The 229,441-nt window shown below is 45.5% G+C and overlaps 6 protein-coding genes, 1 long non-coding RNA gene and 3 other non-coding genes across 14 annotated transcripts; 7 read left to right on the top strand and 3 right to left on the bottom strand.

The window, feature by feature from the left end:
- The first annotated feature begins 472 nt into the window (after positions 1-472).
- Positions 473-45,667, top strand: CLMP (CXADR like membrane protein). The gene is made up of 7 exons (XM_005236613.4): positions 473-878; positions 35,614-35,771; positions 36,466-36,667; positions 37,470-37,637; positions 38,010-38,132; positions 39,720-39,861; positions 41,251-45,667. The coding sequence occupies exons 1-7, from the start codon at positions 851-853 to the stop codon at positions 41,543-41,545; spliced, it is 1,116 nt and encodes a 371-aa protein (XP_005236670.2). The 5' UTR covers positions 473-850; the 3' UTR covers positions 41,546-45,667.
- Positions 45,668-48,657: 2,990 nt separating this feature from the next.
- Positions 48,658-53,947, top strand: HSPA8 (heat shock protein family A (Hsp70) member 8). The gene is made up of 9 exons (XM_005236612.4): positions 48,658-48,801; positions 49,547-49,756; positions 50,290-50,495; positions 50,582-50,734; positions 50,838-51,393; positions 51,718-51,920; positions 52,257-52,455; positions 52,731-52,963; positions 53,481-53,947. Exons 2-9 carry the CDS (start codon positions 49,552-49,554, stop codon positions 53,664-53,666), a joined length of 1,941 nt encoding a protein of 646 aa, XP_005236669.1. The 5' UTR covers positions 48,658-48,801; positions 49,547-49,551; the 3' UTR covers positions 53,667-53,947.
- LOC114011920 (small nucleolar RNA SNORD14) lies at positions 51,555-51,645 on the top strand. Its single transcript, XR_003554065.1, has one exon. It is a non-coding gene; the product is annotated as a small nucleolar RNA SNORD14 (small nucleolar RNA).
- On the top strand, positions 52,073-52,169 carry LOC114011919 (small nucleolar RNA SNORD14). Its single transcript, XR_003554064.1, has one exon. It is a non-coding gene; the product is annotated as a small nucleolar RNA SNORD14 (small nucleolar RNA).
- On the top strand, positions 53,058-53,154 carry LOC114011918 (small nucleolar RNA SNORD14). The gene has a single exon (XR_003554063.1). It is a non-coding gene; the product is annotated as a small nucleolar RNA SNORD14 (small nucleolar RNA).
- Positions 53,948-54,727: 780 nt separating the features above from the next.
- Positions 54,728-63,878, top strand: LOC106112465 (uncharacterized). 2 transcript variants are annotated; one of them, XR_001226721.3, is made up of 3 exons: positions 54,728-55,053; positions 55,715-56,103; positions 56,201-63,878. It is a non-coding gene; the product is annotated as an uncharacterized LOC106112465 (long non-coding RNA). The 2 variants fall into 2 exon arrangements; XR_008749901.1 differs by having other exon boundaries at positions 55,715-60,194; positions 61,361-63,878.
- A 15,752-nt stretch (positions 63,879-79,630) lies between these two features.
- Positions 79,631-82,034, top strand: BSX (brain specific homeobox). Its single transcript, XM_055819209.1, is given in 4 exon segments — positions 79,631-79,798; positions 79,800-79,899; positions 80,871-81,067; positions 81,766-82,034. Coding segments are annotated over 4 exon segments (711 nt in total). The 3' UTR covers positions 82,012-82,034.
- A 7,393-nt stretch (positions 82,035-89,427) lies between these two features.
- On the bottom strand, positions 89,428-110,362 carry JHY (junctional cadherin complex regulator). 2 transcript variants are annotated; one of them, XM_055819407.1, is made up of 9 exons: positions 110,288-110,362; positions 108,884-109,310; positions 105,600-106,086; positions 100,584-100,694; positions 97,392-98,014; positions 96,337-96,616; positions 94,329-94,409; positions 92,858-92,983; positions 89,428-90,621 (listed from the first exon to the last, which is right to left on the bottom strand). In XM_055819407.1, exons 2-9 carry the CDS (start codon positions 109,276-109,278, stop codon positions 90,418-90,420), a joined length of 2,307 nt encoding a protein of 768 aa, XP_055675382.1. In that variant the 5' UTR covers positions 109,279-109,310; positions 110,288-110,362; the 3' UTR covers positions 89,428-90,417. The 2 variants fall into 2 exon arrangements, 1 of the variants encoding a protein (XP_055675382.1); XR_008749910.1 differs by having other exon boundaries at positions 90,484-90,621; positions 92,858-92,977; positions 94,322-94,409.
- A 175-nt stretch (positions 110,363-110,537) lies between these two features.
- On the bottom strand, positions 110,538-126,161 carry CRTAM (cytotoxic and regulatory T cell molecule). 2 transcript variants are annotated; one of them, XM_027785483.2, is made up of 12 exons: positions 125,806-126,159; positions 122,360-122,506; positions 119,483-119,635; positions 119,137-119,268; positions 116,150-116,320; positions 115,535-115,606; positions 115,024-115,131; positions 114,191-114,262; positions 113,577-113,681; positions 113,020-113,166; positions 112,553-112,636; positions 110,538-111,689 (listed from the first exon to the last, which is right to left on the bottom strand). In XM_027785483.2, the coding sequence occupies exons 1-12, from the start codon at positions 125,852-125,854 to the stop codon at positions 111,562-111,564; spliced, it is 1,368 nt and encodes a 455-aa protein (XP_027641284.1). In that variant the 5' UTR covers positions 125,855-126,159; the 3' UTR covers positions 110,538-111,561. The 2 variants fall into 2 exon arrangements, with proteins under 2 accessions (XP_027641284.1, XP_055675387.1); XM_055819412.1 differs by lacking the exon at positions 114,191-114,262 and having other exon boundaries at positions 125,806-126,161.
- A 1,642-nt stretch (positions 126,162-127,803) lies between these two features.
- UBASH3B (ubiquitin associated and SH3 domain containing B) lies at positions 127,804-203,431 on the bottom strand. 2 transcript variants are annotated; one of them, XM_027785473.2, is made up of 14 exons: positions 202,905-203,431; positions 155,124-155,181; positions 154,359-154,545; positions 153,654-153,852; positions 151,289-151,458; positions 148,917-149,125; positions 142,269-142,404; positions 141,765-141,885; positions 140,693-140,815; positions 138,770-138,862; positions 137,870-138,014; positions 134,820-134,926; positions 133,754-133,863; positions 127,804-132,931 (listed from the first exon to the last, which is right to left on the bottom strand). In XM_027785473.2, exons 1-14 carry the CDS (start codon positions 202,954-202,956, stop codon positions 132,794-132,796), a joined length of 1,848 nt encoding a protein of 615 aa, XP_027641274.2. In that variant the 5' UTR covers positions 202,957-203,431; the 3' UTR covers positions 127,804-132,793. The 2 variants fall into 2 exon arrangements, with proteins under 2 accessions (XP_027641274.2, XP_005236666.2); XM_005236609.4 differs by having other exon boundaries at positions 155,128-155,181.
- Between the last annotated feature and the right edge of the window lie 26,010 nt (positions 203,432-229,441).

Raw genomic sequence — 229,441 nt, 5'->3', positions numbered from 1 at the left:
GTAACAGTCACCAAATGTGGACAACCAATTTCTGCTTGATTTGGCTTTTTCTCTCATCAGTGAAGCACAGATAAAATGCAAAATTAAATCCATTTTCAGGAATTTTTTTCTCCCCTAGAAATTCAGAGGAAGCTATGAAGCAAACAGAGTAAGTTTTCCAGTAATACTAAAAGCTTTAATTCTGCAATTTACTAGCTACAAAAGAGAATAATGTACACATGTGAGTGTGTTTATCACTCTGAAGAGCATGTGTGCTTTTTTCCGAGAGTCTCTCTAGCCCTTGAGTGACGAATCTGATTTTTTTCCATGCTGGATCTTTACTGCCTCCAAACTTAACTGTTTTGGCACTAGAGAAATCCTCTTGTTTCTCCTTCCAAGGTAAATATATCGTATTGCTAGAAATTAGCTCTACCTCACCCACATGACTGGTCTTCACTATTAATCCCAGCTGATGGTAGGGAGGGGCTCTTCTGGGAGGCAGCCATGTGGTGAACATTGAGCACAGTGTTTTCCCCTGCTTCTCTCCTTTTCAGACAAGCAAAATTGTTCGATGCTGCCATAGATGTGAACTCCTTGCTGCACTGCCTGTGTCTTCTTTTCCAGAAACTCAAAGGCCTGAACTTACAGCTGCAGAGATCTAAAATCTCTTGCAGAATCTGGATGGAATATGGACAAGGAGATGAATAGCAGAAGGGAAGAAAGAGTGAAGTTGGTTATTTTTCTGGCACATGGATGCAATTACACTCAGTGCATTCCAGAGGCGTTCCTTTGAATCCTGTGCAGGTCTGCCTGCTGTTCCTGGGAGAAAGGAAGAAAAAGGGAGGAAAAGTCCCTCTTGCTTGGAGACGGAATGTCTGCGTTTTCAATTCTCTTTTTAGGTAGGTTGGCTCTTTGGTTTTGTTTAGCATTTTTAATCAAACTTCCACGCGCCCTCTCTGCATGACTGAAATTCATTTCTGATGAGCTAGAGAAAGGGATTTGTAAAGAAAAAAACTTTTATGGAAAACTCCAATTTCGGTGTCGTCTGGGTTCTGATGCTTTTCTTGTTGCTTTATTAGCAGGTTGATAGCCAGAGATCTTTTAATATCTGGATTCATTTTTTAGAAGTGGTGGTTAAACAGACTTATTTTGGAATGTATGTTTCTTGTTTAAAGAAGACAGCGCTTTTAAGCAATGAACTGGTGAGGGGCTTGAATGTCTTTAGCAAAACAAGGTGAACAAAATGTCTTTGTTTCAGGCATAGTGTCAAATTTGTTTAACTCTGTTTTGATTTGCTTGGGCATTTAACATTGAGATTTTAAAATAAAAAGGGGGTATTGTTTCCAATTGATGCCTAAGATTAGAAACAGATGTGTTGAAGTGCAAGAGGGAGGAGCTGGGGGGGAGAAGGATGGGAGAAGGGAGATAAAGGGGGAAGGCAAGAAATGGGAAGAAAGAGGGCTGCTGAAAAAGGAGAAAGAAAAGAGGTAGAGGTAGACTGTTGGATAGGAGAGGAGTGGAGAATGGGAAAGGAGACATTAGAGTGAGGGCAGAAGGGCTGAAGAGAGCTGTTTGTTAAAGCCATAGCCTATAGAGAAAAGAGTTTGCAGCCCTGAGGTCTTTGAGGGGGCTTGTGAGACTGGCTCGGAAGCAGCCTGGGCTTCTGCATCTCCAGAGGCACTGTAATGTGGTGAGTGAGCTGCTGTCTCCGTTCAGCTCACCAGATCGTGCTGACAGGCAGACAGCTTTGAAATCTGTTGTGGTCGGGCAAAAGCTGCGATTCCTGTGTCTTCCTGTGCCCCAGGAACCTGGGTGGCACAGGTGTGGAAAAAGTGGTTTGGTCTTCGATTCCCTGGGAAGAGTTGAGCCCCACAAGGTGGTGAACTGGTGTGGCTGGGCACAGGTAGAACAGACTTTTTTTTTTTTTTGGGGGGGGGGGACAGCTATAAAGAAATGTTTTAGGGGACAGCCCAGTTCCTTAAGTCTCACAGGTGTGGAGTACAGACTAGCCAGATGCCTAGATATCAAAGACAGGCAGCATTTGTAGAGCTGCTGAATAAATTGTACAAAAGGTGGTGGTGGTTTTTTCTCTGAGGATTGATGTTAGCAAAGGTTTTATCTGTAGGAATGTGACAGGGGGCTTGGACATGCTGCAGAATCTGCAGGGGAGTGCAGGCAGCAGTTTGAACCCCTGCACATCTGCCCTGGCCATTTATGTCTCAATATGGTGGAGACAGTGTTTCAAGAAGACTCCAGGAAATGAGACAGCAAGGTTAGGAAGAACAGATAGGCTTCTGCCAGAAGTGTCTGGGCTGGGTCAGCCCTGCGGAAATGGCCAGGAAAGTGGCTCTGTGGAGCTTGGGAGACAGAAGGGTAGGCTGCTTACCTCACTGATGGAGTCTAATGAGAGCTGCAGTCTTTGATCCACCAACCCTTTTCTGCTGCTGAACATTCCATGTTGAAGGCTTGGAGCAGAAGCAGTAAGCTGCTGCCACAGAAAAGGTGCTTTTAGCTGTGATGTAATGACAAGTTACCTCCCCGTGACTAGTGCTGCTTTTATCTATAAAGCACAATGGGCTCTATCATCGTTATTCTTGTGTTTGGCATCTAGGCATCTCCACTATGCTGGTAATGCATAAACACAAACCAAAAGATGGTCCCTGCCCTCATCTATGAGTCAAGTTTCTCAGGCTCTGTAGTTGTCCTCCCCTCGCCAATGCTTGGACGACGAGTGGCTTCCCAAAGCTCATAGCAAAACCTGGAATGTCTTGTTCCCTGGTACCATGTTAGTCATTGAACTGCCCCTTGTCTTGCCCTTGCTTTACCTGTCTTGTCATCAGATAACTTGCACTTTCTGCTCTGCATCTAGCTTCATGCACCAATATTAGAAGGGAAAAGGAAGGAAGTGTTGTGGTTCCCTGTTCCTAGATTGTCCTGACAACAAAGAGGATGGGGAGTCTGATTTGCTAGCTAGGGAAAGTCCAGCTCATTTTCTGCAGTAAAAAGTTATGAAGTGCCAATGATGGCTTGTTTTTCTTGCTGATTAAGAAAGACTGGAAAAAAGGGTTTAGAGAAGCCAAGCAAACTTGAAAGGAGGGCTGCCTGGTTTGCGTTTTCATTATCAGGCATACTAACAGCATGGCTAATATATACAGACCTCGTCTCTTGCACTGTTTACCTCTCTGGGGCAAGTGAACAGCTGTGTGAGGAGACAGGAAATGAAAATTCATTAGTATTAAGGAGACTTTTAAAACAAGACAAGATGAAAGACTTTCCTAAGTGTGAGCAACAGCATCACCATGCTTACTTCTATAGTAAAGCCTAGGTAAATGAAGCAGGAAGGAGTGAAGGGTGGAAGGTGATGTATGCTAATGTGTGTGCCTACATGTGTGTTTGACATCTGATTCTGCTCTCAGTCCACAGCTCAAATTGTTTTAAAATTGTTTCAAACTCCTTGTGTAAAACACAGCACTCTTGAAAATCAAAATGGAAAATCCCAAGGGAAATATCTGTGATTCTTCACTTCTGAGTGTAAAAACTTTATAACAGCGTGTTGCATTTCTCAGCCAGTAAAAAAATAGCAACTGCTTTCATTTAAATGTCTTACTGAATTGGTTTAAATTTTCAGGTGCTGTAAGCCTCCTTTGCCTTTTTTCACTTCCTCCAAGTCACTTTTGAATATTTTTAATGAGCTTTCTAACAAAGTAAAAAGTTAATTTTCTTTTAATCAAATATGTTCACATGGGTAGTGCTTGTATGCCTGGTGTTGATGCTGATATTGAGCGCTTTTTCTTCACTTGTTGGCAGGTGTGTGCTTTTGCCCTTCGGAAACTGATGGGTTCAAGATCCAAAGCAGCAGATGCGCCAAGCCAGATCAGTCATCCGGCTATCTGGCGTCCTGCTACTGGCAGCGAACCTTTGTTAGTGTTAGGCGTTGCTCACAATTGTGCACGCTGCATGTGACTTACGATTGTCTAACAAAGAAGTGTTCAGTGTATTACAATGAGTATGTTATACTGGGATGATGTGGCTAGAGTGGGTGCAACTGTAGCAGCAGAAGTACCTTCTGTACTGATGGAGCTGAGCTCTGCCCTCTAAGCTCTGAAGTCAAGGACTCTCTTACAGCACTGTCCCAGGGGAATACAGCGGCTGTGTTGAACACCAAGACACTCAGATTGTCTCACTGCACTGGGAAAAAGGTTATGGTGCAGATCCTTCCAGTGCCTGTTGGCATGAGGAATCGGGTCTGACAGCATGCGTTCGCCTAGGTATTCACCAGGCTTCTGGCTTGAAAATCCGTGATGATACGGAAGCGGCTCTGCAGCATTCAGCAGTGGTAGGTCAGCCTGGGGCTGTGCTCTAGTATACCGACTCTGGCCTTCTCTCCCGCTTTAAGAGCGCAGGCAACCTGCAGCGTGCCCTATCGCATCTCCTTGAGATCCTTCTTCTTAAATCCTTGCAATGCTACACTCCAGCAAGGGCAAGAACTGCTGTAGCGTTGTGGTTTGCTTTTATAAAAAAGCACTCCTGCTCTCAGTGAGGTTACTGGGAAGTTTTACGTTTTAGTGGTATGCTTCTACCTGGAACTAGTAAAAAGCAAAGGGGATTGTTCTAAACAACCTGAAAACTAAGCCAATGGATTTTATATCTCTGTTGATTTTCCAGGTATTTCCCAAATTTCTGTGTTTACTAACCGTATATAATATGATTGCTATTTCCTAGTCTTCCCATGACTCCTCTGATGTTTCTTTTTTTTTTTGCCTTTCCCTATTTATTTCATGGTGTATTTAGAAGCTTGGTGGAACAAGGGGTTTGCCCCATGTTTTTTTAGCACTTAACAAAATCAGCCTTGGCTCAGGAGTGGAGTACAAAAAGAAGATTCTGTAGCTGTGAAAAGGGGTTTTGTATGTGATTTTAGTATGGATTTCACCTTCTCTTTGTGTTGGTGGATTCTGAAGGAATGCAGGTAACTTCCTGCTGTATTTAGCTCAAAAGACTATTTTCCCAAAGACAGCTTCCTAGAATTGATAACTGACAACTTGTTTGTCATGAAAACTCCAAGAGCAGTCAACAAAACATCAACTGTGCGCAAGGTTCAGCCTGTTACAATAGTGTGAATTTAGTTGTAGGACAGGGCAAAGAGCTCTTGAATAGAACACTGCTCTAGGAATATGTAAGGAACGGGAGCAAAGAAAAGCAGTGTGTGCATTTGGCACGCCGGGGGGAATTCAAAGGAGTTAAACATAATTGAGTGCTATCTGGTGGGATATCAGGGTTAACGCTCCTCGTGAGACACTAAGATTCTTCTAAAGCCAGGGTGGTTTGTATCAAATGCTTTCTGTCAAGACACTTGATGAGGCATGTCCTATTTTTTTCTTTAGTAGTGCTTTGCTTTGCATGAAGTACTTCAGATTTTAGCATCTAGGAAATAAAAATGTTTATTTGGGGGGTTATTTTTATCCTTTCTGGTTTTTCCCTTTTACCACAAGCAAGAAAAGGAGAGAAAAAAGGTAACCTTCCGGAGTGAGGAGAAGCACCATGCCAAAGCAGAGTTGAAATTCTGAAGATGAATTTATTTTATGGAAATAGAGCTGGGGATGGGGGGAAGGCAACTTTTCTGAATTTCCCATGGAAAACAACTGTCCTTTTGCCTTTGTGCCTACCCTGGACCTTGTCTCCACCACGCAGAATTAGTGGTCTGTTTCTGCGGGGTACTCTGGCCCACTTCAGAAGGACATTTTGTGTAAGAGCAGCACAAGCTTCCCGTAAATGTCATTGCACAACTGGCTTGGAGATATCCTGATGTTTATCCTCAGGATCATAACAAAGGCCCCTGTTTTCCTCAAGGCAAATATAGGGCTTTATAGGCAGGTTTGCAGTCTGGGATTTTAGTTTTCAGGAACTGCCTGAAAAGAAATGTAAACAGTCACTCTTAAAAGCCTTGTGTGTGTTTCAAAAATCTTGTGTGTAAATGTGCTTGCTACACCATACTAAATTGCAAGCGTACATCTAGTACCAATGATGTGGGGTGTTGCAAGCTGCTTTCTGTGCCTTTCCTGAAATAGTTCCCACAGCCTTCGTCAAACTATACCTTAGACTTCTAGCCAAATCAGTCCCCTGTGTTAGCCAAGGCAGTAGCCATTGTTTGTGTATCTAATGTATTTTGCACACTTGCAGAGAAAGCTTGGCTTATGTGCTCACAATATTGTGCATGTCTTGCATGCACTAACGTGTTACAAAAGAGGCTACTTTGGGTGCAGCGGGAACTTGGTGGTGTCCTGTCTAAAAGATGAATGGGTCTTTTGGGTTTTTTTGTTTGTTTGTTTTGGTTGGTTGTTTTTTCATCATCATCCCCCAAGCTGTTTTGTTTCTTCATCTGTTTTTAGAAATAGTTTACAGAAGTAGCCCAGCAAAAACCCAAGGGTGAAGTCAGGTCATTGAGGTCTGTGAATAGATACTCAAATGACAGGATAGCGGAGGATGCAGAAATGAATGTGCAGGAAGCACAACAATGGAAAATGTGTGAAGTGGTGGAAAGTCAATAGAAGTGAGGAGGATATCTTGTTCATCTCTTAGCCTCTCTCCTTCCTTCAGTCTGCTGCTTCAGAGTTGCTGAGTGGAATAACAGCCCACCTCTGCCAGGTTCAGACCTTGCCTAAACCATGCTTTTTCCTGGGCAGAATACAGAGAAAGTGTATGCAATAGTGACTGGGAGCTCTAGCAGTGGGTTAGCACCCCAGAATAAAGCTGGTCCTTTTTCCCAGAAGCTCACTAGGTACTAGAAATAGCAACTGGGCAATGTGAGGAGGATGGCTACTGCCCTGCCTCAGCAAAACACCATTGCTAGGCTTTTCTCAAGCCACTTTTTTGGTACCCTGTTTTCTTCAGGTGACTCATTAGGCAGCTCTACCTTTTCTTTCCAACAAGTTGCAAAGAAGACTGAGCAACTGTAAGGTGTGTACTAGGGTGGTGAAGGTGATAGAAGGTCAGGAAACAAGTCCTGTCCTCATCTGTTTCTTCATCTAATCTAGGAAAGCATTTGGCAGTTTAAAAAAGCAAATGTTGTAACTCAGCATTTCTCTTAATGGACCAGACCCAGATTCATGATGTCAGAATGGCTATCCTACAGGAATCAATATACATTACAGGATATTTTCAGCCTGTATCTTCTCCTGTGTAGCTGACATCCATTTTTGTGGCTGGCAAATAAGTATGAAGCCTTACTGTATGTGACTTGTTCCCAACTGACTAGGTAGAAAGGTTGAAGTTCAGCTTGATGCCTGCAGTTTAATTGCCTTCGGTAGGAAAAGGTCAGTGAAAATTCTGTTGTGCTTATAATATGCATTGGCAGAAGAGAGGCTGCTCTCCTGGAAACAGTCTTTTGAAATGGAGCGTGCACAGTTAGAGGCAACTGATGACCATGAGTAGACTGCATTTGGTCTACCATAACACTGCACCGCTGCTACTTTTGTAGCGTGCTTTGTGAGTGCCACACTGACATAAAGCTTTGGGTAACAGTCTAGCAGGACCATGTTGGGTAGAGAAGTATGTAAAGCCCATCTAATAACAGAGGAGGAAGCGAGTCACAGGTGGGTGCACAGAGCCTAAGGATAAGGTAGCAGTTACGTGCCTAGAACCCTTCCAGCTTTAACTTAAAGCCATTTTCCTCTTAATATATCCTCAAATGTGGGTAGAAGCAGTGAGGGGCACATCATTGACAGACAGCTGAATACATCAGCTACAATTTATCAAGCTCTGAGGTCCTTCGGCTGCCATCTGGAGGGACTTACCCTTACTTTGTAATAAGCTATTTGATAAAGTATTAATGGCTTTTTGGTACCAACATGCTGAGAAACTCCGCTTGTGGTGTGATTGACTGCTGTGTTACCAGGAGAGCCCTGGCAGAAAGGAAATTCTAGGCTGTGTGTGACTAGTCTCTGAATTACTTTGTTCTGCAAATGAAAGAGAAAAAGCTAGTTTTTGTAGCTAGCATATACACCTGTGGAGTAATCTCTTGCAGTTAAGGTGTCCATTGTGCTGAGCCGCTTGGCAAAGCAGAACCTGGAAGCCAGCTACACTAAACGGTAGGTGGGAATCCCCGTCCTTCCCTCTGGCTTTTGATAAAGGGGAATATTTGTATGTCTGTCTTAAAGTAGGTGCACCAACGTTCACTCAAAAATTGAACTGCTCCTTATAATCTTTAAACGAGGAGCAGTGGCATAGCAAGTGTAATATTGTCAGTGGAAATGCCTCCCAAAGGCTGTTTTGTGGAGGGAGATGGGATGCTTTGCTGGAGTACGTGAAGGTAAAACAAAAAGCAACAGCTCAGGAAAGCGTTAGGGAGTGGTCAATGCATGGGATGAGAATCTGGGTGCAGTTCCCTGCTCTATTCCAGGCCTTGGCAAGTCACGTTGGTCCTGTAGTTCTTTTTCCACTGCCTTGTGCCTTTTATTCTTTGGCTATTTAGGCCGTAAGTTCTTTTGAGCAGAAACTGCCTGTCTTTATGTGTCTGGATGGCATTTAGTACAAACTGGGCTGGTAAAAGAGGCCTTTCCAGAACTAGACTGTGGAAAAAACGTGGCTCAGTTTCCTTTCCCTCTTTGTGCCTCAGCAAAAATGTTGGAATTGGGTAGTTTTCCAGTATTTGGAATATTTGAGAGGTGTGCTGGCTGAGTCTCTCACCTCAGACTGCTTAGGCTATTTTTTTTTTTTTGTTTGTTTCTTAAAGGCTTGATAAATGTTATCTGTAGGGTAGGGCTGCAGAGTACCAGGAAATGGTGGGGTGTTTCTGTGTGTGCAGGGGGAAGTCTTTAATATAGCACAGCAAGCCTTGAATATTGAATTTAAACAGTGTCAGGAACTTCTTTTTTTTGTTTAAAAAAAAAAATAAAATTGCAGGGTTTTCAACCTTGAAGGCAAATCACTTTATGACTTCATTGTTTAAATTTAGGTTTTGTTTTGCAGGGGGATCGTTAGACTTGAAGCAAAAGCCTTATAGCCCAGGGACTGTCACTTCTGATTACTTCCAGTGACACTTCCAATTATTTCCAATCACAATTCCAGGGACAAGAGGAAAAAGGAGCCACGTTCTCCAACATCAGGGCTTTTTTTTTTTTTTTTTTTTTTCTGAACAAAGGGCCATTTATCAAACCTCTGCAGAAAAAGGTACAGAGCCAGATTTGGAGCGCTGTTGTGGTAGGGTAATTCCAGAGCAAATCTGCTGAAGTGAGACTTGAGGCCAGTGTCTGGCGGGATGCTGGGAATCCTGCTGTGGATCCTGCCTTGTTGAGTAATATTAAGGAAATTGCTTCATTTTCCCCAGGCATTAACTGGCACTAGGACTCATTTCAGTGCAACAACATGCAGCTTCAGTGAACGTCTGCTAAATGCTCTGTGGGTCTTGTAAGACATGAGCATGCAGAAGTACTGCTCGTGGAAAGCTAACAGCTTTGTGTGCTCAAAATGGGAAATGAGAGTGCTGGGGGACATGACTGACTTCTTTGTACATGAAGTGCAGAATTTGGTGCAGTGTGTTTTAACCAGCAGTAGTCTTATGAGCTGTTGTGTCCTTCAAAAAATGAAACAACGTGTGATTGCCAATGGAAGCTGGACCACTACCTAATTTTGAGATGTCTCTAATAGCGTTACTTCAAACTGCTCAAGTGTAGAAACAGCCTTAAAATGGTGTCACAGCTTTCAATCACATTTAGTGAAGCCTTTCATTTCCTTAGTCATACTGCACTAGGCGGTGAGTGAAGCTGGGCCTGCTGGGTGTAGGGGTTATTATTAGCAACTACTTGCTTTATTTGTGTTATAGTAGTCCTTAAAGGCCCCAGCTAAGATCAAGGCTCTGCAAACACTAGGGAGTCTGTTTGACATTGTACTAATAGATGATGAGCAGCAGACCTGGTCTGATGTTAGAAGCTAGATATTTAGGAACTTGGGTCAATTTACAATGGCATTGCCGTGCTGGACCTGAGCAATTTTGAAAGCAGCATCAAATGAACATGCAGCTTCATGGGATGTCTGAGGATCCCTGACCCTCTACTACCCTGACATGTAATGGTGAGCTGGCTGAATGAAGTTTTGGTGATTACTTACTACTGTTACTGCCATAAACCCCCTGTTGTTGTTTCTCAAGCGGCAGTAGTGTTTATTCTGGTCTGCCTGGGCTTGGATGTCACAGAGCTGCCTGTGCCAGCCTCAGCTGTTTTCCTGTGATGGAAGAATAGTGTGCCTTTTCGTAGAACTGATGCTGCTATAGCATACGAACTCTGTGTATTTTTTGCCACCTGAGCAAAAAGCAAGCCCATACGTTTCATCGGCAAAGTTCAAAAATTCAATTCCAAATGAGCAATTTGGCATTATCCTAGTTCTGAAACCTTCAAGTTATTCCTGGTAATCAGCTCTGTTCTTGTGGCATTTACTGTTTCAATGCCTGGAGTAGGTCAAATCCATTGCAGACATCCATCACAGAATGTGACTGAGGTGGCATTTGCAGAGAGCTTGGTGCTAATCCCCTAGGAGTCCCAGCATTTCACATCTGGAACTGTTCTACCAAATCCATCTGATCTGGATGGATGTTTCCACAGTACAGCTTTGTCTGTTCTGATGTGGTCTGTGCTGTGGGCAAACCCCCTCTTTATTTCCATTGTTTCAAGGCCTTGCTTGGAGACAAAGGGAATCTTACCCAGACAAAGCAAAGCTTTTGTCTTGACAAATGCTGTGATTTTTAACCTTATTTTTTTTCCAAAGGGAAACTTTAAGCAATTGCAAGTGCTTTCTGGTCCAAGCAGCATTCAGGATGTCTAGATTCCCTTCCTGGTGTGGCTGGTGACTCAGTGATCTAGTAATGCCGGCTCCATTTTTAAGTGCCTGTTAGTTATGAGTGTCTCCCTTTCAAGTGTCATAAAGGGTCAGTACTTCTGAAGATGCAAGTCTAGGGATACATGAGCTTTGTCACACCAACTGTGTGCTGTTGGATGTCCTTTAAGCATTCAAATTTTTGGGGGTGCTTTTGAAAATGCTGGTTTCATCTGCTTTGTGCCCCAGCTGCTGTTCTGCAAAGTGTAATAGCACTCACAGATGTAGTAACCTCATGAGCTATAAAGTGCTTTGAAATCACTGTAGAAATGGGGCTGCAGAAGTCCAAAGTGATAGTCTGTTAAGACATGTCAGGCACTAGTTTAATGGGTGAAGAGTCTTCCCATCAGTGCCACTCGGTGTGGCAAATGGATCCCAGCTTGTCTGGCTTTGTCAGAGTTCCTTCCATTTAGCCCAAGGCTACCCCTGGAGGAAACAGAAGAGACAATTCTGTGGCTGTTAGTTAATTCAGACCCGATATGACCTGGTACAAGAGAAGTTCAAAATTCTGAGCTGCTTTTGCTTCGGAACTAAATGATCATGCATTGCACAATACTTTTCCCTCTAATTACTTGAGCTTGCATCTTTTTCCTATTTAGTAATGCCCTGGGCATGTTGCTTCCATTGTGGGATAGCAATGAATACATACCCATTAGTAAAAGACATTGAATGCAATGGAGGCTCTGCAGTGTTTCTTTCTCTCTCGAGTTGTCAGCGAGCATCTTCCCCTGCCCTTCTTCTGTGAAAGCACCAGAGAGAGGAGGAAAGCCAAAACGAGAATGTGAATGGAACAAACTGGGTCTTACTGCACCAGATGGAACTATTTAGGATATTATTTTCTGGGTTGTAAGTGCTCTGAGGCAGGGACTGTTTCTTTGTTGTTCCCTACAACACTGTAGACTTAAAAGTTTGCAAAGCAACACAGAATGCCTTAAAACTAGTTTTCTTCCTGCTTGCTGTCTAAACCAGCCAGATACCAGTTGTAATTCTAGAGCATAAATTCATGTAGTGACAAGGAAGAAAAGTTGGGAACCCAAGATACCTGGACATATGAAACATCTGAATAACCATTCAGATAGGGTGCTGAGGGTGCTCGCTTATTGTGGGCTTATGTACATTGAGCTTATTCTGGCTGGATCACAAAGCAGTATCTGCTAGCAAGGTTGTTAGACTTTGCTAATGGTCTTAACTACTGAGCAACCCTGTAGTGTGCAGTTAGGATTATTGGACTTCTCAGCATCTCTGGATTTTAGCATGTTAAAGCCACAGAAGAAAATGTAATGGAAATCTATCTTACAGGCATATCTGAGAAAGCTTTGAGATCCTGATGTACACACACTGACAGGGATTTTCGTGCAGCGCTGCAGACAGAACGCTGCCCCTCTTCAAAGGTAGAAGGAAATCACAGGCAGCGTTGAAGATTGCTGGAGTATATTGAAGGGCAGAGGATTTAATTGTTCATACACTTGCATTCATTTCAATCACTTGAGTAAAAGCTCTCTTTCAGAAAGTCAGCCAGGAGTGGTTTGAAGGCCTCAGGTGGTAACAATCTCCCCACAGTTTGTCACCAAGACTGTATATCTTCTGAATAACTGGAATATTTCTGGATTCAGTTCTTACAGTGTCTCTCCTTATCTTTGCCTGAGCTCCTTGTGCTTCTTTTTAGTTAATGCTGGCGTGGCTAGCAGAAGAGATTTACTATAGCATGGAGCAGACTTGTGCCGCACCTTGGGTGCTGTGCACCAGATGTTTCTGCCCAGTACTCGGGACTAATTGCAGAGCTTTATCTGTTAGGCCTTGAACACAGATCCTTTAGAAACCTTTCTGAAAGTATGGTACTTGGGCATCGTCAAAGATGCCTTCATAGTTTCATCAGTCCTTTTGCATAAGGAGACGTTTAAATATAGGAAATTATAAATACTGTTCCGCTATATTCTTCCCTTGGTTTTCTCAGCTTCCAGAACAACTTGTACGCTATTTTTTTTTTAAAGGGAAGGAAAATGTTGCTTAGATTCATTCTCTCTTATTTACCTCTCACCTTCTCCTTAGAAACATTTTTAACCAAAAAGATGGGGAGAGCAGTTGACTATTCATGCATGTAGAAGATATTTTTTTAAAACTAGCCCCTTAGACAATATTGGCATTTTGTCATTTTTCTCCCTTATTAGTGGCTCTCTGAGGGCTACTGAAGATGTGCACTGCTCCCTGTTCCATTCTGTTTGCACTGATAATTCATGCATGCTTAGTTTTACAGAATGTAATATTGGTGTATGGTACACCCTACCTTAGCTCAGAAATATGTTAAGTGAACAGTAAAAACCACAATTGCTTGCTGTAAGTGATTTACTACTGCTGAAACAGCTATTCTGGGCACTTTCCATATACTTCAAAACTGTCACTTAATGGAGTCTGTGCTGGGCGGAGGCATGTCCTTTACTTTGGCAAAGACTCCCTTCCCTGAGGAGAATCCTTTGAATTCAAATACTTCTTATCATTTTGCAATGGCATATGACATGTGTGAGAGCCTTGCCCCTTCCTGTGCCACTCCTGCCTGTCTTCCCTACTCACAAAGCAGAGTTGCAGCCTTTAGCATCATACCATGTGCTGCAAACCCCCGTGTGCAGCACGCTTTGCTTCTGGCTATAGTTTTCCTCTTAGTCCCTGTCCTCAGGGTTGTCCTCTCAGTATTTCCTTTTCTGCAACCTTGTGCGTGGAAAAACCTAACCTACCCAGAGAAACGGCAACTTCTGGCGTCCTTCAAGGCAACGAGACATCCTTTGAGTATGCTGAAGCTCTTCTAACGCTCTATGCGTATCTTCTCTTGTGGTTTTGGACTTCATAAGCCTTTGATGGGGTCTGGGATGTTTGCTGTAAATCTCCAGATTCTGGCAGTGTCATAGCAGTGGGGTGGAAAAGCTCTATACACTGAAAGCACCTGGTGTAGTGAGTTTGGCACAGGAACATCTTTAGCCCTTGGAAGGGAAATTAATTTCCTGTTCCTGCAAGGGAGGAGCTTGTTCAGGGAGGAATTGGCACTGCTTTTCCATCTTTGCTGCTGATTTAAATGCTTCTTCATTTTTTATGATGATCTTGTATAAGCAGAATGGAGAAAAAAATCCACTAAAGCAAATAAATCATGTTTTTCTGAAGATCTGTGTAGAGTAGATCAGAACTGAGCTCACTCAATGCCCTCTTCTTGAAAAGATGTCTTCTAGCACCCTTTCAGTATGGGTCTGCCTTGGCAGTATGATCTAATTGCCCTAGATTTAGATTTGTGACATTCTTGGCTTTTATTGAGTATACTCAAGTCTCTTCATCCCTTTATGCCTTCATGTCCCAGCCCCAGTTAATATGACTTCTGTTGTGACACTGGGCCGTAAATGCTTTGATTCATGGAGGGGAGACACAGCATGTGATCTACTTGTTTCTAAAGACTGATAATCTTATCAGCAATAATCTTATCAGCAAGTGAATGGTGCATGATAGGGTAGAGACTGTTAAAGGGTCCCTGACTCGCTCTCTCTGGATAAGGTGTATGAGTAGCCAGGTTTAGACTGGGTCTGAGTTATAGGAGGAAAGGACAGGAGTAGCTATATACTCCTGATCTTGAGGGAATAGCCCTGCTCATTGCTTTAAATCATTCTGGGGTTTTATTTTTCTGTGTCAGCACTGTCAGAGCCTATAATCCTCAAGCAAAAGAGGCCATCCTGCCCTACCAAGAGAAGGACTTAGTGAGGAATCCCCTTCAGCAAGGATGTGGCAAGCAGACTGACAATGTAAAAGAAAGGAAAAATATCCTGAGCCAATATGCATAAATTAGGGCCTGAATATGATGCAGAATTAAAAACAAAACATGAAGAATTCTCCTAAGTACAAGGAGCTGGTGGAGCCACAGAATGGGCAGCTACTGCCAACCATGCATTGTAACAGCAGTGATTGAGCAGGTAATGATTACGCGTGCTTTATAAACATGCACCATCGGTTATGTTCACGCTATGCAGATAGGGAAGACTTGATGTAGCAGATAAATGTTATTTCTGCAGACATTTTGAATAGCAGTCACTGTTCATATAGTCTCTGTGTCCCCTTCCAATCCAGAAGTAGTACATAATACATGAACATTCAGAGTAGATGCCAGGGAGAATGTCTTAGGCAGCTGTGAGAGATTAAAGATACTGAAACATTAGACTTGCATCAGTCCTGAGCTGTGCTATGACCATCGAGACAAGCTGGCCTTATGGCCAGGGGAGCTTTGTTCATTACCTGGCTTTCTGGTCTCCTGGAAGACTGAGCACAGTTCCCTTGTGCTTCTGGTGTAGGTAGAGATTTCTTGTAGAAAGTACAGGGTGACCATGCTTGTAAAATGGCATATAAAACTTGGTAGTATCTTTATAGCACGAGAGTCCAAATTGTTTGTGAGAGATGAAGACAGGAATCTGTGGTTTTGCTTCCAGTTCCGGTGGTGACTCTAGTCTTTTGGAATGAAAATTTTCACTGGTAAGGTTCAGATCTGTTGTTCATTAGCTTCTCATCTCAACTGTAATCCCAGTAGGTGGTTGTACAAGTCCTTTTGGAGCCTTGGTTTCCCCATCTGTAAAAAGGGAAATGTTTCATTATTTATTGTGGTTTATGGTCTTCAGACAAAACAATGCAGAGTATTGGTAAATAGTTTCACTATGGTTTTTATCAGCCTGCCCTTCCCAAAGAGCTTATAGCTGCTGTCTGTTTGCATTTGTATTTTATGCCAGTGGGATATAACTGTGCTCTGACAGTCAGCTCTTTCAGCATTTAGGGAAGAGGAGTTTGAAATCTTCAGGAGCCATACAAGTCCTTACTTCAATTCTTTATAAATTTTGTAGGAAATACACTCAGCCATACTTCCTAAAAGAGGAAATGCTTGAGTCCTGTCTCCTGTGTTTAGAATAAACAGAATCCAGATAATTTAATCTAAAAGGAAAACATTCTTTTGAGGATAAACAGCCTGAATAAAACATTTTTGAGCAAACCCATGACAATGTCCCTCCCTTTGCACCACTCCCCCCTCCCCCCCAGCAGTTTCTATCCTGAAGGGTGCCAGAAGCAGCTGGCTAATCAAGGGAATTGGCCTCACCACAAACCAGACTGTAAATCTTACTCAGAATACCATTACACTTGCTTCAATCGTGCTGGTACCTATAATCTCCCCAAATGATCTTTGAGGATCAATTGGACTGTGCATCTGGGCACATCTTACTTGGCTTATTCTGCATAAATGTCAAGTAAGACCCGTTGCCTGGCAGACAGATTGTCTGGGTTTGTTTCTAGATGTTAATGAGGGCCAGACGCAAAGACTTGTGTGGTCTGGGGCCGATGAACTGCTGTTATCTACACTATGGAGCCGTTGGGTTTCTTTTCCCTTCTCCACTAGGCAAGCATAATAAACTGTTTTCAGTGTTACGAAGCTGTTGCAGCCTTTCCATTTGCTGAGCTTGCTGGGCTGAAGAAAAACAGGAGGCGGAGGCTGAGAGGGTAAACTCAGGCTTGAAACAGGGAAACGAAGGGTGAGTATTTCTTGTCACTCCAGATATGGCAGCCAAAGAGCAAATAGGCATGTTAATTGTCAGTGCAAGATTTGCACATTAAAACATGTCCTGGACAGAATGCCAGCATCTAATAAGCATGTGTTACAGAGTTAAGAGGTACGAAAAGGGATAGGATACTCACTTAGCCTGCTATCTTGTTTACAGCTATTAATAGGAGCTGGTTTGAGGGAAAGAATACAGGAACACGGTAAAAAAGGGATTCTTTCCCGGCTAGATTTTTCCTGATATTTATAGTCAGCAAATGGCTAATGTACTTATCTAGCCATACTTCCTACTGTGGCCCATAGGTTTACCACAGTTATTTATGCCCTTGACTCAGTTCTGTGAGCTGTCACAATTGCATCAGACTCTGACAGATGCCTCGGAAACTCTACGATAATCCTCATAAGTATTTTACTTCTTACATAGATTCAGCCAGTGAGTCTGACTCCTCCTGCCTGAGAGCAAACATGGAAATACAGAGGTAGGAGCTACTGGCCCAGATGAGACTAACAGTTTATCTAAATGACAGCTTCACTCCAAAATGGCCCAGTATTAGATGGAGGTGGAAGAAAGCACACAACTGACAGTATGTGGAATCACACGCTTATATGGGAAACTTGCTGCTGAATATTAAGGAAAATTATGTGGTTATATACTTGAAGAAATAAATCTAATGTAATTTGTGATTGAGCCTTATAAATATCTAATGTCTTCCTGAACAGAAGTTACGTACTTTGAATCTCTTTTAATGATGCCAGTATCAGAAATGGTGGGACTACACCTCTCCAGAAGGGGAAGGTGGAAGCCTGTTTAAAGGACTGCCGACTCAAGTATTGCTTTTGCTGTTTTCGGGTTGTGAGAAGGGACAATGCGCCTGGTTTTGCTGGTACTGCGGGTGTACCGTTCTGTTACAAGCCCACTGTGACTGCATGTCTGTCTTTAATGGATTTTAAGTGCATGGCAGAAGTACTATGAGCAAAGAGGAAAACTGTATATTTAGCATATACACATCCTTGACACGTACCCAGCTTGCCGTGCAAAAGAAGGCACCGATCTATGCAGGAAATTTGCCCAAAGTGTGTTTCAGTGTGAGCTTACTGGGATTTTATGGGGAAAATGTTTTGTGGCCAGCATCTGAGTATAAATAAAAGGCATGGAAACTAGCTGAGTGTACAGGTCTGAACTGCTGAACTTCAGTGAATCTGATGAGTCTGCTGTAGTAGGGAAGAGAGGCTGGATCATTTCTCAGATTGACAGAGGAATTGAAACAAAAATCGGCTAGAGAACCTGTTGGAGTTTGAGCTTTGGCTTTGTGGAGGGTTTCCCATAGCCCCAGGTGGTTTTGTGAAGAGTTGGCTTTCCAGATCTCCCTGCAGCCTCACAGCCATGCCCTTTTTCTCTGGCTGGTTCAGGACAGAAGAAATGTGTAAATTGGAATGTGGTGTTTTGTTTAGGAGCTTGTGCCTGGGTCAGGGTAAAGGTCCCTGCAGTAAACCCCAGGCACAAGGCTGCTTTTCAGTTTGTGGAAACAATGCAGCCCAGCAGGGTTTAGCTTGAGGAAGGAATGTGAACTGTTTAGGACTAGGAGATGGCTCTGGGCTGTGCTTGCTGCCAGATATACACAAAGCTCTGTCAGAATGTGCTGTCTGGCATCTCTTGGCACCTCTCACGTTTTACCTGCTTACCTTTCATAGTAAATGTTTTGGGGGTTTTTTGAGCACCAATGTGTCCGGGTGAACACAGACACAAGGATGACATGATAGACAGTTCATCCAGATCAAGGGGTAGGGTGCTGTGACTGATTCCCTGTGAAGAGGGAGAGAATTAAACACAGTTGTGTAAATCCCACCCTGGGTTCTGAATGAGCCCTGGATCCTAACATCAAATGACAGCTGGGTCTGGTTCATGCTAAACCTTCCCTGTCCTTGATGGAGCCCAAGATCAGGACAGCCACTGTTGTCATTATTGGATAATTTCTCAGAGGGCCCTGTAATCTAGAATATAGGGGTCTTTAAGAGCCAGTAGCTAGAAGTTGAACCTTGACAAATGCAGGATAGAAGCAAAGATTCAAGGATTTACCAGGGAGTTTGATGTGCCACTGAACCAGTCTATTAGTGGAGCAAGTAGGGCTATTTCTTGGAAAGAGATGCTAATGGAACTGCAAGCTCTCAAACTGTGCAGACATCATGGTGATGTTCTGTGGTTTCTACACTGGAAACCTGGATAATCAACACTTGCCTTTTCTGGCTTTGAAAATCTATTAAATGCTGCATTCCGTTCTTACGATTGTATTATGGATTGAGACTTAATTTGGTAACATTGATGGAACTGTGCACTTAATGTCCCATTGAACTGTTATGGGCTTAAAATAGGCATTCTGAAGTACAACTGCAGTAGTTCGCAGAGCTGTGTAGTGCATTACCATTAAGTAAGGCGGCAAGTGCAAAATTGGGGTGGCAAATGTATATCAATGATGAGTGGACCAAGTCAGTTCTGAGACTCTAAAAAAGACCATGCAGGTATCAGGCTTACTTTCCTGTTTCTATGTTTTCTTTAGTTTGTCTGCTTAAATGTATTTTCTTAACCATCTGAGTTTCATATTAGAATAGATGCCTGACTTATCCTCAGTCTTATAATTTATTCTAAAGATATGCATGAGGCTTCTTTTGTTGTTTTTGAGAAACCCCATGGGGTTTGAGGCTTTGTTAACCTCTCCAGCTAGCTTTTTTTAAAAAAAAGCTCCACAAACAGAAGTTTGTCAATTTTTCCTGTTGTTTATACCCACAAGTTTTTTCAGTCTGAATCAAGTCTTTAAAAACAATTGACTTTCAAATAGCTGCTGTATATCCAGAATCTTGCATTAAGAGGAGGGTGCTTTAATTGCTTTCCAGAGTAGCAGGCAACAAGCAAGTACTATGCATATGTAGATATAGCATATGTTCTTTCATTGCTCCTCTTTTTGTATATGTTCTGTGCTGTTTCTTTTCCCAGCTATCTGCTGCTTCTCGGTCTCTGCCAATGAGCATATAAAACGAGGGGAATTTGAATCAAAGTACAGGCTTTAAAATTTGCAATATTTGAATGGGTTTGAAATTATGTGAGCGGTTAACATCCCTGTTGTTTTGCAAAAGAGATTCAGCTGTCCAGTTTTTCCCCAGCCACTAGATAACCTAAAGATTTTAAGTCTCAAGTCCTCTTACATGAGTTTCCTCATCAGTCTCAATTTGCCTGTTTGTATAAAAATATACACATATTTTAAGATACCCAGAATCATGACTGTCTTTGTTCTGTACTCCTATGCAGCATCTAAACAAAACATATCCTTGTTTGAGGGCTTAGCCTAATGTAAATAATATCAAGCTGCCATGTCTAACAGACATCCTCAATTAGCCAAATTACATAGTCAGAAAAAGAAGAGTAGAAGCAAATTTTTACTAAGTTGTAATTTGGCCCTAAACATGAAAGCCTCAGATGCTCTTTCTCGACTGCCTTGGCCTTTGAAATAGTCAGATTCACCACATCAAGAGCCTTACAATAGTAGGGAGGCACCAGGATGCTGCTTGTGTTTGTCGCATTTATTTTTGATTGTTTATTTATTTGATCTTGAAAGTTCTTTGGGGGAATCTCTTATCGACTCTAAAATGTGGTTGCACTAGTAAATAAGAAGCAGTGACATTAAAAGCAATTGACATTAAAATGTTGTGACATTAAAATTAATCATATTTGATGGATGTTAGAGACTGAATTCACGAGGCTCCCGGGTTGATGTTTTAGCAAGTTTTGACATTCATTTTCCCCCTCAGTTCCTGCCGCAGTTGCGTGACTGCCCTCCCCACCCGCTGGTCCCAAAACCTTGTACGGGGAAGGGATGCTGGTTTGGAAAGGAGAGTCTATTTTTGTGGAATTTGGTGCTTAGCAGTTTGGGGTAAGATGGCTGTTCTAGTCTCCATCCGGTGAATGAGTGTCATTCTCAAAATCATCACAGCACTGGTGACGTTGGTTTCTTAATCAGCAACATGAGGCTGAAGATGAAGGGGACCACTGGGATGTTTGCAGGAGAGCTGCAGATAGAGTTGCTCTGGAGCGTTTGCTCCCTGTGCTAGGGCAGTTCCAGGCAGAAGTCTTGCAAGAAAACCTGGCTTTTGTGAGGCAGATAGGGATTGGTTTTGTTGCCATTTTTAGTAATAATGGAAAAATACTTAGGTTTTGTAACAATTGCTGGAGGTTCAGAAGGAAACACTGTCAGTTGCCAGTTCTGCTCATGTGGTACCAGCACGAAGTGAAAAAGAAACTGACAGTGTTTTTCTTCAGGACCTGGAATTTCTCAAAGAGCTGGAGGGGGTGCGGTATGACCTGACACCTGTATCTTATGGCCAAGTTCTTCAGCAGCAGCCAGGAATATGATGAGTGTTAGTACTGGCTGATGGCTGGTCGCTATTCCTGTGCGTACTTTGTGAAGCAAGAGTCAGGTGAAACCAGAGCAGCCTGCTCCTCTCCCTTTGGGTAGCTGAAGCTTACCTAGAGATGTTCCCTCCGAGCAGGGAGCGAGAGAGATACGCACTGTTTCTTGTTTCCAGTATAACACTTTCCAACATCCTTTTTTAGCAATGTGAAGCTGGAGGGGCCTCAAAACGAACCAATGTATTGGGCAAGAAGCCAGCTACCTCCTTGCAGCTTGAGCTCTGCGCTGGCTTCACTTTCTGTCCTATTTGGAAAGTAGAAGCAATGAGCTAACATGAGCTGTGGATTATTTTTTTTTTTTTCCCTTTCCCACTGTGGTCTGTATAGGGTGCCAGTCTTTGAAAGTCGGCACCATGGGCATATAGGTTTTTTTTCCATGGCCTCTTCTTGGCACTGAGTGGTAACTTGCAGGAGATTCAACATAACTTTCATAAGAAGTAAAAAGACTGCCATAAGTTAATTTAGCTTGGTGGTTAGGAGAGGCGCTGAGAATTGTGCTTTCTGCAGGCGGTTTGATTTGGATTGACCTTGTGAATTGTAGATCTTATTCCCAACTCTGCCACTGATTCCTTCTGACCTTGGTCAGTGTGTCCTTAGTTATCCATGGGCAAACTGAGCTTTCAGTATCTGCTTTTTTCCTTTGCAAACTGAAAACAGTGATACTTAGGGGGTTTGCTAAGGGGCTGTGAGAAGAACATTGTGGTCTTGGCATGGGGAGGGTCAGTGAGAGGGTTGCGATTTTGTCTTTTTTATCATACAATGTGCATGGGTCACACTGTGGAGTACCAGTAGGGGAAGGTAATGTTATGGATGTTTTTGCTTACATGATATGAAGCTGGTTAATTGACTGCTACTGGATGAAGTCCATAAGGTTTAAAAAATGTAAATAATTAACACTTTATCGAATATACTATATTTCCTTTTCTTTGCGCTTTTCTGTTTCTCTTTGGTGATATGCAAGTCCCAGAGGAGTAACAGGTAAGCTTGAGTATCCAAAATTTCTGGATGTGCAAGGTAACACAAGTACCTTGTGTACAAACAAGTTACAGTTGAGATTTTTTTTTTTTCCATGGCTGGTTTGCAGAGGTGTTAAAGACGTGCAGCTGTGCGTGCCCTCAGTGAAGGGTATGAGGGTGAACAGCAGCTTGGGGAGGTAGAGAAAGACCAGAGTGATCAGGGTGATCAGGTTAGACGGTGTTTTTTAGCTAGTCTTCCTTCTGACTGAAAATGCCGCCTTAAAGTGGGGGGAGAAGCTGTGTCAGCCCCTACTAAAGAAAATGGGTTTTCCTAGAGAAGCCAAACCAGCAAAAACCCATGAGTACTGCAGAAACTAGCCAAATATTTTGGTGGATTTTTTGTGGCAATTCTGGCTCAAGAACATTGGGAATTTTTTATGACAAAATTAACCCACTGGAATACTGAATTGCAATAATATAAAAATTTCAGCTTGTGGGAAAACACTTTTGCGGCTCTTGCAGAGAGGGTACCTCCCTGCAGACCTGGGTTTATATGCATTCCCAGGATCACCAATAGGGCATGAAGATGAAGGAAGCAAACTGGAGTGTTTGAGCTCCCCAGTTATTGCTTTGATTCCCCAAATCAGAGCATTGCTGGATAACATGAAGTGCTGTGCAAATACTAAGGTTTTGCCTAGGCACGTTTTTTGCTTTGCTGCTTTGTGCTGCTTTCTGTGGTCACTGAATGATGTAGTTATTTTTCTGGCACTTTGAAATACAAAATTCAGTGTGCCTAATTAAATATTGGGGAAAACCTGGTGTTAAATAGTTAAATAGTGTATTTACTTGCAAGTTCAGGCAATCAAGAAATAATATCAAATGATGGATCTGATCAGTTACAACAGCTTGTTTTCCATCATGTGGAGAGAAAAATAAAAAAAAGCTGGTACTGGAGCGAAACTGGAGACAGCTGTGACCTGCTCACAGATACTGTCAGCAGTAAAAGAGGTTGAATTCACCAAATAAATTATGTGCTCAGTTATCCCCACAGACCACACACGCTAGGATAGCTGGGGTACGCTGTAAACGTGGCTGACAGATGGTTGCCAGACATTACAATGGACTTAATCATCCAAGACCCCACCACCCCAATCGAGCAGCTGTGTACACAGTTTGTGTCATGGTGGCTGAAACCAAGCTATGGCACTTAGAAACTTCCCTGGAGCCAAGGCAGTGGGACAGAAGTATTGTATGCTTTTTTTTTCTGGGCAATCTAGAAGCTGCAGTGAAGCAGGAAGGTGTAAGGCTTATGGAACAGGCCTCGAGTCTCATGGGTCTCTCCTTGACCTGTGGTAGGACTTCGAGCTTGTCGTAGAACAGTATAAATTGGAAGGGATTTCTGCAGGTCTCTGGTTCAAAGCAGGGTCAGCTTACCTCAGCCTCCTCGGGATTTCAACCAGTCCAGTTTAACAGCTGGAAGGATGCAGATGCCACAATCTGTGAGCCCCTGTTCTGGTGGTTGACTCTTCCCATAGTGAAATGTTTTCCTAACACCTAACCAGAATCCCCCTTTTTAGAACTTGTCTATTGTCTCTCATTTGCTTGTTGTGCACCTCTGAGAAGTCTGGCTCTGATTTCCTCTATCATTTTGCTGTTCCCTCTGTAAGCTTTACATATGCATCCCTGAGGCATGCAGGTTTTCTTACATAAATTGAAAAGGACAGAAGTGAGGTGTAGAAAAGCTGCAGCTTGTCCAGAAAACCTTACTTCTGCATCAGGGCTTGAGGTCCTTTTCTAGCTTGAGCTTTCCTGCCAGGAAGTTTGGATGAATTTCCTAAGAACTCCCCACTGTCAAGTCTTCCCAAAATCATTCGGTAGAAATTTTTCCTCCATCACTTCATGTCAGACTGTACAGACCTGCAGTGCTCTCTGTTTCCATGGAATGCCTGTATCCTTCACTAGCTCTGGAGTCCTTGTATCCTGTAGCTTATGTCCTTTCCCCTTGGCAGATAAAATACCGGGGGTTCCGCAGGACAAGGTGAATGCGAGCCAGCAATGTGCCCTTGTAGCAAAGAAGGCCAACAGCATCCTGGGCTTCGTTAGGAAAAGTGTCGGCAGCAGGTCAAAGGAGGTGATCCTTCACCTCAACCCAGCACTGGTGAGATCCTATGTGAAGTACTGTGCCCAGCTTTAGGATCCCCAGTGTGAGACAGATACACTGGAGTGAGCCCAGCTAAGGGCCACAAATACGATGAAGGGACTGAGTGTCTGCTTGGAGCGGGACGTTGGACTAAGTTATCTCATGAGGTCCCTTCTGATCTCTGCTATCCTGTGGTTCTAAAGCCGTTCTGATACAATGGAGATATCAGGAGTTTATGGTAGGAGCTACAGATACTGTTATTCTCAACAGCAGCTTTAAAAGTGGCTCTGAAAGGTGATGCACATTTGATCACAACAAAATCCAAAACAGTTGTTCAAAAGATAGGAAAAACATAGTAAAGTCTTTTTTTTCTTCTCAGACTAGGCTTTTCTTCAACACTTCACAGGGTTTCTTTAACATCTCCTGTTTGATGAGTCAAGGCTGTCGATAGAAGCACTTCTTGATGTTGAGGAAATCAGTTGGTCAAGTTGTAGTAGGAAGCTCTCTGAAAAAGAACATGGGAAGAGTTCAGTGATGCTTTGAAGTTGGTCAGACCTCTTAGATAAATTGAAAAGGAGGGTGGAAATTCAGAGTCCCAGCGGTGGAGCTGGTCATGTGTGCTATCCGTTCCTCCTAGGCTTACTTCTGTATACTGCACCTGACCTTTACAGTATGTTTCTTGATAAGATGCCTGACCTTTTCACATCCAGTTAGCAAATTTGTTCAACTGTTGCCTGAATCCCACTTTTACCTCCTCCCCCACCAAACCCCTCTTCCTGTTCAGCATCCTGGAAACATTGTGCTTGCTCACCAGAGCTCAGTGATGTACTGTCGCTCTCAGACAGGGCTTGTTTTTTGGTTGTTGGGGTTTTTTTTGGTTTTTTTTTTTTTTTTGCTTTCAGAAGGCCGATACCCAATGCCTGTTTTTACAAAGGGCTCTGCCTTCCCAGTCTGTCTTGGGGCATCCCTCACTTCAGGAAAGAGACATGTGCCAGAGGAGAACTAGATTGCTCTTTTGAGCAAAGGTCACAGGAATATTTGGCAGGCATGATGCTTGCGTGTTCTCATTCAAGGTTTCCCCTAGCAATGGCCCTAGGCTTTTGCAGATTTTGTTGCTTTGCAGAGCCCTTGGTATCTGCAAACATGCAAAATATATGTAACACGCATTTCAGCTGCTGGCATTGGAGCTCTATGCTGAGCAGAGAAGAAAATCTGCTTCCTTACCAGTCTCACGCCTGTTGCAGAGGCAGTTTGATAGGACCATTAGAAACAAAGTAGTTTGGTGTGGGTCAGCTCTAACAGGTTCTGAGCTGTTTAACTCTGGAATAGTACCCTTCCCTGTTGTCCCCCCCAACAGTTTGCAGGTTTTATTTAGCTCAAGTAGTACCGAAGCTTTGTTATAGTCTTTCCACCTACATGTTTGAAAGCCAGTTATAATTGTATTCGGTAGGTCCGTATTTTGAGCATGCTTCTATTTCTGAGGTGACTGAAATGGATCTACTTTCTGTTTTAGCCCTTATGCTTTTTCCAAGCATCTTACGTAGTGACTTAATTCATGCTTTGAACTTTTAAAGTAAGATTAAGGCTTTGATAAATGTACATTAAGATTAAAAAACCCATGGGTTTACAAGTAAATAAGTAGACAGTTGCAAAGCCAATAAACAGTATGCTTTTCCACGTTTTTAAATGTTCCAAAGCTTTCACAGAGGCAAAAAAAAATATTGAGTTATTCTTTATTTTATGTTATTTCTTAGGGTGCGGCCTTGTTGCTGCACTTAACCAACTTGATTAATGTAACTCTATTGTGTAGTCATGTCCTTTTTAGGACTGTAGGCTGTTCTCAAGTGGAATGGATCCTGAAGTCAGAATTTGGCCCTCAGCTCACACACTGCAATCCTGTGGGTAATGGAATCCACCTCTGACTTTGCTGTTGGCGCACAAGAATGCCTTGGGTTCAGCTGTGCTTCCAACACTCATTGAAAAAAAAAATAATAAAAATGCAGAAATCTATCATACTTGGTATTCTGTGTTAAATAACATTTATTTCCTGTGTCTGACTTTTCAGTCCTTAACTTCAGAATCACTTGCAGCAGCTGTGCGGTGTTGCTGTCAGTTAAAATAGCTGTTGTGCTTCGTTTTGGAAAGCTGTCCCTCTGAAGGGAGAAGTTTTCCAAATTATGCTTGTCTCTCCTAAAGTCAATGCGAGTTCTCACGAGTATAGTATTCAGTCTAGTCTTTGGTTTTAAAATGTTATTGGGAAGAAGCTCAGGATCTTTTTGAGCGCAGGGCCTCACCAAATGCTTGCTTCGGTACAATGCGAACTACTGCTCTGTGTGTGGAGACTTAGTGAGTTGTCTGCATGATGCCAGTTTCCTAAAATGCAGTTTGGTGTCTCCTCCAGCATTTACAGTGGGGTTTGCATTCCTTGGTAATCCCCACTTGCTCAATTTGTAGCTCTGATTCAGAAAGTGGAATTTACAGAGCTCTGTCTCTGCTCGTCTGAGACCTTAGCGTACGTGTCCAGATGTCATAATGCCTGGTAACAGTGGAAAAAACAAGGAGGAAAAAAGTATCTGTTCTTAGAGTCTGCTTGCAGCTGGTACGCTGCTGCGCCAAACTGTAGGAAAGACACTGGGAGGGAGTTGGATCTTGGTGATAAGATAACTGAGAACCTGAATCTTCCTTTTTTATTTCCTTCTGGCTCATACTGAAGCCACTGCAAGGTTGGGGATTAAGACAATGAGGTTTCTTCAATTTTCTAACCTCTGATGAGTTCAGTAAATACAAAGTAATTGATCCTAACGGCTATAGTATCGGTGAGAAACAGAGCTGCAGACAGCTGGGTAGACCATATCTGTAACCATAATTCTTTTAGAGTTAAGCTGCTTTTGTTCCTGGTCCTGTGCTCAGACCAGAAGACTTCACCACATATTCATCCCAGAAGTGTTGCAGAGTTTAATGTATTTCTTCCACAAGACTTGTGGGGGTGATGGGGAGGAGCTGCTGCTGCTGTTCATTTTCTGCCCTAGGCTAGGCTGTAGCTGAGGATTTGAGATTGAGTGAATATGAAAAGTGACAGAGTGCTAATACATTAGGCATTCATTTTGTATCATATTAGTAGTGCTTGTAGTGGATAAGTGAGATGTCATACTGTGTTATGTGCAATTATGAGTACGCAACTGAACATCTCATTGAGGTAACATGGATGTGCTGAGCAGGGACTGAAGTCAGTACCTTAAAACTATGTCAAACTTGTTGAAAAACTCTGGGAGAGAAAGATGCAGAAAGGCATGAAGTTTACTTGTGAGCACCTTCTGGGTTTCTTGGTAGCTTTTTTGGCAAGCTTAAAACGAGTTGATTTTCTGTGATGAAAAGCAACAGAAAAGCACCATCAATTCAGTGCTTTCTAGTTAACGTCTTACACTTTGATGCTAAGGTGAGGGGCAGTAAAAGAGGGAATCCTCAGTACAAGAATGGTTTTATTGAGAATCTTTATCAATGTCTCTCAAGTTTCTTCTCTCCCTGATTTTCAGAGTTACCTCAGCTGATGCAACCTACTGTTTGGATTTAGAAATTGGTGAAGAAAGATCTGACGGACAAATACTATTTTGAAAACACTTTTGTTGCTGTCTCTTTTGGTTTGTATTCTGGATTCTGCTTGGTGTCTGCCTTGGGCAGATAACTTCATTTCTGTGTGCCTTCATTTTTATGTTTGCGAACTGACAGCAACAACAGGCTTGCTGGAAGACTGGGGCCTAAGCATACTTTGCAGAAGACACCCTAGAAATTATTACTGAAACAGTCCTTCTTCTCATGCTTCCAAGCCTCACTTGAAACCAGGCAAAAGGAGTGAAATCTCTGATGTTTAGGGGTGGAATGTCTTGTCTCTTGTTTTCCTCAGTACAAAGCTTTTATAGGGTACACAAAGCAGCCCAGCAATGCTTGCAGAGAAAGGGAACACCAGCCAGCCATAGGTGCTTCAGCCCCCGAGGAATCTGATATGTACTGACAAGCTCTCTGCACAGATCTAGTCCACACAGCTTGAAATCACCAGCTGCATTACTGAAAGGCTTAGCTGAGCTGCGTTACTGTAAACAGAAGACACCTGGACCACTTTACTGATAAAATTGCCTGGACTAAAGGCTAAGTAAGGGACTTCACACGTTCATCTGTACAAACACTCTGTGAACCATTAAATAGGAAGATGCAGTTCTGGTGCCTTGTTTTCTAGTCTCGAGGGATGTAAACCCAGAATCTCCTACTTGCACTTAATTTTAAAATGCAATGAGAAAAAGGACAGCCGCAGTACATACATAGCTGCTGGCTGTCTGTGAAGATCCTCAGCTAATGGAAAGCTTCAATGTTTTTCCAATATTCCGAAGTCTCTACAGGCTTTAGATTCAATGATGTTTGTTGGTGCTGAAGGCAAACTTCCTACTGGCTTTTTCAGGGACAGAATTTTACTTCTTGATTCTAGGAATGTATAGGTAAGATTCTTAGGCTGCATGGAGCCGCTGGGTACCGCAGGATCAGGCTTTCACCTGGTTTTAATCTACTAGAGAAACCCTGAGGTTTTCCTGGGGAACATGGCATCCTGGCTGCTGGGGCCATTTGTGAGACCTGGACTCGCACCGGGCAGATCATCTCAGTCATACCTGGGGGGATGTGAAGACCTAGTGTGTTTAGACAGTGCCACTATGCTGGTAACAGCCATCCCCCAGATTGCTTCCCTGGCTCACCCAAGCCTGCCCAGGGCAGGGTTGGTGGCTAAATGCCCGTGTTACCACGGCTGTTATTTCTGTTGGTAGGAGCCTGTATTATAACCAGCCAAATTCTAGCCCCCTCTGCACTCTTGCTCAGTTGTTGCAAACCCCTAAAAATCAGAAGTTTTGCTTTGTGCAGCGTTGCTTTTTCTGTTCTCCTTGGGCCTTCCTAACTCTGCTGCAGTTTCAATTCCAAACGCTTCACGTCACCATTTGGAAACTCAGCCACATGCAGGACTCTTCCCTGTTGCTTTCTGTTTTAACAGTCCTCTCAAACCTCAGCCCCAAGCACATGTGGTTCCAATTACAGAGAACCTCTGCAATGCTATGTGGATATGGATGGGGATAGGCTGACCTCTTTATTTCAACACAGCGAGCCTGTTCCTGTGGGAGCTGACTGTTAGCTCACATTTTTCTTATTTGAGATGCTTTTGCTTCACAACCGAATTCCTGAAATCAAAGGGAGGCAGAGGGGAGCAGGCTGCAGGCAGCATGCACTGGGGGCCAGGTCCTGGTCACTTGGAGCACTTGAGCTCTCGGGAGAAGGTGACCTTTGGCCTTTGTGTCTATGCCAGCCAAGGAATACAGAAAGCAGATGTCCCAGAGCACAGCCTTGGCTGAGCTAATTATCCTTAGGAGACTTCAGCCGCCCCCAGCTTCTCCTCCCTTGTGCAGAGAATGTGAAATAACTGTCTGTAAGAAGACACCATTTTATATTTATTTTGGCCTGAAATGCTGTCAGGGTAACTAACTGTTAGGGCTAGTGTGGGCTGAGGGGGAGCAGGGGGTGTCGACCTTGTGGGTTCTCCTTACAGCTCTGGAATAAACCAACATAGCTATCTACTAGCTTGGTTTATCCACAGCAGAAACCGGGGAAAAGAGGTAAAGGGGAGATAAAAGCCTTGATGTACATGTGTCTTGTCATTACTGAACAGTAATAGAGGAGGAAAAAATGTTTCATTTATCAAGAAATCTTGATTTTAAGGCTTACAGTCTCCTAAATGTTCAACTGTAGAACTAGTGTCTGTAGTGTCCTTAGCACTTAACTGATTTGAGCTTCTAAGCATCTCTTAACGTTTTACTCAAGATGTAATTCTTTGGCCATAAAAGTAGTTGTTAGCCTCCTATTTAAGCATGTAAAATTGTTAATTTGTTTATTGCAAAATGCTCAGGCTTTGCTCGTTACCACTGTAATGACACTGGATGGAGCGGGTGGGAGGCTTTTCTTTTTCCATAAAGAAGCTTAGTAAATTATTTCCTACAAGACTCTAGGAAGATCAACCTCAAACAGATGTGAAATGTCTTAAATTCCTGGCATGAAGAAGTGGTTCAAAGTTTCAACATGGCAGGCTGTCCTGAGCTTTTTGGTTTTTAACTCTCAAACGTATTATTCTTGCATATAGCTAACTTAGGTATATGTTTTCAAATATTTTCTTGAGTGGGGTAAATGTTTTTACCCCAAGAAGGAGAGTCAAATGTGCAGGATTTTTTTATCTAGAGGAGCACTATAAGCCTGAATAATTTTGTGCATATTCTTTGGGCTAATTTAAGTTAAGTACAAGGGTTTTGCATATTTGGATCGTTTAGACTAAAATGGGGTTCAGCCTGCAGTTCTAGCTGAGACCAGCAATAGCATGGGACTAGCGGATGCACCTAGATGTGGGATTTATTTTTTTTTTCCAACAGCCTACCTGGATTTTGAGAAGAACGTGTGTGTTACTTGGAGGACTACATGACCAAAGCTTCCTTCTGAGAAGGACCCTACTTCCAGATAGTGGAATCACACAGATGTGACAAATACTTTTTAGTATCCCAAGAAGGACTCCAAATCAGACTACAAAATTATTGGTTACACTTGAGAACTTGTCTGCAGGGGACTGTTCTTCTTTTGGAAAGGATGTGATGTGCCTTGACAACAGTGGCTATTCACTGTTCCTGTCACACTTTCACCCAGGCAACATTTTGATATTAATGAACAAAAGCAGATAGAGCACCTATCACAGGTGAAATGGAAATTGTCCAGACAGTGCTATAAACTCTGTGTGTAGAATCCGTTGGAATTCCTGCTTTTGTTGTACTGAAGAAAGGTTTCTTCAGCAGCAGGTTTAAGTCGCTCGCTTCCTGGGTAGCTTCCCCTTTGTGCTAGGACAGGATGTCTTGAGCTGCAGGAAAATTACATGTTGTATTTCAACTCCTCCTTGGACATCAGTGTCTTGGAATAGTCTGTTGCAAATGTAATCTCTGATAAAAAGCCAAAATAAATTATAAAAAGCATAGCTAGAGAATAAACTTCAGAGGTTCCAGGAGCAGCTGAAAATTTTCAAGACCCGTTTTAGGTATTCACATCTTAAATGAACTTTGTGTGGGTATGGTTTGGGCTGAGCCTACAAAGCATTATGGATTTCTTGTACCTCGATTTTCTGAATCTTTTCTAGGCTGTTCCTCCTAATTCCAGCAGTTAAGTGATATAGCACAACCTATTACTTTTTAAAAAGTATAATCTATATTTAGCATTGCTCCCTAATTCAAACCTCCTTCTGAAGCTAATGAAAGATTTAAATCTGGAAGCTCTTCAGCTTTTAGCACATGCATTTGCCTACAAATAAAAATGTCAGCAAAACATTTATTTTCACTTTGATTCTGCTTGTATGTTTATGTATATTTGATGTTGGTGGTATATGTGTGCATTTGTGTATATACATATGCTTGCTATTGGATAGGCACTATCCAATAAACTGAAAATAAACTGAACTTGAGAACAGCAAATATATAAAAGTGTCTGAGATAGTGTTAAGGATTCAGACATGAAAACACAGTTTGGATAGTTGTAGTCTGTGGTAAGGCCAAATACACAGTCCCAGTTTGCTCAGCACTTGCTGCGTAGCACAGGAGATGGCTCCTTTCCTCTACACCCATTTCAAAGGGCTGACGTTTCTGAAATTAATGCACATTAAAAATCAGTAGTCCTTTTAAAAATGTTGAAAGGAGTTCTGGGAAATACTTTGACTGGCATCTTTGCATAAGAAAGATGCAGGATATTGTCTACACTTTTTTTTCTTTCAAGTCTGCTATGCACGCAAGGCAGAACAGCCTGTTATTGAGGGCTAAAAATCCCTTTGTGCCCTTCCCCTAATAAATCTGTGCTCGTGCCGTGTGGGTGCTCTCTGTTTAGGTGCGCTAGCTTTGGTCTTGTTTAAAATACCTGTTGCTCTGTATTCCTTGGATATGTAAAACCTCGGTGAGGGACGAAGGATAATAATCTTTCTCCCTTGTCTGCGGGGTGTTGGGTGAGTTATTGTCTTCTGAACAATAGAGCAAACATTTCAACATGACGCTGTTCTCCTTCCCCCCCCCCCCCTGCAGATCACTGCCTTGCCTGCGGAGTGGCACCCAGTCTGGCACTGCACCCAGCGCTGCTTTTCAGGCCCACGGCCAATGCTTTCAAAATGCTGCAGTTGCAATAAGCTCAGGGTTCCTGCTCCGCAAGAAAAACAAACCAACCCCCTTTCTAAAGTCATGGGACGGACTGAGTAAGGCCTGAGTAAAGCTGGAAGAAGCAATTTTCCAATTGCTTTTTGCTGCACACGGGATGTGGGTGGGGAAGAGGGTTTTCTGGGGGGGTAAGAACTGTGGAGCCTGCATATATGTGGCATTACTGAGCAAGACTCGGATCTGAGTTCTGGGAAAATAATCTATTGTCTTCACCTATTGTCTACTGCCAGCCCTGGCGGCGTTACTCTGAGCAGGCTCTGCCCTCGTGTGGCTGCCAGGCTCTTCGGGGGAAAGGTGCGGAGCCTGCTGAGCACCCATCCAGCAGAGCAAAAGTGCTTGCCAGGAGCCAGCTGCCTTTGCAGTCCAGCCCGGGTAGGTCCTGGCCAGCACATGGGGGTGTCGGTTGCAGCAAGGGGTGCTCCCCGAGCAGGCACTCACCTTTAGTACTCATTGAAATGGACCTTACACAGAGTGAGGGGGAAAAAAAAATGGTAAAAGTACTATGAGCAAAATCTCATTTCTTTGACCTGTTCTTGCTAGGTCTCATCTACGCAACTAAAAACTTCAGGGGGCGTTTATTCTTTATTGCATAATAAAAAACTTAAAAGTAGAGGGAATCTGGATATGTTTTCTGGTTCCCTTTTCTTTCTGACACATATACCGTACATTGCAGCATGTACCTAAAGGAGAACTTCCATTTCGTCACTGCTTGCTGCAGTGAGACCCTACCCAAACTATTGAAAAATCTGAGGTTTCTTCACATTGAGCACTCTCTGGATTTTTTTTGTGGGTAATTTTAATTTCCGTAACTGGCACCCTATGTTGGGTACTTCCATGAACTGTTTTCAGCTTCCTTTTGACTTTGCACAGTTATGGATGACTGGAAAGAAAATGAAGTGAGGCTCTTGTCTAGAACACCTAAAAAACTTAGATTACTTTGTGAGTTTGTGGGCATTATTAAAGAACTAATAAGGACTAAAGGGACAAGTTGTCTTTCTTATAAGACAGACATGTCATGGAAAAGTATGCAACGTATGTGACAATCTCGTCATCAGTTCGATGGTGAATCAGCTCCAAATTAGCTCTGATTGCATGTACCTTTGAAAAAATGAAGGGTGTTTAAGAAATTGGCAGTCACTAGCTCACTGGATGTCTCCCTGATCTTACTCCTGTTTAGATGAGTTTATAAGCACAGGGCTCTTTCTCAAATCCAGAGCATGTTTGCTGAGGGCCACAAGAACCAGACCAAGGTGTGAGCTCTTCTATAAACAGTCTGCTCAAGCCAGAGAGGAATGAAAATGATGCTTGTTATACTCCCTCAAAAAGTGATTTATAATCCATGTCAAAGCTTTTAATGTACAACTACATTTTAAAATGTAGAATACCCTGTGAGGTGTGCACAAAACCGCTGTGCTCTGTTGGCCTAGGACGCTGAAAATGTTGTAAATGTTATGTGAATGCTCACTACTGCAGTGCTCAAATTAAACTTATTGATCAGTCATCTAGCGAGTGTCAGCATGTTAATGAAGGCAGCCCGCAGCAATGTGGGCTGTAGGAGAGAGCAGGCGTTCATCTTAGGCAGAATGTATAATTGTATTTGGCAGATGGAGCTTTGAGACTAGCAAATCCAGTGATAAACTGGATTACTTTTCCCTTTAAAGAAAGCAGCTAATGTGGCTGAAAAGGAGCTTTCACTCTCATCAATTCATGCAGAGATCTGTGTAGGGGAGAGCTTAATCCTTTGCAACACTCCGCCTGTCTTAACATTCTGTTTTATGTATGTGCATGCATACAGTAGGAAAAGATCTTTTATAGACGTGCTTGGCAAGTATTGATTAAATATCAGAAGCTCAGGAGCTGAGGGACGGTCAGGCCAACAACTCAGGCAGATCTGAGAATGGGAGCAGGGACAGAATCAACTGTCCAAAACCAGAGTTAGTCCTGAAGAAACAGAACAAAGCTGAGGAAGCGTCATGTTGGATTTAATTTTTTGTGGTTTTTTTTCACTGAAAGGTAAAGGAAAGGGTAAAGATCCGCTGTTTCAATGCAAATACAGGAACAAATTCAGCTCTATGTAACTAGAGCTTCTTATGCTCTTGCCAGTAATCTTGCTATGTCATCAGAGGACTGTGTGTTCAGTCACACATGTGACTTCCTAGTGCTGCCAACTCTCCCAGTTTTCATCAGTTTCACAATAACTGGTCCAAGAAGCAAGATATTTCATCTCACTTCATTTCACAGGAAAAAAATAATGGTTTTAGGCTTTTTTCTTGTAAGCAAAACTTAAGAACAACCTAACTGTGCTCTGATGATTTATATGCAAAAGGCAGATAGCAATTTTGCCCTAGAAATCCCCATGGAAACTTGGTTGGAAAAATTTTTATTTGGTGTCATAGCATACCTGGGGGGACCTTGACCTAAATACCTGACATTTTCCATACCTCTGATCTTTTGGATCAGTTGAGTTTGAACTTAGCATGGCTGAATCCATGTGTTACCAAAAGTTGGAGACGGACAAAGCCAAGAATCGATCTCTTATATATTTTTTTCTCCAGTTTTAATGGGGATGCAGTATACAAAAACTCGGAAATAAATTTGAGTTTCGCAGTGACTAATGAAGGCAGTGCTGGTTGAACATCATGGGGTTTTGCAGCACACTGTCTCCTGGTCCAGGTTTAAGGATTTAGTTAACGTGCGTTTTGGATTTTACTGCCTAACATTTGAAAGGCTCTGCTTCCCTCTCGTGGTTCAGTTTAACAATGTCATCTTTTTTTCTTTTTCTTTTTTTTTTTTTTTTTTCCCCAAGTCCTAACAGTTTTTTACAATTTATGTGTTTTGAGGTTTCGGTGGGGGGGGGGTTCTGTTGCTATTCAAAGACGCTTCACCAGCCTACTTGTACCATGCCTTTCTTAAGGTTAATTCTCTGGTTCCTGGGCTGGTCTCTTATTTCCAGTGCTGAGATGCACATAACGAACAACATCCAGTTTTAGGGAAGAGACTCCGAGCCTTGTCAGGCTGACACAGGAATCAAACAACGAGCTCTGAGGGGTCTTCTGGGTGGAAATACTGCTTATGAGTTAAGGTAATAAAAGGTGAAGGCAAAACCGAGGAGGTTATCTGAAATGTTGGGTGCATAGAGGATGTGGGTGCGACTTTAGTATTGACAGCTCTGGAGTGTGAAGCCATCTGTTCTTCGTGCTGAAGTATTCGTGTGAAACTAACTGCCTGTGTATGTATAGATGTTCCCTTTCATCAGCTGCAATCTGTCCAGGAAGCCAAACTGTTGGGTTTTCTTTGCTGTGAAGCAAATGAGGAAGAAACCTAAGCTGGGAACACTTGTCAGTGCAGAGATGCGTCCTTAATCCTGCCCCTGACTACTGGCGTCTGTCTTTCAGCTTCCTGTTCTGTTTGGCTGTCCAAAGCTCAGACTGAATTTAAGAGAGTGGCTGAAGAAAACGTGACTTTGCCCTGTCACCACCGCCTGGGCCTCCTGGAGCAGGGCAGCCTGGATATTGAGTGGCTGCTGCACATTTCTGAAACGGTGCAAAAAGCGGTAAGTGCAGCCATGGGTAGCGTCTGCTGAGAAAATCTTCTTATTTCTATGTTGACATCAGCAGCAGCCATTGATTTTAAAAAGGCTTCTGTGATGATCTTTGCAACTTATTCTGATGAAGCAGGCAGCGTTTAGAAAGCACAGCTGACTGACTTAGCGAGATTTATAACGTAAGAAAATGATTTGATAGTCACACATGCTGTATTGGAACAGTTTTCTTTAACTAACACTCTTATGTAGTCAGTCACCATCAACGAAACTTCAGTATTGCCCTTCAGGTTTTCAGAAATGATCTTGGCTTTTGTAGGCCCGGTTCTTGAAACCTTGTTTTCAGGAAAAATATAACAGTTTAGTACTTACAAAAATCAGGTCTGCAGTAACTTAAATTAGCTACCCAAAACCAGCCCAAATTTAAGACTGCTTTTGTATATTGTGGCATAAGCTGACATCTATTCTGACACTAGTATAAATGCTCCCATTATAAATCTCTAGCCTAAATACAGCTGATTAATCAGTTTCAGATTGGAAATCCAGGTTTAATCTTCCACCCTGCCACAGGCTTCCTGTGTGACCCCTGGCAAGTCACGTAGTCACGCAGGATCTTCGCCTGCAGTTCCTGGAAATGCTTTGATTTGGGGTTCCATGTGAAAGTAAAATTACAACCGGCTGATCAGCGACTGTCTCCGCTCCTCAGGTGATCACTTACTCTGGAGGCCGTGTTTATGATGACCTGAATGAGGAACAGAAAGGGCGTGTTTCCTTCACATCCAACTTCCTTGCTGGAGATGCATCCTTACAAATCATATCCCTGCAGTCCAGCGATGCGGGGAAGTACATATGTAAAGTTAAAAATGCTGGGCAGTACGAATGGGCTCGCATCACCCTGAAGGTTGTAGGTAAGGACATTTTATTGTTCTTCCAGAGAAAAAAAAAAGTATCACTAGACTCATTTCCTGGAGAGAGATTTATTTCAGCAGGGTATAAATACACAAAGACATCTTATGATCAGGTTTCACTGTTCATCTCCATATCTGCCTTTGCATTTTTTGGCAAAGGACAGGACACAGGAAGAGCCTAAAGAGCTGTTTTGTGGTAAGTGTAGTTACTTGCAAAATCATATGAACTGTTCTTTCCAAATTATCTATAATTTCATCACACAAACTAGACTGATATTCTAGCTTAGCTGGCCATCACCCCATCCAGATCTCCTGCTGAGGGCTCTGGGTTCATGTCCTAAAACCCCAAACTGATCGAAGTTCGGTAGTGGTGACAAAAAAGCTACCAGGGTTAGCATTTCTCTGTCCTGATTTCAGTCTGTTGGTTGGCTTTTTCACGTACTCATGTACTGCCATGGAAGAAGTGCTGTGGCCCGCCAGGTACTGTGGGGAGAAGGAAGAATTGGAGAGGTAGGAGGAGGGGAAGGATGTTCTCTAAATCATACCTAGAAGAGGAACACAGTGATACAGCACCACTGATGCAAGTATCCATGAGGCAAACTGCCCCAGAGTATTCTAATGTGTCATTTCTATGTCTGAGCCAGCCAGCTCCGCTTCTTAGACTATGAAGCTGCACACAGTTGCAGCTAAAGTCCCCTAACAAACATCACTGCTGTAATTCCTTAATGCATTCCAGAGAAGGCAGCTCTTGGAAGCTGAGCAAATAGGCTGCTGCATTTGCATGAACTGTCTTCTGTTCTAGAAAAACCTTCCAAGCCCAAATGCTGGCTAGAAGGGGAGCTGTTGGAAGGAAAGGAACTGTCCCTGCAGTGCCGTTCTGCCTCTGGCACTGCACCCATCTCCTACCGATGGCAGCGCATAAACGAGGAGGACGAGAGAGCTGAACATCTCCCGCCTACGTCAAGAGTCAGTAAGTCAGGTCATTTCCCCTTCGAGCCCTCAAAGCCGGTTAACCGCCCGCCCACGTGTACGTGCACGTGTGCAGTGACGTGCCAGCTTTTCAAATGGGGATCACTCGGTGGCCGCCATAGCAGTGATACAACGGTTCCTCTCACTAGTGCTGCTGGTCAGCGTGGTGTGCTCCACCCTGAACAAGGAAACGCATGAGGAGTTTGTTTATTGTTTTGCTCAAGGCTGACAAATGGTCTTTTGTGAGGCATCATTGATTGTTCTCGAACGGATTTGATCTGGAAGGTCAATTTGTGCTTCTGTGTCCTATCCACTGATACTGTTTTTTACCCTTTTCTTTAGATTAATCCCAGTGGTGTTTTTCCTGTTTCAGACATTTCTAATCCTGGGCAAGTCCTGCTGAAGAATCTTACGCAGATGAGCACAGGGTTATACCAATGCATTGCCACCAACGAGGCTGGACAAGAAAGTTGTGTTGTCCAGGTGACAGTGCAGCGTAAGTATTGGCACGTAACTCATATTTGCAGCAGCGCATGCGCAACGCCGCTCCACAGCTGTCCCGTCTCAACTGGCAAACTCTGTACCAACCTTTGCCCTTTCACTCTTGAATCACATGGAATAGTTCTTACTTATTGCGCTTTCGGTTTGCACAGCAGCCCTCTGTATAACCTGCAGTGGCAAACACATCATTTGGGCTAAGATGTTTTGGTCTGTTAAAAAATTTGATTTTGAGAAAGGTTAATGAAATATGAGGGGAAAACCAGTGAGTTAGAGATTCCAGAGTCTCCAGCTTTTGGAGTGATTGCATGAGATTAGGCTCAAGTATAAAATCTCCATGTGGACGTTCCATCATTCCAATTCCAAATTATATATTTGTCGCACTTGGGACAGTTAAGCTATCTAAAGGCAGCTGAAAGGCTAACTTTGACATGACATGCAGAATAAAAAGCAGCTTTTGACATAGTTTGGTTTTAATCCCGATTTAATAAATTCTGATCTGAACACCAGAGATTAAAATGAGTATCCTACCTGATTAATCCCATCAAGGGTGTGTGCATGTCTAAATACCTGCGCCCTTTGCATATGCATGCAAGCAAAGGGAGGGGTGTAGCACCAGCATTGATGACAAATCCAATACAGTTCAGGCTTTTATATGCAGCTCTAAGGAGATCAGCAGGAGCTGCAACTGCTGTGATAAGACTGCAAAGAGATAAGTATCTTCTTGGAGATCCCACAGCTTTGGAATTTTTCTGCCCAGCCAGGCCTGAATTAACTTGGAATATGGTCATGTAGCAAAGAAAACCCATTTGCCTCAGGCATCTGAAGTAAAAGCATCCAGGCAGGTTTTATGCCGATTGAACTGAATTGGTTTAAAACCTCACTTTGGTTTGCTAAACCCTCCACAGGGATGAGTCTTAAGGAAACAACTTTCAGCCAAACCCAACCTAATCATTCTTATCAAAAGACGTTGTCACAAAATATCAATTAAGGGCACATATACACTAGGATCTCATTAACTTTGTTAGTTTGGATGAGAAATGCCTTGCATCTGCACAGTATGGTCTTCCTTTCCTCCTTCCTCTCTATCCCCCTCAGGTCACTTTTTTCCCCCAATTGAATAATTCATTCTGCAAGTGGATTGTAATCATTTCTGGGTGAGTTGTAGAGGAAAAAAATCCTCATGGGGAAACATTTGTAGTTTAAACACTCTTCTGCCTCTAGGAAACTCTTTGGTGCTTTGTTTTGCATGTGGGTTGTCCTGTCTGTCTCTACTTTCTGTGCTTCAGTGCTCTTAGAGAGGATTTTTCTTCCTCGTTTCAATTCTGACCCATAGCTGAAGGCATAGCACTAGCGATCCCACCCTTCCAGAGGTGAGTACTTTTCTCACTGTTAGCTCAGGTTTAGAAACAAAGCCTGAAGATAAACTGGTTCAACTTCTGCGTGGAGACACTCCCAAATAAGTAGACTAATACATTCTGTTCTGGTTTATCCCCGGTGCTGGAAGTCGTAGTGTGGACTAACATCTGAGCGTATGACCCTAGCGAGAGTTTACAGCCTAATGCATTTGTTTTCTGGATGACAGACGCACAGAACATCGGCATGATCGCTGGAGCGGTGTGTGGTGTGGTAGTGGGACTCTCCCTCCTTCTCCTGGTGGTGAGGCTGACAATAAGGAGGAAAGAAAAGAAGAGATATGAGGAAGAGGAGGCACCAAATGAAATCAGGTGAAGCCTTTTATTTAATCCCCCACCCCCACTTCTTTCAGTTTCATGTCTTTTCACTGTGGTTCTAAGTAACCTAGGTGTAAGTGTCTTAAAAGGTTGTACTAGAAAGCTTTTAAAGTCTCCCTGAAATAAGAGTGACAAATTTCTTGACAGTGTGAAGAAGACTTTCCAGAAAATCAGATAGATGAATGTCTCCGCCCTGACAAATTAGCATAAAGCTTAACAAAATATTTTCTCACATACCTGCAATTTCAACATTCTAAAACGTTTGCATAATCCTCTCCAGTACTAAATTCAGCCCACTCGTCAGTCCGCTGTGGTTCTGAGAGGGGTTGGGGTTTTTTTTCTTTTAAATTGCAGTTTCTGTTCAGAATGCTACAAGGCAGACAGGGTCTCAGGGTCTTTCTTGACTGTTCTGAACAGCTGTGCTTCTGGATTTAGCTCAGGGTGAAAAATCCCCCGAGCTGCCGCGTGCAGAGCTGAGAAGCCTCACCCTGAGCGGGCTGTACCGAGGACGCTGACCCAGGTTCTCTGAACTCATCTGTTATGTGTGTGTGAGGTCTGCCACCTAACTCCTCTAAGCAGAGATCTGTCTCTAGCCAGTTGAGCCTAAACTTCCCAGGAAGGAAAGCACTGGAAAAAGATATTTCCAGGATGATGTTTGGTGGCTTCTGCCCACGAAGAAACCCCTTGCCTTGTTCCATCCTTATGTCTATTTGTAAAACTGCCTGCCCTCGTAAGATATCTATGTACCATTAAGCATCTCTACAATCCAGTCAGCAGCTGATTGCTCTGCCTGATGGTCAGGTTGCCAGCAAGAAGGAGTCACTGCTGATTTCCTCCCTTTTTCCTGTTCTCCTTGCTTTCCAGTCTTACATGCCTTCTTAGTTTGAGCTTCAGCCTCTTGTATCACCTTTTCACGCATGACTGTTACCTCCCCTCTCTCTGGGCCTGGTTCTTGCGCTTCTTTCACTACTCACTTTTTTTTTTTTTTTTTTTTTTAACTAGAGGAACTGGTTTCAGCTAGTCCTGTCTAGGTTGTTTAGCACTGTGAGTAAGGATTTCAGAGCACACAGTTCTATCTGAACTGTTTGCACTGATACTTGGCACACAGACCTCCAAGCCACACAAAAAGAGCCATCGTGTGCCGCATATATTCCAAACCCATTTGACCAATACCTCTGCAGAGCAACAGGGAGCTCCATCCACGAAGTTACATAGCGCAGAATTCAGAAAACCGTGTACCTTGCTCAAACTGCTGGACAAATACAGCCTGGCAATTTGCAGTTTTGATAAGCAAGTGCTTATTGCAGCAGCAGCTCACTCTGGTAAAACGTGTAAGTGTGTCTGTTCTCGTGATATTTAAGCCCTGTCATCTGTTTATTGCAGAGAAGATGCGGAGGCACCCAAGGCCCATCTCGTCAAGCCCAGTTCCTCTTCGTCTGGTTCCAGGAGCTCACGCTCAGGTTCCTCCTCAACCAGGTCGACAGCCAACAGTGCCTCTCGCAGCCAACGGACTTTGTCAACGGAAGCTACTCCCCACCTAACCCCTCCCCAGTACAACCAGAGGGAGATGGAAGGAAAAGAAATGGAGCCAAAGAAAGTCGACTACACTAACCTGATGAAAATGGGAGCCACGCTGGTCATGGTGCCTGCCCAGAGCCGAGCGTTCCAGACCGTGTGACGGCTCCCCAGCCATCTGGAGACTCCTGCTGTCCAGAAACACGTCACATACCACCAGCCACATAGGAGTTGTTAGATTAGTTATCTTCCTGGTCAGCTTAATTTTGATCACTTGTGATTATTCACACCACAAGAAGCCCTCCCACTCAGCTCTTTCTTACATCTTCCAGCACTGACATTCTGATACAGAATTTTTTTTTTTTTTTTTTAAGAAAGACACATTTGAGGGAAAAGGGAGCCTTCTTTTTAAATTATTTTTTTGGAAATGGAACACTGAGAATTTCAAAACTACAACAGCTAAGCGCTGTAAAAATGAAATGAAGCCAAACCTCAGGAATTTTTAAAAGGGATCAATGGAGACATAAAGATGCATAATATTCCAGAGAGGTTTTGTGGGGAGGGAAGAGTCCTTTGTAGTGGTTTTGGAGAACTCTCTCAAAGATGCATTGTCCTATCTGAAGATCTTCAGGCAGACTCTCTGCTGAGGGTAGCCTGGTGTTCAACCTCAAAGGGAACGGACAGATGCTTGATGTTTTCTGCATTCAGTCTTCTAGTGAAACACTTTTGGAGGCTGTAACTAAAGTGGAAATCAAAGGATCACTCAAAAAGGTCAAGAGGTGCAGCAGTAAGGCATGTATCTGAACTAACCTCTGTACTAAAGAGAAAGAGCAGTTTATGTCAAGGAAACAGAGGTGCTTTAATTGCCAGAATAAACTTAATGAGGTACCTGGGGAGGATGTGGCCAGGAGCCTGACTCTGCTTTTATGGTCAGCACCACAAAGCCACAGTAACTCCACTGGAGTGGCATCTGTGGCAAACGAGCCTTAGTGTGGTGAGAACTGGGCACTAAATCCAGAATGAAGGCAGTACCTGAAAAAGTGAGGGCCACTAATCTACCAAAAAGCCTGGATGAAGCATTTGAAGACATCTTTGCTATTGCCAGGCTGTGAATTCACCAGTTTTGGGGTGAGGGATGCTGTAGAGGCCTTAGGGAGAGCTCTTCCCAAGACTGAACAGTTTCTTGAGCTGACCTTCAGGCTTGCAGGTAAGCCTGGAGGATAGTGACAGAGCATGTAGCGAGGAAAATACTCGCTAAGGTAAAAAGGGACAGGTATGCAAGCACGGTGCTGTTTCCATTAGAAAATACTTGTGTGCGTTGTCCCATTTATAGACTAAATGCTGAGCCACATGCTATTGTCAAGGCTTAAACCTTAGTAAGACTCTTAGAAAATTTCAAGAATCATAAAAATATTTCCTGTGATTAAATAAACCAGAATAAATATTTCCAAGGAATATGAAGTCTTACACTTCAAGTTGAAGGCCGATAGTAAATGATGGGAGATAGGAACAGGCTTCCTCGGGAGGCAGATGTGTAACTGTCATTTATGTTTTCCTCTGAAGGACTTGGCACTACTACACACAAGACACGGAGCTTGTAGGTTCTAGATTCCTGTGTTCTTGGACTGATGATTTTCTATTAAAAAAAGAGGTGGGTTTGGTTTTTTTATTATTATTTGAAGAAAGGAAGGCTTTCTCCAATTTGTGGAATGGGTCTATGGGAGACGGATCAGCACAGAAGAACCACAGATCTATAATTCTTTCACTCCAAGGACTGTCATTAATCTCCTTTTCTGACTGACCCAAAATTCTAGCTTCTTTGCTTGAGGTCTTAGACAATCAGACCAAAGCCAAGCCCTGCTTGGGCTACTTCCATATGGGAAATAGTTTTCAAACTTGCCCTACGTTATCCAAGAATTTCTCTTTCTAGGAGCAGTCACACGTTTTCAGCACATGTATCAAAACTTCACTTGCTCTCTCTACCCCAGAGTCAACCCAGCCACCCTTGGCAGGACAAGTACTGATCTGTTGTGCAGGGAAGGCAGTCCTGAGTCCTAGATTTAAACAAAGGAGACATCTGGTATTAGGTGTTTGATAAGCTTCTGCTTTCATGACAGCTGGTGGTGTTGGATACCATCTCATTTTACCTACACGGTTTCCCTGGATGTTCCAGAGGCACGTTCCTGGATCAGCTGTGCTTTGGTGGATTTGGCAGTGGCTGTCACTGCTTGGAAGCAGCAGCTGTAAGTGTCTGTGGCTCCTCTGCAGTTGCTCTTTCCCTGGATGCTGAAGGCTTAGGCACTCCAAAGCACCTACAAGGTACTCCAGAGCCAGGAAGGTCCCGAAGAGCAGGAGCAGGACTGCTGAAGTAGTTTGTGGCTTCATCTACGGTTGCTTATTGTGCTTAATGTTATGTGTTGCGTCTGAGGATACTTACTCTGTGCGTATAAAAACAGGAGTGCTTTTCCCCATAAAGAATACCCGCCTTAGCAAGCAGAAGCTCATTACCACAAAATAAGGGTAACAATTCAAACGGTTGAGCTGGTTACAGTCTGAGTCCCAAATGCTGCAGGCTAGCTTTGAGTCACTGGCCAGACTTGTAATTAGCTACAATTGGGATCCTCTGTTGACAGGCTAGAGGCCACTTGCTGCTGGCTAGGAGAATCTGCCCAGCCTGCTCCTGGCAGGCTCTTTCCTGAAGGCCCCTGAGAACAGGCTGCAGGACAAGCAGCGGTGGCAGCCTTCTCCTGGTCTCCACTCTCCCGGAGCAGAGAAGTCACTCCTTGTCATACGAGCTGCCTAATTGCATGGGATGAGGTTTATGGACCTTGGTGCAAAGAATTTGGAAGCAATTGCTGAAGCCTGGTGTGTGAGTTCATTCCTGGCTGTTCCAAGCCCCGTTGGGAAGCAGACAGTGTATACGCCTGCTGTCTGGGCAGGTACAGGCTGCCCTGCATACAAACGGTGTCAGAAAAAGCACCGTGGCCATCTCCTGCCGTGGAACAAAGATGCAAAGGTGTGTGTGGCCCTGGGTAGAAAATGTGGGCACTGCGGTGATTTAAAATCACTAAGAAATGCTTTTTGGTGGTGCTTTTCAGTCCACACATCAGTGATCTCACAGGTGAACACAAAGTGAATTGAGCACTTCAGTCGCTAGCGTGAAGCCCAAAGGGAAAAGTTCACTACTCAAAGGAAATATGAAAAAGATAATTCCAAAGGTATTCTTTTTTCAAAGGGACACTTTTCTGAGCTCCGGATGATACTATTAGGAGTTGCACAACAGAAGCAAATAAACCATAAGCCAAACTCTATTTTGTAAAATAGTGTACTTAAAGCATTTACTGTCATATACCAGTTATTACTAGTGTGATTAAATGCATACAACGTTATGTAGTTTGCTTTTGTTTCTCAACAGCTAAACTAAGCTTACATCTCTTCTACCTGCTATAATTGGTGTACTTGTACTGTGTCTGAAAAACTCAGAGGAAAGCAAATATTTATTATTGATTCCTTTGAATCATTGATTTCGTAAATTTTTTTGTTTGGTTGGTTGTTTTATAAATAAATGTGCTGCAGCTTCAAGTGCTACAGCTCAACTAAACTTGTACTGATGCTCCATCTTCTGTGGTATGATGTGTTACATGCTGTCAGGCTGAATCCAAGGAAAAAAGCAGAGAGTCAGAAAAAACATTTTTCAGCTAACAAGGACTACATGCATATTTGCTTAGAAAGGGTGGGGAAGCTGGTCTTTTTTTGCAGTCTGAATTATGTGACATGGTATGAAATATGTGAAACCTTGGGTGTATCGAAGCAAATGGTGTTTTGACTTCCATGCAGCTATTTCACTGGAGATCTCTTGGCTTAGGATGTAGATGCTTCAGGCTAACACGGTAAATAGTGCCAGCGCAGACACAGCACAGATACAAGCCCGCGGTGGCACTGCCCTCCCACTCCCACATCTGTGACCTTACTTCTCAACCACCCGGCGCGTGTTTCAGTTTATCTCCTGAACTGTGTGTGAGACGACAATGAAACCTTGAACAGCTATGAGCCATGTTCAGCCAGTTCAGATCTCAGCAGATAAATATTTTGAACTAGCCAACAGGGAACTGCAGGTGGAATTTAGGGTAACTAGTTGTGGCTGTGGTTGATTTCTCTCGCAGTGGCTCAGCCTTCTTTCCCTGGGGCTGTTTTGCACAGACGTCTCCCAACATCGGCAATCTTCTTGATTCTGAAATCTGGGAGTAAAAAATTGCAACATAATTAAACTGTATTTGAAATACGGTGACAACACGGTGGTCTCCTAGGCATGCCTTTCTGTCTGCCTCTGATTCATGAGGAAATGCTATTGCTGGCTCCCTCCTGAGCTGATGACATCCAAAATCCTGATTACGCGATGCACATTTTGAGGAGTTGTGCAATTGCATACTTTTGTACAGTATCAGGAATCTTGGGTTATTTTAAACCTGGATCAGTTTGTGCTGACACACTGAAGGGGGAGAACAGGGTGGGAAGGAGAAGGGACTGCCTTGGAAATGTGTGATTTTCAAACTTCAGCTGCGGTGTACAGCTGCAAGTGTATAAATAACAAATGCCACCGTTGTGATTAAGGAAGTACGGCTTTGGTAATCTCCACTGTCTTCTCAATTCTGTTTTAAATGCTTAAAGGAGACACAGTCCTTCATCTCTAATGTACTAAATTGGCCTCAAAAGATGATGTTGGAAGTCATCATTTGAAAAAACTCTACACAGAATACTTGTCAGTGTCCAGCCTGCTGAGCCTTATTTTTTCTGATATGCAGTAAATCAGCTACTTTTGTCCAGCATGCTAACAGCCCTTAATTTCTAATGTAATGAATCATTTGCCAAACTGCCCTCCTCCCTGCACTGACTCACTGTTTTAGGCTGCCTTCACTTGCTATCAGTCTGCTGTGCAAAGTACGGTTGCAGATCTAAATGTCACTGTTTAATTTCAAGGTGCAGGTGGTGCCGTTCTTGGGTCCTACTGATATTCTGCTCATGATTAAAAAAAAAACAAACAACAAACAAACAAAAACAACCAACCAAATACAAAAAAAAAAAAAAAAAAGCGCAGACAATCCCTTGCTAACAGCACTGCTCCTACGAGACTTGATAGGCGATGTGTTCAGTGCAAGTTAGCACCACGTGCCTCAGGAGCATCTCTGTACTCTGGACAGGGTGGAGTGCGCTTTGCATGCCATACCCGTCAGATACAGGGTGATGATTCGTATCGACCACCCTTATCTTTAAAGGCTCAGGAGAGTAACAGCGAGAGCTCTGTGACGTGGAGCCCCTTTCCGTTTGCTGTTGCTCCTTCTGTCTCTACACTCGTACACCCAGGTTCTAACTCCATCCTGTGCTTTCCGTTGTCAGCCAGAGATCCTGGTTGAGGTCCCAGCCCTGCGTGTGGCACAGCAAGAACAGGAGCCACAAACTGTCGCTTGGCACAAGTGACTTTCCCGTGGGACAACATTCCCGCCACAGGAGCCTGGTGGCATGTGGCCATGGGAATCTGCACGTTAGTGGCCTGATAATGGGTTAGCAGCTGTCAGCTGACCAGGGGCAACTGTGTCACGTTCCCTAAGAGAGGTCACTGAAAACTGCTGTGAAAGACAGACACCCCGACCTGTCTCGGGGTGCAGGCTTGTGTGCAGCAAGGCCACAGAGGACACACGGTCAGTCAGTCGGGGTAAGGGGACATTGTTCAGTGCCCCCCGTGCACGGGACTTTGTAAGCAGTCACCAGGAGTGATTCTAAGCCCAGCCCTGCGGGCAATGTTAAGAGAACACCAGAAACGCTTTTGCATGCAGTTCTTACCCCTGACGCTGGACATGCCTTTGCCCAGGGTAGCTGGGTGTGTAGCCCTCCTCCCAGCAGCTCCCCCGGACTTTTCCAGTCAGCGTTTTATGCCATGTAAACATTGGATGCAATCCCCAGCACTCCTGCTAGAGCCTGACCTTCCGTGATTTATGACCTCTGATCAGCTTTCAGCCTAAGGCGCTGAGACCAGCTGAACATCCCCCGTCATCCCTCCGCTCGCCTCATCCCCAAGGACACGGAGCAGCCGGACTTTTCCACCATTCCCAGCCTCTTCCTTCCTTTCCACTGAAGTCTGTCACACCGAGAGCACGCAGCAGCACACATAGGTGTGTTAACTTGCCCCTTGGATTGGCACGTTAGCACCGATTACGGGCCAGAAAAATTTAGGATGGATTAAAAAGTAAGAGTGGAGGTGCTGTGGGGGGTGGGCTCTGCTGTGGGGAGAAACCAGTGATGCCCTGGGCCACCACAGACAGCACGGTTCCCTCAGCCCGGGTGGGAGCGAGGGTGTTGGGGGGGACAGCGTTACATTTGGCTGGTTCCATGAAACATGGAGGGTGCCAGGTCAGGTTATGGTGCTGGGAACATGGAAGGTGCTGGGACAAGGTTACGGTGCTGGGAACATGGAAGATGCCGGCACAAGCTTACGGTGCTGGGAACATGGAAGATGGGATATCTACCAGGCCAGCCTGCCACCAGGGATGCCGCCATTACTGCCAGGGCAGAGGTCATCTCCCAGGGCAGGCGCCCCGCACCTCTCGCTCCTTGCCGTCCGGATTTGATTCGCCTGCCGTTAATTCGGCTGTTAATTGCGTTTAATCGGACACCACTGCGTGGAGCCGCCAACGCTGCCGCCGGCCCGCTAGGAGCGTGCGGGGCCGGGCGTTCAGGCCGGGGCAGAAGCCGCGCCGAGAGGCACGCACAGCGGCCCGGGGAGCGGGGCCGGCCCGGGGAGCCCCGAGCCGCGCACAGGCCCACGCCGCCACCGGGCCCCGAGCGCCTCCATCTTGTGCCGCCGCCCCGCTGCCCCTTCCCGCCGCCCGCCATGCAAATCACCCGCCAGCCGATTGGCCAGCCCCACCCCAAGGCGCCTTCCCTTCGCGCGCGAAATATGCAAAGAGCCTCCGGGCGCCGTATTGCGATTGGCTGCCGTTCCCTCCCTCCCTCCCCGCCCGCTCCTTCAGCCCCCGCTCAGTGGTGTCGTCACCGGCATGCGGCCGTTGGAGGCTCTCATTGGCTCCCGCGCAAGCGAAGCTCCGCCCCCGCCCGGTGCAGAGCGGTGGGTGGTTGGGGCGGGGGAGAGGGAAAGCGCATGAAGGTTCGAGAATGCCGGCCGGCCGGCGCCACGCCCCCTTCCTGTGTGCGTCACGGAGGGTGCGGGTTCCGGCGGACGGCCATTGGCGGGAAGGGCGGCGGAGCCCGCAGCGGATTGGCTGGAGCGGAGAAAAGAGGCGGGCGCTTCTGGAAGGTTCTGCGGCGGTATATAAAGGCGGCGGGGCGGGCGCTGACCAGTCTCATTGAGGAGCAGCCTACGCGGATCGTCTTTTCTGTGCGTTCGGGCCCAGCCGCGCCGCTCAGGTAACGGGGCCTGTGGGGCCTTGCGGCGGCCTGGGCGCCGCCTGAGGAGCCCGTGCGCTGGGGGAGGTCCTGGGTGGCGGGAGAACGGGCTGGGGGCCTGGGGGCCTTTGCTCGCTGCGGCGATGCGGCTTTTTTCTTCATCCGTGCGCTGTGGCGGCGGTTCCGCAGAGCTTCGTGCGCTGTGGCTCGTTTCCTTGCTAAATGGGACTTACAGGCGATTTTCACGTTTTTCTTCCTTTTGTTCTTTTAAAAGTAGCCCGTGGGGTGGGGGGAAGGAGGGCTAGAGGAGACTGGGCGCCCGTGTTATCTCCCGCGGGGAGCGCCCGAGGACGGTGTGAGGCGGGGCCGCGCCCCGGGCATGCCGGGGTTTGTAGTCCCGCGGGCGGGTGGGTGTGCGGGGCTGCCACATTGGGGGGGGGGGGAGGAGGAGAGGGAGGCGCTGTGTCTCTGGATGGGGGCGGGGCGGGGGGAGCCGGTGTCGCAGCAGCACTGGGGCTGTGCCAGGCCACATGGCCCGGCAGGCTCGGCCCACGCCGGGCTCCATCCCCCAGCCCTCAAGATGTCCGCCCGCGGGCACGTGACGCGCGGGGAGGAGCGCTGGGCCCGGCGCGGTACCACGGGGGGGGTGGGGAGGGCTGCGCCACCCGGCAGTTACCGCTAAAACCCCGCCTCTCCGAGCAATGGAAACATTTTCATTCCCGTTATAAATTTCACAGCTTAATTTATATTATAACATTTTTTTCAGACAAGATGTCGAAGGGACCAGCTGTTGGAATTGATCTTGGCACCACCTATTCCTGTGTTGGCGTCTTCCAGCACGGGAAGGTGGAAATCATTGCCAATGACCAGGGCAACCGGACCACGCCAAGCTACGTTGCCTTCACAGATACTGAGAGGTTGATCGGCGATGCTGCAAAGAATCAAGTTGCAATGAATCCAACCAATACGGTTTTTGGTAAGGCTTCAAGGTCTGCATACTTCATGCACAGAAGCTTAGTGTCTTGATGGTAGATGTGTCCGGGTCACAAGAATTACTGACAGATAAAACGTTGTTAAAGCTTCCCCTTGGAAAGGAAAACTCGGGTTTCTTTTTATTCTGAATAATACAACTGTATTAATTGATAATTAAGTCTTTATTATATTCAGGCAAAGTCTGTGCCTTCAGCTATAAACCTGTCCTGCTGCAGGTGGCTCTTGGCAGTTAGTATTAAGTGGCCTTGACCAAGTGTTTCAGTCTTAATTCCAAGACTGCACTGTAGCTTACGGCGCAGCAGCTGTACTGCTGCTGTGGTAGTTGTGAGACCATGCTGATGTGTTAATGAATATCCAAAAGGTGAAACTTGGCAGTGCCTGCAGCTGGGTGTTGACAGGCAGGTAATAATCCCAGGTTCAGTGTAGTGTTGCAGGGGTTTGTGCCTTTTTTAGGAAGAGCTTCACATTCTTTGCTGTGAATGAACATACTTAATATGGCCAACTCTTCTTTTCCAGATGCAAAACGGTTGATTGGCCGTAGATTTGATGATTCTGTTGTCCAGTCTGATATGAAGCACTGGCCTTTCACTGTGGTGAATGATGCTGGCAGACCAAAGGTGCAGGTGGAGTACAAGGGCGAGACAAAGAGTTTCTACCCAGAAGAAATTTCTTCTATGGTTTTAACCAAAATGAAGGAAATTGCAGAAGCATATCTTGGGAAGGTGAGATATAGGACTTAAGTGAAACATGAATAGTTTGTATGTGTGAGTAACACACAACTGATTTTCTTGCCTTTTTATTTCTGTAGACTGTTACTAATGCTGTGGTGACTGTGCCAGCCTATTTCAATGACTCTCAGCGTCAGGCTACAAAAGATGCTGGAACCATTGCAGGGCTCAACGTGCTGCGAATTATCAATGAGCCGACAGCTGCTGCAATAGCCTATGGCTTGGACAAAAAGGTATGTTGTGGAGTGACTGCTGTCTCTGATGTCCCAACTAGTAAACCTGACAAACTGGTAGTAAAAAATGTATGGCATTATAAAAATTGATCTGTTCCTCCAGGTTGGTGCTGAGAGGAATGTTCTTATCTTTGACCTTGGAGGTGGCACCTTTGATGTGTCAATTCTGACTATTGAAGATGGCATCTTTGAGGTGAAATCCACTGCAGGTGACACTCACTTGGGTGGAGAAGACTTTGACAACCGCATGGTCAACCACTTCATCGCTGAGTTCAAGCGCAAGCACAAGAAAGACATCAGTGAGAACAAGAGAGCAGTTCGTCGCCTGCGCACTGCATGCGAGCGTGCAAAGCGTACTCTGTCTTCTAGCACGCAGGCCAGTATTGAAATTGATTCTCTCTATGAGGGTATTGACTTCTACACGTCCATTACCAGAGCTCGCTTTGAAGAGCTGAATGCTGACCTGTTCCGTGGCACCCTTGATCCTGTGGAAAAGGCCCTGCGGGATGCCAAACTCGACAAATCGCAGATTCATGACATCGTGCTGGTTGGTGGGTCAACCCGTATCCCAAAGATACAGAAACTGCTGCAGGATTTCTTCAATGGCAAAGAGCTGAACAAGAGCATCAATCCAGACGAAGCTGTGGCTTACGGTGCAGGTAATGATGAAACCTGGCATCTCCATGCTGAAACTGCTGGGTGGTGTTGGCAAACCCCGTACTATCCGAATTAGTGTCGGAGCAGTAGTGGTTGGTGTAGGCCCTGGGTATTCCACCTGAATCAGTAAAGCTTTTCAAAGCAGTAAGAAGCTTAACTTGACTTGCAATGATGAATCAGGTTCCAAAGCCATTCGTAGTTTCCACCAGAAGTCTACTAATGATGGCCAAAAACTTCCTTGGATGTCTGAGCGAGCCATGGGCTTTAGCTGTCCTGTGTGGGGTGTCTGTTGCAGGGTTCTTAATGATCTTTTTCTCTTCCTCCAGCTGTTCAGGCTGCTATTCTGTCTGGAGACAAGTCTGAGAATGTGCAGGATCTGCTGCTCTTGGATGTGACTCCTCTGTCCCTCGGTATTGAGACTGCTGGAGGTGTCATGACAGTCCTGATCAAGCGGAATACCACCATCCCCACCAAGCAGACTCAGACGTTCACAACTTACTCTGACAACCAGCCTGGTGTGCTGATACAGGTAGGAAAGCAGCACCAGGGTGAATGAATGGTCAGTGTGCTCATGGAATTGCAAGGCCCTGGCAGCACTTGCAGCGGGTGATACTGGAAGAAAATCTTAGGCCAGAGGTGTCCTGTTCTTGCAGTTAGCAGGAGATGCTTGTAGCTGCCTGGTTGCTGTGATGAAAATGATTCCAAAGCCATTCGTAGTTTCCACCAGAAGTCAAAAGACTTGTGTTGGTCCAAGTACCTTCCTTGGATGTCTGAGCGACCATGTCACTCTGGGATAATACCCTGCAATGATTAAATCATGTGGTCAAACTTAATTTATGACTTGACTTTACGGCTTCTTTTTTAGGTGTATGAAGGAGAGCGTGCTATGACTAAGGACAACAACTTGCTGGGCAAGTTTGAGCTGACCGGCATTCCCCCTGCTCCCAGAGGTGTACCTCAGATTGAAGTAACCTTTGATATTGATGCCAATGGCATCCTGAATGTGTCCGCTGTGGATAAGAGCACTGGCAAGGAGAACAAGATCACAATAACAAATGACAAGGGTAAGGATCTGCTGTGTTCTGTAGGTGGGAGAGTGGCTTGTTGCTTGGACTTGGTTTGTCAGGCTGCCTTACAGTGTCATTGGAACGTGGCTGTAATGTATGTGCAGCTTGATTGACAGGCGTGAGCCCTGTTTTTAGTACAGGGATCCATGAGTTCCTAAGGAGGCCCATGAAGTGGCTTAAGATGAGGGCACCCAATAGCTTACGAGTCTCTTCGCTGCCTCCCTGCCCAAGTGAAATGAAAATGCTGTCTGAACTGCTGTTCTCTTCTGCAGGCCGTCTGAGCAAGGAGGACATCGAGCGGATGGTTCAGGAAGCAGAGAAATACAAAGCAGAAGATGAGAAGCAGCGTGATAAAGTGTCTTCCAAGAACTCGCTGGAGTCATACGCATTTAATATGAAAGCTACTGTTGAAGATGAGAAGCTCCAGGGCAAGATCTCTGATGAAGATAAGCAGAAAATCCTGGACAAGTGTAATGAAATCATCAACTGGCTGGACAAGAACCAGGTACGTCATGTTCTGTGTTTGGTTGGGGCGTTCATTCTTTGTAGCTCAGACACTAGATGTAAGCCTGGGAGGATGGAGGAGAACTAACTACTGGTTGCTGTGATGAAAATGATTCCAAAGCCATTCGTAGTTTCCACCAGAAGTCGAAAGACTTGTGTTGGTCCAAGTACCTTCCTTGGATGTCTGAGCGACCATGGTTTGCAAGCAGACAGCACTGTCGGTGCCTCTTGTCTGAAGCTGGCTCGCTTGCAAGTATGATCTTACCTAGTGTGATCGGAGGTCCTGTTGCCCCAGGAGTAACACTGGCTCTAGGATTGATGGCAGGGAGGCAGTCCCAGATCAGCAGGTTGGTTTTGCTGGATCTAGTCCAAGCAGCACCACTCCTGCATCCAGTCCAGAGCAAGTCTGCCTTAGGGCTGGTGATGGGCTAAAAAATGAGCGCAGGGGGGGTGGTGAGCCCCCTCAGGCCTGTATCAGTGAGTGAGGGCAGCAGGTACTGAGCTCTTGTCTCTTCCAGACCGCTGAGAAGGAGGAGTTTGAGCACCAGCAGAAGGAGCTGGAGAAGGTGTGCAACCCCATCATCACCAAGCTGTACCAGAGCGCAGGTGGGATGCCTGGTGGGATGCCTGGCGGATTCCCTGGTGGTGGAGCACCTCCATCTGGTGGAGCCTCTTCTGGACCAACCATTGAGGAGGTGGACTAAAGGCCCTGGGAGATGCATTCCACTAGCAGTTAGTATTGGAGGACCCCCAGCTGGGGGTTAGATTGAAGGACCCAAACCTGTAGGCACATCTGGGTGTATCTTGCCAGGTTAAAACTCCATAACTGAGCTGCTGTAAAAATAAAATAAAAAAAGATTTCTGGGCATTTTAAATACTTGAACATGTGCACAGGAGGGGTGATGAATACCGTTGCACTTTACAGTACTGTAAACAAGTGGGAATGCAAAATCTGTCCTAAGAAATAAAAACTATTTAATGGGCATCACAATGTTTGTTGTCTTTTGTAAAGGAGGAAGTAAAAGGGGAAAATCAGTTTGGTAACGGGGCAAGGGCCAGGTTTATTGTCTGGGGGCAGGGCTGTTGGTGGTACATCACCTTTAAGGGTCACTGTAGCTTCACTTCCAGAATGAGATCATGGGGATCAAGAAAGGGGAAAAAAAAAAATGAACACACTAAACAGCTGTTCCTTAGCCTGCCACTCACTGAGGATGCCAGTCCCAGTCCAGCTGCCTGCCCACCCCAGGCTGGCAGTGGAAATGCCAAATGCCTCTGAAAAGGGACAGGTTGGTGGCACCTGGCTCCCTGGCCTGCAGGGGCTGGTGGCTGAGCACCCTGGGCTTGCGCGGGTCCAGCAACCCCTGGTGCAGCTCTGGGAGCTGCGCTGGGTGCCAGGGGAAGAGCTCAGCACCTCCCTCTGGGGTGGGCACCCACAGCACGCGGTGACCGCAGGGTGCGTGGTCCTTGTCATTGCTGGTGGGGCACGCTGCCGCACAGCACCCGTGGCCCCTTTCCATGGGGCTGCTCTCCAGCTGGTCCACATTCACACCCTGGCTCACCAAATTGATGCTAAAACGGCACAGAGTAACTGCTCAGACAAATTCTGTCTTAAAGCAGCAGAGTTACTTATTTCATGACGCTGGGGAGCTAGCCAGTTTGCACTGGACAAACGAGCTCCCCAGTTTGCAGTGAAAAGTCGGGTAATTAATACATTTCCATGAGAGGTTACAACATCTTTACATAACATACTCATTTGATTTTGACACCTAATCATTCTATTCATAATAGGTGGGATCTAGGTGGAGTAAACCTTTCCATTTTGTTCAACAATTTCCTGACTCATGGTCTCCTTTTCTCCTTCAGATGCCCACTTTGTCTTTTCTAATTTTTCAGAGTACATTCCTTTGAATTCGTCAGTGGAACCTTTTCTAATTACTCAGAGTACACTCCTTTCTCAGCACAGACAGAGCATCACCCAGAGCATTGTACCCAACTCATCCTGACCCATCTTTTTAAGACCTTGCTCCGTTTCATTCGGTGCAGGACGTGCATCAGTGATACAGGAGCACCCCGAGGAGCCCAGCGCTGCCGGTGAGTGACCCCCACCCGGGTCCTGCCTGTCACACAGCCTCACGGCTTGTCAGGAGGGATACTGCGAAGGACAGCACCAAAAACTGCCTAAAATCCGGAAAAATGACATCTGCTGCCCTTCCCTTTGCCTGCGGGGCAGGGTGGGGGGTGTTTGAGCCCCCACCGGGCAGGGCTGGCCCTTTGCCACCCCACATTGTCTGCGGATCACGATGTCCCTTGCCAGGAGGCTATTATCATTTCCCAATAATAATTGGGAAGTAACTGGAGAAAATTCCCCCCAAACTAACTGGGGAATAACTGAAACGTTAATTGCACTTTCTTAAAAATAGGGGGAGGAAAAACCAAAGCCCCGTGCTGTCGGCTCAGGGTCGCACTGCAGCATGGAACGCGTTTTGGCTGGGGGGGGGCATGCCCTGGGGCAGCTTGGTGCTGCCGGTGCTTGGCCACCAGATGACAGCACCTGACCACAGAATGCAGACAGGAATTTTATTCTTATCTCATTTTTTGTTTTGTTCTGTTGCCCTCACCTCCAGCTTTTGAATTACCCACACGAACACAAATATTTATGGCATTTAATTCTGTCTGTAGCAGCATCTCCCACTAATAGTGTGTGATGCCTGCGGTGCCGGAGGGGACGCTACACAAAAATGTTTTTTGGCAGTGGTATTTCAGGAACAGTGGCTTAAACCGGCGCCGTTTTCACAGGAGGCTGTTCCCAGGGGTTGTCAGAGCCCTGCGATTCAAAACCACCCGTCTCGTCGGGCTGAGGGACGAGGTCCCGCAGCGTAAGCGATGAACTGGCACATGCAGAGGGTCCGGATGGTGCGGGTGAGCCTGGGCTGGGGAGAAGGGGCTGCTGGGTGGTTCGCAGTCACACCAGCGCTTGCAGGAGGGCGCAGGCAGCGTTAGCAAAGTCAATGAATGAAAATGGTGTCAAATTTGTGAGTTTTTTAGATCCGTGACAACAAAGAAGCCTGAAGAGTTGTGTGCAGGACAGGGGAACTGCTTTTAGGTTGATGTACAGCTAATTCAAGAAGTTCTGGAATTCAGGTGCTTTCCTTTTCTTTAAAAACTTGAATTCAGTTTTGTTCCTTTTTTCTTTGATAAGAAACCGTTAAATTCTAGATTTTTCTTTTTCTGTTCCAAGTGCTTCTTAATTAGGTGCAGGCTGGGTCAGCAGCTGGGGCCCTCCACCGCCGTACCTGGCCAGGCTCACTCCCAGGGCAAGCGCCGGCGTCGCTCCCACCTTCCTCTGCTGTGTGCCGGTCACGCTGCTGCTCCGGGTGCAGGAACAGAGGTGAAGAAACAAACACAGGTAACGTCTACGCAGCTTTATTTTGTGCATCTTTTCAGGATCTTGCTTTCCTCCCAAGTGGCAGGGTACTCAGCTTTATTTCCTTTATGGATGAGCAAGATCTGTCCGTGCAGGGGCGAACGCTGCCTCCGACCGTGACCGGAGGGCTCTGCAGCTTCTCCAGCCGGGTTCCCGGCTTTCCCAAGTAGCAAATGTTGCAGCCAAGCAGCAAGTGCAATGGCTTGACCATGGGCCACTGGGCTCCTGTGCCCTGTGGTACAACGATTTCTTTCTTGTCATCATTCCCTTGCTCTAAGGGCTGTGAAAGAGCTGGCCATACGGATCACCTGCTTTGGTTACTGCCTTACTGGAAAGGGCAAAGTTAATTCCTGGTGTATTTAGGTGGCCTCAGAAGCTGCTGGGGTCTCACCTCCCGGGGGGTGCCGTGCGGGTGGCTTCTCCTGACGCTGTGAGGTTGCATCAATCCGGTAACAGCAGCGTGGTGAAGGGAAGACCCTTCGTTTTGAATTTAGCACTGCAGCTGCCCGCTGGAGCCTCCGTGGTGAGCAGAGGACCTTTTCCAAGGCTCTGCTTGGTACTAAAGTGCTGAGGGAAGAGTTCTCCTGCATGGGTTCACACTGAAGTGCAGGGGTTTGGGAATGCTGATGTCTGGGGGCCGCCTCTGCCTGCAGCTCCTCTCCAATGCTTTAGAGACTGAAGAGCACTCGGTGGAGTAAAGTCCACTTAAACTGAGATCTTAAACTGAGATCTGTCAGTGGCCAGTGTTGCCTGTCTTAGAGGAAAGCATGAAAAATGTCTCAGTAAATAGGCTTAAAGGAGGGTTTTCACTTGATCCTTCACCAGAAGAGGCTGAACTTGGTTCTGCTGGGGAGGAGCCCATGGTTCCCTCGCAGGTACCACACGCACTCTGCACAGCCTGCTCACGAGGCAGGAATTAGCTGGAGGGTTTGTTTTCGAAGCTCTGAGGTCTGCTTGTACGTGGCTGACTGCTTTCTGGGTGTCTTCACCAAGGTGAATTAAATCTTTTTTCCTTTTCAAAGTGTTTTGGTGTTTGTCTTCAGAGGCAGAGAGTGCTGTGGCTGTTACATGGAGTATGTTACTGGCTTGCCCCTGTAAAAGCTCCTGGGGTATTACTAGATTTCTCTGTGTGTTAGTGTGTGAAAGAGAGACAGAGCGCATTTATATTTTTTATAAAACTGGGATAGAGGTGTGCAGCTGAAGCCTGGGCTTGAAGGAGATTCCCGCTGAAGCTGGTGACACAGCTGGGGCAGAGCTTCATTCCTGCTAACCGGTGGGAAGCCAAAGCTGGGCTGGAGTAAGGCTGATTTTTCAAGCAGCCCTGTCAGCCCTGTTCAGGCACCGAATTCAGCTTCTTGGAAAACCGCAGCCTGAGTGTTACACAGAGAGTCCAGGAGCAAAGGTAAGAAAAAACCTTTGGGTTCCTTGTTCAGCTTTATTACAAAACGTTAAGCGCTCTGCTACTGAGGGAGGGGAACCTGTGTGTGCTCTGAGGGTCAGACCTGGTTTACTTCCTACGGGTACTGCAAAATGCAAGGAAAGGGAGCTTTGAAGAAGCTTTCACAGTTTCCTGAAGAAGAAAGTGTTTTTGAAAGCAGGTTGTTGGGGCTAAACACTCATGTTTTGCAAGTAAACCCAGGTTTGTGATCTGCAGTAGCCTTGAGGATGATTAACCAAGCTGTGCTTGACTTTCCTCCTACTTGGAGAAGAGGGAACTCCCTAACCCCCAACAACTGCAAAGGTGCTGTTAACTCTTTCAAATAATCCTTAGCAATCCACACACAAACCAGAAAAGAATAAAAACGGCTCAGGAAAAGTGAGAGCCGGCTGTTCGGCGGTGGGCGGCGAGGTAAGGAAAGGGCACGCGTGGAAGCTGTGATTGGAAATCGCCACTGCAGAGGAGCTTGCTGCGAAGGCAGAACGCAGCTCAGCCCGGAGAGCCGCAGCCTGCTCGCTGCTGAGCCTCAGCACTTGTCTCCTCTCTCTGGTCAAGTGCCTGTTTTTTCATCACACGATTGACTCCGTGGCTGTTTTGTTCAGGCTGAAAGACGGGAGCGCTTGCTGGAGGAGGCAGTCAATGCGGAGGTCCTGGGGCCTTGAAAAGGCGAGGATTAATAGGTTTGCTGCCTTTGAGCCGTGCACCCAAGTCAGCACTGAATAAAGGCTTTCGCTGGCAGCCGGGCGGCCACGCCGGGGCTGCCGATCCCCTTGGGTTGCCTGGCTGGGGCGCAGGCTCGGGGTCCCCGGCGTGCCAGGAGCTGGCAGGGCCGCCCGGGCTGCCCCCGGCTCGGGGTGCAGGGCAGGCTGCCCAGGCGTGACCCCCGGGCTCCTGCAAGGCCAAGGGCCGCGTCACCCGCGGTCCCCGTGCAGAGCAGCGGCTGTGGGTGAGCTCGGGGGCGCCCCAAATTCCTGCCCTGCCTGCGCTTGCTGGGGGTCAGCCGGGAGCCCTGCGGCGGGGGGGCTGCGCTGCTCTGCGTACCCCTCTCTGCCTCGGCTCACTTCACGCCTTCAGTTTGCACGGCTCTTTCCGCGGGCTCTGAGGGATAACGCGGCCTGTGGCGGAGGCACGCGCGGGCGTACGTGGCACCGGCTGGTTTATGAGCTCCGGCAAAAAATAAAGCAAACCTGTGGGCATACCCGCCTGTGTTTCACGTCTCGGGGGGGGGGGGATTCTTTGGCATTTAAAAGCAGCAAGAGCACCTGAGCCTGGCATCTGGGAGCAAGGTACGGACGATCACCTGGTTTGTAATCTCTGCCCCGTCACCGGATTTATTAATAACACTGCCTTTAGTTAGCAGACCGGTGGATATTCGGTTGCCCTCTGATCAGCCTGCCTTCCCCCCTCAGGCTTTTCCTGCTCTTCTTCCACCACCCCGCATCATCATCCTTTTTCTGTCGATTTTCCAACAATGCCTAATTCTATTATTCGGAATGATTTCCCACCGGGCGGTAGTTTATTTCTGTCATCAAATCTCAGATGAAATCTTTAGACATGAAATATTTAGCCCGATACCAACAAATCGCACATAGTGTTAACGTGTCACAAGCTGCCTGGAGACAGCATTAGGCTGTAATTTGAAAGTGAGTGAAGCGATAATGCCATGCGCGCTGCTTTTGTGAGCGTGCATTAATGCATCTCTTGCCAGGGCTGGTCATTGACAGCAAATCGACTCCCACTAATAGTATGTGGGAAGGTGGCAAAATTGGGGGTGATGCAGAAGATAAAGCATATTGACCAGCCAACTGCAGTGCCTCAGTAGCCTTTAATCTATTATTGCCCTTGATGGGGATATTTTAATGCAACTTTACTGTCAATCGCATTTATGGTCGCACACTCTGCCTGCTGGGGAGCACTGTGAAAATGGCAGAACTCGGATCATGCTGTTGCTTAGAGCTCATAGTTATCGATTGTAGCCAGGCTCAGGAGTCTGGGTTATAATTATTTCATTAAACCATTTAATGGTTATCAAATATGAATCCTTCTACCATTCCATTTAGGAAATGTAGAGAGCTTGAAGTTTTATTGCTAATCCATGTCGATCTTATTTTTCTTAAATTGGCCGATGCTCCCGAGTGGTCGCTGTTCCCTGCCGAAGCTCTGCCCATTGATCCCGGGGTCGCCGCTCACAGTGCCGCTGGCCTCTCACGTGGCGCAGCGACACGGCGTTACGTGCGAGTGACCCTGCATTACCGACCGTCCCAAATAACAACTGCACACCCCGTCCCCTCTCTGAGCTGCTTTTGCTGCGTGGAGTCACTCCCAGGCTGCCGTGGTGGAGAAGACACTCTGCCTCTTCCCTTATGGAAGGTATTTCGTGCCTCAGTTTCCCATTTGATCAGTGGAGTTACTCGATTTTTTTCAGTTATTTGGGGTTTAGAGATGGAAAGGGCTCCTTACTATGACCAAAATCCTCCCTTTGTGCGAAGGCAGGCTGTTCATGCCTGTTGAGGAGGGAGGAAACTCCCCTTCCGAAGGGTTCTTGAGGGTTTTTCGAGAATAAAAACAATTACGTTTTACTCGTATAGTCAGTCTGACTGCATCCCACTTGGTCCCAAGTGTTTGAGGCAGCCTTAGGAGCTTGGCAGGCAAACAGCCTGCTGCTGCGTCTGACGCTGAGCGTTCGCCTGCCTCCCCAGGTGTGTTACCCTGGCAGGGTGCTGGTGTGGCAGGATTGCCTGGGGGCATGGCAGGAACGAGGTGATCTGGGGGGGCTGCGCTTGACCCCTGAACCTCTAGAGGTGGAAGAGCTGTTCCCAGCACTGCCAGGTGCTGTCTCGGTGGGCTTTGGCATTATTCTTTCTATTAAAGTGGGCCGAGTGCTCCAAATTCCTCTTCATTTCACTTTTCCTCCTTGTGAGGGGCAGATTAAGCCAGGGTTTAATTCCAGAGCCTGGAAAGCCCCACAGGAAGGACAGAAATCCCAGGGGCTCTCTCATCAGCGGCCCTGGGGCGTACTCCTGCCCTCTCTCCCACCCCAGCGCTTCCAGAAGTCACACAGACCTCGTGGTTACAACGTGGATAAGGCTGGATGAACCCGGGTTGAGGAGGGTAGGGAGGCTTTGAGGAAGCATCTCGGTATGCATTTGTATTCCAGCTCCGCTGAAAGCCTGTATTCATTGGCATCTTTTCATTAAACCCCTGGATGCTCTGGAAAAGCTGTACCTTAATTTGAACAGATTCCTTTTTACTGTGGCCAGGCAATAGAGTTTCTGCAGAGTCCTTTATCAGTATTCTGTGCTGCCTTCTGGCAGCTGCTCATTTTATGTTGCCTCAACCCGTGCTGACCTCATTTTCTATCACAGAGCAGTGAAGGATTTGGTAAAAATTAGTTATATTAGTAGCTCCCGATACAGCCAGTTTATTTGTGATATGACAAATATTTCAGCCATTAGGATCTTTCCATCTCTTAGCAGCTTAAATGCACTCACTTATATTCCAAATCACTGCTTAATTTAAAAGCCCTATTTGTCTAGATTGTTGCAGGCATGGAAAAAGATGCGGAACACTTACCCTTTCCAATCGGCCGGCAGCACACCCGGAGTTGTGCCAGTGATTGGATCTCTCGCTCCATAACTTTACACTCGGCGAAGCCACCGCTAATCACTTAGTGCACGGCAGAAGCACATCAATCCCGCGGAGGAAGGGCGGGCGCGATGCCCAGGATGTGGAGGCTGGGTTGCTGCCTCCTCCCCGCCATGCAGTGATTCACCGGCCGTGCCTCAGTTTCCCCACCTGCTCTGCTGGGACGTGGAAGGAATTTTCTGGCTTTCCAGAGCCGCAGAGTTGCCCGGCAGGCTGGGAATGTGATGTGGGCAAAGCAGCGAGTGGCTGCAGGGTTAGGGGAGGGCAGGAGGGCCACGAAGCCGCCCCGACAGGCAGCAGGTGAGGGCGGGTTTGATAGGAGGGGGGCTTTCCTCTGTCCTGTGACCCCAACTTTACTTCTGTAAAGTAAACAAACTCAGGGCAATGCCTAACGTCTTTTCTCTTTTCTTAATCCTACATTATTTTCACCATCCAGGGAGGGAGGGAAGGCTGGAACCGCAGGGAAGATGCTGGGATGCCCCATCCCTGGTGCTGTGCCTCCTTGAACTCCTCCCAGCATTCAGCCAGGCCATTTCTCCAGGCTTTTCCCCCCCCCCCCGCAGCCCTGCACGCTTCTTTTAGAGACTTGCACGTTTTTATTTGTTCGAGGGAACGTGGGGATGTTACTCCAGGGCTGCTTTAAGGAAGGCTCTTGCAAAGAGCACAGTAAAACCCCAGCAGCTGCTGACGCCCGCTGTGCGGAGGTGGCCAGGGCTGCTGGGCAAGCTGGGCTGCCCTGGCTCTCTCCCTCTGTGTGTTCCCCTGGGGAACTTCTCGGTTCCTCTCGGATGTTCTTCTTCCACCCAAAGCTGGGCAGCAAACGCACGCTCCCCCCTCCTGCCCTGGGTCTCTGCCTGGCCAGCAAAGGTCGTTACAGGGCCAGAGTTTTCTCTGCCAGCTGCTTTCCGCAGCTACGGGAGGAGTTTTCCGTCTGTGCACCGCATCGGCTTCTCCACGGAGCAGCCTCCAGCTCCAGCCCTGGCTCCTCTGCTCCTGCTCTAATGGACCTGTTGAGATTCACGGGCGGCAGTTGTTTCAAGCCAGCAAAAGGCAGCACCGCCGAAGATGTAGTTGTTTTTACCGTGGGGGTGAGCTTTTGTTGCAGTGGCTGCGAAGGTACCCACGGGTGGGCTGTGTGACGTGGCTGCTGCCTTCCCCGCCACCACTGACCCTCCCGGTGGTCAGCGATCCGTCCTCCCGAGCCTCCTCCCCGGGGGGTAGCTGGTGTTTCTGGCTCACACCTCGCAGCTTCGCAGGGCAGAGGGTTTGATGGAGCACAGAGCGAGGGAAAGCGAAGGAATTTGCCGGCTCTGAAAGGCCATTGCTAATTGTCATTTGCTTTGGAGGGAAGGGGGTTTGCTGGTGGCGTTGGTCCCTCGGGCTCGCAGGCATCGCCTGCTGCTGGTAACTCTGCAGAGCATCCTTTATGGTTGTGAAGAAGGAAAGGAATTTAGGAGTAAAATGCCACTCCCATGCAATTCGTGCTTTTGATTGTGTCAGCTGGGATGCTTGACATCCTTTATAAAGGTAAATTATGTCTAAAAATATATACTGTTTTGTAGCAGGTTATGGCAGCGGGTTCTGGCTAGAAATAATTATCTGAAGCTAACTCAGTCTTGATAAATTCTCCTGAACCTTTCACAGTTATGGAGTTATGACGGAGATGTAGTTAATTGCTAGAAAAAAGCCTCGCAAAACCAGAGCAAACTGTAATTCTTGCTTAGTTTCACCATTCAACTTGCAAGACTCTAGGAGTTCAAATGCTGATGGAAGTGTATCGATTTTCCCCTATATTGAATGCTTCCAAAAAAAAAATCTCAACAAAAAAACCCAACCCACCTCCCGTGATGCAAGTCCCATGGTTCCAATTAAAATCACCTGTTAACTTAAAAAGGTCTCTTTTTAAAAAGGGTTTAAAAGATTTTCATTTAATTGATTCAATGTAAAATGCCCTTTACAATTACCACTATAAACTACTTGTTTCCCACTGAGTAAGACCCAATTTGAGATGTTTATCAAGACTTCGCACTCTTTCCACTCTTCATACTGAGTTCTTAAATTCCTTATTGACAGCTTGCATCTGTCAGCACTGGATATTTTTAGTTTGTTGCAAGAAAGCTTTTAAAAGGTTGTAATGGCTTGATTTTGTCTCTGTGGTCTGAAGCGATAAATCAGCTCTGAATGGCCTCGTAAGTGTGGGCAGCGCTGGGTGCCCTTTCTTGCAGAACAGTAAAATGACATGATTTAACAATTTCTTCTTTCCTTCCTCAGAGTATTTCCACCGTGGCGGTGGTGTTCGGTGCAAAGATCACACCCCTTGTCATTCTTTATTTTTTTGGGGGGTGCTTGACATTAAACTTCGGCACGACTAATAACCATTGACTGGTTCATGCCCGAGTCTCTGCGGCGCGATTGTGGGGCTTAACTGGGACTTTGTCCTCGAAAGACTGATGAACGCCCCCCTCCCCCAATCTAATTGAGACGAGTGCACTTTTATTAGACAACCATTTGTTATTTGAACACATTTGCTGTCTCGCTGTACACACGGGCTGCAGCCACTGTATTTTTTTCAGCTGGGTAAGGTGAGGCAGGTAGAACAGCATCGCTCTTGCAGCACACAGGGTACCTGCGTGTCCCCTCGGTGGCTTTCAGCCCCCAGAGCCTGGCGGGGGAGAGCTGATCCACCCAGAAAGCCACAAGCATTTCGTGCCGGGATGGTTTTACAGGCTGTCACCTCCCCTGCCCTGCGCTCCGAGGAGGGGACCCGGAGCCCAAAGCCCACCCCTTGACACGAGGCAGAAGGGCCACTGGAGCTGTCTGACACCCGGGGAGGAAAAGCAAGTGATGGAGGGGGGGAGAGAAGGGCTGCAGTGGAGGGTGCAGAAGCCAAAGCCCACCTTGGAGGGAGCCCTGGTGTTCCTTAGTCTGGGAAAAGGCAGTTTTCCCCTTGGATTGAATCCTTGGCAGCGCCCTGAAAAACCAAGTCATACCTGTAACCACAGCTCTCTGGGCCTGTGAAATGCCAACTTTTTAGCCAGAAAAAAGCCTGTTTTCCAGTTTTACGCCACGGGATCCTTTGAGCCCTGAGGTTTCTCGCAGACAGGCACCAGGGAAGGGTCTTTCTGCGGATGAGCTGGGGGTATCCATCAGCCGTGCTGCATGTCTCCACATAGCTGCTGGGAACTGGGTTTTTCCCCAGAAAACCAGCAGCTCCTCCGGGCTGGCGAGTCCTTCGGGCATCAGAGGGAAAAGGCTTTTGCTCCCTTGCAATCGGCGCGGTCTGGATTTAGCAAATACAAGTCCTGCTTCTCGGGGATGCTTTGAACCGGCAGCTTTCCCGCTGTGAAGCCGAGCATGCAAAGCTGCTGTTTCTCATCCCTAGGGTGCCCAACGCCCACCCCATAGCACACATCCCGGTGGGTGCCAGCACCTGGCCCCCCCAGCTCCCACGGAGACGTGTCTGCCCCCAGCTCCGCAAGGCGCAGCCGGGGGAGGCTTTTTCCCCATAAACCCATTTGTGTCTCCATTAGAGCTCGGCTGAAGGAAAGCGCTTCCATTCGGCACCGTGAGCGCTGGCGACTTGTGCATCTTCCCCCACCCCACATGTAACAGCCTGGCAGTAAGGGACAGCCACAGCCGCCCCCCCCCAAAAAAAAAACCACCCAAACAAACGGGCTGGCATTGCGTGCCGCTTGCTCTGGCTGGATTTCAGCCCTTCCCCAGCGTTTCTGGGGTGTTTGGAACCTGGCTTTTCCACCCAAATATTTTTCTGGGTTAGTGTGTGGGTCTGAACCGTTTGTTTTCTTTTTATTACTCCCTTGTTGCAGAAAAAACAGAAGCTGGAATGACGTGCTGTCCGTGCCAGGGATGCGCAGCAGTGCCCGAGCTCTGCTCCCCTCAGCCTCACCGTGCTTTATGGCAAGAGGAGATTAAAACCAGGGTAAAAGTTGGAAAAACTGGCACTATCCCTGCTCTGCCATGTGTGCCCATGTCCGGTTACACCCCTTGACTCCCTCTGTTGCCTCTGAGGCTGGGGGTGAGCATGGGTTCCGCTTGGGGTGTGCCCACCCTTCCTGCGCATCCCCAAGGATGAAGGCAAACGCTTGCTGGTGCGGCAGCAGCGAGGAGAGCCCGTGGCTGCTGCAGGGGGAGGGAGGCGTGGAGGCGTGGAGGCATCCCGGAGCAGCTGTGAGCACCGTGGGCTTCCTTTCCTTGGGGGCTTTTTCGGGCAGCTCGCTGTGGGTGCAGCGTGGGCTCACCCTTGCTGCGGCTGCCCGGTGGGCTGGGGGGGTGCCAGGCGGTGGAGGTGGTGAAGCAGCGTGGGTGATGCCTCAGTCCCCTGAAACACTGCCCTATCTCCTGTCCATGGGTGGGGAAACTGAGGCACGAGAGCTTTTTCACCCCTGAACGCCAGCAGGGGCTCGCTGAGGCTCTGCGAGCGGCTCAGCCGGGTGCCCGGGCGTTGATCTGAGCTCAGGCTCTGCTCCTACCTCTCTAAAGCCGCCACGTTTGCGCTGCTCACCAGTAATGCCAACATCCCTCTTTAATAAAACACGCTCCGATCCACCTAGCGTGCTACAGCCCAGCCCAGCTCCCTGACCTAGGTTTGCAGCTAACCAGAAAGCCTCATAAATGACCCCAATTACACTTTCACGGGCAGAGGGTTTGTTTCCACACTTCCCATCCCAGCTCTGGCTGGAGCAGGGCAGGAGGACGCCAGCTCGCAGCCCCGACGCAGACACGCCGATTACAAACCACAACAGGTTCAAGTGTCCAGCACAAAAGTGATAAATACAGGGGTAATTATGGCTTATTGTAGCAGCTTAATTAGGATAGCTGTAATTAGCCTATTTTTCCCCATCTTCAGTTAGCAGCTAACAAAATCAAATGGAAAATATTTTAATTTAAAAGGCCTCCTTAGCATAGGGTTACTAGAAGAGACTTAATTACTCATTGATAACTATGAGGTGGAGAAATCACTTCTTTTGTGCCAGTAGTAATAAGAAGCAAGGCTGGTAGCCAAAAAATCATACCCAGCAGGTTTAACCCTGGAATTTAGGGTTCAGTCCACATAAAATCTGAGCATCCTCACCTCCAGCTTATCTGAGCATCCTCACCTTCAGCTCAGTGAGGCTTAACTTGCAAACTGGCATCTAAACCCTCAGGGAAAGGGCTCCTTTCTCTTCTCTGGGCTCAGGGGAGGCTGAGCACCATCGAGGAGAGCCTGGGGTCCCGCTGCACCCCAGCTTTGCTGCCCAGTAGCCTTACCCAGGAATGGGGGAGAGTGCGGGCAGGTTTGAAGAGGCAGATTTTTAGGTGCTAAACACAGTAAAGGGGCTCGGAGAGGAGCAGTTTTTAATTCAGGTGCCCAGGGACTGAGTCCTTTTTCTGTCCATATTTGAAATACCTGTGCTGTCAGAGCATCCTCACGGCTCTGCCAGTGCCTTGGTGCAAGTGGCGCGGATGGTGTGCAGGGGCAGCGTGAGAAGCCCTTGTGCCACCTTTTGTGGGATCTCCAGCCAAGGAAAAACTGCAGAAATGCACACTTTCCTTAAGGTTATATAAAATAACCAACCTCCTGACCCTTGCTGCTGTTGTGGGAACATATTCAACTCATATTCAACATATCAAGGGTCTGGGGCGTTGCTGTTCTTGAAGACACCCCTCCTTGCTAGCGTCCCTGCGGATTAGGTTGCTCATTTACCGGGCTTGAAAACATTTTCCTGTTCACAAGCTAAACAGATGAGACTCTAAGATTCCTCTCTTTCTTGTTCATTTAGGGGTGAAAAATCGCCAGCAAGAATTCAATTAGCATCATATCTGCTTAGCCTGGACGGTGCTGAGGACCTTCCTAGACCCATACTTGCACTGCGTTGTCTTCACAATAGCAGCATCTGCTTTATTATGAGTTGCCTAATTGATTCTGACATGCCCAGTTATTATATGTTAACAATGTCCTCTGGGGTGAATAGTTGGAGGGGAAGGGGGAGGCAATCACAAAGATGTTTTTCTTCTGGTTCTCGGACCTCCTTTCAGCACCAAAAGCAGTGGCTGACCTTGCGTTCACAGAGAGGTCCCTGACTTCTGGACCTAACTCGCTTGCAAATGCTGGTGGCAAATTTTCCTCTGGAAGTTTGTTTTGGCTGGTTTGGGGTTTTTTTTCAACCCCTGTTAGAACATGCATATGCCACACTGTCAAGAAGGCTTTTAAATTGTCTGGAATTGTGTCTGTGACAATGGAAGTCGCCTTTATCGCCTTTCCTGACGGTGTATCATGCACGAGCGTGGCCAGGCTGGCAGCACAGGGCAGCATCTCCCACTGTCTCAGCTGAGAAAACCTGGACACCTTAACGGTCACAAACCTTTTCTCCAAGAACTCTACAAAATTCCAAGTTGTCACTGCTTTGGTGGGGGCACGAGGTCAGCAGGAAGGTATTGCTGTTCCGTGGGAACTGTAAAATTATCCGGACTTTTCCTTCTAAGCAAAGAGGACGATGTTGCTGTGTGCTGAGGGATGAAGCTGCTGGTTGGGTTGGCCTGGTTGATACAGAGCATCTGAAAAGGGTGGCGGTTATGGGGCAGGAACGGGGGCGGAATGCAGCAGCCAGGCTGTCAGAGCCATCCCTGCCCAGGGGGGACGGGCACGGCACGTTTGGAGCAGGGACCTGGCCTAGGGCAGCCTTTGAGCTGGCTGCCAGCCCTATTAGCACAAAGCTATTTGCACGGCTGGAATTTTATTTGGGTTTTATTACCCTAAGCATTGCCAGTCTTGATTTGCCAGACTGGGAAATCGGGCTTGATTTAGATGCGCACTCTCATTTGTGTCTCCGCTTTTATAAACGTCGCTGCAGTCACACCCTCGTGCTCGGTGGTGGTTGTGGCTCCGAGAGCTCGTGTTGTACTCGGTAGGGTGACACAGGTACACCCACGTCACCCGCTGCCGCTTCATGTCTGCTCACGCTCTGTATTATTTTGCACCGGTGAAAAGCTCGCTGCAGAGGCAACGCTTGCTGCCCTTCTGATCGGTGCTGCTGCAGAAAGGGAAGAAATCTTCATGCGCCTCGTGACCCCTCAGAACACTGTAAGGGCCTCTACACTTCGTAAGCATCGCCCAGGAAAAATCAAAGTGTCAGATTAGGAAAGAACTCCCAGAAATGTGATGGCAAAACGGTTCTTGCTGGGAGACTTAATGGGTGTTGCTTCTGGAAGCTGGTTGTTCATGGCAGTCCGGTTCCTTATCAATTTATTTCCATATCCCTCATCCCTCACGGTGCCAATAGCCCCGCTCCTCTCCCACAGCTGTCATGACCCTGCGGTACCTCCTCGTCAGGGAAGCTGGATGCCTCGGGAAAGCAGGTTAAAACAGGAGGGTCCGGCGTGGATCCAGCTCTTCGCTTCCATGCGCCCACAAAGTGGGAGGGGTACGAAGCTTTATATGAGCCTTTGTCCATTAGGGGATGTAACAGGGGCTCCAGAGTCTCTAAATTCACTTAGATGTCTTTTGTAGGTCTTTTGCTGGGGTCTTTAGGCAACACAAACCAAATTTCTGTGCCAAATCTGCGGTTAGTAGCCACTGGAAGTAAGTGTTGAGTTAAATCGTGAAGCTGATGCTGAGAAGTACAGAGCACTCGTGAGACAGAGAGAGACAGATGATAGATAAGGGATAAATAGATAGATACGCTGCATGTATAAGGAACTGAAGCACAGAGACACCGAGGTATGCAGACCTAAATGTTATTAATCAGAGTTCAAACCCTTTGGAGGACCCCGACCAAAGCAGCTCGTGCAGGGTCACTTGCTCCAAAGTCTAAGCCAGAATTAATAACGAAGCCCCAGGTTCGTGAAACTGCCTTGCTCGAGCACCCCCACCCTCCGTGTCCCCTGGGATGTAACAACTGTCCACCCTCATGGCCCGAGACCAGCTGGGGTGAAGACAAGGAGCTCCGCAGCCCCTGCAGGGCGCGCGCTGGGAGGCAGGGTGCATTGGGGGTGGTGGTTAAAGGGTGCTAATTCCATCCCACAGGAGAAAAATAAATGGAAATGGGCTTTGCCACAGCCCTGCAAGACACGTTGGATGCGGCCAGTGTGGGGGAGTCCCACAGGTGTTTCTCCCCGGGGCTGGAAGCCGCGCTGAAGCCGGGTGCTCATTACAGGCAGTGCCCATCGATGCCATGTATTGACCCGGTCATTCACCGAGCTGCAATGGAAAGTGTCTTGAATTTTGTCAGAGTAACTTATTAGGGAGCATTAATCAAACTTGTTACCCTAATTGAAACAAATACTTAAATAAAAATCAAGGCTTCGGACATTAATGGATGTGCATGTGGGAGAGGGAGCAGCACGCGAGGATCCAGGCTTCCCGTCCTTTTAGGATTGGATAGCAATAACCTTACAACGATAACAGCTAAATTAGAGAAGATGGCTTTCCATAATTTCTCCAAACAATCACTTAATGGGAGCGGTATAATTCTGCGAAATAGGTGAATGGAGTACTGATCCATTTTATGGAACTATCAATAAACTAAACCTTGCCTGCTTTTAAGATTAAACTGGAAAGAGGAAAAAAAAAAGAAGAAAAAAAAAAAAAAGAAAAGCCTATAGCCAGGGAAGGGAGAAAGAAAGAGTATTTATCTTTACACATAAAATTTGTGTGCTAGTAAAGTGCAGGCAGTGACAGGAATTTCAATTATTTAATCAAAAAGAAAATGAAAGTGGCTTTAAGTGTTGTGATTTGAGCCAGTGAAATCTAATGTGGGCTCACATTGAATATGAGGAAAATGGGAAGAAAATTAAAGCTGCTCCTACTTAAATCATGTGGTTACAAATGGTAAATTAGTTTCTCGATGTTTTCATTTAAGTGTTTAAGTGGAAGGTTTTATTCTTAATGTAGTGTTGTGACACAGAATAAAAACCTTATCTGTCTCTATAGCTTTTTTCTTCCCCCTGCCGTGCTGCTGCCTTAGAAGGCAAAAGGGGAAAAAGCTGCAGCAATATTAGACTGCTTTTGTTAAAATTGGGAGGCAATATGCTTTCACCACAAGCTCATTAAGGTAATAGATGAATAATGTCTATTAAAAATGCACTAGGCTAAATGAATTTAATGTGTGTTGGGAGGGAAATTGCATTTGCCAGAGGATACAAACTGGAAAAATCTCCTTTTTGTACCTATTTTGAGACTCAAGCACTGATCTCAGTTGGACAGAAATGCAGGGACAAGCAGCCACACGAGCGTGCACACACACAGCTCATGTTTGGGACCATGTTAGAAGGATGCACAAGCCTGTAATAATCTAAAACACCCTTAGCTTTGAGGATGTTTTGTATAATATGTTGTTCCCCATAACTGCTGCTGTTTTCCTCCATTCAGGCTTATGGCTCTTGCCCTGTTGGACTTCCAGGTTTAATTTTCCATGTTTAATAACAAATGGCAAAGCAATTTGCAACGACTGTGGTAGGCTGTTGAATGCCAAGTCTTGATCCTCCCAAAGTCAAAAGAAAACAAGAGCAGATTCTGGCAGAGAATGAACACTTTCTTCGCGTTGGTGGGCCCGGTGATTACATTGCATGGATAATTTCTAACATTAGTTTTGAAAAGCAGGTAACGTATTTATGAACTAGGAAGCCACATAACTCATTATTAAAAATCCCAGCTGAGCGGAGCTAAGACCAAAATATATAAGCAAGGCCAAAAATACATCAAATCTGTGCGTCCCATAGGTAAGAAATCATAGCGTGTTTCTACATCTGTGCAGTTTTCTATCACACTTCTCTTCGAAAAAAGATGCTGAACTTTGCATGTAAGGCTCTTTCTTCGAGTTGGGGAAGTCTTGGAAAACTTCTGCAAGTCTTTGTTCTGCAGGACGTGCCCAGCCCGTACACAAAGCCCTCTGGCGTGCGTACACGGTGCAGAACAGATCCCGCAGTCGGTGACATTCGTCACAAAGTGACCATTCCCCCTAGAAGCCCCTCTAGCTTTAATGAATAATTATTGAAGATGCTCCTATAGCCTGTGCTGTTGCTGGAATAGGCCCTGGCCGTGCAGTCGCTGTCCCCCGCGGTCCCCGGCGAGGCAGCCTTCCAGCCGGGTTCGGTGCCCACATTTTGGCAGAGGCGATGGCTGGAAGGGCATCCCGCATTTCTCGCAACGTGAAACCCCCCCGGTCAGCTTTTCAGCCAGCTGGGTTTCCCTCCCCTGCCGCTAAATCTGTTGCAGCCCCCGCAGCATCCTCCCGTGAGCCAGCGTGGGTGCACCTGCCTTTGCCTGGGGTCTGGGGGAGCGGGGGGTCACCGACCCAGCCCTGCCGGGCAGGCTGCGCTCTGGGAGCCGTGTCCCTGCCTCCCATCCAGCCACCTACTCCGGATACATTTTGGGAAAGTACATGTTTGAGACCACTGGTCACCCGACTAATTTGACACAAATTGGCTGCTCTGTTAAAACCTTACCGCAGTATGGGGAAAAAGGAGAGTTAGGGAGGGATGTACGAGGCTCATATAATTTTTTTTTTAGCAGGAAATCATATTAAAATAAAATATCAGAAAGAGCAAGGAATAGCTGGGCTGAATCAAATATTGCAGACTAAATAAATTGTTTATTTTTTGAAGCATGGGAGAACCATGCAAGTATTATCTTACTAATTCATTATGAGGCATTTTCCTGCATCATTACTTGTTTCAGATGACCTAGAGCGTTTTAATATTTCCATTTAAAAATAACGTTGACGAATGCGAGAAAGTGGTTGTAACAGCAGGCAATATTGTATGACAACATGGCGCCATTTGAATACCTCATCCTTGGAAATGGAAAAAATGCTATTTTAAAATGCAATTTCCAGTTTTAAAGCATTATTTGAAGATGCATATGTGAGATGCTGACTAGATTCTATCTTTTTCCCCTGTCACCCACTTCTGAAGTGCTTAAAATAAAGTGCACGGATACGGAGTAAGCTGAAACAGTCAAGAAGGTCTATAATACAAAAATGTTTCGAGTAAAGTGTGTTACTCAGATCTTTCTAAAGTACATTTCTGCCTTTATTCTGAAGGCCACAGCACAGACAACTCTGACTAATGCAAGTAATGGAACCAATCTCTTCCTTTGATCATCCAAAAGGTTATCTTTTTTGTAAACTAGGTCCAACGAGTTTTGCAATCTGTTTGGAGCCAACATGAAAGAAAAAGGTTTAATTATCTTTCAATCAAGAATGATTCCTTTTCTTTTAATAAAGTGATCAGCTGAAGCAGCACCGGTTTGCGACCATCGCTGAGCATGTGGCAGTGTGACAGACGTAGGTAAGACATGACGTTCATGGGCATCTTCTCTCTCAGCATGGGCTGATACAACAATTTGTATATTTAAACCAGGAGGAAAAACTGCCGGTATGTTGAGGCTTGTCCCAGGCAATTTGTAAAACCTGCTTTTTAGCAGAGATTGACTTTCTAACCAGAGGGTGAGTCATATTTACCGAAGCTTAGTGCAGAGTTCGTAAATACTCACAGATTTTCAACAGAGCTACTCAAAGTACAAGTACGCAAAGACGGAGGGGCTTGCTAGAGATCTGGAGAGAAGGGAAAGCTGCTCATTCACCCTATTTGTCAACACGTATTCCCTATGTACACTTGCTGATGTATCCAACATAAAGAGTGAGAAAACTGGATTCTTCCTCCACAGGCTGCCTAGGTTGGATGTTTCTTCTGAGTTTGATACAGGGGTCACGGGATGAAATCTGGCTCCTGCGATTCGGGAGGTGGGACTGCGTGGCCGCAAAAGCTTCCTCTGACCCTGGAGTGCATCATTGGAGTGCTTTTTAATTTCATTTCTACTTTAAAGCTGGAAAGTAAAGAGTGGAATTGAAAAGAATCATTTAGAAAGAAATATTTGCATCGTTTAGATTTGTATGCTCCATTGGTTTTCACAGAAGATACTCCTGGCTTACACCAGCCTGAGGTCAGCCTTGGCTATTATATATTGAAAGTATTCCTCTGAGTAGAAAAGGCATAGGAGGTTTGCATGAGGAACCAGGAGCTCCAGAAGGAGTATGAAAAGTAATCTGAGGAAAACCACAAAGAACAGTAGGAAAACAATAGGAGCAAAATAAAGGTTCAATGGATAAGAAAGGGAAAAGGAGGATTATCCTGCCCTGCAGGTTAAAAGCAAGGATGCACAAGGTTCATACATCATGAAATGAGGGAAACCAGGGAGGTCCTGAGTCATTAGCACAAAAAAGTGAATCAAAATGTTGAGATGTGCAAAATGTGCAAATGATTGCTACACAGCTGGAACGAGAGAAAATGAATAAGCATTAATGTGCTAAAGGCAAGAGCAAAGCAGTGACTACGGCAGCAAGAATGGATTTTTTGAGAGCAAAGGATTAGCCGAGATCCCAAAGTACAGATGGTCTTGGGTGAAATAATCACCTTCGCCTCGAGGGAGTAAGCAATGCCCATGGGTTGCTCACACGATGAGGAGGAACTGAGATGTAACCGAATGAAAAGTAATTGAAAGCAGGTCCCAGGGAAACTTCTAAGCCTCCCTCCCAATTCCTGACTCATTCCAGAAAGAAAGAAAAGAAAGAAAAGAAAGGAAGAAAGAAAGAAAGGAAAAAAGAAAGAAAGAAAGAAAGAAAGAAAAAGAAAGAAAGAAAAGAGAAAAGAAAAGAAAAGAAAAGAAAAGAAAAGAAAAGAAAAGAAAAGAAAAGAAAAGAAAAGAAAAGAAAAGAAAAGAAAAGAAAAGAAAAGAAAAACAAAGAAAAGAAAAGAGAAAAGAAAGAAAAACAAAGGAAAGAAAGAAAAACGAAAGAAAAGAAAGGAAGAAAGAAAAAGAAAGAAAGAAATGAAGGAAGGAAGAAAGAAAGAAAAAGAAAGGAAGAAAGAAAAGAAAGAAAAAGAAAAAGAAAGAAGGAAAGGAAGAAAGAAAAATAAATAAAGAGAAGGAATAATCTCGCTGTGTTTAGGAATAGTACAGATAACCCTGCTGAAGTTGAAAACAAATATTAGGTAATTTAAAAGATCATAAGTCTGAATTAATAAGAGCCACTATTTTAGGGAAAGTGTTTAGACCAAACCTGTCAATGTTAATACTTTCATTCTCTTTCTGTACGTACGCTGTCTTCAAAAATGCTCAGGATTATCAGCTAACAAGGCAACTTTTCAGTACAGAGATAAAATAGATTTAGGAGTGAAACCCCTGAGCCCGTGCACAGGCAGTTGGGTTTGGGGGCCGCGCAAGGAAGCTACAGACAAAGCTTTTACTCTTCAGATTTTATTTTGCCTGTCATTGATGCCATAAAGCTTTATATCCCAGATTCTTGCTGTTACGGTAGCGATACAAGCCTTAGAAGTGCTTTCCTGACTCAGTCACTTTGTAACGTGGCTGCCCTGGCATCAGCACTTCCATCCCTCCCCGCGCTTCTCACTGAGTCGTAGCCCTGAAATCACCACGACGCCTGGGGGTAGATTCAGGGATGCTGTCAGGGTAACACAGACCCAGCTTCTACCTGAGCATTTCTTGTCCTGGAATAAAACCAGCAGGTGGGTTACTTTATTTCTCACTCTGTCTTCTCATCACAGCTACAAACGCAGGAAAGTGCCAGCCCCTGGGCTGGGGGCGACGTGTTCTCCAGGCAGCAGAAGCCAAGGGGTGGCAGAGTTTGGAGCCTTGGCAGACTTGGCTGGATCTTCTCCTGGTGCTGCCATCGGCCCCGGCTAGGAGGCAAACTGCTCTTTGACATTTTCTTTCCCCTCCCAGCCTCTCTCCGCCCTGTAGTCCACGCCATCCACCCCGGGACAGCCTGCCAGGGCTCGATTTGGGCAGCACTGGAGCCCAAAGCCCCCCCAGCCAGCCCTCCTCCGAGTACAGAGAACCCTGCTGAAGTTGAAAACATATATTAGGTAATTCAATATTTGGTCGCACGATGTTATTCATTCCCAAAAGTGAAAGAAATGCAGCACTCAGCCGGTGTTAAGGCACGCTAGACGCTTGCCGACATTAAAATGCTACCTGTGGCAAGACTGAAACACCAGTAAAAGCTTCTAGGGCGGATTTAGAAGGGGCTTCCCACCACCCCTGTTAAGTCGTGTCGTTTAAACTGAGTTTATAAAATCTCTCGTCACGGGCACAACATCAGCGCCAGGTGAGACAGGCCATGGGGACCTCGGAGACCTATCCCTTTGCAGGTGGAGGCAGAGGCAGAGGGGAGGTGATGGGGCAGGGGCTGCGGGGGCTGTTTTTTCCCTCTCCACCAGCACCCAGGGAGCCTCTGGGCAGAGGCACCCCGCTCCTGCCGGGTGCAGAGCAGTTTTGCCTGAAGCATCATGCATGGAACATTCTCCATTAAGCCATGCTTTGTGTTCAAAAGACCTTTCTCTACGTTAGGCGTGTGGCTACTCAAACTGAGCTCTTCAGACCTCTTTCCTGCAGCCAGGCTCCCATTTTGATCATATCAAGGCTGGCTGGTTTTAATTTGACCCTTCCTTTTTGAGTGGATTTGTCTTGAAAGGCATGAAAAGGCTGGGCTCCCAAGCTACCTTACCTCTTCAAGAGCCACGGGAAGGTAAGTGCATGTATTTTTAAACCGCACCAAATTTATCCCTAATGCAACACACTGAAATAAAGCTACTAACATCGATGTAGCCGCACCGACCTTTTAAATGACGCCCTGGGTTTTAAGTCAAATAAATTTCTGTTTTCCTAGGCAAAATTTCCCTGTAATACCTGCAAATGATCTGGAGCGTGCAAGTAATGACAACTGGTGTTTGTGTAAGCAAAGCACACACGTATTGTGTGTAAGCACATATGTATTATGTGCAAGCACATGTGTTATGTGTGCTATTAAATGATGAAGGGGGGTGTGTGCCTATAGATATATGGGGGGATATGCATGCATCGCCACCGGCAAAGTTTGTAGAGCTCTTCGAGCCTGCAGAAATCATTTTATTTTATTGAAGAATTAAGAAGCAAACTCTGTGGTACCTGGGTTCACGGGCATGTGCCTCTGGAGGAGATCTGAGCCATTTGGGGTTCCAGGCTGAGCTATTACACAGTCCCACACGGCATTTGGGGGGGATGCAAGAGAGCAGCATCAAGGGGCAGTTCTGGTCCCCCCCATGGGAAGGGAAGCACACAGTGAGTAAATCAGCCAAACCTGCTGCTTTCCCTACCTTGCGCTGAACCCAGCCCCTCTCATTTTCTTAGATGTGCCCCTCAGCCCAGCGAGACCTCAGCTTCTGCCCAGGTTTGGGGCAGTTCCTGCCAAATCCGAGGAAAAGCTGTGGGACTACCTCAAAGGGGACCCTGCACCATGGAGAGGACGCCACAGAGGGTCTGTCTGGAGACCTGTCTCACCCATGGATTTGGCAGCAAACGGAATTACGTGTGTATGCAAAAAGGCATAGAAACATCTGCCTGTGTGCTTACACCTGGCCAGCCAGGGAGGGGGGCTAATTTGGGATGGGGGGCTGGTCCTCGGGGACGGGCAAGGATCCAGCCAGGGCTGGGAGTGTTTAGGGGTCCCGGGGTGAGAGCCATACTGCTGGGTCCCCATCACTGTGGGGACCTGCAGAAGAGGGCCAAAGGGGGAAAAAAAGGTTAGAGGGCAAAAAAGGCCACCCTGCCGATGGTGGGAAACACCCCAGCACCCCTTTCCTGTCCCCAAAAGCCCTGAAATGTTAAAATTGAAAAAGCCCTGGGTGTGAGGAATGCAGTGCAGAGATCCCCCCTGTCCTGGGGGTTACCTTCCCTTCAGGGGACTTCCCAGGCAGGGGGTTATCACCTCTGCTTCTTGCCTTCGAATTGGCACCCACGAGGGGCTGCGGTGCCTGACGTGCCGCTGCCCGGTGTGGGGCAGCATGGTGGCTCCGAGAGCGGCCCCATCGCCCCCTCCCCAGCTGTACACCGAATAAAGAGAGACGCTGAAAAGCAGCCCCTCGATGTGGCCGGCAGGCAAGCACCTTGCCGAGTCCTAAAGCTGTGACCCATTTGGCTGAAGTAACGCATCTCTGATCTGTCAGACCTGCTTTAAAAAAAATAATTATATATATGTACATATATATATGTACACCCCAGTGATGAGTAAAGCCCCAGTTCTCCTGGAGAAGCAATCTCAGCCGATGAAATGGCCAGTCAAGTGGCTCACACCCCCCTGGCTGCACTCCCTCCGCTGACAAGTTGGGCATTAGACACGTTTCATCACTGTTAATTCATTTGCTTACTCATTTGCTCCTCAGAGAAAGTTGTTAGCCTGTTGTATTCTTAAACCCCCGGCCACAATCCCAGGTGGATGCAGAAACGGGCATTTCAGGAGGGGATGCTGCAACAGATTTGGGTTTTTTTATTATTTTTTCCTGGAGAAAAAGAGGGAGTTTGGGCAGCAGCAGCAGGAAAGGCAGCTCTGTGGTGGGTGAGCCTTTCCCCCAGCCCTGCCCCTGCCTCTGCAGCGCTGCACCTGCAACCCTGTGGACATATATATATAAATATATATATATATTTGTGTGTGTCACTTCAGTGCGTGACGCTGGTGCCTGCCCACACGTGGGCACTACACGTGTGCAGCGAAGCATGTGCGTGGCTGTAACACACGCTGCCTGTTACGGAGAGACAAATGCTCCGGTGGGTTTTCCAGGTGCAAGAGGAGCGCTCTGGGCCGCCTCAGTTTTGGCCCTCTGGAACTGCTGGAGCCACATCTGTATTTTCAAAGCTACCAGGTGTTATAATGGGTTGTTCTTAAAAGCCTGAGTGGGTGCTCTGCTGCTCTGCCCACCGCGGGGGGGGGGAGGTGGCTGCCCCCTGCCCTTGCCCACGTGTGACTGTGTCCACCGTGACCGTGTCTGCCGTGACCGTGTCCGTCACCGCTGGCGGAGAAGAGACAGCACCGCCAGAAAACTCGGGCGCTCCGAGTTCCAGCTTCATTAAAAGCGGACGATTGCTATTTCTATTCTTTTAAAGGTTTTTTTTTTTTCCTCATCTATTTACCATTTACCAGCTCATCCATATGGAAGACATGGCTTATACTTCCCTGAGAACTGTACTTTTAGGACTAATTGAGTCTGGTAATTAATTTGTCCTACCTGCTGGATCAGATGGAAATGCTGTCCATGTGCCCAAGGATTAGCACTTGCCTTTCTAACATCTTTCTTAATTATCTAATAGCATGGGTTGCGCGAGTTCTGGCTCTATTAGAACACTTTTACTATTAACGGTAGTGATTGGAATTGTGATGACAACTCGATTTCAACAAATTAGAGCTTAAAATCAGGAGATGAAGGAGAAGTGCCTTCTTTTAATTTCCCTGAGTTTAACATCAATAATTAGAGCAATTTTCTGAGATGCGAACCGAAATTATCTCGGCTATGATGTGGTATATCACCCTCATTTTAGCAAATTGACTCCGGGGAAATGAACGTTACAGATTAGGGGGGGGTAAAAAAAAAAAAAAAAAAGGCAAACAGTGGAAAGACTGGGAAAAAAAAAAAAAAAGTGTTAGTACAACCGGAGAGGGGGATGGATGGGAGCAAAACCCCGAGGGGGTGATAACCTGAGCGGGAAGGCACCGCGTGCGAGGGGACGTGTTAGGAGCGGAGTGTGGGACACGTTGGGACGCGCCGCTCATTTTATTCCCCCAAGTTTTTGCCTTTAAAAAGTAAAATAAAATAGAAAAGAGGGAGCGCGCAGGTTCGGGTAAAAGGCCCCCAGGCAGCGCCGGGGCCGGGCGGGGTCTGCGCGCTGCCGGGGACCCTGCGCCCGCGTTGCGCGGCGGAGGCTGCGCGGCTCCGCAGCGGCTGCGCGCCCCCCCCCGCGCCCCCCCCGGCGCTTTGGGTGGCCCGGCGCTCCCGTCCCCCCGCCCGGCCGATCGCCATTGGCTCGCGGAGGAGCCCCCTGCCCACCGCGCCTCAAAGGCGCGCAGCTCCCCGCGCAGCCCAAAGCCGCCCGCCTCGCCTCCCCCGGCTCTTCCCGTGTGTTCCTGCCTGGGGGAATGGCGTTTTCATTATTATTGTGATTTATTTTTCCTCCGGATTTTTGTTTGTTTTGTAAATTCCTATTTATTTTTTATTATCGTTTTTATTTCTCCTCCTGGGGCCCCGGGCGGTGCAGCCGGCCGGCCGAGCCCCGCGGCAGCCAGCGCGCAGCCCGGTCGCCCCCTGCCCCGCTGCCCCGGGCGGGGACAAGCGCCATGAACCTGAACTTCACCTCGGCCGTGCCCCCCGGCTCCGCGCCCCGGCCCACCTCCTTCTTCATCGAGGACATCCTGCTGCACAAGCCCAAGCCCTTGCGGGAGGTGCCCCCCGAGCACTTCCCCGGCTCCTTGGCCTCCCGCGTCCCCTTCTTGGACTATGGGTACCCCCCTGATGCCGACCCCCACCCTGCTGGCGCCCCACCCGCACCCTGCCCTGCACAAGCCGGAGCATCACCACCACCACCCCTACTTCCTCACCGCCTCGGGTAAGCGCAGCCCTGCGCGGGCGCCAGCTGCGCCCTTCGGGGCCGGCGGGCATCGCGGGGGCGCCGGGGGGGACCCGGGGGGACCCGGCCCAGCGGCCAGAGACCCCGGGGGGGGCGGCGGGGCAGCTCCGCGCATCCCTCCGCGGGAGCGGGGCTGCGACCCCCGGGGCAGGAGCCGCCCGCCGCCCCCCGGGCCCCCGGCCCCGTTACTTGTCACCCAACGCTGCCCGGGATCTCGGGCCTTGCCCCCCTTTGCCGTTAATTGATATTTTATTGACATTTCCTTTGGGGCCGGTGACATCCCTTTTTCCTTGCGTTGTCCCTTCAGACGGCGACCGGGCTTCGCTTTGCCGCTGCTGGGGCTGGCCCGGTTCCCCTCCCCGGGGCTGGCAGGGGGTCCCGGGGCTCTGCCGGCCCCCGGGCCCGGCCCTTGCCCTGGGAGGACACCCTCCCCCCAGAAAGTTCCTCACCGGGCAGCCCAAGTCACGCACCGGCGCGGCCGCCGAACATCCAGAGAACACCGCGCTCCTCCCGCCCGCTCTCCTCCCAGCCTTTTCCAAGGCTCCTTGAGTTTTTCCCTCGTCCGTTTCGTTGCGGGTTAATTGCCCGCAGGGTGCGGGTTTCCCCGCCGGCCCCTCCTCGCCGGGCCGATCCCCCCTCCCCGCAAAGGCTGCGGGAGCTGCCCGCGCTGCCCCTGCCCCGTTGCGGCGGGCGCCGCCGAAGCGCTTGGCGAAGCCCCGCGTTTCGAAACAACGAAACCCCCAAACCCAAACGGATAAAACGGCCTCACAAACGAAATAAACGAAAAAAAATAAAATAACCCCACTAATAAAAAAAACAACAACGAAAAGGCAGGGGGGGAGCGGCCGCCCCGAGCCGCTGCAGCCCCGGCGGGGCGGGCGGAGGATGGCGGCCCCCGCGGCTGCCCCGGCCGCCGCCCGACCCCCGCCCCGCCGCCGGTGTCCCCGCAGGGGTGCCGGTGCCCGCCCTGTTCCCGGCCGCGGCGCACGCCGAGCTGCCCGGGAAGCACTGCCGCCGCCGCAAGGCCCGCACCGTCTTCTCCGACTCGCAGCTCTCCGGCCTGGAGAAGCGCTTTGAGATCCAGCGGTACCTCTCCACGCCCGAGCGGGTGGAGCTGGCCACGGCCCTCAGCCTCTCCGAGACACAGGTACGGGGCGGCGGCACCGGCACCGGCACCGGCACCGGCACCGGCACCGGCACCGCCCGCGGCGTCCGCGCCGGCTCCTTCTCATTTTTGTTCTCGGGGTTTTTCCCATTCTTTTCCTTTCCCCCTTTTATTTCCCCTTCTCCTTTCCCCCCCCCCCCTCCTTTTTCTCCCTCCTTTTTCCCTTTTTCCCCCTTCTTTTTCCCCCTTCTTTTTCCCCCTTCTTTTTTCCCCCTTCTTTTTTCCCCTTCTTGTTCTCCTTCTTTTTTCCCTTTCTTTTTATCTCCTTTTTTTCGCTTCTTTTTTCTCCTTTTTCCCTCCTTCTTTTTTCCCCTTCTATTTTCCCCTTCTTTTTTCCTCCTTTTTTCCCTTCTCTTTTTTCCCCTTCTTTTTTCCTCCTTCTTTTTTCCCTTCTCTTTTTTCCCCTTCTCTTTTCCCTTCTCTTTTTTCCCCTTCTCTTTTTCCGTTCTCTTTTTTCCCCTTCTTTCCCCCCTTTTTATTTCCTTTTTGGTTTTTATTTCCTTCATTCTTTTTTATCTTTCTTTTTCTATTTCCTTTATTTTTATTTCCTCCTTTTTTTCTTATTTTTCTTTTTCCCTTTATTTTTTCTCCTCTTTTTTCCTTCTTCTTTTCTCTCCTCCTCTTCCCCCCCCCCCCCCCCCCCCCCATCCTTCTCCCCCTCCCCGCCGCCTCGTCCCCAGGTGAAAACCTGGTTCCAGAACCGGCGGATGAAGCACAAAAAGCAGCTGCGGAAGACGCAGGAGGAGCCCAAGGCGCCGGGCGGGGCGGAGGGCCGGGAGCACAGCTCCCCCGAGCCCGAGCTGCCCGAGCCAGCCGGCGGCGACCCCCGCAAGGGCCCCCCCGGCCCCTTCCTGCTGCAGGACCCCGAGGACGAGGTGGACATCCTGGAGGAGGGGGACCTCTGCGCCGGGCCCCACCGCCTCTAGGAACACCGGGCGCCCCCGCCTCTGGGGGGCTGCGCCCCCGCCGGCCCCGCCAGTGCCCCCCCCCCCCCCCCAGCGCCAGGGACGCCGCAGGGCAGGGGCGCACCTTAGGGAGGGGGTGGTGATGCGGGGACCCCCCTCCCGGGGGCGAGGGCAGCATCGCCCCCAGCTTTGCCTGGGAAGGTGCGGGAGAGGGGAACAGGGCGGGATCCCTCCAGCTTCCCCTTCCCCTGGAAATCCCGGGCTCCGCTCCCCGAACTTCCCCCGGCTTTACAGCAACGGGCGGCGGGGGGGGCACGCATCGCCCGGTCCCCCCGAGCTCCCTGGAGCTCGCCGGCCCCCCCCGGGGCGGCAGGGTAGGCTGGAACCCGGGCAGGGCTCCCAGCACACGCGGGAGCTCAAAAAAATACAACAACCCCCCCCAAAAAATAGTAGAAACGCCCCTCCCCCCCTCCCCCAGCAACAGGTAAGAGAAACCCCCGCGTATCGACTCCCGGTGCGGGGAGGGATGGGGGGGGGTCCCTCCGCTCGGTCCTGCCGGGGCTGCTCGGAGCAGCACCGATGTGCTGCAGCTCGGAGGACACCGCCCGGCAGCCCCCCCCCCGGAATTGTCCCCCGGCCCCTTTTCCTCGCCAAAAGCCGCAGCGCTGGGCTGCGCTCCCTGCCCCAGCCAGCGCGCAGCCGGCCGTGCGCGCCTCGCCCCACCCTCCTGCCGGCGCAACGCGGTTAATTCCCAGGTAAATTAAGATTTTTAATTTTTTTTCCCTTTTTTCCCTGTTGTGAGCTGCTGGCTGGGAGCACCTCCGCATCTCCAGGGAAGCACTGGGGCTTTCCTCGGTTAAATCCTGCGGGAGAGGCTGCGCTCGCTCGGATGCTGGATGTGCAGCACCAACCCGGTGGCGTGTCGGTGTCTCGTTATTTCAAAAAAGGTGGTTTTTTTGCTTTTTTTTTTGTTTGTGTGGTTTGTTTGTTTTTTTTTTAACGAGAAGTTAATTTAGTTGTCTGATGGCGTTAGCACTTTCAGGGCATTTTGGATTACGGGACCTGCGGTTTTGTGAGGAGGAAAATGTGTCCCTGTTTAACATATAAAATATAGCTGATGGAAATGTGTGTTCGCTTCCTTTTCGCGGGGTTCCCTTGATGGTTTTTACATTTAACATGATCAAGATCACACGTCGGGGGGTGGGAAATACCCAATACCCATCCACCCGTCCAGGAAATGGCTAGTTGTCTTTTACACGCTATTAATAAACGTTCCCGGAACAGTAATTTTCATCCACAAATTTTGCTAAGATGCCACCCGCCTCCCTAAAAACGGTAATTCGGGGGCTACCCCGAGGGTCTTCTGGCCCGGGGTGCGGCTGGAGGGGACGCGCAGAGAGACACGGGTTGCGGGAGGGAACACTGCACTGCCCCCCCCCCCCCCAGCCACTGCTGCTGCCAGCCCGCGGCTCTTTCCCCCTCCCGGCACTGGTCCGGCCCCAGGAGGGGGGTGTGGAAAGTTTCTGTCAAACCCATCCATCCCATCCCACTGGCCGCATCCCCCCCCAGCCAACCCATCCATCCCATCCCACCGGCCGCATCCCCCCCTCCCCCAGCCAACCCATCCATCCCATCCCACCGGCCGCATCCCCCCAGCCCCCCCAAGGTGTTCCGTTCGGTTTGCTTCATACGGATTGTCAGGAGCTATTACAAGTGATGGAAAAAATAAGCTCTACGGTGATAAACAATAAATATTTTTTTCCGACCATGTTTACTGCTGCTGTTCGCGGGGCCGGGTGCTGTGCACCGCAGCGGGTGCAGGATGGATGCCCGTCTTGGAGCTGGCCTGACCACTGGCACGCTGCTGCCACGGCCGCTGGCCACCAGTCACTCGGGTGGACTTGCATTTGGTAATGGGATTGAACAGCAAAGTGTACAGAGGAGACATGAGAAATCCCTTTAGTTTAGTGGGAGAGAATATTAGGAGCAAGTATAAAGATGTAACCCTAAAAAAAAAAATTGCACCTGACTGGAAAGGGATATTAAAAATCCTCTTTCTTTACATTTGTGTGTGATTCTTTTTACCTGTGCAAAGAATTGTTCATTCTCTCTTATTATTACTAAAGACAAAGGTGTATAAAAATACTCCGAGCTGGAGAGAACACAAAGAAAAAAGGCAGGGGAAAGTAAAAGTAGAAGATTAAGACACACAAGTGGCAGATTTTGGGCACAGACATGCAGAAGTAATTTGTCCCTCCACCGTGCGTTTACATGGCTCTTTGGCAAGAGTCCTGTGGGGGTCAATCGAGTGGAGGCATCAGGGGGCACTGCCCGGCTCTGCCCCCCACCCCGATCGAGGAGGGCGAGCAGACGTCCCCACCGCACAAAGCACCCCAAAAGCCAGCACTCAGCTCCGGGCCTGGAGCATTTGCACGCCGGTGGGCTGGGGTATTTCTAGTCTGATGGTGGATCTTGAGGGAGGGTCCTGAGGGTCAGGGGCACGTCCCCGGTACTGGGAGCATGTCTGGGCACATGCTGCGCAGCGCAGGACCTGCTGTGCTGCAGATGACGGCAGGTGAAGGGGGCAGCTGACACCCCCAGAGATCCTCACCCCAGTCCCCTGGGAAGGGCTGGAATGCTGGGACACTTCCAGCAGCGAGGTGCCGGGGTTTCTGTGGGGCACAGAGGGGCAACAGAGCCCGCTCCCCTTTCTGCCCCAGGCATCATCACACTTAGGACGTGCCAGGTCTGTGAGGAAGGGTCAGAATATGAATTAAATAACACTCAGGTCTCTTCTGCGTCTCCCCTGCCACGGCAGGAACTTTCTTCTTCACAATGTATTTATGCTGATCAATAAAATAAAATAAAATCCACCAACACTCGCCTATCATCACCTCTCTGCAGGTCTAGGCACCTTGGCTCACATTTAAAATTACAATCGCATTTAAAACCAGGCAGCCTGGGCAAGGTTTTGGGAGGAGGGTATCATGTGTTTGGAGAGCGGAGGGGGTCCTGGGAAGAAGGAAGGGATGTGGGGGCATTTTGTTTGTTTTATTTCAGTTTTTTTTTTCTCTTAGAATAAAGTGAAATGAGCTTTTATTCCCAGGTCGTGACTTATTCAGGGGCAACTGCTGGCTTTTTCCTGCTCTCCCTTTGCTGCTCTCCCCAAGAGGCTTGAGATGGCTCTTTGGGTGGGGTATGTTTGTGGGGTGTGTGTGTTGTGTTTTGGGTTTTTTTTTAATATTTACATGCTTGCTTGGGAAATACTGGGATGGAAATGGCTGGCAGGAAATAATTGCTGGAAATGAGAAATCTTGGTTGATTTCCCATTTTTCAAAGTATTGATTTTCATGAAAATTCTCCTGTGAGCTTCTTGAAATGAAATTGTTTCCTCTTAATTTATTTGAACACCTAAGCGGTTAATGTTTATTGTTGCTTTCATTGAGAAAATGAAAAAATGGCCTATAAAATCCTTCCATGAACCTTTGCTTTCTGTGTTGATTTTGAGCATTTTCCTGTCCACTGCCCTTAACATTTTTCATTTTTATGGATTGGAAAGGAGTTCCAACCTAGGCATTTTTCCTCTGTGGGCAGAGCTGTGTAAAAGCAGATCAGATATGCAGGCTGTACAGGCAGTTACAACCATTTGCAAAGTCTTGCTGTTAAACACACATGTAAGTGTCAGCCCTGCAAGTACCGTGGGCTGTCACTTGGTGAAGGTGTAAATAACCTGTAGCCAGGTCCAGCACGTCACCCAGGTATTGCACACCCTATGTAAAATTATTCCTACAGCTTCCTCATTTCTCCCTGCTGGATGATGGAATTCGTGCAATTTTCCCCACTGGTTTTCCAAAGTGAAGATTCTGCAGGTGTGGGCGGTGCTGTGGAGCAGAGGAGGGGTAGGTGAACCTGGACAGGATGCTCACTCCTAAGCATTGTAGCCCCCTAAACTGATGGCTTATGCTCTTCTTCCCTTCTGGTCACAGTAACAAACAGCGTCACCTTAATTAACTGCAACCTCCTGGTCGGATGGTGTTGCTCGGCTTTAAAAGTGGCTTATTCTTGTCTTGGATTTATTTTGTTTCTGCAGCATAATAAGCTTAGATGAAACACTTGTGCCTTGGGGTGGCTACAGCTGCTGACAGTCAGTATTCCTGCAGCAGTAGCAATACGTTGCACCTGGTGATAAAGGCAGGAGGATGTGAAGTGCATGCTTAAGAGAAGAGAGGGTGATCCCACAGTGGACTGCAGTGTCTCTTCTGCTTGTTGGGGTGGAGAGAGCCTTTCAAGGAAGAAGCTGGCTTTAACTCACCGATAATGAGGTAACTCTATGATACAGGTTTCTGAAATGCTAGGAGCAAAGGCAAGCTGACCAAATTTTGTGACTTGCTTTGTTCAGCTGTTGCTGAGACCACTCCACTTGCTTTCCTAAAGTAAAGGCTCAATACTCTCCAGTGTTGTGTATCTCATTGGCTTTGCTGTGACTGCTAGAACAAGCGCTTAAGTGCTCCTATGGCACACAGAAAGCTAGCTCTGTGGTATTACCTGCAGCTGCCCGCTCTGCACTCACGATTATGCAAAGCTCTTGCTGAGCTGCTGGGTGCTTCTTTAGCATCTGCTCGATCCAGGTTTTTGGCTCAGTATCACTTCTGTTCAAAGCAGGCTCTTTGGCAAGGCAGGCTGCTTTAACTCACCCTTGCCAGCTGTCACCAGTGGAGATTCACCGCCTTTACCTGTTGCTGGGCTTTTGTGCATCTACAGCTCTTTCTCACACCACGCAGGCTGTCACCAGCATTGGTCCATTCTCCACATGCCTGCTTATTCTCACGCAGAGGGCACTCAGGTTTGGGCAATGTGCAAAATAATAATAAAGCATATTCTTTGTGCTATTATAATTTACTGTAGAATTTATTCCTAACAGGAGATGATAACGATCAAATCCTTGGCTTGTGGGCTGTTTGGACATCATAGCTTTGTTCATGCCTGTCCAAAGTATTCAAGGACTGCAGGAATTAAACATAATCCAGCTTGGTTTACAACGTTCATCTTTGACAGTTTGTCTTTAGGGATGTAATGATGGAACGCAGCTTTTAGGATCTGCCTTTCATAACACTTTTAACTGATAAAACAGTATGTTTCTCTCAGCCAGCAGCCTATGAGCCAGCTGCTCGTACCTTTTGTCAGATGGTGGTGGAAAGCTGACCAGTTATCTTTGAAAGCAACGTGATAGCGATGTTACTGCAGCAGCATTGCTCCGAAGTAGAACTGCTTGTGGGTCTTTGACCGCTGTAGTGGTCTCAGCTTCTACGCTCCCTGAACCTAAAATATTAAGAAATGGTGGCACTAGGAAGGGCCCACCAGGTGAACGTTGAGTTCTGTTGGATGGTGTACACAAATACATTTCTGCCCCTGGGAAGGCAGCTTGTGCTCAGTGAGTAACACTGTGCTGTGCAATAGCTGTGCTGGAGCCACGGGACTCTGGCAGGCATGTTCTGCTCCAGCTCAATCTCTCCTTGAATGCTTAATGCAAAATCCAAGGCCTATTTCTTATTTAAATTCCTTGCCTTCCTAATTTGAAAGACATTAAGTTTTGGCCTTTGCTTTTAAGCAGATGGATGTTCATCATTTACTTGTATGGTCCCTTTTTGTGCCACCGTAGCTGCTAGGTGAAGGGAAAATTTGCATTAGTATTGAGGTAGATCAAAAGATTTTCTTTCCACATATGGTGCAAATGATGTCTTTTTCTGGGAGAGAAAAAAACCCCACCCCACAGCCCTATCCAAATGGTTTGTGAGATGACCATGATTAGTGTTTATATATATATATATATAAAAAAAATCTATCCACGCTGCCCCCCAGATGCAGATCATTTAAGTGTACATGGCTTCTAGTTTAGTATGGGTTTAGTATTTAATTTTTTTCTAAAAGTTCATTGTTTTATTAACAAAAAAAACCCAAACAAAACACACCACCCACCTAGAAAGATCATCCTAATTTAGGGAGCTCTAAAAGGTAGTAGGATGACAGATAAGGAGGAAGGTGATCAATTAAGACATTAAGCATTTTGCACCACATGGACGCATCTGCATGTCAGCCAAATAATAAAGCCATCAGCTCATTTTCAGGGGGCTGTTGCCTACTTCAACTCAATCCTCAGATCAAAGAGAAAATGTCTGCTTGCATTTTCTAATCAGAAAAGGGATGCTAATTTAGGTTCCTTAATGTGTGGTGGTAAGAGACTTCTTCAATTAACTGAATTCTATAGCTCAGAAAATAAAAAAGGGGGATACAAAGGGAGTCAGGCTGGAAAGGCAGAAGTTCTCATTAAATCAAAGGTCCAATATTCATTACCTCCAGCATCTGGGGCTAAACACTAAACATGGAGATCATCAAAGGGGGTTTAATGGGTTAAATTGAGAATATAATCTAATTAAAATATTAGATACGAGTAAATAGCTCTTTGATATTCATCTGAAGGTTTCATTAAAATAGGTACTTGAGGTTTGTATTAAGGGGGAATTATCACTTTTAAGCAGAAACAACAAGTTGAGGTTCCCTAATCAGAAATGCTTCAAAGTGTTACCATTTGGTTTAAAAATAAAAGTAGAAAAAGCAGCAACTGGCAGGGCATGGAAACGTTTACCCAGCCTAGCCTGGTGGATCATACCACAGGCATGCACACACTACGGGAAAGGGGCCAGTGCACTTCCCAAAGGTGAAGAGAAAGGAGGATGAGGCAGAGGATGCTCCTGTTCCAGAAACTGCTTTGCAACTTCCATAAGCAAAACATTTCCCCTGCAACCTGACCCACGTTCCCCACATGGGAAGACCTTACTTCCACCAAGTTTTCCCCAAAAAATTATGTACATCACAAACTTCCAGCTGTGAATTAGCCTAATTCAGCAGGTGTGGTGGGGGATTAGCACCTAATCCTAGCTCTCAGGTGGGTCAGGAGGGCTCCAAGGAAAGGAACACGGCTTTCTTCCATGATGGAGAGATGCAGTATTGTGGTCAGTTTTTTCCACATTAGGTTGGGAGCCTGACTGGAGATCCTGCAGGGTGTATTTCACCAACTAACCCACTGTCAGGAGGACTGAGGCATCCTGAGGACTGTAGGATCTAAGCCAAACTAACCCAGGACTCTATAAAATGAAAGGTATAGGACCTTTCCAGTAATATACGGCATACTTCCAATGCCTTGACTTCACACTAAACCTACTGGAAAATTATTTTTCCTGTGAGATATCCAGTCAATGAAAACTGAACCCAGAAACGTGTTGGGTCTTACCCATTTCTATGTTTACTTTTAACAAAAGATGCATCTAGAAAAAGAGAAAGCCATTTCAAAGATACTCTCTTTTATTTCCCACCTTACCTTTCCATTGTTAGCCTCCTTTTAAGGAGACTTGAACTCTTCCCCCCCCCCCCCCCAAGACTACTTCTCTCTCTTCTCCCATACAAAAGGGAACCTAATAAATCAGATAAAGTAATTACACATAATCACAAGGTTGTTGTTGTTGTGTTTTTTTCATTTTAACTAGCTTATTTTCAAAGATATTTCAGTGTGTTTTCTTCAAAATTCCCTTGCTGTGTGTTCTAATCACATTTCATGTGTTGACTTAATTAATAATTTACTAAGTTAAAGAAATGGAACCATCATAAGAAACCCATCTGTTTGTTGTTATTTTTATAGATTTAATCTGTTAAAAGCTGTTTCCTCTCAAACATGTAGCTCTCAATTATCCTTAGTTACTCAATATATTTTCCAACTGCTTCTGCTTAATAACAGATTGTCTGCATGATCAGCCAGTACTTGTTTTGAATTTTCTTGTCCCAGATGAAGCTTCAAAATTTTGGTCTTGATGTGACAGCTATTCACTAAGAGATAACAGAATAACACTTGAATAATTAGTATTGTATCATTACCAACTGCTATGTTTGGTGCACATTTTTGTTCTCTTTCTTAATAGCAACAGATTATTTTTGGCTTTATTTCTGGGCAGTCTGCACTCCAAAAAGAGAAACATTGCTGATATTGAGATCATAAAATGAAACTGATGTTTATTTTTAATATTTTGTAGATATGCCCATATGTTTGATGTGTCTAAAAATGATCCAGCTGTGACAAGACAACAGCTGATTAGTCTGAAAGATGCAACTGATCAGTTGTTTTCAAAGAAAAATAATAATGGAGATGACCAGATTTAAAATGCTACATATGCAACTGTTTAAGTTTTTTGAAATTAGGTATAGTATAACTGATTCTAAAATTTAACAATTATTAAAATGAAGGCACTTTATATTTCAGTGGAATAGTAAATCAATATGTGATGGTTGAATTGATGATGGTCGATACGTGATTGATACTCATAATTAAATAGTTCAGCCACTTTTGCCTTGAAGATATCCCTAATAATTCCAAAATACTTAGAAGATATGAAGGGTTCTGAAAGCAGCTACAACTTCCTTCTCCTTCTCGTGTCTATTTTGCAAAGTTTCCAAGGATGCTATCTGAGGTAAACTGTCTCCATTTAAAGTCCATGGCAGAACTCTTTCCTCTTTCACCTCTTCATTTGATTGCCTTGCTGTGAAAGTCTTTGGTCTAGGAATCTTCTTAGCATATTCCAGCGCCTAAAAACATGAAAATTGGGGTAAATTATTAAGAAGAAACGTAACCAGTATAGTATTTCCAAGAAAAGGTAGGTGTTTCTATGTTAAATTAGTAGTTCTCCTAATTCCTGATCTTGTTTCTGACTGTTCAACACTAGATGCTTCAGTGGCAACTGTAAGAAACCTCTGCAGTGGGCAAAACAACCCACCTCAAGGAGATTTGCTTTCTGACACTTACCACTGGAGGCCACCTTAAATACTGAAGCAGTCTTTTTTTCTTTAAAAAAGAAAAAGCAACACAAAATCTAGTAAGTTTATAACCTTGTTTGTTTGCTTCAGTCTCGTCAAGCTCTTGTCTTCAGTCATATCTTATAGCAGGGAGTTCTGCAGATTAGTATGACAAGGATGGAAACCGAGTGCTCCTATGACAAATTCTAAGGAATTGATGTATTGAAAGGCCTAAAATGCTAAAAAAAGTTTTGAAATGAAGTGTAAGTAATTGTTTTAAATTCTCTGGAACCTGATTTAACAAAATCCCTTGCCAGATTCCTTTTTGGTTAATTTCAAAGCTAACGCAGTTCTGAACAAAAGACTCCTGATCAAGTGAGGATGGTATTAGACACACCAGCCTTTAACAGGTAACTGGTTCAGGGTAAAACAAAGAATTGCCTCTCACAGAGTTCCCAGAGGTTCATTATAACCATGCATATTCCATTGTGACCGGGAATTTCTTTCCCAGTAACACCCAGTCTACACAGGACCTACACATGCTATACTGAGAATATGGATGGCAGTGTGAAATGAACCTCCATTCCAGTTCTCTTCTACTTCAGACACTCAGCATGTGTATATGCTGAACAAATGTACCGTGAAGCAAAGGAGGACAGTAATGAAATACTGACAGGGACAGTGTAACTTGAAGAACTGTACTTGCCACACTGGCCGAGCGTTTCCTTCAACCACACGCTTTACCAAGTCCCTATTTCGGTAGCAGTATGTAGGTAAACTTGCACGTGTGAATGTGAGATGTAGGTAAATACTATATTGTGCAGACAAGAAGTATGTAAGTTCTGCATAATTTGGCTTAAGTTCTACTGCATGATAGACTTAACTATCAAAATTAAAAACGGGAGTAGTCAAGCTGTTGTTCTAGATCAGAGATGTCTCACTGACACTGAGCAGGGCCATGCTGAAAGAGCAATGCAAAGCAGATACTGTCAAATAGTGTCAAATAGTACAGGATGAGGTATGGAACCAGGAAGGCTGTCTTGCAGAGGGAATGGAAACAGTATTACAGAACTCCTGAATCTGAGGCAGCCCTGGTTTAACCTGGGACTTTTTTTGGTGTCATTTCAGTCGTGTGTATTTGGCAACACCTGTTACACCTCAAGTGGAAATTGCATTATTTCACATTCTGTGTGAAAGAGTGCCTGGGAAGTCTTCTGAAGGGATCTAAAGCCCTTTAGATATCCCAAGAGAGGAGTTTCATCTCTTTGGGTTTATGTGAGGTTTGGAAATAAATGCAAGTAACTGATACTAAACTCCAAAACTTCTTGCTTGAAGCACGCAGCTCTCATTTGTCACCTTGGACATCTACCTGTTAGTGTGCTTTCAGCACCAGGCAGGTGAGCTCCTGCAGAATGGATTGGATAAAACATATGCTATTTCCAGAGCTTTATTACTTCCTGCAATAGGGAAGTTTGTTTACGTATGCCACTGTCATGTAGTCAGTCATCGCTCATTTAGGCTATTTTTGAAGGCCAGTGAAAGCTAAAGTGATGTCGTATGGGCTTGAGAAATGAGACAAATTACTGTAGCTATGCAACTGAAGTGAAAAGAGTTTGTAAGTGAGACTGGCAGGCAGGTGGATAATAGACTAACAAGAGGATATCTGTGGTCCATTAGAAGAGTGCACTCTGTAGTATTGTGGCCTCTATCGCTGACATGAAGCAGAGCATATTCCTAGGGGGGTCCCACTCTCCTTTATTCCCACTCTTTCCACAGGAAAGCATCACTAGCTGTTTAAGTTGAGTGCTGGTAGCTTGGATGGAGTACTGCTCCGTTTCCGTTTGGTATACTCTCATGAAAAGCAAGGCAGATGCATGCACTGAAGACTGCTGTTGGCAAAGAAATCAGCAGCTCTTGGCATACATCTACAGCCATACAGAATAGATGCACCAGTGAGGACCTGTGAGATAAATTTATGCTTTGCTTTTTCTTTGTGCAACGTCCAGGATCTCTCCCTGCATGCTCTTACCTTCTGCCTTGACACTGAAGATACGACCTGGGGCTTTGTAGGTAATCTCTGAACTGAAGCAATGCTTTTCATATTATGTTCCTTAATTTGCTTTGCATATTCCTTTTGTTGCTTTAACTTCTCTTTCTGACAAAAGGAAAAAAGTGTATGGTTAATTAAATGCCTCAGTGGATCCATCAATGAAACACTTTTTCCACCAGAGTCTTCCATTTACTCCTCTGTTGCTGTTACACCTGGCTATGGTATTGATCATTCCTCAGCAGAACACAACAGGAAACCCTGATAAATGGCACAGCTTTTTTAATCACTCTTCATTTTTAAGAGCTTTTTCTTGAACTGTATCGAGGATAGAGTTCAACAGAAATGCAAGAGGTGCATCTTTATTCTGAACGTTTCAATATATCTCTTCAGTTCTAAAATGGATGTGCTAATGCCTGTCAGCTTTTGCAATGACTTTTAAAACCTCTGTACTTACTTTTTAAGGCCCTAAATGACATCATTTACTTAGCTGATGTTCTCCATCTTTGTATTTCTGGCAATTCGTTATGCTCAAATTCAGCTTATATTTTTATTGTTATATTATTAGTGTATTATTATAGGTTCTTTTTGGTTCCAATATAGTATATATTATATCAGTTACACTCTGCCTTGTCCCTGTTATCAGACAATGTTAATTATTTCCTTTCTATGCAATGATACCCCAGTGATACGCCAGGTTCCAGAAGTGTTATGACATTGTTAAAAAAGCAGAGAGTCCTGGGCTATGGACCACCGTGCATTCTAATTTCAAATCTCTAATCTGTTTCATTTATGGCAAGGAGGAAGAAAATACAAGGGCTTCTCAATGACTCCAAAGGGATGATCATTTTATCACTTTTCCTTTCCGTTGTCCTACAATGTTATATAAAAAATGCCACATAAAGCACCTGTTGTCAGATTAATAGGGTCTCAAAGCACGCAGGATGGAGTTGGTAGCATCCTAGACAGAGAGCTGCTAACAGATCTTCATTATTGGCAAAGAACAGGTCAAATGACAGCAGTTCAGATCTTGTTCTGAACAATCTGTCTCCATTTCAACAGGGTAGTGTGCATCCAGCTATTTAATAACGGTGTTTACACAACTTCTTTTACTTCCACTACACAACTTCTCCTTTTACTTCCACTTTGAATGTTAGGCAAACCTACACTGGGAATGACAATGCAACTCAGTCACGTGAGTGTATAATTTACTGACGTGCAGTTAGCCACCTTGAATGTGGAACTACAAAATTAGAGAGTTAAAATTATCCACAATACAGTTGTCCCTCCTACTTCAATCTCCTCTTAGGATCTCAAACTAGACCTAGAGTCAAGGACATAACGTATCAGACAAATATAAGTTGCTCCTCAGCAGTTATTTCATTGCCCCCCTCCCCTGCTTATGCTTACTTTGCATAACTGAAAAGCAGATCATATAATAGGGACTGCTTACTTTCTCTTTGATTGCTTCATAGTCAGGTCCGAGGCCTCCAAGCTTTACATTCAGGTTTATGTAGGGTTTTGAGCGACATGGCTGAAAAACAAACAGCAGTGACAGATTTTCCTTTATATGATTTTGTAGAGACAAGTAGAGACTTGAGGCAAGTCTTGTAGCAGACACGCAGGATGACAGCAGGATTCAACTTGCAGTCACAGTCTTATCTCTGGCATGTCTCATTTTAAGGATTGTAAGTTACCAAAAAGGTTGAGTTAATTGCAGAAGTCAAATCACACTGTATTTCCTTTGAATCTAGGCTGGTAATTGCCAATCATCCAAATCACAAAGCAATTTTTTTTTCAGTCAAAAATTAGCTTTTGTGGGCTTTATTTTTAAACAGCTTAGTGACCCATTTGACTGTTATTAAAATGAAACTCCAAAGGAACTGTTGTAAGAGAAGTGGATAAAAGTACATGATTTTGGTGGTAAAAAAAAAAATTAGACAAATGTTATTAGTAATAGTAACCTTTCTTTGTTCTCAAAACTGCAATGGAAAATTGTTCACAGGCAGCTGAAAAATACATGCCTTGTAGCACAGCAAAAGCTTTACAAGTACATAGGGAAGGCAGAAGATGAGTGATGGGTAATGCCATTTCAATACTTCATGACATTACTACAAAGATCCCAATACTTCCAGAATCTTTTTAATCTCTTTCAAGAACACCAGATTAATTTTTAGAAGTGCACTATGTTTTAAAAACTTGTCAGTGGAAACCCATCACGATCAGCTCTGTGGTAATTTCAATCTTAGAGTAATGTAGAATTAACAAGGAATTTCTATATGTGAAGAAAACATGCATCTCTTCAAAAGGCATATTCAAGCTAAGCTCAACTGCAGAGAAACTGATTCTGTGCCTTGAATTTTCTATTTGATGTTTTTTGTCAGTTATCCCTATTCTTTTGTGATATACTTAAACCCAACTTCAATTTAAGGTACTGCAAAGAGTTAATAATTTAGCTGTCTGCAAAAAAATCTGGGTTTTCTCACTTCATGCAATGAGTATGACTGCATTTGTTTATTAGGAAAAGCTAGATTTTTCTGTGAGACATAAACTGTCTTATTCTCTGTAGCATTCCTCACATATGAAACGTGAGAAAGCTACTGAAAATACAGGATAGAAACAATGGCTTGAACTCAGGGGAACAGAAAGGAAAAGAAATCTGCCCCTCAGTTACTATCATAATCCAGCTAATTCTTCTTAGAGGCATTCAAGCAGCAATACACAAACTGCCTCCTAGATGAAACACATGAGTAATTATTCCAGCTTAGTTTGTCTGCCCTGAGACTTGAAGCTAACTTCTTAAACATTTAATTTGTCATGGACACACAGGGATATCTCTATGCTGTTCCACTGCATCTGTGTTAACTGGTTATAGTATGAAACTGGACACACAGAAAAGACAAAAAGAACCAAGTTTTAATTAGGACAAAAATGGGATCATCAGGAGACTTGTAATACTGCTTATACTGTTAGCTTTACAAATCCTCTAAGTTTGTTGTTCAGTTTGATTCCCTTGGAAACTGAGAGATTTGAGTTGGATAGCAAATGAGCATGACCAGGATAATGGTTTGCTCAGATCTGAGGTCTGGCAACCTGCTGCTTTAAACAAATAGCTTTATTCTAAATCATTTTATCACTGGATAACTTAAAGGACAAACGCTGCTCTGTGTGTTCTTAGAGCTAATCAAGACTGAAAGTGACATAGGGAGAGGTGGTAGTGAACCACCTTGCTCCTTAGACTAAAATGATTTTAGTCTCTGTTTCCACCTTTGTTCCTGAGTTTTTAATGCTCTGGGCAAGTCAGTGTGTGCCAGTATGCTGTCTGTAACAATGAAGAAATGCAGGAAATTCAGTCCCCATTCCTTTTTTTTTTTTTAAGGTCTTTTGATTATTAAGAAAAAAAATTAATCAGAGGGGGGGGAACAGAAATGTAAAACCATCCAGTCCGCATCTTTGCTTACCTTTTTGCTGAATTTAGGCTGTTTTTGCTTTTCCATTAAATATCCTTCTGAGTTGCTTTGGCTTATTTTCACTCTACTTCCTTCACCACTTTCTGGATCTACCTCTGAACCACTTTCTGTCTGTGGGATTGTAGGTGGATGTAGGCTGAACAACTGCAGGTCAGCTAAGTGAGCTTCTGTCAAATGAGTGATTTCTTGGTGATGTTGCTCCATCATTTGGGTAAACGGAGAGGTTGTACAAGGGGCTGTTGGTGAACTGTGAACCGAAGACTGAGAAGGCCTCAAAAAAGAGAGGGAAAAAATAAGAATGTTTATTTGAATATAGCAGATAGCTCAACAAGCATTCTATACTTGGAATGATCCCCCTTCACAGAATATAAACATGAAGATGGAAAGACACAGGTATTTCACAATGACTGACTTTGCTTGCACCCAAGTGTATGGAAACTGTTTAAAATAAATGCAAAAATTACAGATGGACTAACTTTCAGCCTGACACAAAGCTAGCCTAAGCCAATGAAAACTGCTTTTAAACAGTGTTGGATCAGGCCTGCCGAGTACTGAAATAATTGTCTATGTGAAATAAACCCTTCATTTTTATCACAGCAGGTGGAATTCTACATAACTAAGGATTTTCACGCCCTTCCCCACGTGTAGTGAGCCAGATGGAATGATGCTGGATAGTCACCCTTCAAGGCAAGTTTGGATCTAACTCTGTGCAGCTAGCAGTAGAATTATTTGATGTACAGTGCTCTTTGCTATCTATTTTTTAAATTTCACCTTCTAGCCTTTCAGAAGGAAACTTTCAATTGTGGAAAATTCTATGTGCAAGAGAGCCTGCAGTACAGAACTGCCCTTTGCCAATACCATATTTAAAAATCAATAGTTACAATGAATCTTAAGCTAGTAGTAATCCGTAGTGGCAGGATAGTAGCAAAATGATTTTATACTTTGGACTTGAAAATATTTTCTTGTCTATTTTTATTTTTTCTGGGCATCATAGTGTTACAATATTATATCCTTACCATAAACTACTGATAGCATAGTTCTGATACCTTTTATCCACATAAATGTGTCTTTTGCAATCCTGAAGTGATGCTTGATCCTTCACCAATTCTTGGAAATTGGCATGAAAAGTAGATGAAATATTCCTCTGATGTGGATGTGCTTGACCATTGGTACTGTTATCTCTTGCAAAAAGCTGCACACTGACATGGTTGTACAGATGTTGCTGGTCATGTGGAAGTCCATGTGGAGAATGATGCTGATATTTCTTGCTCTCCTTGCTGGTATATGCTGGAGTTATAACCTCTGCTGGGTTAAATCTATGTAATGTTGGATGAGAAGGGTAGGTAGATGTGGTAAAATCCCGATTAACAGTGTGCCTTGAATTTGGGAAATTATTTAAGCAAGTATCTGAATTTGCTGCTGTATTCGTGTCAGGGTCAACAGAATGACTTGGATACAGCCTTTTCTGCAGTGCACCGCTGTTGTCCTGCTCCACTGCCTGCAGAGGAGCAGTCCGAAATCCTGATACTTGGTGGTGCCTGTGGTGCCAAGACTTTGGTTTTGCTGGCCTTCCTGTTGGATGTTGGCTGTCATTCCTTGGGAAAGCTCTCTGTCTGAGACTCTGGTTGGATTTTATTTTATCTCTCTGGGAGGACTTATTTTGGTGATCCTAAAACAAGTTATCAAAAGTGGGGTGAATTTCAGTGGTTGCTATTTTATACATTCATTAAGATCAACAATATACAAGTGTATGGGTAAGTTTGACTGTCACAATGCCTTTCAGGTACCTATTTCTTAGAATTCTACAAATTAATTAACTGATGTTTTGACTAGATTACATCATGTTCTATGCTTCTAATCCAGGGCAACATTCTTATTTTAGACAGCCTTTAAATAGCTGGCCAGGTTACAATGAACCTGAGTTCTGAACATGTATTAAACTCAGAACATATGTTAATGTGGCGCCTGGAACAGCCCTATCTAGGCTGGAGTACATAATCACCTATCACTTTAAAAATCAGGGATGTATGGAGCCAACCACCCCTGTTTAATGTACACTTACAACTACAAAAGGGTTATAGCAATGTTTTACACAACTGAATGAGTATCACTATGGAAATTAGTTTTAAAAGTAGCTCTTAGCAGAGAGTGAAGTGTAAAAGAAAAAGCATCTGTGTCTTGAAGTCTAGTACGGTACGGAGAACAGTCTGTGGCATTTGTAAAGCTTCAGGTTTGGGGTTTTTGAATTAACAAAACATGTCCTGATAGAAGGGCCCTTAAGGAGACCCAGGGATAGCATTGGTCCTTCATGACTACATTAACAGTTCTTTGATGTCCTGATGAGTTAGGCCAGTTTGCACAAGTTTGATTAGACCCATCAAAATCACTCCGTGTGTTTGTATCCTGTCTCAGTAAACTGTGCTCGTGGCTAGACCAGGTGAAGGCCTGACCAGACTTAATCTGAAATTTCAATATGTAGGAACCTCTAGCCAAGAACCAGAAGCAGAGATACTATTCTGGTGATGCACAGACAATGCATAATGCTGCACCAAAACTTTCCTTAATGGTCTGAGACAAATTCTGAAGTGCTATACTATAAAAATGGTTCCTTACAGATACAGACCATATATAATAAATGATGATGTGGTAAATATGGAATGAGGGAGTTTTATCCGAATGAAGTGCAAAAATAGGTGCCCTTCAATGCACAGCACTACTTGCTTCTAATTCAGTAGACAAACGGTAGCTCAGTGTCAAACATCTAGAGAATATGTTTCAAAAATCAAATCTATTGAAAATAAACAGTACTAAATTTCAGGAAAAGATGGCTATGTACACACTATTAGACTGGTCTGCAGTAGAAACACTGATGTCAATGATTTAAAATACGTCATTTCTAAACCAAACACTCCTCCCTGCCCTGTACGCTGCATAACATTATCCAAATCATAAGAAACAATTTTAAGAGTTTAAGCACACCAGGACTACTGTCTTGAGCTAAACTGACATACTCTAAACCTGGAGTCTATCTAAGATCTATCACTTTCCAATTACAGCATCAGGTGTTGCTCATTTTGAGTAAAGACAGGGCTTCCCTTCTAGGGAATACACAAATGCATTCTCAGTCCATTTAATCTTTGTCAGTGCTAAAATCCTCCATTTCATCCTCCTGTCTCTCTAGGGTTCTTTTGTTAGCAACACTTGCAATCACTACATAGCACAAGCACTCAGAATAGCTACTTAATACCTACCATTAAATACACATATAGACCAGCATGTTTTGGCAAAAGCTTTAGCACTGGGGAATCCTGACTCCTGGTGCCAAGATGATGATTTGTTAGCTCAACCTCTGCAGGTTAACACTCTGGCATACTGTGCCACTGGTAGAAAGCATGAATTGCTGCCAAATTGGGACCAGGCCAATGTTTTTCCACTTACTTTACAGGGCTGCTCATTCCATTTATCTCCTTCATTCTGAAATTCTGTATATAAAGCACATCTCTCACAATGGACAGCAGTATAAAATCTTGTTTGTCCTTTACAGAAGTGCAGCTTCTGTTCTTAAGTGAACAAAGAGGAATTTAAACAGTCTGCCTGAACTACATCAAATACTTTTAATACAAAGAAAGTAATCAGGTTTGCCAACAATAATTCCAGTTGGCTTGAAGTTCTGGTTCTGAAGTTCTTGGTTTTTCATCAATGATGATGACCTGGCCTCTTTTATTGCTCCAAAGACTATCCCGTTGCATTGGTTTGAAAGACCAGCATCAACCAATCTATAGACTCGTGTATGGAGGAGGTCAGTGCAACTTTTTCTGCTGGTAACATTTTCTGTTTTATGGTAACCCCTTGATGTTCATGGGGATTTTAGGGGACAAGTAATGTAAGAGTAGTAAAGTTCTTGCTCAGAATCCTCATGAACCATCAAACACGACCACGTACTAGTTTGTGCTTTTACATTATTATCAACCAAATAACATCCTAAATAGATAAGATTCCTTGAGCTAAGAATTTCTTGGCATTCTCGGTGTCTATTTTGATTTAAAATCATCTGGTATACAAAGCAGCATATGCGTTACATTTTGGTGATGACCTACTGATATCTAAGGATTTCTGGTCAGTAACTGGTACTTTAAAAGTACTCATTACTTTAAAAGTAATGAGATTACAGCTTTAAATATTCAAACTTCATTGCTTGTACATATATATTTCAATTATCACATTTATCTAAAAGGAACCTTGAGCTGCTGTGCTTTCAGGTACCATTTGTCTTCAGGCTCCATTTTCACAGTCTGGAATGGCAGGACACTCTGAACGGGTTCCTCATCAACTGCTTTAGGATCTGTAACCTAAAAACCAAGGATGTTTATAGCCATAGCCCAAGCACATGAAAGGATTGAAAAGTTCTTGAGGAAATAATAATTTTCCTCCTGTTAAGGCTAAAATGCTAAAATTAGCCATTATATAATAGATAACAAGAAAATGAACATCTAAAAGAGAAAATTAAAAAGGAAGTGAAAAACCCCATTAACAGTGGTGTGGTAGTAGGGAGTATTCCTTCTACTTTAAAGAAAAGAGGAAAAGAAAATTGCAGGAAGTATACAGCACAGCAACCTACTTGTAACTCTCAAACATCTGGCCTCCTCCATTTATATGAGAGCCAGTGGATGTACCTAATAACAGAAAAGCAACTAGAGAGTAGTTATTGCCCAAGCAATCGGCCCGTATACCAAGACATTGATGGATGACACACACCATAATAAGGTCTTGAACAATAGAGTCACGCATAAAAAGATGGCAAAACATAGTAACATTGGTAGAAAAGTACAAGGAGTAGCTGCAGAAAGAGAACATCTAATACACATAGCCTGGCAACAATCAAACAGCTTGTGCAAAATAGCAAGCCCACAAACAAGCAGAACATCTTCACAGTTGTGGTACCACAATGGCTAGAAATCAAAATTGAGCAATTTTTTGAGGGTGGCTGCTGGCACTACAAATTTCAAAGCCAAGCGATACCCTTGTAAATATAGCAATACGGAATTTTTTTCTTGAAAGCATGAAACTTTTTCTGTTCTCTCTATAAAACTTCAGGAAAACCAGTACTTTTTAATTGTTTATTTATAGTTGTGTTGTCCTAAACTATCCTATTAAGCACTACAGTAGATGTGGCCTCAACTAAGCGTGCAGTTAGACAGTCTTGCTGTAAAGAGACTACAGCTAACAAGGTGCTGGACTCATGCTTGTGGTAGAAGTACCTATGCACCGCTGCAGTGACACTGGCTAACACAGGAGAACTTGCACTGAGGGGATATTTGTGACCAAGAGAATTATGAACTGAAAATCACAACGGTGAAATCAGTGTGAAGGAAGTGTTAAAATCGTTCTGGGGAGCTAAGCCTCTCATCTTTGGAGGTGAGAGATTAGGACAACTAGGAAAAGGTAGGTTGGGTTTATTCTGAGTTTTCAGGTGATCCCATTGCTCTGAATGGCAATACAGATTGTATTAGTTGTGAGAAGTTAATAAATTAAATGTTTCCACACAGGTTTCCTGAACTGTGGATATATACAGCTTTGCAGTCAGTAAGATGTTTTTGGTGGAACCAACTGACTCACTGTATTGATAGTTTACTGGGCAGGTAAAGCATACTTCTACATTATCTCTTTGAAAGAGGAACAGGACACAACCTCTGCCAGCATTTTCTGTGAACTATTCTATTAATACCAATCAAATTGAGAAAATGATCAAATGAAATTGCATTTTGAGAATCATAAGCTGTGTAATGCCTATTCTGTTAAATTGAGGCCCATAATTGCTTCTCTACTGAAAAGATACAACAAAGACAGCAATCATGGCATGTCATTATCCCAGACTAGAAAACCGGCCTTTGCAGTGAGGACTTCAAAGGCCTGTGGTTCTCGAATTGCATTTGGCTGCTATTGTTGAAGCGCAGGCAATCTTGATTAGGTGTTTACACTGAGGTAAGGCGCAGTGCACAGAGAGTCTGAGTGCCTTGGTCTAGAGCCATTAAAAAATTGTACATTATGTTCCTTGCTTTGAAGTAAGGGGCTTGTAGGTAGGAAAGCAACTCATATTGAGTACAGCTGAGCTAGACTGGGCCACTACTACTCTTTCTTTTTCTCTCTCTCTCTCAGAAACTCTTCATCAGGTTCTTAAAGAATCAGGCAACACTGCAAAGAACTTGATGCTTTATAAAATGCTATATAAATTTGTAAATATACAGCTCGACACACGTTTATGTTATGTTTTGGTACATGCAGCCTGCTCCCTGTATGCACAGAGATAATAGCTGTAAATCTTGCAAGAACAAGGCTGCAAATATTTTACTTAATGTCACATCAATTGAAAAAAGCTGTATGCAAAGTACTTACATCAGCGCAAACACTATGTCATTACCGCAGTACCTGACAGCCAACAGTGATCGTAACAATAAAAACAGCCTCAACATCCTGCAAAGCTCAGAATAATCCAGTTTAGGAAAAAACAGTATTCAGAACATGTTTGATTGCTCCAGCAGAAGACATGTGGCTTGTTTGCTTCTTCCCATACTTGGTGGTTTTGCGCTTTTGATACTTTTTTCATGTGAGGTGACCAAAGTTGGCTCCTGGGCCAACTCTGGTCAACAAGATGCTTCTGTCAGGCCTTCTTCCCCCCCCCCCCCCCCCCGCCTCCAACAAGATGGAGTAATGGATGTCTTGATAAGAACAAGAGAGGTAAGTCCTTCCTGTGCCTAACTGCAGCAAATACAAAGGTAGCTGACAGTAGGTGGTAATGCTGTTGCGGCTGTATCAACTTGTGGAGAAAAGAAACACGCTTTTCTACATGCACGCTGCCTGGCTCCTGTTATGTCACAGCTCTGCTGTCCCCATGGCTACTTCAGCAAGGTAATCTTAGAACGTAGCCCTGATTTTAACAGATTGGTTTTTTCTATTACATATCTTTGACTAATGTCTATACAATGAAGTCCTGATCCCTGGCTCCAATACTTAAGATACGAAACATTTTCAGAATTCCCCAAATAGTAAACATAATTATATCAACACAGCTTTAATTATCATCAATCTACGCTAATTATTTTTCCCATCATCCAAATTATAACTGAAAAAAACAAGCGCTCTTAACAGCTCTGTTAGAAAAAAAGCTTGTCCACTGTTACGCTCCTTGTAATGTAGTTGGCAGATGCCCTCTAATGCTGTGTCAATTGTTCATTAGCCTCAGAAAACGTGTCACTTGAAGCAGAAAGTCTCTGTAGTTTTGCAAGTTAAGAATTTTCTATGCTACAACTCATGGAGTCATTCAATGACTCCCCCCTTCCCATTATGCATAGTAAGTAGCAAGTAAAAGCAACAAACTCCTGTATAATCGTTCATTAGGAACTGGAATTACATTTCCACTTAATCCTTAATACAAGTTGTCTGCCATTTCACAGTCAATCCTAAGAAAGCTAGGCCTTTCAAATCCAAGTACCGTATGTGACCCGTACCTCCTGACTGATTCCAAATATAAGGTTTAGTCCAGCTGATAAAGCAAGTATGGGGAAAGGGTTGTCTGACCACCCAAACCTAACATGTATTTCTTGGATATTCCTACATGTGTGGCCCTAAATAACAGTGGTAAGCAAGAGCATGCATGGCCCTTGAAGGCAGCGTGACCACAATGTGTTTTCTGGTTCTTAGACTCAACTGCAACTTCATATACACTATTTTGTTATAATCAATGTGAGTAGGAAAACACTAACACAGCTTCTCAAGCCAAATGGTGACATCAAGATTTCCTACTGCAGTTAAAAAAACTGTGTGTTCTGCTATTACAAGCAGAATTTGAGTGGCATTCCTCAGGGGTCAGTATTGGGACCAGCACTGTCCCAATCTTTGTTGGCCACATGGACAGTGGGATTGAGCACACCCTCAGCAAGTTTGTCATCAACACCAAGCCGTGTGGTGTGGTCAACAGGCTAGAGGGAAGGGGTGCCATCCAGAGGGACTCTGACAGGCTTCAGAGGTTGGCCCATGCAAACATCACGAAGTTCAACAAGGCCAAGTGCAAGGTCCTGCACATAGGTTGGGGCAATCCCAAGCACAAATACAGGCTGGGTGGAGAATGGATTGAGAGCAGCCCTGAGGAGGACTTGGGGTTGCTGTTGATGGAAAGGCCAATATGACTCTGCACTGTACACTTGCAGCCCAGAAAGCCAAATGTATCTTGGGCTGGAAAAGCAGCATGACCAACAGGTCAAGGAAGGTGATGCTCCCCCTCAACTCTGCTCTGGTGAAACCCCACCTACAGCACCTGTGTTCATCTCTGGGGTCCCCAACATAAGAAGGACATGGATTTGTTGGAGCAGATCCAGAGAAAAGCCATGAAGATAATCAGAGGGCTGGAGCACCTCTCCTGTGAAGACAGGCGAGACAGTTGGGGTTGTTCAGCCTGGAGAAGAGAGCACTCTGGGGAGACCTTGCAGCAGCCTTCCTGGTACCTAAAGAGGCCTACAAGAAAGCTGGAGAGGGACTTTTACAAGGGTATGTAATGAAAGGAAAAGGGGGAATGGCTTTAAAGTGAAAAAGGGTAGATTTGTATTATATGTAAGGAAGAAATTCTTCACTATGAGGGTGGCAATGCACTGGAACAGGTTGCCCAGAGAAGTTGTGGATGTCCCATCCCTGGAAGAGTTCCACACCAGACAGAGCTTTGAGGGTCTAGTGGGAGGTGTCTGCCCATGGCAGGGGGGTTGGAACTAGATGATCCTTAAAGTAGCTTCCAACCCAAACCATTCTATGATGCGTTTGCTGCATTGAGCAAAACTTGAAATACACTATTAGCAGAGATAACCGTTACCAAATTCCTGTTGGCCAAGCAGAGAAGAATCAGAGGCAGCAAAAAAAGACCCAGTGATAAGGTGTAATGTAGATCCCATAGGAAGGAAGACAGCATTTCTTTAGCATCAGGATTCAAAAACAGTGGGGGAGCACCTCTGTGATATGCTTCATGGCTAAGAATGTATGTTGCTTAACTAGGCTTGTGACAAGGCCATCACTGGGCTTGTGAGTGACTGAGGACTTCTCAATTGTTCCATAAAGGGTGAACAAGATTTTCATTGGAAATCGTGAGTTATCAGTTGCATGATAGACTTAAATCCACTTACCTCCTCTGCAAACCTGATCATGCAGCTATTTCATCTTAACACTAGACAGTCCTCAGTTTATACCAATTAGAAAACATGAAAGCTACCTACCTGCTCTTGAAGAGCTTCTTGCTTTTTACTGTGTAACTGAAGATAGGAATTTATCTTATTTGAACGTAAACCTAATGTCCGTTTATTCTTTTCCACAAAGTCTGTTTTTGCTCTGTGTGGCCGATCTCCTTGAATTTGAAGAGAAAAAGCACTGCCACATCCACTGGGACTATGTTTGAAATGACAGCCATCTGCAGATTCCTTCCCTTTGGTATGTAGCCTAAAAGTTTCAGTGCTGACCACAGCATTTGGTTCACGAAAGCTTAGTAATTCTGTGCCAAACTCTGAGAATGACTCTTGTGACTTTGCGTCCTGTTGATTCTTCTCTTCTGGGGAGTCACTGGAATGGAGGTAAAATGAATCTTGTGAAAAATCTGCACTGCTTCCTCCAGCAACTTGACATGCTTTTTCTGCCTCAGAAAATTCTGTGTTCTTCCAATTAGGATTATATCTTAGGCTGAAGTATTTGTCTACAGACTGTTGTTTCCTATTTAAAAAAGAAACACAAAATGATTTTTGTATAAATTCTACATTATTTCAGTGTGCAATTTGAGCCAACAAAAGTCCTGCAAATACGGTCAACTGAATTATTTCCGTGCATACCATATGGCTATTTGTGGGATCAGGATCAGTTTAGCAAATGTTTTTTTAGTAGAAAATTTAAGCAGGACCTCATTTTCATTTTTAATTTTCATTATCAGTGAATGATAAACTGGCCTAACATTCAGATCACAGTAGAATGCAATCTTTATCCTAAATTTAGCATAGAAATCACAAGTACTAGTAGAATCAACTAAAAAATAAAAGATATATTGTACTGCTGCTGTTGATTCCTTTCAAATTATGTAGCATACAAAAGACAGTATGTGCTGCTCATTCTTCGAAGACTCTGCTGTGTCAAATAAAAGTGGTAATCCTGGTAAAATCACCCTCTCAATAGTCAGTTTGAAACTGTCTAAGCAAGAACAGCCTACAGCTCTGTATTTTTATTCTCTCCTCTCATTCCTATGAAACACCATGATGTTTCAATAAAAAATTCTCTATGAAAGACTTAAAGTTCTCATTTAAAACCAGGCTGTAATTGAGGTAAGTGTAGGAAAACATAAATCGGAAAGTTTTGTGGGTTTGGCTTTTTCTTATTTTAACAAATGTCCAAACCATTGCTCTGAAGCGCATTTGTCGTAAAGCAAACTAAGATGGTCTGCCTTAGAAAACCCACAACCGATTCTGTATTTAACTGAACCTGCAGTATAGTCCTGGTTTCTTGGGCACTGGCAAATGGTGAGCCTTTCAGAGTGACACTTACAGGCACTGAAACCTGGCTGACTCTTCAGCCCCGATTAACAGAAATGTACTGATCTGCTGGATTCTCCAAACTGTGGCATAGTCAGTTATATTAACATTTCCATAAAACATTTATCATCCTTTCTGAGTAAGTTACATGCCTATGCCTATATTTCAAGTGGCTCCTAATAACAAAATAATCTATTTCTCTAGCAATGCTTTCCGTTTCAGGTAAGCACTGGTTCTGTGGTACCCTGTACACTAGAGCTTAGATGATTTACACTGGTGAAAACTTTATTATTCCTAGTTGTCATACACCACAGGTAAACAGAAATAGGTGACCATATTTTGAAATGAGTACAGAAATATGTGATATAATTGCAATGATTCAACTAGCAGAGTATAATGCTAAAGAGTTCTATTGTGCTGAAATGTGTGCACAGCAGCTCAATTGTATTATGCAGGCCAGGTCACCGCATGGGAACAAAATGAGTGTGAAGAGCTCCTTCATCTCTAATCATCTGCAGACAAAAAGTGCATCTTTTATTCCTTCCCCCAACTTGATATAAAGGTTAGATGGACTCTGTACTCATCAACAAAAGTGTTGTACGTAGACAACAGATGCAGCGTTTCCTCTTCAAATTCCGAGGTTAGTAATGGATGTAGAGAGGGGGTTTCATATGTATATGCTGTGATATTTGCTCCGGTTAATGGACTGTATTTGAGTACTTACTAGGCTAAGTTCAAACAAAATAAAATCAAATTTCCATTTAATGAAGAGCCTCACATTCAGCATAGTATTCAGTCAAAAAAATTACTAAAAATTAGAGCATGTTTCTAGTACAATTAACATCATTTGCACTCACAATAAAATATTCAGTAACTGGCCATTTTGCCTGTTGTGGAGGTGAATAAAAGCATGCTATTAATCATTTAGCCTTCATTTGTTTGCCATTTTATTTTAAGTAGACAATTAAATTGAAACTGCACATTATTATTACTTCAGGTTTAATTTAATCCCTTTAAACTTGAGAATTATTCCCAATTTATACAGTGTTAAGCCTTTCATGCACACGACAGCAAATTAAATTTTATTTCATGTACCAAGTTAACACTTTCTAAAGAGTGTTTAAAGGGACTAACCCTGGAAATCTTAATTTTAGATTTATACAGCTGTAAGAGCAAAACTGCATTTATTCAACCCATAAATTTCTGCCTCTACAAGTGGCCTGGCTTGCTCAGCACAGGTCTTTCTGTAAGGAATGAAAAGAGGATGTTGGTGCTGGTTCTTGTGTTCTCTCTGGTCCTTTTTCACAGCCCAGCTCTAGAAACCCTCTAGCCCATGATCTCAGAGCTGCTGCACCACCTGAAGTATGACAGTTACACGGCAATGGTTGTCTATTTGAGATGGTAGCCAGCACATACTGCTAAATATTGTAGTGCCTAGTCCACAGCCCATTACAGTCACTGGACTCCTTCCACTGACTGCAGCTCCAGATCAGGTAGACAGCAGAAAGAGGGGATCTACACTGAATAATTTTTACCAGAATAAACTGTAGTTAAATGCTTCCCCGTTAGCTTACCCAGTAATGTTTAAGTGTAGGGGTTAGCGTGTATCTGTTCACCACTTCCTATCTTCTTGCCTGCCTGTTTTAGAGGTGGCTAAACAGGCACACAGCGTTCACCTCTGCATGCAGTGTCTACAGCCAGTATGTGGGGAGCAGGTCTGTGAGGGATGATTTCTTTTCCATCTTACCCTCCTACACCGGTGTTTCAGTCAACATACAGTTGAGGCTATGTTGACTATGACAAATGGGTGTAGTAATTATGAATGCAGGTGAGATGAAACAGTGCATCTGCATGGAACAAAGTCCATAGGTGCTCTTAATAGCACTTCGGCAGTATAAATTGGCCTTGAAGATGTCACATATATTCTGAAGAACGTAAGGTTTTGAAGTGTCAGAACTATTCTACTCATCTGCTAAAATCCTATGCCTTACCTTCCATTACCATCATTCTTTTGTATTCCATGTGTACATTGATTTGTGTCATACTCTGCTCCTTCTTGTTCTTTTAAACTCATTTGCTCCAAGCTATCTTCTTCTAAGCTGTCATTCTCCAGCTCATCAAAATACCGTCCTACCAGTTCTTCATTTTCACGAATCCGCTGCTGGAGTTCTAACTGATACTGTCTCTCCTGAACAAGGCTTTCTGAGTCAGACTCTTGGGAGTCATGCAGACTTGATGCAAAGGCCCTTTCACTTACAGGTGGCGTTTTCCAATTCACAGGGTGGAAATCTGGTTGCATGAGTACGTTTTGAGGAACATGCTTTTTACTCATGTTGCAAGTCTGTGGAGAAGAAACTGAAATATACTTCTTATCTGAAGAATTCATTCTGTGTTTTGCACTGATGGTATACACCAGCTCTGTATTTGGAAAACATGAGAGTAAACATAAAAAGGCTGTTCACTCTATAATAATGACTATATTTGTTAAAAGCTGGAATTGTGGGGAGTATCATTTGGCTTAGGCTCAGAATTTGAACTTCTATAGTTAAAACAATTCTTCATTCTCATCTATTACACTGATTTCCTTTAAGCAGTTAATATCAGGTCCCTATACAGCAAATGCATTACTTACTGCTATGAAATCTACCTTAAACCATTAGTGCTAACAAAGCTAATAATGTATAAATAGCTTATGAAAAAGAAAATGAAGCTACGACACAGCAACAACATTCTGTTAACTTTTGAGAGGTAAAAGAAATTTCGTATGTTCTCTTCATTCAACTTCATATTGTCTTGCCATTGTGAGCTACCAGCAAGAAAGTGACAGAAGAGAACACAGTGAGAAGAACTGGAATGCTTCTTAAATTAGGAACAGAGCTTCTTTTAATTTGATTGCATTTAAATGCTCTTAAAAGTCATTTGCAGCACCAGACAGAAGTGTCTGGAGGGAAGGGGAAAGGCAGAGTTTTGTGAAGAAATGTACATCAGTGAATTACAGTGCAGTGTGCACCAGTTTCACTTCAGTACCTGAGCAGCTGTTAAGATATGGAAATGCAAAATGTAGTTTCTGATTTTTCAGGGCTAGCACTGCCTGTTATGCCCTGGCCTTTCACACCTAGGGGGCCACCTGCAGGGCCGACAGGAGGCTGCAGCCCGGACCGGAGGGCCTGGCACCGGACCGGAGGGCCTGGCACGGGCAAGGCCCGGCTTGCGGCGGAACCGCCTCGCCGTGAGCCCACCGAGGGAGGCGAGGCCTTGCGTGCAACCGCGTCCCTGGAGCCTCTCCCCGGCCTGACCGCAGGCCTTCAGCCCCCTGAGCAAAGCCAAGCTGGGCGTGCGCCCCCCGGCCCCCCACCCCACCCCCGAGGCCACGCCTCGCCCCCCAGCCCCCTCACCCTCTCAGCCGGCTCAGCCCCGAGGCCTCGGCCCCTGCCCCGGCCCGTCGCTATGGCTGCGCCGGCGGACGCCGCGCCGCACCTACCAACCGCGAGGGAGCCGGGGGGAGCCCCCCTCCCCCCCCCCACCGTGGGGAGCGTGGTAGCGCCCGGGCCGCGCGCAGGCTGTGAGGCGAAGGCGCGTCCCCCTCCCCGGCGGTGATTCCTGGCGGGCACGCCCCGGGCCGGCTTTTAATTCGGTCCTCAGAACCAGTTTCCAGAATTTTCTTTACTTGTAGTGAGAAATCATAATCTCTAATGAGAAAAAAAAAGTAAAAGAAGCCAGCTTTCTGTGGTAATGTAAGTTTCCCTTATTTTAGGAATATAGTTTTATTTTTCTTCGACAGAAAAAGCTCCCGGCGATGGCAGCCCGGCCTTGGCGATACTCCTGGCTTGCCTGCTGGCAGGCGAAGGGCTTTGTCCCTGGCTTCGGGGAGTCCCGCTGTAACCTTGTGCACCCGCTGTGCCTTTGCCAGCCCCTCGCCTGGAGGCTGCCACGTTCCCCGTAAGGCCCCAGGAAGCCCAGGCCGTGTGGGGGCTGAGCAGCTCCAGCACCCTGGAGTTTGGGTTTCACAGCCGTAAGGCCCCGGCCACGTGGGGAGCTGTGCAGCTCCAGCACCCTGGCATTTGGGTTTCATGGCCCCTTGCAACCCGGTGCCAATGGGGTCTTGCATGACAGAGAGCACCGTTATCATCGTACAGGTGAGAAACCCAGGCAAAAATCCTAGCAAGGAGGAGCAACTTTCTCTTTTTGGACACTTTGGACATCAGGATGCTTTCCTGCTTGCTTAAATATAGCTGGATGTCAGCTTTGGGGTCAGAATAAGATAATACAAGTCCCAGTGGGTTTGCAGCTCCTGAGGTTTCCATGCTCACAGCAGAGGTGGCCAAGGCATTGCATGAATATCTTCATCACCTGTGGTCCTCAGGGATAACTGCATGTTCTCTTGCCAGGACCTTAACTGGATAGGACCCGAGATGGGATCGACAAGCTCTGTTTCTGGCAATGGTTAGTGAAATCCTCTGAGGAGTACAATGTTCATTGCTAATAGGTTTCCAAGAACACAGGTCCCATCTACCTGTCCCGCTGTTTAAGGAAAAGCAGTCCCAGTTGGCTTTTAGATTCAGGGTAGCTATTTGTACTTCTGTTCCCTGAAATCATATTGATATCTGAACACTTTATATAAATATCAGAAAACAGTGGTGTTTCTGCACACCATACAGATTTGCCATTGCTATATGTCTGTTTCCTTTCCACAACCAAACTGTTTCTCATGTATTGCAGTGTTGTCTTTTTGATTCTTCCACGTTGTTTCCACATATCCTTCTGTTACATATTGCGTGTTGGACTTCTGATTGACAACTGAAAGATAAACATACATTTATTACTGATTTTGTATGTGTGTACCTGCTTGAAATACATATTAATTAGAGTGTTACAGAACAATAAAAGATGACGTATTCCTAGAAGTTGTTAGGGCATCCATTGCAGCAAAGACTGAGATGCATGATGTGATCCAATGCAGGTTACACAATATTCAAGGCACTAGTTTGTATACAAGTAATTTAAATATTTTGTGTTTCAAAATATTTGAAAAAGAGAGAAAGTTTAAAAAATATTATGACAATAATTAGAATACTCTTTTAATACCATTTAGGTGCTGCAGTAAACTCATGCTAAAAGATGTTCCCTCATTCTTGCGATCTGGGTTTATTCACCTGCTGAAAGCTGCCTTTGTTCAGACATAAGTCCAAGTGTGGAACAGAAATACCCCAGCTGAGGAGACTGAGAGACCTGCCTCTGTCTGCAGTTGCTGGCTGAGGACAGGATTGATGAAGCACTGGTGCTTTGTTAGTGGTGAAATCAGGTAAGAGCCATTCAGGACAGCTTAACAATAGTGGCATTCCTGGTACATACCACACATACTGGTTTTAATAGTGTTTCGGTAGATTATATTTAGAAATGAGATAAAGCTGTTGTGATTATCCAGTCTAACCTATCAAATAAAAAGAAATTATTTTCATTTTGTATGGTTCTGCATCACTTCTCCTGAAGCTGTATCTGTGGTGGACCTCCAGGTATGAGAGGTTCACGTTTAGAATATTTACAGTTAAAATGTGCAAATTGCAAGTGTCTGTATACTAAGATTGAATGCAACCTGCTCTGGCTGTGGTCAGTACCAATGCTCTAACAGGAGTTAGCTTATGTTGGTTAAAGCTTTTTACCTTGTCCGTTCTTCTCGTTGCCTGGACTGTCTTCATTAGATTTGGATTTATAACTCTCAAGCGTCTGCTCTGAAACATCATGTTCTGTGTGGAAAACAAAACCAAGTGTAATTAAGATGGTGAGATTTTTCCATGACTCTTCCACACTCTCTGCATTGAGCATAAAAATCCTGAGAGAATAGTTATAAAACAGGGGTTCAATCATCCTGATCATCTAAGAGAGATGCTTAAGACAACAAATTCGTTGGCTTTTGTGGCATCTCCGGTCAGTTGAAGTGTGGCCTGAGGCCATCAGTTACAAGGACTTTTCAACAGTTTGCAACAAGTCAGTCACTGTCAATGGGAGAAGGATATTTAATCGGTGGCTGGGGGAGCTGTGTCTTGTCTCTGCTTAACAGGCCCCTCAGCTCTCCTGCCCCTCTGAATAAAGCAGTGTCAGCAGTTGCTTGGACAGGGCCATCACCTACCTCTCTTCCACACTCCATGAGCTTTTTTCAGCTTCCTCATAAAAAGCAAGACAATGATAAGCAGCACAAAAATCAGAGCAGCGACCAAGATGGGCAGCAAGAGGTTATTCTCCTTCTTTTTGATGCCTTCAGATTTCAGGTCTTTCTCTGTAAAAGAGGCAGGTGCATGTTTGTGTTGTTAGATAGCTTCCTGTGAGTCTCTGGTAATTAAGACAAGAATGATATATCCAGGACCAGGCCAGATGAACATGGTGGGAGAGCAGAAGTCACCTTATTGGACTGTTTTAGGACATGAGGTCAAATTTTTTCTTCTTGTATGAAGAAGAAAAACTGATTGACATCAGTAGACTAGTGCTCTGGCACAACAAACAGTAAAATTTAGCTTTTTTCTAGATGATAAAATGGTTGTGTTTCTGTGGTCCCTCCCCAAGATTGCAAGCCAGCATTGCCCAAGTGTACTGACAAAAGGTTTGGAGGTGGACACGTGGTCAGAGAGAATCAGCTTGGTGTAAGAAGGCTTGTTGAATATTTGGAAGCTGTCATTGAAGAGTTCATACCGAAGGTGATGATGGAAATCACAGTTACATTTTCACTTGGTAGTGGGGCTTCTGTCCTGGAAAGTGCCTCTTCTGTGACATTGCCACTGAATGCTGTTTCGCTCCCTGGAGGAATGGAAAGGAGAACATTATTTCTTTGAAGGGCAAAGGGATGCTTAAGAAATGCATGTTTTCCTGGCAGCTTTGAAGTCCAGGCCACCTGGTACTGCAGCAGAAAGGGACTCCTGCAGCCCTTGACTTAAAGCTCTGTGCTCACTTTCTTAACACTTTATTTTGTTTTAATCTGAAGACCACCTAAGCTTTATGAACAGAAGATCCTTAGAGTCTCTTACACATTGTTGAACTCAATGGTTCCCATTTACAGCCAAATTAAAACAAAGCTCAGCTTTGATTCTTTCGTCATTTCAGGGCTTTCCGTGTCCATCAGTTTGCTTCTCTTGCTTGCAAAACAAAGAATGAACACGTATCCTTTTCCTTAGAGCTTTTTTTTTTTTTTTTAATTCATATCCCCGACTGCTCTTTTACTGTCTTCATAACTCACAGTGGTGCAGTTAAACAGTGTAAGAATCCCCATCCTTTGCCACTGCCACCCATCTGGTGATGTAAGGTCATACCCTTGGGGACACGATAACTTGACGAACCGGAAAATTCCTCCTTTTCTGCTGCAGCTGGTGTGACTTTGGACCCTGTGCAAAGAGCAGAGTGAGTTCTGACTTTCTTGCACACACAGACAATATATCCTTCTATAATTAACTTCAATTTGGAAAACTAAAATGCTAAGACGTGCTGTGTCTACCGATACATTCATAAGAGAATCTCTTCCTTATCAGGTATGTAAGCACAGCCAGTGAAAGTCCTGTTAAAGGATTCAGGTTCCCTTTTCCATGGATATTTATCAACGTATGTATGATTTGTTTATTGGGATGTAGCCATTCTGTGACGTTCGTAATTACTGCTGTAGCACTTTTAAACAAATATAAACAAAGCATTCCTGTATTTCTGAAACAGCCAACTGATTTTTCACTGTAGGTCCTGCTACACTAAGCAGGCGCGTGTGCCCACCTTAGATTTTGGCCAACCGATTTGGGCAGTGGGGCTCTTAATTCTGCTGGAAATAAGTCCTCGGTTCAGTAACTGCAGCTTGCTCTGTGCAGAGGTAACCGCTGTTGCGCAGTGCCACCTAGTGCAACAGTCCAGAGAAATCCCAGCCTGGGCTCACAGCGTGCTGTAGAGTGGCTGCTCTAGCTGCTGCTGCTGCTAATGCCGATATTCTGCATCTAATGAGAGAGGCTTTGCTTTCATGGCTGTAAAACTGAGGGCTCCCTGCACAAGCAAGAAATGCTGTGTTTTAGGTTACATGCTTGTTTGTAACGTAGGGATGTAACGCTGTTCTTGGTAGCATTTCTGTCCTGGTTTGGTAAATATATGTAACTAAGACTAAACTTACAAGTAGATGTGACATCTGGCTGGAGGTTTTGCTGGGTTGGTGTTGGAGCTGAGCTGGTAACTACTGGATCCTCTGGTAAATCAGAAGGGACAGCTGGTTGTTCGAATCCTAAAGGACCCCCCCCCAAACATAAGACAAAAATCAGAAGACACTCTCTGCCATTGAACTGATTCTTGAAAAACAAAACCTGCCCTGTATGCTCCATGCCCTGGGCTGTTTGGGTGCTCTACCTAGTCAGTGGTTAGACTTACAGTCCTACCCTCCCACCTTCAACTTTGCTATCCTCCAAATATATTTAGAAAATGAAAGAGTATGCTGTGCTGTGGGTAGCTTGGAGTGGAGGCCATGCTGCTCTTCAGATCTGACACGTTGCCATCACTGGGGGAAAAAAACCAAACCAGTTCTGAAATCTGTGCAAAACGTCCCTCGGTGCTGATGGCAACTAGCGGTAGATGCTGCATTTATCTGACCTGTGTGTTAAGTAAAATGAGGCCAAGCAGTTAATGCCTACCTGTAGGTTGCTCGTTCTCAGAGACACGTGTATCCACCTCTAGCACAGCTGGTGCAGGATTTGTTTTTGTCACTGAAAAAACCCAACAACAGTACAACTTTCAGAGCACTTTATAAGCATTTGTTGAATCACGCAGTCTGAGGAAGAATGAAGCAGGAATAATTAGATCCTTCCTAAAGATGAGTGAATAGGCACAAGGCAAACTCTGCTCTGAGAATTATTAGGCAAGCAGTTTCAGTGTTAATTTACAATGTTTACACCCCATTGGCTTTCCAGGTGGGTGTAGGAAGCTCACAGCTTTTCGAGAACGTAAACTTTGAATTATCTTTAAAGCTTTAGGATAAACATCACCTAAATTCTAGCATTGGGGAACATACCTGCCTGGGCTGCTATGGCTTAATGTTTAATAAATCTTAAGGTAGTAAAGACGCAGAAAAAAGCCCCCAAACTTAGTTTGGATGACTTCTTTTGCCCCAGGTAACCCTCTCATTTGAAAATAGATTCCACACATGGGACAGTAGACTATGGGCTTCAGCTTTGTATGTGCATCTGCCTAACTTTCACCGCTTCAGAGCAGTAAAATGGGATAGCCACTGCTGAAGGAGTCTGCAGTACCTGTCTTGGGGATGTCCTCAAACTGGAAAGATGCCATCAGCCTCTCTTCTGTCAGTGCTTTGTGTCGAACGATGCAGCTGGCTGTTGAATTGGGCCCATAGGCAAGGACTGTCAGGGTGCTGGTTGTGGTCCATTTCTTCCCATCAGCTTCTAACTTGTGTTTAGAGTCACCTATACACCCATTGGAAGCAAACATTTAAGTGCTTTCTAGTCAAGAGCAGTGTAATGAAAAACCTTCCAGGCACAATCTGCATTACTTTGCTGTGCTAAAGCAGCACCTGATTACTGTGCACAAGTGGTTCATTGCATAAATGGATTACATGGGAGCCCAAAGGCAGCAAGGTTGTATTTTCTTCCCCAGCAGCGGTTTAAGTGCAGACCTTGCTGCACCTCCTGTGCTCAACCCCAAGCCTCTGCTTGGTTTCATGACTCATGTGGGGAAATTCCCCTGCACTGCTCTGCAGGGCAACGGTGAAATGTCCACCCACCTGCCAGCACTTTTTGGTCTTTCCTGAATGGAATAAATTGCTTTGCTGTGTGCCACAGCCACAGAGGGTCTGCAGCAGGGAGCCTCAGAGCAAGGACCTGCTGTTTTGCAGCATGACTGAGATCTAGAAAAGTTCTGGTTCTGCTATGTGATATCCAAGGGTGTTAAATTTGTGTCTTAATAGCTGTGGATTTGTTACCCCAAACATAAAAAGAAGTTGTGCAATATTTTTGCATTTTGATAAGCATGCACATTAAATATTGATGTGTAATATTTACATTTGTAGTAAATAAGCATTTATATAACTCTGTGAAATCCTGTGCAAGTCTTCCATCATCCCTACAGTGCAGGTTTGACTCTTCCCCTTTTGCAGGTGGTAGAAGTTAAACACAAAGATTAATTGCCTTGCCATAATGAATTAGAGAAGTGCCATGTAACTTGTCTGATATAGTTCCTAGCCTTCTAGGCAATACTGACTTCTACTCATTTATACGATACAGAAAAATAAAAATATATTTCATGTGGCACAAAGAGATATTTGAATAGCTCTGGTGGAGAGGGAGTATTTTTCAGATGTTTACCTTAAATGCCTACAGTGGCACAATAATTTCTACTGTTTGTTGATAATATAGACATTCTCTTGAAACAAACCGATGCTTTCTTTTGATCTATTACCCTTGGTAACACCCTTACTTCTTAAATGAAAGAAATTCCATGTTTCCAAATTAACCTTTACAGATCACTTGCTGTATCACATAGACCAGTATTTCTCAACCCTGTTTTCCATCCCCAGCAGGGTCACATAAGAGCTCAAAAGGATTTAAAAGTGTTTTTTGCTGGGAAGGAGATAATCTTTGTTAGCAAGAGCTCAGTAATTACAGCTGGTTTGCACCTGCTGAGCCCTGGTAGAACTACCTCAGTTGCCAGTAATTAAGATGTATTAGCTGTTTTCTGATTAGTGTAAATATTTTCAGTAAGTGATTAAAGCTGAGAATGGAAAGGGAAGAAAAGACTGTTACCCAAAGACAGTCACCTTCAAAAGAGGAAAGGCATGTGCAGAAAGGACTGCTTGCTTTAATGGCTGACTGGGTTAGTGCCACAAACGCAAGGAGATCATAAAGGTAAGTACTGTTTTTTGTTAAAGTAAGTGAAGAAAGACATGGTTGGCTTTATGTGTTGTGGGAGATGTTTAGCATCTGAGTTGTGCGTGGTGATGTTACTTTATCAGGCCAGAACTGAGGTTGTTTGCAGTTTAAGGAAACCATTGCTTTTTAGAGGACAACTGGGAAAAAATTATATAAAAGCTTAGAGGTGATCTACTACTTCTCTGAGCTCTTGATAACTTCACAGCTGATGCTCCCTCAAGCCCTTACACTCACACACAGCCCAGCTCTTCTCAAATGCACACACAATTTTAGAACCTGCTTTTCCAAGCCCCATGTGCTGCTCCAGAGTGCCTTTCTCCCTGCCTTACAGATAGCTTTTTGCCCTGGCTTTCACGTGGCTCGCTCACCAGCTATGCTGCTTTCCCTGGGTGCAACTCCTTTAAGCACAGGGCTTTATGCAGTTGCGTTAATGCCTGTGTATCTGGCAGCCTGGATGTTTTTTTTTCTTTGGTCTTGATTTCTAGCTCTATGCAGGCCAGCATTTTTTTTTCTAGAGCTCTTAGTTAAAAAAGCCATCTTGGTAGGGTGGAAGTTTGCAGGCTAAGGAAGTTTGCAGGCTAAGCTTTGAATACTTTGCTTGGTGATACAAAATACAAATAAGAGCTTGTTAACATACGAACAAAAATACGTTTGCATTTATGGGTATCTTCCTCTGGCTTTGATACAGATGTGCATTTCCTGTTCCCTGTGCTACAGTTACAGCTAACAAGGTAGCTATTATTAGAACATAGCCTTCAAAGTAGCTATTTACATAGTACACGAGTTAAATTGAGCGATGTGGTGGCTCTGTTCCTCCTCCAGCGTGCCCACCCAGACACCTGCAGACATCTTACTGCAGGAGCATCGCAGGGTCATGTGGGCTGTGTTTCCCAAGCTTTCTTCTTTCTTCTGCTAGTGAGCTGCTTGGCTCTGGACAGATAAATGAGAGAAAAAGGCTGCTGGTGTGCATGTGTGAGCTGCTTAGCAAAGCTGAGGAAAATCTGTCTACTGGTTACAACGTGGAAATAGAATGGATTTGTTAACTGACTTTATGCTGGAGGCTTTGAAAGTTCTGCCTATAGAGTTTTGGTTTTATTTTATTTCAGTGGAATTTCACTCCAGACTCTCAGGGGATTTTGGTGGTTCTGCAATGAATGTGAGCAAAGCAGAGGAGCCCGCTCCCCTGCACAAACACTGGCATTTAGTACTGACTTTTCCCCAAACCTGCACTAGGTTGTACTAAATGAGTTGTAATCCCAGCTGAAGTGTTGCAGAAGGTGTTTCACCCTCTGGTATTTTTAAAAGGCTGATAAGGAGAAATTGTTAGAATCAATCCCTGGTCCTTTAACACTTACCAGGGAGCTCTATCCCGTTGTCCAGCAGCCAGGTAATCTGGGGCTGTGGCTTACATCCATGGGTATAGCAAGACAGTGTAATGTTTCTCTCTGTGTCTCTGGATACGTCCAGTACTGGATTAGAAGGAGCAGCTGCAGCAATAAGATTTAGAAACAGTTATAATACATCTTTCTGCTTGGTTTTATGAATGGTCACACATATAACGTTATCGGGGGGGGACTGAGCTAAGACCAGGATTATGTTGCGCTAAGCACCATACAACTGCATGTAAAAATGCAGGTGTGGAGTTGAGGAGCTGGCTCTGTTGTTCTGCTCCTCTGCAACAAAGCAGGTGAAGGAACTTACCTAATACCTCAACAGTCTTGTTCTTGCTTTTGAACGGGATGCCGTAGTAGAAGCATTTATATACGCCTTCGTCATGCACTGTTACGTTAGACAGTTGGATGGATAATTCATCCTTTGAAAAATGGATAAGTTTGTACCTCTGATCTCTTAACGCTGTAAGAAAAATAAACCCCAGCATTCTATGTGTGTTGATGCATAAAAGGAAGACAGATAACCAAAGCAGTAATAAAGGAAACTATCCTCACTTATTACGTTTTTTTAATTCATCAGCACTTGACGTGAAGGAGCAGTTCTAGCACCAAGTGTTCCTAACTGGTGCTGCACTAGTACAGAGACAGCAGTAAACTGAAGAAGGGTGTGCCTGTGCTGCCCGTGGGGAAAAATGACGTGATCTTACTTTTATTTTCAGGGGGTCTTGTTCTTGTGTTCCCAGGAATTACAGCAATTTGGGTTCATTAAGCATCTGGATAGATGAATATAAGAAAACATTGGGATATGTGGACATGATACATGGTCAAAAAAGTACTATGACCTTTGAATATAGAGCATAGATGCATGAACTGAGGACCTTCCCCATTCCCCAAGCCTTTATTTGTCCTTGAAAAAAGTCACTTCTCCTCTTCGGGTGTATTTTGTGATATGTAAGTGAATACTATGGTAAGCACCTACCTCTTTATTAACTGCTTATTAACTGGCTGTTTTGTTTCTCCTGTCCTTGTCCAATTACCTTGATTTTAATGAGACTGTCTCCTAGGATATTTGTTTTCTGCTGTACAGTCCCCTTTGTCTCTTTCTTGATTTCCTAGTCTTTGCTTTGCTTGTCCTGCTGGACGACCCGTGGGAGTCCTCGGGGTCAGGCCAGCAGCTCACATGGGCTTTTCCCACAATCGCAGCACAGGAAGTGTCACTTTCTGCCCTTAAATTGAACTGAAACTGGGGATGTGTAGCAGTTATTAGGGAGAAAGACCTAAAAAACTATCTTTTTCTTTTTAACATTTTTTTTAGCAGAGGTCTTGTAAATATTCAGAGTTGGGAGAAAAATCACAGCAGTACTATAATTTATGGAAGTGATTAAATATTAAAGGATTCTTGAAATCACCATGATGTAAGTCTTGTAGCTAGCTTGTCATATTTTTAGTTACAGTAAGACTGGAGGGAACTGATTCACGAAGTGGTTTATTGGAGAAGCAACGTGACAGAGATTCACAGCGATGATTCAAAATAAAAAATTAAATGTCTGTGTGCGATGTAAAGTTTGGTTTCCCTCTAAACGAAGACTGTTTCCTTTTGTATTGCAAAAGGAAAATATGCAGCATGTCTGCCTTATCAAGGATCCAAATGCTTTGCAAACACTAGTCCTTGCATGCATCTTGCTGAAGGATAATTGTGTGGTGTTGAAACTATGGGTTGAATCCTCAGGCGATTTAAGATCGATACTGTGTTTTTTCACTCAGGTTAGAGTCTGCTTCTATAGATACCAGTGGGTATGTTCTTTCTCTAACCTTCTTAAATTGCTGTGTCAACTCTGCGAAACTTCAAGCATCAAAAGGGCTAGAGCCATTAAAAGATGGAGATGTTTAAAACTGGATGTGGGCAGAGTAAAGTGCAAAGAATTTTGAACTGAGGCATAGAAAGAGTGTTTGTGGCTGTAGCTAGGGCTGTAGAGAACTCACATAAATGAAGGAATTCTTGCTACCCTTGCCTAACTCTGTAGTTTAAAATGCTGAGAATATACATATATGTCAAAACCAGAGATAACTGATGGAGAGGATTTCCTCCTAGGTCTTGCAGTTCTTGGGTGCGTGATCAGAACAATAGACTGAAAGAGGGGAGTGGAAGCCCTGCCGTAGCCTGCTGTGCTTTTTGGAAGCCTGGGTGTTCAAGCAGCACAGGGAGGGTTGCAATAGTCCTGTTTCCCATATTGATAAGCACATATTAGTGGCTCAGCACTGTGGTTTTTTGGATCCCTTCCGAATCTAATGGCTCATACATTATACTGAGAGTACTGTACTTGGAATCCTGGATTTCACAGGAAATGGTTCCTAATACATACATGCATAAGTCATTTGAAATTGTTAATGAACACTCATCTCATTTGCTCTTGTAACTGACTAAATAGGAGCAACAGTTACTCATGACATTTTCAATTTACAAATATTGGCAACAGTTGTGGGAAATACTAGTAGGCTGGTTGATGCAGGTGGCAAGACTTGGTAGCTGGGATTCCCAGAGCAACCAAAGATGATCCTCGGTTTCTGGGCAGTTTCGGTGGGTGTTGGGTACTCAATGTCACTTGGATAAATCCTGGTCATTATTATCATTAAAACCCAAAGGCTTTAACAAGCAGGGGCGCTGACTAGGTACTGTACAAAGGGGGAGGATCAAGGCAGTCTTCCTCTTGCAGAGCTGTCTAATTTAGACCAACAGGAGGAGAGATAAGGGTGGAGAGACATGAGGTGTAGGGAGTGAAGGTAACACAGTAACTCTAACTTTGGCTTTGTCAGCACAAACTAGAAATCACTGCTTGTTTCATAAAAATTACCTCTTGATGCACTAGATTGAATTCCCCAATGGGCAGAAGAGGGCTTTCAGGCACATCTGCTCTTGTGTCTCTTGTAAGGCAGGAATGGGGTTTTGTGCTAGTCTCTTGGTGCAGGTAGTAACTATAGTTCATTACTAAAAGCTGTAGTGCCAGACCACTCTTGTGGGGGTTTCCATTTCATCAGCTTCCTGCCAGAAAGGGGCCGAATGTAAAACCATCTCGAGTGGTTGGGTAGCAGGTGAGTCAGACTGGCCATGGTGGGAGCCAGGAAAGCCCACTTCTGAGCGGCCCTCCAGCCCCACGTGGGAAGTGCTGCATTCAGTTTTCACACTTACCTTGTTGGGTGTTTAGAAAAATGGCAAACCCATGAGGGTTTAACCACTGCCGGGCAGAACTGTCGTCACCGTTGAGGGTACAGCGGAGATTTAGGTCTTCTCCTTCCTTTAGAGTTATGGTTTCACTGCCAGCTCCTGGAAACCCCCCTGCCAGAGATGGGGGGGGAGAAAACAAGTATTAAAATGTGACATGAAGTAAAGCAACGATGTTTCAAAGCAGAATATGTCAACTTTCCTTTTTTTTTTTTTTTAGGGTGTAAACGTTTTCCTATGATAGTAAACTTGCCAATATGATTGTATTGGTATAAATACATCAGTTGTTAGATAGGCCATCACAGTCACTGGGTAGGCCAAAGAAAGGCTTGTGATCTTCACCAGATTTAGTTATTAAACGTTATTCTACATGAGTCAATGAAGAATTGATAGCATGTTCTCCCTGTATGTTAACATATACATTAATTTTCATTAGTCTGCGTTCCATTTTGGAGCTGTTGAACCTGATTTGAAAGTGTGTGTGACTGCACAGTGAATGATCAGCATCTCTGAAAAATGAGGCTTTTTCATTCAGAAATTGTAATGCTGCAGCTGCTTTGAACCAGTTTTGAAATTTCTTTGGAAGATGGGATCTACAAACCTGTCCTGGCACAGGTTACTAAAATGAAATTTCATTCTCTCTCCTCCCAGTTAATTTTACAGACTGGTAGTAAAGTGTGTTTTTCTCTCCAGACATTCTAAGATGTATAATACACTTTGTGAAAATATTTGATGACCTGGAATGAATTGCCTTCTCAAGAAAAAAGCATGCCCCAGAGAAATTACTAAGAGCAGTGCCTGGGTCAGAGGTAAGTAAATAGGCAGTAAGAGGGTTTTATTTTTCATTCCTGTTTTGTCTGTTTTGATTTTATTTTCCAGGTAGCTGTCTGCTGCAAGTTCCTACTGCATATGTGAGCACTGCAGTTTGGGGAAATGAGTCTTTCTGGGCTTCAGGAAAGCTTTTCATTTTCTAGAAAACATTTTAAAATATACCACAAATGAAGCTATCATGGAGTATTCTTGCTGGACCTGATCTTTTACTACTAGAATCAGAGGAAGGACTTGTCTCCCTGTAAGACAGTAGTTTCCCATGGGAATATTTTCTGCATAGTTTGTGTTTGGTAGGGGTTTTTTTCATAGTTTCTCTGTTGCTAATGCCTCGCCCTTGAGTTGGGCACGCCTGACATTTCCTGAGCCAGAGGTGGCCCGGAAAAATAGACAGTGGTACAGCTTGGGACTTGGCAAACAGCAAATATGCCATAGACCTTTTCTCCTTCTTCACAATCTAATCTTTTTAGTCTATAGGCTTGTAGAAGAGATCTCCTTGTAATAGCTCATTTTTACTTCTGAATTTGTATGATGTATGCTGCTTTGGTTAAGGAGAAACCGTGTAACATAGATCTGCTGTCTATCTGTACTGCACAGTGCGAAGACATACCACAGGCCAGGCTTGACTGAATTGCTGTATGCCAGTGAAGTCCTGTTGAGTGCCCTGAAGTGGCCGTAACTGCTCTACCATCACACATGGCACATCAGTGCCTTTGGCTTATATTTTTTTCTTGATTCCACCTCTGTTTCCTAGGATTAGTGTCTTGACTGGTTTCTCAGGGCTTGTGCCACGTGGGGGTCACTTGCAGAGGAGTGATAGAAAAGAAAAACCTCCTTGTGTGTGTTCCACTTATGAAGAACTGGCAGGAGGTGCATGTTGTTAAGGTAGCAGAGAAGGACTTGCCTGTGGCTTTCTACAGGACCCTTTTGCATTTTTTCATAGTGATGGTTTCCTGTCACTAACAGCATTGTGGGGTCTTTCAAGTCACACCTCTTGAGGTGAGAGCAGCAAGACTGTGGGAGAGAAGGTGGGGGTGTTGCTTGCTTTTCTGAAACAGAGAAAGCAGCCCCCAGAACAGAGCATATATGTAATTTCCATGAGTAACCATGGCTTCATTCAGATCATGGCTCGCAGGTCAAATTTCCTTCCTTGTATAGGGGGGGCAGTTTGACGTGGCTGTGGTCTTCCAGCCACTGTAGCCCACCACAGTACAGTCACTGGAGCATGGGAGATGCTCCTTGCTAGCTCCAGAGGACAGCGCTTCACATACTGTGTGGATATTGAGTACCACAGCTACCTGGAAAAATTAGTTTTCCATCAAGTACGGTGATATATGCACCTTCTTGGCAAGAAAGGGCAACAATTTCTTGCTAGAAACTGCAGGATGCAGTTGAGCAGAATGGTTCATGCCTCTGGTTGCTGTTATTTTAGCCATGAGAAAGTGCACAGAGAACTTGTTGCAGTGATAGGCGCTCAATGTGTTATTTCAGAGTTATCTTAAACAGGATGCCTCTGTAGGCTACAGTTTTAAATAAGTTATTTTTGATCTGCGGCTGCTGACCTGCGAGTGGGAGCCTGAATTAATTCTGATGGCTGAGAGCAGCTAGTGGCTGTCAGCAGGTGCGAGTTCATCGTGCAGCAGTGCTGGGGAAGAGGGGTTGTACACTAGAGTGGAAACTGCTGATTTGGAGCAAGTCTAAAGGGCACTGCAAGTGCTAGTTCAGCTCCAATATAACTGACAGCTCCTTATGGCCTGTGAAACATCATCAATGGTAATAAAATATCTGAAGCATACGGTGTTAGAATGCTTTGTCGATGTGTAGACACAGATTTGATGGGGCCTTTGTTAATGATACCTTTGCGTGAGAGTGTTAGCAAAGCACCAGCAATAGGACTGCTATGGTTTCTCCTTCAGCATTTATGAAGGGAGAGGGGATATTGCTTTGACCAGCACTAGGCTCATTCATGCATTCCTTTTGACAAGGTCAGGAGTGAAGCATGTGAGAATCCCGAGCTGTAGAAAGCTGTCTTGCTGCTTTCCTTGCTGAAATCTTTCCCTATTTAACATGGTCAAATATGAACTTCTTGCACTCTCCTGCATATGAAAGACAGGAGATTAGCAAGGTAGGCATAAGCTACATCCTCTAGTAAGGAGATTGAGTATTCAAAGTGCTTTTCATTTTCAAAGTACTTTGCAAGTGCTTTTTAAATTACTCTGACTTCTTATATTAGCCTCTTTTTACACAATACGTGAACAAAAGCATACACAGATATCCAAGCTATGGAAAGTAAGCAGTGATCTGCTGTCCAAATTTAAGGGAGAATCTTCCAATTTCCTAACATTTTGCCATCTCAAGTGTGCTGCCAGCTGCTAGGAGGTGAATTGGTCTCATTGATACTGGCTTTAGGAGTCAGTTGGAATTCGGCACCGCTGTGCTTTGGAAATTGGGTGACAATATGGCATTGTCAACAAGAAAACAACAGCTTTGCCTTGCACGTGGTGTGCTAAAACTCTGGAAACTGAGTTCTCCAAGCTGGACTGCTTGCAAAGGGGAGATCGCGTAAAACAATGTGTATCGCTTACCTTGCATCAGGAACAGAGCTGCGACATGTAGCATCCTGGTGAAAGTCATGTTGTGGTGTTGGTGCAGGTGGCCTGCGCTGACTTCCTCTCTCTGCTGGGGCTGCCGTGTAGCAGGTTCCTTTTCAGCACAGAGGGAGCAGATTTACCATGACTTCATCACTGCCAGGGTCTCTGCCTCCTTTCCTTTTCTCTGCTGTTCCACTCTCTACTCCCCCATCTCATGTTTCCTACGTTTTGATGACTGCTGAGAAATTGGTGACCTCACAGGTCCCTAAAATGAAACTGGTGGGTGACAGGACTGGGGGCACTTCACCTTGTACCCCCTCCAGCTCTGTCTTGCTCAGTGTCTGTGCAGTGGAGTGGGGGAGAGAAGTATGTGGAAGGAATTAGGTAAAGGTTAAGAGACACATGGGCCTGGGGTAACCCCACCAGGGACCCCTGCTGCAGTGATCCCACTGTGTGCAGGATTTAATTCCCCAGGTTGGGGAGGCACCCAGGAAGGCAGAGCTTATTTGGTGGACATCGCTGTAGTGCAGTAATTGGCAAGGTTGCTTGAAAACCCGGCCGTGTGGCTTAAACCCCTTGAAAATAGTTTTGTGTCACTCTGGATCTGGTACTTCCGTGTGCACAGGAGGTTTACTTTGCTCTGCTTGTAGGGATTCTGGCAAAACAGATGATGAGAGAAAAGTAGTTTTCTGTGTGTGGTTTGTGGCTCTCTGGGGAAAGAAGAGTATTGGTGAGGTGGTTGTGAAAGGTTCACTGAGCACTGAACCATGGGGCAGAGGGGTGACTGCATCAAGGAGGTCCCAGAGGACTGGTGGCAGAGTCTGGGTTTCCTGTGTCCCCTAGCAGGTCTGATGATTTCAGGAACAATCCAATCCTGGGCGTAGCAAACCTGTTGTGTCTCCTGGGTGTGTGATGGCCAGTAACATCACAAAATTTATCCAAGCCTGTTGTAGGCAGAGCCTCGTTTCACAATATAGCCACATGTGCTGATTTCCAAAAAGGATTTGGCAGATCCTCTTCGGGCACTTCTCTGCAACTGCGCAACATTTAGTGCAAATAACTAATCCTGTCAAAAGGAGCTGACCTCAAGATAAGAAATACGATTTGAAAACTGTGTGCATTTGCAGGACATGGGTTTGAGTAAAGAGGACAAAATGATTAATTATAAATACATTATGCATTTTGGTTCTAATTTATTTGAACCTGTTTCCATTAAATTTTCAGGTGTGTGGAATTGTGTCATTCTGTTAGTGTATATTTGACTGACAAAAGCTATGGCTTTTACATTAATTATAATAGAATCAATTTTACTGGAAAACAGCTGTAGGTCCTGAAGTTTAATGTAGATAGTTGGTTTGAAAGGAAGGAGTCTTACTGGCTGATAAAACTACTGCTGGATGTAAAAAATCCAGATCAAGAAAGTAGATGTGTTGTAAAAATAAGCATTGGTTTAAAAGCTGTGCTTCCAGTTCATATTTAAAACTTGTCAGTGAAATAACTCTGGGCGAAAAAAGCCATCGAGCAGTAGAGACACTTGAAGCCAACTGCCTCCAACCCAGAGCGAAAACTCCGTCCCTGTGCAGTACATGGAAAACCAGACTTGAGATGGTTTTGTGCCATCTGCTGTCAAATAAATGAACTTCATCTCCAGCGGAGCAAAGAAAAATGTAGCTCAGACTCCGGTTTCTCCTTGGTGCTTCTGAGGCCTACACCTCATCCGGGTGAGCATCCCGGAATGGGATGTGGTGTGGGCAGCACTGCCTGGCTCCCTTGTTGTTTCAAGGTCCCAACACAGCTCTTCTCTAGGCATACACCCAGCACAGGCGTTTTTCCTACCTACCTCTTGCTGGAATCGCTGACAGTGTTGCTCAGGTGCACCCCAGCAATGCACAGACCCCTCAGAAGGGACCCCTCCTTGGAGGTCTGTGTCAGAATATTCACTCTGGCAAAGTCCAACGCACTTAGGAGAACTTATATAGGAAGGGCAAGGTATGGGTGCATGGCATCTTTATTAAATCATCTAAGAGATGTTTTTGTCTGACTTCAGAGAAATCCATTTAATGTCATAAGCAAATTAAAATGCAGTGGTTTTTTTAACAGTTGTTAGCACTTGAAACTGAGATTAAAAACAACCAACCAACCCCCCACCCCCCCAAAATAAAAAAATACAGATGTCACAGGTAATTACAGCTATTTTTGGCAATACAATTATTGTTTTTCTTAAACAGCAAACATTTTTCTCAAATAAATACAATCTGCTCACACTATAAAACATAATAAACAGAATGATACAACAGGTTTAACATGAAAAAAAAGTATCCATTGATAAACATCAAGTTTTAAGAGATGTTCACAGAAACTTCAGAAAATACCTTTTAGTGGGAAGTAATAGAAAGGAACTGGCTGTGTATTTTCTGTTATGTAGCATGTATGATTCATGAATATTCCCCGGGGAACAAGTATTTGAGGAAGTGGTGAGAAGTAAGTAGTGATTTGGAGTGTACGCAACCAATCATGCTTACTGCTTAAGGTTTTTTTTTCTTTGTTCATTCACCGTTTTGTGTCTGCTACCACCATCGTTTCACGTATGTTTTTAAAGTTCATATAATTTCCTCTGTGCTTAGGTTCTTTTTTAAAAACAAACCAAATCTACTTAGGCTCCCTTCCTAAACAATAGTTTTCATACAGAATTTCAATGCATCTTAAGTTGTGAAGCATCACAAACTAATTTTCAGCTTTGGGTTTAAATAAAGGTTAGTCAGCTACAGCCTAACTCAACTGTCCAGCATCCCTCTTTTTGAGATTAGCATCAATATAATTAGACACTAAATCTCACCCTACTTCTGCATGCATTTCTTAAATTGTGACTGGAAGGGCTCAACCCTGCACAGATGCGAGTCCTCCAAATTCCTCATTAAGTCAGTGGTAGGCCAAGAAAATCGTGCCTCATCCCTCTTTGTTTCCCTGGTCTCTGGATCAGGCCTTTGTAAGGACCCACAGGACCCAGAGGGACAAGTTTACAACCCCTCACATCCAGTGCAGTATGCTGGAGCTATGTAAAGAGGCTGAGTCTGTCATACTGCTGCACACAACCTCTTCCCCATCTTCTGACATTTTATCCAAGAGCCCCAGCTAGTGCACAGTCTAAGGTCATGGTACCTGTGTCCTGGAGATCTTGCTGTCTGGGGGGCTCAGCCTGCAGATACAAAAGAATATGCTGGCAATAGCACTCTAACATCCCTTCTGCCCTCTTTGCTTTGCAGAATTACTGCTTGTGTTGCCTTCACTAAAGATAATTCCTACAGAATTCTTGCAAACAACCACTTATTTGGTGATGTAAATTATCACTTCCCTGGAGAGAAGAGGCTTCTACCATCCCCTGACTTCTTTCTGAAACTGTTCAAACTGAGTGAAAAGGGAAATAGGTTTGGTTGTTTTGGTGGGTTTTTTTTCTGAAGTTATAGCCTGGATCCTCAGCTTGCATAAACAAAGTTCTGTTGATTTGAGTATACAATGTCACTTTACGCTCACAGACAACCTGGTGCTGCGCTCAGAGCATTTAAGTATTTGGCTGTAGCGGCCACCGCACTAAATGTAAGGGAAATGCATGAAACTTTAGACCTGGCAGCTGCATTACATTAGAAAGGTATTTGCAGGCAGAGCTCAAGCCTTGGGGCTGAGGCATGCTGCAGATCCCTCCCAGCCCCTTCAGCAGAGGGAGATATAAAGTCCAGTAATAAGGACAAACTCCTGATCAATCCTGAACTTCTTCCAATACCTTGGGTTTTGACCTTCTGGTCATCCCACCAACTGCTGCTGTGCTAGAATTTGATTCTGCACTTTGATTTTTCTAGACCAACCCTTAAATTGCAGTTTATGAAAATACTGGACAAACAACATATTCTTGGCAGTTTTCCAGCTTTATTCCTTAACTGGGAAGAGAGGGAAAAATTTAGGAACTGCTATTGCCTCCTATACCCAAATTGAACTGTTGGGATCTGATGCAGCTCACAGTGAAGGCAAGGAAAAGACTTGCACACGCTTTAGATAGATCAAGTCTAATGTTCTTCTGGGACAAAACACTGAAGTGACATTAAATACACATTCATGAGCAGCAGTGGAGTGAAAGTGAAGCAGCAATTGTTGTGTATTCTTAACATCTCAATTAAAAATTTTAAAGGAATAATTTTTTCTCCCCCCCCCCGCAAGCCTTATCAACATGAGACTACTTGACACACAACCCCTATGAAAAATCAAAATGCTAGAAGAAAATAAGATTTTTCTTTTTGAGATTGACACCTGAAAAAACTAATTTGAGATAAGACTACAATTGTCAAAATACTTTCCCAAACATCCAAAAATATATATATTTTTTTAAGAAGAGTATTTTAACATCTACCTTCTCAAACAACACTCTTTTCTATATTACTTACTATATGCAAAGATCAGCTAGTATAATATTGTGCATTCAGGTTTTGTTCCCTCTGTTTCATGCTTCTGTCTAAAGAAATTCCTTGTAATGTTGCTTAACTGCAGTGGGACTTCAGCAGCCTCCACTGTTCTGTACAGGCAATATTGTTGTCTCAAATTACATCGTGCTGGCCCTTTTTGTAAAATAAAAAGCAGTCTGGAGAATTATGCATGCATCAGTAACCAAATTAGTTTTGGTGTGATTGTCATCTATTTAGTTTTAAACTCTTTGCAACTTTGCAATGAGTAAGCATAGAGGAAAACAAGCTGGAAGTGCTCTTCGGAATGTCTGTACACATCCAATAGTTCAAATTATAGTTAAAAACTAAAGTGACAGCAGTAGAACTGCACAGGAGCAGTTTCTTCTGTCATCATGTAAGTTATCTCCCTGACTTTTCACTATACATCCCTGGTATAATAATGCACTTACGAATGGCCTACTGTGTGTTACATAGTCATAAATGTATAAATAATGGACTATTATGGATTGTGACAAAGTACATATTGCACACCATGAGCTCTCTGCTGACACAAAATATGTACAGAATCTGGTGTGCTCTCCCTGGCAAGCCTAATAAGACCCAGAGACAAAGCTGAGCTAAACCCCCTTAAGATTTGTTACATCACAATCGCTGAGTGTTTTGTTTTGCCTCGTTTAGGAAGAAGGGATTACAGTTTATCACTCCTTATTTCTTCTGACTGCTGAAAGTGCAGCTCGGTCATATCCTGCTGAAGGCCAGACCAGTCCTGCTGAAGGCTTGATAGGTTAAAAGAAACCAACACAAAACAAACTTTGATCTTGCTATGAATAGTAAACCTTTGTCAAAGTTGGGCAGTATGAACTTCTGTGCCATACAAACATTTCAAAGGAGGACACTAACACTTTCTGCAGAAGAAAAGCTGGACAGAAGAGGGGTACCTAGAATGCCAGAATTTCTTTCCTGGCACTTATGAACTTTCCTTTGATGCTATTTGTGGGAATACTCAGACTTATGGCCCAAAGCAAGAAAGGAGTATGCCTGAATCTCTTTCATCCCATTTACACACATTTTTAAGTACCTTCTGAAAGCAAGCCTACACTGATAAGACCTGTACAAATGTCTGCAGGAACTTTTTGACCCAAGGCTGATGACTTTAATATTAATCTAAAAGAAACCCGCTCTGAAGCCAGTTTATGCTATAAACTACCCACTGTGGTGTGTTTTGCATTCTCCTGTGAAGCAGCTGGTATTGGCATCTTGCAGGCTGTTGCACTAAGATACACTTGTGATTTCAAAGATTTTAGCTATTGATTTTTAGCTCCCTTCTCTTCCCCTTCTCCTAAAATCCTAACCCTTCCCCCATAAGATAAATAGCATCTTAGTAGGCCAAAGCATGTTGCTCCTAAATCTAAGTGTACTATTTTTTCAGTTCTGCTTTGTCTTTATGACAGATGGCACTTAGGAATTAGGGAAAAGGAAGCAAAGCATGCAGCGGAGGCTGAAATTCAGCATCTTTTTGATTCCATCATTACCTCCTGAAGAAAGCTGCTTACTGCAGAATCTCACCAGGGCCGACAAAAAAGCTCACAAGGGACAGAAAGCCATCACCGTGTAAATGACCAGCACAAAACCTCAGTATGAAAGGGAAAACAGTCTTCCAAGGTCTTCTGATTTTAAAGACACAAACACTTTAGGCTGGGTCTGTGCACAAGGGTGGATTTTAATAACCTAAATAAAGGACCCCTGCAACTTTCTAAATCCTGCAAGTTTGGTTGGAAAAGGCTTCTTATTTCATCTCCACTTAAAAGAAACTGCTCCCAGTCTTTGTTCACAACGGTGCTGTCTTTTGATGTGCAAACTTCATCTGTAACTGATGTGAAATTCATAATTTTCTTCTGGCGTGGATCAGCGTCAATCAGTCTTTGCATCCACAGTATGCCCAACACACTACCTAACACAGTGCTCAAAATACAGGAGAGGAATAATCTGATGCTGCCTGTAGCGGCAATGCTGGACTCTCATTTCCAGCTGGTGGCGATAGACTTTATGCAAGGTGCTGACAATTTGGGGGTTGTGAGTGAGGGGGGTGTCAACATGTGGTCCTGAACAAGCCTGCTAATGCTTTGCAAAAATAGTAGTGAAAAAACACCCAGCATCCTGAACACCCAACTTTTACACAGTGCTAGTTGTTCCTAATGCAGTGCAGAAGGCAGTGAAAGCTACTGGTGTTATCAGAGCTCCATTCGAGGTTGGAAAACTACCCAAGCTACTGACTAGAGACTCCCTGCTGTGCAGGAGCTTCAATCTGTATTTTAATATTTTTTCCCCCTCAAATCACTCCCTTTTGAATTTGCCTAGTTGAATATGAGAATTTTTGCATGACTGTGGCTGAGAGATCTGCTAGAACAGCTGTTTGTGTGATCCACTGAACATATTGTGACAATTTTTCCACTGTCAATAAACACAAGAAAGAAGAGACGTTCTCCAACGCTTAGAAAGGCCATGGGTTTTCCTTGCTCATTTAGTTTTGCCTATTCTTGTAGTAAGGTTTCTCTCCAGTTAAAGCCTCCAGTTGGTCCGTGTGTGAGAGGGAGGATGGGAGGGTCCGTAAGCTGCCACACACCTGTATCTCCCAGTTCTTCGCACGAACAAAACCCCAAGTATGGAATCTGTGTGAAGAGAGGTGGAAATAAAGGCCGTGAGCAAGGATTGAGCTATGCAAGGAGGGAGCTCCCTGAGGGGCTGAAGTCCTGCTTTGCTACGGAAGCATTTCACTGCCTAGGACTCCGCTGTCTTTGCGCACCACGATACATGCAAAACACTGGGAAAGACAGGTTATATCATTGTAATGTAGTTTAAATATGGGCCAGGTGAAACCAAAGATGCCCTGTTGGCTGGCATGGTCCCAAACCCTGAAGGCCAGCACAGCTATGGAGGAGAAACAGGGATGCCACGCTGGCTCAGGTGTGCTCAGATCAAGCAGCGGCTGCGAACATCCCAGAGAGTGTCTGCAAGGCTGGCAGGGGATAATGCCGTCTCCCCAGGCAGGGCTGGAGTAAAGGAATGAAGGCAGGAGCCCCTGTTACAATTTTCAGTCCTTTTCTGTGTCAGTTAACAGCTCTTTGGAGTAAAACGAGAAGGGGAAGTGGTGTAGGGCAGAAGTGCCCTGTGAATTGTGGTTCGGGTTTTTTCGGCACTGGAGGGCACTGTGGGAGCCTCTGTACAGCCCCTGGTATCTACAAGCATAAAGCAGAGTCCCTGCAAGCCCATTTGTAGGTGGGCATCTGATCCCGTGCTATCTGTTACAGAAGTGACACGTTAAGATAAGCCTCTTAAACCAATCTGCTTTACTCTCTGACTGCTGAAATGGGTGAAACATAGTAACAGGCACAATAATGAGACGAGGGGAACAAAGTGTCCTCTGCCTGCTTAAGCAGATTGCAAATTGCTCTTTGTAAAGCCAGCGAGCTTGACTCCTTGGTGGTAATTACCTTTCGGACCATCTGTACAAAGTCCTTGGAGTTCTGTGGCGAGAGCCCTTGGAGCTGGCAGGTACAAGCCTCCAGGGAGGATGCATGTGCCACTATCAGGATGTTATTTCCTGAAATAAAGTGAGAAACACAGGCTGAGGAGGGAGGTGAAGCCAGCTTTAGGGACTGGTGCCCAGGATCAAGCAGACCAATTAAAAATGTTCAAAATGTGTTCAGTTCATAATACAACAACATAGTAAACTATGCGTACTGGGGGGAAAAAAGCCTGGTTTATTAGCGTGTTTAAAGCATTTCTCAGTTTGCAGGATAATTGTTAACTCGGTGCTACTTAGTTTTAAAATGGCTTTATGAAGAAAACAAGAATTCCAATGAGATTTCAGCTGTCTTGTGAAGCAAATGCTTTTCTCCTACCCAAAAATTAATTCTGATTAAAACAAGCACTTTAATTTCAGTTGCTGGTTTTCCACCCTGATAGCTTTACGTTTCCATTTCCAAGATCCTTTACAACCAATGCCATGCTGTGCTACTGAAGTTTGTGTGCAAGCTATTGAAATAAAAGCTTAGAATGTAGAGACAAATCGGTGAAATGAAATTAGGGAAATAACCAGAGTTTAGAAACATCCTAATCTTATATTGTGAATGAAAACTAAAAGCTAGAGGGTTTTTTATTTCAATATTGTGTTCGGAGAAATTCTCTACAGTCTTTATGGGTAATATATTTCAGAAGAGTAGCTCGGAGAGGGGATGAAAGATGCCTCATTTGATGCTGGCAACAGGCAGCAAAGTGCAAATGGCTTATTTATTCCCTTGAGAAACAGACAGCTTGCATTGGATAAGGATCCCTAAAATAATTCTGCTACTTAAATTTATGGACCTTTCTTGTAAGCTGAGCGTATCTGAACTCATAGTTCAGACACATACAGGACTTTCCAATGTCTCTGGGAGAGGGGATGAGAGATTCAGGGAGGGAGATTCGTCTCCTTGAAGAGGGAAAGACTGGTCAGGAATGTCGGCATTCACATCCCAGAAAGCCCGTTGTGTTTTCCATCTGCTCTGGAGCACTTACCTTTGCCTTTACATTCACTGATGATTTCTTTTGTTACTTGGTAGCTTCTACTTATGTATGTATCATAAGATTCGGAAACCACTAACTTGCTGACAGGAATATGAGGTCTGTGAGCAGAAAAACAAGTATGGTAAATTGGAAGAAGGGATAAAGTTTTAAGTGCAAGTTATGATTCATCTGAAAGTATCTGCTTCTTTAGCTCTTCTAATTCCCCAGATCCCCAGAACTGTATCTTGCGTCAGGACTGCTAGGATTATTTTTAAAGTCTAGGGCTGAGATGTTTACCATTCCTGCACTAAGATATTACAGTTATCCGGTGAAAATGGTAACTGCTTCCTCTAATGTAGACCAATTAGCAGAGGCAGCATACAACATGCTGATTATACTTGTGTTGCTTTTGCAATGGCATGCAGCAACAACGATGCCACTTTGTGTTTATTTAGGCGTGTGTCCTGTGATGAGCAGATTTCAGGGCTCACCCACCCACATAAAGTTAGTGAGTGGCAGGAGAACAAAGTCTGTACCCAGCAGGAGTGGGTGAGCAGGAAGGGGCAGCAGGACAAGGACAGTGTCGACGCAGCTGCCTGCAGACAGATGGGTCCGCTCCACTGGCTGGGAGCTGTGAGGTCCCAGCAGCGTGACAAGCCACCGCCCAAGCCGTCTTTGGCAGCCTGAGGTCTGCACTGTGCTACCACAGCTTCCAGCTTAGAGGGGGGGCTGACAACAACTGTGTCTGTCTAAGGTGACAAGGCAGGTACAGGGGGAAACGTGGAGTGTGGAGAAGCCAGATGCTGGCTCCCTTCACTGCTGATGCTTTGACGGTGAAGGGCAGAGGCAAACAGCCGCTTTGGCCATCTGTAAAGCTGCATTGCTGGGAAATGCCTGGAATTAGCCGGCCTCCTCCTGGGCCAGGGCGTTTCAGTGAATTGCCTGGCAGGACTCTGGCCAATTCTATCAGCTCAAGTAGGCTGATGTGCACAGAGAAGCAAGGGACTGGCAGCAGAAGGCTCTATTTTCATGCTGTGCTGCAAGGAGACCTAACTTTTCCCTCCATCCAGCGATCTGTTTTATCTACAGGAATTACCCATGAGAGAGGAGACAGAGAATTCCAGGAGGGCTGTCTCCCAGTCCCCCACCTAACCAGCTGACCATACAAGAGCAGGCTCTTTTCTTATGCTGAGAATATTCATTATAGTCTTCCCAGAAGGCATGTATTTTCTGAAGCAGAGACTCTCCTGTGATCCAGCTGCTCTGCTGAGTGTTAGCCATGTGATACCCTTTCAGGGATAAATACAGTGTAAGGACTTCTATTTAGATACTCAGAGTGTTGGAAATGTAGCTGCAGACTGGAAGGACACAATGCAAGGGGTTTATGGTATAATGAAGTATGAAAAAAATCAGGGTTTTTTTCTTTAGGTTTTTTTGTTTGTTTGTTTTAATATTTCAACTGCTTATTCTGCTTGAGGTTCCTAAATGCACGGGTGCACTGGGACACCAGGAAATACCAGCGTTTCTGATGATACCATCAACCACAAAAGCCCAGCCCAAAGTATTTGTCACCAAGCCCATGTAGGTAGAACTCCTATGTATGTATACTATGTGTGTATAATAAATGTTTTGTTTTCATCTGAGATTGCTCAGCTGGCGATCAGGCTCACACTAAGATGGAAAGAGCAAGACTCTGCAAGAAGTCATAGTGATACAGATATTTCAACAGTGAGGTGCAGTGGAAGACTGGGACTGTATGACCTTTCTGGAGCTTCCTTCTTTGTGGGAGCTTTTTGAGTGTGGCTTGTATAAATGAATCATAAATTTGAGAGTAGGAAGCCTGAGCAGATCATCTTGTCTATTCTTTGCCACATGACTTTCTGCTGGGCTTTATTTAGCCTTTCCCTCTGCAGCTTACAGTAAAAAGCACTTGTGTGTTAGGCTGGAGGGCACCACGGCTGCGATACTTCGCTGGGGAGTCAGAAAAGTCTTGAGTTTCCCTCCAGACTCAGACTGCAGGTTGTTCCCGCCAGCTCTGAGGTGTTTGTTGGCAATGATATTGGGAACGCACAAGTATGGCCATGTGGCTGGGTAGAAGGAAAGCAGCAGAGGCTGGCAGCAAGGGCATGAGTTCAAGATATGGAGCTTAACCAGGCACCAGGACTGATCTCTGCAGCCGCAGGGGTGGCTGGCAAAAATGCTGAGTTCTGGGAGGTCAGCTCTGCGCTTCTGGAGCAGCTCTGTCAGAGCCCTTGAAAGCAGAGTGAATTATCTTTCTCTTGTCTGCAAAGCAGGAGGAACAATCAGTGGTGCTTATCCATTTGCCATGCAGATGTTTTTCACCCAGACATTTACTTTGTTTGCTTTCACCAACTGGCTTTAGTTTGAATACCATGAAAACCTGACTCAGAAACCTGCAATTATTTCCACTAGAAATGTTTCAGATGTAACTGCTGAGAAGCGATAAATGCTTAGGGTTTAGCCGCTTTGATAGAAAACCTCTGCATTTTGGTGTCACAGCAGACCCTGAATTCCTGACAGATGTAAGCATGTTCCCCAGGGTGATGCAAAATTTACAATTAAGATCCATCACAATGCTAATCATAATAGGGCCAGACAAGCTTTTTCCTGAGCAGGGCAGATGTGAATGGGCCTAGGATCCAGTTCAGTCTATGAACATGATGTTCAGGGAACTGAGTCAGCAAAACTAGTTCTGTTATCAGACCCCAAACTATGAAGTTTTAGGAAAAGGGTTAAAACAAAAATACTTTGAGGGTTTCCTGGACACCTGAAAGATGCCCAGGACAGAAGGAGTACTGGAAAGAGGACCTCCATGATCAGCAATATAGCTGGACCTTGTCAGTGATCTGGGAAATCTGGTTTATAACAAGTTGTTCTCAGGTCATGTTCAACACAGCAGCCTCCAGCCTGCTCCAAGTCTATTCTGGGAGCCTCAGCATCTCTTTCAGTCACTGCTTATATTAGAAACTCAGCAGAGTGTTACTCTTCAGACACAAAGCCAAAAAGCAATTCAAGACCCTCCCCACCCCACTTTCTGTTACCTGTAGGTTGTATCAACACTTAGAGTAGCTGCAGCTAAGTCCACCGGGGGTATCCAGGCGGGTAGTGTGTTCCCAGAGACCCACTTGGTCCATTCAAACAAGCCTGGCTCTATTCGAATTTTCAGGTTGTTCTCTTGTTGCATACCTGGAAAAGGGAGAAAGGAGACCAGATCTCAATGAAAGCAGATGTAGAGGAAGGCAGCAAGAGTTTGCAGCTTTAATACTTCGGTTTGATTGTAAATTATTATATTTTTTTTCCTCCAAGTAGTCAGTTGATTAATAGTAGTTATGAAAGATGAAGTATTTAATTTACGTACTTGGCATATGATATGCCAGTGAATGTAAACCTCTGGCCAGCAGCTACATGCAATATACTGAGCATAGGTGTGACTGTATTTCAGAGCTGGTTTTTGACTGTTTCCAATGCCAGGGCATCTCGTGCCTCTGTCACTACTTCCCTTCCCAGTTTCCACAGTAAAGTATTTTTATTGGGGGTAGCAAGTTTCCTGGTGGTAGCAATTGCTGTGGGAGCATGCAGCAATGAGCAGCTGCAGGAGCGTGAGCAGGCAAGGGCACAGGGCGTGCTGAGCTGGCCGTGTCCACCCATCCTGAACGCACATCTGGCTTTTGCAGGGCAGAGCGATAAACCCAGCCCTGACCACAGCTGGTGTTGGGGGCAGCATACCACTTGCCTAAGCGCTTGTCACCCCGTGCAGTTAGAAAAGGGCTCCTTATGGACAGTGTTGCGCTAATGTAATGTATACTGCCGTGGAAATAATCCTCACCCTGATTTACCATTTACTTGGGTCTCCCATGCCAGGATCCCTTTTATCTGGCTGGCAGTGTTTTTTTCCCAGAAAGTGAGGAGAAAGCAGCCTTTCCTGCCTGTTAGGGTCTTACCTTTCAGGATATTGTGTGCTGTCTGTACACACCGTAGGGATGGGGAGCTGTAGATGTAGTCTACAATGGTATTAGTTTCTAGCAAGGCTTCACCTGCAAGCAAGTTTCAAACATCCATGAATAAAACCAGACAAATGGCATTTTAACAACAACAGCAGCAGGGTGTCTGTCATCCAGCAAGGAACTAAAGCAGCTTCCCAGCTGCACTGCTTGAGTTTTGGGAAATATGTACCCACTGTATTTTATTTCAGTGGTGTGTTGGGCACTGTGATATGCACGACTGTGGAACCCAGATACGTTTTTCTCTGTGTCTTGCTCCACGTAATCTAGGTAATTGCATCTAGGTAATTAACCAGTATGCAAAGAAATCACAGCAGCTTTTGCTCAGTTTCTGCTTCTCTTAGATTTAGCCAAAAAGCAAACAGCGTGCTGAGAAAAACTGTACAGAGCTTGAATTTAATTTAATTTCATTTATAAGCTGTAAATCAGAATGATTCAACTTAACTCAAACCCAAATTAATTCAATTGGCTCAACTCTTCGCTAGTATAAATTACCATTCCATTACACAGGTGGAAGATCACTGAAAATGAGATAAGAATCAACTCCACTATTAGGGTTATTAATATTCTTGCAGTGCCTAAGGGAAGCAAATAAGAACAGGAATCTGCTCAGCACTGCATGGACTTGTAGTAAGAAAAGAATTATAATTTTGTTATATTTGAAGAGGCATGACAAAGAAGTGGGAGCAAGAAGGGGTTATTTACCTTGACTTCATATGTTTAATGATGGCTGTAACCATGTCAAACTGATCTATAAATCTCTCGAGTGAAGCGGGGTAATTTAGAAGGAGAGGCACATCTAACAGCTCTCTGTCATGAGGAAGCTGCTCATTTGCTTTAGCCGTCAGAGGAATTATGGCTCCGGCAACTGTCAAGGTCGAGCCTGTGTGGCTGCAGCAGGGAGCCGCTGCCTGCAGATGGCTGGCATGCCGCAGCCGTGCTGGCAGGTTGATGGCGTCTGGGTCACGTATGCAGTTGCGTACTCGGACCCATTTAATGATACCAGCAAAGTGTGCTGTGATTGCTCCCAGATTTGCCTTCTGTTACATGCATATTGCAAACCCTGATGCCATGTGACCAGGAGCCTGAGCATCCTGCTGTTGTACAGTGATTTATTTTTGTTTAAAAAGCAAGTATAATTTTAGCTGCCCTAGTTTGAATGTGACCAACACAAAGTACTCTAAAGGATTTGAATTTGGGAAAATGCTAAGTACTGTTCTCTGAAGCTCATGTCTTTAAGGGGCTGGGCTCCTCTAATCACAATGCTCAATATGTGCTCTTCGACTACCAAGTGATTTTCTGTCCGTTTACAAAGTAACAGGCTCAGAAGTCAGCGACAAGGATGGGGGAGTGGGAGAACACGAAATAATTTGGGCAGTGTTTTTTGCCAAATAAACAAAAAGCCAGATGGGCTGATAAAAGTATATTGGTGTAGCAAACTGCAGGTCAAAATTTAATTGTCAAAGTCAAGGAAAAAGCCTATTTTGTATGAGATGACTGTCACACTGCCACATTTCTCACCAACATTGGTAATAACAGCATCTCCCAGTGTGGCACGCTTACAGGGCAGTAGTGAATGCTCTGCAACCGAGCTGCTGATGGCTCTGATTTCACACCACGCCTTGCAATTTGTGTGCTGTCCCTTTTCCAGCTGCAGCAGCTCAAGGAGAAGAGGTTTCTTTGAAAGAGGGGGCTTGCTGGGGAACGTGAAGGGACTTTGCAAAGGTTCTGAAAACGTCTAAATCCTCTTAGTTCAGGGTACCCAATTCATTTCTTTCTGCCTTGCACCTTCTCTGGCTGGGTGTGTGGGAGGAAGGTAGCAAAGCTTCCTGGGCAAGCTCTTGTCTGCTGAGGACAACTTACCAACAAGCCTTGCCTGCGTACAGCCCAGCACGGTGATTGGCGCATCTTTTTCATAATCCCTGAAACCGCCGCTTCTCTGAGGTAAGCTGTGAGGCATATTCAGGTTACTACGTATATACCTTCCTGTGAGGGAAAGGTTAGAAGCAGCTGCTGGAATTATTTCATCAGACAGAGGCAGAGAGCCATCACACCTGTTTCTGCCCTCTTTCACCACGTCTGCACCCTAGAACCTGGCTGTTGAGCAGTTTTTCCCATGTATACCAATTGGAAATCTGACAAAATTAAGTTACACAGCTGTATCAGTTCAAAATCAGCAGAGATTGCTGCTAATGGTTTTAAAGTTATCTTTAGGACAGATTTCCTCAAAGGAAAATAATTTCTATCCCACAACAAAAGATACCTCAAACATTACATTTTTACAGGAGGCTAAAATGTCAGAGCTCTTCAAACAAAATTTAGAAAGAAGGTAGATGTAAAATCATCCTTTTTTCCAATGATCTTGACTACAAGGTAGTGGCATTTTTTAACAGAAAAAGACCTTTTGACAAGTTTCTTATCAGCTCTAATACCAACAGGGCCTGAAGTTACAGTCTGGTAACTATAGTCTGAAACTCAAGCATATTCCTAGGTCGCAAACTCCAGTTTATGCCCCAAAGGGCACTGTGAACTGTACCTGTAGTGGTGTTATTTTCATTTAGGACTGAGTGTCAGCTGGGCAAAATATTTTCCTGATGGTAGTACATGTGTGCAGTGGACACTGACTACTACCATTGTGACTTCATTTCAAAATGAAAATGCTCTTCGGCAATGTTACTTTAATGTAATCTTTCCAGCAACGGTCTCCCAAATATTAGCAAATATAGTATTTACTCCCTGGCTTGTGTTTCTGCTTCTGACTGCAGCCTTATCATCGCAGAGCTCTGCATGGAGGTCTTCTGCCACTCCTAAGTGCTCAAGGCAGCACTCTGTGTTAGGAAATCACAGCTTCCATCTAAGCTTTGCCCCAGGCAGTTGCCGCTCTCCTTCCTTCATCTAAACCCAGGGCCCGAGAGACCCACGGGAGCCAACTCACCTTTGGCATCAAAACACTGTGACAACCAGTACTTCCCAAAAACAACATCCATCCTTTCCCCATGTCTGCAGACAAACAGGCAGCGTTTCTGAGGTCCTGGCTGGCTGGTTATTCTCAGGGGCTGGAAGAAAAATTACAGGATGTTTGACCTTCATCAAAGTGCAAGGGTTTTTCTGAGATCTGATTTACTAAGAGGAGTCAGGACCAGGCACCTCTTGCTTTACCCCAGTGCAAATATGGGTACAGGAAACTCTTCTCAAATTGGTAAATGTATGCTGGTATAAAACTGGTAAAGTGAGCAGAGGATGGGGTCCTGCTGCCCCATGCTACAGGTGGGTTTGGGTACAGCGATGTCTTCTGTGCCTGCGGTTAATCATGTCATTCAAAAGCTTGTAGAGACCTTGTAACTTCTGACGCAGGCAGTGAAAGGAGACCAGAGGATAAGTTGTCAGGGAAAACCCAGTTGCTGGAAAAACTGTGATTTATGCGTTTGTGGGTCCCTACCTGCACATTCTGGCAGATGATGGTGAGTGGCCCTGCGTCCCCAGGTCCTTGGTCTTCCTGCTGTCTTCTTTCCAGAGCTCCGTCAGTGAAGGCTTGAAGGGATGGGGAAGACGTAGTATTCAGAATTGAATAGGACCTGACAAAAATAGAAAGATGCTGGCTTTGGGAATGCTTTGGATTTCATGCACTCAGCCTGCAGTAAGGACTACAGGAACTGATGATAATTACTGTTGTCATGTTATTACGGTATTATTTGTATTTTAGTGCCGCCTAGAGAGCACCTTGCTAGGTGATGCACACACATGATGAAACAAATCCCATCTCAGCAGGCTTTCTGTTTCCTTAGAAACAGTTTCACAGAACAACAGTTCCCAAACTTTGGTCTGCGAGAGACTGTCAGCCCTCAAATATTCTCATGGAAAATGCCAAGACCATGCTCACTAACATCATCTGGGGACCAGCTGCACATTACCTACCATGGTCTTGTGGACCCACATTTGGAAACTTATGGCTACAGGGAGTTTTCGCTCACCTTTGAAGCTACTGCTTCAGCAGAAAGCAGGAGCACAGCCCTGCCTCTCATGCTGGGCAGTTTTCAGGGTTCCTGCGCACAAAATAGCTTGTATCCCATGGTAGGGATATGACACACTCAGTCGGGGTTGTTGTTTCTACATTTTTCAGTGCTGTCTATTCTGTTTCCCATCTACAGTAGGAATTAATTCTCACCAGTGCTTCCTGTTAAATGTAGCCAAAGGGATATAATAGTTCCCATTCTCCCTCAAGGGGCTTATCTAATGATGATCCTGCTAAATAAAGCACTTGTGCCCAGAGACTCAAGGACTTTGACCAAGACCCTTGGGAGTAAACTCTGACAGGCAAGTACAGAAGCTGCAGTGACCCTGCAGATTCAGTTACACTGCATGGGTTACGTTTGCTTAGCCGTTAAAAAACAACATTGTCAGATAATGTCTATGGTCATTTACTTTGGCAGAAATAGTTGCCGTTGCTTGCACTTTTCAGTGCTTTAAATATGTCAGAAGTTTCTTCCTGACTAGCACCTAGTTAGGATAAAATCTCAGAGGGGTTTTGTAGCTGTTAAAATAACACTAAGTGCCTCTACCAATGGAACAAAAATAGGTCATCTGCATTTTTTTTAAGAACTGATCTTCTGCAAGATCCCATGATTTGCACCAGTTTAAAGAAGAAAAAAATACCACACCATTGGTCCCGATGTTGGTCCCTTATCTGGTGGAATTAGGGTGCAAGGATGAGACTGAGGTACTGGCTTACTTGGTCAGGTGAAGATGCCATGCAGAGAAGCACTGGCAGGCAAGGGGAGTGGGAGATGGGAACCAGCCGTGCTGGGGGCAGCACTGTTGATCCCCATCCAACAGTGTGAGGCAGCAGCCACTGTGGGCACAGCCCTGACAGCAGATAACCTCTCCAGCCTTCTGCTCTTACTCTTTCAGACCTGACCTTCTAGGTTTACAGATTCTTGTAACTGTATTTTATTCATGGTGAGTTCCTAACAAGGGCTGGGCTTGCTCCAGGGAACGGTTCCTCTCATTGCCCAAATGCAGATACAGCATCAGAGGTCAGGGCAGCAAATACCTCTGAGTTAGGGATGGTATGAAGTGCAACTGAGGGTGTGTGGATCTTGAAGAGGGGTTAAATGCAGGCAGGAGAGCTTTGTGGGTAAGCTGAGCGAAATATTACTGGGTGCTGTGGTGAGAAATCATGTCTAACTCTTGTCATCAGAATATATGCATGTGATACACTGCAGGCAGAAGTACACTCAGGCCATAGAATCATAGAACCCCACATGATCCTTAAGGTCCCTTCCAACCCATCTAGTTTGGGGGTATGGGCCTTCCTCTAGACCAAGTTACTCAAAGCCCTGTCCAACCTGGCAGGATAAGGCCAACTCTGATCCAAAAGCTGCCCAAGTGCCTTAGTGTGTGCCAAGCCCAGAGCAGCTAAGCCCTGAGCAGGAAGCACCACAGACGTTTATCGCTGTATTAAGTGGTCAACTTGGAGTGCAGATGCAGCTAGCACCGACACATCCTCACTGACCTGAAAACTTGAGTATCTCAATATGAGAAGAATCTGAATTTCTCAGCTAGGACCCATCTCTAGTGCTGGACAAAGAGGATCTTGAGCCCAAGCTCTCTGACTTGACTTCTGTATTGCAGCTTCCAGCCTCTCATCCCATCTCAGCCCTTTCCTTCTTTGCCCATATGACAAAAGGACACTGACCTGGAGAATACTAAGGATTTGTTTGGTTACCCCTCTTTCCTTTGCCCCCAGGAGCTGCTGCACAATTTCTGACACTTTCTTTCTCTCTAAGCCCTTATTAAAAGGCCATGAATGCTTTACTATCTATTCATAGATGTGAGGATTCGCTGTGAATGATGATGAGGCAAAGGCATACTATCTTGCTGTGTCTGGAGAAGGGCCACCAGCCTATCTTCAGTGATACCTCCTTGATGTTGCTGGAAAACAGAAACCACTGAAGCTATTTCAGCTGAGTCATCTTCTAAGCATAGGTCATTGTTTGGACGCTTTTTCTGAAAGGCTTATGGTTCTTCTGCTTGGCAAACAGAGGCTGAAGGCAGACAACAACATCTACTGTCTTCTGGATGATGCCTTGCCTTCACCGCTCTGTCAGTGATACTGTTGTGTCCCTGGAGGCAATGTCTCCCAGTCAGGAAAGGCCACTTGAAGAATGGAGATGTTTGCAGCAGAGGATGGAGAAAGAGTCTCTGTCATGGCACAACAGAGCTGGTCCTCAGCCCTTCGTAGGAAGACTCTTCTGCTGCGTCACTCATCACTATCTAGAGGAGAGGGATTCCCGGGTAAAATGAACCAGCCATTGTTGCAGAACCAGAGGAAGACAGAGTGGAAAAAACCCTACTGAGGCACAAATATAACTTGAAAAATTAGGGCTGTTTTTCCTCCCCCTGGTACTTACGCCAAGTCTGATTTCTCAGGCTTATTAAAGGGGCGAGGAATAGCTTTGGCATCTCACGGGGAGCTGAAATAGACTGCAGTGTAATATCTACAGCGCTTCTATCCATTTTGGGGCAGAGGAGGTGACTATTTCTGGCTTTGCTGGTAATGGAAAAGCAGTGCAGGGAGCCATCGCAAGTTTTAGCTTTTGAGTGGTGCTGGGTCCACAGATACAAAGATAGCACACTTCTGCCTTTACATGCATATGCAGAGTGGCTCTTGGTCTTGAATGCTTGGTTTTTGTGGCTTCTGTGGGGCAAGTAAATTCTGTCTTCACGGGGCTTCCCACTTCCTCCAGGCTCTGTGTGCTGAGGGTGGAGAGTTTCTTCTTTTGACTTGGTAGCCCACTGATTTTCAGGCAACTTAGAAAATACTCTGCAAGCAGTTTGTGGGGAGCTTTTAAGGTGAGGGGGAAGAGAGAGAGAGATATCTCTTTAATACTGAATCTGTAGTTTGGATTCATTCCAGGTGGTTTCAGCTCACCAGTAGCTTCCACTGCTACCAGGAAAGGACTTCCACCTTGATACTATACAGGGGGAAAAGTATTTTGTTTTTAACATTCCTATGGCCACGTCCTCTCCTAGGCTCAGTCAGAGCAGATCTCTTGACATCAATACAGACACAACCGGTTCCTCCCCTAAGGAGACTCCAGTGCTTGTTTCAGAAAGGTTATTTTTCACTCACACACCCTTATGGAGGGGATGGCAAGAATGGGTTACACAGACTTAGGATCTGGGTTGCATTGTGTGGGATGATGAAGCAAGTTATCTTCAATTATTTCCCAACATATAGCACTGATCAGAGATCAAATGTTTCTCCTCACTGGTACCAGTCCTTGTCATGAGAAGAAATCATGCAGGGATGTGCCACAGCCAGCAAAGAAATGTAGTTTAAGTTTATGAAGAATCCTTGGGGTTTGCTGAATAGAAGTGATACCATTCCTATTTTTAGTAAACAGGGAAAGGATTCAGACCTGGAGTCTCTCAAGACACAACCTGGTTTCATGGGCAGTAACTCTGCCTTGAAGGCAAAGCCTCTTCTCCCCTATTAAACAGACCATCATGCTTCTTTTCTTCGCGTGGCAGCCTGTTGGTCTGCAGCTGAGGTACAGGCCTTACCACAGGGACGGGATGTCCTTCTGTTGAATGTACAGTGCTAGCCAGGAAGGTCTGTGTGCTGGGCAGAGCTCACTGTTCGGAGATTAGCCAGAAAAAACATGTTCTGCAAAGGCCACAGTTCAGCTTGTGCCTCCCTTGAGCAGTGCAACAGGGGAACCTTTTTCAGGTGAAATGTGCACGAACTAGCAATCTGATTTTGCTTTTATTAAAGATTCGATCAAATATGCCAGAATAGCATTTTTCCTGTCATATCTCTTGCATGGTATAGCCAGGGTGCTGCAGCCCAGAGTGAGCTGTATTTTCGTGATGATCTCAATAATGCATGATTTTCACTTGAAGAATGCAGTCTCTTGTGACTAGGAGGGAAAGCTCCATGGCTGCTATTCTGTTCTTTATCATCCTCTGCAGGGATGAAACAGGACGTGGCTGTGTACCACAGAAGCAGCACAAACCAGCCCCCAGGATCACAGCACTGCTCACCACCAGCAGCCTCAGACACAACCCCATGAGCTGGGTCCCATCTCCTGCCCAGCAGCAGTTCTCCTGCAGTCCCGGTGAGTACTGCTATGCTTACTTTCATGTGTACAAAGTGAAGATATCTGTGTGCCATTCTTCTCTAACCACAAGGATCCTACTGTGGATACCATTGCCTAGATGGCAGAGGGGTTCAGGTTGTCCTTAGCTTGCTGTACTGTTTTGACCACGTGACATTCTGTAACCTAATATTCCCTGCGGGAAGCTGTTGTGTAAAATGAGACTGTTTCCGGGTATGTAATAATGTTTTTGATAAATGTTCCATATTGCATACTCTAATTCATGATTTATAGTCTTTAGCGGTAATCAGGGAAGGGGCATTTCCTTTCTTTGCTTGTCTGGCGGCAGAGGTGCTTGAGTTACAAAACATTTGGCTTTCCTTTAAGTTGCTGCTGCAATAGTAATTCTTTCTCATGCTACTCCCTAGGCCTCAAAACTCTTCTAGGCATTTAAGAAAAAACAAAACCAAACCCCAGAATCCACTAGAGCAGGCTGCTGCAGTGTATGTGGACCTGAGAGCATTCTGGCTGGCAAATTTTAGGGGAAGAAAGGATGGTCTTGTTGGATTGCAGATTTGGAGGGTCTGGATTAAGTCCTGTCTTCATACAAACACTGATTGAATTTGCCCATGCGTCTGGTTACTGGAGGCCTTTTCTTGATGAAAGATGAGTTGGAGTTTCACAGTGTCAGACTCAGTAGAGACAGGTTTGTTCTGTTTGGCTCATGTATGGATGGAAGCCCTTTATTAGTGGTGTTCATTTCTCAGAGGGCAGGCAAGAAAAGAGTAGATGGTTGTGACAAGAGGGTATATGAGTGATCTCTTGCTATGCTTGTCCCTCCCTGATGGGCTTCTGGGTTGGGGAGGACTCAGGTCTGGTTTCCAGAAGGGCAGTGATTACTGGCAGTCACATCTGGAAGCCAGCCTGCAAGCTACGATTGCCCTGTACCTGCTCTCCGTCTGTTATTCACCACATTGCATGTGTTATGCCTGAAAAGTCACAGCTAAAGAAGACAACTGCTTGCCCTTTTTGCTTCCTGCATTTTGCCTGATTTGAGTTGTTGGATCTGTTTCTAGTAAGTGTTGCGTTAGGTCGGTTCCTCTGACTGTCCTGTGCTGACATGGGTTACCGAATGCTTTCACTTTCTGCTCAGACCTTCTCCCCGCAGGTCATGTTTTCCCACTGAAATCTGAAATACTAATTGTCTGTGTTTTGTTCTATGTCTCCATCCCTTCCCTTTGTAACTAATCTGCTCGCTGGTGTGACTGTAACCAAACTTCTGTACCTGCACGGTGCTTAGCAGAGGGGCAGCAGGCAGGAACGTGCCTCTCCCCTCTCCTTGTTGGCTTGTGCTCTGACATACAAACTACTTCCTATGCTCCAGATTTGTCAAAGGTGTTTGGGTGCTTCAGAGGTGCAGACAGCCTTGCAAGAGTGTTCAACCCACCCCTCAAGCACTAGTTTTTTATTGCCGTTTAACTAATTCCCATCAAAATCAAGAGGTCTAAGGCATAACCTTATTCAAAATGTGAGGTCTGCATTCTCATTGAAGCCAACGGCAGGCAGGCAACTAACCACTTCTGAAAATCTTCCCGAGTATCTTAAGCAACACTGCTGATCCCAATCCCTTCTCCCCAGGGAATTATACACAGAAGCTCCCGCTTCCCAAATTAATGCTCAAATTTAAACCTTCCTGATCCTAGTCCCACCACAGAGGTGTCTACACAGCAGTGGTTCTACAGCAGCCATCTGCTCCAGCTCCATTAGCCAGCAGCAGTCATCCTATGAGTAATAGTTGCTGTAACATCTTAGCTAAATAAATCACGTCGTCCTCTAATCCCATGCACAGGGATAGCATCTGCTCATCCTTTGCTTATGAGACAGGGCTTTGTGTGCCAGTTCATTTCCCCCAAACGAGCTTCTCAGCAGCTCTGGGAGACTCTTCACTTACCCAGGTGAAATCACAGCTACTGAGCAGCTTTACCTACCCATGAAACACCCAGGTCCCACATTCATCCGCCTTCGTGATGTAATTTTCAGGCAGTAGCCCAGAACAGCCAGTTGCAAGGGAAATGCCATAAATCCAGCCCTCACTTGTACTGGTCTGTTCCACAGGGGACATGAAAATAAAATCCCCTGGGACCAGCTCCAGTTCATCATCATTCTGGGGGGCGTAAGGATAGATCACTTGCAGCGTCTGGGGGAGAAACAGAAGCACAAATGAATGAAAGGATTGTTAATGGAAGGGAACCTTTGGCAGAGTGGGGCAGGAGCACTCCTTAGCAAGGTATGAACAGCTCTCCTTGTAATGCATCACTTTGTGCTTTATCCAGGAAAGCTTTACCCTTGGGGGAATTCCTGCCACTTCCCACTCTTTGCTGTTGGAAAGCTTTTCAAGGTATTTACTCCTTCTTCCCTCTTTGATTCCAGTCATGTCTTTGATAACTGGGAGGAAACGGGGGAGATGATTTTTTTTTTTAAAGCGAGCCAAAACATGACCGTGTGCCTAAATCTAAGTGCCCTGTTAAAAATGGAACTGAATTCTTATTGGGACCTGGAATTCATACAGCTTTAGTGGTTAGTGACCATTTTGGGTTTACCTACGGACACTTGACCTGAAAGAGCAAGTTCTCCTTGTCTCTGTTGCTTTTGAGACAAGGCAGAAACACTGCCAGGGGGCTAACAGGTTTGACTCTGTGACACGCTGCTCTCAAAACTGTTAACGAGAATGCACAGGAAAAATCATAGGTGATGGGAAATACTGGGATGTTGCCATGCTTGTTTTCTTTGTATTCCAAACATGAACAGGATTAAATTAAAAGCTGGGGGAAAGATCAGTGAGCGTAATCTTCCCTTCACTGGAGCATGAGGAATCCACATGTATTAAATGTCTACCAATAACTCACTTTGGAAGTGGCTACAGCAGTCCCCCATTTAAAAGGAGAACAACTGTGTTATTGTCCCTGGCCAAGCCTAACTTCTGCAATGGCACCATGCAAAAAGAAACCATAACCTGCCGAGCAGCTCTGATCTCTCGATGGTGTCAGCCCGTTTGCTTGCTAATCCTCCTAGACTATTTGTGGTGTTTTCAAAGGAAGATAGAAACTGGTCGCTGTCACCTGATACCACAAGGCCAAAACTTTCACACATAGCTGCCTGCAGTTAGATACCGGAAGATGTGAGCTGGTTTTCATCAGCAACTCCCTTTGCAATCAGTGATAGTGTTGACTCCTTGCAGCTTCTAAAGGACAAGATGGCTCTTTGGATAGGAAAGGAGGATGTCACGCATAGGAGGCATGGCCTGGGCTGGGTGAGAGCACCAGCACCATGCACAAAGGACTTCAGCTCTCCACAAGTTTTGACATCTGTTTACTCTGTGGTGTACTGTGTGCTGGACTAAAATAACTTTTTCCCACACTGCCACAAGTTTTGTGTGCCTGATTCTGCACAACAGGCTTTGGTGGGGTTAATCACCCCAACCTTAGGAGTCTAGCTGGCTCCCTGAGCCGGCACCTTCTGGAGGCTGCCTCCTCCAGAGGTTGATTCATCTCACCCTGAGATAGAGAGCTTAGATGGGTCAGATGACTCACTTTCTGGAGGTGCCTGTTTCTCTGCGCTGAGCCTCAGACTGGCTCAGACTTTGAGGTCTAACTTGTGGGTATTTACAGGGAGGTGAGATGCATCTCACGTGTGGTTTCTCTATGTCCCCGATCCCAATCTACAAAATAGACATAATATATATTTTTCTGTATGTTGTGTTGGAAAGCATCATTATTAAGAAAACAATGTTTAGACACTTAGCTACTGCACTTACTTCAATTACTCATATGAATTCTGTATATGGGCCACAAGGGTAAAAGTTTCTTACATGATGAAACTAAACGTTGTGATTAATAGTGATGCCAAGTCTATACAGAAGAAATGGATAGCACTCGGATTAAGATGCTGGCCTGGTTCTTGAGAGATCAGACCATTTTATGTTGAGCTAACAGGAGAGTCATTGTTAGAATTAATTAATCCAGCAGGACATTGTTCCTGCAAGAAGCAAGAAATGAGGTGGGTGAAATAGCAAGTCTAGACAGTATGAGTAAAAAAGCCAAAGAAGGGCAGGATGGTTTGTTTGTTAAGATGACTGGTGGGTTGTGGAAGATCTATGTTCTGAGTGTCCTTGTGGGACCTGAGGCAAATTCCTTTATGTCTGTAGAGCCTGTGAATGCAGCTTGTGGCAGCAGCCATGGAGTCCTCATTCAGCTCACAGCTAAAGCAGCCTGCAACTATGCTAGGCCCTTTTTTTTTTTCTTCTCTTTTTTTTTTTTTTTTCCTTCTTTCTTTTTGACTGAAACAGGCTCCAAAAATTTACCTCATGATTAACAAAGCGTATGTCTCGGGAGAATATCGCAGCAACCCAGTCGCAGCCCAGCTTGACATCAATGTTCTGCGCTAACTTCTCCAGCGTGGGCAGGTGGCTGGTCTGGAAGTGATAGGCCAGTGTCACATGGAGCTGCTTCTTGTGGGGCTCCACGTGAACATCTGCAATGAGAAGATGTCAGTTAACAAGTGACTGTCGAGATTAGCAGCTTTTCAAGGGTGTAAGAGTGTCTATCATGTCTCAAGAGGAGCTGGGAGCTGAACTCTTAAAGATAGCTCAAGTGGAACACATTATAGGGCAGTTTCTGAAAAGGCTTTGGGAAAGTCATATGTGAGTGCCCTATATATGTGTTGCGCCTTGCATCAAATTATTAAGATTTGTTGTCTGATTCAGTCCTGAGTCACAACAGGGTGGTAAAAAAGCATCCTTGCCAAACTGCCAAAACGCATTTGCATTCAGGAAACAATGGGTTTCTGGATGGTGTGATAACAATTATTGTAATTTTGAACCCACTGGGTCTTCTGCCAAAAAAGACATTTTTCTAGGTAAGGGATAGGCTTTCTTTCATTAGCAGCTGAGGATCTCTCCAAAATAAGCAAGTTAGAAAGCATAATTTTTACTCTCCCACCTTTGTTCTTTCTCCTACAGTAGCAATTACAAATCCATGGAATTTACAGGTTCATGCAAGTTGATTAAATCTTTTCTCTGGACATTAGTTGGATTACCAGTTTGCCCACTGAGGGTGAGGTATTCAAAACTGTGGAAACAGACATTGATACGATAACAATTCAAAATGAACCAGCAGAAGAATTACCCGTATTGAGAGAAGATTCCAGGAAGCAGAAAGGTGAAAGTATGTGAAGTATTGGGACTTTTCCAGTAGATGTGGAAATCATTGGATAGATTGTTTGCATGTAATTTCTTCTTGCTTATTCAACCAAAAATTGCAATTAAATTTAACTGATTATTCAGTCAAAATTGCAGCTATTCAGAGACTTGGCTCCAAGTGCCAGCCAGGGGTATCTTTGCAAGCTCATCTGTCTTTTTTTTGATCAGCAAGAAAAAGTATGTTCTGGATCTCTGAAAAAGCCCCAGAGACTTTAATGCAATAACCTGACCAAGCTGTGGACTGCAATGCAGCAGTTTCCCCTAAGAACCAATTCGGTCTGAACTGGAGCAGTCACAGGGACAGAAGCTTGCTAGAAGCCATTGACGCTTCCTTCTTCTGGGTCAGTGTTTTTGGGGTAAGAACTGCCCCTTTTGTGTCAGTTTGGAAGGCATGCCTACACTGTGGAGGGGACCACTTGTACCGCTCTCATGTGGCTGCAGCAGTCCTTGGACCCGCCTAATGTCTCTGTGCCTGTCGCTGCCTTCCAAAATGTGCATTTGTAAATGTAACAGCCATTTCCTCCCTCTTCTAAAGGGAAGAAAAGTTCTAGGTCACTGTCAGGTGAAAGCAATGCATTTCAGAGGTGTGATGAACCTACGACACATCTGTATCCCTGCCTCTGAACCAGGGGCAGAGACTTGGAGCTGTTCTGCATGGTGTTATGGGATGCCTGCCTAGCACAGAAACATCCCAGGGACTCAGAAGTTGCTGTGTGTTGATGTATTTAAATTCCAGGATAAGCCTGTGATAATGAAGGACTAAACTGATTGTGTTGTGACTAGTCCAGGCTGAATGCTACAGCGACAGAGGGTGGGAGGATTAGTCAGGGAGCTATTACGGTGCTCTGATGCTGTTCCGACTTCCAAGTTTGGAGGTAATCGGAGGACACCCAGAGAGCCTGTTCAGCAGCGGAGACCATCAGAGCACAGGGTGCTCTGCTTATTTCCCTGCTCCTAGCTCCTGATGGGTTCCCCCCTCTAAAAGCAGCAGAGGACCCAGCAACAGAGCCAGCCATGGCGGTACTGAGATTTTAAAAGGTTCCCCCCTAGGTTACCAGGGAACTTGGGGTCCTCTTGCAGTTTACTATTTACATCTCAGAAATGCGGCGAAAAAACAAACACAGCCTTTACAAGGCTGAGGAAAGTTTTGTGGCAGTGGCTTGAGGTAGTGAGTGAAGCAGGAAACGCTCAGCCTTGCAGACAGACCGTCTATCTGAAAGGTTAAGGAACCACGAAATGTCAACTGCCCTGTCAGGAGATAATACTTGAGACTAAATGTCAGGTGATCTTTCAACTGAAAAAGCACTGAAACCCAAAGCGCCTGGTGGGGTGTTCCTCTCAGGCTCTTAGCCACTTTTGAAAATCAGGTATTGGCTTCATGAGCTTCCTTTCTTTGCGCCATCAAAATTTTGATTTCTGAAAATGCTGGCGCTGTGAGCTCTTTGCAGCTGCCAGCATAGTCACTCACCTGCTTTAGAAGCAGCCTCTGCAGCGAAGTCTGCAGCAAACTTCTTGAGCACCTCAGCACTTTCTTCCTTGACAAAAAGCCCAATGAAGTTTGAGGACGTGTAGAGCTCCAAAGGCAGAGGGGCTGGGAATTTGCATTTCCACCGCATCACAGTGGCCTGCAGAGCTTCGGTGAGAGCATCGACCTTGCTGTCCTCACACTACAAAAAGAAACAGGACAAGCATTTCTCAGGTGGAGAATGGCTCCTTATGCCTGTGCTTAGCTCTGTAGTGCACTCAGTAGAGAAAGGAAGCTTGGGTTGGCGTGAATGGTCTACATTAGCTATAATGCAGTGAGAAAAAGCACAGGGTCATAGAAAAAGGTATGCGTAGAAATCATCTGCCCTCCCTTGTCGTCAAAGCAGGATCAGATATCCCCAAGTAACCTTCCTACCCCCCCTCCCCATTCTCGCGTTAACGATCACTTGAGATTATTAAAATTTGGTTTTCTGCTGCTGCTCTTCCCTGAAAACAACCCACTTAAAAAACCAATTACCTCCTCAACAAGCCCAGGCATCAGGCAGTTCTGCCCCCCCCCGCCCCAGCTCCTGAGCACAAACCCTTCTGCAGCAACTGAATGAAGCATGTAATGTCTCCAGTCTGAGCCTGGCAAGGGCTGCTCATGAATGCATGTATAAAGGCAACGGAAAGAGGAGCTCTGGTTTACCATAAAGAACTGGCAAAGGGTGATATGTGGGAAAATGTTGTGAGCTTTGTTCTTCCCACAGATCTGCTTTGATTGCTGCCAGAACTCAGACAGCTTCTGAGCCAGGGGGCCGGTGGGGCGCAGGTAGAGGACATACTCCCGAGGCAGGGTGTCATCGAGGAATGGGTCACCCACATGGGAGAACAGCCTGACAGGGAGAAAGAAGTGTTAGATTGAAAGATTAAGACTTTTTTTTTTTTTCTTTCCCAGCAAAACCAGCTTCCCCTGTCCTTATTCCTGTTCATTCTCCCTTTATGGAAAAAATCAGCTCTGGCAGGTCAGGCAGAGAGGTGCACTGTCTCACTTGCAACCTATTACCACTGCTGAGTAATACAAGAAAATTGGGTTTTAGTTTCAGACTGAGGCTCTGAAGATCTAACCTGGGTCACTGCTTCTGCCTTTCTGACTTTTGGCGTACAAAAGACAGGGAGGAGAGCGCTAGAAATTGCTCAACATCTTTGAAAAGGCAGTTCTTAGTTTTCTGTTTAGGTGCTAAGGGTGGAGAGAGTAGTGGTTCCTTTCTCTCACCTTTTTTTTGCTATTACTGAAGATCACAAACTGTCTCAGGCAAGGCTTGTTTCTGGATTACTTATTTACAGCTCTTAAATAATGTCTCACTAACTTTGCTAGTGCTTTTCAGATAACGCCCCTGTTTAAACACTCCAATGGCTAAAACCTTAAAGTCACTAATCTCTTGTACTCTTTTTAACATTTATTACTTCATACCAACCAGTCGCATGCTGCTTGAACACTTCTTCCACCTGTCGATGCCAGTGCTTTTTGTCTGGAGAGAGAGCAAAATAAAAAATATTTCAGTGATGCTGGGTTATATGGCTATAGTCAGATCTGTTGCTGGCACTTGGGTCCTTGCTGGGGAAGGGCTGTAACGGTGTATTTCAAAATCTGCAGGAGATGCTTTCCAGACTGATTCTTTCAGCCCTGGGGCTTTCTTTTGGACATGTCCCCTGTCAAATCACCATACATTGTTCGAGGGGCAAAGTGATGCAGCCTGTTCAAAGTAATGAGACACGGAGCTCTGGGTTTTCCCTGCTTGGCCTGGTGTTCTTCTGGATAGTGAAGGCTATTGGCATTTAATGACCTCTTTGTTGGTCATATGTTCATCAGGAAAATCAAAAGGTTTGGGTCTGGAAGGACCAGAAAAGGACAAGAAAAATCCAGCTGCCACCAGGGGGCACAAACCAGAGCTTTTCAGGTCAGAATAACCTGCCAAAATTTGCTAGCTGCCCTCAGTCCTTGCTACGTTGGAAGTGCTCTTTTGCTCATTTCCCTTCAGGATGCCTATAAATCCCTTTTCACTCCAGCTGGGAAGACCCCAAGTCTTTTGTTCAGCAAATTTTCCAGTTCCAGTGCAAGTCAGCAGCGTGCTGTTTAACTTGTAGACATGTAATAGCGTTTTCCAAATGCTAGAGATCAGCGTCGAAATGCAGCCCTGCATCAGCTCCACTTCATAACACTAGAGACAGCCAACATGGGGAATTCACCTGGAATCCAAATGGCATGAATATTTAGCAAAAATTATGAATGAAGGAGGCAGAAAAGGATAGAAACGTTAGGGTCGTGAGGCAGAAGTCAGGCCCTTTGTTGGGTGTCAGGAGGCAAATTCCCCATGAATAGGTGACTTCAGAGCTTCCTACTTAAGGGAAGAAGGGCACTATTGCTCTTAAACTAAGTCCTACAGGTGTGGCAGGAAGGAGGCCAAAATTAATGGGATGCTGGTTTAATCTAAATAACCAGCACACCCTCGTGCACAACAGTGTGGGTGGAGGAAGATCTGAAGAGGAAGAAGCCTTCACAGAAGGCAAGAGTGGGGTCTCCAGGCAGCTGTCCCATGAAGCCAGGGAAGGGATCCTACAGGTAGGCAGTGCCAGAAAAGGATCTACATTGTACAGACCCACCACGCAGCACTGGTGGACAGAGGTGTCTTTCCCAGCATTAGACAACAGGGGATGCATTCAGGTGCCAGCGCAGCTCCCACCGAAGGTAAAGCCTCGCTGGCTACCATTCAGCGGGTGAAGCATGAGCAGGGGTACTGCCCAAGGACTGACCAAGGTGACAGCTAGTTGTATTCTCTTGTTAATTTGGCTGAAGCACCTGCCTCCCTTTTGCTCTGTGGGTTATACGCCGTGTCTCAGTTGCCTGCTGTTAGCGACAGAAAATCTGACTGAGGACAGGAAAACTTCTAGTTTACACCAGCCAGCTTCAAGCCATAACCTAATCTTACTAAATATGGTATGTTACAACTCAATAATAGCACAAAAGACTTGCTGACACCTTTAAGCTAGAGGGAATGTGTCTGACCAAAGGGACGAGATCAATGTAGTATGTACCCACTCTGCGTTATCTGCTGTGAAAAGATGCTGCTGGGTGGTTATAGGAAGAGTGTCCAAGTGAGGGCAAAGGGTCATGACTCCAGGGTCCAACCCATGGCTCTAGGATTCGGGCAGCTGGGACCCTCCAGCATTTCATGTTTCTGCCCTTAGTGCTGTGTAGGATGTTTACTGCGCTTCTGTCACCCTTTCTGTCCGCAGTGATGACTTTCAAAAGCACTCCAATAACCATGCAGGAATATGCAGTGTTACCCACCAGCCCAGCTCGTAGACATGTGTTGTTGACTCAGCTGTGTTTCAGCTCTGCCCATGGCTTCCCCACCCCTTGAATATACATATTTTTGTTCATTTTGAGGGTAAGAGGAAGGCAGAAAGATAATGCTGCAAAAAAGGGCTGTGTTGCAAATGTGTGATTATGAAAATACTTCCTCCTGAAGCATTTTGCTGCCCTTATCTGCCAGCATTCATTTGAGATGAGCAGAGCGCTGGTCCAAGCACCTGCATTCTGGAAGGATGTATCTTGTGCGGTCAACATCGTAGTTTGGGCTGTTCTATCTTGCTGACCTTTCCCTAGTCTGGCTCGGATGCACTGTGCAAAACAGCCACTGCTTTTCCTTGAAAAGCAGTTCGGACAAGAGCAAAGAGCAATAAGCTCTCCCCTTGCATAAGCTGAGAACCTTTCAGGGACACTGCTCCTCCAGCAGAGCCTGTGGATTTTCCCTACCCTGGTTTTACCATCCATTTCTGTTATTGTTGCCTTTGCTCAGGTCACACACTCACACACACACACACACACATGCCCCTTGCCTTCATTGTTTATGCTCTTTAAAACACAACTACGATGTGACTCTCCTAACCATACATCTTGCCACTGAAGTGTGCGTGTCTGTGTTGCATCCGAGGCAGTGAATTAAAAACACCCTCCGAGTAAAGCTCTGGCTTTGAAATGAGCAGTTTCTCCTGTTGCAAAGTGAGGGCAAACAAGCTGGCTCCCACTTGTTATTTACTCTCTCCAGACCCCAGAGCAGAACTCTGAAGGAGTCATGCACAATCTAGCAGGACAGACGGTTCTGCCACCCACCCTTGTTGACTTGTTCACTTAACGAATTGATGTTTCCTTGGAACAAATCGCACAATAGAGCTCTGCTGGAACTGACTGCAGCTCCTTCTCTGCTGCCTTTGTACTCCTGAGACCCCAAGGGGCGTTAGAAAACATTAGGCTGGGCCCCACACGTTTGTTCATGTGTGGTTTCAAAAGGTGCCTATCTCTTCCATGGGGACAATAAACTCCCTTTTCAATTTAATTTTCAGTGCAAGGAGGAAATACTGCATAAAGCAAACAAAAGCCAAAGTATATTTTTATCACCGGACCTGAAGCTGAGAGACCTTTTCTTTTTCTTTCTTTTTTTTTTTTTTTTTAATTTAGTGCTGGGAATGATGATGATTACTGATAGCCTCTGGTTAGTCACAAAACAAGGCACGCACTGCATTCCTCTCAAATACCTTCCCCTGCTGCCACCAGCCAGAACCTGGAGAGGACCCATCTGCCAGGTGCTCCAGCTCCCAGGCCCCGTCAAGATCAGGTTTTATAAAAGTTGTGTACCTGAAACTAATCACAATTACGTTTGGCCACTTACAAAAGTGGCCTGATTTTCACAGCTGCTGAGTGCAGTGGGAGCTGGAAGACATATTCTGCTCCTGAGAAAACCAGGTCACTTAATTAGGTGACTAGCTATGGCTTAGGTGCTCAGATTTACTCATGCTGGGTAGCAAGTGTTGCTGTAGTATTGTAGCTAGTAGTAAGAAGTGGTTTTGTGATGCAGATGCACCAAAAAAGGGGAAAAAGCCACAAAATAACTTATTTTGCAGAATTTACCAAACCAGCATCACATAGTAACCATTTCTGGTCATGCAAAAATCGCAGCAGGGTTCAGATAGGAGGTGAGAAGCTTTGTGCAGCACTACTAGTCCCTCCAGCCACCCAGCTCCTCCATCTCTTAACCTCTGCTGCCTCTGAGATGAAGTACAGGGAACTCATTTAACAATCCACAGCAACACATAATAGCAATTGTCAACAGACAGCAAGGGACATGTCCAGTTGGAGTCAGGTCTGGAGATGGATTGTTTAGGGAGAAGATCCTAATAGCAGTGTCTTCCAGAAGCACCACAAGTATTTTAGCCACCACAAAGAATCAGATGGTTTTGATTCTTCAACCTCAAAGGCCTCCCTATGACACCCCTCAATGTTAAGTCACAAGGAAAGTCTTCCTCCGCTCAATCACTGGTTAAACAGTATCAAAATCTTGCTAGGAAGCATCCCAGCTAAACAGTTGACCCCTGAGCCTGAAACATTACAGCAGAACCGGTGTTGCTGCCCTGGCATATACATATTAATGTGGAAATGGTGCCCACTTTAACCTCAGCCCACTTAATGGGAGAGTACACAGCTCTGCACGCTAACGAACTTAACTCGTTACTGTTGAAGGATTTTTGGTTTCCTGCAATTTCAGGGTAGAAAAAAAAGGCAACAGGGGAATGTCAATTCAGCTAAGAAACATATATCAATAAACATAAAGTATAATGGCAAAATTCCATTTACTTCAGAGGAAATGACTGTAGTGTGGAATGATGTATTAACCATAAAGAGAACCTTCAGTCTCAGAAGCACCACACAGAGAAATCCTCTGTAAGCGCTCAGCTTTCTTTTTCTAGTCTAGTTTAAAAAAGGAGGGTGTATATGGCTGCCAACGGTGCCGTAGTGTGCCTGGTAATGAACTGCCGTGTGGGCAAGTTAATGCAAACAGCACAAGAGCAAGGGATTGGGCTGAACTAATCTGAGATATTTCTTTATCTGCACCTGCGTTATAATTTAGCACTGAAGAGGTATGCAAACTTTGGGATGTTGATGCCCATGGCAGAGATGAGCTGACATGCATGTACTGTGCTAGGGCAGGGAAGATGCGTGTGTGTGCACCGCGGCTGTGCAGGGTCCCGAGCCTCCATCATGGCCAAGCTGGGCTGAAGCCCTTGGAGCTGGCCCTTCAGGCACAGACCGAGCAGAGACTGCTGCAGGCGACCTCCTCTCCTCCTCACACGTTCAAATACACCAAGGCTGAGTCACACAGCTGGTCTGAACCCTTGGGGCCACGCAGCCTGGTTGTTCTCCAGAAGCAAAGTCTAGTTCATAGAAAGCTGGCCCCTCTGGCTGCCGCTTAGGACTGAATTTCCCCATTTCCATTGGCTCTCCATTTGCTATAATAAGCAGAGATTGAAACTCTGCTGTCGGCAGAGCTGACCTCTCTCTGTAAGAGAAGGCTTGCTCTGCTGCGTGTTGCTGCTCACAGAGGCAGTAGAAAATGCTAGCAGCAGCCTCTACCTCAGATCCACCTACAACTTGTCTGCCTACAGAGGCACCGAGGGATTTGTGAATGAGCAATGGAAGGATGGAGGCAGCCTGTAAAAGAAAGGGAATGACTAAATCTTCCCTTTCATTATATGCCTCAAGCCTAGACAAACTTCTTATCCATGTACAAAACCCCTTGGAGGAATTAATTCATCATTTCAAGTAGCCCTGAATCTTTGGCCCATAAAATATTTAGTTGTGTAAATAAAGATACTTTGGAAACTGCATTAAACATGATGGAAGTACTTGGCTTTCCTCATCATTAGGTTCAGTTCGAAGGACTGCCTGACATGACAAGATAGGAATTATGGATCATAATTAACATCAAATGAGTTTTGAAAGAAGAATGCTGTCAAATGGAACATTTTACTTAGGATTATAAAATAGGCCCATTTATTTTTGCTTGTATGTGTGTGTGTAAATTATGTATTTATGTAAACTTATATTCAAATAGGTGTCTATGTCTAGGTAAACTTTGACTTTTTTCACTCTATGTTGGTTTATGGTAAAAGAATAGAAAACAAAACACTGTCTGGCTCCAGGGGATGACCAAAAAAAAAGGCCTTTTCTAGATGTGGCTGCAGGTGCCGTTTGGAGCATGCCTGTCAGTCCTGGGACAGGTCAAAAGCCTAAAAGTTAACTCCCCCGCAGCTCACATGTCAAACAGTGGTGGTGCCGGAGGTCCTGAATTCAAACCCTGCTGTGTAGCAGCATGTATAGGGAAGCATTTACAAATTTTTTGCAAACAGTAAAATTCCCAGCTCTGTGTGTGTGTGAGTTTCCAAATTTCCCATCAAGTGACCCTTACAGATTCCTTAATTTTTGCAGTTTTCATCAATTGTTTATACCATTAACAGTACCATAGTGGAAATGTGTCTATTGTAGGCTTTCAATAAACAATGGCACATTGTAGAACAGTTTTGCAAGCAAAATTTCTGTCCATCTAATGACTTGATTATTCGATGTAGGGAAAGATAACCAAATTCCAAATAACTGACTGCATGTCTCATGAAGTGGTTAGTTGTTCTCCACACAAAAATGGCCAGTGAGGTGTTCTTTCCAACTGGTTTTCGATGTGGGCTATTCATATGTATTCCTCTGAATTCTCAATATGCAGAATTCAGTTGGTCACCAAAAATCATATGATACGATTTCTGTTCTTATTTAGGTGACCTTACTTCTATAAATAGGGACAGGACAGGAAGATATCACTAGGGATCAAGTTCCTGTTTAGGGTAGGAGGTTGAGTAGGTTTCTTTTCTGCAATTTGTTAAGAGAAAAAAAACAAAACCAACAAAAACCCCAGGGTGTTTTTGCAAGACAAACGACTCTTAACGTAATTGCGCAGCAGCAGAATTACTTTTTCTTCCTTTTACTGAGCTTTGGCTGAATCCTTCAGACATTACCTTAGCTTACACTTTGTTGCATACCGCGCAGGCTGGCGGATATAAAGTCCTCATGTTTAACTGAGTGACTCTTAATTGCAGCCACATCCTCCACAAAACATGAGTTCATTGCTATACGCTGAGATCCCCTTAGGAACACGCTGTTCGGTACAACATCCCCAATTTAGGTCAGCGAATGCTATAAGCAGATCACAGCCATGTAAAGACCCAGGTCTTGCCTGAAATACAGGAACTTTCAGAGGAGTACGGGGAACTGCCCGACTGCACAGTGGCTATGGAGACTGCCAGATTTCAAACTGTGCTGTACCCTGTAGGTCACGTAAATGTTTATAGAAGGTGCCTGACGGCATGGTAGGGGCTCGGTAGTTCTCTTCCTCCTCCTTCCCAAGGGGTGGCTGCTTACTCCCAGCTATTGAATACCAAGCTCTGGTAATAGGAAAGAAAGAGAAATGGGAAACGCCATCAGAAATAAGTCTGGGAAACATGCTGCTATGTATTTCTAGTTTCCATCATTTAAAATGTTCCTTTTTTCAGAGGACAGTCCAGCTGGCAAACTGCTGTTTGGCCACATGATGATGATGATGATGATGATTTTTAAGTGCAAAGAGTGAGGGCCTGGGTGTGTGCCTCTGTTTTACGTGTTTATTTTTTTTAAGTTATGTAAGATTTTGAAGGCGTTTCCCCCCGCCCCCCCCCCCATTCTTTAGCCCATGTGCACTGTCATTCCCCTAATCCTCTGCATAGCCAGCTTGTTAAAGCAAAAGAAGAGGGAAGTACAGACTCATAAAAAGTGTCTGGGATAAAGGCAGGAATGTAGCAGCCATTTAATATTTTTAAAGAGATACACAGTTTAAAAAGGAAACAGGATATTATTTTCTTTAGAACAAAAACAGTACAGCAATTTTATGAGGCATGGGCTTAGATGTCAAAATCCTGAGCTTGCAGTTGCCAGCCTCTCCACCAGGTCCCTGTGTGATGGAGGAGGAATGAGGCGCAGGTATTTTGGCTGATTTGAACTGGTCACACGCACCATCAGAATTCCTCTGTCCTTTTATTTTCCCCTTCAGCTTCCCATGCAAAAACCTGTCATTAGTTTTGCTTATAATCATGGTATTTTTTTGTTTTGTTTTGGATTATAGTTGTTGTCAGGCTTCCTAGTTCACTTCCTTAAGCTTTTCCCCTGATGTGTGAATCTAGAAATGTACTGCTACCCAAATAAAGAGCTGCCGTCTCTGAAAATAACAGGAATCCTGAAGCCGGAGATTGAAGGAAATGACATCTCACAATTCCCCAGTAAAACCATAAGAGTTGGCAGCACCTTGGCTGACTGATTCAGAAAGGTTCAAAATTTTGATGCAGAGCAATCACTGGAAAAGGGTGACAGGATTAAGGAAGAGAGGTAATAACCACTGCGTGAAAGGTTTGCAGAATTCTGAGTATTAGCAAAATAGTCAAATACAGATAATACAAATAAATTGAAATAGATGGTGGTTTTAACTGCAGCACATTCAACAGAGGCTTGTCCCCATCAAAACCACCTCATTTTAATACTAGCCAGAATGCTGCAGAGTGACCAAGATTTCATTATTCAAGTAGCGCAGTGCAGGAGAGCAGGAGCTTTCATCCCAATACTATTAATACATTTTTAGCTAAGCAGGAAGACAATGTCTTTGCAAGGAGCCAAGTTAGAGGTTTAAGTATGTTCAAATATACCATCTGGAGTTTCAGTGATAGCCAGAAAAGGAAGCAGTTGTCATGCTGATTGGAAATAAGTAAGTTCTCTTGCAGCGTTCAAGGCAAACATGATGCTTTTTTATTTCTAGTTGCTGCTCTTCCTATACAGAAATGAGCTGGAATGGAAGAGAGATTTGCCATATCTCTGTTTCCTGTATGAAGCTCCTCATCGCTAGAGCCTCTTTTTCCCCTTCTTGGGTGGGTTTTAGGCAAAGCGTGGATCCGCCACATGGCTTGCCAGAGCGGGAAGCCGTGCCAGGTGGCTGCTTATTGCACGTGGTGCCCGGTGAGTGCTGCTTGGCACGTGAATTGCAATTGTCTCACTGCCACTTCGTGAGCACCTGCCTCTCCATCTGTCACATTGCCTCTTACTTTAAGTGGTACAGCTCGTCTTCGGTGACTGCCATTTCAGTAGGTGTCTGCAGTGCCCAGCACAGCACCAGGACCTGCTGCTGAAAAATGCAGCAATAGCCACAGCGATGCAGCACACCCCATACACCCCAATTTGGAGAGGGCGAGATGGGAGGTGGAGAGACAGTGAGCTACCTAATGTCACACAGGTCATGGAAGAGGGGATGGTTTTCCTATGGATGCCACACTCTGCCTGGCTTGGGGCTCCCTGGAGAGACATTTGCTTGCTTTTCTGCCCCCAGTTCTTCAAGGCAGCCCCGCTTCAGAATTTTTTAGTATCATGCAGATCTTTAGGAAGAATGGAAAAAAAAAAAAAAAGGCCACAACTAGCACTTTAAAGTGCCAGTGTTAACATTTTCCAGCTTCTTGGGGTTTCAAAACAGGAAGTTTGGGGGCGGCGCAGTTGCACAATTTGCCAGAAAGCTGCTGTTCTGCGAAGTCGGTGACACTGGGCTATACCAGGAACTTGAGCCCTGCAGGCCACCAAGGGCCTCATTTTCTGGGACTAATTCTCGGTGTGATGTGAGAAGGTTTTGATATGCTGCTCCTATTAGTAGGAGCCTTGTGGGTTTAGCTCCTCTCAGCTGCCAGTGGAGAGTTGACTTGTTCTCCAGAGACAGAGTAAACCCCAGAGCTAAGGGGAAGTTTTCCCAGCCTGACCGAGGAAGCAAGTAGAGATAACATAGACCAACATCAACATGGTAGAGTTAAAGACTGAAAACAAAGCATTGAGCTACTCAGTTTGGATCTTGTGATGAACCTTGTGATGCAAACTTCCTTCTAGGTTAGAGTCCAGGTCTTTGTATCATGCACATCATCATGAGGAGAGCTGGGATGTTTGTCTGAACTTGCTTTGACTTGGCAGCAATGACGTTTTGGCTATGTTGTCCACTTATGTGCAAACAACGAACACCCCCAAAGTTTTGTTCAAAGAGGATGAAGCATCAGGCTGGGGCCTGCACAGGCGAATCCATTGACTGTTTCAGTTCCTTTCCATCTAGTAGAGGGAAGGGAATACATTGCAACTAAATCCCACAGTGGGCTCCACAGTAAGGCTTCATGGGCCTATCTGGAATTTAATATTAAAGGTGGTCAGTGCATGAGATGGAGTAACTTTCTACCAAGAGAAAAGGCAATGGTTAATATCAAAGGAATGATATTTTGTGGTTTGTCTGAATATTGTTTGCCAGAGATGGAAGAGTTAAGAAACCCATGCCCTGACAGCTGGACTTGGCAAGCTTAATTTGATAACCTTTGCACCAGTCAGTTTTTGCATTATTTCCTGCATTTGGAAGAACCTAACTGTGTTCATACTGTCACCTTATTTTCTTCTTAAGTAGTTATTTTCTTTTCTTTATGGGCAATGTCTGTTTACCATGAGGAATCCTGCATGTTGTTTATACTAACGGACTCACAACTTTGCTGAAAAGGCAAACCCCGGAGACGGAAAATGGGAAGTAGATGCTTAGCGAGAAGCTAACCATGATCTCACACCTAAAATAGACTCACGCAAAGCAACAAGAAGGAAGTCTAAGAAATTAAGGAAGGTGGAAGGAAGAAGGGTGGGGTGCTGAGATAGTGGGTTAAAGGCAAAAAGAGATACTTAAAATAGCCTCCTGCTCTAGACAGCTCTGTTCAGGAATTTCTTTAAGCCTTGTTGTTTTCAGTAGTATAGATATTTCAAAATATTGAAAACCAGTATTCCTCACTTACTATTTCTTGCCATCCAGATAGGACCATGTTATGTCAATATTTACATGGGAGACCTGGGCAAGAACCCCAAAGTGCTGTAGGAAAAAGGGGAAAGGAGGGATAATGCAGCAGATGATGAGGCACATGCCACTGATTCAAAGCTGAAACACCCGCCTTGAATAGTCTTGGGGTTGGGAGTGCCATGGTAGTAGAAGGTCCCATTATGCACTGAGAAATCGCGCACAGGTCTCGGCTCTTGCCTCAGAGATTCTGAAGTATGTGGTTAAACCAGTAAGCTAAGGCTAATGTCAAAGTTTCCATTGGAGGAAAAAAAAAAAGTTAGTTAGCAAGCTCTGGTCTGAATTTCAATTTGGGTAACTGTACTTGTCTCCTTCCGATAGCTTTGTAATCCTCAGGTGATGGAAGTCTTTGCTAGTTGTGGAGAGCTCTCTAAAGTAATCCTGCAGACCAGGACATCAGGAAAACTGCAGTCAAATGAAGCTAACAAAAACTGCAGTGGAGATTCTTAAGTTAGTTCAGCTTTGGCTTCCTCTTCTACTTCTTGATGCAAGAGGAGGAAATTTGGGCAAATGAGGATGCTTTTAAGTGTCCTGTACACTAAAGTAAGGTGGGATGTCCAAATTGGAATTAAGTATTGCCGAATTAAAATCTGTCCTTTACCAGCCTCAAGTGGCAGAAGATATAAAGGTACACAGTACAATTATTTTGCTGTTCTAACATTAACAACAATGAGAATTCATAAACTCTTGGCCAGACTTTACACTCTAATACCAGATTATATATTAAAAGTGTCCTTGTAGTGTCTGGTTAAGTAATCTGGAATTTGTATGTGAGACCTACCCAAAAGTCCCTGAAAGGTTTAAGTACTAACTATGGAAGGGTTAAAAAAAAGCCCCATTACAAATATATATGTTTGAAGTCTAAAAGGGAACAGGAAATGAAGAATTGTGATAAACTGAGAACAATGAGATAAAGAAGAATCTAAGAATGTAATGAGAAAACTTTACCACAGACTGGGAATATTTCCCTGCATATTTTCCTGATTTCTAATGGCCTGTCAGTTCTAACTGTATAGTCTTTATTCCTGTATCTGATCATACTCTTGCAGAATATGTAAGTGAATTACAAAAAAGAAAATAGGAAGACCTTAATGAGACCTGGATTTAGTAATTATCCCTAAGCAATGAGTACTTATGCATATATTTAACTTCAAGCATGTACTTACAGACTTCAGTGAGGCATAAGCACACGCCAACTGCTCTTCTGCAAAGCATGTGGTGAAAGGGTATTGCAAATTATTTTGGGTGTGTTCTTCTAGCAGAATTTCTAAGGATTTTGAAACAAGCATTTACCATGATAAAAGTAACTTTTTTCAGCTCATCAAAAACCTGAGGATTTGATGTTAGCAAATAACAAATGGACATGTATTTTCTGGAGCAGGACTATACTTAAACACTCCTGCCCCCTCACAAAGAAAACCCCAAAGCAGCATAACTGACTGAAGGTCCATTGCAACCTTTAGCACAGCACATCACCCACATGGTCCCACTCTGTCCCCTCACCATGGGATTCTCCTTGACCCAGTTCATAGCCTTCAAATAAGGTCTCCCTAACTTAGCAGGTATCGTGACGCACTGGTTACTCTAGTGCTTAGTTCTCATGTTTGTGGAGGGATAACCTCACTTTTCTGTGCTCCATGATGTCTGTTTTAACATCCTAAAAGGCTCTCTGCAGCTGCAGCACTCTCCAGTACCTGGCACACTGGAGCTCAGACACCTCAGAAGGGCACAACCACAGTGTATAGATCAGAAAACACCATTTCAGTCTCTTCTGAGCCATTTGAGCAGCCTTAGGTCTCAGAAAGTGCTCAGCACACAGTTTCATCCGACTGCGAGGGATGGGAATTCCCAGAGGCTACACACTGCTGAAAACCTGCCAACTTTACAGCACCAACCATAAAGGACTCCTATTCTGTGTTTTCCACATCAAGAATCAATGTGAAATGTGTCCCACAGCCCAGTTATGTCTCCTTCCTTCTCCATCTCTTACCATTATAATTTTAATTTCTGATACCTAAGAAGTCAGGTACTGGGACAATGGACTGGGAGTAAGCAAGGAGATAGTCCTTTCTTCTTTTGCCTGAGAAAAGCTCATGGGGTGGGGTGGTGGTGGTGTGTGTATGAGGATCAGAGACACAGCCTGGCCCCTGCCTCCTCTATTCATATGCTTAGCCAATATGACTACTGATGTTTCGTGATTGCACAGGTACCTAAAATGGTGGGAGATGTGGGACTTCCCTTTAGTTAAGAGTTTTGACCATAAGGATTCTCAGACGAGATGTGTTGTCTGAGTTGAAGTGGCTTTTTCTCATGAATTTTCCACCAAAGAGAGCTAGCATGTCGCCTTAGCACTTTACCAGAAACATCTCCCGTGTGGAGGCATGCTTCCTATTGCCAGGGTTGTGTAGGAGGCCAAGTCTTGGATGCTTGCCTTGAAGACCTTGTTATCCAGACTGATCTTTTCAGGCAGGTATTGTTAGACAGACAGACACACATACACACTAGCATCACCTCACTGCCATAGTGTAGCACTCCCCCGCAATGGAGTGTAAGTACTGGTGTGGGGGTGTATTTCTAAAATTATTCATGATGCAAATCTTTTACAACTGATCCCCATCTTATCTGTTTTCTGTGTGTGTCTTATGTCTTGAAAGCATACTAAGAAGTGCAATTTTTTTTCTTAAATGCAGAAGGAATAGTAATAGTATTGCAGCCTTTCTTTCCCATCACGCTGATGAGGCAGCCTGTTGTGTGCTGTATGTCGCTGATCCACTTCAGCTCTAGCTAGCCAGGCAGCTGTCACTAACAGCAGCATTAGCAAGCACGGCATGTCGGTGGTGGCGGTACCCAGGAAGAGCACCTTGCAGCATTGATACTGCAAAATAATAGCCGTGCTTACAGCAAGACTCACTCTCTACCCTGTCAGAGTGGGCTCTTTGGAGATGAAATAAGAAAAAGCTATAAATTAAGTGAGTGACAGGTGCTTAGTGTGGATAAGGATTGGTTATAAAGTCCCCTTGGTTTTTAAAGACTGTTTGTTATGCAGGCTCCTGTGATTACGGCAGAAGACCTAGACTGACATGAGCTTCCTTCTTGTTAAATATTTAAGAGCTGCCCTGTGAAAAGTAGGCAAGAAGGGAGAATACTAGGTATCAGTTAAGAATAATTATTTGCAGTAAATTTCCGAGTCTAATAGCAAAGCATGTATGGTAAGTCATGCATGTAAGTATGCTCTAAGAGCTGGAAGAGCCCTTCTAGAGTCCAGAATGCCATTCTTCCAAGAGACAAACTCATTCTAGTGTGTTTCACAGGAATAGAAAGCTGCAGCCCTGCTTTTATCCTGTCCAGTACTGCCTTCTGAATGCAAATGCATTCAGGGAGTCACTGCTCATTTGAGCTGCAGCCCTACAGTCTGCAGCCAGAGTCAGCTGCAGGCTTGGCATTCCCTAAGGAGACAGACTTAAGAGACCTTCTGATTAAGGCAAAAAGAGAAAATAAAAAATTTTAAGTAGATGGAATTGAGGGTATCCTGAGAACACAGTTCAAGCTTTTCTCTGCAGCGAGGCCTTTCTTTTAGTCTAGTTCTCAAAGGAGCTGAGGCTTATAGGACTGTGCTGCATCCATGTGTGTGTCTCTGTGAGTGTCTCCAACTGCCTACAATAACTTCTGAACCTAGCAGTATGTTTAAACCCAGTATGACGGAGTTTTAGAGCCGTCAGGGACATTTCATGTCTTGCAGCTTCTGTAAAATAGGTTCTTGGGCAGCCATAAGTAACCTTAGGAGTGCACCAGCTGGAAAAGATCGTGAGGTGAGCTTACTTGTTATTAGACATCAGAGGATTCTCACAGAAGCAAGCCCTAAGAAATGCTGCAGGCATAAGAAAAGCATCAACCATCAGAAAGACATGTGCGCAGAATGAGGCTTTGTGAGTTCTGGCATTCCTGGAGCTGGCTGTTCAAAGACAGCAAAGGTTCAAAGACAGCTATGGCATGCTCTACACATTTTTCTGCTGTAGCTTCATCAGGGTAGGGCAGGGCTTTTGTGTAGACAGTGAAAGCGTGAGCAAGATCAGGACCGTACAAGAGTTCAGATCTGAAAGTGCATAAAGTATACAAACACAAGCGCTTTTATACTGCCACAGTTGCAGATACATTGGGAGAATTTTGCAGAAATTACTATCCTGGGAATGCCAAAAGACCAGAATGTGTTTCAACAAGACATATGTGTCTGGGGGATCCCACAGCTACAGGAGCTGAGGCTTCAAGAACGTCAACAAATATTGCAGAATAACGGCCTCCCAGCTGCGCATCTGCAGGTTCCTGTGCTCCCAACGCTGGCTGCTGCTGTTTCATGTGCTTATGGGCAGGTGAGGTAATGTAACCTTTCCTCAGTCCTTCCCTGTTCTCTGAACAGACCTGCTGCTGCTAGCCTCTCGCTGCTCATACCTCTCTCAACAATTTCACAAAACACCCTTGGGAAGCACAGGTAAGGCAGTTCCATGAAATGTGAATTAGTGTGTGCCTGCAGGGGTCTTCTCTGTCTCCCCATGTCCTTTTCACCTGTGGCAATACGTGATTTCAGGGTGCAGCTGAAAACAGACCTTTCTCAGCATGTTCTTCTTTTGGCCCTTTGGCAGTTTGTTTAACATTTTATTTTTGCAAATCATGTTGGCAGACATGTTTCTATATAGGGTGCAAATAAATTTCAGGGAGCAAGGCTGAAGTGACTATCAGGGCAAATTCTGTTGGTAGAAGACAGATCTCGGTACCATTTTCTGCTGCTCAGCACTCTTTCCTGCATTAAATTTTGGGATATTTATGGATGCTAAGCCCGGTTCTGCATGGATTCCCGTGTGGACAGACTAAACTGCATAGCGATTACTCCATCCTGCAAGACAGATAAGCGTGCAGTGTGCTAAACTGCATCGAGACCACGAGGCTTTCAGAAGAGCTCAGCATTAGCCTAATTTTGTTCCCAGTGGCATTGAACGAGGCAGAATTAGGCTAGAGCTGAGCTTCTGAAAGCTGTATCCTATCTTCCTCTTGCTGTGGTTGTCTAAAAATAAGGAGTCCAATTAAATCAACAGCAGTACGAAGTATGAGGGAATGTATAATTAATTAAAAAAATCAAAGGCTGTCTTACAGCACTGATCAGCATTTAGCAATCCTGCCACCAGCTCTTACTCTTTTCATTCTTCCTTTTTAATCAGTGATTATTGTTATATCTCCTTACATTACAATCACATATTCTGGTAGTATTTCAATATGACTGTGTTCCCTGGGAGCAGTAAACCTAGGCACAGGAGGAAAATGCGAAACTCCATTAAAAGAGGAAGGGAAAAATCCGTTACCAGCTCCAGCCCTGGTTCTGACACCTAACTGGAGCCCTTGATATTGGTGAAGGATAAAAATTTGCTCACTGTGATAGTCAGAGCCTTCATGTGCAACGCAGCCTTGGTGAGAAACTAAAGCCTGAGAGAGAAGAAATTGCATGTCCAAAGTAATCTCTCAGAGCTACTGTTCTCCCTGTTGCTATTGATCTGTATCTAGCACTTCCAAAACCAAAAGTGGGGCTTTCTGGTCTACCAAGAAGAGCATAAGGTGGCCGGCCACCTGTGAGCACAGGGCTTTATCACCTCTCAAACAAGTGTTTCACGCTTTTACTCTTCCAGTGTGGTGTGAAGGGAGCTGGAGAGGATGTGCTCTTCTCAGTTATCCTGGCAGGAATCCCCAGAAACTGTGCTGGATTCACAGCAGATCTGGAGTGACTCCATCTGGGTTGCTGGGAGCAGAATGTGGCTTATATTTTGAGTGCCAGCTGTTAGTGGGAAACAGTAAGACAACATGGAAAGGGAATCTGCATCATCCCATTCTGGTGGCTCTTCATCAGTTTATGCCTAGATTTCTCCACTTATTCCTTGTCTAGTTGAATTCCAGCTTTAATCTGTTCTTTTGTGGCAGTAAATGTGGACAGTTAAAAAGCCTCATGATATGGCAGTAGCAATAAGGATGGACTTTTGGCTCCAGGAAAGGCTGCGGGGGGTTCACTCCAGAAAGCCAGCAGCGGTGGCACCAATTGCTCACTTTGTGGGTAGTTTCAGTGAAGTCAATGAATCTTGTGGTGGTGGCATCCTTCCTTTTCAGTATAGCTATGCACACTGTAGATACCTGCATCTAGACTTGTCTTTACAGTCAATGGAGCCACTTATAGGGCATGTTTACTTTTGGCCAGGGCAGGCATTTAAAATAGGTCAGATGACTCATGTTCTGTAAGTGCCTCTTTCTCCCCATTGCCTGGAAAAAGTGTGAGACTAGTCCAGACACAGGCATCACCTACTGACATGTAAGGTTATGTGAAAGTACTCCTGCCCTCTGTTTTTCCTGTGCCTTTTCTCTGACTTGCTGGCGTGCTCGATCCTTTCCTCCTGTGTATTTAGATCATAAATTCCCCTTGGCACTGTAAACTGTAATGCGTGACGTCAGCTTGACAGTATCTCGGGATCTTTCAGCAGTACCATCACAAAAAACCCAATACAATACTTTCCAATTCATACAGACAGACAGAACCTAAAAATGGTTGTGTGAGAGAAACTATTCATAGCCTGGTCTCTGCACTATCAAAGGATCTGAAGGGGAAGATCTTTTACCTTAAGGCATGCAAGCAGCTTTTACATATGACTCACAGTTTCTTTATCCTCAGCTAAATACCCCTTGTAAGAACCCTGATAGAAATTATTAGTAAAAGATCACCCATCTCTAGGTTTCAGGGAAGTTTAGTAGAAAGTTCTATCCCTGCTGAAGATTGGTGTAGAGCAGCTGACAGGTGACTGGAAGGGATTGGATTCTTGCAGAGTTCTCTGAGATTTCAAAGTGACGGCTTTAGGGCTCGTATTTGTACAAACATCAGCCCTGGGCTACATCGTAGTGGTGTATCTGTTAAACAGGAAGGATTCTTTTCTTTTGGGTTTGAAATAAAATTTCAGATAGTTCCTGCATTGTCAATTTGCAATGTCCTCTTTGGCTATCTAGTCACGTATGAAGGAAGAGTTCAGTACTGCAAACCCAGCTGCCCTGCATGCAAGACCTGTCTATTTTGTTTACTGTTTTTCTGAAGGATCACCCCCTCAGATAAGTCCAAATAGATTCAGGATTCCAGGATACAGTCATGCTGCTGCTGCTGCCAGATGTAAAAGTAAAGATATCTACTTTTTTTTTTTTTTTTTTTTCCTAATGTAGGGAAGAGTCATTTTTACTCCTCTGCTGCCTTTGCTGACTGGGCACTTTTTTCCAGCTATGGGCTGCTGCTCTGGACTATGCATTTGAAGTAATTTTTGAAATGCATTATTACCCTGAAGTTGCATCTCTCCCTTTCTGATGCATAATTTAGATTTTAGGCTCTTATATATTACGTGCCTAAGGAACTGCTGATGCTTCTGGGAAAAAACAACAATAATAAACCTGTACAAAATATTCTTTGTGGAGACTGTTACACACTTATACCTCTCTGAGTTTTCCCTATTTTTGTCTCTGGGGTGTTCACATGAATACAGAACCCCTGTGGTTTGGTAATTCACCAATACCGATGAGATCTCATGAATTCCTGCTGCACGTCACCCACATCATGAAATCACAGTTCTTTGTGGTAGCCTGATGGATGGACGGATGGACTATGGGTGGAAGAGAAATTAGAAGTAGCTTTTTTTCTAACGGAGGAGCTTCTTTGTTGCAGAAAAGGCAAGCCAAGCAAAACTCAGGGAGAAACATGACTATTGAAGTTGTGAGGGGGCTTGAGTAGCTAGATTGAGTGCTAGATTTGGTTCTCCTTTGCTCGTTGATGTTGACATATCTATTTATTTCTGGGTGCATTTTACAGTGTGCCCAAAATAGAGGTAGTGATGCCTCTGGCTGCTGCTGCTATTCTTTAGGTTACCATAGATTTCTTCCAAAACCAGCTGAAGCCCACAGAAGAAAATCCCAGTGGCTTTCAAAAACCTTTGAGACATCTACATAAATTGGTCTGACTCTTCCAGGATGGGCAAAAGGACTGCTTTACGTGCATGCTCCGGTTCAACACGGCTGCACAGAGGGAGGGATCTGCTTCTCTGCGTTTGGTTTCAGCATCTGTAAGATGGAGGAGGGTTTTCTAAGCTGTGGGCTGCACAAGGCACTGTGAATTTTGATTATTTGGGAAAAAAAATTTTAAATGTCAGTCACTGAGGTCAGGCATCTCAGTAGGAACCTAAAGAAAATTGCCTTGATTTTCAAATGTGCTGGTAAAAGTTATAGCTCCGGGGATCAGCTGGCACTTGATATTTTTGTCAAACCAGGTTGCTTGATAGGGATGTTGCTGCTTAACAAACCCAAGCCTGAATGTCTTCGGCTTTAATATTTCTAATTAAAGGTGTAGGCATTTTGGATAAGATCCCACAATATATGAAATGCCACTGCTCCCTACTGAACTTGGCTTAAAATTAGTAATACCAAGTCCAAAGTTAATTAAAATCACAGAAAATAAACCTTCTGCTGAAAAGCAGCTAGAAAGACTGAATATTTAAGATGGCTCTGCATTGTATGTGATAACTAATTGTAACTGAGTTCATCTGTGTTGCTCCTGAGGTTTAAAAACAAAAAATAATATACCTGACAGTATCTATTGAAGTAAAATTGAGATACAGTGGGGGATGGAAAAAAAAGTCTAAAATGGGATGTTTTTCTAAGTATTGGAGGCAACATCAGCAGGTTTTTAAGTATGTAATTTATAGGGGAAGTGACTCAAATGAAATTATGCACTTTAAAAAAATCAGCAAAGTGTTGAGGGCATAATAACCTTTGAAGAATTTTAAAAGCCCTTTCGTATTTGTATTATTAGAGTTCCTCAATCCTGTAATTTTGCTTCCTTTTTTTTTTTTTTTTTTAAATGGCACAGCTCCTAATATCAAATGATTATTTAAGAATCAATGAGTTTCATTAGAAAAAGCAAAGTCATTCCATATCCTTCCTGGCTGGGGAGAAAAGCTTAAGAAAACAACCTAAGTGTATCCTAAAACCTTAGAGACCATGATGGAAAAAAAAAAATCTCAAGTTTTAATGTTCTGTTTATTAAATCTCACTGCCTTTAAGCCCATCTCATGAGCTTCTGTCCTTGGCCACAAGCCCTAAATTTTGCAGTCCTCTGTTGGAATAGGTGCAAGAGGGAGAGAAAAAGGGGTCAGAAACTCCAATTTTTCCATCCCTTGAACTTTGTGACAGTTCCCTATAGGAATTAAAAATAATATGGCAGCTTACGGCTGGAACATGGCTAATTTTCTATATCCCTCCATCCCATGAATAGGGAGACCTGCAAGAGCATTTTTTGGGGCAATCCACTACCATTTAAAAATCTACTCACTATATTAAAGTGGTCATCATTTTCTTCCTCTCTTCTCTTAAGTCAAGGTACCTTGAATTAATTCAGACATTACTCGTAGAGAAAAGGCAAAAAAGCCTGTACTTGCTGAAAAAACCTTCTCTGTAAGCATTCTGATCCACTGTTGATTTTTTGTTTTTATTGCAGTACATGACACTTAATCTTTGTGACACCTGAGAAATGTTGTATTAGATCAGATCAAAGGCCCCTGCAGACCATTATTTTTTCCTGTTCTGTGGCCAGCAGTCAGTACTTAAAACCAATAAAAAAGCAAGTACGTTGAAGTTTTTTCCTCTGCCCACACCTTTGCACCTTCCCCGCATTCAGTAATTGGGAGTTTGAGCCAAAAAGTGATAGGTGATCTCTGAACCCATGTTCGTTTTCTCCCTGTATGACACCGTGACTTGCACACGGAGTTACCTGCTGCATGGAAAAATTCTTCCTTGAGCTTGTTTTAAGCCTTTTGCCTCCTGCCCCAGCTGTAGGACCCAGGCAGCCTCACACGTTGCTTGTGTCCAAAGCAATGTGTAAAACGCTAACTGAGACTGGCAGTCTAATATGCTGGGGAGCTGCAGATCAAGCGATGGAAGACCTTTACCAAGACCAGAACACATGGTCCTGGGTAAAAGCCAAATAAGCGACAGCCTCACTCCTTGTCCATTTCCATGAGGATTAAGCATTTCACGTAGCCTGAAAAGCAACATTTTTTCCTGTCTGAGAACTACATGTTTGCAAACAAAACATGCATTTTTCATCATTGTTGAAAAGACCTGAAAATATTCTGATTTCAACCTTGGATTTATATTTAGGGAGTGGGGTTTTGGATGAAAAAAAGAAAATTCCAATCAACTCTTAGTCTACTGATTATTTCAGCCTTTCCTTGCCTTTGTAATAGCAATTGTGGTTTGGTAAGGGTTTCTGAAGGGTCACCTGGAGGCAGGTTGATTTTGTTATCCTCCAGACTATCTGTGATGGAAGAAAGGTAACACCACTGAATAGACTCCCTTCTGCCTTTGACCCAAAGATTGCAAACACCCTTCACAAAGGGGCTGGAATTTGCTTCAAAAGGAGTCAAACAATAACCTTTCAATGGATTCCATCACTTCCGTAATAAACAAAACACGATTCCCTTTCAAGCTTATCTGTGTGCCAAGTTCTGTGGTTACAGTACAATAGCTGTATTGTTCTTGTGTGCTGCAGGCTAAAATGTATTTTGGTAACTGCTGCTCTTTTTAACACAATTGTCTGATGACAGTTATTCTAGCAAACCATTAACTCCTTCAGTCTGCAAGGACCTCTACCAAGCAGGCTGGATAAGCCTTGAGAGGTCGATTTCTTTGATGGAACATTGAATAGAACAGAAAGTAAAATAAACTTGGGACTCTCAATGTTAGATAACATGCAAATTATGGTGACTCATAGTGGAAAATCGTAGATAAAAATTGCACAAGGACTTCTTTAACCACCATCTTATGATTGTTTCCCCGTACGTGAGTGTGTGACATATACTCACACATACTTCAGAATAATGCCATTTGTCCACCCCCCTACCCCGTGGCTGTCTTGGGAGATATGAGATACAGAATAAAAATGTACGTGCATATTCACACTCACCTCACATTCCCTACTGAGACATGAACCAACCCTGAAACAGCGTTAATCCTTGGTACATCTGTGACAAATACGTGAATTCCCACAGTTACCCTCTCATGAAAAATCTTGCTGTTTTTTTGCTAGAGTACCTGAGTTACTAATGGGATATTCCCATTTTACAGTTTGGAAAACAGGCACAGGGAAACAACAAGAAGTTAGTGGATGATCCTAAGCAGTGTGAAGACTGGAGATAGATTCACCATGATGGTTTCCCAGGCTTCCCTCCTTGAACTAAAATACAAGAACCACACAAGCCTACAAGAGCTGCTTGAAAAGAAGGCCAGAATAGGCAGAGTATCTGGTTCTTCATAGCAGGAAACGTTGGGGGGGATTCAGTGTGTCTATGCGGTATTTTTGTAATTCAAGCTCAAGTCACAGCCAAACTCTGAAAACAAACCAAAAAGAGCCAAATATGTTAACATGAGCTGGAGATCAATCCCAGCAGTGGCTGAGAGTTTAAGGATGGGAGATACTCCTTTCTCCTGAATCAGTAAAGCCCGTGCTAACATCCTTAACTATGCTAAGGAAACGTGCCAGTGAGGAGAGAGAAAACTGTGTGGCAAAACCAACAAGATTTTCATTTCTGAAGGATGCAGGTTCATAAATGAAGTGCCAGAAATGTGGATGGATTTCTAGAAAAAGGCTGAAAAAGTGCATTATATTGTAGAGAAGGAGTTTCCATATTACCCATCCTGCCCATCTCCCAGACAGCACAGAATTGTTCCCAGTAGTATCGTCTCATTTGCTTTCTTCAGCTCAGTTCAGTATTCAGAGGTGCAAGGAACAAGGCCAGCCGACCTTACAATTAGAAACGTTCTTCCTAATATTCCACCGTAATTTGTCTTTGCTCATTTTCATGCATTAGCTTTTATGAACTTCACGAGGCAACCTTAATTGCATTCCCTTCTGGCTGCTTAAGGAAGGACTTCTTTTGCGTGGATTGAAAGCAGGCTTTGAAGCCAGGGTCCTCAGAGCCAGAGCACAGAGCTTTGGCAGCCACATCAAGGGATCGTGTCCACTAACTGGTAACAGCACTGGGCCGTTAGTCCTACGTACCAACCGCTTCCCCAGTGCGTGATGCTTCAGCAAGGGCATGAGATTTACGCCCTGTCAGTCAGCCAACATACATTTTATTCCTTCCATTCATTTGCTGCAGCTTTTCTCTGAATTTCCTTGCTTTCTCAACAGCTCTGTACAATAGGTAATTTCAGCAGAACAAAGTCTGTGATGATTTTTTTGTGTGCATTCTGGAACACCTGAGCTGGGATTTTTACACGCACCTTGAAGTGTCCCAAATCAACTTTTGTTTTAAAAATCACCTTGTTTTGCAAAGATCTGAATTGCTTAACTTCCTTAGCCTCCTCTGCAAACGCCACCCCTGAAAGACTTTCTAAGTCAGAGCTCATCTATAATGTCCATGCTGTGCATGCTGAGATGTAGCTCAGTGTGGGGTCAGTAACTTGCAGAGGGAAATAAATAGCATTATGCATACGTGGTACATTACAAGGGGTAATGTTTCTGTCTTTCTGGGAAGCTCTGTGGGTAGACACCGTGCAGTCCTGCACTCCTATCAGCCATGCAAAGCCCATGTCTGTACAAGATGATGAAGTGGGCAGCTCTGCTGTGCTCCAGTCCCCATCTTGCTGTGCATTTTCCCTGTCCGTATTTACATGATGTTAACTCTCCATTACTTCGGTGGAGCTTTTTGTACTAAAGGGCATCAATATATGTATGAACAGTGCTTACTAGCTTGTGACCTTGATGTCAGAAGGAGGTTTTTTGGTTCTACCAGCATATGCATTATTAATGCAAATATCATAACAACTAGTTGTGAGGAACCAGAATTTTCTTCCCTTGTACTATGGTATATAAAGATCTGTGAGGATAGATCAAAAAGCCTCATTTGTGTTTGCTGCATCTAAGCTAGAGCTCCTTAAAAACAGGGGCATTTTCAAAACTTCAGTAGATTTTCTTATTAACTCAAGAAATTGTGTTTTTTAAATGGTGAGCGTTTTTTATATCCAGTCAACAAAATCTGATTGTGGTCATGCTGTATGGGGGCCCAGCAGATGGTGGACAAAGACGGAAAATGTATGCTAGGCTCATTTTAGGTGTCAGCAGGGCAACTCACATACATACATACATACGAAGAGCCATTTACAGGAATTACATATTCAGCTTTCAAGTATATGTCAGTGATGTGTCTGTTCTCGGTGCACAAGTCTGGGTAGTTCCTTCTCAATCTAGATCTCAGTCAACTGCAACTGTATTTTTTGATCCTGTACGAACATTCCTGATCAGTTTTTTTCAGAGAATCATTGCTTTTCATCTGCTAGCATTGCTATTTGCCTGATTCTCTCTGAAACTAATCCTGTTCATACTAAACTCAGTGGCAAAACTCAAATCTTTTTTTTTGTTTGTTCATTTAAAAGAAAAAGGCCAAATTGTCCGCTAAGAATTTTTCCTAACAATTCTAATTCCCAACAATTCTTATACAAGGAAACAGCAGGTAAAGAAGTGTGGCAAAATGAAGAGTCAGTACTGAGGTTTGTGTAATTTACTCTACCTCCTGCAGCAGGAACGTTTGTACCTGGGTACTGCAGTGATTAGATGCGTGATAGATGGGGACAGAAATTGGCATTGAAACTTGGGTTCATTAAAGAACATTCACAGGACTTTAAATCAGGCTTAGGAATGATTTTTGAGTTAGTCCCAGACAGATGAGGTTTCATGAAAAAAAGCCACTGGGATCTCATGGAAATGATATATTTTAATCCTTAAATAAAAAGCATAGAAGCCAAGAGCCTGACAAGCATTCTGCGGCATGAGGAATCCTCCTGGTCTCTCATCATGTCACCAAAGGGCAGTGGGAAGCTGCTTTTGTGTTGTTGCAAACCAACATTTTCAAGGTGCATAAATAGGCCTGAGAAACCTGCAAAATTAGAATGAACTCTCACAACCCCCCAAAAAGTTTGATCAAAGCCAGCTCAATTGTCTGTATCAGACAGAGGAGTTAAAAAGACCAAAAAACAAATAAAAAAAAATGCTTGTGCAAAAGCGGGGAGAAATGTAAAGGCTAAAGGATGCTCTAACCGCTAAGTATCAACTTCATCACCCACCTACCTCCCACACACAACTAGAAATAACTTTAAATAATTTATTTAAGTGTGTCTATATTGCAGTTACATATTTAATGACTTAAAGGGACAGTGTTTCACTTAGGAATAAATCTGAATTTTCCATAATTTGAAGGTAAGCATTACTCCTGCACCCTATTTTCTGAGAAATTCAGAATGCTTTACAGTGCTCAGTGGATTAAACTCTATGCTGCCATCACAGGTAGTCATTACCCTTACTAACAAAGAGAAAACCATGGCATGAATGGGTTTAGTAGCTAAACTTAGACACAGTATTTCAGTGAGAGAACAAGGAACAAGCTGATTCCCGTGTCCTGCTCACTGAATGTTAGAAGAAAAAAATATCTCTAATCTTTCTTCTGCTCCTATTGTTTGATGCCTCAAGAATTGTCTTTTCACAGATAATAATATATTCAGGGACCTGAACGGCAAAAAGTTAAGCAGGAATGTTAGTGGCAGAATGATGGGGGCATCAATTATAAAGGAAGAAAAAAAGGAAGCATATAGAGTAAAAATTAATGTTGGAATTATCCAAGCCCATTAGAGATGAAAACATCTCACTGAGTCATGTTATGAATTTTATTAATAATGGTGAATAGTTCTCATCTCTGGAATTGTCTTATCTTTTTCTGTAAAGCCTTGATAATGGTCATGGTTTGGTCCAGCTACTTCCAGGAAATTCTGATTTTCATACGCTGAGCATATCACTACATTTGGAGAAATTAATTTGGGTTTTATCAGCATAGGAATAATCCTGAATTTGGATTTTTTTTTATGGGCTCTCACACATTTTGACCTTGCAAAAAAAAAAAAAAAATGGGCAGGAGAGCTGACAAAACCAAGTTCTGGCGTGCTTGCTTTTTTACCATACCGTGTTGTCTGATTTGGAAGAGAGAAAAAGAACCAAAAAACCCAACAAGCCTGGTTGGTCCTTTCTGTGCATACAGCTTGCTAGGGACAGTACACCCCCAGAAAAGGGAGAAGACTTAAACTTGTACTTCTGGCATCATTTTCTGAAAGAGCTCAGTGTTTCCTGGTGGGATGCTGCATTCCAGCTCAATGAGGTATAGCTCAGGTGACATCCCAGTGGGCTGCCATGGACGTGTCCTTCTGTCTCCAGCTACGGCTGGAGTTTGGCAACCCTCTATGGAAACACCCAAAAGAATCACAGTCAAAATGCACAGCTGTTTATAAATTCATGCAAAGTTCCTCAAGTCCTGTGAAATTCCTCTCTCCTTTATCCAAACGCTGCCCCTGCTCACACCAGGCTTTTTGCACACCTTTACAGAGACCAAAGTGTCTCCTCTCTCTGTCAGCAGTGAATCCATCTGACTTCTATAATACCACCTGGTTCTTGCTCCCTTCTGCCTCCACGCTTAGATGAAGACCATTATGGAGTAGGTGCTGCCCTTGTCTGTAGGCTGGGATGTACGTGGGTGTCCCCAGGTGAATCTAACTCCCCTCGGCCATTAGGTGTGGACCTGCAGTGTGACAGCTGGGGAGCCCTGCCTTGGTGAGTACTTCCTTCTTGTAGTTGTCTAGGAAATACTCAGAGAACCACTTCCTCTGTTACCAATGGGGCGAGGTGAACAGTCCTGCTAGTTTTGCATTCATCTGAGCCCTGAAAGACTCAGCAAAGAGCAAACAGCATGTGGTACAACCATTTTGTTAACAGAGGGGAAAAGACTTGATCTTTAAAGCACCGTTTTCCCCTGTATAAATACATGGTATAGAAAAGCTAATTATAGCCCCAAGGCTGACAATTATCAATGACAAACACAAAACCCCAAACAAACCCAACAGTGTTTCATTTTCAAGAAGTTCTAGAAATGCTCTTTTAATGGCACAACATCTGAACTACGTGTCAGCTTGCTTTTCTGCTGATGCTTACCTACAACGAATCACTGCTCAGAGGGAAAGCAGAAAACAAGGAGGCAGTCGAGCCCTGGCAGCCGTCTGAATCTCAGGCATCTTGCTTTAATTTCCCTTTCTTGGTGGCAGATGGTAGCTTTGCAGGGGTGTTAAATCTGCTCATAACTAATAGGGTGTTGTTCTTTCAAATGCTCCGTATATTTCCACAGGAACAAACCATGAAGTCTCACTGTAACATGGCACAACCCAATAGTCAAGAAGCTATGATGTGACTGGGGAAAAAAAAATTCACACCACCTACATTCCCCAAACCCCTATCAAATAAACAGTAATAACACTGAGCTGTTTACTATACTTTCTCCCATCTCGTGTATTCTGTTAGTTTAAGAGCTGAACCCAGTGTGCCGTTCCGCAGAGCTTTCACAGCCGGCTTCTCAGGCATGCGAAAATATGCAGGCTGAGAGAGATGCTCTGACATCCTTCAGGCCCAGAGCTGCTGTTTGTTCAAAGAATAAGATACAATCCCTGCTGTAAGTACTCACAGCTTAAACAGAGAAAACAGGGAATGGAGTAAACAGTATATCATCCTTGGGACCTTCCAGCATCAAAAGGGGAGCAGGTCAGATGTATTGCAGGTCTCAGAACCTTGATTTACCAAGCTTTTCTTTCACAAAGCAGTGTGATTTCTGCAGCAGCACTATCATTGCAGCACTATCATTTTGGTTATTTCCCTTTCACATAAACTAGCGCAGCCTTTGTGTTGTCTGGGAGTGTTCAACTGCCCCGACAAGCCACTAAGGAGGTAAATCTGTAATGGCTCAAGACGCTGCAAGGAACTGAAAGCAAAGCTTGAACTAGGAGCTTGCAGCAGCTGGGGTCCCGGGGGGCAACTTGGGTCCTGGAACACAGGCCATCCCACTCTGCACACACAGGGTGGCCCCCCGACACCCCTGTCATACAGTACTGTAAAATGTGCTGAGGCTCTTGCATAGAAGACTGTTGTGTCAGTGGAATCACTCTTAACAATAGGTAGAGGGGGCTTTATATGGCAGATATTGAGATTTATCATCTCTCAGCACAACCATCCAAGCAAGTGGACTATGAGATGCTATAATCTGTGGGTTTAGCTGCAGGCTGTAACAGAAACCAGTGGACTCATTCTTTCCCTTCAGTATTTCCTCAAATTGTAGTCATGTAGACTTTGGCAGCCCCCACCCCCCCAAGACGTGTGCAAGATGTGTGACTGTGGCAGGGGGAGGCAGTGGTAATAAAACTGCCCAGTACTTGGTCATTCACATGACTTTCAGCTCCGCTCCAAAACCAAAGCGACCTGTTTGTGTGAAGCTTTTTCCATACCGTCAGCAGCTGAATCTCCTGTCAACTACAACCGCTGCACCTGCTAAGAGCAGAACCACCAGAGATCACAGCAAAGTAGCTTTCAAATGCTGCTGAGCTTTGAAGTGGCCCATGCTTAGATTTTTTCTGCCTTCCCAGGGCTGTAGGGAAAAGTTTCAGTTTTAATCCCAGCATCTGGTGTGCATTTGGTTGCAGAATAAAGGTTCATTCATACTACACATGCAGACTTCAGTCTTCACTGTCAAAGTGCTTCCGCCCAAATTCATCTGGGCAGAGTCCTTATCTCGGTAGCCCTGCAGTTGTCCCTGAACCTTCTGGCCTCTCCTGTTTTGCCAAGGACCATCTTTTTCTTGCAAACTATACTCCGGGAAAATCCTCTTGCGATTGAGGTGACCTGTTCTGAAGAAAGAGGGGGTAAAAGCACAGCTAGTGTGAAGTCACTGGTGATCACAGCATGATTTCATGGCCTTCTTGTCCTCACCTGTGCACCCAGCTGAGGGTCCACACACTGCCTGCTGCTCAGGGGATCAGCCACAGCTTTTACAGAAAGCTCTATTATCAAGTGTCCAGGACGAATGAATAGACAAGAGACACCAAATAGAAGGAGTTTCCCACCCACACAGCAGATACAATGACACCTTCTTCTGCTACCAAAAGATAGCCCAGCTGTTTGTTAGTCTTAGTCACTTTTAAAACGGAGAGGCTGTGACCTTTCCATTCAGGTTGAAGGAAATGGAATGGCAGGGATCCCAGTGATTGCACAGTTTGGCTCTTGTTCAGATTGTAGGCGATGTTAGCTGCAGGCCGAACACTGAGGTCCTTCCAGTTGTGCAGACACAAGCTCATATGGGGGTACTTTCTTCTGGATAAACTGAACGGACCGAAGGGACAGACTTTGCTTCCAACTATTCCTGTATCGTTTCTCCCCACGTTCAATTAACCATTGTCATCCATCCAATAATAAGAATCAAAGGAATTAGGTGCTGGGGTTTGCTTATATCACACTTCTGCATGATTCTGTAAACTGGTTTATAACTCTGTTCTCCCAGAGCTGGCTCAGAGAAGAAACACGACTGCTCTGCCTGATAATGGCTCGCTCCTGTTCTTGCTGACTAACTTCTGGGGTGTTCAACCTAGGCTGAGTTCAGAATACTTTAACCCTGAAGTATTACACAGCCATCCTTGCAGACTGGAGAACAGGGGAATACTGAGCAGCAGGCGGGAGACAAGATTCTTGCACTGAAACTTTACCTTATTTTTTTATCTAAAAGGAAGAAGGGGGATTTCCCACTTCTACTGAATGCCATTTTGCTTCCCATTATGAGAGAATGCAGCTAAATAATAGCCACCGACCTCTGTTTGTCTGGACTCGCAGTAACTTGCATTAACTCTCCATTTCCTTCAAAAATCAGTAAGATTGGACTCTTCTAAGCTCTATTCACTATGATTTGATTACAAGTCAGAACTGTGCTCCTGTTGAGTTTCACATGGCTTTGCAGTATTGTCTTTGAAATCTCTCCATAATAATGCTCGTGGCCTCAGTGCAGTACTTGATGGAGTTACAGCAAGCAGATGCCCAGCCCAGATGAACTATGGATTTGTTAATACCCATTGAAGGCCAGGATTAAAATGTATCTGACACGATACTTTCTGTGCTGTCAAAACTTACACTTAGATTAATAACAAAGTTTTGTCAAATGCATTTACAAGAACTGAGGGCATGCCTTGTGCATGCTTTTTCCAGGTTTATCAACTTTAAAAATATACATGCAGCACCCACACAAGTGGCTGAGGAATAAAAGGCCTTAGGTATTATCTTCAGGGAGAGTGGGAAGGCAGATGTTTGCCTTTTTTTAATCTGTAAAATTCAGTCCTCTGCTGAATCCTGTCTGCTACACTCAGGTTTGGATGCTTCTTGCGTAACTAGGTGTGTTTAACTGAGCCACCTGAAATAAAAGCTTAGGAGCCTTGGGCATCCTTTGGAGTTGATTTAGATAATTATTCAGGCAGCCTGAGATCTGAGCTTGAAAGAGTCAAGATCTTTTGTGCTTAAAAACATAAGCAAACAAACTCAAGTACTTTCAAGATAATGCATTACTGAGTGGTGGAAATTACTGGCACATAGAGTTGTAGAGGTTAAAGCATAAATGCATTAAGAAAAGGAAATCAAAACAAGGATTGGCTAAATGGTGGCTTTTAAGCATTTTGGGCCAAATGCAAAGTTTGGCTCAGGAAATTTCCAAGTTGCCGACTGGCACAGACTAAGAACAGAAGAACTGCTTAGTGGCATTTTAAGCTAAATGAACCTTTCATCTAACGGGCTGTGCGAGTCTTACATTTTTATGTGCGCACATTAGAGGAAGGGCAAGCTGTTACGCTTTATGGCCTGCACAAATGATTTCTGACATCGCTCGTACCAGGCAGAGCTGATTGCGGAGTTCAGTGTGATAACCGTGGTAGAGCCCCACTGGCAGCAGGGGATTTGGACTGCTCATTTATCACTGTGCAAACATGATCAGAAATTAAGCCCATTCATTTCCTGAAACCATTGGCTCACGTCCTGTGGATGTTCAACCATGCAATGGTGTGCATCTCTTAGAGGAAAACACAGAAGATGAGGCCTTACAAGACAGTGTATACATATCATTTTCCCCAAAGTGCTGTTCATCTCAATAAGGGTCTGAGGGTGATTTGCCGAGTGTTCTGTTCTTTTTAACCCCTGTCCTATATATATTGTTTAACGACAGCCCACTGTTAATCCAGGCCACAACTTGCAAAGCATGGGTGAAACAGTAATGCAGTGTGTTGTGCACACTTAAGATTTTATTAATCAGGCATCAAGTTCCTATGCATGTGGTCAGGAAGACATACCTTGTCAGAACCAATTGTTGCAGAACAGGTTTGTGTTTCTAGCGCTAGCCCTAGCTGATACTTTGCTTGTGGTCTGAATCGCTTTAACACCGCAGACCCTCCGCTGGCTGGTTGGGATGTGTCTTTCGGCTTTTCTAAGTGGTGTTTGTTGTCAGTCTTCAGGTTCTTTTCCGAGCCAACAAGCTCTCCTTTCTTCTACTGCTAATTCTGATGGTTCGCTTTGTAGAGGGGGAAAAAAGAAAGAAAACCACACACTGGCCATGAATTGCTGCCTAACTTCAACTGTACATACCCTACATACTTCATTGTATATATTGTAGGAAGATTTACTTCTGTATGCATAGATAAATGTGTGTATGTGCCTCTGTGTGTGTATTTATATAGTAAGTAGGTATATTGTTATGTATTTTTACAGCTACTGGCCCCAAGTAACCTCAAAGTTTTTCAGTGTTATAGATACATTGTATTTGAACAGATACGCAATTGCCTTAGGATGTTTTTGGTGAGCTAGATAGCTGCAGAAGGGTTGCAGAGATGAAAAAAGCCCTTTCTTTTCCTTCCAGATTCAGAATACACGGGAGACAAACCTCCCCGTGTTGTGTCATGACAAGTTCCCCAGGATGGTAGGGGAGGCAGAGCAGGGAGCAAACCCGAGAACCGTTGTTTTGGTGGAGGAAGGGGCCTCTGCTGTGTTCTAGATACTCTCTGCTTCTGTTATGGATTGTAAAGATTATGGAAATGGGTAAAAGTCAGAAGTGCTCCAGGGGCTGCACTGGCCTTGGTAAGAACCCAGAAGAATGTGACTTACAAAAAGTCATAGCAGTTTTAAAACTCGCAGAGTTCAGGGGCAAAATTGTTTCTCTCCTTTGAATGCATCATGAAGAGGAGGCGAGAGGAAGACACAAAAATCCTGTATTTCAACATTTCTTTTCACCTAAGATGTTCCAGCAAAATCACCTGTCACCAGAGTGTATTTCTGTAACCAGAGCTAAACCCAGAAATAGCCACTGGTGGCAGATTTACAGCTCCAGATTTCTGACCTTTGTTTCCTGCCCAGAGCAAGGACAGTTGAGTGCTGCGCTCTGTCCGACACGCTCCTGGGAGAGGGAAGGGATGGAAAGAAAGCCAGGGACTGTGTTTCTGGGACACGTTCAATGCTGCTTTGCTGTGAGCTGTAACATGGGAATATGAGATTCTGCAAAAGCAGAGACCCTGAAAAGGAAAAAAAAAAAAGTGCAATAGCCCCGGCAAAAGCTGCTGATAGAGCATGCCTGGAAAGCGTTAGCACAACGGGGAGGAAAGGTTTGTCACGTGTTTACACTAATGCCCAACGACCTCTGCGGAGAGGGAAGGCAGTGAGGGATACGGCCTGCAGCTGGACGGGAGGTCACAATGGCCACAGCCCTCTCCACATCTGCTCTTCTTGTTTCCCCAAATGTCACTCACCAAGACTAACCTCTGCAAACTTGTCAGCTGGCACTGAAAGCCCAACGGGGTGCAAATGGCACAGAGCTGGATGCTCACAGTGATTGAGAAACCTCCTAAAAGTCAAACCCACTAGTTACTTCAGTGCTTTCTAAAAACTTTAACCAGCACCAGTAAAGCACACGGCTCTCTGAAACCTGGAGGGCTGGGTTTCTGACTGCTGTTTGCTTTATGCAGCCATTTCGAACACATGCAAAGTGGGAAAACGACTCCTATTCTGCCAGGCTGCCCGCTGTGCTCAGCTTGCACAGGGAGGGAGAGAGCAAAATATTTCTCTACCTCAGTCCATCCCATTCACTGAAATCAATGGGATGTAAACATGTGTTCAGGGCTTTCTTGAATGGGAACCTAAATGTCCTTCACTGCATGTCTTAACAGATCCCATTCAGCCATCAGCATAGAAGGTTCATTGTCACCAGTTATTGGAAACATTTACACGTTCTCTTCTCAGCCTGGTCTTCTGACCAGCTGAAGACATGCAAATCTCACTGGTCAAGCTAATCACATTTCCTGGCTGAAGCTGGTTTATAGATGACTTGAATATCACTAGCACACAAGTGAAGGAGGAAAATCAATGCTTACAACTTGATTCAAAGGCTCCTGAATCCAAGGGAATGATTCCTCTTCAAGCCAGCATGCTCTGAATGAGGCCAGACAAAAGAAGGCTCTGATAGCGATTGATTTTTGAAGGAATGAAGGCCTTGAAATTGGGTTGTTTAACAAGGTTTGAAAATGAGTTGTTTAAAAGTAAAGGCAAAATCCATGCTAGCTTGGGGAAGGTGACTGTGGCTGTGCAGAGGTTGTAATGATGAGATGCAGGCAGGCTCCAATCTCTAATGAAGAGAATTGAGAGGGGCTGTGCTGATGATATACGGAAGTACTCTACTGTGAGAAACGAGACACTGAGAGCTGATAATGAGAATGGAGAACTTCCTTTGATTATTGCTTCTCATTTCCTATAATGCAATCTACATCTTTAAAGAAAGCTCTTCTGCTAGATGTTAGATCCCCTTGCCTCCTCCATGTGGTTAGGAGATCTTAAGCACTACTATTGAAAAAGAAAGGTTAACCCGAATAAGGTAGAATATAAGCCTCTTTTTCTTCTGACTTACATGCTGCATTAATGCAACATAACACCACAGGTACGAGTGGAGCCATTTCAGATGTACAGCAAATTGTGGCAGGCAGGAAAGTGCAGAACGGTACGTGGTAGCAGCCAAGCCAGTGCTGAGAGAATTGCTGAGAATGAACAGGAGGTGATGGCTGAACCCATCCTGGGCTGGTCCTGGATTCCACATGGGGACCAGGGCAAGACTGATCCTGCAATTTCTTTTTAAAAAGATAGCTGGAAAGAAGATGGAATTGTTGCATGTCTAGATGCCTGAATACTTTTGAAAATCTAGCCCCAAATCACCTTTGAAAACAGCTACTGAATTTGCAGATTATGCTAGACATGTCATGCCAGGTTGTATATGCAAATTGCACTGGTAGTTTGCCGATGGACAAATTACACAGACAAGTTTCTCAGAAGCAGGTGCTGATTTTGAATGCTTCCATTTCAGCTGTGCAAAGATTTTCAAAGATGGTGAGCATGACGCATCTGGGATTGGATGTGTGAGCGCTCACATATGCCTGATTTTACATGTTTAAAACCAAAAAATTGAAAGCCAGTTTTGAAAACAGAAGCTTAATCCTTCTGTACTTGCAGTTTCCCTATCTGTGAAATGGGGATGGCGATAACACTTATCACCCTGCTGATGGCAAAGGAAGCTGCCAGAAATTTCTCTGTCTTCCTTACACTGCAGTGGGTGGCAGAACATTCACAGTTATTACAGGGCAATGTCTGTACTTGAAACCTTGTTCCTTTATAAGTAGCAAATCAGGGACATGGGCAACAGCATGGGCAGCAGGTACAGCAATAACTACAGCCTAATAATGGAATTGCACATTTCAGAACAAACAGGATGCACATATACACATGAAAGAAAAAACCTTCTTGATTAACACCCAAGAGGAAATGAAATTAGAGACACTAATCCAGATAACCAAATCGAGCAGTTCTAATGTGGGGTGGCAGTTAGCTAATGGTAACAACAGCAGCAAAGGACTATGAGCAGAACTCCACCCTGCGCCACAGTATTTAAAAACAAAATTGTTTCAAAGGCCACAAGCTTGCCGTGCATTTACACACCTGAGTAATCTCAATTAAAACCAATGAAACTATTCACGTGTTTGAACTTGAGTGACACGTTTGAATCCTTTGCCAGGTTGGCACCTAAATTCAGCCCAGTTTCCTCCTTGAACGTGGGGGCTGGCGGCAGAGCCTGTGGAAACCTGCGTGGTTCCTCACAGCACGCTGCTCAAAGGATGACGCTCCCGCTGCCTAGCGTGCTGCTGCAAGGCTCAGCTTTGCCTTAAACTTCCAAAGCCGCAGGGATGTTTGTACACTAGGCGTACCTTAAACTACTCCTCAGCAGTGGAAACAACTCTGCCCAGACCTTGTGGGTTGTAGATGGGATGCCGCTAGGATTCCTGGATCGTTTTCTCACCAACCACTGCTAACAGTAACAAAAAGCTGTAGTTTTCAGGAATTTTCATTCCAACCAAAAACTTGTCTCTGCTTTGACGCGTACCTTGAAGCAAAGGGACAATTATCTAGTCACAACATTCAATCCCATTTGCATAATCTCATCTAAATTGTTCAACTGCTTCAAATACTTGTGTGATTAGAGAGATACTCCACAAATAAACTGACTGTATGTTCCTGACACTCAACACTAATGTGTTACAAGTAAGGAAAAGATAAAGCAGCATGGAAAAAGGGTTCCTTCCTTACAATTACTAACACCCAACCTATGAAACCACAGAATTTCATCTCTATCACTGAAATGAAAGTTTCATCAAAGGTCCTGTAAGACTTGGGGATATGCTGCAGCAAAATTGAAATGATATTTAGTAGGTGGAAGGTTGAGCTAGATGCCTAGAACAGTATCTAATTGCCACATAAGCGTACATTTTAGTGTTATTTATGGCCTGATGGCAAATCCAAATTACCCAGTACTGTAAAAGACCCTCTTTTTGTCCTCAGGCAAATACCTTATAATGCTTTCACACTTGCTGGCAGGTGTTTAATTTGCAGAGACACTGCGAATCAGTTAGCCAAGATTTTCCAAAGTGGTTGCTGACTTTCTTTAGGTAATCCATGTTGAACCTCTAAAAAGGGCTTGGTTTCCAGACACAGAAAAGCACTCAGGTTTCATAGTTAAGTTTCTTTTGGTGAGTCAGCCCTCATTTGCAAGGAAAAAAAAAACCCCAAAACCCAGCAGTACAACTTTCTCCTGTGTGCTAATATTTTTTTTTGGGGGGGGGGGGGGGTTAGCTTTTGGTGATCGGGGTTGGGGGGAATCATACCCTTTTTGTGGTCTATATACAACTCCTGTGCCCCGTCACTGTCATAGCTTGCACCTTTATAGGGGCTGCTGGACGGGCTGCTCTGCAGTGGCTCTCACTGCGTTTGCTCATTTGAGCTTCATGTTAGATTTGACAAGGTTTTCCGTTGACCTTTAGATGTCAGAAAGGGTGATAAACAGACCCTGGTAACTGTGTCCCCTCCACTGCCCCCCCACTCCCGCAGACGTAAGAGAAGGGTGTTAGGTGCTGGGCCTGGGTTGCATGCTTTGGCACACGCTACGCTCATCCCTTCCTGTATCTGTGTAACGCCACTGCCCGTCAGGAAGGACTGAAATGACGTCTCTGCCATCCTTCTCCCCGGGAACAAGCTGGTGACAAGAAGTATGTAAAATCCTTAAGCTGTTGCCCAGGGAAATCCTGTGACACCTCAGCAAGCTCCTAGTCCTATAGCTGAAAAGAGGCAGTGGCAGCAGCGATGGGGGAAATTTTTTCTCCATTTATCATGCAGACTGGTGGAGCAGAGACAAGGGGTGAATGGAGGAAGGAAAGATCATTAAGACATGGCAATTCTGTTCCTACGCTAAGGGATCTCTAAGCCCAAAAGATCCCAGTATCTGCTTCCAAATGTAGTTCTGTCAATCTGGCCTGAGGCTCCTGCAGCCCATTTTTGTGTCATCCTAAAAGACCTGTTCATTTTTTCCTGCCTGTCATCGCATTTCTGCTGGGTGGCTTTGGCTCTACCCTTTTAAAGTTCACTTTGCAGCAGATGGGCCTATTCTAAACACCAAACACAAGCAAAGAAATCAGCAGCTGGTCACAGGAGTTCCCTAGGAGAACATGAAAAGGATCGCAGCAGGCTGCCCAATGCCCTTGGTTAGGCCGACTCACACAAGAAGCCTGCTGAGACACGTTTCTTGGGCACTCAAGTCGCTAAGACACAGCCTAGGCTAAAATCACAGGGGTGATGCACTGGCAGAGGCTCCTCTCTGCACGATGCGCTTTCAGAGGAGTTAAAGGCTGTACAAATGATAGCTGTCATTTGGTAGGCACAAGGGAACCAAACATAACCCTGGTCACACCATGAACTTCTAACATGCCATTCTCACCCTTAGACTTCCCAAGGGCTTAAAGTCCTTTGATCCCGATGAGGATCAGCGGCTTTGGGGCAGGAAGTGGCAGAAGTCGGAAAGATACATCGACCCCCAAAGTCAGGGTCTGCATAGGGAGTTAAATCCTCTCTCAGAGATGGCATCTGATGAGCTGCTTTGGGAAACTGGATGATGAAATGGAGAACTCCTTTAAAAGGCTGACCTTCCCGTTTGCAAGTAGAAAATTTTACCTTAGGGAGAAAAGAGAAAATACCACAGGAGAATGGGACATGTTCCCCCTGCAAACTGCACTATTTTTATCAAATAAAAGTGAGAGTTAACGTACCCCCATACAGCTGGTTTCAGCTAAGGGGTTCCAGTTCTGCAACCCACCCTGCACAGGAGATCTCGTGTACGCAGAGACCACCTCTGAGAAGAGAGAGGGTTAAACAGGATAGACATGGATGCTCCTGGAGCACTGAACCTGTCATCACTGTAATACTGGAAAGAAAGAGCATCAGCTGTCCTGCGCCATCACAGCACAACCTATCTGCCCGCTGCAGGGAGCGTGCACGACTCAGGTCTCTGTGGACCCATCCTGACTCATCCCCTTCCCAGCCTGCTGCGCTTGGCTGACGTGTTTCATACCCAAATAATCAAGGGTACCTGGGGAGTCAGCTGCACCCGCGCTGCCTGGGAAAACATTATTACTTGCACCAGCTCTGGAAAGCCCTGTGAGGCCCCGGTGGTCCCCAGCACACAGCAGCCAGGCAGCAAGTAGCTGTGCTGCAGCACAGAGCTGGAGTCACTACTTTTTTATAAAAGACTCTGCGGTCCCCACATATAAATGTGCTGTGAACATGCGAGAAACACCAGAGTTTTTTAGTTTTCTCCCAGAGGCTTTGGTACTGACTTTTATTTACACACAGGCTCTTTGCATTCCCTTAATGGTGGTGGTGGTTTCATAGCAATGAAAGTCAGGTTGTTTTGGGCAAGATCCTCAGCTGGTGTGTATTAGTATCACTCCAACAATATAGATGGTGCTGGGCTGATTTACACTACTGGAAGGCTTTGCCTTTTAGAACACGAATGCATTTATGATACAGCTATACTACAAGAGGGGGGTCAAAGAAGACTGTAAAGGGAATATAAATGTGTCTTGTAAGGTGCAGCTGTAAGTTACATTTACTCCAAGGCTTGTTTCTGTTGCCCATGGTCTATGAACCAGATCCAATTCTTGTTTAGTTTGAGATTTCTTTGAATGGTGCCTGGGAGAAGTGACTGCAATTTATCCACTGCTAATATATTGTGATTTGACACTTGCTAGGACTTGGCAGCTACTCACAGAAAGAAATATTGATTGTGAAGAATAAATTCAATATAATAGTAGAACAAGGTAGCAGGACATCATTGACACCATTTACAGCCTGCAATTCTGGAGCACCCTTTGTCTCAAGTGGATGGCAAATGTTAATTAAGGTGCCCTCTCTGGCATCAAGCGACCTGATGTATTGTCTCATTTTGAATTTTTCTGTCTGTAAAATGGGAACAATACTTATTCCAAAGTAGCTGTTCATAACAGTGCCATTCTCATGCAGCTGTGAATTTCACCCATCAATCTAACTCGCTGTAACTATGGGTAACAACTGGGAGTAAAGGATTTTGGAGGCATTGCTGGGATCACTGCCTGTCAGCAGGGCTTGATACTGTCTGCTTCCTCATCTGGCCTCTCTCTATCCTCCTCTCTAGAGGTATTTGCTTTCTGGCTCCTGTTTAGATTGCCAGCTCCTAGAGCAGGGATGATGTTTTCCTTTTCTGTTTGCATAGAACAGGATAAAAACCGGGCTTCTACTCACTGGTGCCACACAAGGGAAGAACGATACTAGTGTTTCACGTCAGCACAAACTCAGGGCTTGAAATCTGCGTCATGAAACAGATTAAATCTCTCTTAATAAAATCAGGAACAGCTTAGAAGAAAGAGTACCACTTTATCTATTTCAGGTATTTCCAATGCCATTTTATACATCCCCCTTCACGCTCTGTAGAAATGTATCGAACATCTTGATCTCAGCCATTCATGAGAAGCACGTGCTGAAGGGCTTTGCTGAATCAGGCAATTAATGAGATTTGTGTCATGTAAGAACTTGCTATTTTTCATTAGGTAGAGCAGAAAGAAAATAGTCATTTTTTACAAATCAGGAGATGAAAAATCTCTCTGAAACACACCCGCCTCTACACTGGCAATTATTTCACAGTCACCGACCCCGAATGATTAATTCTGCACTATCATGAACTGCAGAGCCTAGCTAATACTACATGAAAGGGGGAAAAGTGGCACTTGCCTTGCGTTTGATAATACCAGAGGGGTGATGGGTGCGAGTAAAATACAGTTGAAACCTCTTTCGATGTCAGGCTATGGAAGGCCAGGGTGTTACCAGGGCTACCTATCTTTGGGCATTTCCAGCACAGAAGACAGATATCCCAACATTTACTCAGGGCTGCTCTTTGCTCAGCACCGTACAGAACCTTCTGCTAGCATTTTCGTGCTAATCTCCTGCTGACAGGGACTGGCCTGCGAGGTATTAGTGCTGGCAATGACAGGAGACTTCAGTCTCAAGGACTTGAATTTGGCGTCTAGGGAAAGCAGAGACATCAAACACATCTGTCACTCATCCAGGTTCCAGTTTATAATTGCTCGCTTTCTGTTTAAATTTTACGCTGCTGCTTGGTGGGTCACAGAAACCACTTGGCTCCTGACAGTACCTGTCAGGTTATTGTCATACTTGCACATGCAACTCTGCTCTCCATTCCAATCTTTATTCTTTTGGGAGTCTGTGTAAAAAAAAAACAAAACAGGAAGGCTTGAGGCTTCCCAGGGAATGGAGGAGCAATGGCTCCTGCTCCCTAGGTATGCGAGATCAACATCTCTTAGCTGCATACCACGAGTTGTGGGTACCCAGGAGTACCTTAAAAATGCAGCTTTTGCTGCTGGCTGGGACTTTTCAAAGCTTCAGGAGAACTGCTGGATGAGTGGGTTTGAAAGGGCAGCACCTGTGCCCTATAAACACAGACAAGAGGTACGAGATGTCTAAAACACTGTTTATGTAGCTTGTCAGCTGCTTTGTTGCAGCGACTTTAGCGGTTCCCTCAACCCATCCTATTATTTCTCTCTGTTGTTTTTCTCCCCTCCGTTTTACGCTGCTCTCTAGATTCAGCCTTTGTGCACGACCAGGCAGCATAGGATATGGCGGGGACAGAATAATGCCAAGCAAAGCCAAGGCCTATTCTTTTCAGGTCTGTTTATATAGGGGGTGAGTAAGACACAGGCGCCGCGGTGCACCCCATTGTAATGCACAAAGCCTGCACCGAGTCTTGGTGATGGAATCCAAAATGCTGTCAGCTGCTAAACTACAGCTCTTTTGATGACTCTGCTTGTTGAGGATAATTAGACTGGTGCAGTACAGACACACACATGGATGTCTCTATTCTTTTTGCAGTTGCAGAGCACATGCTGTGAATCCACTATGAGCACCAGTTAAAACCTAGGGCAACGTTTTCAAGTGTGAGCAAGACTTAGGAGCCTAGGATTCACTTTCAAAGGTGACTTTAAAACACAAGTCTCATCAGGAGCCAGCAGGTTTAGCACTTGACATTTAAAAGCACCAATTTTTATTCTTTTAAAAACTTTTACTCATGATCTTTCAAAAAGCAGCACTCCCCCAACTTCTGTCAGTGTATTTTTTTAGGAGGTCCCGAGGGCTGGCAGCATCCTTTAGGCATGGACTCTTGCATAGCAAAGTGGCAGCAGTAATCTAGGGGTAAACTTCCAGAAGACTTTATAAGGAAATGCTGCAGAATTCTGCAGAAACAGGCCAACACACTGCCACTGTCACCAACCCTCCAAGGGGGAAGAATAGTCAGCGTTTTATGCAAACAAGGCTCCATTCAAATCATCCATGCTGGATATCTGAAATCACGAGTTTCTCTAGCAAGTCTTTGTCTTGAGAATCTCATCAGTAAATTGAAACTGGCTCCTGACGGTAATATCAGGTCTGTGAAGTGCAAGAGGAAAAGGGACAGAAAAGGAAAAGACAAGACTGGTATCTGTATCACTTGAAACTGATAATGTAGCTTGAAAGGGAACTGCATAACGAAAGGTTGAGTTATTAACTGCTTGGATTTTTGACACAGAAGGCACAAAGTAATTTTTCAGGGTCTGTCAGTAACACGTGGGGTCTGGGTTGTGCTTTCTGAAGCTCCCCTCCTTCCTAGGTAGGATCAAGTTCAGGATCTTTGCTCTAAGACAAAAAAGTCATCAGAGAGACAGAAGCACAAGCTTGTCACCATGTAATTTTAATACCAGAACGAACTCAGTACTCAGGGACCAGGAAACTTGCTGACATCCCTTCAGTGTCTGCCAAAGCTAGATAGCCCTGAAAAACACATCTTAGGAATCCAGGGATTGCTATCTTCTGGCAGACTTGCCACCAAACCAGGAATTCACTGCATATGGTGATGCTATTTAGACATTTAAATATGAGATCCCAATGAAGCATGGTGCATGAAGGCACTATAAAGGTGTTTTGTTTTGGTTTTCTCCCCTGAACACATGCAAGCTTGCTTTCTGGGCAGCTAGCACTTACGCAGCAAGTATTGCAGTGACTTGCTGACCTTGGCTCTACTGTGAGCAGTCTTTGTACAGGGATGTTCTGTTCTCAAACCATTTTCCTGATGTTTGTGGCAGAAGCATTTTCTTTGTAGATATCAGACTCGACTATCTGATTGTTCCACTTATCCCAACTATCAGATATGATTAATGGCAGTTATGTACACAGTATTCTGAATCACTGAGGTAATATGGAGTGCTACTGCTGCCATTACCATTTTAGAGTATGGTCTTATTACAGGAATGAATTCTTCAGCCCCTGATAAAAGAAGGTCTCTCTCCATTTGAAAATTTTATACAATGTCATGGAAACAGATACTCTACTTAGACCAGGTATCTAAGTCTTGTGGTTAAGCTAATAGACTGAAACTCTACAGATTTAGGTGCAAGTGCCAGCTGAACTACAAATTTGACGTATATATCTAAGTTTCTCTGTGCCTCACTTTCCAGGCTATACAGTGGCAATAAAGACCCCTCTACGTTTTATCACTTTACACCTTTAAAGTAAGGAACTGCCTCACAGAGATCTCCCCCACACCAAACGCAGTGGAGCCGCTGGCACATAACAGTCTGAATATTGCAGTAATCATCTCTCAGTCCCACAGCAGAAATCTGCAATAGCCAATTGAAAAAAAAAATCCATATGCAGAGCAGCCATGGGACTCCATCCCAAATGTATGTTTGCTCAAGCCTTTCTCCAGTGCACCTTCCTGGCAGCTGCTAGCTCAATTGCAGTATCCATGTTCCGTTGCACTGTGCAGACCTGTTGGATCCCCTCCAGCACAGATGTACAAAATTGTTCAGAGGCCTCAGTGCTGAGCCTACGAATTGCAATACATGAACTAGACCAGTTAATTGCTCAAACTGTTGCTCAAGTTACAATGCAGAACCTCATCCGTTAAACCTCGGCATAGACAAAGAGCTGCACGCCTCACAACTTCTGACAAAAGCTTCAACAGGCACAGAGAAGGGGGGTGTGGGGTGTGGGGGTGTGCATGTCACAGTAGGGAAAGCAGGTCTTGTCCGAGCATTCTGCCAAAAGGGTGCACCTCCAGCAAGTTCTTCCTTTCAGTATTTGTTGAGTGTAAACAGGTCACAAACGCTTCCTGCAAAGCTCCTACTTAAAACCATCCATCGCCCGACGGCCGATACGCAGTACTGGAAATGGAAGGATGTTGGTTAGGCGGCTCCTCTGCTGCACAGCCCAGCGGCTGTATCCAAGCACAGATCTCACTGTCTTGAACGATGAGCACAGCCAGAGCATTACAGGAACCTTTTGCCTAAGCCCTTGCAGCTACAGCACTTGGATTTTCTATTCAGTAGCTGAAGATTTCCTCCAGTGCCATTAACAAACATGGAAATCTACTTTTGATGTAGCCCTCCTGAACTGTTGCTTCTAAGGACATTTCTATCCATCAACTTCTTCACTTGGGATGGGGTTTCCCTCTACACCCCGGGCCAAGTCACTGTAAATCATGAAAACCCTCCTAAAGCTTGGGCTTAAGTGGGACTTACAATGTTTGGGGCTGATCCTTTGTAGTAGGATGAATTTCAGCCAAGAATATTCACAGAAAACTAATACCCTGAAGGCAAGGCCGTGAAGGAACAGAAACCGCTTCAAAATCAACAGATTATCTGCAGCACTTTTTTTCCATGCAGTATTTTCCCCAAATCCAGCTCAAACCCTAGAGGAATGAGAGACTTCACAGCCTTTCTGTGCTGAAATACTGCTATGTTGCTAAGTCTGTTACTAAGCAAAACATGTTTTAGCAGCCTAGAAAACATTTTCAAAACACAAGAGAAGATTTTACTGTTTGTAAACCGGATCTGAGCTTCTTTTCTTTGAGTATAATGAAACTCTTAATACTCCTAAATTCTCGTAGTTACTGAGAAAGCAAATCAAAATCAGACTGGCTTGGTTCTATCCAGGTTCAGGGGAAATGTGGTACAGCTTTGTGAATTAACTCCTCTTTATGCCCATGAACACAGTTAAACCCAGGTGGTCTTTTGTGGGAGGGAGGAAGGAGGAAATGTGTAGTAGCCTAGGGGAAGTGGTGAAGCTGATTCATGGTAAACTGTACAATATTCCTGTCTATCCCATTTTTATGAGGGGGAAGTGACTGCAATTATGTCTAGCGTCAGCAGATCCACCCAGGAGCACAGCATCACACGTTGAACCAACAGTATGGACCTGTCTATAGAAGGCAGTCCCCCTTTTGAAAAGGCTGAGACGATGGAAAGGAACGTCAAGTTAGTTGTGGAAAGCTATGCCACCTGTGTGACGAACAGCGCTCATCTCTTTACGCTTGTCATGCAGAGATGGCAACCAAAAATGTGTGATGCCTCTAATTTTAGTGTGCTGTTTATGGACAGCGATTTAGCCAGTGAGTAATGACAGGGGCCAGACAATTATCTTCATTATTTTAGGTCTGGATCGCTTCTGGGGCTTGAATTCAGAGCTCTGTGCGACTGAAGCAACATTTCAAATTTTATATATTTATATATTCATGCACATACGCACACTCAGAATTAAAACAAACAAAGCAGGATTTTTTTCTCATAGTGGAATTTTAACTTTCTGGTTTTCAGGATGTTTTGGAGGAGTTTAAATTCTGACATGAAACTTTTAAAACTGTGAATCACTGACCTCACATATTCTGGAGCCACACTGATTTCTGCACCACGCAGGCTAGAGGATTTTGACTGCTTGTCCCTGTATTAGTTCTAGTAATTTAAGTTTAGTCAAAGGCCTTCTTCCATCCTGAAAGAAACTGCAGTCCATCACTAAATTTTCCTATGTTTAGCATTTCACAGAGATACATGTTATGCATTGTTGTTGTTTTTTTAATTGCTTGTGCATGCATAATAGCTTTAAGTGATCCCCTGTGTTTTCAGTGGCCTGTAAACTCCATTGTGCTTCCCCTTCTATTTACTCTCAGGAAGACTATCCACACCTGCCTAGGGATTATCACACAAAAATGAGAGATGCTGGCAGTCAGATTAGATCTGTGGGTGCTGCCACTGGCCGCAGATCCATAACAAGACCAGGTACAATATTTTGGGGCAACTGGGAAATAATAGTTATGTGAAATCTCTTTCTAGAGGAAGCCTGTTCTTGTGTTTAGGCTCGAGGCACTGGGGATCTGGTTAGACCTTTGTGTGACCCCAGGTAAAATACTTGTCTTGGTGCCCAAACTGCAAAATGGAATCGTAACATCACCTTCACCTTCCTTCCTTGTCTAAATCAGAAACTACTTGGGATGGGAACAGCCTCCTCCTGTGTGACTAGACAGTACGTAATATAATGGGCTAATTGCAAAATAAAAAAATAATGATTGTGTGCTGACAAAAAAAAGCACCCATGAAATAGAACCGCTCTTCACGGTAATAGTCCAAAGTGATGATGACATACTACAGTGGTTTGAGCAATTGCCGTCCACAGGTAGATGCATCCAAGGTGGTTTGTATGTCACTGCATTACCATGTAATTAGAGTAGCGCTGCTGAATTGAAGCTGTTACTGGGAAGGAGGAAAAGAGACAGACAGTTTGTCCAGGAACACACGACAGAGCTGCTCTTCCACCTGTGCTGACAAAGATTTTAGTGGGGGAGTGGGCAAAACCTCTGTGCTGTGGGGCACTCCCATCAGTGCAGCCCTGTTAATTTCAATAGCTGCTCTCAATTTGTCTTAGTTCAGAAAGGAAAGATAAGTCCTTCTTTGATGGACCCTTTATCCCCAGTCCCCCAGTAAACCATGCAGGATGGACAAATAAAAGCCTTGTTTAGTAATGCCTTGGTTTGAACAAAGGGTCCATGGCAGTTTTGCACTTGATACCTGAAACACAAATGCCTATGACATCCTCTCCTGGTTTCAGCCTGGCTCATTCCATTTTCTACCCTTAACTGAGCCAGTCTATACTAACCATCCAGGAATACTTGGAAATCATATTTAGTCTTTCACCTTTGCTTATTTTAGCATACACAGAGTGGAAGTGGTTTACTCAAAGTAACACTGAACCAGGAAAATACAATGAACATGAGAATCCTTAGCTCCTGTCAGCAGTCAAGCCCAGGATCATCCTGGCCATCTGAGCTCTTATTACTGTTATAAACATGGAGAAATATTATCAAATAATTAACGATTTCAGTTTTGAAGAGACAAAAGCTGACCTATCCATTGGTAGGGGTGTGAGGTACATGAAGTTACTCGACCTGAAATAGAAGCTGGAAGTTAGGCGATGTGAGTCCCCAGGATCTCAGTACTGTCTCAATACCACATCTGAGAACAGCACCTTGTGATCCTCAGGTAGCTCCTCTGTCTATTACCCTGACTTCAACAGTCCTCTCTGTCCCCTGCCCCAATCAGTTCCCACCCCCGGCTCTAACAAGAAGCCAGGAGGCCACCGATGCCAAGGCGATGGCATTTTGTGACATGCCTGACAGACTAGTCTGACAACTTGGAGCTTTTTTTTGCATAAACCATCCAAACAGATGGTCACCACTTTCATATATCAGTCTGGCTGGTATCTGCACACAGGACCTACAGGCACAGATCTGAAATCTGAAATCCCCCGTTTGGCTGAATTCTGGGAGAAGACTCGAAAGGGCTTTACTGTAAGGCTACTTCTCAATACTGCCATTGGGAGACAGGGTGCTTTTACCTCCTTGGCAACTCTGTAATATCTTTCATTCGCACTTGCAGAGTAATATGCTGTCAGTTAAAAAGCAGCTTCTGGGAAGCAGTGACCTTTAGGGAATGTCCTTCTACCATGCGGTCCTCTCTCTCCCACTTCCGAACCTGTGCGCCATTCCATAGTGTACCCTTGGTGGCAGTACTTAGTCGTTTGGTTTTATTTCTGAATTTTAATGATGAATTATTTCCAGTATTTCCAGCAGGCTGGAACAGGGGCACTAATTGCTACTCCAGATTGGGAAAGTGGTCCCCCTCTCAGCAGACACCTGATTTGTCAAACAGGGTTATATCGCAGCATCTTGAATTTGGTATCAAGACAGTTTTACCCGTCTAGCTGGTTATATTTGCAGTAAGTAACTCTTTGCACTTGGGGATATTTTACCTCTTTCTCTGGCTTGCACTCTGTGTTTAACCTTCCCTATCTTACATGATGACGCTTTGGGTCCATTTTTCCCAAATGTTAGTTTTCTCGGGCAAGAATCTGAACCACAGACTGTTCCTCAGCTAACAGTTAGGTAAGCCAGGGCTGACTGTCAGCCTTGATGGCACTGTTGTACAGGTAACGACTAGTTTCATTCATAGCATCAAGCTGTTTTTTTCTCTAGCTACACTGAAAGATGCACATCTGTTTTTCTAACCGAGCAGGGCATGAAGTCACCAGACTCCTACTACCTCCATTTGCATTCACTGTACATAAGTGCTGTACGCTGATTTCAATAGAAAGCTATAGATCATGACTGGCATAAGGAGTGTAAGGAGGACAACGGAAAATACACATTTGCTTTTCTGTACAGGCTAGTGGATCTGTGGTAATCTCATGAATCCACAGATGACAGCTGTCCTTAAAACTGCATGTGTGTATCTCTGCATTTATTAAAAAACTGCACAAAGACAGGCTGCAGAACCGCTGAGTTCTGACTATCAACAACAAAAGGAAAACTTAAACAGCTCAAGGAATCATCCAAATCGCCGCCGGTTTCATTTGCATCGTTAAAGCGTGCAGTCCCGCTTCAGGAGTCACTATGTTTAAAACTGGGAGAGTCATTATTAAGTATCAGTAGTTTGCTGCCTAATTAATTTAAAGCATAAGCACATGCAGGGAGATTACACCAGGGCACTGCTAAATTAGGCAAGAAAAAACTACTGCTCTGGACTACAGAAATTTTCTTCTATTGCTCTCCGTTTCTCTTCGGTTGACTTGTACGCGGGTTAACGCAAGCCTCCCGGCTGACCGAGCTAGCCAAAGCCACTGCGCCCAGGCTCCTCATTTTCAGAGCATCGGAACGGCAACTCTTGATTGCAACGCGGGGGGGGGGGGGAGAGCAAAAAACTGCCTCCCTGGCGATCCCGAACTTTCCAGCGCTGCCTGCCGGGCGGTGCAGGCAGGCTGCTTCGGGCAGCGCCGAGGCCCTTCAGCATCCCCGCTCCGGCGGGGACGGCCCCGCTGCCCCCCGGGACGGCACCTGCCGGTCCCCGGCACCTCGCGCCCCCCCCCCCCCCCCCCGCGGGGCGCCGGGGCAGCGCTCCTGCCCGCCTGCAGCCGGGCGATGCCAGCCCGCGCATCCCTCGGGCCGCGCAGCATCCCCGGCCGCGCCGGACCGTCTCCGGGCGCGCATCCCCCGGGCGCTGCGCGGAGCATCCCCAGCAGCGCAGCCCCCCGCCGCCCCCGGGGCTGCCGCCGCCGCCCGGCGCTGGAGCAGCCGAGCAGAAAGGCGCCCGGGGCTTCTCGCCGCCGCCGAACGAAAAGGAGAAGAGCCGGGAGAAGAGCCGGGGGCCGCGGCCGCGCGGTGACTTACGCCCGGGCTTTGGGGAAGCCCATTGACAGCAGGATCTCCAGCGACGAGCCATGTTTGATGGTGCCCGCCCGGTGCTGCCGGTTCCGCCGGGGGATGACTTTGCTGTACAGCTCCTCCTTGGCAGCCATGGCGTGCGGTGCGGGCTGCCCGCGCTGGGCCATCACGCAGCCATCGCCGCCCGCGCAGGGCCATGCACACCCGCAGCGCCCAGCGCCCCGCCGGGGGCCGGGGCAGGGCCCTCCTCCGCGCCCGGCCCAGCGCGCCGCGCAGCGGAGCCGCGCAGAGCCGCGCAGTAGAGCCACGCAGCGCAGCCGCCCGGCCGCCGCCACACGTGCGCGCCCCGCGCAGCCCACGCCGCCGCCGCCGCCGGTGGCTCCGCAGAGGCTCAGCGGGAGGCGAGCACCGGCCGCCCGCCCCCGCGCTTAAAGCCGCCCCCGGGCGGGCGGGCGCAGCCCCCGCCCCAGCCCCACGCCGCCCCCCGGGGCTCGGGGCGCCCACCCGCCGCGGGCGCGGCTCGGGGAATGACCCACGCAGTGGGCGCGCCGCAGAAAGCAGAAACGATGGCTTACTTTAAAAAACAAAAGCACGTGCACAAAACATTATTTTGCCTTTTTTTTTTTTTTTTTTTTTTAAACCTCTGTGTCATATTGACCCCAGCACCCAGCAAGAGAGAGCGGAGGGCAGGTCGGGTGTTCTGCACCAAGCGCAGGGACCCCGGGCACTCTGGCCGCCACTTGACGCCGCTTTGATGTGGTTGCACTAGTGGTTAAACAAGAGAGGGAAAAAAAAAAGAGTTGCCATCCAAAATTTCCAGGCTCGATCTTGTGTTTCTGCATCCTCCTCAGCCCTCTCCAGGCCGTCCCTTGGAACATGTAGCCTCAGAGCATTGTCAGTTCCCGGGCAGGGACTGCTCTTCCTGCTGGAAAGCCCGCTGTGCCACAGCTCTGCTCCCATCCCCTGCTCCCCTCCCATGCCAAAGCTGCGTGTTCCTACGGGCTGGAGGTGACAAATACTGCTGCTTTCTGTATGTCAGGTCAGGCTTCAGTTTGTCGTGTTTGGGCTGTAAACCAAGCGGTTTATCTGATAGCCCCCTCTGTTTCTTTCCTGACATCCCTGCTTCCCCCCTCTGCATTCCCCTTCACTTCTAAAGACAAGCAGATACCACTAGTGATCTTCCCCGAGCAGGCCCAGCTCGCAGGACTGTAGAGAACAGCGTGAAATTACAACCCTGCAAATAAATAAAAACCATTTAAAAGCATTTTTTAAAAGTACAATAATTTGTGTTGGGGACAGAAAGCAATGTTGTCAACGACAAATCTATCACTACGGTTATTACTATTAGCATTAGGGAAAACAAACAGCCTATTTCCATTTTGTTGTATCAATGAAGCCAGAGAAGGGAAGAAAAAATCCCCTCCCAGCGATCCGCTCTTTCCCCTCCCGTGCCAGTTTATTTTCTGCCGCTTTATCCAAAGGCGTGATGAGAAACAGGCACATGCTGCAGGCAGCACTCCCGTGCGACACTGGGGTCTGTGTTCCCACCGGGACAACAGGCCGGCAAGTCATCCTCGAACTGGCCATGAAAATGAAAGCACCAGAAGGCCACTGCACAAAGCACCACTTGTTCATTTCTCGAAGTCACTTTTAACTCCTTTGATGTTGCTGAGGCACCAATTCTTTCGTTTACCCCCACTATTAATTGGCAAGAACTTCATTAAAGTCAGTGGGTGAAACGAAGAAGCGTTTAGTCATGGATTTCAGCCCTGTTAGACATTTTGCAACTGTGAAATCAGGATCAGGCACCCAATTTATCCCATTTTAACAGAAGAGGAGAGTTAATTATTATTAATAACAGTATTTGCACTGAGACGTGTATTGCCAGAGCCTCCAGTAGTGTTAGTCACTGGTGAGCTCACACCCAGCCATGCTGGGAGCACCACAAAGATACAGCTGGTTCTGGACCTGTGAAAGGGGAAGATGAAGATCCCAAATGAACACTGATCCCGCCCTCCCGCCTCCCAGACAAGCACTGCAGGCAATTCCCAGGAGATTCTGATCAATGAACAGGGATTTGCAGCCAGCAGGAATCTGTGAGGGTTGTTGTGTTTTGACTTAAGTCGATATGCTTCACTTATGCATGGTTTTTTGCTCCAGCTGTATTACTCAGTCAGGAAATAACAATAAAAATGTAATTTGCTATGGAAGTAGCTTCCAGGGACTTTGCCCAGATGAGAATCTCTTTCCTCTAGCTGTGACAGATTCACATGATCAATTAAAAAAAAATCATTATAGAAGTTACATTATTGAAGTTTTGTTGCTTTTTTTTTTTTTTTTTGCATTATTTTGCATTATCGAAGAATTGCTGCAATTAGCTCCACTGGAAGTGTCAGTGATGTTACAGCGGAACAGAAATAGGATGTTTACACATGTAGGCTAGCTGACTGTGTAATTCATAGCCCGTTGGTGAAACTGGTGGCAGACTGGCTTGAAAAAGCTTTTCAGGCCTGCTAGGAGAACCACATCACCTCCTTGTAACTTCAGTGAGCGCCTCTGCATTTGATCCGGCTGCACTTTTTTATATTAAAACCCTTTCATTGGGAAGCAGTCCTTTTTATTCCTCCCAACAATTAAATATCTGCCTTGAAATAGTGCTTCCTCCCACCTTTTTTTATGATTGAAAGCTGAAAATGAAAGCTCTTTTAGTGATCAAATAGGAAAATGGGGGGAAAAAATGTAGAAAGCAAATTTTTAATAAAGCAAACACTCAGAAAATTTCAGTCCCCCAAATTAACAATAATTTTAGTGAAAAAACTGCAGTATATGAAAGGATTGTGCCCGTATGAAATCTGTGATACGCAGTTTATTTTGAAATGTTGACAGATTTTCACAGAAGACCTTTCTCTTTTTTTTTTTTCACATGGCCTTCCCTCTGCTGGCCTGATCCTAGAAATTTGTGTGTGTGCTTAAATTATTACTGCTAATCATTTTCCTGACTTTGGTGCAACAGCTTCTGCGCGCCCAAAGCCAGGCGAGTTCCTGCAGCAACAGGCTTGTCGTGTTCCCTCTGCCCTTCTACTATTTTCCTGAGTAAAATTCAAATATTATCCCTTTACCTACAGGAAAATGCATTCTTAGGGGATTATTTATATCACTTCCTTCAATGCAATACAGAATTAATTGGCGAGGGAGGGGGGGAGTGTTTAAAAAATGCCATGCTGGACTGCTATATACTTCAATAGGAAGAGGTCAGGCTCCTAAGGAATTTGAGCCAAATTTAGCTGTCTTCCCAGCCTGATGCTACCTCCTCGCGTTCGCATGCGAAGGGTTTATGCTCCAACAATGGAAACAGTCTGAAATAAACAGCACAACAGCAGGAAACAGAGCAGGGGGTTTTGCCTTCCTCCTTCCTCTTCCGTCCCTCTTTTTTTTTTTCTTTGGGTTTTTTTAAGTTTTTTTCTTTGTTTCCCAAATTTCCAAATGTCAGGAAACAGTGATTTATCACTGAAAGGAATGAACAGCTGCCTCACACTTGATTCAAAGCAGCATGAAAATTGAATCAAAATTATTAGTCAGAGTTTTTGCAAAGCTAAGACCAAAGAAACTTCAGCAAACTCCAGTCCATTTCCCTACGATGTAGCTGGTGATGGCTCTGCGGGCAGTGTCTTGTGATTGCTTGGGCTTTGTGTCATAACACCTATCTGAGCGAGCTGGGAACAACTGCTGAGCCTTGGTGAAAGTGGAAGAACAACATTCCTGAGAGCAGCTTCGTTTTAAAGCCTAGGACACATTTGTCCAGGCATTTTACCTGTTGGGCCTCTGATAATTGAGCTGGAACGAACTTTTATTTGTGGGTCCATCCTGCGGGGATAGTTTCCTTCCTTTGCTAAGCATCCATCTGCCTAGGTACTTGCGTGAGCCTCCTCTTCTCTCACCACCACAATATTTGAGTCCCTCCAGAGTATTTAAAAATAGAAAGAGCAGCTGGTTTATAGGAGAACAGGATTCTATTTTGTCCAGAAGGCTGTGAAAGGACTTTTTCACCCTTTGCTATATCTACCTCACCCCAAACCTCTGCCCCGAGATTTGGGCTCTGGGGGGATTCATTAGGGCTGCAGAGCACTCCCTAAGGACCAGGGATTTTTTATCCATCTCCAGCTTTTATTGCCTTGAGGCTGTAACTCCAAACTGCTGCAGACGTGGAGGTGTGGGGGTGGATTTGGGCCCCACTCTGGTCACAGCACTGTTGGCTTCATCAGAGAGCAGCTGGGGCTTGGGCTCAGAGGATCCAAGCTGGCCACAGGCACAGGAGAATTTGCTTTTCTAGCTTGGATTTCCTTCAAATTTGGAGTGTATTTTCCTCATTACAAACAAAATCCACTTTAATTTCATCATAATCCCTCCGTTTGTGCACAGAGCAGTGGAGTTGAGCAGGACCGTCAGGTAGGAGCCAAGAGGCAAAGTTTCCCGCAGATATTTCACTTTGAGAGTAGAGGACAGGAGATGACATCTAGTGCAGCTTGCCTAACTTTCAAAACCCAGTTCTCAATGTAAAAGAAAAATAAAATAACGTATGCGTTTTAAAACACTTTGCATTTAAAACAACAGTTTGGTTGGAAGGCATCAGGGGATTTTGTGTGGGGAAGGACTCCTGCTTTCTCACTGGATGTGCCCAGGAAATGATTTACTGCGCCAGCTCTTCTCCTCTGGAGCCCAGCTCTTTCAGGTCAGTGGCCCCGTGGCGTCAGGATGCTCAGGGTACGTGAGAGCACAGTGTGCCTGCCGGGAAGGATGGCAGCTTTGTTTGGCAGTCTTAGCAGAATGGCCTTTCATGGGTCTTTAAAAAATGAACAAACCACAGACATAGGAGAAGTGAGTAGCTGAGGCTTTGGAAGAGTTTACCCTCTTACTTTGCAGACTTTACCCTCTCCTAACCTGTGTGGTACCGAGTTCTTTCACATATAATGACAAATAGTTGCAGGCAGCAAATCTTCCTTTTTGTTTGTTTCTGCTTGCGGACTTGCTTGTCACGGCAGCGCAGCTGACCGGGAGAAGTGCACGTGAAATGTGCTGTGAAAAATGCTTGCAGTCTCTGCTCAGTTGCATAGGTGGGATTTTCACAGGGAACTAAAGCCACCGATAAATTAGCATATTCGTATGAAATCCACTTACACTGGACTTTAGAAGCATGGTTAGCTAGTTCCTGCCGTGGTCTGCTCTCTGTGATCCCGGTCTCTGTTGGTGGAAGAAAAGTTGAGCAAACAAAAGATTAATAGACTCCCAACTTCTAGCCCATGTGCAAGAAACATCTTTAGCATTGGCTATCTTATCTCTTGGATTTCACGGCTGTTTCTGCTGCACTTGTATGAATCTAGTTTATTACGGTGATTATTTATTTGCTTGGAAATGAGCCAAGAAATAACGAGATACAATAGAAAGCTGCTGGGATTTCCCAACTCCCACACACAGTAAAATATGCTGATCTGCAGGAGGTTGTACAAAGTCTGCAGCATTTCTGCAAAGGCCTTTCTTTTTGACTTTTGCTTTTGTTGTAATTATTATTTTTCATTGTGATTTGTTTAGCTGTGTTCCTGTATTGTTAACAGGGTCCTTGTCAGATTACTTCAAGAAAAATGCATTTGTTTGCCATAATATTGAAAAGGAAGGGAAGGGGGTGTTTATGGTCACTTGAAATCTTCCTAATTCTTTTGTAGAACTGTTCAAAAAGATATGAAGGTTGGTGATTTGGTTTAGTCTGAAAGACAGGCAATAACAAACTAAGACCAGTGGAGTGACGCTAAGGATTACTTTGATTCCTTTTCTCATTTTTCTTCAGTTATCTTTGCTTTTTAACTTTCCTCTCTTTGCGTATGGCAACAGCCTTTGAATGTAGAAGAAAGTGAAATTGCTTAAAAGCAAAAGTGAAAATGATTAATCAAGTTTCACAAAATTGATTGAAACAGAAATAATAAAACAGCAACAATTACAGAATGGTAGAGATAAGCAAAATTTGGAAAAAGTATTTCTAATGTAGTCATCAAGCATGCTTAGGAACATAAGAGACCAATTTTTAGTGTGTTTATGATAAGAATTTTATCTGGAAAACAGCACTTTAATAATGTGCAACTTTTTGTTACTGAAGAGGAGTGTTTTACAATCATGTCCATTATAGATACATTTATGTAGCTTGAGAGGAACCTAAAGATTTCAATATGAATGAACATCATCCAACATCCCCTTCAGCTGCAAGTGTTTGCAATTTATTTCATATTTAAATCTTCATTATATGAATGGCTAAAAGATAGAGGCTGTTCTCTAAATTAAATTCCACCGTATGTGACTCCATGTGCAACTCTTTGCAATCATTTATTAAAATGTTAACATTCCTACTTAGAGCATAAATTTACATGGTGCTTTGATTTCAGCTGCTACTGTCTTTATCTGACTGAACGGCGCAGCAAATTAAATATGCACAGTCAAAACTCTAATCTCTACTATTAATACTTAGCATAAACCTTGCTCTTGTCATCCACGAAAAGAGTAATTAAGATTTACCGGTTAAAGCCACAGTCCTAAAAGTGTACACATATGTTTAACTTTACTGCTCAGCGTAGCCTCATTGTGTTCGTAGCAATGAAATTAAGTCCATGCATCAGCATCTGCTGGACGGGGGCCCAAGGTAAGACTTGATGCCTTACTCAACACATCACATAAAAATACATGTGTTGCTTTGTCAGTGCTTTGTAGTTTTGTTTACCCAGCTCTGCTATTATGAAGTAGCTTGCAGTTGTATTATCCTACTTGTGTTTCTTGTTAGGATTTTGAGGGGTAAACAAGACAAGGCAAGCAAACAAGGAAAGAAAGGAGTTCCTGTTTGCAAGTAATTTCCCATCTGTTTCTCATTCTGTTTGACTCCAGGGAACACTTCCACACTGTATATACATCTCATTTTAAAGAAACACAAAGTCTGCTGAATGCTTTGAGCTTCCTACTTCTGAACTGGATTCCTGTTTCACTTGGATCTGTGTAGATGGCCCGCAGCCCTGCAGGAATCCTTGGTGTTACGCTGAGCTAAAAGCAGCCCTGGAGTAATTACACCCGAGCTTCAAGCTGCTGCCTAACAGAGGGGATACTCCCTGGTGCAGGCACTGACACATACTGCACACAGACCTGCTCAGAAATGGGAAAGAGTGGGAAATGGAGGTGTGATTGCAGGAGGGCTGGGCAGCCGGATCAGGAGGTGGCGGCCGGGGAGAGCTCGAGGGCTGCTGAGGGGTCTGCACTGAGCCACTGATGCTTTCAGCCCAGCAAACTAATCAGCTGTCGCCCCTTCATTTCTCTGCCTGGACAGATGCGCTACTTCAGTGAAAACGTGGTAATGAAACATGAGGGACTTTCATCTTCTGAGAAAGGGTTTCAGAGAATGGCTAGAGTTCACAGAGTACAGTCATCCTTTGGGTCTTTGGGAAGCGAGAAGGGATCCTGCAGAAATCCTCTTTACAACCTGAAAATAAATTTTAAAAAGGTGTTGTTTGACAAAGGGTTTTTGAATCATTCTGTAACATCATTAAGATGGAGAATTGCTGTGGTTGTGTTTGAAGTAGTGTCTGAAAGCTCATTATCACCATTAAATCTGGTAGGATTTCCCATATCAGCCTCTGAAATACTGAAGATAAAGTCCTAAGTGGGTAGATTCAGATTCCTGCTCTAGGGTCTAGTAACATTGTCTTTTTAGAGGCTTTCTGCCAAAGAGTAGCTGATGAAATAGTTGAATTTAAATGATCAAGAATATGGATAATTACAAATGTACCTTCATGCAGTCCAGATGAATTTAACCTTGGGTTTAAATGACAGCATTTGCTTTAGCTGGAGGCTGTGGCTGCAAGGATCTTGCACTCAGGCTGAGGTTGCAGTGTTGCTCACTCAAATGACCTCCTTGAACCCGTGTAAAGTAAGTGAGATTCTTCATGGGGCCAGGCAGCAGTACAAGGGGAAGGCGGAAAAGGCTCCACCATGAAATGACCCATCTCTTTAATGCCATTGTGCCCCAGGGTGTGAGCACAAACCTGTGAGCTGGGACTGAAAGCCTGTTGCTCTTTCCCTGTAACAGGCTGGATTTTGGTGCTGCACTTCCCTCTTGTGTTTGCTGGTAATACTGTATTTCCTCTCTGCCTGCTTGAAGACGCACAGAGCGCCTCGCACTCGTCAGGAGTGGCCCCCCAAATCCTGCTGAATGGTGAGCAGCTTTGGTTTAGCCTTCCTTGATTTTCGTCTTTCCTAAGAGTCGCTGGATCAATTTTTTAATCGAATTATTTATTGAATAATTCCCCATGCCTTTTTTTTTAATTATTATTTCCCTTGAAGTGGGAGCCCTGTTTTTGTGCACTGAATATAGCATGAGGTAATGCTGGCCAGCTTGTATAACATATGGCTGAGGTCACAAGAAGCCATGTTGCCCTGGGACAGTGACATTTTGACATTTTTGTGAAAGTCCATGTAAGGGAACAGATATTTCTCCCAAGAGAGCAAGGTCCTGCCTGTCCTTTCACACTCCCGTCCATGGTGTTTAAACCAGCCTGTAAACAATGGCAAAATCAGGGTCTGGTCCCAGAACTGTTAAGTCTGAAGTGCGATTGTATACCCTGACTTCTTTTAGGTGAGAGATAAAGCAATGCGGTTTTCTATCAGCAGTTGTGTTCCAACACATTTTTCTAATTTTTGCTGTAAAGAGAAATCATGTAGTAGTAAAACCCCCAGATCTACAGTGACTCCAGTAAATTACTTCTCACCTGGATGAATGAGGATGGAGCTGTCTTAATTACAGTGAGACCAACAGTGGCTTTTCCCCTGGTTTTGCTGTTCCCAAGCTATTCGCCAGAGGTTAACGTCTCAGACGACCGATGCTCCCATGGAGCTCCGTTAGGGTAAGAAAGCATGGGGACCATCTTCTTGGCTCAGAAAACAGGTAGCTGAAGTTTTGTGGTGGCAGTTCCATGGCTGTGAAGGGAAGGGGAGGACCAGCAGCCAAATTCCTTCCTGGCACCTTCTGTGTGGGAGCATCCAAATATGCCCTCACACACCTCTGGAACAGTTCTGTTGCTGGAGCATATTTGTACCTAAACAAACAGTTCTGCGGTCAGGCAGCCTGCAGGACTGAGGGAGGAGAAGGACAAGGAGAAGCTAGGATTGAGAGGATTGAGCAGGGGGCTTTTGATGTATAGTCTCGTGCTGAGCAGTGTGGTAAGCCTGGGAGCGCAGGGAGCACAGAGCGTGCTGCAGAGACCTGGGTGCCTTCCACCCATTTTAGAAAACATTTTGTTTGCGATGCCAGCTTGCTTTCACGGCTGTGCTGCCTTCCCTGGGACTGAGGTCCTTGTCACTTTGAAGGTCCTAGCTATTTGACTGCTTTGAATTCATTTGTTTAATGAACCTCAGGGGGCCACTGCACTAAAGCATTCCCAAACATGTTCAGAGCTTTGCAGTTTCTCCACTAATTAGGGACTCCTTTGGGGTTAAACACAAGAGGTTCTGCTGCGTTGTTCGAAGTTGGCAGTAAGCCAAGACAGTGCTGAATCTCCAAGCCAGTGAGGCATTTTTAAAATTTTTCCTCCTCTGTTTTTTCTTCTCTCCAAGCAGTGCAAAGTTGCCAGCCACAAACACAAATTACTCAGGTCAAGGTGCTGTGAGACAGAGGGAAGCACTTTACCAAAGCATGAATAAAACAGCAAAGGTTCTTAGTGCGCTTTTTTTGCACATGTGCACTTTTCTCAATAGACGTTACATACCCCCTCTCTCTTCCACAAGCCCTTTCCTCAGCGCCTGTTAACCTACTTACTATTAAAGGCTCCTATAGCAGCTACAACTGCAGCTCAGATTGCTCATTAGCCACTACCCAGGAACGTGCATGCCAGCTTCCAGACTTGCAAGCTCAGGGCACGGCCCAGCTGGCCAGCCTCGTGCAGCCAGGCACAGGCCACGCGTTGCATTACTTACAGGGGCTTAGGGTGGGAATCCAAGGGAAATATCTCCTTCTGGAGCGCCTCAAGGACGTGGGAGTGTCATGGCTGAGAGATGCAAAACCAAATCCACTCATAGCAGCTTTTCTTAAGGCAAGAGCATTCTCTTCCCCTTTCTCCCTTTCCTGTGCCTGGCCATTTACAGCTTGCCTACCAAAACATGAAATGCATGTGCCCTGGTTTAAAAAATAAGGATTTGTGTTTGTCAGAGGGAATCAGGAAGTAAATTGGTGTATTTTGCAATTCATTAAAGCAACTTTATTACTCCCCAGAATTTCCCAAAAGTAAGAAAGGTCTGCTCAGAATCCACTCCACAGTGCTTAGGGCACTTCAAGAGGGATGTAGAGGTGCTGGAGCATGTCCAGAGAAGGGCAACGAAGCTGGTGAAGGGTCTGGAGCACAGGTCTTACGGGCAGCAGCTGAGGGAACTGGGGGTGTTTAGCCTGGAGAAAAGGAGGCTCGGGGGGACCTTATTGCTCCTTACCTGAAAGGAGGTTGTAGGCAGGTGTAGGTCAGTCTCTTCTCCTAGATAAGAAGTGATAGGACAAGAGAAAACAGCCTCAAGTTGTGCCAGGGAAGGTTTTGGTTGGATATCAGGAAAAATTTCTTCACTGAAAGGGTGGTCAAGCACTGGAACAGGCTGCCCAGGAAGGTGGTGGAATCACCATCCCTGAAGGTATTTAAAAAATGCATAGATGCAGTGTTTAGGAACATGGTTTAGTGGCGGGTTTGGCAGTCCCGGGTTAACAGCTGGACTTCATGATCTTAAATGTCTTTTCCAACCTAAATGATTCAGTGATTCTAAGCGTCCTGCAGAATTAATTGCCAGGCACATTAATTACTGATTAAATAGGAAATCCCCAAATACAATTACAAAGTGACAATTAAACATGCACCGCTGATAGGACACATCCTTTCTCCTTTCCAGTCTCACTGTAAGTCACCTTCCTGTTGATGAACTTCAGAAAGACAAATGTATAATGGGAAGCAGCAGTGGTAAATAAATATAGTCTCACCAGAGAGCTGGAAACCACCTTCCCGGAATAAAGTTGCAGATACCTCATCCAGGACCCCACGTACTGGCTGGAGTTGATCCAAAGCCAAGAAAATTGCTCTGCTCGTTGCCCACCTTCAATTTGGCAGCTGTATCAGTAGCATCAGACATTCTTCTAGGTGCTGTCTGCTGTCTCAGCAGCTTTTGGTATGTCCCATCAGCCCTGTCAAGCGCTGTCAGGAAAGGTAACAAGGCAGAAAAACCTCACAGGCTCTTTTAAAACCTTTGTGCCCACAAAGGGCAAATCTGGAGCTGTTTTAACTTGCTCCTCCCCTAAGCAGAGAATCAGCACCCCAGCCGGTGTTTTACACCCAAAAGCAGAAGGCTGAGCAATGCTCTCTGACAGGGCTTCCTCAGGCGAGGACACTGCTCCAGGCTCCCGCGGTGCCCCCAGCCCCCTGTGCTGGCGATCGTGCCATTCCCACGGGCTGCAGCCTGCTGCCCAGCCTGGCGAAGCCTTTGCCGGTTGGCACTCAAGGAGCACCGGCCGCTGGAGGAGGGGTCTCCATAGCCACCGTGCCCCAGGCTGGAGGGAGCAAGCCTGGGGAGCTGCGGGGGGGGCGGGGGGGGGTGTTATCCGCACAGCTCTCACAAGAGGTCACTGCTGTCTAGTTAAAGCCACCGTAAGCAGTGCCACCGTGCTGCCAAGTCCCGAGACCAAGAGCCTCCCAGGCAGAGCCTGCAAGCCCTTGGACCATTTGGTCCTGCCAACTCCTGGCACCTATAACATCTCCAGACCAGGCCACTGTGGCCCGAGCCATCTCCAGCAGGTTCTGACACATCCTCACCACCTCCAGAAATCGCCTCTTTCAACAGAAAAACACCAGGTGAGCACAGCTTCCCACACCGTCCTGTCTCCCAGTGCATACCCTCTTCGCTCCCTCCAGCTGAAGTTTGAGCATCAGGGAAATTTATAACCGTGGGGACGCGCTGCAGGAGGCAGGAAGGGACCACAGCGACTAGCAGAGGTGTCCTCCTCCCCAGCCCGTAAAGGCTAAGCTGGTTATGGCAGGAGAAGGGGAGCGAGCCAGAAAGATGCCAGCCCGAGACTGCAGCCCCCAGACCACTGCAGCCACATCCTCTCGTTTAAAGCCCCTCTTGCTTCCTTCCTCTTCCTTCCGACCAGAATTCCCCCATACCTTTGCCATGACAGCACAAGAACCAATACTCCCAGCTCTCCCGCTGTCACTGGGGTGGGAACAGCACAGCTCTGCTGGCAGCAGCGCTTAATGCCTGGGAGGTTCAGCCCGGCCGTCTCACGGTCGGGGTTAGCATTTGACTTCAATTTTGTGTGTTCCCACACAGGCACCAAGGAAAGGAAGATAGTTTCTAGGAACAGCACGCCCCTGATCCCCCCCAGGACACTGTGGCACGCATTCCTGGGTGTGCTGGGCCTAGCTGGGGTGGCTGCTGAACCCCTCTGCAGGGGGGCAGGCAGAGGGGGGGCAGGCTTTCACCCACCCCTCTTCTTGGCCAGCAAACCCAGGCACAGCTGGTGAAAAGCTGCTGCCATCTGGGCAGCCTCTCCATCCGGCACCCTTTTCCCCATCAGCTGCTTTTCCCAAGGGCTGTTGCTCCCTCCTGTCCCAAATCCCGATCCCCGGGGCTCGCTGCCTTCCCCTGCCGCCCCCCCCGCAGCAGCGCAGGAGCCTCTGACAGCTGCCTGTGCCTGTGGCACCGAGGCAGAAGCCGTCACGCCTGCAAACAGGGGTGTACCCTCTGCATGGTGTGCTAATGCTGCAGTGCAAACACGCTTCCTTGCAAAGGCAAATAAATCATGTGCCACAGCGTCAGGGCGCCCGCCGAGCTCCTGCTGTGCTCTGTTTGGACGTGCAGGGCTTGGTTCCCACCTAGGCAAACTGTTCCCCAAGCATGTGTCACGAGCTGGTGTCTGTCCTCACACCAGACCTGCTAGAGACAGCACCGAGCCCCCTGCACTGCTCTGGGTGGATCTCCGTTCCGTTCCCATGGACAGGTTTGGGGATAGAAGGGGCTGTAGCGGAAACCCTAGGAAACCATCCCAATGCTGGATGAAGCAGGAAGGAGCGCAGTAGTGCAGTGGTGGCACCAGGACACCAACAGGGCTTGCTTTCCAGAAGACCTCAGCGGGTGTAAAAAGAGGACAGGGCTGACTGCGGTCCAGGGGGGTGCAGGCAACAGCAGAGACCTTGGCTCTGTTTTGGGGAGAGGAGGTGGAGGAAGGAAGCAAACACAGATGCTGTTCTGTAGACCTTCAAGTCGCAGAGAGACCAAGCTCCTGGCTGCTATTTCTCCTCTCTCCTGTGATCGAGGATCACTTGGGGACCAAACTTTTTTGGCCATCCAGAGTGCAAAACAAAAGATTTGCAGTGACCTCTGCACAGCTGCCAGGAGAGCTCCTGCTCCGGGGCTGTTTCACCTCTCTGCCTTAGGCAGGTTTGCATGAGCAAAAAATAAGGATGTGACAAGGCTGTTGCTGCAGAATGACCAGGCTCCGTTTGCCCAAATGCTTCACGTACCCTTCGGCAACAGGCCCTGCTCCCAGCACGGTGGGATGTAGCTGCATGCAGGGTCTGCCCCGTAGGTCAGGGTGCACCGAGGCCTGCCTGCCTTCCCCTGCCTCCCCAGGCGATCCCACCTGCATCATCGTCTCCCAAAGGGAGCCCGTTGAGGGCTCAGGGCTGGAGCAGGGTCGCAGGCTGAGGACATGGCCAGGCTGGCAGAAGGTCAGTGTGATTTACAGCTGTACCTGTAAAACCCATTGGAGGAGGGGACAAATGGCTAGAAGTTTACGTGTGAAGTACAAAGAAGTAATGGAAGCCGAGCAGGAAAATTCCCCAGTTAAACCGCTCACTTTAGGGAAGTGTCAATCTTCAAACCAGATTCCTCCCTTGCAAACTGCCAGAGCAAACCTGCCCGCCCTCCCCCCGCAGCCCTTCTGATGTGGGTGAGAAGGAAGCTTTTAGGACCTCATCCCTTAGAGGCAAGTGCAGAGAACAATCCACCTTTTCTTATTCAAGTCTGGATAAAGCCCCTTCAGGGCTGACAGGCTAGGATAAAGCGCCCTAAAACTGGGGTATCTGGGGGACATCCCACTGGGAGCGCAGCTGGCAGAGGACCAGGACAGAGGTGTTTCCCTGCAGCAAAGCTGGGACACGGTGGGGGGATGGCAGCCTCCCCGCTCCCTCCTGATGCAAAATGCATTCCTCATCCACCCCGCAACTCCAGCGAGCCCCAAGGCCCTGCCTGCCCTACTCCTCCCCTGTTTTTCTCTCCTCCCCTGTACGGAGGCAGGAGGTGGTGTGTGGCAGGGCCTCCACCTGCTTTCTGGAAGCTGCAGAGAACTGCCGTGACACAGGCAGCTCCAGAGCCCCAGACAGCCCAGAGGCACAGAGTCCATCCCAGCAGCGGTAACTCACCCCACATCACCAGCAGGACAAGGAATCTTTTCAAGCCAGCTCAGCGGTCCAAGCAGTAAAAGCCACGCTACATTTACAAAACACGCTGTTGGCAAAACAGGCCAGTAAATCTCCACCGCCCCAGGTTCCTCGCCCAGAGGAAGCAGTCCAAGGGACCCATGTAGAGGAGCTCAGAGCACCCCCCTCCCTGCCCTGAGCCCCTCCTGACGTGCAGGGCCAGCAGCCAGGGGCAGAGGATGCCCGACCGCGGGACCGAGTGTTGTGCTGGGGGCTGTGCTGCATCACTCCAGCACGGCCCAGACCGTCCCGTCCCGCACGAGGACGGGGAACACCGAGGGCTCTGTTTGCTTGCCTCTGTTCCTTTCTTTCCTCAGCACCCTGCCCTCGCCCTAGCTTAGCCTCTGCGTGACCCAAACGGTTTTGCTTGCTGCAACCACAGTGCCAGAGAGACAGCCTGATCCAGTTTAGCTGTGACTCAGGTTTCCATGCTCCGAAGCTTCAAAGGGCTGTCCCTGCTGGTCCTGGGCAGCAGAAACCACCTGCTGCAAGGAAGCAGAGAGTGGCACAAGTCTTCTTGGCAATGGCCATGACTTGACCTTGAAAGAAGCTTGTGGAAATGATAGCTCTAGTTTTGCCCACAAATACACAACAAGACAGAATGGAGAAGGAACCACACCACTTGTGCTAGCAAGGAGCAAGACAGACAAGAGGGTAACTTCTGCCTGCTTGCCAAGGGAGAATAAACTCCACGTCATTCTATATGGTGTAACACCTGCAGTGTGGGTGGGAGACAGGGAAACACCCCTAAACCATTTCCAAATGGGCCTTGAGTTTACTGAGTGAACCATGGATTAGAGCTGTGGCTGGGGAGCCCAGTGGTTGCTTGTTATCCAGACGCTGTGTTTATTTTGGCACCTGAAAATCAGACTTTTGAGCTGCCAGCCTGGAAGGGGCCAGCTCCTGCTGGGCACCACGAGGTGTGTGAGGCTCCTGCCAGCCGCAGTCAGGGACCTGCAGTTCCTTGGGGGCATTTATTCGATGCTGCTCTGAGCTGAGCAGTCTAGGTCCTGTCGGCTTCTGCTTCATCTGTCCTACTGCTCTGTGCAAATATTTTGGGCATTTCGGAAGCTCAGACTCCTTATGAAGCCAGAGATTCCAATGCCTCTTTGTAACACATGTGTGTCTCCCACAGTAATTTCTGTTCCCTGCCCTTCCTCCACCAGACTTCACACCCATTTGATTTGCTTCATTACATGGGCTTATCCCTGGCTAAACTAATGAGTATGAAGTCACCTTTTGGGCTGAAAATATTAATTTTATTGCTTCCCAGAGCTGTCCTATTAACAGAGCTTTCTGGCTCTACCCCCTTCCCAAGGCAGGCCTCAACTCCCACTTGCCCACAGCAAGTTCAGCCCCTTCAAGACCCAACGAGGAACAAAACTGAAAAGCCCCACTAAGCGTACGTCATGTAATAAATGCTGTCACTTCCATCATCGCTTACAAAGATCTCTTTTGCCCTGGGTAAGTTTTTGTAGCAGTCTTCCTTGTTATATATGTGACACAATCCCGTCCCACCTCTTCTTTTCCAAAATTAATTCTCTCCAAGAGGCAAACATATCTATTTTCAACTCTGTTTGTTTCAGTGACATGATATTGAGTCATCCTCACCACCTGAAAGATGACACAGAGCTTTTGCAAGGAGACTTCAGATGAAACCGCCAAGGGCAGTGTCACAAGTGAAGTTGTGCTTGCAAAATCCTCTGCTTCCATTTTTATTTTCTTTTTCCCCATTCTCTTTGCTCTCATCCGCCTGACTTACCTTCCGTGTTCCTTAAGGTGCTTGCAGAAAAGGTTGTGCAACAAATAGGGGAGAGTGGTTCCTATTTCCAGGGGACTTCCAGGACTTTCCTGGGGCCCCTTGGGAGCACGCTCTCCTGCTTCCCTGCATTGGCAGGAACACGCAGAGCATTTCTGAACTGAGCACCGTGCTGCTGACACTGGGCATCAGTGGAGCTGCAAACACTGCCCAGAGAAGCTCCCAGCAGAGCAGAAGGCAAGGAAGAAAACCACAACAAAACGAGGCCCTGCAGGAGGATTTGATTCTGTGTTAACAAGCCAGAAATATATTTTTTTTCTCATTTTCTCCACACTCCTTGGCATTAGGGTGAAGTTTACCTCTGACCAGTGTTAGCATCACTGAACATGCATCGGCTCTTCCGACACATCCTCTCCTTCTCTGGCCTCTTTCCCGTTGCTCTCCTTTTACTCTGCTTATCCTGAACTTAGCTGTTCTTTTTCTTGCACTTGCCCTTTTTCTCCCACTTCTGTTCAACTTTTATTTGAAACATTTAACACAACAGCTCCTTTCTAACTGTGCGGGCCCCGGCAGGGTGGTGAGGCTGGCCTAGGTGAGGTGCTTGGGGGCTGCAAAAAGGGAATATAAGCACAGGGATGGAAATCCAGACCTCCCACTCGCCCAGCCACACAGATGACTCGGCAGAGCCTGGGACGAAGCGGAGGAGGTGGTCTTAACGAAATTGCAACATGAAGGCATGAAAAAAATGCCTCCAGGAGCTTCCTGTGGGCTGCCAGTGCTATGTCTGCAAGTAAGGCAGATAGGGGAAGAAAGGGGCACACCCTGCTCTTTTTTCAGGAGCCGGCTCATCTGGAGTACCCATGCGTTCAGCGTATTGCTCATTTTGACTACTGGAAATCACCGCCCTCAGCGGAATTAGCACTGGGAACAGGTTCTGGAGTGATCCCCATTGCAGGGGAACTGATTCAGGATCATCACCATCTCTAATTACTGGGTGTCACACACTCTGGGTTTCGCTCCGGACCGTACCCGCTGCTTCTTTCCCAACAGGGTGGCAGGATGCAAGAGGAACCCTTCCTGCTCGCAGAAGTGGGGCACTGCTCCCTTTCTCACCAGCGCCGACAGAGCCCCCCGCGCATCAGCACCAGCCCAGCAGCTCAAAGAGCACTTGCAAAATCAGCTTCTGAAAAGCCCAGCCAACGGCCTGCAGGGGAGGATGGGGAAACACAGCGAGAGGAAGAGGGGAAAAGAGAAGCTGGCTCTTTTTTTCACAGAGTATTGTTTGAGGGGTACAGCCAAAATGACTCGTCATGGTGCCACTCCAGAAGAACCGCGACAGTGACCTGCTCCCCGACAAGGACAGGCTGCGTTTGTCAGTGAAGTGTTGTGAAAGGGGCCGCGGGCCGGGGTTACAGAGACCACCCTTTCACAGGGTCTTGGCCCTTCACTACCCAGCTTTCTTCAAGCAGGAATAGAGGCTATATTTGAACATCTCTACAAGGATTTGCCTCTGCTGGGTTTCCCACAATTTCTGGAACTGTTCAGCCTTTAGGAAAAGCCTGGAAACAGGGCTACAGATGCTCCTCCACCTTTACAGAACGTGGGCTTCTGCAAGAGGTTACAGGGACTGCGAGCACACAACAGTGTTCACCGTGCAAAGGCAGCCCAACGGATACAAGCATGCAGAGACCTGATCTCCAGCCCGTGGGCTCCTCACTGGCATGCACACTGTCCCTCTCAGCCAGTAACCTCTTTATTTTAATGAGTTCCCTCAGTGGCTGAGCAGGTAGAAGGAAGTAATCTCTAAAAGCGTGAGTGAAACCTCCCACCAGGGGTGCACACACATGAGCTGGATGGGGAGGAGGAGACATTTTCATTTACCTCATCAAGACCGGAGTATAAATAGGCTGGACAGCGTAGGCTTTCTCAGTTCCTAGGTGCAGGTGTGAGAAGCAGAGACATCAAAGTGGATCATGGCAACCTTCCTCTTCTTGGTGCAACTCCTCTTCATTGGGACACTAATCAGCCCAGAATACGCACAGGGAGAAGGATGTGATTTGCCTCTGAATGCGACTGCGAGCAATTTCAGTGTGCTCGTGACACCTGCGGCATACCGGGCCAACACAACCTACCTAGGTAAGCCAGCTCTGTCTGCGTCTCAGAGTTCTCACACTGCACAGAAAAGCGTTTCCTCTGCCCCTAACCCAGCTGCTTTCTTGAGTCTTGTGGTGTTCTTAGATGTGTTTTAAAGTGTCAGGTCTAATACTCTTTTCTTTTCCCTTTTTTTTTTTTCTTTATGTAGGTTTCAGGCAGCAGATAGGTAAATGGCACAAGTTGTTCCCTCTTTGTTCCTATTTCATGTTCATGTCTACAGGGTTGGTCCCAAATTCTCTCTCCTTCCTAAGGGTGCTTTTTTCTCCCTTAATCTTTTTGTCTAAACTTGCATTGAAGGACTTGGATGCTCTTGAAAACACAGAATTTGGGGGGAAGGTTGTTTTGTGGGTTTGTTCCCTTTGCTTCTGCCTGTGTACTTGCCCTTTGCAGTGGCAATAGCTGTAAAGACAAAGGTGAAGGGGTGACTTTGATGCTGATAGATATCCAGCATCAATCATAGAAAAAGGCTTTTAATACTACAAAGAACGCAGCCACAGAGTAAATGGCAGCCTGACCCTGCTTCCCAGACCTGAAAGCAAATCTCCCTTTGCCTTGAGGTTCAGCAGAACCTGAATGCTGAGGAAATAGTGGAGACACCCTGATCCCTTCGCGCGAGGAGAGGGGCAGCCTGCTGCTGTGAATCGGCACAGATCCCTTCACATCGCACCCAAGGTGCGAGCGGCACATCAGCCACTGAAGTTGGTTGGTTTTTACTGGAGAGGTGTTTTGCTCACTGCTATTTTTTTTTTTTTTTTTTTTTTTAGCACAGAGTTCAAGTTTGCTGCTGTGTCACATCAGCTCCTGTAGCTTCTGACAGTCTCTGCAGCTTTCACCCGACCCCGTCCTGCCTGGGCGGGTGCCAGGGGCCGAGAGCCGCGGCAGCAGAGCGCGCTGGGCTGGGGAGTCACTTGCTCCCCGCAAGCAGATTCTCTTGCTTCATGTGCTTATCGTCCCACTTGTGCTTGCAACAGAAGGATGATACACAGCAGCCCTGTGCAGACTAGTCACAGCTGTGAAACAGCAACCGGGAGCAGAGATGTGACAAAGAAAGGGTGGGTCTGGTACACGCAGCTGTGGGCTGAAGGGACAAACTGGCTGCCCAGGAGCTTGTCCCCCTTGAGCTTTTCCACCCAAGAAGAGATTCCCTCACCAGGAGCTCTGGTTTCGCTTACAGTGCGGTACCCACAGTAGCAGGGGCTGAATCTGGTGACCGGGAGTTCCACCTAATCTATTCCGAGTGGGGAAGGGGCAGAGAAGGGGGTTCTTCTTGTGGCTGGGGGAGGACCATAGCACATCACCTTCTCTTTGCAGGCTTCTGCCGCACCGGTGTCACACAGAGCGCGCTGTGCGAGCACAGACTGCCTTGGCGTGAACCACGGCACGCAGGGAGTCTGGAGACGGCTTACGGACAGCGATGTTCTTACAGGACAGACAACTTACTTTGTCTAACTCGTTCTGTTTCCAGTTACAGTAAATGACAACAGAAACCTCACTGACGGCAAGAACGTGACCAAGTATTTACTGCAAGCCTTGTCCCCACAAAACGTCTCCACAGGACAATGGAAGGTGACAAGCAGGGACAACTGCAGTTCTGCAATATTGAATGCCACTCAGACATCAGCCAAGTGGACATCTCCAGCCAATAACCTCTCTTCCGTGAAAATAAGGTAAAACTATACTCCTCCTTTAAGTATTCAGTGGGGACAGTACTTACCTGTGTAAGCTCTTGGCAACACCCAGACTCAAGAGCCCACCTCTGGAGCAGGGGCTGAAACAAACCTCTTGAGCCTTCTCCAGATTTTCTCTTGAAAACACCAAGGAACCATGCTTGCAGTTTGAAGTCGCATAGTTTAAAGGCTTGCTCACATTAGTAAGTGATGTGGAAAATGGGTGAACAGCCCTCTTGTTCCCATCAACAGTAATGGAGTTGCCTCAGTGAGAAATATTTGTCAAAGGAAACCACAGCCTGATTGGCCTTATCTTTGGGAAGGAAGAACGAAATCGTTCATGACGGTAGCTATTCTAATTACAATTATAGTTTTCACCCTGTTGTAAGGCATTCCTATCCTGTTCAGAGAAGGGCAGTAAAACAGCCAAGGCGTAATGAAGAAAGTGTTTCAGATGGTTTTAAAGAAAAAAAAAAAAAAAGTGCAGTATGGCTGGCGGGCAGTACAGGTGGGCTCAGGATGACTTCACAGTTCCTGTCCCTTCATCTGCTTTTAGCGCCCCTTTATACCCTACACAACACTCGGCTTCTCTTTGAATTTGTTTTCCTCTCTCTCCCTTCCTTCCGCAGGGCATATATCCTCTTCAGCGATAAATCCGCCCAGTTCAGCACCGTGACTCTGACGGAAGGTAAGCAGCTTCGCTGGGCCGTCAAGCCGCGGGGTGGCCCCCTGGCAAGGGCTTCGTTTGCGCGCTGGGGTGCTGGGAGAGGGGAAAGCTGGACCCGGTGGCCTCCAGCTGCAGAACCTCTCATCTCTCCAGCAGTCAGGGCACAAGGCAAAGGCACCAGATTGCTACAGCTAGCGAGAGGTTTTCAGGTTGTAACGCTGAACTTACAACCCTTTCAAGTTTCCTTCTGGCTTTAAGGGACGTTAAGCAGCTGCAAAGGAGAGGCCAGGCTTATTTATTCCTGCAGGTATTGGCACAGGCTTCACCCCCCTTCACCCTGTCATGCAGATGCAAAGTAGAAATTGTGGCTTTGCCACCACAGACAATGTTCCTGGCACCCCAGAGAGTCTCCTGCCACCCAGGAGCCTCAAGCCTGTACTGACAGTGCTCCACTGATGTCAGGGGGTATATCCAGACACGCTGCTCCCCTGCCGTGGGTCTGACCCCCCACTTCTGAGAGATCGGTTCCACGCAGCCTCGTGGCGCAGGCCTGGAGCTCCGCTGGCCCCTCTGCGCTTCTAATCAGCCCTGGGGGTTTCCTTCCATTTCAGGATCGGGGTCGTCCACAGCACCACCGACCACCACCCCCAACTCCGTCTCCATGGTGCAGAGCAGCTCCTTCTTCTTATCCCTCCTTCAGCTGCCGCTGCTCCTCCTCACCAGCAAACTGCTCTCCTAAAATCAGGACGAGAAGATGACCCAGCTGTGTTGCACCTTCCCTCCGTGCGGGTGGTACGCACGGGAGGGCAGGCAGCTGACCCACTCAGGAAAACTATTTACTTCTTCTGTGTATTAAGATGATAATTGCACTTCTCCATTAAATTATAAAGGGCTGTTTGACCACAGAGCTGATCCTCCCTCACTCCCCTCCCCCAGGGCCAGCAATCTCAGCGAGATGAAATGTTTCATAGCAAGGCAGGGGGGACGCTGTCTCGCTTTTCAGCTTGAAAAGGGTAACGCGGGCACGAGCCGACCACACCTAACAAAGGAACGCTGCGCTGCGTGAATTAATTCCTTCCTCATCACCTGGGGATCTGTGATGCACAAAAAAAAGCAGCATGGAAATGCTTGAGAGGGAACAGGCCCTCTCCTCACCGGGGCACCAGGATGAGCAGCTCAAGGAGAGGTTTGCTGCTGGGACCTGCCCGCGGCAGGTGCGTCCGTCAGCCACAGCCCCGCACAGTCCCCCACGGTGCTTTCACCAAAACTGCCGGGAGCAGAACTGAGGCTGGGAAGGGAAGTAGGGATTTAGGATTCACACGCCTCAGCCAGTTTAAAACCTCCAGTGCAAGCAGAGCAACAAGTGCACCCACCAGCCCTCCGCCTGGGGAGGAACCCCCTCGCCAGGACACGCTGGAGATCCTGCTGGCAGGGTATCCTCCGTAACGGCCCAGGCCTTGGGAATTCATGTGCCACACTGCTATTTGGTCCAGCATCCCGTACGTTTTGTTATTTCAGCAGATGCCTTATAAAGTTTCTCTGGTTTTCTTCTGGCTTTCTGGTATGGTAGGTGGGTATTTTTTATTCTCGTTTTTTAATCAACAGCTAATTTTGCTGCAGGGCAAGATTGTGTGGGCCACCCAATGTCCTGATTGTATTATTATTGTTTGTATTTTTATATGGATAGTGTTTATCTAGGAATTTTCAAACTTCTGGAAAGTAATTTTTCTTAAGCTAATCTAAATAAATTAAGGAACGAGAGTTGGTTTTTGCGCCTAACATTATTCAGAATCATCTCAACACCCCCCGCCACATCACAATGAAGCAAGGAAATAATGGGAAACATTGGGCCCTGACTGCACTGATGGGCACACAGCGACACAAATCGGGTGAGGCAGGAGGCAAGAGCTGCCTGGGCTGCCCCTGGGCCTCTGCCCTTCGGAGGCGCAAACTTTCACTTGTTTCCTGTTAATTTCCACTTATCTTCCCAGTTCCTGGAGGGCTGGAAGGCGATCGGTTTGCGAAGTCAGAAGTCTCAAGCACAACTTCACGGATGAAATTTTAACCACCCAGTGCCTGGAGCGATGCACTAATGAAATAGTTCTGCAGAATTTAGCAGAAATACATTTTGGGGGTCCAGCTATTAAAACTGGCACCTGTTTTGCAGGCAGGATAATTAGCAGAGACCTGAGTATGTCGTATCTTCTGCTACTGCAGTGCACAACACACAATACAATTCTAACTAGTGCTGTAAGCTACTGTTCAATTTTAATCTCACTGTTGATACGTTTATCTTGTAAGATTACAGTTCTTTGCCCTGGATAATAACCTGAAATCACTTTCACAGATCCTTGTGGCAACACCCCATTTACTGAATTCTCTCCGAGCACGGAGCCATGTGGTTCCCCTCCGGCGGGCTGAACTCCTGCTGCCTTTCCCCATCGATCAGCCTCGCCAGTGCCATTAACTTCGACGTTATTCAGCAGCAAATACGGGCATTGCCTTTTACACCCCCGTCTAACTTCCCTGGTGAAACTTATTTCACAAACATCACCAGGAAAAGGAGGCAAAGGGTACTGCACCGGAGCTGGGACTTTGAACCCAACACACAGACATTTTCCTGCTGCAGCAGAAGGAGAAATAAGAGCAAAGCCTGCAACACCTAAGAAGCTCACAGGGGTAGGTAAAAGACACTGCTGAGACTAAACCACGTGAAACTCCTGTAGATAATAATAATTTTTTAAAAAGGCCAAACATAACAGCCGGTAATAACACCAAGAATGAGCATCACTCAGTTTCCAGCCCTGAAACGCAAGCAAAGCAAGACCTGCCTCTGCTTCAGAGAGGAATGTCCCAAGGGACAAGACCACGCCACAGTCAGCTGGCCCCGCCACCATGACAGCTGCCCATGTGTCTGCCCCAAAGCCACTCTACGGCGCACCCTCCGCCGTGGAATCTGCATCAGGACTTGAGTATTTTGCTGAACTTGTGAGTTCTGCAGCAGAAACGCGTGGCAGAGCCCAGCGAGGTCCCACGGCTGTGAGGACAAACGAGCCGCCACATTCGACAGCCCTTTCTCCTAGAAGACGCCCCCTTGGCAGCGCTCATGCCGGTCTTCACTCCCCAGAAAGCCGCAGCGCTTTCAGGCGCGGCCAGGAGGAATGTCCATGGAGAAGAGGCCACCTGCCTCCCTGCCTCCCTGGCCCTTCCCAGCACTCCCCGAGGGTGCCCCGCAGGCGCAGCGTGCTCGGGATCCCGCTGGACCCAGGGCTCCGTGCTCGCTCAGTCCTGGGCTCCCCCCTGCCAGCGCCAGCTCAGCAGCTGGCAGCAAGCGGGGCCTGGCGGCTGGTCCAGGGGCCACCACAAGCCCCGGGCAAACACAATCCTCCTCCTGTAAGTCCCTTGGGTCCATCAAAGCCCAGCAGCGCACCGGTGATGCACGCTGCCTCCAACCACCCGGCAGGACCCCCAACCTCTCAGGCTGCGGATTTCCCTTCTCATGGAGACGCCTTACCCCCGATACAGCAGGAGGAAGCGCATCGCTCGTTCTGCCAGTCACCCAGCAATCAGGATTAAACGTTATTTTCTGAAATTTGCACCACTCCAGACTCCTGCTCCTGCAGAACAAGAGGTAGGTTTGGTCCCCGGTCTCGCTGGCTGCGCCTGTCCCTTTTGGGTGAAACCAGGATGATGTTTACTTGCTCCGCGGCCCGCTGGGGGGGGGGCAGGGATAACAGGAGTCAGGTGAGACCTTCAAATCTGACGCAGAAACGTTTGGCTCGGCGGTGCCTCGGCTGGGGCCAGCATCGAGTCCTTCGCCGAAGCCACAGACGTTTCTACGTAACTTTTAGAGCAGCTGTTGAGTTTTGCAACCCAGCGCTTCAGCAGCGTCAGAACAAACCAACCCCGCAGCAGCACCGCGGGCGCGTGCTCTCCCTCCCACCCCGATGACCCCGTCGTACTTACTGACACCCACACCCACCAATAAAAAGAACACCGGAGCGGGCAAGGCACGCACGCCAGCATCCACGACTGCCCAGCCCAAGGCTCTGCCACCAAACAGCTCCACTCCTACACGCGTGGGACGATCACACGTCGCTCCCAGGCCCCGGCCTCACTGGGCGCACAACGCTCATTGCAGGGGGGAGCCACAAAATGCCCCTTAAGCCCCCCCAGTTGTTCCTTCTACCAGCACCCTGCCGCCCTTATGCTGCCGATTGGCCTCAAGACCGCTGGTAATTAGAGCCAGCGATGGAACAACCATCCTAATGAGCTTTAAAGTATGGTTTGATACGTTGCGGGATAGCCCAGAGGCCTGACGGCCTGCAGGACGGAGCTGGCTGAGGGCCCGCAGGCTTCCCCCGCTGTCCCTGGCCGGTGTCCCCGCAGGCACCACCCCAGGCAGGGCCCTGGAAAAGAGGAGCGAGCAGTGAGCGGCGAGGGGACGGGCAGCCCTCGGGCTGGGAACGGGGGGCAGGCAGGGACGGGTCCCTCCTGGCAGCTCAGCAGCCCTTCCCCACAGCCCGCAGCTCCGCTCACAGTCACCTTCCCAGTGACCTTCCCAACCTTTCTGTAGGACAAAGCCGGGGGGGCCCTGCTGCTTCAGTCACCCTCCCGCTCCCCCCAGGGCGCTGCCAGGCCCGGGCAGCGGTGCAGGCACCCTGCAGCCCTGCCACCTACAGAGGCCACGTCACAGGGGCAGACACCAGCCCAGGAACTGTAAGATCCTGACGGCTGTGGGACCTCAAGAGGGACAGCTCCTGCCGGGGGCTCCGTGTCCCACACAGTCCCTCAGCGGAGGCGATGCCCCGATCATTTATTAACTCGGCCATTGTTGGGGCTACAAAGAACTACAAATAACAGCCACGGGCGCGGCAGGTAAGGCTGAGCGGCAGAACCTGGCTCACTCCTGGCTGCTGGTTTTCACTTTGCAAATCCCTTTGTAATAGCAGCCCTTCTGCTCTGTGCTCTGTGCTGTTCCAGCATTTCCAACATCATCAGAAAACCATCAATTCCCACTCCCCACACTGCAAACGCTGGGACCGAACCCGCACTGCGTTCCGAAGGCAGGAAAGACAGTAAGGCTTGTTCTCAGTGAGGCAGAATGGGAAAACTTTCTCTAGAAACAATTAATCAAAAAGAGCCGCTGCTCAGCAGCTTTCCTCTGAGATGGGCAGCCTCACGTAGAACCCGGCAGTCACATCAGCTGAAGCACAACGTGAACATCAGCGCAGCGCAGGCAGCCGACGTGGCCAGCTCCGTGCGCAGGCTCCCCGCTCGCTCAGGCCCTGCCCTGGCACTCCTCCTCTTCTATAAAACCTGATGATTTCTCTTTCCACGTGACAGAAAGGCAGAACCGGGTCTTTCCCCTCCATCCCCGCCAAACAGACACTGCACACCTCTGGTCTTGCTGTCGTCACACTGCTGGTTACATTTCCATGCACTAAAGCTGGAAGTTTGCTCCTACAGCAGCTCTCCTGGGATCAGCTCTGACCTTTTAATTGCTGTCTTGGGCTCCACCGTCACCCGAACAGTGCTCCTTCAAACAATTTCATCCCTCAGTAACTAAGCTACAGCACAGAGATGCTTATAAAGTTTAATTATGTGAGTTAATGCGCTCCTTACATAACCCTCCCTCCTTAACCTGTGAATTCAAAGGCTGATTCCTACAGAGACTTCCCTACATGGAGCTCACGCACCTGCATCAAGACCCCTCTAAGCAGGATAAGGGCCAGAATACACTAATTTCTTCGGATGCAGGCAATTAT

This window comes from Falco peregrinus, chromosome 15, assembly GCF_023634155.1.
Source record: "Falco peregrinus isolate bFalPer1 chromosome 15, bFalPer1.pri, whole genome shotgun sequence".
In the NCBI taxonomy this organism is placed as follows: Eukaryota; Metazoa; Chordata; class Aves; order Falconiformes; family Falconidae; genus Falco; species Falco peregrinus.
The sequence above is the reverse complement of the archived record's forward strand: the minus strand, read 5'-3'. Positions and strand labels throughout refer to the sequence as shown.

Excerpts from the sequence above, each read along its gene's own strand:
- CRTAM (XM_027785483.2), bottom strand. The coding sequence starts at position 125,854 with ATGACTTTCACCAGGATGCTACATGTCGCAGCTCTGTTCCTGATGCAA. Across the intron at positions 115,607-116,149 it reads TGAGGACATCCCCAAGACAG|TGACAAAAACAAATCCTGCA; the intron begins GTACTGCAGACT and ends GGGTTTTTTCAG. Across the intron at positions 112,637-113,019 it reads TCATGGAGTGTGGAAGAGAG|AACATGATGTTTCAGAGCAG; the intron begins GTAGGTGATGGC and ends TTTTCCACACAG.
- HSPA8 (XM_005236612.4), top strand. The coding sequence starts at position 49,552 with ATGTCGAAGGGACCAGCTGTTGGAATTGATCTTGGCACCACCTATTCC. Across the intron at positions 50,735-50,837 it reads CCTATGGCTTGGACAAAAAG|GTTGGTGCTGAGAGGAATGT; the intron begins GTATGTTGTGGA and ends CTGTTCCTCCAG. Across the intron at positions 51,921-52,256 it reads AGCCTGGTGTGCTGATACAG|GTGTATGAAGGAGAGCGTGC; the intron begins GTAGGAAAGCAG and ends CTTCTTTTTTAG.
- JHY (XM_055819407.1), bottom strand. The coding sequence starts at position 109,278 with ATGAATTCTTCAGATAAGAAGTATATTTCAGTTTCTTCTCCACAGACT. Across the intron at positions 96,617-97,391 it reads CACATTTATGTGGATAAAAG|GCCTTCTCAGTCTTCGGTTC; the intron begins GTATCAGAACTA and ends CTCTTTTTTGAG. Across the intron at positions 90,622-92,857 it reads CTTCAGTGTCAAGGCAGAAG|GCGCTGGAATATGCTAAGAA; the intron begins GTAAGAGCATGC and ends TCATGTTTTTAG.
- CLMP (XM_005236613.4), top strand. The coding sequence starts at position 851 with ATGTCTGCGTTTTCAATTCTCTTTTTAG. Across the intron at positions 879-35,613 it reads GTTTTCAATTCTCTTTTTAG|CTTCCTGTTCTGTTTGGCTG; the intron begins GTAGGTTGGCTC and ends TCTGTCTTTCAG. Across the intron at positions 35,772-36,465 it reads CTGAAACGGTGCAAAAAGCG|GTGATCACTTACTCTGGAGG; the intron begins GTAAGTGCAGCC and ends TCCGCTCCTCAG.
- UBASH3B (XM_005236609.4), bottom strand. The coding sequence starts at position 203,065 with ATGGCCCAGCGCGGGCAGCCCGCACCGCACGCCATGGCTGCCAAGGAG. Across the intron at positions 140,816-141,764 it reads ACAGTGTTTTGATGCCAAAG|GAAGGTATATACGTAGTAAC; the intron begins GTGAGTTGGCTC and ends TTTCCCTCACAG. Across the intron at positions 138,015-138,769 it reads AGCACACAATATCCTGAAAG|GTATGCAACAAGAGAACAAC; the intron begins GTAAGACCCTAA and ends TCCCTTTTCCAG.